The sequence below is a fragment of the Channa argus genome, chromosome 23 (assembly GCF_033026475.1).
Source record: "Channa argus isolate prfri chromosome 23, Channa argus male v1.0, whole genome shotgun sequence".
Classification (NCBI taxonomy): Eukaryota; Metazoa; Chordata; class Actinopteri; order Anabantiformes; family Channidae; genus Channa; species Channa argus.
The window spans coordinates 11,756,656-12,045,013 of NC_090219.1; the positions used below are offsets into that span (position 1 = coordinate 11,756,656).

A 288,358-nucleotide genomic window follows, 5' to 3' on the forward strand; every position below is an offset into this window, starting at 1 on the left:
GTTACGAGAAATAAAAATCCTCCCACTCTCTTTGAACCATGAAAGTTACAGTTAATTCAGTTAATTAACCAGCTCACCGATTCAAGTCCATGTAAATATTCTCCATCTTTACCTGCTGCTGTTTCTATGGTAACACTGATCCATCACTACACGCGTTTGAGTTTGTTTGCAGTTAACAAATATTTCTTACTTTTTTAAAAAAAAAAAGAAAAAAAAAGTCACTTCTCTGGTTTGTGGACGCCAACAGTTTTGTTACAAATGAAAGGGTCATTAGTGAGAAGAAGAACTTAATGTTGATTTTTCACAGTAAACGGTCAGAAATCAGGATTTGGATGTGGTTTTTCTCCTGGAATCTGTACTCGAATTAAACATTTTCGGATTTTTGTAGAAACCTTCTTTATGAAGCACATGCGGAACAAGAATTAGTTTGGACTTGACCTTTTTTAAAGTAAAAAGTCAGCGTTAAATTCATCGTGTATTTACCTGATCTCGTTAGAAGTCGGGCCGACCTGCCATCAGAACAGGAGCTGGACTCCACAACCTCTTTGCAGTAACTCTGTTTTCAGTAATAGCAGAGCAAACATTCATGTCGTTGCCCTCAGACGTAAATTAAAACTACAGGAAGGAAGCGTTTAAGCTACTTGCTCACATTCATTCATCCTGTGACTCACTGATCTGAGCACAATTTAGTGATTGTCTGGTTTTCTACACTGTAACAGCTCTTAACACTGACACACTGTCAGACGACGCGATGAGCAGTTCACGGATGATGAGCCAGTGAATCATACATCAGCAAACCTATGCTGAGGCTTTTTTTCTTGGCACTTTTGCATCCAAGGACAAACACGCTGCACCCTGTGAGCTGGGGTCCTGCAACGGTTCACGGCTCAGCTGTTGCTGTATCTAAGCATTTTCACCTCACAGCAGCAGCTCTTACAGACGGAAACAAATCCAACTGGGCAGAAAACTGACTGCAACTGACCGACTGGAAAGGTGCAGAGATGAAATGTTGAAGGCAGGAAATGTTTTGAAGACGGCTGAACACTTGATTAGATACAGCTGTTAGCAACGGCTGCATTCACTAATTAGAAGATGCGTCCACGTCCAGTTCAGCCCTGAAACACACACTGATGGAAAACAACAACACATATACACACAGGTACTTTACCTAACTGTGGCTTTGAAGTACCTTACTGCAGTATTTCCTTTTGATGTTACTTTATAGTTGTACCTCACTACACTTCTGAAGAAAATATTGGACTTTTCTCTGATTTGTCATCTTTAGTTTCTCCACAGATGCTGATTATTAAAACTAAATATAATCAACTGGCTGAAGTAAGAAAAGCTTTCAGTGCATGAAGCCAAATCACCTCCACCTTTACAAGCTGCAAAGCTCAGGAAACATTACTGCACTAACAATAATCATTTTCAGTCAACATGTGTGACGTTGCTCCTTCTGCAAGTGTCCGACGCAGCGACAGTGTGGGAAGGAAAGTGCAGGCGGCCATGTTGAAAAAGATTGGCACAGCAGGAAAATGTAACATCTAATAAACCTTTACTATACACGTGACATCAGGCAGGGAAATGAAAAGTTCGAGGAAGACGAGTTGTCTCTGCAGTCCACGAAGAGGAGGAAGCAGATCCTTCACCTTCCTGAAATATTGTATGATGAAACCATTGATCCTCTCTTTTGAGACCAAGATCAAAACACTGAGATCAAAACATTTTGGATGTTCCGAAAAGAAAAGAAAAGAAAAAGATACGAGGTGAGATAAGCACACACACACACACACACGAAGACAAAGATTAAAGAAAAAACGGCTTCAGCCTTCGCTTGTTTATCTGAAGCAACATTTTTGAACAGTGACTGGAACATTTGAAATGCTGACGCTGTGAGATAGTTGATGATTCAAACCAATATTACAATGAAGAACAGCGTGAGGCAGAGGGTCACTGTGAATTTAGTGCGAGAAGAAGCTTTAAACAACAGGCTGTGGTTTCTTTAAGTCTGCGGGTTTGGTACAGGAAGAGTCCGAGCCCATTTTCTAATAAAGCAGCCACTATTGTGACCAACAGCTACAGTCACAGTTGTGTTCTGAGTGGAGTTTACACTGACAGAGCCTCTGTGCTCACATCACTCACAAATCAACAGCTCCCTGTGGTGAAGCTGCTGAAGAGGCCTTCACTGTCTGATCAACTCTTCTATCCACAGCAGCTCCGCTTCATACATTGCTACTCTTTGTAGCTCCAGGGGGATCAAACACTCTGACCCTGACAGTGGGAGAAGCTGCAGAACAAACTCAGCCCTCTGACTTCTTTCCATCCATCTGAGTCTGTTTTTCTTAAGCGCTGGAGCAGCACAGTCGTAGCCCAAACACGTTCAACTCAGCACTTCTCAAAAATCACTATCCAATTCTCCTGCTCCTGTTGAATCTTCCTGCTTCACTATAATTAACTCTGGAGTAGATGCAGAGGACTCGGACTCTCGTATCCTCCTTCTGAGTTCCTAACTCTGCACTAACCAACCACACCGAGGCAACACAACACTGATGCATCTTCACGTGTCAGAAGCAGTTTGGATACTGAAGCACCCTGACCGTCACTGCTGCCATCGTTCTGTCAACAGAGGGGGAAGGTCCCAGCCCATTCGTCCACCATCCACAGGAAGAGTCTTTTCTTTACTAGATAGCAGCAGACTGGGAACACGAGGGAAGACATGGAATGTGACAAATAGCAAAGGTCTTCGGCCGGACCTGGACTTTGGACACAGCGGCCCTGTGCAATAAACATTCAGTTATCGAGGTTCTTCTGTTCCCAGGACATTAAGATTCATTGAAGGTGCATCGGCAGGTGCAAATGATTGATTTTCAGTCCTCAATGCTCTGTTCTTCTTGATGTCCCTTCAATGCTGCTGACACGCTGGCAGAGCTCAGCTCCTCCTTTCTAAGGCAGAACAGTAGCTTTTTGTATTTTGTATTTCTGACGCTTTACCTAGTGCTAACGTCATCATCACCACCTGCAGTGTAGAGATGTGGGCAAACGAAGACTAGCATTAACAGGCAGATAGTGGCAGGAGGTGCAGAGACTCAGAATCCGCTTTCAGACACGCACTGAAATCCTGAAATTCTCCTGACTTTGTCCGAGTGAGACGCTTCCAACATCATCTGGACTTTATCGCTGCTGTGTCCTGAATCAAGGGACATTTAAAGCACCTGAATGGACGTGTTGACAAAGTCAACATGCTGCAAGGAAACATTTCCGCACCCTGGATCTTCAGTCTGTGGAGCTGTGGCTAAAGGATCCACTGTTGGTTTTTATTGACCTGAAATCAACAATTTAATGCATCTGAAAAAGTGCAGCTGACACTAATATATGACTGATTCTCACACACATTACTGGATTTTATTTAGTTTTTATTCTGGAGAACAATGTAGAAATCCTAGTTTCACGTCGTGCGATATCGGATTTTAAGTAAAAGGCAGATAGACCTTAACAGTTAATGGTTAATGTGACGTTCAACACAAACGGAAAATCGTGGTCTGGACTTTGAGCTCAAACCCTGTAAACGGAGCTGCAGATTCCCGATGTTATAACTGTGCACAAATCTGTGCAAAGTAAATACTTTTGCAAACGGTTCGTCAAATGGTTTGACGACAGGCCCGTTGTTCCTCTACGTCTGTTTTCCCTAAAAGCTAAGGGCAAATAATTTGTCACCAAGCAGCACTGTAATAACAACAATTAGGATTAATTAGGTTTGTTGAGGCCATTTTTGTTTTTATGTAAACACTCGATCCTAGGGTCGAGCAGATATTTTTGCCTGGAGACTCGTCCAGATTTTGCAATAATTCCTGGAAAATGTGATTCAGCCTACGCTGTGGGATATTTTTACAGGTGACCTTCATTTCTCTTCTGTGCCCCGCGTCTGTCAGGTCAGCTTATTCTCATGGTTCTATTATGTTACAGCAAAGCAGTCGACAAGCGTTTCTAACTGAAAGAACCAAGATTTTGTCTTATTTATGGCTCTCGCTACTGTGAACAGGCACTTTGCCCGTCTAAGAAGAAAAAGTGGATGTCAGTGGTCATTAAAACGGACTTGATGCCACATGGGAGCATCTCTGTGGTGTCTGTGACGCCCTGAGGGAAACGCCAACATGATGTGAGACGTGTCAGCCAACACCATACACAACATTTGTTAATTAGCCTGTATAACCTTCCACCAATTGCCTGTTGTTGCCACTGGTGCTGGAGATGGTGCCCAGGTCGGAGTGGTGTTCCCTCAGCAGGGGTGGGGGCTCCGAGGGGGGGGGCGATGTGGCCACGCCATCGCTCTCTCAGCAGGACTTTGAGCTGCTGAATTGAGTTTTTTAATTGGTTGTGCTGCGCACCAGGAGCCGCCGCAGGAGCCGTCGTGTTGGCTTCATTTTCGCCTGCTGGGCACTTTGTGTTTTGATACAGCTCACACCCAGCTGAGAGTCCATTTAGTTGCCACAGGTTTGGTTTGGGGGCAGAGTAATAAAGCAGAGAGCCGTCACACTGTTACAGGCTGGCTGGGTTTTCTTATGAACTGGAGATTAATATTAATATCTCATTTTATATAGTTTAAATATTTACATAATTCTGCTGTGTCGGGCAGAAGAATCAGAGGTTTGGGGAAGATCTCAGTTTTGCATCCTGAGGGCATTTTGCTTTGAGCTGAGTCTCGTCCACGTGCTACAAAAATCAGGCTGCAGCAGCGTTTATGCAGTTTGCTGATTGGCTGGTTTGGGAGAATCAACACTGACTGATTTTGACGAAGTTCAAACATCAAATTGATGTGAATGACACGAAGCAAAAAACGTACTTTGCTTTTTGTTTGAACATCACTTTACAGTGCGTGTGTCGGTGCAACAGGGATAAGTTGCCGTGAAATCGTAAAAAATTTGGGCTTTTTAAATTTGACTTCTTCAATCTATGGATCATAACATATAAGATTGGACCCGTCTCCCAAAAATTACTTTCAAATGCAACTAAACTAGACGGATTATGGGGGAATGCAGCAAATCCTTTGATTGAATGGAATATTTACAATGCAGTGATGCAAACTTGTTGGCAGCTGTGACGTCATCTACGCTCAAAAGCCCTTTGTGCTTGCTGAATATGTTTTAAGCTAAATTTGAGCTAAGAAACTAGAATTCAGAATTGAGCTGAAGTTGGCTTTGCTATATTCTCATTCCAAGCTCAAATGCATGTTTTAGAACAGAGCCGGAAGTTATTCTGTAAAAATGACCAACTCAGATTTGAGCAGTTTAGCTGTAATATGTGCTGCGTAAATATTCTTCAATCTTAATATCAGTATCTCAGTAGAGACCCCCCCCCCCCACCACTGAAAAAAAGCTTCCAACTCACAAAACAAACAACATGAGTGGAAAGACCCAAACCAAGATGAATCTAATTCTTTTACAGTCAGTCCAGCTTCAGAACTCAGGTTCTAACAAATCTTACAAAGTGTTGCCTTTTACTGAGATGCTCTTCCTCTAAAGAACTCAGCTGAGGGCCTGAGGGCTGAACACACTCCCTGACCTCCTCTGTGTGTGTGTCTCACTTGTCAGATGATCGTAGATATCAGAATCTGTAATGAAGACGGAGGAGGCCTCCCGGAGGACGTGATGGTTCAAGAGCTGCTGACCTGCATCTCCGAGCAGCGGCTTGGCCGCTGTCATGACGCCTCTGAGTAATCACACTTCATGAATCGTAATCTCCGAGGAGGCCGGGGCCCAGAGGAGACCCTGTGACATGCGAACAAACAACACAGAGTCTTCTGCTGGCAGGCAGGTCACATGCTCCATCACTACATAGAGGAACAAAGTCAGATCACTGGCAAATTCTTTGTTTAGTTTTAAGTTTGTGAATGTTGTTGTAGTGGGATTTCAATTCTGTGTACGACAGTAAAATGATTCTTTTGTATTGCTGGTGACCTTTTAAACAAAACAGATGATTGTTCATTGTAATAACAATTTTTCTTAGGTTTTTCATTTGGCTTTGAGATTAAATGCAAAATGTAACTAATCTGCTTACGATTAAAAATCATCCAGAGTGAACATTGGTTATGTTTTGCAAAAGGGCAAAAAATACCAGAAACTTCCTAGAACTGCAGTACAGAGCTGATATTCAGTTCTTATAGTAATTAAGAAAAACATATTGTACTTGGGTTCAGTCATGAAAACACAGTACAGACAGTACTGCAGTATTTTCAAAGTGCAGGTCTCAGTAATGCTGCTGTTCGGGAGGTGAAGAACAACAGATTGTGGGACGGAACTTTTAGGGATAGTAGTCAGAATTCTCAGCCAGTATCAGTCAGTGATACCTTGTCTTCGGGTTCCTGCGAATAGAAACAAGAGCACAGGAAAAAAAAACGCTGCGCTGGCTCAATTTCACAGAGAGAAAAAAAAAAACTATCATTATGACACAATTTTAAAATTTGAGGCTGGAGTCGGTTGGAGACCATAAAGAAACCAGCCACCAGGCGGCGATCAGACGTACGAAATATGTTAGATTGTTAAAGAGCAACTCCACCTTTTTAATGTGCAGTGAATAGCTGCAGTTGGATTTTGTCACCATTACTTTCTGTAATTCAGCTGCTGTTGTTGTTCTCATTTTTAAAACGTTTAATTTTTCCACCGGTATCGAATACTGATGACGTCACAATGAGGACAACCCTACAAAAACCCTACAGCTTAAATGAGTCACGAAATCTACTTCATCTGTGGGTGACATAACAAAACGTTAAAGAAGTATCTTTCAAACGTGTTCATAGATGCTACCCAGTTAAAACTTGTTGCAAAAATTCAAAAGGAACATTGAGTTACGTTGTACTTTTGGCTGCAGTTCTCTTGCTGACTGCTGTTCTTTTATTCTGACAGTGTCCAAAAGGTTTTGGAGTGAGATTTGTACATATATCGACTCCCGCATTTAAGGAAATTTTGCTTTATTTTGGGAAGATTTACTCTTTGGGTTCTTCTCTAAGTGTTAAACGCATAGATGTAAATTCACTGGCAAATAAGCTCAGTGTTTGCTCCATTTCATCACTTTACTGCAGAGAAAATACAAAGACCATAAAAATGGGATTTTGTACCATTTTGAATTTTTGGTTTCAAATCCTGTGTTGATGTCTCATTTGTCTGTGAGCTTTAATAATAATAATACATTTCATAAAAAGACTCACTTTGAGACTTTGTAGATGTTTCCTATAGTTTTTTTCTTTGCGCACACGTGACCTAGTGTCTCAGCACACGTCTCTGTACAAACTATGAGTCTACTGGACTTTGTCTAGTGTCGCCTGCTTCCATCAAGAGTCCAGTCTTTGCTGGTCTTCACGTGTGTCCCCAGCTTTACTAGCTCAGTTACTGCAAGATTATCAGCTGGACTTTACCTAGTTTATAGGAAACTAAATTCTAGAAACTGCTAGTTCCTTCAGAAACGCTCTGGCTAATCTATGATAATCTCACGGATCAGCATATTTTTAATAGACACTTGGTGATTAAGTAATAAAAGCATCAATGTTGAACTTCAGGGATGAATGTGGGGAGATTAGTGAGACTGTGGTGATAAAAATCTTACTTTTTCAGCCATTTGGAGACAAATTTAAACTCCTGGTTTTATACTAAAACGGCCAGACCAGACTTCCTGCTAAAGTATTTAAACACACCTACCAAACTGTTTGCAAGTATGAAACTGCATGACCCATGGTTACTACATTTTCTAGGACATGTCAGTACAGCCAGCAGTACTTTGAACAATTTCTAATGTTTTTTAAGAACGTAGTATTTGGGATTAGGACCCGGAGCGACTGCGTTTGAATCTCCCGTTGTGAGGGGAGGAGCCTGGAGGAGGACAGCAGCCACTCGCGGACTCTGTCCTGGAGCGAAGAAAGTCCGAGTGAGAAGAGGAAGACCTGGAAACATCACCGCCACCTTTAAATATCAGGTGTCACATTGTGGGAACGAGTTTCAGACTTATACACATTCATGAGCTCGTTATAATACATTTAATTATTATGAAGCCGAGATATGTGTTTCATTATCTCGCTGCAATATTTTATTATGGCTTGCAACTTGTGAAGGATCTGTTAAGAAGACTGTGTAATTAGTGGGGATTTATTCAAGGCGAGCGCTGAGCAGATATAGATCTCTGAACCCTAATTCAACATGGATGGTAATACAGGCACTTTAATGTTATTACTAGAGGCTTTAAACTCCAATAATGGGCAATTTTTTTCACTTTCATTTGCTTTATCTAAACAGACACTGACATCTTGAGATAATGAACTTTAATTTCTGTCCCAACCAGGAACAAAAAAGGAAGAAACTTTTTAAAACTGTTTGTTTTTTAATACATCTTTCAAATTATTCAAGAAGAGCTCATCAGTTGTTAACAGCAATTCTGTTGCAGATCTGCAGGAGAAAGTTGCAGCAGAGAAACAGGTGCAGGGTATTTTATAAAAGCTATATTAGCTCATATAAGGATATGAGTGTCCTACTTCACCAGTCATTAAAAGGAGTATTTCTGAGGGTAAAAATCCAGCTGTTCTGGGGGGGGGGGGAAGTCATTTTGTAGCTATTCATAGGACCCTGTTGTTCAAAGTGTGGTTCCTTCCTCACCTGAGCACAGCTGGCCAATCAAAATGTAGCATAGTTGTCAGTCTTGGCTCGTTGATTTTGTAAAGCTGTAGAAAAGGTTAGAGATGTCCCCACACCCCCCATAAGGGTTTATGTACTTTGGTCTCTGCATTAGGATGTAAATTCTGCAGGTAAAGCAGGAACAAGTCTCTTTGCACGTAGCAGCAGGAAACAATGAGATCAGCTGTTTGTTTGAGGTACTTGTTAAACTGCAGGTGGCTTTTTCAAAGTGTGTTGATTACATTTCATGACCAGGTTAAATTCTGAAATAATCTGAAGTGTTGACTCGTAAGAGACGACCATATAATGGACTGAATGTGGTGTCTAGTCCTTGTGGCCAACAGGAAACTTTAAAAACACACCTGTTGCAGCTCGTCGCTTCTGTGCAGACGACTCAAGCGTCATTGGACGGACGCCAACAGGCATCACCGTCTGTGGATCTAAGGGAGACATTGTTACACGCTCCGTAACAAAGAAGGCCCAACACAGGATGTGGAAGCAGCTCAACCTGCCTCAGGCGATGCTGATCCAGTCCTACGCTGCCAAAGTGGGCTCCGTCCTCACGTCATCCATCACTGTCTGGTACAGTGCAGCAAACAGAAAGGGACATTCAGAGCATCGTCCACTCAGCTGGAAAAAGACTGAGAGCAATAAAGACCTTCATCAGCAGAAACTGCTTCTTCACAGTAAAACAACACAGCAAATCCAAACCTACTTATAATCTCAAATATTGTACTTTTACATCCTACCTGGCAATGGGATGTGGACAATTGGACAACAATACATTTAATTTCCTTCCTCATCACATATTTAATTTCTAATTCAATAATTAGCCATAACTGTGAATGTAAATAGTTTTGTTTGATTCCTATCACAAAGCCCATGTTGCATTTCGTTTTATTCTTGGTGTACGTGAAGCATTTGGGAAGATCACACCCATCATGTGACATGCACGGTGTACAGACTTGTTCAATGGAAGTTGTGACAGTATCAGACAGTAAAGAGGCTCTGATTGTTACAGGAAACGTTGCTCACTGACCCTAAAGTCTTTGCACATTGAGTCTTTCTCTCAACTTTCAACAAAGTGGTTCTGTGGGTCGTATGAGAGGTGAAGGACAAACCACCTGTGTGGTGGAAAGGTTGAGGACTTGTTGGAAGCTGGAGCTGAGATATCTGGGAAATGTAGACTTTACTTTATAATCCACTTCCACTCGAGCTCTGCTGAACTTTCTGCAGATACAATTACTATAAAACTTGTTAAGAGCAAAACAATGTGTGAAACCATATGCGACCTACAATAACCGACTGCTCCAATCTTGATGTGCAGGTTTTGGTAATTTAAGAAATTTGCTATGTCAGCCTGAATAATAGCTTTTAATTATAAACTTAATTAGTAAATCTTCTCCCTATTGAAGCTAATGATTTTAGTTGCTTTTGTTTTAAAGCACGTCTTAAGTGCTACCCAATTATTGCCATCATTAAAAAGTTAATGACTTACCCGGCTATTAAGAAAACCTGCTGGTGCAACCTTTCAGAGCATAGAAAGGTCATCAGCAGCTCCCTCGCTGAGTAAATCTAATCCAGCCGTTTAAACACATGCAGAGGGATTGGCCTCACCCTGACACTCAACTAATGAGTCACTGGATGGTGCGTCTCACCCGGGAACACACACCAACGTGAACAGGAAATGGCTCAAGTGCGTTTCAGGACCAAATAAAAATATGCATTTATGGCAAAAGAAGAAACTATGTAAAATATGCTGTAACGATGCTGTAGTTGAGCCACTTTAAAGACTCCCAGCCCCAAAGCTTTCCTCCTCACTGGTACTAGTGTATATATAGATATATATGTATAAAAAAGCTGTAGCAAAACACTATTGGTGCAACCAATTGCATCAACCTAGTGGACAATTTCATGAAAAGTGATCTTTATATGTTTGATAGTAGCAGAGAACAAATTCCATATCTTTAGCAGAACTTAAATTCAACAGGGGAAAAAAACGACATTGAGTTCTGTGGATTATCGGAGGTAACAGGGACACTGGTCCTGCTGAGATGGTAGTTTCTTTTGCATTTTGGGTGATTTGAAGCCTTACAGAGGTTGTAACCAGACCACCTTCCTGCTTTGCTGTAAACGGCATCGCGTTCACACTGGATGTTCCACTCGCCCTCTAAAGGGCAGTAAGGGCAGACGGAAAAACGAGGAGCTGCTCCCAGCATTAGATTTAAATATCAGTCACTATTTTCCATCATTAAGTATTTTTCCCTGCCTTCAGAACTGAACCGCTGACCCAGATTATTAAGGAGTTTGAGCTCGGTGTCAGGAGACTTAAGGGTTTAAAATCAGCAGGTTGATTAAAACGGTCGGACAAAACATCAAGTAGCTGCCGTTTGCCCCTGAGGCTGAGTTGGTTCCGTCAGACCCCCGGTGCTTAATTTACATCCCTACCTGCCATCACTGCTTAATGTCTATTACAAGGGCGGATGAAATGCCTTCATCCACAGGGCTCAGCTATTCACCACGAGGTAAAGACCCCACAGTGCGGGACCCACCCTGCACGGTGCTCCACTTTGCATAATCGCATCTGAAACTGGTCAAGATTGGCCCAACAGGGAGAGCAATCAAACAGCAAAACGAGCCACAAAGCATTTACAGACCGGAAAATGTGGAACCGGCCAGTGATGGGGGACGACTGTAACATGCATGAGCACATGACACTAATATGGGGTTTGGCTTGATTCATTTTTGTAATGGAAGTGAAGCAAGAGGAAAAACAGCAGAGCGAGCAACAACCCAGTCTAGATGAGGTTGTTGTCCTTGAAGATGAAAGTCGTACTGACCTGTGGTTAAAACTATGATCTAATTTTCTCTAGATTCACGACTCTCAGAAGAACTATCGATTATTTCATGCATATTTCACCAAAAGCTTTTCTGTGGCGATTTTCAGCCCAGTGATTCCAGTCCTCAGAGAACAGACTCTGTCTGAGTGGGACCCAAGCACATATACTTCAACTATTCTTTGGTTTGTTCCCTCTCTTTCTCCTGCAGGAAGAGGTGGGTAGAGTAGCCAGAAATTATAATTAAGTAAGAGGTGTGTTACTGAAAAATAATATTACTCAAGTAGAAGTAAAAAGTAGTCATTCAAAAAAATTACTTAAGAGCAAAAAATTAGTTGGTGAAAAGATTAGTCAAGTACTGAATAACGGATCATATCAGATGTGATTCATTTTTTAGAAACGATGTAACCAGACAGACAAAAATATAAAATAATCTCCAAATTCTGGTATTTCCAAATATAAAATAAGTAAAAATAAATAACATCTTTACTAAATAAATGGTGTTGTGTGTGAACGCAAACAACAAGTCTGTTGGTCCTGACGTTACCCGGACTTTACCCAGGCGGATCCCTAGTGCAAAGTCCACCTGAGCTGATGTGTGAATACAGGAGGTGACACTGTGGAGGATGTACCATGAGTGAGTGAATGGACGTGTTAATGACGTCCATTTCCTGCCACTGCACCGAAAATGGGCAAATACGAACAACCAAAGGTGAAGAACTCATTCATTCATACGGAAACAACAACAACAACAACGTCGAACTAAAGGGGAAACGCAATTCGTGAACTTCTGTCGGTGAGGGCAGACCAGGAAATCGTCAAACAAATCCAAAGGAACAGCACGAGTTTCTACTTCCGCAGCCTTGTTTTTGTGCCCGAGCTCCACCCCTTTCCCAGGTACAAGGTGTATTTCTTCACAAGTGCAAACGCATCTCCAGACAATACCAGGACCAGATCCCCCCGACATTCTCTAGAGTTCATGTCTGAAACAGGCTTCACAGTAGGTAATGCATGAATTGTGTGCAGAGTTGCTCTGGGGCAGCAGCCATCAGGCCCCCAGAAGGCTGACAAAAGTTAAACTATGTAAAGCTTTTTTATTCTTTTTTTTTAAAATATCATTTAAAAAAAACAATCAGGCTGTGAGGCCACAGGGGACTGAGCCACTGAATTAGTTCCATTTGTTAAAGGTGATTTAAAGTAGGATTTGTGGACTATTTTGGTCGCCACATTTCACTTATCCAGCAGAACACGTTTCAGAAACCTGGATTTTTAGCTTCTAGTTTTTATGCCAATAGTCATATAGTAAGTTCACCGGCGGCATCTTTGGCAAAAATAAATGTGTAAAATAAAAGCAAGGACTCAGCTGTAGCCCAACGTAGCGTTTGTTCTTCACAAATCTACTCAAGTAAGTGTAAACCGTATGTTGCAGTAAAACTACTCTTAGAAGTATGTTTTTTTCAAAAAGTTACTCAAGTAAATGTAACAGACTAGATTTACCTCCTTACTACTAGTACTGCAGTATACACTCCTATAGAATCTGTAATATTTATAAAGGTAAAATTACATCAAGCCTGTTTGTGACTTTGAACAGGGCTCAACCATGTGGCTTATTTCCTGATCCCGAACAACTAAATGAGGCCATATCTCACCATGCCAATGCCCGTATCCTAGCAGCTGCAGCCACTGGTGTTTGTTGGCACAGAAACCACAGCTTAGACACACACACACACACACAGCAATGAGTCTTTTCAGCTCTCTGTAAATATGGTAAAGGCAGGATGTAAAGTACCAAAAGATGTGCGAACACAAGCTTTCTGCTGGGCGTAGAGCTGCAGAGTGAACTGCTCAGCCTTTAATTCCCAGTGCACTACAGTCATTCTGCTCTGCAGGCTGCAGCTGATGTGCGCTTCTCTTTCATAACCTTAAAACATAAACCCTACATGTCAGATTCCATTGGCACAGCGATGCACATCACATTTGAGTGAATTAATCATGCAGATGTGAGCCGGCTGTGGTGCTGCCTCAGTGGGAGGGTTGAGTACACCTGCATTTAGCCCCACTTGTGCCTTCCAGGGTCCCATTATGCCGTCACACAGCTGTTAGCATCGGAGAATCAACAGCTACATCTGAGAGCCGAGTGCCATTTGGCAAAATTTTCCACAAGTGCTCCCTCTATTTGATTTATGCAAATCAGCGATGCGCCTCCTGAAAGACGGAGCTTTTCAGCTGTTGGAGAGTCAGGCAGAAGTCAGCCGGCTGCATGTGCTTCGCTCTAATTCAGACTGCACATAACCTGCTTCATGGGGGAGGCTAAACGCGCATTTCTCCAGGTAAAACATTTCGTAAAGAAGGGAACCACCATGGGATGGTGACAGCCCCAGTGGCATGAACGAATTCAGAGAGAAAAATAATACATTTTAGATGACGGCACATATTTCTCCATATTGGAGTTCACATTAAAATTGAAATTATATCACACGATGCCTCCGTTTTTCAGTCCTTATGCCAGATTTTAAACCTTTCAGCGAGCGGTGTAATGTGGCCAGACAAGTGTCTCCAAGCTGTTGGTCAACATCAGAAAAACACGAGATCGAAGTCTGCAGGTTTGTGGAGGAGGAGGAGAGTGTTTGCACAGGGAAAATGAAAGGAGGCAAACAGATATTGAATTCCAACAGGTTTGGTTCCAGACAGAAGAAAATCTAAATCTATGTGTGGAACAAATATGAGGATTGTTCCTCCATCAAACTGCACATTATCAACATAATTAGACATATTTGTAAACATGTTTTAATATCTTTTGCTTGCTGTGATTATTCCTACATATTGATTTTAGGAGACCTCCTCTATAGACCTGATACCTGTCCATGTCGTGATGGCATCAAAACAAAGATAAACTGAAGTCAGATGACATCACCTTCCGAAAATGCTGCTGGCTGCAGGTATTGAAGGTCTACTGAAATTAATATATTCGAAAAACACCTGATGGGCATCAGCAGCAGATGTGTCCTGTGAAAGCATGTAGGGTGAGCAACTCTGATCCTGCTGGTCAACATGAACTGGGACTGTACATCTTCAGACCAAGTGTCCAAAACCACTAAACAGGGTTCGCTGCTCCGTTCAGGGATTATTAAGCTCCGCTCACAAAAACGGTCAGAAGTGGTTTAAACTACATGTGTCCTGTTCAAAGCCAGTACGAACAGAGCCAGGCTGGTTTCCAGTCTATATGCTAAACTAAGCAGCTGCTGGCTGTGACCACAGATATCTGGGTCCAAACATTTTCAGTCTACATAATCAGGGCAGCTGTTAGTTTGAGCAAAACAGAAACACTACATTATGAGTTTTTATTTAACATTTCTGTTTAAGACACGTTTAACACTATTTCCCTGACCGAGGATGTGTGAGACAGAATAATCCTTTCAGGATTTCATTTATGCACTTGTACCGGGTGTGGCCCCCCCACGCCGGAGGCCACGCCCCTCAGAGGGACGTTTAAAAGCATTTAAACACATGAATGTACATTTACACACTAACTTAAAGCCACAGAAAGCCAGTTGAAAACTAGTTCTAATCAGAACACTACAAATTCTGACCCAATAATTGTCATGACGGCTACAAACGTGGACAGATAACATCAGGCAGTAGAGGAGGATGTTCTGAATGAATGAAGTACAAACATAACACGATCAGATTAGTCAGCAATGAATCAGGGAAATTCACCAAAGGTTTAATTTCTTGTACCAAGAAGCAAATCTATTTGAAAATATGGACATTTTCAGAAACAGTGAATACAGAAATATTCAATGCACCAGTCCCTTCAGTGTCAGACGTTGTCCACAAATCTCTTGTGTGGTCAAACCAACAAAGAGTTCAAAAGATTACAATTGTTAGAAACACAGATAAAACAGCAATTGATCATAATTTGAAAGCTGTATCAGAGAATGTTCATCCAAACATAAATTGTCTCACGTGACAGCACTGGTGTGATGTGACTTTGACATTTTAGGGTGGGGCCGGACCTCATTAAAGTGTGTGTGGAGTGTGTTCATCCTTCCTATTCCTCAGTGTCCAGAGGTCCTCGGTTTGGGGGGAGGGACGGTTTGATTCGCTGCCAACGATTTGGTGGCCAGATGATGTGGGAGGCCCGGCCGTGAAGCAGCCCCACAGACACCTGGGAAAAAAAGCAACAACTCAGGATCAGAAATTTGTCTTCAGAAAGAGAAAATGTCCTGAGCTGATCCTTTTCGAGGGATGTCTCACTGGACCGATACCAGGGACAGCAAATTCAATTACTCGGACACAAGGCTGGGTTCTGTCCACATCCGTCTGCAGGTGTTGCTGCTTGGGAATTAAACTTCAAAAGAGTCATATTATGTTTTTTTGGATCTTTAGTGATGATGATGATGATGATGATGATGGCGTCCAACAGCTGAACGTATGTAGAAGAAATGACACAGTCACACTTTCTCTCTACCCTCCCAACAGTTGACTGCTCTGCTCAGCCCACCGGCAAGCTCGCACAAGTTGGCCAATAAGATCAGACCCATTCGCATTCCCGCTGATGTTCAGGGGCTTGAAAACATCAGCGGCAGGGACGATTAAAACTGGCAATCTGACATCTGAAGATGTGGTTGCTCAGACATCGCTCTGGCTGCATAAATTAACGCTGCTTTGCATACAGGTCAAACACATGGCAGAAAATGTCAAATGCTATTAATGGCGCCTGTTATCTCTGATAAGTTGCTGTCTTTATTAAAATCACCTTACTAACCTTTAGGCGGCCTGAGCCAGAGGCAGACAGATGAGGTTTGATGTGACTTGGACTGTGTCACCCTGCTGGCTGAAGTTGGGTTGAAATATTAGCAACACAAAAAGCCACGACACTGCAAAGAGCTGCAGGTCTACTATGGCGAGGTACTGAAAAAGAAAATGATCGAATCGAGTTTTCAGCTGTAACTTCTAACCCAGAACTCGTTATAAAGGTTGTGAAAATGTGACATTTTCAAGCTGAAGGGACAAATCTCAAGAAATGTGTCCCACTTGCTGATGCCAGTTATTTCCTACGGTAATTTAACAGCCAATTTGTCTGTAAAACGTCCAAAAATAGTGAAAAATACAAAATCCATGAGTCCAAGACATCTTCATGCTGCACCCTTGATGCAGGCAATCAGCAGTGTGCAGGGTCTTTGAGGACCAGGATTAAGGACCAGCGCTCTGTGGTAGTATGTTTAGTCCTCATCAACTCTCTATGGATCCTTGGTTTGTCTAAATTTAGTTCCTCTGCTTCACATTTAGCGCTTCATGTTTAGTCCAGGGCAGCGCGGTGGTGGAGTGCTGCCGCTTACAGCTCAAAGGTTGCGGGTCCACGGTTGGGGTCCCCAGTGGGGAGGCCTTTCTGTGTGAAGTTTGCACGTTCTCCCCATGGGTTACCGGTAGGTGTGAATTTGAGTGTGAATGGTCGTCCGTCTGTTGCATGTCTCTCTGTGTTGGCCCTGAGATAGCTGACATCTCCAGGGTGTCCAGCTGGGATAGAGTCCAGCCCCCCCCCCAACTACCCAAATAGGATAAGCGGGGACAGATAATGGATGGATTTTTAGTCCAACTATGGTTCCTTTATTGTCCTGCTCCTTGGTTTTGTTCTTTGGTTCCTTGCTCTGGCCTTTCCTTTAGTTTCAAGTTCTTTCTGGAACTCACTGGTTCCTTCCTCCAGGACTAGGGGTGAAATCTTGGCAGCTGAATGAGCTCTGTCTGACTCACTGGTATTGATCCCCCCTTGCAGATCCATTGTGGCCCAAAACGTATTTATTGGAACCTTTAAATGCTTTAATAGGCCACACTTCCCACAGGATATGATCAGCCACGCATTAAATTTGGTTTCCCTCATTTTTTATGTTTTTCTAGGTTTTGAATTTCTCAGAAAACAGTTTCCACCTTCAGCAAATAAACTTAGAGGAAAGTCAGAAAGTACACTCCATCGGGAGTTAACACTATACACTGTATGTAGAGACTGTGGGTGGGTATTTGTTGGTTTTGGACCATTTCTGATCGACCCATAGGCTGAGTGCATCATTTGTGGGAGCCGATGTGCTTCTGAGTGAAAGGCTGTGGTGGGTGGCGGCGAGCACTGCAGGCCAGATTTAAAAAGAATACATTATTTAAATGAGGCCTCCTTGATGGATGGAATTCATTTGGATGTAGCCTATTGATCTAGCAGTCTTAGTCATGTTTCCCCTGGTATGAATATTCGACGGTGACAGATGTCAGTAGGTTTTCCTGTCGTAAAGAGAAGCAGAGTGATGCCGAGGCCCGTTGAGATGCTGCTGCTGCTGCTGCTTCAACGACGACAAAGTGGTAACGTGGTTTTGAGATGTTCATGGTGTCGATGTCTGTTTGCAGGGATGGAAGCTGACAGTCGCTGTTTAACCCGACCTCCAAATGCTGTCAGTGGGGACAACAGAAAGGCCACTACATTAAGACCACCTGAATTAAATAGATTTGGTGTTGCACTGATCTACATGTTAGCCTGGCTGGTCAGGCTTTTATGGGCAGGACTGAAGAAAGAAAACGTCTTCCTGTGTCATAGCCAGAGAAATACACCTGGAGCCATTTTGCACAGGGATCCTATTGTAGTTTAACTTTTATTTTGTTTAAAAACTGCGTTTAGTGTGTGTGGTTGTGTGTTTTGTGTAGCACCATGGTCTTTCGGTTTGTACCAAACTGTAAATGGTCTAAGTGACAATAAAAACACAGCTGATCCACAACAGGAACTGTCTCCATTTAGGAGACAGGAGGAAGCACTTTGTGTTGGTTAGTTTTGTGTCAGACTTTAGGCAGAAATCCCATCCATCCATCATCTTTAGATGCTGATGCTGTTCAAGGTCTTGAGGAGAGGAAGTCTATCCCAGTTGACATTGGGCGAGAGACAGTGTCCACTCTGGACAGGTCTCCAGTGTGTTTCAGGGCCAACACAGACAGACAACAATTCACAGTCTAAGCTAACACGCATTTCTTTGGACTAAAAGAGGAAACTGAAGGAATCGTGGGGGTTTACTGTGCTGCTAGACTGATGCACACGATTTCATCCACCTTTAGTTTGGAATATCTTGTTTTTTTACAAACATGAAATTAAATGTTCACATAAAAAGTGCAGCCTTATGGAATCACCCTGGATTTCTATTTTTACAATTTCACATGTGTAAATTGTAACAGCTGTGGGTTCAGTTTGTACCGGTCCAAAGCTGTTGCTGTCCAGACTGTGCCCGTGATGATCCCCTTCAATCCAGAAGTGTCCGTCAGGAACTCGAACGTACCGATTCTTGTAGCCCAAAGTCCTGAAGAAGATAAGAGAAAAGAAAGTTTGGTTTTTAAATTACGGTTTTCATTATTTCTTCTAAATACAGTATTTTACATATTGATTAAAGTCTGAAAGATTAAAGATTATATGTCTGGAACAATGTGACTTCTGTTATGGATATGACTGGATCCTCTAGGGTCGAGATGAATCCCTCTGCTGGATTTTGTGGGACTACAGACCTTTTTACAGTAAGTAAAGATTATAGACTGGCCACACAGTACTAGTTACTTTGCGAATTAATATCAATAATACAACAAGTTACTTTTCAATAAAAACAGTCAAATGCATTTATAGAGTAGTATCACATGTATCTCTAATCCATCACTTCAACTTAAGCTAATAAATGAGCCTGTGATCAACGATTTGGTTCAACTAATAGATTGTTTCTCTTTTTTGAGCCTGGACTGATTAAAAATGTGGGTGTTTTTGAACTTTCAGAACTGAAGCTCCTATAAAAATGCATGATTTTAAACTCAGCCTAACAAACAAGAACCATCAAACATGGAAACTGTTGGAAGTTTCCAGTTTTACAGTTACTGACGAGGTTACTGAAGAGGTAGAAAAGAACAGGATTCAGGAGAAGATAGCGATACGGTTCTGGTTGATGGCGGCTCAATTCTCTCCCACAATTATCAGACTCATTTCATTATCATTAATCATCAGCGTCTAAATCTTTCCTGCAGTGTCGCTTCCCGTCACTGCCTTATCGCTCAAACAAAGATCTGATTTGGATGGTGGTGGAGGAGGGGAATGGGGGGTGTTCGACTCATCCTGCTTCTATCAGGTCGTCACGTTTATGAGGAGAAGGTCCAGCGCCTTTCATCATCCCTGTGGATGGTTATGGGCCTGTTCCAGCTCTGATTTATCAGTTATCAGCGGAACATTGTGAATCATAGCCTCAGTGACTTTTTAAATGGAAATGTGTCTGTGATTCCTTGTGCGTCTGTGTCGGTCGAGGAGGCCGGTTGACCTTGGATACATAAATGTTGATTTAGCTCAGCACAGCAGCTCTCAAAAATAAATAAATGCATAAATTAATAAAGCTGGGACCTTTTTGCTAAAATCAAAAAAGGTTAAAACCAATATGATGCAAATTCTCTGTGGAAATCTTCACAGAACCGAGGCCGACTGACTTCAGCGTATTTAGTCTTTTTTTTTTAACCAGGTTTGAAGGAAACGGTCCCAGGAGAAAAATCTTCAAGCTGTGGTTTGAAAGCAGTTTTGCATCAACAAACTAATTTTTATGACTCTTTGCCCCATTTATGTGCCTCATATTCCTTTCTCTCTAAAGAGCTGTGACCTTGATGGCGTCCTCACAGTCTCTCAGTCTGCCTTTGTTGGAATAACCCTTAAATGCCTCTGAAAACTGATACATCTCAATAATCTTAATAATCCCAATGTGGCACTTGAAGAAATTACACATCTCAGTGCTGCATTACAGCCCTCACAGCTGCACCGACTGAGCCCAGTGACAGCAGGGTTCATTTGAAATGAATTTGCCTTCGTGTCACTGCGACCTGCAAATTAGAGCGGCAACAATACAAAATGAACAAGAGTGATCGACGCTTCTTGCCAAATGTACATGAGATCCCATAAATCCCCGTTTGTGTAATTGGATTTTAAGATAATCAAATTAAGGCAGTGGGAAAACTGACAGGTGAAGGGCTTTTTTACAACTTTAAATCGATTCCCTACACACTGCTAGTTGGAAGAAGGACAAGCAAACTAAGGTTTAAGGATGCTGCTTTCAATCGCAACTGTTTTTTTTTTAGAGCAGAAAAAAATCAAATCAAATCAGCAAAATCATTCATTATTCATCCAAATCACTTCTTCGGTCTGAGTAAAGTTGGTTACGGACCAACCAGGGTGGTTTCATGTCTCACCTGACCTGAACAGCCCCATTAGATGGATAGTAGAAAGGGTGTGGGTGAGGGGGAGTCATCCCAACTCTCACAGCCCCTCATACCCTCAGAATGGGTCATCAGGTGTAGTTTCCCAGCTGGATGTGCCTTGTGAGGGCAGCAAGAAAAACAGGGGACAGACCGTGTCTAAGGCCTCCCCCTCTGTGGATGATGAATTTCTCCTTTAACGCCCCTCTCGAACCAGTGGTGGTGACAAACCACAGAAATGCTGCGAGCTTGGATTCTCTCCTCTGATTAGTAGTAGAGGTACAGTAGGGGGATGGAGACCAGGAAAGCATATTATGTGTGGTCCTCATAAAGAAGATCAACCTTCCTCTGATGAGTGTTCCAACTTTGCTATGGCTGTCGGCCACCGGATCAGGACACTATCACCCCATTCAAGGCTTTTATCAGTTCTTACCAGCCTGCAGTGATGGTTCAGTAGGCGACGTTTGAATCCTGTCATATCCTAGTATGTTCTTATTGTACCATATGTTACACTGAGCAGGTTAAGTGAACTGTTGTCAGGTTTAGATTAAAAAAACAACAAAAATAAACAGCTTTAGGAAAAGATTGCGATTTTTGTTATATTAATGTCAGTTAAAACTAGGAAACGACCGTCTCTCTCCCCCTGGAAGACCTGGCTTTTGATGCCGACCCATCCACCCCAACATCCTCCCTATGCAGACAATCTCCGTCTCTACGTCATCAAAACTCACTTCAACTTTACTTTACCACTTCATTTACATTGGACTTTAGATGCTGCTAAAATGTCACTTTCTCTGGGAGGTAGACGTTTACCATGAGCAACATTGAAAACTAGCGACAAGGCTCCATTGAATGATGTGATAACATTCAAAGAATGTGTTGGCTCACAGCTGTGAATTTATAACGCTCCAGTTTATGTCATCAACATTTAAAAAAACCTGCTCCCAGCAACCACAACTGTAATGTTTGAGATAACTAACAATGACATTTTGACAAAAATAACCTCCGTGTCCGAACAGAGACAACTAAACAGTGTTACACTGAGCAATGGAGAGAAAACATTATCAGGCTCAGCCACTGCAGCATTGACGTTGGCAGTGGGCTCAAAAAAATAAAAAATAAAGTGGATAAAGTGTTTGTTTCAAACCAGTCCACTTTCAGAAATGAATTATGTAGGATGGTTATCAGAAAAGTGGACAAAACCAGGTCAAGCCATTAAAGAGGCTGAACTTTTTTTAGTCTTCTGCCATGTCCTCACTTGCCTGTGTTGGACAGACCTCATCAGGGTTTGAAAGCAGACTCACTCATCCCTTCCTGCACTCGGCAGACACACGGTCACACTGCAGATGCTCCAAACGGGCTCATCATCGCTGTCTGAACAGGTCTGAGTCTGGGCTGCTTCACCCAGATGATGAAGAGGATGTTTCACTAAGAAGAGTTAGAAATTCTGCCGTCTCCTCAGCACACACACATCTTTTCAGTGTTAACAGCAGCTGATGAATGTTGCAGGAGGCTGAAAGGAGTTTAATGACGTAAAGGTCGACAGCTGCAGAAAGCTCCCCACACCAGATTAAGGTGGTTAAACCTGTTCTGAGCTGGATTTGAATGATGTGTGAAATATCCTGAAGGCTGATGCAGAGATTTCTTTGAATAAAAGACTTCAGTAGTCAAACATTTCCAACATTTTTCATTGTTTATACATTTTCATGACTTCAAACCTTCCTGTGTTTTCTGGATTTTCTCTCCTGACAGGGCGATGATGTGTCTGAGCTCTCATTCCTGACATTAACAGCCATAGTTCTGTTTAACTGTGTGACAATGAGGATTGAGGGATGTGTGTGCGTCACGGATTTCATCATGAGTCCAGGATCCACTCCACCAGGGTGAGAAGTTCACTTCTCTCTGAATCACAACTGCTTTCTCACAGTTCAGTGCTGCCATGCTGCTTTTAAGTAGGTCTCTTTCCATAATTTGTCAGTTTTAATGTGGCAGCATTGTGAAATTTGATAATTAACAGTAAAGCCAAACTAGAGCTGCGGCTGCTGGAAGTGTTTATTATTTTTTCAGGAATTAAAGCAAAAGGAACAAATTAAAATGTTAATGGAACTAGATGAGAAGTTAAAAGCTAATTAGCCAAATGATGACACTGTGTTTATGGTCATGTGCTCATTTTCAGAGCTGGTTCAACTTCCAAACCTGTTTAGACAGTTCTAATTAATTAATTTATTAATTATTCATTTCTTAAAGTTTTTAGGTCGACACTGTCAGAAAGGTGAATATTCTACGCTCCGTTTATTATTCACATCAAAGTGGCTCGTGAAGTCCTACTGGAATGCATTATAAGAAGAGGGGGCTCTAAATTTTTGGCCCCCTCATTCATTTTAAAGACGATGGGCAAAACATTAGAATTGGGTTGGAAATATGTGTCAGATTAAGTGAAAATTTGACCTGAGGATGGCACGAGATCCATTTTAATCAAAGACAAATGAGGTTCTTTAGACTATAAATGTGTCAAATGCCAAATATAAGTTTGTTTAGCAAATGATAAAAACCTCTACAACATAATAGACAGCGTGTGGTTTAGAGACCAATAAACCAATGAACTTTATTTTCCCCCATTAGTTCTTTGCAGATTCTCCTGCGCTGTGCAACATTTAACACTCCTGCTTCATTTGCTGTGGCCTGACAGTGACGGTGGGAGATTTACGTGCGGTGGAAGCCTCTCTGTTTTAAGATGAATCTGTAAAACAATCCTCTCTCTGCGGCTGATGGTTATGTGGCAGGCAGACGGTCTGGCCTGCGTGGGCAGATTAAAACCGGAGCTGTGATTTATGTTGGCCTGACCCATGTACGACAACACAGGCCGACAGCCAGCGTCGTCAGCAACGCCTCCGCCAGGAAACCCATCACAGGCCCGTTAATTATTCATCCCCTCCCGAGCTGGTGACCTGTAATTTGCACGGTGGCACCCGACACAAACAGCTGCCGGGATGAATCGCATGACGATGGCGTGCTATGATACTGTGAACACGCCTGTGTCGCTGCGACGCCCTAGCACTTCCCGTCAGCCTCGCTGGCACTGCTGCTGCAGGGCTGGACTGTGAATATGAGATCTGATGTGTTTACTGGTTCACTGGGTGGCGTGTGCCGGCGGTCAGAGAGCCCGTGCTCGCTCTGCGTGTCAATTGGCTGGAAGATCTGTTCTGATGCATGTTGCATCTCGGAGTATTTGATTTGGGAATAAAGGACCCTGAAGTGCAGTTTATACTGTATTCAAACCTTTTAAAGATATTTTATATTGGTAAACGTGAAGCCTCCTCACAAACCAAACCGAGATGGAGGTTAGCAAACTTTGTTGTATCAGCTTACAAAGAGCTTAACAGCTGATGTCCACACAAATATTTTTTGTCATATCATATCAAATAGTTTTCGTGTGGAACGGGGTTTGGGTTTCTGTCAAGATGATCACAACATGTATTTTAACGTTAAAAGATTGTAAATATTTGGGTGACATTATATTAACATTATATGTTATCGTATTCCAGACATTGTATGTTTGTCTGCCAAATATCCATTCACGCAGTACAACATCCAGTTTTGTGACTACGCTCTCAGACCTTTTAGCCTCATGATCTGGACTTTGGGTCTGTTTGTACACCCGCCATCCACCCCAACCCCTTGTAGTGTCACATGCGGTTGCTTCAGATGGCTTTTGAGAGCACAGCTTATTAAAGATTGGATGGAAAAGTCCACCTGCAAAAGTGGTGAGTGGGAGCGACTGTGTTACCTGCCGCTGCTCAAATCCACTCGCATTTGCCATTTAGGCAATGTCCAGCCCTGAATGTTGAACGCATTCTCATCCCACAGCCTCAAATATTGACGTTTCCTAAGGGGATACATTATGCAGCTATGTACGTCCTTTGGGGTCATACTGACGCCCTATTGGACGTTCCAGGAGAACCACTGTTTGATGCCCCGGGAACAACTGCGTTGGGCACAAAAACGTCAGGGTAAGAAAAATGACTAACAGAAAATGCTACAGAGACTGACAACAGCACACACGAGCTTCCTTACTACAGTAACCACGTGCGCCAATGTCTCACACTACTTGCACAGGAACATCATTTTTAGGAAAGAGTTGATGAAGCAACAAAAACTACAAGGCTATGGTTACAGAAAGGTCACGATTTGGGTTCAAATAAATCACAGTAAACCACATCACCCTCTGAGACTCCTGCTCCTGTCATATTTATTAACACTGCTAGACACTTATTTGACAGTTATCAGTCAAACTGGCAAAAACAAAGTATTTGTCGATTCTCTAAAGGAGTCAGTTCATCCAGAGGAGAAAAAACACAGCAACACCAGCTTTTTGTTTTATATGCTATGAATATTCTCCATCGGGTGCTATGGCTTTAAAACCAAAGCATCATCTGGGTGGATTATGTAGAGTTACATCATTTATTAAATGGGATCACTGTTGAATTTGTTAAATATGTTTTTCGATGCTTTGTGCAGCACACACTCTGTTCAGCTCCGCCGTTTTTAGGCTGAAGACACATTTGGACGCACGGATGTACAGCAGTGGAAGAAAATCAGCTTATAGGAAATAATAACTTAAATGTTAAAGCCACAATACACTCTGACACAGAAATGACCGGATAATTATTACACAGCCCCTTGTTTATGCAGAATGTGTTTAAATTTATGGCTTCGACTTCCTCCTCAGTACCGTGCAGATCCCATTTACAGTTATTTCCTGTGCTGTCAAACGAAGGAAAAGCGTAGCAACAACTGTGTGAAAGACACTGAAGCAGTGTTCGTTTTTAACTGCTCGTTGCTTGTGGTGGGCGCCTCAATCTTAAACAAATGTGGAGGCTTAATGGACCCTGCTGGCCTCAGCTTCACAAACGATAACAGCTCGTCAAGATGAGTGACGGGCGTGGGGATGAGAATCTGACCACGTTGATGGAGAAGGAGAGCTAAGAATAGGCCAACTGTCTCAAGATGTAAACTTCATGAAGGGCAATTCAGCAGTGAATCACACGGAGCACAAAGCCTTTGCAGCAGTGTCCAGATAAACATGTTCTCTATAGTATAGTTCCCAAAAGGGAAAAACAAGGCTTATGGAAACATAATTTAATTAAACCTACTGTACGTTCATGTTCCTGTAAAATAGACTTCTGGTGCCCATGTAATGAGGTTTTTGTTCCTATTTCCCAATTGTCTTTTCCTCAACCTACTAAACCTTCTCAGAAAAGCTCAGGGATGAAGCTGTGAGCTGCTCTTTGCCAAAGGTGGTGAAGTCAACCAGATGTGCTTATTACTGATTCAAGTTCTCTCATAAAACCCATAAGTGCTTTATAAATAAAATGAATTATTATTATTATTATTACTACCTGTTTGGAGGATCAAGTCAAATGTTAGTACATAAGTTGTTCGTGCCAAAGGAGAAATTTAGGTGACATATAAGGCCGAAGGTCAGTTAAGGAAGAACAGATGTTGGGTAACAAAAGTCAAAGAGTTGCATTTTAATAATGACCATTAAACAGCATTGACTGTGTGTTTATATGATAATTCATACACCAATCAGGCATAACATTATGACCACCACAGCTCTGCTGTGAAGTCTACTTTGACAAGGTTAGAACTGTCAGAAAGGTGACCATCCTACTCTGGTGCATTTCCATTTTACAAGAGAAAAGAATTCAAGAATATGGACTTGGTGTTGGATTTGACAGATGCACTGGGGCCATTTACCACACAGTGAAGGAGATAACTCCACGCAAGGATAAACTTAATCTCCTGGAAATGATGTTCTGGCCACTTGAGGCAGCAAAAAGAAGCTGCAAACACAACACTAACACTTTATCACCTTGAAAGGAGGACGGGCCTCAAGTTTAAAGTTACGGGATTTTCAACAACCCCCACACAGACACTAAAACCAACAATGAAGTGTCTCTACCCTGCACCCGTCTGTCAGTCTGCAGCCTGGATTAGCGGCTTCGTCTGTGGTGTAGTTGCTGTCCAAAATCTATTACGAATACATGAGCTGGAGCTGAACTCCACCGGGTAACATGTTGCTTCACTCCAAAACAGTTTAGAGAAAATAAGAAACTCTGAGCAAACGTTGCGACAAATACTGTGATTACCCATGTTTTTCGCACAGCGGTCTGAATTCATAGTTTTAGTTTTGCAGAGATGTTCCTTGTCTGATTTAAATGTCTGCTGCAGCAAACCTGTGTTGCTACGCTCTTAACTGTATTTCTGTCTGTTGTTATCAGGCCCACGTGACATGACAACTCCGCTGTACAATATTCATTTTTCTTTCACTCTGTGCCGAGCAGCCGGTGCTACCTGCTCTGCTAGTGGGCAGTGGCTTCTTAGAGCCATTTCTTTGAAAAGCGGTGCCTCCTGCTACAGCCCGAATACACTGTACACAGTCAAAATAAAGCTCCATAAAGATGAGGGGAGCTGCAGATTCAGCAGATCATTATCTGAAGATTCATCACTAGCAGAGACGCCTGAACACTGTCATTTAACTGTTATTATAAAAATATGGATTGCAGCTGCTTTAAATGCAGCAGTGGCAGAGCACAAACAAGGTCATCAATCATTTTGCCATGTACGGTGTAACGACACTGAATGATGATGTCCTCCTGACGGCAGGGACACCAAATCAGAAAAGGCACTGACAAACATTTGTTGGCACTGACTTGCTGCTAACTAAAGAAGAAGCTGTAACTTAGTGTCAGACAGACCTCTTTGATATAAGTGATTAAAAAAAAGAGAAAACCAGCAAACCTTAAAGGTAGACGTCAAAGCCTCAGGGTTTCATCCCCATGCTGGGTTTTAATTAGCTCATATTCAAAAAAGAACATCAGTCACATTTTTTGTCTTGAGTTGTTTGTTAAACAATTAAAGGCTTTAATAATTTAATCTGTGTCATAATTTGCACATTAAAGGAAACCGAGGAATTCAAGTTTGGTATTTAACAAATGCTACAGACATATTAAACAGTTTTTCTTCCAGCACAAATTCCAACAGCTTTACTGGAAAGCTATCAGTCATATCTACTAAATGCATTTTTGGCAGCTTTTCCAACAGTTTCTTTGAGGTTAAAATAGAAAATATGGGTGAACTACAGTAGTTAGCAGCTCCAGCAGGTTCACACAAAGGAGAAACAATAGCTTGATTTCTACCCAGTTTAGCAGTTAAATAACCTTGAAAAACAGTCAGAATCCAACCTTCTGGCAAGTTTGGTTTCTTGTAAATGCTCGGCTGATGACTCATTCCTGACATTTTACCAAAAGCTGCGTTCAGAGAATCAAAATTGACCTTGTAGAAGTTCAACAAAGACTGAAGTTTGAACTAATGTGTTTGTGAACTTTGTATATAAAGCCAACATTCAAGCACTAAGTACTAATATTGTGGATATTGTAATAAAACCAGGTTATTATATTCACATTCTTTTAGTCATTAGTCGGATGCTTGGTGGTTTCACAGTCGGCAGAAAGTCCTGTGCTCTGATGCTCTTGATTCAAAGGTAAAAATAAATGACTGCTATTCTAATAGAGAGGCAGATTGGGGACATGATGAGCTCAGTAATAAATAAAAAAACTGTCCAACAATCCGGCACTGAGTTTTGAGCAGTTGCTGTATCAGAGCCGAGAGCCCAGTCTGCTCAGTCCTCCTGCTGTGTCTCATTATCTGAACTGAGGAGCTCATTTCCTCACCAGAACGCAGAGTAACAGGCTTGAGAAGAGCTCCCACCTCTTCCTGAAGAAAATCCAGGGAAGAGGAGCATCCCCCCCCCCCCACCCCGCTGTCCAATGCACTCACACCAAGAATAAAAATACAGCAGTTATCTACAACCCTAATGTGCTTTTAATGCCAGTTCAATTGCGATTCCAGACAGAATTGAAGCAAACATTAAGCTTGAACAGTTCTAATACTCAAGTGAAGTTTGCTTCTGAGCAACCACACAGATTTCATGCAGGGAAACACATTCAGCACTGTCTGGCCATTTATTATACTTCCACCTGCAGGCACATTGACTCAGCTATGGACGGATGGGTACAACCAGTGTAAACTGTCTTCAATCGAGGCACAAAGTCCTTAAAGTCTGTAAAGCTGGTGACACACCTGAAGACTAGTTAGGACTTTCAAAGACTGGACAGTTCACACTGTTTTCACCAGGTCTCACAGATGTGATTTAGGAGCATTCTGTCTCAAAGTGACACTGAAAACTACTTCATGCATTTGTTACTTCTCCATGACTTTAATAAGTCCCTACCATTAGGATGCCCCAGTAATTCCCTAAAGAGCCTGGAATTAATCCAAAGTGCTACTAGCGTCTCTCCATTGGCATCCAATAAAATTTAGAATAGAATATATTTATTAATATATTTATTAAATACATTTAAAACCCTGCTTCTTACATATAAAGCTCTGAATGGTCAGGCTCCATCATATATAGAAGACCTCATAGCACCATATCATCCCAGTAGACCACTTCGCTCTCAGAATGCAGGCCTACTTGTGGTTCCCAGAATTTCCAAAAGTAGAATGGGAGGTAGAGCCTTTAGCTATCAAGCTCCTCTCCTGTGGAACCAGCTCCCAGTTCAGATTCAGGAAGCAGACACCCTCTCTACTTTTAAGTCTAGGCTTAAACCCAACCCCCAGTGCACTGAGCTTCCTCCTCTTGACCCTCTCTCCTCCTCTCACCCCACAATTGTCACCACTGTATGACATTAACTCTGTGTGTTTTCACTCGTAGTTGTCTTTGTCCTTCTCTGTCCCCCTCTCTCTGTCCCTTTCTGCAGGTGTCCCCGGCTTTGAAGCCGTGTGTCTTCCAGCGTGCAGCTACTGGTCCTACCAACCTGCCCAATGTTTTGTTGTTGCTTTTGTCAGATGGTCGTCCACCCTGAGCCTGGTTCTGCTGGAGGTTTCTTCCGTTAAAGGGAGTTTTTCCCTCTCCACTGTTGCCTATGGCTTGTTCAAGGGGGAATTGTTGGGTTTTCTCTATACATCTTTATAATTTTGACTTTATTCTGTAAAGTGCCTTGAGATGACTTTGTTCTGAATTAGCACAATATAAATAAAGTTGAATTGAAATATATCTATGTAAAAAACCTCACTCATATATAAAAAAAAATCACAACAGTGGCATCACCTCTGATTAGTTTCCTGTGTGATTCTAACTGTGTCTAAGGTTAAATAGTAAAGTTTTGGGCCAAAAAAAAAACTCTCAACAGTTAAACATGTAGGTTTCCTGGTGTGCTGCACCTGTATTTTGTTCACTCACCTGGTGAATGTGAAACATACAGTGGCAGGCTACTTCAAATCTGCTTCAGTCATCGTGAGCAGTCTGTTTGTTTACAAGCATAATTAGAAATATGCAAAGTTATATGAAGTTAAACCTACAAAAAAACTGTAGTCTACAGTGACAGGAAGTCAACAGGTCATTGTTGAACTTTTTTATATTCTGGAAAAGTTGGTTCCTTTTGTTGGTTTCCAGGTCGTTTTAGAGGTTTTTGTTTGTGCAGTGTTGAATGCTATTAAATTTGTGTTACTTTGTAGGATTTACTTCGTATTCATCTTTTCTTTTCTTTGAATATATCACTATTCAGGTAACTTGAGTTCCCTTTTAAATATCACAAGAAACATAAATGGGGTTTAAGGCTGAAGTCCTAAGGGACTTCCTCTTCCCGTCAGTCAGGCTAGAAGTTTCTGTTGGTCTCTCATCACAGTGACTTTAATTTCCCCTGGACCTGACAGAGAACCAATAACCGTGCTGACACAGGAGGATGTAATCAGTGCCTACGCTGTGGAAACAATAAGACAGACTTTGACAGTTTTGTAAACGTATTCAAAGCATGAAGATGACGACGTTGATGATGAGGTGCAGCAGTGTCATGAATTGTTCCAACAATAGTGTAGATAACAATACGGATGATTAATGCCAAAATACAGAGCTGAGCTTCCAAAACATCTGTGACTAATATGTTTTGCCCTCAGAGGCATTTTGACATAATTCACTTTGTGAGATAAGATCTGGACTAATAAATTAAACCGCGTGTTATCGGCAGTTTGTCTGAAGGGGACATTTATTTTAAATACATGTTTTTATTAGACATTACACAGTTCAGTAGACATACACAGGGGTTAAGTGTGACCATAGTCTTCAAAGCTGAGGTGTCCTGACGTGTTAAAGGACCCGGACAGACCAAACTCACCAAACAAACGTAAAATGTTCACTGACTTTTTAAATAAATCAATAATTCCATAAGTGATTTATAGTATCTGACAGCAACACCAGCTGTAAAATACCACGCAGCTTGCAGACATGAGACCGTTCTGACAGAAGACAACACTCTGTGAGCTCTTTGTTTGGTGTCCGACAGTAACCTACTGCTTTAGTTCACCGTCACCGCTCTCAGACAGCCGTGTGTGGACGCAGCAGGAAGCAGACAGACACAGTTAGACATGAGAAAACAGTGGAGCATTTAGCAGCTAAAGAGCAGAGCTCAAAGAGCCAAACGCCACTGAACCATCATCATCCTCGTAGCAACAGAAAATGGGATCATTTTAAGGTTTGCCTCCGAGTGGCCAAATAATCTGTTATTGCAGGATAAAAAAAAACAGCCCCCCGGGATAAATTATACGGAAAAGATTAAGGTTTGAGTTTAAATTCTTTCTTTGTTAATGTTAGACGGTCGTTTCACTGTACAATCGAATGTGGACTGTTTCTAAATCTGTGCACTGATTCGACATCACCCAGTCACCCAGTCTGTGACAAATGTGACTTTAGTCCAACGACTAAGGACTCAACGAATTTCTGGGGTCGACCACAGAGTTATCACTTTGAATTATGCCACTGATGTAGGTAATATATGAGAGACACAAGCTGCACATATTTTCTTATATGTTGATGATACGATAAATCCTGTTCCCAAAATGTCCATCTGCTACTCATTTAACAAAATGTTGGTTGTTGTTCCAATTTGAATGTGTGTTTCCTCCACCAGCTCAGTCAGCAGTGGATGGTTTGTAGGCCAAAAAGAATGACTTTAAATCAAAAGTACTACAGTATATCCCCCCAAGCTGTACTTCAAAATGGCCACTTAAACTGCACCCAAAGTAGAAATGTTTCCCGTGTTTGCCTCAGCAAAGATAAGTCCTTAAATCCTCATTGAGCTGCGTTTGTGCTGTAACCAAGCGGGGCTTTGTTTTTGCCACGAGGCGATGTCACTTAATCTGATTAGAAATCAACATGATGGAGTGAACCACTTGACGGCAGAGTGATACGATTAGCTGAGAGACACCTGTGCTTTTTTTCCAGGCGGATGTTTCACATCAACCTCAGGATGCCTTTAGGTTATTACAATAGAGCTGTGATGGAAAACACATTAAACCCTTCATCACCGTTAGACTCGGGCGCTCAGTGAACTGTCACTGCAGGGGGGGGGAGGGGGACGCTTCCTACCTGATAAAGTCTCCCTCCAGGCCAATGACCCGCTTGATGATCTTCTGCTGGGGATTCCTAGGGGACCTGAGGGAGCAATGAACATAAATAAAGCAATAAGCATAAAATCCAAACAGGAGGACACCAGCAAATAAAAGTAATACAAGCGTGATGCAGGTTACTCTTAAAGGAATCAGTTTGTGTTAAGTTGCTCTCATTTGTCTCCTCTTTTTCTGCTCTCTGCTACTTGATAGCGTCACATATAATGTTTCACCACGCGCCTAAAAACGACTGATATGGCAGCAAGGAGTATTTTCTGTGTCCTGTGTGTGATGGAGCGCTGACAGCGATCGATCTTACAACCCCTTTCATCTCTGAGTCAGCGTCTTACTCAACCAACTGCAACGCTAAGAAGATGAACCATCCAAACTAATCATTACGAATCACCGCCTTGAAGGCAGAACCACAGCTTATCCATGCAGAGGGGTCTTTAATGCAGAGAAAAAGACTTGAAGGTGTATGATGTCCCATGAAATAATAAAAGGAAGCACTGAAGGATGTGAAACTCCTCTGTAATCATTTCCAGACTCTTGTGTTGATTAAAGCTTCAGTTGGACAAACAGACAACGAGGCCTCAGTTCTTAAAAAGTGGACACATATTTATTCATTTCTTTGTCCTTTCGGCTCATCCCGTGAGTTCAGGGTCACCACAGCTGATCATTTGAGTAGCGAATCATTTCTGGTCCAATTCATGATTCAATCTTCCAAAGCTGGATGAGAATCTTCACCGACTCATTTGGTGAAATGTTTATTCTAAAACGCTTTGTGGAGAAATTATCAACAAATATTTTCAATCACTACAGGTTTGTACAGCAGTGTGAAAGAAGACAGTGGACACTGATCAAGCATAACGTCATGTGCTTCTGCCATAAATTCGACTTTTATATGGTTGTAATTTCTCCTCATTCATTTTAAATAAGGTGGCCAGAACATTAGAACCACCTGTTCTTATAATGGACTCTGGTACGACTCCACTACCCACTGACTTCAATAATTATCACCTTTGTGACAGTTTTAACTTAAAGACGGAGAAATTGTAACCTTTTAAAGGTAGAATTCCTGGCAGAGCTGCTCTTTTGGATTACATTACAATGTACAGGTTGTCATAAAGTTATGTCTGATCAGCGTAGCAGAAGATCTGTGGAGGAATAGGTTTAAAAAAAAGTGTTTTGGAATAAAGTGGTATGGTGTGTCTGTGTTTTTAGCTTTTGACTTCCACCATGTGATCTACATTCTTCTATGGACTCTGAGAGTGAAACATGTTGAAAAAATAAAAGCTTTCACCACAAGAACTTGATAACAGTCCTGTTAAAGGTTTTCAGAGCCATCTCTTCACGCACTTTTCATTGATATAGGAAAAAACTTAATCCTGCTCACAAATCTTTACCGGATCAGGTCTTACAGTCATGAAACTCCCCATGTGTTGGAATCGCTCGTAGATCCGAAGCATTGCACGCCAGTTCAAAAGGAACCAGGTTATAAAGACGACCGAGGAGCTTCCTCCAGAGGTTTGACAGCTGGATGCCACTTTTCTAGCACCGTGGATTTGGTGTGTAATTCAGCATTTCTGGCCATTTATGACAAATCATTGTGCTACAACTGGCACCATTTTGGTGCTAGTGTAACAGACTGTGTCCACCATTTTGGAGGCTGGTGCATTAAGGTGTGAACTTTCAACAGATGCCTCCCTAGGTGGGGGGCCGCTGTTTCAGCAACACGTCTGTTGTTCAAATGAGAGGAGAGAGATAAACAAGTGTTGGAGGACCTGTTTAAAGGTTTGTGGACATAATGGAGCAGCTGGTGTCGCTGATCCTTTCTACACATTGTGTAAAGAGTTGTTTGGATCAGGTTAGATGATCCGGTTCTTTTGTTCTGAAAAAGAGTGAATGCCTCTCAGGTTCAGCTACTGAGCATCTCGGAAATCTCACCCATCCCCAATGTACTGGCAACGTTTTGGCTTCCTCCATGAGTCCAACAAAACAGTGACAGACACGGCTTTATCACTCTACTCCTCACCTGTTGGTTCTCCTCTTCCTCCTCACCATCCTCCATGTTCCTCCTACTTTGTTTCCTTTTGGTTCTTACTTTTTCTCATCTATTTCTGTTACTCATTTCACTTCCTGCTCTCACTCGTCCATCCTGTCCCTCTTCATCCTACAACTCTCACTCCTTCTTGCTCATGTTTCTTCATCTCCCTGTCTACTGAACCCCCCTTCGTTACCGTGGGGATATAGGGGATCATGATTGACTGACAGCTTGCTAAGCCAATTGGATTCACCCAGTGCTGTGGAGCTGAACACTTATTGGCTGGTCTCTAGGGAGCTGGATTATATCAATGTGTGTGTGTATTCATAGTGTGTGTGTGTGTGTGTGTGTGTAATAGAGTGATGGATGATCTCCTCTCCAACAGCAGAGGAGAGGAAGGATAGAGAACGACGAACACAACCTATCATTCACAGTGTCTCTCTCCCCTCTCTCATTTTAATTCCCCATCTCTCTCTCTCTCTCTCTCTCTCTCTCCGTTACTCCCAGCCTCTCTCTCTCTCTCCCCCCCCCTCTCTCTACATATCTTTGTCGCCGTGGAGAGGAAAAGAGAGAAGACGTTTGTTCTTGGAGATACTCAAGGAAAACAGGAAAATAGCTGCTGCTGCTCGTGCTGGATGTTAACATGCAGCACTGCACGTCTTAAATAACGCGCACACACACACACACACACACAGACACACACACGGTGCTGCTGCAGCCATGCCAGGAATACCTGCTGAATATCTGCTGCTGCATGGGATGTGATGGATACTGCTTCTACTGGTGAGCTTTTCATCAATATGTGAGTTGTGTGTGTGGGAGGATGTGTGTGTTGGAGGACTGCAGTAGTCCTTGAGTGCTGTGGCGGCTCAGCCTGCGGTTATAACAGCTGAGGGGAATAAGAAGAAAAGAGGACTAGTGATTATTTGGTTGCAGGTTTTTTTAATACGTGCAAAGATGCCGCAGATGCTCGCAGAAAATCCTCATGTTGTTTTGTTTCTCCGATGTCTTTCCTGTTGGTGTCAGGTCAGTTTGTTTGTCGTTGCTTTGGAGTTGGCAAAGTCAAGTCTTGTCAGGGTCACTCCACAGGTTCATCCCCTGAATTCCGAGGAAAGACAGAATGTGAAAGAAGGGAAGGTGAGAGGGAGGGAGGAGGGTATTTTGTCTTCAGGAGGCAGGTGGAGTAAAGAGAGGCAGGAAAGATTCGGGGACAACATGCGACAGAGGTCCTGAGCCAGGATTAAAGCTGGGAAATCACATTAACCAGCTACATGCCCCTCAGGAACCCCAGCCACCGTTTCGGAAGCGCAAACGAGGTGAAAGTGTCCGAGCTTCGTCAGCTCCAGTTAAAGCTGCATGGACAGACTGCGTATGCTGGTGTGTGATCCGGCGAAGCGAGTCCGGAGAGAGCGCGGCGCTGCTTGTGTTTGGACGTGTGCAATCAGAGTTTTGATGTGCAGGTCACAGGATTGGCTGCAGGGCGATCTGCTCGTTCCCACCACTGCCTGGCTAATTTACCAGAACCCCCATCTCTCTCTCTCATCTCCCTCACTCCTGTTGTCTTTAACATTTGCTCAGAATTAACAATAGTGCACTAAGGCATCTTTAAGTGCGCATATTGAAATTCAGCACGTCTGACTAAACGGTGGAGAGGTTGGGGTGGTGGTTGACGGGTGGGTGGGGGGTGGAAGTCTTCCGACAGCGAACAAACGCTCCGTTTTCTCACGTCAACATGCAGCAGCATCAGACTTGGGGAGACCGAGCGTCGGCTGTGGAGACTTTAAAGAGGCAGCTCTCTCCAGGGCTCCACAAGTAATACGTCAGTGTTCAGCCTTGGTTTTCATCACACGATTTCTCAGAGGACTCGCCGAACATTTGCTCTGGTTGGACCCCACAAGCAAAACAGCCCATTACTTTTATAGAATTGACACTCGCAGGAGGATTAGTCCAATGTGACCTAGTGCTAATTAAATAATGACAGTAGGCCATTTTAAAAATAAATCAGGTTACATTACATTTGACACAGCGTTTGCACCTGTTCATCACATGGAAATACGTCTGTGAGTTAACGTATTAAAAACTCCCATTAGAAGTTTAGCTGTTCTGTTTTCTGGCCTTCTCAAACTCAGCTTCCACCACAAACTACTACTTGTTTCTAATCAGGTCTCATGTTGCTGCAGGCACGAGGCATCAAGCACTGCAAGCAAATCCGGACCAAAACCTACTAGTGGGCAACCCAACCACCAGCAGTGTGTGGGTGCAGTTTCCATGCGATTTTATGCTATTTTAGTGCACTAATCCTCTACGGTACTGTAAACATTAAAGAAGGACGTTACAAGTTATGCAGCGCTGCCAAAACTGCTGAGAATACTGAAGGGCCATTCTGCACTTGACTATTTTTGAAACTCTTACAATGGGAGCTGAATATTTTTCCAGGTAGTGCAGAAGAAACTTCACATTTTGCATAAATCTGAATATCTTCCAAGTAACATTGATTGGCCCATGATCTCTACATGTAGATTTGACAGAAATGTGTCTCAGTACATTTTGTAGCTCTTCGTGACTTTTCGGCTCAGCCAGGAATCAATTCTGGTGGGAAAACATTATATCCATCCATCAATTACCTTTATCATTATCTGAGGCTCAGGTCTCCCATGACGTCTCTGTGACAAAGGCTAATGAGACCAAACCTTTTGTCGCCTGACGCTCTGATCAGAAGCCTCTGCTTTTCCTAACATTTAGAATAAAACAATTCCTATGAGGTGCATCACAGCATTTCTCTTGGAGTCATGATGGGTTTTTCTCAAACTGCAATATCTTCTTCCCGGCACTCAGACGGGTGCTTGAGGGAGAAATTCGTGGAAAACAAATTCAGCCTGAAATTAACAGAGATAGAAACTCATTTGTCACATAAATGATGACGTATGCTTGGTCCTATCTCGTTGTGGAAGTGCTCACAAATGGATTTAGACCTTAACTATCCGACCATTTCTGCATTCTGCATCACCACCTCTAGAAAAATCAACACTCCATCGGGGCAGTGGGTTCACTAATCGATAGATCAGAATATTGCCAAGTCCTTCTGGTCTTTAGAAATATGACCAATAGATTTGTCACAACAACGGTTTATTCATCTCTAATCGATGTTAAGCATTTTAGGAGCTCTTTATTCACTGGTATGGAGTTTATTATAATAGCAAACACATAACACTAAATCCTTGAAATTCAAATTTTTCAAAAGACTTTAATAAAGGACAAACGGATAGACGAGGACGTTTCCCTGCTGGGACATAGTTTTGTTTTCACACTGAAAACAACTGAGCCACTTCTAAACTTCCCATCAATCATCCTCAGGCTGATTCACCTTGAAAACATTACCTGGATTTGCTGGGAGACTTAAACTGCTTGAAGCAGTTGGTTGCACCCAACATATATTTGTAGTTCAGCTACCAGTGTCAACATGTTAAAATGGAAAACACTTTATAAATATTGGAAGCTGTAGCCTTGTTTAATCATCCATCTTTACTACGGCTCCATGAAAGCCTCATATAACTTATACCTCTGTGCCACAGAGCTCCGATGATCGATGAGCCAAACCGTTACAGTGGGTGACATGTTCCTACAGCACCACGAACAAACACAGCTGTTCATTTGAATTCCATCCCATTTTCACCATCCTGCCACCTCAATCACTCACTGGAACACCACATGTGGATTAATCAGCGGCTGAAAATACCAGGCCAGTGTCCGAAGGTAGAACCAGCTAATGTGATCCCACATTAAACGTATGCACGTGGAGCGCTGGTGTGTAGCTGCACTGCAACACCTTATCAAATGGCGACTAGCTGTTACCATAGGGGCAAACTGAGCAAAAGTTCTTACTTTTGCCTCATCAGTCCACAAAACGTTCTTCCAAAAGCCTCCTGGTTTTTCCACACGCTCTTCATCAAACTGTAGACAGGCACCAATGTTCTTCTTAGAGAGCAGCAGCTTCCTCCTGTCGCCTGATGGTCGACTCATAAACACTGACATCATCCACTGTCAGACAGGCCTTTAGGTTTGGTTTCTAGATGTTACCCTGAGGTTCCTTGTGACCAGCTGGACTCTTCCAGACCTTGCACTTGGTTAGAGCTTTGTTGGTCGACCACTCCTGGGCAGGCAACAGTGGTGCTGAATGTTCTCCATTCGTACACAATCTGCCTGACTGTCGACTGCTGAAGTCCAAACTCTTTAGAAATTCTTCTGTAACTCTTTACCGCCTGGTGAACATTAACAATGCTTCGTTTAAGACCCTCATAGACCCCCTTTATGGGAGCCATGCCACACTTCAATACTGTGTTAGTGTCAAAATCACACTTGGATATTTCTCTCCCTTTGAGTGAGACAGAGCTTCAATGCAGACAATTATTAGGGTTCACAAACTTTCAACACCACAGTATTTCAACTCAAACACTGTTCTTTCTCTAATCCTGCCCGAGTTGATTTTGTGCATAAATCTATCTATTTCATATTTAAACCAGCACTGTCATGCTGTTGATAATAGAATAAGACCAGAAAATGCTTGTGTCTTTCTGCATTTCAGACGTGATTTGTCTTTTTATTTGTCTGCTATTTGCAGAATTTGTTGAAGAATGAAGAATTATTACATTTCGGCAATTTTCGATTCTTATGACATTACTTGTCGAAGTTTTGACTTTGCTCCCAAAATTGGCTCATTTTCTCATTAAGACGTCAGTTTACTGGCATGTTAATGTGTAACCATCCCTGCAGAGACGCACCGATCACCTCTGTCAGTTGCCATGGAGCACATCATTTAAGAGACTCTGAAAACTCAACGCAGCTCCATCAGTTCTCTATCCGCTGACCTGTCAGAGTCGATATGAAAACCCATCTGCTGCTGCCTCCTCCACGCCGAACACACGGCTGACTGTAGCTTTACACATGTACCGTCATAAATCAACAAACAGAGGTCACGCTGACAACCTGTGTGCGTTTACAGTGTGTGCACTGACTGACTGTGTGTGAGGATAATTAACAGTAGAAGCGCTGCTGATTAAAGAGATGTGTGTGACTCGTGTGTGTGTGTGTGTGTTGGCTAAGTGTGAATTCTAACGGCGCTGATGCTAACAAGGAGGCAAGGAGGGAAGAAACCGGGGGAGGGGATCATGTGGGACTGGTTTAATAGGAAATCGATGGTGGAGAGGAGGAAAAGGGGGGATGTTGATGCTATCTTGATGTTTTGGACACACTGGCTTTTCAGCTTCATGCCAATAAGACTCATAAATTAAATAAAGACAGAGGAAGGAACCAGACGTGCAGCGGAGACACACCTGCTGTAAACATGATGAATCCATATATTGACTTCAATGCTGTTATGTGACATTGATCCAAAGTGAAAAATCAAATCCACATCGTCACATGTAGTTAAACTCTTTGAACCCTTTTTGGCAAACTCACGACAGGAGCTGCTCACTGAGAAATACCATAAACTAGCATATCAGTGGTTCCACACATCAAGAGTTTATTGCTATTTTAGACTTAAACACAGCACAAATGTGTTTAACACAATTACACAATATGCTGTAGGTTGTAGGAGTTAATTTCTAATAATTTTTAGAGAAGTCTGAAACAAACCAACAGTTCATCTTTTCCTTCCAAAATATCGGATCTGGCAGATCAAGAATGTAATACTAGTAATATTGTAATACAGTGTTACAAACCAGTTTTATAGCTTAGACATTTCTAAACCTTGGTAAAGGCTTAACAGAGACACATGGATCATTTAGCCTGTTTTTCTTGCATAAATCCAGCCGTTGTAGTAAACTACAGAGTACACAGGTGTCGTCCACTTCAACCTGGACTGCAGTATTTTAGTAACCAAATATTCTATTGATTATTCCATAGATCAAATAAGTAATTAGATTAGAGCAACAGTTAAAAATACTAAAGTATTTGGTTTCTTTGAGGGAAAAAAAAATAAAACGTAATAAATAATAATTATAATAATAATGGTAATAAAAAAAGGGTTATTATTATTATTATTATTATCCTGATTTTATATTTTCCTACATTTTTGTCTGCCACTGATGTGAAATGACTTACAGGCTGAGCTGCAGAGTAAATCCCTTCATTTCCACAGGGGTTGGGCCCCACAGAGGCACATACGGAGTTTGGGGGGGCCACTCGCTCAGGTTGGGGGGGGAAATGAAGATCACCTACGCTGAAAGCGAGGTAGAAATTGCCACACCTGGCCCCCCAGCAGAAGCACCGCTGCTAACTTAGCTTACATCAGTGATCTAAGCTTCACGCTTGTAATAAATGCTGCAGACACCGTTATATTAAAGCAGCAGGTCTAAAAAGTCCCCGCACAGAATATGCTGTAACTGAACATGTACAGACATATTTGACAGGGCTGCGCACGTCCTGAACTGACGTGCGCGGCTGTGAGGCTCACAGGGCTACAGTCAGAGCCGAGCGTCACAGAAGATGATTTAAATAGAGTAATTAATTCATGAAGTGACGCACCTTTTCCCCTCCCCTGTCCGTCTGAGGAGACAGACATTCTGCTGTAGACTGACAGTCACAGCAACTTCAGGAAGCCAAAGAAACTGAGCTCCAGTCAACATTTGTTTGGTCAAGGTGAGACGGCGTCTGAGCTGCAACGTTCAAAGCAAGAGTGTAAAAAGTGACGTTGATTTCTGTCTCCTCTGTCTCTTCATGCTGCTGTCTGTGCCATCACTCAAACATGTAGCACCACTGGTGCAAAACACAGTTATATGGAACAAAAGAAGCCTCAAATCAAAGAATGTGTGTCCATAAATTCTAAGTAATTGAGTTCGTTGAGCTTCTCGTGGAATCATTTCCATGAATAAATGTCACGTCTCTTCATTTAAAACATAATGGGATCAGTATAATCCGTCCGGTCCAATACGTTTCCTAAAAATGTGTTTGTGTTTTCAGTTTAGCTGCATAGAAATGTAATTTACGGAGACAAAGCTGCACTTGGAGGACAGGTTATGGGACGTCCTGCTAGACGGCTGGTAATTTGATAAAATACAGCAATGTACCGATGTACAAATGTTGAGAGTCCATAAACAGACCTACTGTATGTTTGTCCAGCATTATCTCATTAAGTTACCTAAAAATAGCACTTTACATTTGCTAACAAATCTCAAAGTGCTTTATAAATAAAATGAATTATTATTATTATTAAAAATAATTAGAATGGCACAGACAGGAAACATTACACACTGTCGACTTTTCCTCTTTTAACCTTCAAAATCCAGGAAGTCAGTGTATTTTGTAAAAACTGGTCATCAGTGACATTTTGCAACTTTTACTCTAATCACCAACACTTAAAATAAAAGTGAAAGTTTGTTTTACAAAGATTTTGCTGCAGATTTTTTATTACCATGTTGTGTGCAGCCTTAAAATCCTGATTATTGGCCGGTTTGTTGAAAATATGTTGATTTATTACAAATAATAATGAATGAAGCTTTATATAAAAGCACTGTCATCGACGTTTTGAATCATCGACAGGCATGAAGAAATCTGTTTGTCAGACAATGTAAAGACAATATTTGGAGTATCTGTCATCATTTTTGACACTTCAGCTTTTGACATTCTCTCATTCTTGATGAATTAAAAATAAAGCTTTTAGTTGCAGCCCAGATATTTAGCGGCTGAAATTCACAATTATTAGATAAACTACAGAAAGTTATATTTCCATGTATCAAATGTCTCTGATGAGTTATGCAGGATAGAATATAATATAATATAAGCAGATCTGATTAAAATCCCCCAAAACTCTTCTCTCCTCTCAACTTCAACAGGCGTTGAACGAGAAGTTGTTTTGTTATGAGCAACAGGAGCAGATCTTTGTCTGAGAACTTAAAACTGCTAAACAGAAGTTTGTCATCTGCTCACTATGCACAGATACATATTGGAGGAGTAAACCATCCACCTTCTGATGACTGAGCTTTGACGTCAGCATCCTGTGCTAAATTCAGTCCCATACTGAGGCTCCAATGAACCACGGGCCAACAGATCTACTGTAGATCTCAGCAGGAGCAGGTGGAGCAAATAATCCTCCTCTGCTAACGAGTTTGTTCCCACTGTCGTTCTGTTTTCTCCATTTCAACATGTTGACATGTTCTGTCAAATCACTAACTCGTTGCTGGCATGACGGCCTTCCGTGCCAGTGCAGCCCCTGAAGTGGTTTTAATGCAAATGTCTGGTAAGTTTGGTATATAGACATAGATATAACAGCCAAGCAGGTGGAGGCTTTACAGCTGAGTGAACAGCGGTGAGATACCGAAGCTGTAATTTTAGTGTGAACTCCAATATTAAACGGCTGTTAGCTTTGGGGCCCTGCTTTAAAGCAGACGTGATTCTGTGTTGAAATCGCACAGCAAACACAGTGAATATCAGCGAACACAGTTTGAAACAACCAGATATAAACAAGATCAGGAAATGCTGCTTCCTTCTGAGCCTGAGCTCATTTAAAATGGCCTGGAGTGAAGTGGAAACTGACCTGTGGTGTGACGAGTCACCACCTGAAATTCAGTTTGGAACTCATGGACACAAGACGGTGGTAAACATGCCGTTGTCCCACCTGTTTGGAAATGTGTCAATGAAAAACAGCTTTCAAATGAAATACAAAGCAACACATTCTGCAGGCTTGTTGTTGGCACCTGAAAAAAAAAACACTACACTGTTTGCTGCTGGTTTTCTGGGAGGACAGTAATGCACATTCAGCAGAAACTAATTTGGACAAACACAGACTCAGTTGGTGCAGATGCTCTACAGTGTGATTCTGGCCGACAAAACACCACAATCGTGCCTAGAGCAGCTGTGATGGTGCTGTAGACATCAACTGGATTAAAGTGGAGATCTGCTGCATGAAATATCCATGAAAGGAAAAAAAGCACACAAACTCAATCCACGTTTTCTTTCCTTTTCCACGCAGTCGTGAAAAAGAAAAAAATCCAGTTGTGCGTTGCCAACAGAGTTCAGAGATGAGGGGTCAGAGGAGCAAACCCAGCGCTGGTGGTGATGCTTAAAGGTGCTTGTTCAGTGGGTCAAAGGGTTGAAGGACAGCAGCCTGCAGTCTCGGGGGGGGTCAAACAGAGATTTTCTGCTAATCTAATGGAAAACCGTCAGCAGCTAATAAACATTAGAGAGGATGTGTTGCTCATTACAGAGTCTGTCTGCAGGGAGGAGAGTTATTAACCAGGAATCCATACAGGAGGAAAGGTCAGATACATCAGAGCAGAGGACACAAGCGTTCATTTCAGGCAAACTTCAAACCCTCCGGCACAAACACTTAAGACCTTCGCTGAAACACCCGAGAACACAGAAACCTATTTATGGGACGTGCAGGCTAATGTTTTGGATGCTTTAACAGCCAATTTTAAATGGTAAGGGAGTCAAATCCTGTTTCCATTTTCTACTTGTACTCAGTACAAGCAAACAGATTCATTGTCCTAGTGCCTGCTCAAATAGTTTGTTTGGTTTCCCAGCTATTCGACAAATAAAAGGAAAGTCGGTACATTACTACCTCAACACGACGGTGACAACAGTGTGACCCATAACATCCAATAATGCTCAGAATTCATCAAATTGTAATCAGACTCATTTACAGTTGGCTGTAGTTCACACTGAGAAAACTGAGGACCTGTTTCTGTAAAAAAAAGAAATAAAAAAATGTAATACTGCTGTCGAATGTTTGTGACATGATGGCTGTGAGCACTACAAGCAAAATGAAATTCAGCTCCGGTGGGCTGCAGACTCACAGACAAATAACTCAAAATGTGGGCAAATAAAAGCCAAGCTATCTGGATGGAGAGATACCACCAGAGATAATTGAGAAATATGTGTGTAATTCATTTGAAACTGGTCAAAGAGCTCAGCGCTTTTCACAGAGCACCGGCTCAAACGCTTTCTTCACTTGGTGTATTACCTCTGCTCCTGGTGTGGGATGGGTGCTCTGAACAGCATCACCTGAGAAGGTGCCAGTGTCTCATCTGCCATCAAATCATGTTTTACATATTGTTTTTATTGTGTTAATAAAGAAATTAATTAATTAATAAAAAAATAATAATTTAACTACTCAAAAGCACCTTTTTACTGTTAAAGGAATCGTTTTGCTTGTGCTGTATGATGTATTGGGAAAATCCAGCAGCCAGTGATCTTAGCGCAGAAATGGGAGAAGCTTCCACCTACTGCACCGACTTCACCGCTAAGAATCATGTAATAAACGTTTGCTTTTAGGTTCAGGGATTGGTTGAATTAATTCCTGGAGGGACAGAGGTGCTGGTAGGGTTTTACTACACTGAAAAAAAGTGTTCTTACTTAAACATTTACTTAATTTTAATCTAAATCCAGATATATTTTTTAAGTTGTTTGTACTTTCAATTAAATTATATTTGTAATTTTTTGCTAAATTATTTTGAGTATATTGTAGACTAATCTCATTAGTGATTCTACTAAGCTCATGTTAAATGTACTTAAATATATTATGTAAATCAGCAAATTGCCACGAGTCAATTTCTTGCTGTACATTCATCTTGATTTAAGATTTAACTCCTACATACTAAAATTAAGTTTAATAAAATTTCAGTGGATTCAGCAAATGTAAATGAACCAATATGAACTAATCAATGTAACAATAATACCTCAAAGTGTTGGAAAACTTGCGACATCGTTCCTTCTATTAGACAAGTGCACGTACAGTTCAGCTTGCATCAATTGGAAACCTCAGCTGTTAATATTGTAAAAAGGTAACACAACTGTTATTCTCTCTCAAAGCACATTTTGTAGTGTAAATAGGTCCGTGGTGACGTAAAACTATGGTTACAAAGTGTTAATGGAGCCCAACACTCAGAGCACGTGGAAAGTCAGAGTGAACAGAAAGAACAACAGGGCAGCGGGTGGAAATTCAGTTTGGGAAATAAGCCTGACTAAAATGTGCAACGTCTTATGGTGGTCAAAGTCACTTTTTTCAGTGTAGCCGTCTCCCTCTGTTTCCAGTCTTCATGCTAAACAAAGCTGCCAGACTTTATCGATAATAACCACCTGTCACCTGTGCATGTAAAACGCCGGACGACGACCATTCAAGGGCTCCAGAACCCAACATTCAACTGTTTTTTGACCTTTGTGACATCTTGTCCACAATGACTTCTTCAGTTGGATAACAACTGAGCCGATGCACTGAGGTCACGTGGGTCGGGGTTATTGTCGCCTGATGACGGCTGAGTGTGGGGGAGGGGAGCAGGCTGTGCATCAGTTAGTGCTGAATAAAACATGGAGGAATGGGGCCACTTTATGAGACGTCTGCCACATTAGGAAGGCGGCGCCTCGAGCCCCTCGGCGCGTCTCTCTGCTCGATCAGAAGCGCATAAATATTTTACATTGGGCTGCTTTAAACCGTTTGCAGAATGTCAATACTCAGCATTTAAAAGTGGCCGGGCTGGCACAGTCCTGCTGGGTCAAACAGAGCTGCTCTCAGGTCTGGATGTGGGCCGTATAATGCATCACTAAATACTTTCATCTGCAACACGAGCTGCTTTCTTTGTCTGCGCTGGGGCGTCAGTCTAAGTGCTGCATTGGCAGATCGTGAGGCACAAAGGCCACTTGGAGCCGACCGTTCCCTCAGGAGAAATCATTTTTTCTTTCAGGCGATGAAATAAATGCACAGACCGTGAGCTCTGACCCCCGAGGTCGTGGCATTTCAGTAAAATACTGCTTTGTGTGCTGCTGCAGGAGAAGGGCTCCCACTTTGAGCATTATTGCTTCAGTACAGCGGCAGCACCAGTCCTGCTCAGCTGGGTTAGTTTAAAGAGAGCGTTTGGCATTCGGGAGAATCGTGGGGAGTTTGACGTAAAAATGAGTGAGAGGATGTGAGACGGATGCCACAAACATTTCTGCCGCCTATTGGAAGATGACAAAGAAATTTGACAGAACCACAGTCCTGAATCCTGGACCTGAAGCCGTGGTGGCTCTTGAAGTCCAATAGGGGCCTGGAGACATTCGTCCCTGTGACCAGTTTTAAAGCAACGTTTAAAACTCATTTTTGACCCGTGTGACACACGCAAACAACACGCTCCTCTTTCAGTGAATCTAGCCATCTATCATGTGCTTGTGTCACTCGAGGTTTACGTTTCTTATTTGGGGTCTTTGTGTGGAAAACGCTGCACGGAGAGACCGCGAACTACGTTTTCCTACAAAAAAAAAAAAAAAAAATTGTTTTAATACTACTGCTGAACACAACCTACTGTATACTGAGTGGATGGTCAGGGACCACCTGTGATGCATTCATGGACCACCAGGGGTTTGCAGAGCTCTAATTTTATTATGCATACATCAGAAAATTATTTAAAATTAAACATATTTTGGAGAGGATTGTTTTCTTTTAACATATTTGGGAAATGATCATTCCAACATCTGGCGAGCTGCAAATGTTTTAATGCTTCACTAAAATGTTTAACGATGAAAACAGGATTATTTTCCACCAAAGTATCTGATCTTACAGCCTTATTTAACTTTTATTAGTGAGCTTCAGAAACCTGTTCACCCAAACAGCAGAGTTTCCAGTAGCATTTATCTATTAGTGCGTCCAGAGTTTTTCTGACTGAAACAATAACTGTGAATATGTTCTCAACACAACAACCGATGCCACAGTTACGACATGGGAAGCCTCATCTTTCAGCACGGAGGTGATACTGGTGAAAACCAGCTGCCTTTGTTCAGCAGCTGACGGTACTATGACCTTAGCTTTAGCTAAGGTCAAATTTAAATGTGTTTAGACAAAAACCATAATATCACAATCAACACTGAGACCACTCGCGTCTTTCCACTGTGTTTTCCCTCCTGCTGTTCTGCATCTAAATCACTGCTGCCAATTGTTACACTTGTCGCTGCAGTCTGCAAAAAGAGGCTGTTGTGCAAAAACTTGGATCAGAATCTGCATCTCATTGGCTAAAATTGGCTTTTGACTTCCAAGATGGAAAGAAAATCACCACCTTTTGCCATTTCTCTCACATCCAACATATACCCATAACACTAACTTTATATTCATAGCATCATGAAAGTCGGCCACCTCTTTTTATTTCCATTTTATGTAACTGCGTGCACGTGTGTGTGCGGGCGTGTGTGTGCGCGTGCGTGCACTAAGGGCAAATGAGGGAAGTCACTGCAGGCTCTTGGCGTTAAGTAATAAGAGGGAAATGAGTATGTGAGCATCGCGGAAGTAAGCAGCAGAAATTAAATTAGCGTAAGGCAGCGCCTCCTGAGAGCGAGCACACTCTCCAACCCAAAGAGAAAACATCCATTGTTAAACACTCAATTTAACATTCACACCATGCTCGCTTCATTAGCCTGTAAGTTGGGTTTGTTGTTAGCTAAATACTGTACGTAAATGTGTTGTTTCCTATCTCTGTGGAGAATATTTACATTACACTATATCATTGAGATCCAGTGCAGAGGCCTCCTCCTCTCCTCTCTCAGGGAGATGGAGATAGATGCCTGCAAGGCTTTAATGAGTTCCACATTAACCGCACCAATATGTCCAAGGAATGACTGCAAATGGAAGCGAGCCATGTAAAGATAATAACACGTGAATGCGAAGCACAGAGATAAAAAAACAAACAATACCATCTAATTAGCAAATGTATTGAGTGAATGAAGAGTTCTGTGCTGTAATGGCAGCTTAATTTGTTCTGACGTTCTCGTTGTGGAGCAGCTTGGATGGAAGTGTGTGGTGTTTTAACCAGATGGCAAAAGAGAGAGAGCGAGAGAGACGCAGTGGAAGGATTAAACATGTTTACATAGAGACGTTTAGTTCTTGAATAAGAAATACTCCCATCAATAGTCACTTGTCGTCCTTTTGTATTACGTTTTTCATTTATCTGTATTTTGGTTGGATTTTCCAACCTGTAAATCTGCCTCACTGCTGTACACACACCATCCTCCTCTGTTGCCTTCACTTGTGTTTCTTCACTTTTTCCTTGTTACAAGTTATGGGACACAATAGGAGAAGAAACCTTCCATTCTGAACATTGCAATGCAGTGTATGAGAGAACCATTTTCTGCAAATCCAACTTTGTCATTATGTAGGTTTCAATCCACTTGATGCCCATTTTTAATGTTTGCATAAAAATACTGAAAATCCAGAGGAAAAGAAATCTCACGATAGGCCAAAGGAAGCTGATGCTCGGCCGAAGTTGTCGCATTCTCTGTGACATGTGCTCCAGATGCTGCACGATGACAATGTCGGTCTAACAAGTTTCATTTAGCTGTAATATCTAAAATCTAAACCTGGGATGCTGTGTAAAAATGCAAATTGATGTTACATAGTGCAAAGACACATATCAAATGTTGAAAGAGAGAAGTGTGATGCTCATATCACTGAAGCAACAGCAAGACTGGGAAAACTGTAGGAACGTCTCACAGTTAGTGCAGTTAACTGGCAACGGGTCAGTCGGCCTTTCAGAATAAGGTTCTTCGTGCAATTTTGATGTTTCATCATCTGTGGTTATTTAAAATCAAACAAATCATTTCATTCCATTTTTATTTATACTTGACGCAGGGTCCACATTTTCTGAGCTTGTGTCTTGATTCTTGCTGCCTCCTGTTGTCCAAAACTATATAGAGCGGAAACATCTTGACTTAATCCACATGTGCTGTCCATCACCAGGAACCAGGAAAAATCCAAACATTTATCTGCAGTGGAACAATCTCAGATAAACGCACGTTTCTTTAGTCTGAGCTACATTTGTGACAGTGTCCAGATGTTTTAGTGAAGTAAAGTACAACAGCTTGGTGCTGTGAGAAAGTGAGAAATGGGGGGAATAAAATAAAAGAAGAACATTTACAGTTTTGCAAACCTTTGCGCACACACACACAGACACACACACACGTCTGTAAACAAGCTGATATATGCATCGAGTGTCATAGCTCGTACTCATCAGCAGCCGGCGGCTCCAGCTTGACTGACAGCTTCATCTACTGTCATACACTCAGCTGTGGCTTCTGCACTCAAGGTCACAAATTAATCAAAACGTCAATATGTGCAGTCGACATAGGCGAAGCCCGTCGTGGACCTGTGACCTGCACCAACAACTTTAATTCAGGGCCTCATAAATTATGCAAAAGCTGCTGACATGTTGCAGCGCAAGACCTCGCCTGACAGATATTTTGGTGATCTATAACGCCTGGAGGTTTTGTGTATCAGCTGCGGCAAACGCAAAAGCTTGTTGTTTTGTGTGGGAGATTGGATAAGAGTGCACAGGTGCATTGTTCACCACTGAACGGAGGCTGGAGGGGCGATGAAGCTCTGCTAATTATAACACTGGGGGGAAACCGTGTCTTGAATCAACATACTTTTAAGCATCAGCTCACAGCTCAGTGTTTTCTCGACTAAGAATGGGAAATGAAAAACACCTCTTGTCCTTCAGCCTAAAGCGACTCGACGTCGCTTACTGTTAATTTAAGATTCACACCTGTCAAATAATATACATAAGGTCGAGTTAATCAGAACTTACAGTAAAAATGGTGCAAGAAAAGCAATAAAGTTAAATGAGGCTGAAAAGGAACAATAACTCAATATTCCTAACTGTCAATACACCTTCATATTTCAACAGCACAGTGTTAAATTGGTCTTTTTTCTCTACTCTCTCCCCAGATGGAAACTGACACCGGTGACAGCGACGGAGGATAATAATGACGGAAGGCAGAATGATTTGTCCCCAGCTGGAGCCACGGCATTCCTCAACCGCCCCTCTGCTGCACAGCGTCGCTCCCTGAAGGATACAGCGACCTTGACATATCACAGCGTGCATGACAACCTGGCACGAACTGAACTGAAAGGTTGCCTCCCTTTGCCAAGAGCTGGAAGACAACAGTGCCAAAGCTTCGGGGACAAGACGTCAGCAGAAATCCACTCCGTCTTACTGCAGTAACAAATGAGCTTTTATTTGTGAAGTTAACAGTGCTAACAGCTGACTCCACAAGGGCCAATTACTGGCTGAAGGGAATACAGGGCCAAGATGAAGGAGACAGCAGTTGTAGCATGTTTTCTGGCCGAGCTGTCTCTGGCTGCTTTTGTTCTGGCCTCTGAGGGGGCCGTGCGTTGCCCTGCATTGTGCCGATGTGAGATACGACCATGGTTCTCGCCCAACTCTATATACGCCGAGGCTGCCACGGTGGACTGTAATGACTTGGGCCTCTCAGACGTACCAGAGAGACTCCCCTCAGAAACACAGGTGCTGCTGTTACAGACAAACAACATCATTAATGTGGGAGAAACTTTGGATTACTTGGCCAACATCACTGAAATTGACTTGTCTCAGAATAACATTTCCTCGGTGAGTGATGTTTGTCTGGGTTCTCTCCCCCAGCTGCTGTCACTCCACATGGAAGAAAACTGGATTCAGGAGCTTTCCGACAGCTGCCTCGCCTTTCTGCCCAGCCTCCAGGAGTTTTACATCAACCACAACCTAATTTCCTCCATTAGCCCTGGAGCCTTGCAGGGCCTGGGCAGGCTGTTGAGGCTCCATCTGAATTCCAATCGACTGACAAGTGTCAACAGCCAGTGGTTCGAGCCACTTCCTAACCTGGAGATACTGATGCTGGGAGAAAATCCCATCCTTGCACTGTCAGACATGAACTTTAAACCTCTGGGCAACCTGAGAAGCCTCGTGCTTGCCAGGATGAATTTGACTGAAATACCTGACAATGCTCTGGTTGGTCTTGACAACTTGGAGAGCATCTCGCTTTTTGACAACCTGCTCTATCGAGTTCCTCGAGCAGCGCTGACCAGAGTCCAGAACCTGAAGTTTCTGGATTTAAATAAGAACCCCATTGAAAGAATCCAGAGAGGTGACTTCACGGATATGATGCATCTAAAGGAGCTGGGCATTAACAGCATGCCAGAGCTCGCATCTATTGACAGTTTTGCTTTGAACAACCTGCCCGAACTGACAAAAATCGAGGCCACCAACAATCCCAAGTTATCATACATCCACCCGAGAGCCTTCCACAAGCTCCCCAGGCTGGAGACCCTGATGTTAAACAGCAATGCGCTGAGTGCCCTCCACCACAGCACTGTGGAGTCCCTGCCCAACCTGCGAGAAGTCAGTCTTCACAGCAACCCCATCCGCTGCGACTGCGTCATCCGCTGGGTCAACATGAACAGGACGGCTGTTCGGTTCATGGAGCCCGACTCGTTGTTCTGTGTGGAGCCCCCAGAGTACCAAGGACAGCATGTTCGGCAGGTGCACTTCAGAGAAATGACAGAGATCTGCCTTCCTCTGATCTCACCTGGAAGTCTCCCAGATCGAATTCAGGTTGGGAAAGGGAGCTCTGTGTCGCTACACTGCAGGGCATTCGGAGAACCAGAGCCTGAGATATACTGGGTGACATCGTCAGGTGACAGGGTGTTGCCTGGCAGCGTGGCTGATAAGTACTACATGCACCCTGAAGGAACTTTTGACATCTATGATGCCACCGCGCAGGAGGCTGGCTTATACACATGCATCGCCCATAACCTTGTTGGGGCACATCTGAAGTCTGTGATGGTTGTGGTGGACGGATACTACGCCCAACCTTCAAACCAATCTTTACGTGTGCATGTCAAGTCTGTTCAGTCTTACTCTGTGATGGTTTCCTGGAAAAGCACGGGTGGTTTAGTTTCGCAACTAAATTGGTCCATTTTAGCCGAGGGCAGCCGCCTCTCGATGCCATTCACGGCCAGGCTTCCTGCCGATGTCAAAGAATACCACATCAAACAGCTAAAGCCGTCCACTTGCTACCGGATTTGTGTGGAGATCACTGCAGCACAGCCTGGATATAGCAGGGACTGTGTTAACGTGACCACAAAGGGGGCACCTGTCCCCAGGGAGAAAACCGAGAACTGGGACAGTCTGGTGATGGCTACTTGTGCTGTGTTTTTTATTGTGGTGGCTGTGGCTTGCTCTGTCATCTACACATCTCTGTACAGCCAAGTGTTTTACAGGAAACTGATAGCAAACCCGGCTGAAACACTGCTTATTCCCAGCACTCACTCATCCTCCTCTTCTTCTCTCTTGGAATTTAGTGTGTCTGGGCTCAAGGTGAGGGCAACTGTAATAGACTTACAGGGTGACTCCATGTAAGAAATGTCCTCGTCTGTAAAACCACTTTCACTTTGGGATTAAATCAAGATGAAGAGTGGTGGACGCTGGAAAAGTGAGTTTACGTGCCGTCTTTCCACAGCTTTTAATGGGACATTTTGCAGTGGAAATCACCAAGGTGCATACAGTGAATATTAACTGGCTATAAGCTGAGACTATTTTGTATTTCAAACTTGTGTCATTATAACAAGCTTAATCAGGCAGATATCTTGAGTATAATCTACATGGCTACTGGTCGTTCATGCAGTGCAACCAGAGTAAAGCACAGCACAGGATCTATTCTGTCTTAAACACCGTGTTGAGACGGCTTTTGATGTCTGCGAAAAAAACCTTTTTTTTTTTTTTGCTGTGTTTCATTAAACTGTGCCAAGCAAAGATAGTTTCTAATGGCAGAAAAACTAATTGTTAGTCTAGTGTACAATAAAACTATAATGTAAACAATTTTATGAACAAATACATTTTTAATTAAACCTGTGTGGTGTCTTATAACTACAACCTTTCCTTGTTAAACTTGGATATTTTCTACAACAAAACGTCCTTTGAAATATGCAAATGAGAAAAACACAATACGCCGTCTATGAAATTCAAAACATTAATTTGTGTAAAAGAGGCTCATAAATCTTGTTGTGTCCCTGTCTGAGCCTTACACCAGCAAAAGTGTGAGATCGGCTATAGACAAACACAATTACAGGGGCTGCCCTTCAAGGAAGACGCTCCTATGCTGTTAGGGAAATGCAATCTCAAACAAATCTCCACCAGCGCGTGAGAGAGTTTGTTTTTGTGTGTGTACGCACCTTAATAGGTGTGTGTGTAAAGTGCGAGGACATCGGCAAACCCATTGACTTTGCATTGCATTATATTCTCTTTCATTAAAAATCCAATATGGATTCCCAACACAAACCTCAGCGAGGTGATGAATCGGTGTCACGCGCAAACTGATGGGAGGCATTTATCAGCGGGACTCACTCATAGATCAACGGAGTTTCAGCACCTTGGACAGGGCTTTTAGAGAGCGGCCATTTGTCACCGCCACCGACGCTAAAATACGACCCATTAGAGGCAGGGAGTGAATAGGTCAGCAAGAACGCGGCGCCCAAGCCAGCCTTTCCCCATGTGACCCTGGAGAGACGCCGCCGCCGTCGCTGGAAACAGCTCAGCAACTATCGGGCCTCGTTTGTTAAGTGCCTCACATCGAGCTGCAAAGATGGACGGAGACAAATGGAACACGAAAGCAGTAGAAAATAGTTCTAGTCCCAAACAGGACAGCGAATGACGGCCTCACACTGATGTCGCTTGATGTCGCTGATGTGGGAGACCAGCAGAAGATAACCAGCCGGAGTTCATTACACTCTTTAGTACAAACAATGAAGAACATTCTAGGGATTGAGGGGAGCAGCAGCATGAGGAAGAAGGGTTTGGTGTTTGTTTTAGAGTCTTTTCATTTTGTCTGCTTCCTCACCTGCGATGCTGGGATCAACTCTGGTTCATCCCCGCTGAGATGAGCAGATGATGTGTCAATGTGTAGTTTTCACATAAAAACCAAACAAAATAAAAGTGGAGCTGTCTCGTTGTTTTAAGCTGTCGAACAGGCCCATACAGCATGAGAAGCAGCAAAAAGGCTGCTCCAAGTGAGTAATTTCTCACTACTGAGGGCGTGCAAACGCAACATGTTGTGGCAGATCCAGTGGGAATGTCTTGAACAGGAATAGTTCACTACACAGCATCTACACCAACTGGCCAGTTAAATTAAATTCACAGTCCCCAGTGATACAAAAACCAGGACTCAAATCTGCCTGGTCAGGACTGCACACAAATAAAAAAAAAAAAAGCACCTGCCAGCGCCACCTCAAGGCTGCAAAACTTTAGTGTTAGCTGGAAGAATATCAACTACTCTTAAGCACAGCTACTCAGGAGGCTCAGCAAGACTGAATACATAAAGTGACACTGAGCACAGTGCAGGAGGAAAGAAAAATCCATCTATCATGTCTTGGCCACCAGTGTTGTACTTGTGTTTAGCAAATGATAATGCTGGAAAAGGTTCATCCTTTGATCGATGCTGACAGTAGATTGTAATTTGTATTTGCCTCATGGTTGTAGCAGAGAAAAAGGCAGGAAGTAACAGACAATATCCGGTGGAAAACATTCGAGTATCCTTTGCTGGTTGTCGTAGTAACTATAGACAAAGTGCTGAAACACAAAGGACTAAAAAAGTGTTGTAACTATTGTTGCATCATGTGACAAAGTTTAGAAGGTGTCATGTTTACTATGTAGACACAACAACGTCAGTAGAGTGAAGTCTGATTCACGTTCCCAGTGGACGGTGGCACAAAAACCCTCCACATGGCACAATGACATCACCTCAGCCAGCGCCAGCCTATCATGATGCAACCGGCCCGTCTCCACAATGTCAAGCAGGACTCGTGCAGCCCTGAGCAGGGAGCACGTTTTAGTCCCTTTCACAAAAAGCAAGGTGACAATTTTATCTGATGATAACAGCTTAGTAAAAATTCAGGGGGGTCGAAACCACAGCTGGACATGTTTGAGGCCATGACTGGTCCAGGACCTTCGTTTTTCCCGATGGGCCGCAAACATTTTGGGGATTTTCTCACACGTTTTTTTAAGAGGCTGATGAGATGCTGCTTGTCAGAACATCTAAAGTTAATAAAGATTGTGGGTGTTTGTGTTGGAAGTCCGCATCCTTCAGCGACAGCCAATCACAGGTGGGCGTCGCTCTGCGGCACCACATGATTAACTCGCTGATTATTTTCCTCACTGAAACACCTGCTTGTTAATACTGAGCTCGGATCTGGTCTGGGACTGAATGATGACGTACAGTAAGAGGCCAGATTTGGGAGAATGAAGCAGCTATTTGTGACCATTTCACGCAGAATAATTCATCCGTTGTCATCTCATCACGGAAAATAACTTGTGATGTGATCGTTCATGTACACGTTTTCCTCCTTATTTGACAGAATGATTGTAGCTCACTTGATTTCTGGCATTTCTCATACTGTGGTTTTTGAAAAAATTTTTAAGAGAAGCTGGATATTTTTAGGCTGATTTCTGATACTTTTGACATAGTGGGCAGCCTGCAGGGTCAGTGGTTTGATCCCTGGCTCCTCCTCTTTGTTTTTCTATTTTGTTTGTTTTAATCCTGGCTTTTGCTTTTTACCAAACTCATCATCTCTCTGTTCTTTGTGGCCCACTTCCCTCTTTCCTTTCCTTTTGTCCTACATTGCAGCATGTTTCCTTGCTTGTGTTCATTTCATGGTCTTAACCTTATTCTTCTCCTTTTTTTTCCTCCCAGACTCAAAATGTATTCTATTCTGTAATTATACTTTTTCCTCTTTTCCTAACTCCTAAGACTATTATTTTCTTTATTTCCTTCTTCTGTTTGTCTTTAAGTAAAGCCAACAGCATTTTTAACCTTTAGCAGAACAAAGTTTGGAGTTGACTTTACTTTGGTTCACTCATCTTCAAACGCCTCCAAACCGCACACATTGTTCCACCTCCACTTACCTGCTAACCAACATGGCGTTAACATGGTGTTGGTAAGATCTTTTTGTGAGCTGAGACATATTAATCACTGCAGTATTTACCCAATGGAGGACTTTTAGCCATTTGCTTCGTTAAATGTAGACACTGACTTTTTTGGTCAGGAAGTGTCTTTTTGAACTGTTATTTAGTGATATATGTGGGGGTCTGGTGGCTCAGTGGTAGAGCCACCAGACCCCCACATATATCACTAAATAACCTGAGCCTGGTGCCGGTCCCGAGCCCGGACAAAAAAATGGGAGGGTTGCTGCAGGAAGGGCATCCGGCATAAAAAAACATGCCAAATCAACGTGCGGAACATGTTCAACCCCTGAAGGGACGAGCCGAAAGCCATTGATCTATATAGAGATATATGTGGTTAAATTTGGGTTTGTTGTTAATTCCCTCAGGTAGACTGTGCAGGAGGCCGGCGACTGGCTAAGAATGTACTTAGTACGTCCTAATTCAAAGTGACAACAAGATATAGTGCAGGGAAGGATTCACACATGCACAAATATTCTTTTCTACAATCAGTTGTTGCCTTTAAGGTTGTGAATTAACAAGCTGACTCAATAATCTCTTTGTTGCAGTGGGATTCAGACCCTGAGGTATTGAATGAGCTTTTCCTCCTCCTCTGTCAGCAGTGTGAGCTGAGTTACAACCGCGCTGCTGCAGAATCATTCCTCGCCGAGATGCTGAGGAAGGGTTGAGGAATAAAACATAGGTGGTGAAAGACAGGCGCTGACAAACTGCTTTGTTGTTTGACTCACATAATGTAGGAGAGAAACATCATTAACTTATCAAAACTGAAGAACCAACTATGTGCTGCAAGAAACGCAACAGAAATTATGAGGAGTATAGACGTATGATTAAAGCACACACACCAAAGAAATGAACCGAGCCCAGCTGCAGAGCTTAATGAGCTCACGCTGCATGTTTAGTCCCAGCAGAATTATATCTGTAGTGGTCATATATTACTACATTACAAGTGTTTACCGGCCACTCTCTCCCCATTTCAGTCTCTGCTTATGATCCATAAAAACAGCCTAACGATCCTAGTTGAAGTGAACTAATACCTCTCGTTACAAGGGTTCCACTTAGAAAATGTCTCTGTAGTGGGTGAAACAAACTCGACAAAAGAGCAAAATTATATTTCTCGTGAAATATTACCTCATTACCAGTATTTGGTATTTAGGCCAGTCCAGCAGCTTGTTACAAGTAAAACTAGAAAAAAAGCCTCACATTTATCCAGCTTTCTTCATGCAGAACCTCCTGGGCTTTGAGCAATTATTCTCCCACTCACCGGCCCATTAGACTAAAACAACATCTCTGACTTTGGGTGATCTTGGAGCAGAAAGCTTTTGAGCTTTTATTATTGTTTCATGATGGAAAGTCGCAGATGGCGAGCGTACACTTAACCTCTGCTGATAAACTGAAGCAGCTACCAGTCACTTACAGAGACGAGATTATTTCCAGTACAGAAGCAGGGACCATTCAGGTTGATGAATGTCTTCCTCTGACTTATTTTTTTGTTCTCCTTGGCTCTGTAGTGGCTGTTACTTTTTTAATCTTCTTCAGAAAACACTGACTCAGGACTTTGGATTTTACATTTGTTTAGCTACGCAACCACCATGAACCTTTCAGATACAGCGACTCCTCTACTAATGGTCACTGAGCAGCTGAAACACACACCTGGACGGGAAAATCTGGTTTCAGATACTGGAACTGGAACATCCAGACATTACCTGGAGAAGCTGTGTGTTAGAACACAAAACAGACGTTACCCTGACAGCACCATAGTACGAAGTCCCTCCAATGTTCAACTGAGCCCATTTGTGAAAAGAACCGGCCACTTTAAACTAACTGTAAGTGTTTTTATTTCTATATTTAGTCCAAATCATGATCTTTCCCCAAACCTAACTAAACCCCACTATTTTGTGGCTAAACAGAAAAAGACAGTAGCTCCTTGGTTATTAGAATGACCACAAAACAATGATTAGGTGCACAGTAACATAAGGAACCAACCTACTGACCCATAAATGTGAGCTGACAGAAACTGATGACAGCCCATTAAATCGTGTGATAAAGTGCTTTTTCTGGAAACGTAGGACAATGGAAATGTTTCCAGGGGCATAAAAAAAAATGATGGATTGAAAGTTTAGTTGGGTTTTCTGTGCTCTTTCAATTGTACTAAATGTTTTCTCCAACAATAGTTTGCTTTCACACAAAAAAGGAAAAAATGAGAACTAACCAAATATACCATGACAGAGGAAAGTCAACCAATCACATCCTTGAAGACCACACCCGAGCCTGACACTTCACTGACCTATGGGGGGGAAAGTAGCCTCGGGTCTAAAAAATAAATCGTCTACAGAAATCCTCCTGAAACTATCTGCATAAAAAGTGGCAAATTCCAACCACACATTCAAGAAACTGAACTAAAAAGTCTCCAGAATGAGCTGCTGGGATCTATTGAGTCTCAAAAACAAAAGCTGAATGTGTGAGTTAGTCTGGCTTTGCATCGTTAACGGAGAAAATCCTGATGTGAGTAGGAACAGTTCACGACTTCTGCTAACGAGCCGTTTCAGGCCTCTAGTTTATTTTCTGTGGATTTGCCACGGATCCCTAACCTCAACGTGGCTGCTTTCATCCCTCAGGTTCCTCGTGGCTGCCATCAATGACTAGGGAGAGGTGTGGTCTCGCTCTGGGGGAGCAGGCCATGGAGTCCTGCTTCCTCCACCACAGGCTGGTCTATGATTACACGTTCTGTAATGAATAATTTACCTTTTCTTAATCACCCGGTAAGCTGCTTCATTTAAACACTGGCTTCCTCATAGTGCAGTGATTAGAGCTGGAAGCCAAGGTGACGGAGGAAGATTAGAGCAAAATGAAGACCGGCCTGTTGTGAGTGGTGCCGTCCTGTGGAATGATGCTGCTCTCTTAGCTCTGTTCATTACTGCGTGGCCAAATGTCATCGCCACACACAGCAAGCGTCTCACAAACAAATGGAGCCATTATCGAGACAAATAAATCCACTTAAAAGCTTCACACTCGGCTCCTCTTTTGGATCCTTTAGAAACATCTCATGACTCTAAGTGAGTCAGTCAGTGCTCAAAGTTGTCAAGAGAGCTTCTCTTTTGAGAATAATAGCTTCTTTTGTGGATGTATTTTGGTCTTGAGTATAGCTTTTAAGGGTGCATTCAGCTGTGGCTGTTTCAGAGATGCAGGACTGTGTAAACATACATCTGGACATCAAAGCTTTTTAAAAGCACTGATCTAAGTGGCAGCACTTCTCTTGATGCTGGTCTGTCCTGACTGCAGCCTCCACACTGATGGCACTCAATCTGATGACATTCAGGCTCTCGGGAGTGCTTCAGCCTAAATTATTGCTCAGTGGAGCTGCCCGGTCGAGGGTTTATATCGGGTAGCTCTGGCCAACTGACAAAAGAGAAAAGTGTGGTTATATATGTGAAACTGAAAGGTGAAAGAAGCGGTTGCTGGCTGTGTGTATGAAGCAGGGCAGCGTAGGAAAGTGTTCTTAGGCCATGAGGAGGCCACCAGTGGCTGCACTGATGTGGGAGTGCTGCTACAGGTGCAGGTCAGGAAACAAAACAGGATCCAAAATATCCACTTTCATAAGCTCTCAAACTAATGCATGTTTTATTCAGAGGCCACCGCACTGTATCTTATACCGTGTATACAAGTACTGTGAACAGACGTTTCGGTGTATTGGTGCCTGTTCATGCTCTTCAATCTACTTCTCCTGGGATGTTCCCCAGGATCCATTTGGGTCCAGTTTGTTTTTGTTGTACATGATTCCACTGGTTCTATCTTAAAGAAAGGTTTTGAAGACTGTTGTCTTCAGATGTGGGGCCAGAAGTCAGTTATGCCAGTTATGTAAGAGTCGTGAAACAGCTCACGCAGTTTTGTTTTCATTAAGATGTAAAAAGTTAGGCGCCAAACATGTTTATAATGTAAGAGGGAGCAAGATCATTGAGACTCTTAAAAAACAAACAATAAAATCTAAAACTCGATGCTAAAATGGACCAGAAGCCAGTGAAGGCAAGCTGGTATCTGAGTAATATGCTTGCAAGTGCCAGGAAGCATTTGGGCTGCAGTGTTTTGGACCAGCTGTAAGCGAGAGAGTGATGCCTGAACTCCTGCACACAGAGCATCACAATAGTCAAGACACGTATGAGGGTTTGAAAATTAGACAACAAAATTTGACAAACGTCTCAATTGGTAAAACCCTGCCTTTACAATCAGTGTCCATTTTCTCACCAAGATTTGTCACCACAGGTTTAACAAATGGCTTCTATGGGCCCAGGTCCAAAAGAGAGACAGGGGAATTGTTACTAGGGATAAAACAATTAAAGTTTAAGAAGTTAAAAGCCAACCAGGTTTCCATACCATTAAAACAATCTAAAAACTTTCTTAAAATGGAACAAGGGGCGATAAGATACAAAGAAAACAGAACAGGGACAAGAATACAGACCCGATATGAATATGATCTGAACCACTTCAAAGCTGCACCTTTATTCCCCACCCAATGTTCCAATCAGGACATCAATATATCCTGATCTACAGCGTGAAAAGCTGAAGATCTAAAAGTAGCAGGGTTAGTGCATAATAAACGTAATCAAAAACCCTTAAAACCACTGAGTGTCTAGAAAAGGCTGAAGCTGTAGGAGGACAGCTTTTTCCAGAATCTTACATAGGAAAGATGAAGTGCCACAGTCTGAGTGATCAAACATCCCAGTTATCGGTTTGTGTCTTGAAATCCTCACAAATATTCAACATTTAAAATTCAACATGCGTGAACGTAGAAAGGAAAATTACTTCCACCAAACCAAGACAATAAACAAATGTAAGCTACTGATCAATAAATAAGAAAAAATCCAGCTAGAGAGGTAAAAATAAATACAATACTGAAAACAATAATTGTCGATTTGAGGATCAGCTGAACAGTTTAATGGCCACTGGGAGAAAGGATCTGTGTTGTTCTGTGGAGAACTTGACTGTGATCAGTCTCTGGCTGAAAGTGTTCCTCTGTGCAGCCAGCACACAGTGGAGTGGGTGGGAGGGATGGTCCAGGATTAAGAGGAGTTTGGACGACATTGTCCTCTCAGCCACAACATGCAGAGGGTCCAGCTTCTCCCCCAGACATCTGACTTAGCTAACTGTGATGCATTCAAGGATTACACAAAACACTCATCCTACAGAAATGTTTGCCATTTGTGAAACTCCAAGTGGTCATGAGTCACTTTCGGAGTCCGGAGTTAATTAGGGAGGAGGTGCGACTCAAGTTGGACGCCTATTTCTGTGTATTTCAAGTGAGACTTTGGTATGAGTCACCAACTCGAGTTCCCATTTGTGGTTTGAGCTGATTTCAAGCCTGGATGAAAAATCCAATAGGTGCAAAAATAGTGACCTTTTTCTGCCGGATTACTGGTGTTTGGTTCAGTTGGTTCATTGTTCTAATTTCTGACGTGTCTCATCCAAACTACCCCTGTAGTAACTGCCATCCGTGCATGAGAAGAGAAGCAGGCAGCTGAGAGGAGGAACAGCACGACTGAGCATCAGTCGACCGCTCCAGACCGGAGGACGCCTCGGTCACTGTGCGCTCACCGCTCGATTTGTCACCTTACGTAACCGTGGGCCGCTGTGATCAATGGGGTAGTCTGGACTGTAGTGAATTCTGCCTGCTGCTTAAATGCTCCGGGGATCGATGGCATAATGACTTGCCTGAGTTCATGTGCTCCAAGGTGTACTTTTGGAAGCTGAACAGTCATTTCCTCCCCTCCTATTGACTGGCATGCACTGCAGCCGGAGACAGCTTTCAGCGCCGACAGATAGTCTCCGCACTTCCCAGACAGGCGATGCAAAGAGAAAATAGATCCATCAATCCTACTTTAATGCTGAAAACCTGATGAGAAAACATTGGGCGGACATCGAGCTGGAATGTAACAGTTTCCATCCTGGGGTGAAAATGACCTGAATTCATCACTGGATGTATCTACTCACAGAAAAACCCCTGCAGCAAGCCAAGTCAGGCCAGGGCCCTACTGTCAATAACTGTTTAAAGCTATACTGGGTGGTTTTAGAAAAAGCTATTTAAGCCTATACAATGTCCAGAAGAGGGTGATTTATCTTAGCACTGAGTTACTGGAGCGTTCAGAGAGGGGAACAGCTTCCAGAGAGTACACTAGGCCATAAACTGGGTTACTTGGCAGAATCTCTTGTTGTTGTTTTTTTGTGGTAATGAACTGAAAGGTTAATTTTAGGGATTTTAAACTCATGTAGTAGTTTTTCTGCACCCCTGGGAAACATTTTGCGTCCACGTCTGAGAACTGCAAACTGACCTTGGCTGTTAAATGCTGAGGTTCTTAACCAAATGCAAATTTGCAATGTTGTTTTATGGTTCGTTTAATGATCTCAACAGCTGTTGCAGTGTATCAATTGATAATAAATGCTTGTAATTTAAAAGTCTTGTCAAGAATATAATGAAATCTAAAGGGGACGTTACGACCAGGTGAAAATGCGTCTCTGCCAACGCAAACCATTTACCCCAGTGGAATCTGTAAGAAATATTTTGCTTGTCTTTCTGACTCGACCCCCCCACTGGCTGCTGCCAGGATCCCTGTCAGATTTCAGTCTCGGAGAGTGGCAGATGACTTTGCACTGGACAAGCTTGGCCAAACTCAGCATGATGAAATCAAACATGTTTAAAACATGCTGGCTGAGAACGACGTCCGCAATGCGAAGCAGGAGAGGAGCCAGAAAAAAGTGTGAAGCCCTACTTGTGAATTTAAACCACCCGTGGTTTTTGGAATTATTTATGAACTAATATTTTCAGCCTGTTATTTCTCAAATTTAACACCTCGGTTAAAATAGTTTTATTTCAAAGTCAGTCTGTGTACAGGCTTAAGTTATTAAAACTCAAAATGGAAAAATCCAAGATCACTGATGCAGCCTATTCTCTGAAGTGACCCTTGTTTGGATCCGTACTAAACCTTCTTTGTACCACTGACTACTTAGCTACTGAAACTGCAATTCACGTTCTTGCTCTGATAAGAACCATCTCTGTTATAAAATGTTGTGATTTACATAAGTTAACACCCATAGTTCACGTTAAAATTGTGGTGGTTGGAAGAGACAGACCTCTGTTTTCCTCTAACCCAGATAACCATTCACTTGTTCTTACTTTTACCAAGAAGGAGCCTTTTGCAATGAGATATTTGGTTTCAAACCAAAGTGACCTGGTGTTGAACAAAAAATAAACAAAGGGGTCAACTTAGTTATTACAGCTCCCCCCTGAGGGGAACATGAATGCCATAGTTTCTGAGATCCTCAAAAGCACAAATGTCGACGTCACAGCGATGAAGGACCAATCACCTGGGGACTATGAACATCTGAATAGCATCTCATAGAAAGTGGAGGTGAGAACAGTTCTGTTTTTGTTTGGAAACATAACCAGTGGATGATTGTGATTCGATGTAATCAGCAATGTATGAAGTGAAACAATAGCAAGTGTTTTGCTTGATGGCAACACGAAGCGCAGGACAGAGTTTGAATTCAGAGCCTCATGTGTGGTTCAGGCAAGAAAAGCTACTTAGTTAAGATTAGAGAAGTTAAAGGTAAAAATACCAGACATGTAACATTTCTAAAACTGGAGAGGAGCTGTCAACACCTCCTGTGATTAAAACTCAGAAGAGCTGTGGCAGCAGAGCAGAGATATTCACCTCTAATGGTTTTGTCTTTTGCTGAAACTTGTCTTTACAAATCACTCGCTTTCTTTTCTGTTTGTTTTAGGGACTTTGGGGAATATATTTCATACATTTCATTATGATTTAGACATCATTACATTTTTGATATAATACATTTTTTGAATTTCGTATTTAATTAAAATATTCACATTGAATTAAATAAATGTAGTTGTAAAAGTCCAGCACTCACTGCTCACATGATGCTGAGCAACGGAGTGAAATATTAAGCAGCCACAAAGAAAGATGGAGCTGGAGGGAGGAGAAACACCGATAAAGAGAGAGTGGAGGTAACAGAGGAGCGAGGAGTCAAAGGGCAGCTCGTCCCCTGCAGGAGAATAAAAAACGAGGTGGAGATAAATCACTGCTGGCCGGAGGTCTGACACCAGCCGTCCTCCTCCAGATGGTCACAGCACCACCAGAAAACGAACTCATCCACAGGAAAAAAAAAAACAACGTTCATGACACAACCTTGAAGATCCAAAGGAAACTTCTCGAGTGAGGAGAGATATTAAACTGCAGGGCTACGAGGGAAAATCCCCCAGGCTAAGCAGTATGTGGGCTGATGGGAGCCGATTGTGCCGACAGCCATCACTTTACCGTGTGTGTGCTGGTTTATGCAGTAAATAACAAATTGTATTCAGAACGAACACAGTGATTTCAGGAAATTCCATTTTTCCTTGTTGACACATACGTGTAAAACAAATTCAAATAAACATAATAAATGACGAAGGCTGGATGAAGTAGAACGTAGCCTCTGCACCTTCTCCCTCAGGACATTCACTCATTTTCACTGCAAAAATCCACAATATAGTGACTTGTAAACAGGTGGATCATCTGCTAGTCGCTCAGATAAGACGAGCAGTTCATGTGGTAATAAGCTGAACATTAGAAACAGTTTAGAACTGAGGTAGATTCCGTCATTAGACCTATTTTGACATTTAGTCAACAGTTGAGGACATTGGAGACAGAAGCACTAACAGCTCAGCAGCCCAGTAGTATTGTGATGTACATGTGGTTATTGTTTCATATTGTTTTATTTATTTTTAATGCCAAAACCTCACAATATCTCATTAGACAGAAGAAACAAGAAAATCTTGGTGTAAAGAAATAGAATAAATAATTAGCCTGTAACAAACTGCTCCTCATCATGGGGATATTCCACCTCTAATAACCTGCACTTTATATTTTAGTCATTAAACGTCGCGTAAGCTGTTTATTAGTCTTCATATATTCATACAATCAGGGATTTGGACTCGTTGCACATTTCTTACTTGTGTAAGTAATATACCCTCCAGAATTGTTTTGGCTTTAATTGTACATACTGCATATTTGCTGTGATCCTTCATTTGTGTACTTCCAGCTGTAACTTGATGTTTGATGTTAGTCCTGGAGTTTTGAATAAAGCACATTAGTGCTTAAATGTCAGTATAGTCTGCTCCTGCTTCTTTGTATTTCTGCAGTTGAGCTCTACACAACATACGTTTAGCGTATAGGTTTTAAAGATTAGCTTTACAGTTCTGCCATCTATTTCAAGACAAACTTGACTTCAGTCCTCCTGCGCTGAAAAAGCACAATGATTAACATTCTGCTCAACGCCACCACCTCTCTGTGCAAACGGTCGCCCTCATAAGGAAATTCAGAAAATAGAGATCAATTATTGCCTGAGGGAGTGAGTGACAGATGGCAAAGACATGAAATTGATGTTATTAATATTATCACTGCAAGAATGATTAAGCACCACCCACAGCACCTCCCCCACCCTCAGTGCACACCTTTAAAATATATGCACCTGTGTGTGTGTGGAGAGGCAGATGCATGTGCACATTCATTCTGATCTCTGCCATTATCTCTCATGTAAATGCCCTAAGGGTGCAGGTTCAGGAACATCAGATAACCGTAACAATTACCTCTGCTGGTCGATGGCTCCGGTGACCGAGCTGCCTCTCTGCTGAAGGTGAACCTACAACAACACCAGCCTGCTGTCTGCAAGTCTGGATCTTTACAGCACAGAGACTCGACTTCCAGCCTGATGTCAGAGGAACATAATGAAGTCAAACCCCAGACTCCCCGTCGACTGAATCAAAGCTGGGTTTCTGTACTTTGCTCTTTTTAATCTGATTGAAAGAAAGACGTCCCACGTCTCCACAGAATCTCATTTTACAGCATTTTGTTCTTTCACAAACTAGCATCCTGGAACAAACATTTCTCGTCCGGCTAATTTTGGAAACAATATTTGAAAGTACTTTAGATTCTGTTGAGCAAAGACAAACAAGTGAAAGCACAATGCAATTTGGTGTTTCACAGAAAGTAGGTGCTTTATAATCAGAGTAAAATAATACTTTTTTTGGTCGTCTGACAGCAGTGTGCAGTCAAGCAACTGCACAAATATTTGACCTCACTAGCTGAGCATTTAAAACATAAGGCTATTGATAATTTCTCAGCAGGAGGCTAAAGAGCGGTGTGGAGATATTAGCAGCCATTAGCATGGATGCGGAACAGAAATACTAACGGCATCACAGGAAACCAGCCTGACCTCAGGATACTAACAAAGATGACATGACAAGAAAATAAAAGTGCAGGTGCAGTTCTGCCTTAACAAGTACAAAGGATCGTGCACAGAAGCACTTTGAAATGTTCATTTTTACAATTTTACTGCACACGAAGACGTGTTGTCAACCAGGTCGAATACATCATGTCCTCAAAACTGAACAACAAAATCCTTGACTCACAAATATTCACAACGTCAGCTGAGGCAGAAAACCTCTGTGCTAGGATTATGGAAAGACTGTGGAATCAAACGAAGTATCTGGATACGCTAGGACTGCAGTTAGGGGTGACTGTTGATAGGAAACAGGAAGTGAACAGCAGCCTCCACCTAACATTTGCAGACGTTGGTCATAGTCTGCACTCATGTCTCAATCACTGCAGGATTTTTGATGTGATCTTAAACCTTTAACTTTCATTGGGTTGTGAGACGAGGGACTGAGTCTGGTGATCATTTTGTTAAGTTTCTATTGGACTTATAACCTCAGACTGGGTGCATCTTGATCTCAGAGAGAATTCCTCAAAACTTTTTCACTCTGTCGAGATCAGGTGATGGCGATTCCCTCCAGAGAGGTGCTTAATGTCTCTTTATAGGTCTAATTGAAGACACCCTCCCCTTCAGTCCATCTGTCGCTGTCAGATGTCTGCATCCAACTGCTGCTCTGATGTTTCCATCAAACAGGGATGAGTCACCACTTTAAGGAGAAAATTCCCACTGAACCGTTGGAGCTGGCTCTTCTCTTTTAGTCTCATCTAGTAGTTTGGCACAGGTAGTTTGTTTTTTTTTTTTGCTACTACCTGGTGAACATGGTTCCAGGGATATGAAACAGCAAATGTCACGTTTCCTGTCAGATCCTCATAATCAAAGAGCACAGTCTTCTGTCTAGAGCTGCCATTTTGTTCAACACAACTGGCAGGAATCCATCAAGACAAAATAGAGCCGTTTCCACACCCACAGGAGCAGGAAATAGAGCGGAATACAATTTAGCATCAAGACAGGTTATAGTGCCAATAAAAGCGGGTCTCTCGCTTTCTTTACAATGGGGAAATCTCCAAGCTGTAGATACAGTTCACGTAAAACAAAGGCTAAAAAAGGGAAAGTTTCCACCACTGCACACAGGTCATGTGAAAGGCACTCTGGGAAATGTAGGAAATGATTGAGGAGATTCAGCAAAAAGCAGATTAAGCCCTCCTGGACAGGGCTGAACATTCAAGACAGATGGCCGGATTATTTTTCCTGCACCACAGGAGATTTATTTCATCTCAGTCTGAACTCGCCTCTCTTTCCGCAAAAAAGACAAGAAGCATGTTTCCTTTCATGACCTGTCACAAGTTAGAAAACAGTTTCCATCAGAGGGAGTGGGGCTGCACTCGTTTTTGGTTCTCCCAGGAGTGACAGCTTATTTATTCAGAGAGGCTCTTTACAGGCCGGCCTCTGTGTGCTACATGGCAGAGCTGTGAATTCATAAATGGCAAATAGGCTCTAACTGTCAACCCCAGGGCCCAAAGGGGAGTTGGGCAGTTAGCCCGCTGCTCCGTTGGGCCACGCTTTTCACAAAAGCAAGAACAGAGCTTGTGGACGGTAAAGACAGAGTGCGTGTGCTGAGAATCGGCCGAAGCCTTCCGGGAGCTTCATTAGTGGATGTGCAGCCTAGTTTAAGACCTTGTTTAAAGCAATCATAGAAGCGCAGAGCAGGACCCAGCTCCCAGCGGGAAACGAGCTGCCGTTTTAGCTCCAACCAGCTGCCACAGTCTCAAAGTATGGCCACATTAATGTTCAGGCTGACACTCATCACTGGAGATCGGACGCTATGAGCGCAACAATGAAACACTGCACAGTGATCAGTAAATAGTCTATGATAGTCACTGTATCCGACAATAAGAACGAGTCCATTTTCATCCCCCAGATGCAGCAATCACATTTACATTGTACCATTTTTACTTCAGGCCTCAGTTTGCACTAAAGAGGATGTGACTTTGGAAGAATGAACCATTTGATTTGATTAACTCAGACTGTGGATGCCTCACTTTTGACCTCCATTTAAGGTGCATTAAAGAGAGGCCAGTTTAAACAGAGGGAAAGATTAGAGCTGGAAAATACTATCTCAGTGCTTACAAGGGCACCTGTGTAGGAATATTGTAAATCTATCCCTGAAGACCAAAGCAAAAAGATTGTTTAAAGGCTGAACGCTTAGATTTAATTCTGCACATTTAGATGAAAGAAGAAGAATCGTGTGATGCAGCTATGAATAAAATGCACAGCAGCTGATGTCTCCAACCAGGATTAGTTGGTCAACTGGCAACATGTAAGCGATCAGACTTCAAATCTGCTTTGTCTGAAATGAACATCTGTTATTGGACCCTCTGACAGGAACCCAAATCTTCCAGAAATCTCTGAGGAATTTGTTTTTAGTATTGTATCCTGGATTTCACAGACGGTCTTCAGTGGGAATCCTTCAGCAGAGAGCTGATGGCGTCTGATGTCCTGATCAAAGACTTCTGTGCTGATTCTGACCTCATGAGGGATGAAAGCATGTCAGGATTTGTCACTGCAGAGCCCACGCCTCCTGTTTGAACATCACAGTCTAATCTCCTCTGGAGGCTCTGGACTCTGAAGAACACTCGCACAACTTGTTTTCCATTTAAATGAAATTATCCAGGATTTAAAAATGCAATTTTTCCACATTTGCATCTTTTTTTGGCTGTGGGTGAGCCGCAGGTGGTGACAATTTGGTGTGAAAACTGCCAGCTGGGTTGATTAGAATATCGGAGATTAAAACTGTGAAAAAAAATATTACATCAACCTAAAAAAAGCAACTGCAGTAGTTGTGAAAACAGTCCTGGGGCTGAAATGTGACTGACAAATGCAGGAGGGGAGAACACTGGCAGGCTGGGATGATGACATGAGGTTTAAACTGAAAGTCATTCAGAGGATAATGTGAAGTGTCAGGAACCACCTTACTACACAAACACTACTACACCAGTGGAAGATCATCCAGGATGAGTCCAGAGTCTATGTTCTCACTAATAACATGATGTTTAGGAGAATCCAGCAACCGATTGAACTAGAACGACCACCTCACAGAATCAGATGTAATGAAATTCCCTTCATGAGGCTTCATTGTGACCTTTGACCTTTGACCATCAAATCAGTTATCCCTCGAGTCCAAGTGAACGTTTGTGCCGAATTTGAAGAAAGTCCTGTCAAGGTCCCAGTCTAACTTAAGTAAAAGCATTACTAGCAAAAGTGAAGGTCAACTTGCCGCATTTTATTCCAATACACAACTTAAATATACTAAAAGACTCATGTTACAATAAAATGGGAATGAAGAGCAAGAAGAACAGGAGCATGAGGAGTAAGACGAGAGCTGCAAGGCAGGAGGATAAACAAAGATAGATAAGAAGCTCAGGAAGAGACAGATGATGAAGAATGGGAGCAGAAGAGGAAGAGGAGGCCCTGGCTGCATCAGGACCACTCCGCTTCTTCTCTGCTGAAGATTTCTCTCTGGGTTTAATTACAGCCCAGCATGCAGCTGCGCACACACACACACACACACACACACACACACACACCTACAAAGTTCTCAGACTACAGATTCTTCCCAGTCTTTCTATTGGATTTCACCCAAACGTGGAGTTTTATGAAAAACTGGCAGAAAATTAAAGACCTGACTTTTATCGGAGAGAACTTGATGCCGAGAAACAACACAATTTAAATGAGCGCATGCAGGTAAAAGCTGAACCCAGTCAGGTGAGTTTCGGGCAGAAAGGTAAAAAAAAAACATTTTACACCCAAAACTAACATCCTTTCATTCAACTTTAACTCAATGTAATTCTTGAAAAGTAGGACACCAGAAGGGTTGATGGCAGCGGCAGACAGTTAAGAGAAAAATAAAAACAACAAAACAGAATTGCAGCGTCAGAAAATAACACAGAATTGAACCCGAAATCCATCAGCTTTCAGAGAAGAGATGGAACTTTATTGATCCCTGTGGGGATTATTGTGCTCTGGCTGCAAACAGCAACAGGGACGAGTGATAAGAAAAACACACTATAAAGAAGAAAGCGGAGATGAACATTACTGCAACTGACGATTACAACACTACAGCACCGTGGAAATACAAAAAGGGGCTGTAGAACAGGCCGACAGTGAATAAAACATCACTGTCAAAGGGAAAATTCTCCCCATTGGATGATTTTGATAAAAGGGATAAAGGAGTTCGTGCTTCCCTTCACACTGAACACCTTCAAGCTTCAGATGGACATGGCTCTCTGCTGCTTGAGTCATTACAGCACAAAAAGATGAACGACCTGAGCAGGCCTGTCACTGTTGTTACCATGGCGACAAGGGCCACTAGGATGCTCCTACGACCTACAGTTTGGTGCATAAATATCGGGCTTTTTATTTAATTACTTCATTAATTCCCTCGGGGGAATTCAGGACATTGCGTTGACAGTGTAGCTGCCATGGAAGGTGCTGGGCCAACGTGTGTCAGTTTCACTTCAACACGAACAGAGGGGAGCCAGGGAACAAACATCCAACCCTGCAATTAGTGGACGACCCCCTCGTTCTCCTGAGCCACCGCTGAAAAAAATAAATAAAAATGGCACGCAGCCACCCACTAAACAGGGGAATCTGCAGCACCACCAGAATCACCTCCCCGCTCATGGTAGACCCCCAGCCAGACTCAATATTAAATTATCTTTTTTCTTAATGAAATGTCCATCCATCCATTCATTATCTGTAACTACTTATCCTGTTCAGGGTTGCAGGGGAGGCTGGAGTCTATCCCAGCTGTCATAGGGCGAGAGTAGGGTTCCACCCTGGACACGTCTCCAGTCTGTCTCAGGGCCAACACAGAGAGACTTACACAGACAACCGTTCACACTCACCTTCACCAATTAAGCCAACATGGGACTGTGGGGGGAATCCAGAAGAAACCCACGTAAGCAAACTCCATGCAGAAAGGCAACGGGCGTTTGGGGACGCGAACACACAACCTTTTAGCTGTTTGCAAGGAATGTCAAAAATATATATTGTGGTTGATCAAATATGCCATAATCCTGAATTCAATAAAGTCAATCAATTTTAGTTGCAAACATTTTGCGGTGGATGACAGGAACCCCCCCACCACAAATGCTGCCTTCTTAACTGGTGATACTTAGGCTTCAGTTTTAGCTTCAGCAGGTTAAATACAGCTCAGCTGGATTTGATTGTTAAGCAATTCAGAGTAAGTTTTGCTTAAAAAAGTCTTGAAACGCCTATCGGCACTGTGTTTTGATGTCCCAGCTAAAACAAGCCATAAGAAGAGCATCATCCATAAATACAGGACAGTCTATAGTGGCTGTAAGTGCCCATACAGTCACAGCACCTCCAGAGGGGGCGCAGCTTTAGATCACCCCCTCCAGACTTTAATTCCCAAATTGACCTCTGTCTCATCTGCTCAAAGGACGTTGTTCCAGAACTCAAGGCTTTTTTAAAAAGTCATTTTTACTAATCGGGTCTTCCTGTTTATGAGACATCTTGTGTTAAACCCTCTGCATTTAGCCTGATGAAGTCTTTTCATGATTGCTGGCACAGATACACTGACCTCCTGTTATTGCTCTGCATAAATGTTTTACTTCACCAGGGAAACAACCCTTGTTTCGTCCATCACAGTTGTTTTTATAGTCAGCTGGTCCTGTGGCATTGCAGAGCTCATCAGCGCATCCTTTCTTTTAAAGAATGAACCAAATCATTGATCCGGCCAGATATAATGGCCCAGTGATACATCTCGGCAGCTAATAGTCCAAATACGCTCGGGTTTATAAAACAGCGGGCTATGTAAAAACGGCATAATAACATTAAAGCTGACAACCTACGCTTCATTCCAAATCCATTATAGTGCTGTACAGAGCCGAAATAGGAAAATTGTGTCACTGTCCCAACAAATATGAACCTGACTGCATAGAGCTGTTAAGGCTGCAGAGCCTGTTCTTAAATACGGAGCAATATCAATATTTCTCATCATAAAATCTCCTTATATGAAAACAATGTAGAAAAGAAACCTGTGACGTGGACCCTGAACATGAATTGAGAAACACACAGTGTTCAGATGTGGGCAGCACAATAGAAGCAGCCTTGGACACCACTGTTGCCGTGGCAACTGCTGGCAACGAGAAAGCCCACACACTTTCAAACACACGCACACGCACACATTGAGACGTCCTATAGTTAAGCAACAAGCTTTTAATCCAATCAAGCTCCCACAGGTTGACCCATAATGCCTTGCTGAAAAAAAGAAGAAATAATAATAATATTTTATATATATATATATGTATATATGTATATATGTTTATATATATATATATATATATATGTATATGTATATATATATATATATATATATATATATAAATAAATCACTGGCTAATGAAATGAAGTCGTCTGTAAATGCAGGGCACTGTCAGAGTTTACATGCAGAGCTGTTTCTGAGGTTCTAGTGCCACTGATCAATCAAAGTGAATGTTCTCATCATTGTCCTCGTGCTTAGAAAAACATGCCCGTAATTGTACTGGATGTTTGATGCATCGACCCAAACCTGACTCCATGTGTTCATCCAGACTTTTGTCCGTGCTGAAGCAATATGAAATGATGTATCTCAGTGCTGGCTGCCTGTTTCTAAACAGCTCTGAACAATATTTAATCGCTTTCATCTTTCAGCATTTAAAACTCTGTGCTGCTGTGAAATCAGCTGGGGAGATGCTGTGCATGCTTTAATTATAGCAATAATTATTAATTATTAATTATAATTCATTATAGCACGTTAACAAACACGACACATTTTCAACTTCAGCTCGACCAGAACCTCAGACGTTTCTGTTCACACTGTGAGGATCAGCAAGTGCCTTCGAAAATCTGAACCATGAAAGTATTTTAACTGAATACTAATAAAACAACCTGAACAAATCGAATACTTGTTATAAGAAGAGTCAATCTACATAGTTTGTTTGGCCAAAAAAGAAAAAATGTACTCAGTTTTATAGTCGCTCCATTTGCCACATGATCAACACAGAAGTTGGAAAAATGCCACCAAATTTGAAATTGTGTCTTCTGATGGAGCTCAGCTCTTGTTTCCCCAGTAATTCCAACACTGGTTAGACTTTTTAATGGAGCAATGCTGTGATGCAAATGATGCAATAAAAACTGAACTGACAAAGTTGTATTGTATCACAACTTAGCAGGGGCAGCTAGTTTAGCTTTAGCGCACTTACTGTAATCCTCCAGCTTAGTAACAGTGCTGGCAGCTCTGCTTGTGGTAAAACTTCATCTGTAGTTCGGGTTTGAAGTTGGTTCTAACTCCAGTATCTGGTTTCAGGACCAGTGTGATGTCATAGTGGGAGCAGTTTTAACACACATCACTGTCACTGACACTTAAGATATTAACTATACTAACAACACTGCAGTTCGGGAGTTTGACACCAGAGTAAGGCCCCACAGTCTGGGCAAGATCAAGAGAAATCAGCCTCAGACATTGTCCAGAATCTCAGGAGATCTTCTGAGTGAGAAGCATCTTGGGCTGTGTTTTGTTTACAGCACATCAGAACCGTGCATGTGTGTAAAAAAAATTAAAAAGAACTACGATGGCATCGAATGATAGAAGCATCATCGAAGCCCATTTGCTGACGGGCTGAAGTTGTAAGGTTTCACTTGGACATTTAGGTTTTCACATGTGCCCCTGCTGTCACGACTCCAGTGCATGTGTCAAAGGGGCTAAAGAGGCCAGTTCTATAAATATGGGGACCTGAACAGAAATACACCAAAAGTTACTTATTATTACTTGACTATTGACATATGTCAGTTTGGACCAGAAGTTGGAAACTGAGTGGATTTTATGTAAAATCTCAAACTACATAACTGAGGTTCAAGAATGAATGACATATGCTGCATAATCGCTCTAAAGGTTTTTTCCAGTGAGACCCCTTATGCTTCACCTCTCTGTGGCCTCCCAAAATTTTTAAGGTGAATTAAAAAAAAAAAAAAAAAACAGTTTTCAGTCACGTGGGGTAAAAACACAAAGCAACTCATTTTCTGATAGAAATCTACTGTACATCAGTCTGAGGAGCTGCTACAGTAAGTTCAGGTGTGTTGGGGCTCGGTGCTGTGGCAGCTCCCTGCTCAGTAATGGATGAGAACTGTCCGGTTTGGAGCTGCCTGAACCTGCATGATACGCCGCTGCATTCAAATGAGCTGCAGGTTAATGGAGAGGGAGCTCTGCCCCGGAGAGGCGACACAGCTACAGTAACGCTGCAGTGGATTTCTGTCCAATTAGAGCTGACTAATTGCCTCCTTAGACATGAAGCATCACTAACTGTTTCTAGTACTTGCAAACACTAATAAGAGCCAATGTGACAGGGCCATTACAGCTCAGATTTATATCCAACAATTACAATATGTGCGATGTGGGTTGAGAGGAAATAAAAGCAGTCCTGCACAACTGGGTTGGATGCTGCACCGTTACCATGACAGCAGGAGATAAATGGCGAGCATTATTAATGCACCAGAAAGCCTAAAACACAGTAAATATGATGATGAATAACAGCCCTTAAATGAGTGAGGAGTCTTAATGAGCCTTATTATTATAGCAGAGAAAACAGCCCCCCCCCCCACAGTCCCAACAAAGATGAGCCGCTCCGTTAATCCTGGAATCTTAATGACTATATAAATGTCAGGTTGAATCTCTGTTGACTTTCAGGCAGTTGATGAGGGTATTCACAGGTCAGATCTGTGGTCAATTACCATAAAGATGCTTCAGTCTGATCCTCATCATCATCATCCTCCTAAAAACAGTTTTTTCTTTTTTCCCAAACACAGCTTCTGTTCGCCGGGATGGTTCCTAACTGTTCCTGTTAGAGTTTCCATATGGACTCACAGTTTGACTCCCACACACAAGTTTTGGGTTGGTTAAGCACAGCCTGCTTCAATTTGGGTTAAAAGAATAACTTAATCGTTTAATGTCAGGAAAAGCCAGACAGAGGCAGTTTATCAGCTCAGAGACTGAGGCTCCAAGCTGCAATGATTTCAGAGGTGGTTACGTTGAGGTGTAATGAGGAATTGTTGCAACAATCCTGTTTCCAAGAAGAAGAACTATTTCACTGTATGAATGTGAATTTAGACAAATACAAAGTGCTGTATAAATTGATTTAACAATTGCTACTTAGGTATTCTAAACGTGTTTGTTCATTTTCCAGCTGAAATCCCACTCGGATCACACATTCTGGCACGTCTGAACATGATATTACCTTTAAAAAATACATCTAAAATTCAACGTGAAAGCATCTCTGACAATGGTAATGACTCTCTTCATGACCTCATACAGAGAGAAAATGTGACTGATCTGTCCAAAGATGTTTTTCTACAAAGATGGAAAAGCCATAGAAGGGAAGGGGTGGGCTTATATTGTGTGTGTGTGTGTGTGTGTGTGTGTGTGTGTGTGTGTGTGTGTGTGTGTGTACACACACTGCAGACCCATGTAAGGGTACAAAAATGATCAGTGAATGTATAGGAATAAATCATAAAATTGTTGATGAGCCAACACAGCGTTGCATTTACTGTGAGTTTGGAGATGTTCTTTCTTTGTTTACCTGAAATACAAAGGTGATATTGCTGCAGGTATTGGAACAACACACTGCAAGATTTAAACAAATAAATGAACTCGCTTCCATTGGCTGCTACTTTGTGCCATCCATTTGTTGGCGTAGCCACCAATGTGTGCTAATATGCCAAATTCACTTTAACGTGGAGCCTCCTTCAGGCTGCCGGTGGCATTGAGGTGATCGCTCACAGGCTTTTCACCCAGTTCCCCACCGTGTATATGCCAACGAACAAACAACACCTCTTCTGTGCCCCCCCCTCTGGCATTGTGCACCCTTGGCCACCTCCGGGTCGGTCTTGTTGGCATTTATTACGTGAATGTTTAATTTACGATTATGTGGGTTATTTGGCTTATACGGTGGAATTGTAGACAAATCTGGTAAAGTTTGGATTTATTTGTGTTTGTGTTGTGTTGAGTTGCATCGTTGTTAGTGCGTTAACACACAAGTCACAAGAAGGTCAGATTGAAATCACAGGAAGCATCTAATTGTTGTCTGCCTAAAGTGTACGGCAACGTCACTGACATCATCGTGCACATACTGTCTTGTGCAGCTTGTGTATTTCTGGAGGCTTTAAACGTTAAGTTTCAGGCCTGGTCATCCCTGACTGACGACGACGTTTCGTTCGAATGAGCTTCAACTTTTCCACTAAACAAACCGAAGCAGCGTAAACACCAACGAGAACATACGTGGCAGGTATGTAGATGTGGGTAGTTGTGGACAGGCTCATTGAAGCTTCTCAAAACTTTCCACTACTATCGTTGTGTACGCTGCCTCTCTGGATGCACAGTTAGCTCCAAACCAACACAGGCTACACCAGGGTGCGTATGTGTTGGAAGTAAAAGAGTGAAAGACAAATCAGTTGGTGCAGAGTTTGGTTTTACAGACAACAAACATAGTGAAAAGCATCAGTTGCAGTCGAGCTCCACATGTGCCACAGATGTTTCCACACCACTATTCTTAGCTAACTTTTACTGAAACGTGCACTTAAACATCAGAGATTTCAGGACAGGTGCTTTCAAAAAAAACGAACCAACGTGACAGGTAACTGAGAAGTGGATTATTTTTAGAAGACCTCCGACTTGTTTCCTGCTTCAGCACCAAACACAAGCTGATTATTCAACAGACAACCTGACACATCAAGCAGCCTTACGACGTTACAACCATCCATGAGTTCCTGGACACATTTTTATTGAAATATTTGCACTGAAATGCTTCCAAGTAACGTGAAACAATCTGCACACAGATCTGCACATCGGGCATTAACATGTATGTGATGGCATGTTCATTTATGAAGGCGTCAATGGACGTTCTCTCTTGGTCACTTATCATCCTCTGGGGACAAGCTGCTCTGACTTTCTTACCACCACCAAAGTCACATATGATGTTTAATACAAAAGATATGATTTAAATAGCAATGTCCAACTTTGATTTCCTTCCCATCAGTCTGAGCCACCAGCAGTTTGAAAGGGAGTCCGTCCATCACAAATGTCCAATTCCAAAGTGTCGTTGGTGCAGAGACAAGACGAGGGCAAAAAGAAACACTAAAGAATAACGAGAGAAAAACTCATCTGTTCTCCAACAGGATCACAATTACAGTGAGCACATCCGACCTCAGAGAGAAGGAAAAAGAGATTTAGAGATAATAGTCCACCGTATTCCAAAGTCAAACTGCAGCTGCCGTGCTGAGTTAAGACAGGAGCTCAGCAGGACTGAGAGGGTCACAGTGGGGGTAAAGAAAGAGGCAAATCCTGAGCTGCTCTGAGTGTTTGGAGACACAAGATGACAAACAGGCCACAGCAGCCACACGCGAGAGCCGAGCAGAGAGCTTCCAACAAACAGGAGATGACAGCGAAAAAAAAGTCAAAGCCTCCGAGTTGTTTTAAAAATGGCTGCAAGCATCGACTAAATTAACCAAATACAAGCACTGATCCAGTACTGCTGACATTACTGCTGCTACAACCCAGCTGAGGATTCAGACCCTCTCATCTTTTGCACTTTGTTCTACATTGCAAGTTTATTTTATATTAAAAAAAAACCAAATAGACTACACACAGTAATATGAGCTAATCAAATGTATATTAGTAAATGAAGTAAAAAATCTGAATCTAAAAAACGTCTACACTGCAGTAAATGTAAAGGGTCAGATTACTTTCCTTTTGTTGCGACTGCAAAAAGCATCTGAGAAGACGAGTCCCTGGGAACCAACAAACAACCAAAACACCTGAGTTTTTGGTCGTTTTGCGTGAGGTCATCAAGGTCCCAGCTGACTGGCTCCTCTCTCACACATACAGCAAACTTTGACAATGAACTGCAAGCGTCTCTTATTATTCACACTGTGTAGCATGTAAAATAAATGGGTTTTAATTGCAGCTTTTGTGACCTGAAAATTCTATTCAACTGCAGTATCGATTGAATAATGACTCATTGTTGAGGCTCCTGACTCCAAAGTACAACACAACGAAAGAGAACGCAGCAGAAAACAAACAATATCAAGTACAAACACAGTCAGGGCCAAAGATATCGGCACCCGTGCAAATTCTCTCCGAAAATCGTTCCAATTGCAAATGGTTTGGTATTCGTGTGCTTCTGGTTTTTGCATGCAGGCTTCTGTGTGAAATTTTATCCCGTTTGACTTTTCTTCTCCGTCTTTTTGTGCTGTTCTGGTGCAAACGAACACAAGAAGCAGGTGAAAACCAAAAATGGGTGCCAATACTTTTGGCCATGACTGTATGTTGAAATTGCTCTTGTAGTAAAATATACTGCATGTATTTCATCACTGTGCTGATAGCGTTACAGCTACTACTCCTATATCTACTACAGCAGAGCTGTTCTAGTCTAGAGGCCAAGAACAAACATGTCATTTCAAGTACTTGTGTTTTCTATTGCCACTGACTGCACCACAATCTCTGCTACGTCTGTCTCCAGCATGAAAACTGTCAACAGGCTCCATTTCAACTGTTCCTGCCATTTTCTCCACTGTGGTTTTCACCACTGATTGCTGCAAAAGAAAATGACAAGTGATATAATTAAGTGCATTTACTTGTTCAGTTCCTGGGGTGTATTATATCCAACTTACCACTGAGGAACAATAACTCGCACAGCAACTGTTTTGTGAGACTTTCCAGTCACGTTGTGCATGCAACGTTTTGACATTTGCTTCGAATCAACCTCATTTTTGACATTTCACAAAGATTTAGAAGTTCTGTGAGCGGCAGGACGGAAAACGGCAGGCAGCTGAGAGGCTAAGAAGGTCGTAACCAGGGCCTTTACGGGGGGTGCGGTCGACCTGGACGGGCAGTCGAATTAACTGCCTCATGGGGGGGGGGGGGGGGAATGTGAGGGAGAGGGAGGCAAACACTTCATTCGCCCCTGCAGGAAACATCTTAGTCCAGATGCCTGAGCAGCAGGACGTCGGCACCATCACCTCTCTTTAGCACAGTACACACAGTGTGTTTGTGTGTGGGTGAGAATTATTCATCTACTGATACTAAAGCAGCTGCAGAGTATCAGTGACTCATAAGTTACACAAACGCAACCAGAAACACACACACACACACACACAATATATATGGTGTGTGTAAAAGTTGCACAATTTAAAGACGCCAAAAAAAAAAAGCCAGTGTGTATTTTTCTTAGAGATGGAGCTGTGTGGATATTCTCCAGAGGACACAACAAGATCACATAATGAAAAGAGCAACAGTAAGTCTCCTGCAAGTCTCCATCAGGACATTTCATTACTGCTTCACACCTCAGGGGGCATTTGTGTCATTCAAATGAATGAATTTGTTCTCCTCAGTGCACAGACAAACACTGTGTGTGCTCGGTTTTGTCTGCTGTCATTTTCATGCCGTAGTTTTCTGGGGCTCAACTTCGAGGTGCACGTACAGAAGAAGATGCAGTTTTCTTTTCAATTAGTTTAGCGTCAGCTTTTATCACATAATTACAACATTTACACCACATTCAAACCGAATCTTTGCTATTCCAATTTTTTTATGGAGTTTATTTTGACAGCAACGTCTCCGGAAATCAGCAAGTGCGTGAGCTCCAAGGTAAATTTGAATTAATGCAGAATTTGTGTGCAACATCTTTGTATATTGGGCTGATTTGATGTTTCGTTACTGGAAGAAGCACAAACTGTACCAATAAAACAACGGATTCAATTTTACAGGTAAAAGTGTGGCATTAAATGTTTACTTCAAATATCTTGGTGATTTTGGGTTTAGACACAAAGACACGAGTCAACGACAGCAGAAAGCTGATTCACGCTGGACGCCATCTTCATTGTACTGTGGGAAAAACGCTCCGCTTTCTTTGTGGTGTTGGCGGGTTTTTCTCAACATTTAAAGCAGAAGTACTTATTATGCACAAAGGCCTCGTGCAAATTTTATATCCCTTAACTATTGTCCCACACACAATAATGTGTAAAACCAGCATCACTTTATTTTACCTAGTTAACTACCTTGTTTTTTTAACATAATACTGCAATATATTTCATATTTTCTGGATAAAAACCCACTGTACACTGTAAAAACCAACAGTTGTCCTAACTTACATTATTTTTTATTTTACTCAATTAACAATTTGCACTTGTTACTAGTTTTCATCAGGTTGGAAGTAGTTGCAGGACATATAAAGTTAATGTGAAACTGTACAGTAAAGTACAGTATCAACAAATGAGGCAATGACGCTACTACACCGGTGGGAGGCAGTAACTCACAAAAAGGTGAGCAGATAAACATGGAGGAAAATATTTTCAGGGTCACGTAGGTTTTGTTTCGGTCAAAGCACCATGTTGGAGTTGATCGTTGACCTTTTTCTGCATCTTCTGTTGACATTTGCTATGGATGGAGCGAGGATTAAAGTATTCTGAAGTGCACTGCTGTATGTAAAAATCTATTTTGCATTAATGCAGTACAGTGTGAAGTACATTTCACACTAGGGTTTGACTGATCTGAGCACTGGGTTATTACAGTTAATGGAAAACAGAAGCACTTTTACTTGTGCACAGCAGACAGTGACAGATGAGGGGGATGGAAGGGGAGGTTCATGGGGGTCCATTGATTTAAAGAGACACTTTAGTAGTATAGTAAATAATAATGTGGTACTGTGGTATCATCTAGTACTGTTTCAATGGTAATATGAGTTCAGACATTTTGTGAGGGTAGTTAAAAAACCAGGCTCGAAGACCATCTGACCAAAGTGGAACATTGTGTATAAATGAATGTTTGAAATTAAAGTTACATCAGTTTGCATTGTTTTCAACAACTCAGTCACTTTATTGTTCAAGTAACTACTCAGAGATTCAAAGATGCAGAAAACTACACAGTACACAGCACATTTAACTTAAGGATTTTGTTGTTTGAAACAGTAATTTCCGTACTTCCATATTTTTTTAGTTGTGTTAACTAAACTTTCATTGTACTGCTGTGTAACAAAGTACAAATACGACTCCTAATCCAGTCTACTTGTTTTTTCAAGGCAATTTGTCTGCAGACTTTTTTTAAAGGTTAACAATTTTGAATTTCCTGTACAAAGTAACACTTATGAAACAACATAGGGACGTGGATGTAGTTGGCTTTCGGAGAAACGGCGAACACACAGAATGCAGTACACCGTGTTCGTACGGCCTCACATTGTAAATGCGCATTAAAAACCCGAGATGTTTTTCAAAGACGTTGTTGGACTGCAGCTGAGCTCGTGCCCATCAAAGATGTTTGCCAGGAAAAATAACAGTTTGAATGGCGTGATAAATATGGAATCCACATCTCCCGACACTCTTCGAAATGTTGCTGGTGAAGAATCAAGATGCCATCAATCATCCAGAGAAAACAAATAGAGATTCCTGCACGGTAAATTTACCTCAGCTGTCTCTGATCTCCTGTTCTCATTTCAGCAGATGTGAAATTAGTGTGTGTGCGAATCCTAATGTATTCAAATATTCAAACAGCATTTAGAACAAAAGGATCTTGAAGCTCTAAAATAAGGTTTAATCTCATTTTCAACCCCCTCCATCGTCATTTTAAAAGGGCACACAGAGAATTTCAAATGTACTTTTAACTTTGTTTTTCCTAAGATAGGAAATAAAATTAAAAATAACATTTATTGAGCTCATCAATTTACTTAGAGATAGAGACATATGCTGTGTTATCTGCGTGTATCTATACTCACGTTCCACTTCCACTGCTCTCTAACACAAATACCTAATCAGGCCGTCACATGGACTATCTGCCAACGCGTGGGGATCCATCAGTGTTTCAGCCTGCTGATGGTGATGCGATGGTGTGGAGGACATTTTCTTGGCAACCTTGTGCCAATTGAGCATTTTTTAAAAACTAATGACTACAGTGTTCCCATATTCTGAGGACAACTTCCAGCAGGAAAAGCTAAAATCATCTCAAACTGGTTTCTTGAACAGGACAATGACATTAACTTTACTCAAACAGCCTCCACAGTCGCCAGACCTCAATCAAACAGAGCAGCTTTGGGATGTGGTGGAACTATGTGACGTTATTGTGTCAGTAGAGACCAAAATCTTCAAAGAACGTTTCCTTGTTTAATCTCTGCTACAAAGACCTGAGGCCGATCTGGAGGCAAAAGAAGGACCAATCTAACAAAGTGACAAATTACATCTAAGACTGAATACGATTTGAAGATTTCTTTCCAGATTAAATAGGGTTACATTCAAATAAAATTACATTAAATTAAAAAACTGCATAGAAAAAATATTGCAGACTCATAAGCCCCATTTTCACTGGATTTCTGTCCCTAGCAGCAGGAGTGATTTAACATCACCTGCCCTGGTCAGTGATGTATTCGAATTCCCAGTCCAGCGGTAATTAAAGTCACACTGACCTGTTATTCGGTGAACTGACTGCTCCTCCTGTAAGTACGACACTGTCGGAAGCTCTGAGTTTTATTCCACGTTAAGAGCAGCTAGTGTGATTTTATTTTTGTGCAGTTTCTGTCCTGTCTGCATGACAAACTGTCCATTACCTGTCCATTACCTGTGTACCTGGGCTGTTAAAGAACTAACATGGCAAGAGAAACTAAAGCAAATCTTAACCCTCTGACTCTCGAGTCAAACAGCATTTTACGTAACTGACACAGGAAGTTACATTGAAGAAGACGACGGGATCTGTCAGCTTTATCAATGAAATTCATTTTGTTTTACATTATAAATACAGGAGCATTTGCTTTAGAAATGCAAATTTAAAAGAAAGTGTTTTGAATCAATAATTTCATTATTACGAATTTATCATTTATTCTGTATATTTAGTTACTTAATATTATTATTGGCTAATGGAAGCTGTTTATTATGTATTATCTCATACAGGATGGAGCATTTTGATGGTGACAAAAACATTTTAAAATGTAATTATTCATTCATTCATTCATTGATTCATTCACATACACTGATCAGGCAGAACATTATGACCACATGTACAATCTAATCCAATACAATGGCTCTGCATGAATTCTATTTTTTTACCAAGTTATACTTTTTCAGTTTCTAGGTTAAAATTGTCAGAAAGGTGATAATTTTACAATTTGTTTATTGTTGAGGTCAAAGTGAGTAGTGGAGTCTTACTGGAGTCATAGTCTTCATAAGAAGAGGTGGTTGTAATGTTTTGGCCACATCATTTATTTCAAATAGGGACGCACCTCTTGCTATAATGCATTTCAACAGTCCCCACACTCACCTCCTTCCAAATTGCTTTGTGTTACTAAGTCCAGTCGGTCACTGATTCACCTACATTCACTTAAAAAACATAATTGTTTCGGCTCTTTAGTTGCAGAGTAGGAGACTAAAAAGAGCAGCTGCGTGCTGTTGTTGTACCAGCTACAATTAGCCCCATTTTTAGCCTATACGTGTTCTAAGACGTATGCTGAATATCTATTAGCAGCTCTTGTTAGCAGAGCCCCAACGTACATTTAGAAAAAGATTTGACTCTGAAGAAAACTTAAAAACGTATTAGTTTTAGAAATCATTTGTCACTGTGTGGAAAAAGCAGGTTTAAATAAAAAGAGACGGCAGAACATGTGGAAGCGATGAGGTGATCTCACCCAAAAACAGTGCAGAGTCATGATAAACACATCATTCGCTGCATCGTCCCTCCAACACTGTCTGTGCTGTCACTCACTGCAAACGGAGTCGGATTTCGTATTAGATGTTTTTGCTTCTTAACCTCCTGTAATTCCCACCCTGGAAATAATGAAATCTTCGTGAAGTGGAAGTCACATGGAATAATAAACATGTTTGGTGTGTGTGTGTGTTTAGATTTGTCTGAACTGGGAGATTTGTCTGACAGGGAGAACAATTCTCGGCCTCCCCCTCAACTCTGTCCCCTAAGGAGGCTTTTATCGGTCTTGTTTGCCTTTGTCTCACTGAACGTCCAAATGTTCTCATCTTCCGATGGTTAAAATGGCGCCCGGAACGACAAATTTAATTAGCGAGCAGCACAGTGATAATTTCATTTCCCACCTCCTGTGACGTTCGTCCTGCCTCAAAAGATCTTCGAGTCCAATCTCTCAAGTAAATCTTTCCCATTCAAGTGAACAGGAACTTTGTCAGATGGTGCAATGATCCAATCAGACGTCACGTCACAGGTGACGAGCACGTGATCACAGAATTGTGATATTAAGGCTAAACTCAATGTAAGCTTGTTGTTGTTTCTCAGCCAACATGGTGGATCATTTCCTGTAACCTCAGGCGACCTCTCTGCAATCACACCAGAGAAAAAAAAAGAAATCTGCATCATTCCCACCGCCCTCGGGTGTTAATATTCCAACATGGATAATGGGATGTTTTATCAGCACACAGGCTCTGATTCATGGCTTTTAATGAGGAAGAGATCCTGGCAATAAATCGAGGGATAATTACGTAATGGGACATGATTAGCAAGTAATGTACTGCCACTGTCATCCAGCTGCCCTTCTTTCACAGCTGTGACATCATCAGGCAGAAGATCTCAAATATACAGAAATGAATGTAACAAAAAAAAAAAAAAAAAACCTCCCTGCTGAATTACAGTTAGCAGATTTAACGAGGCCCACATCCTGACAGACGGGGGGGTTACAGTACATTTATTAACAGCAAAAAGACTTTAGTCATGGATTCATTCTCCACCGAGTTTAACATGTTGTGTTTTCTCTTGTTTAGACAGACGCTCACAGCATTGACTTGGAACAGACTTCATCTGATCATTGGCATCCAGATAAAAACAAGCACTAACGTTCCTGTTTTACATCATCGCTTTCTGATGTTTGTACTGGAAATCTGCCTCCTCTCCAGCTGTGTGACAAGAATACACAAAAAAAAAAAGCCTCCACCTCTAGAAGACATAGTAATTAGGGCAGAAGGTCATGTGTCTCTTCACATTATACTTTGGGATGTGTCACATGCTCGAGACCAAACGTGATGGCATGAAGTCTGGAATCTCTGGCCTTTAATGACACATTAATGTGGTAGAGCCTGAATTGTGTCCCCACCTCTCTGCTTATCACAGATCAAGACAGAAATACCTGTGGTGGAGTTTTCAAACGATAAGAAAAGCTCACACGTTTTAGAGGAAGCATGCGGAACCGTAAAGAACAAACCTGCTGCACTAACTTCAGTCGAAACAAGAGTTAAAAAATTCACATCAAATCACAACAACCGAACAGAAATCTGGTCTGAACAAAACAGCATAAACCCCAAAGATGATACATAGTAAGGATCCAACACGGAGCAAGAGTCTGATTTCGTTTAAAGTAAGATTGTTCAGCTGCCACATGATCTTAACTCTTGTTTTCACCTGATTTCGCCTTGTTTCTATTTATGGTGTGTGTGTGTGTGTGTGTGTGTGTGTGTGTGTGTGTGTGTGTGTGTGTGTGTGTGTGTGTGTGTGTGTGTGTGTATTGTCTGCATTTCTGTTTAGCTGCAGCAGCTGACCCCAGATATTTTCAAACCAGAAGCAGAAATCCGATTTCTAGTTTCCAAACCAGGGCAGCAGTTACTTTTATTTCGGGTTATAAGAATTTAAAAAAGAAACGAAAAGGAAAAGTTGCAACACAGAAACAAAAACTTCAAACTTCATCAAACAGGAATGAAATGAGCTAAGCTGAGCTCAGCACTGGTGGTGGTTTTGCTCCATGTCTCATGTGTCCAACCAATGACAGAGCTAATTCATGTTGAAACCCAGAATCACAGGGTTTTATTCATCTCCTTACAAAGCAAATCACCTATTTATCACATCTTCTAATGAAGTGGAATTTCACGTCATCTCATTTTTATTATTTTATGTACAAACCCCGGTTTCCAGAAAAGTCGGAACACTGTAAAATGTAAATAAAAAGAAAGCAATCGTATGCAAATCATTTAAAACCTGTTTTTATTATAATATAAAGATAATAAATCAAATGTTGAAACTTAAAAATGTATTGGTTTTTGAAAAATATTTGTTTATTTAGAGTCAACATATAATAATAATAATAATAATAATAATGATATTTGTGAGAGAACTGTCAAAGTCTAGGTAACACTGTTTCACTGTTCACACTTCTCACAGACCCAGTATCAAACCTGCTTAAACCAGTGCTTCCTCACCTTTTGCCCCCCAGCAAAACATCCTGTCTCTGGCTTCACAAAGACGTGTGTTAGCTAGATATCAACCATAAAACATCTGAACATTTGCTTCCTAGCAGGGAACCAATGGGAACCAGCACAGATGATCAGTCTCAAGGACTTAAGAGACATTGAAGACAAAAGGACAAAGTGACAACAACTCCTGACCACATTGAATGAAGGTTGATCTGCATTGACTCGTCCCTTTGTTCTTTAGCCAGCTGTTGAGCTAAGTGTATAAAAGGCTGAACAACCTACACATCTGGGTCAAATCTGATTTGACTCACTCTAGAGTGTAGTTCTGTTCTGCTCTGCATGTTTTCTCCATTTTGCTGATTAAATTCACCATCATCATTCACTTGTGAGTTGCCTTTTGCCTCCTAACTTGTTTACACGACTATATTATCATCAATGTCATCATCACCATGCCGACCTCAGCATCTCATCCAAGGTCACTTCAGCATATGGGTCGGCAACCCGGCCTCCTAAAAATTACGTTCCTATACAACTAAAATGCAAACGCAAATATTTTTTCTTGGCAAATGGAAAATGTCAACCACATTCTGTTTCCCGTGACAGTAATGACAATACATTGCGATGTAACGTAAACGATTTGCAAATATGCTGATACTGAACGTATCAATGAAATGTTACCAGAATAAATATTATTCTCCGCCAAAATACGCTAAATATCCAGTTTCGTTTTCTGCAGTACAATGTCCACTTTGTTTGACTCCAGCATTGATAAAGCATTTTAGGATTGTGATCATTCAGGTGCAGGAGCTGGTTAGGGTCAGAGGATCGGGAGCTGGTCGTTTAACACAAATCACGTTTTAGCACTTTTAAACATCCGCGACAGCGGTTTTCTCGCCTGAACCAAACCAGACACATGGACTCCGGACACAGGAACCGAACTCGGGTTGTTGGATGGACAGTGCTGCACATTATTTATATCCCTCCCCCAGCTCTGTTACCCTGAACGAAGATACTGTTTCATTCATGCAAAAAATACGTTGCATCAGAACGTAATAATTCCTTTGCCTACAAAAACATAATCGTGTTTGCAGTTCAGCTGTACAGGAACAGAACTTGTAGTAGCAAGGATTGGGTCAGGAGGCATCAACACAAACCACCACCCTAGGCCTTATGGAGGATTGTGTTACCAAGTCTTATTTATGGGATTTGTGTTGGGATAAAGAAGTTCATCAGAATATGCTGGTTCCCCCTTTAGGTGGGGGCTTGCTCCCAGGTGTAGTGAAAGAACAATCAGTAATTAAGTTCTGACACTGACACACAGGTAAGAGGGAGAAACACACGGTTTGCGTCTCATGAACTTGGTTTGTTTCCACGCTTTGCGGCTTTCGTCCTGATCACCTGTGCTCCTACCAGCCCCCGCCCCCCCCCTCAGCTGCCCAGGCTGATTGCTTCAAATTGCAACTCCCAAGCATCAGATGTAGTGCATGGCTAACACGGCTCCTCCCTCTACTCATTACCCTGCCAATTACAGTAGGAGGCCTAATTTCACACAGACATCCAACGCCCATCAAAAGACACACAGCTGAAAGCCTCCCCAGGCTTTTAATACAGGAATCTTTTGATGAACAGGTTACTTCAAATAAAGATTTCAATCTGAAGTTAGCATAAGGTTGAAAGGAGAAGATAAAAAAGGAGCTGGCTAATTTCTCGTGTCCAGGCAGATGAGACGAAGCGCAGGCTGATCAAACACACCCAGGCTTTTAACGCGTCCGACACTACACGGCTAAACACTGTGGCTTTCAAACTAACAGCCTTCTATTAAACATCACTGCAGCTGCTTCAGTCAATACACACACAGGAATTAGAAGGGAGACACATCCAGACATGTGTGAGTCCATCCACACGTGTCACCTCACATTTCAGCCCGTCCACGGTAAATACAGACTTAAGAACGGCATCACGTGTCTCCTGGAAAACACATCAGCCTCAGTGAGTTACTGTCTTTCAATAACACGGCAGAAACTGAACAAAAGCCTAAAATCAAAGTCTGACTCATGTTAGCTGTTCCAGTGTCAAGAAACAATATCATTAGTTTCTAATAAATTGTCTCTGTTCAGTTTTGCTAAGTGAAGTCAAGACTTTTATTCTGAAACTAAGCTCCACATATAATTAACATAATGGTGACGTTCAAAACAGTAAACAGTCTGCACTTATGTGGTGCTTTTTCTACCTGTACGGTGCAGCCTCTCATTTTCAGACACACACACACACACACACACACACACACACACACACACGTTATTATTTCTGGGTAAAAGACAGAAACACTGTTGCTGCATCAGACCATCGGAGCAGCAACTAGTGTTTAATGCAACTTCCAACCACACAAACACAGAAGGACTGATGCACTTAGTGTGGCACTGGGCTGGGGGGTTTGAGGGGGGCTTATTTTTGTGCATTTGATTTAAAAGATCACATATTAGACTAGAAACATTGAGATTTTAACATGATGTAACAAGAGGAAAATTCACAGGATCAACAAAGTCATTACGTCACAGGGGGAGACATCAATCACTGTTTCACTGTTTCATGACTCAAGACAAAGAGCCAGGATTCCTCTGTTGCCCACAGGGAGAAAGTTAAGAAGGATTTATCCTCTGGAGACTGAATCTGCGTATGAAGCCAACGTCACATCAATCAGTGCTGTCCCTGCAGTCAGGCTGGGAGCATGAACACGAACCCAAAGTTTCACTTTCCACTTTAACCATTGTGCTGGATCTGTTGTTGTCCTTTGTGCTTCATGATCTCTGAAACAGTCAACACGTTTTCACCGTACCACACACAAGCTCCATAAATACCTTTTATTTTTTACTTTGATATAAAAGCTTCTCAGCTGTAAAGCAGAAAAGTCTTTAAATCTTTTTATTTGGGGATTCTGGTCTTTATTCGGACAAACATGCAGAGAATAGTCCCAGTAGTGAAGCTACTACTACTACTCTCCTTATCCCGTGAGTTCAGTGTCGCCACAGCGGATCATTGTCCGCATGTTGATTTGGCACAGTTTTTAAGCCGGATGCCCTTCCTGACGCAACCCTCCCCAATTTCTACCGGGCTTGGACCGGCACTGCACAGCTGGGGAGGGGAATGGGCTGTTAGGGGTTCAGTGTCTTGCCCAGGGCCGGGGATCGAACCACTAACCCTGTGGTCCGTAAGCAACTGCCTTTACCAACTGAGCTATAGCCGCCCCGAAGGCTGCAGGAAATTCCTAAAATCTAACGTACGTTCATGGAACATCTTGTTGAGAAGCTCTTCCATTGTTTTCCTATTACAGGAACACTGCAGACAGGATCTAATGCCTTTCTCCAGACACACACACACACACACACACACACACACACACACACACACACACACACACACACACACACACACAGAGCAAATACAAGGCCACGACATAAAACCACAGATATATAGTCCTATTCACTGGAGAGATGAGAGATGGAAAGAGGGGAAAGAGCGGGAAGTGTGTGTGTGTGTGTGTGTGTGTGTGTGTGTGTGTGTGTGGGGGGGGGGGGGGGGGACACGTAAATTAAAGTCTCTGGTTGCTCCGTTTGTCCTCTACGTGGCCCCATCCTTCATCGGCAGAGCAAAGCCCGGACACTGAGGATCGTAGATATTTTAAGAAGATAAATCTCTCTGATGAGAAAAACTGACCCGCCTCTCGGTCTGTCAAAGTGGGCACATATTGTGCTGTGACTTGTTACCATGACAACAGGTCTGTTACCAGCCTGCATGTTCCTCTACATGTGCAAATAACACTTTTATCTGATGTCGGGGATATAGTACTAAAATACTAACAAAAAGCTCTGGCGCTTTTTTTTTATTTTTTTGTCATTATTAAATCATACGTGCAGAACCAAAGCAACAAAGCCTGTGTGTGTGTATCTGAAGTCTGACATAATACAGCTGATTCCTCCATTGTTGTCCAAAACCATAAAAAAATTGTTGGATGGACAGCGTCAGTCACCATCCTACTGCCACGGATGTTCACTAGAGACCGAACGTGGGTTAATCCTCATCTGAATACAGTTCCTCAGTCCTCTTTTGATAAAAAGCAACAATTAACAGTTGCTATGGGAAATTACTGAGCTGACACTAACCCGTGTATGTGTGGCAACTGCTGCAAATCTGCATGTGTAACCGTGGTTTGAATATTTTCCAAAAAGCTAAAGAAATAGTGGCTGCAGCAGGTGAAGACAACGAAATCAAGCCAACATAAAAAAGGCGCCTCCTCTTCACATTAAGCAAGTCAAACCGTTTCTGCATTGAAGCATTAGTCAGCTGACAGAGCAGGGAAGCGTGGAGACAGTCAGAAGAGCAGTGAAAAACCAGCCTTGTATGAAACCTGAGCATGAAAACCTGCAGCAGAGCCGTGGAGCGGCCCAGCAGGCAGCAGGCTGAGAGGTGCAGGGCAGCCGCAGCCCTGTCAGACCCTCTTATCTACACCATCGCTTCCTCCAACACTTCCCTGCTGGTTATGAGACACAAACCTACAAAACATCGTTCTCCCTGAACGTCAGACACTCCCATCTCCTGGCCTTTGTCTTGTTTAATTAAAACTGTGACAGGACACAGTGACAAAAAAGTGGAGCTGCAATTTATAACTGTGACACATCTTCCTGACTGAGCTTTTGTTTCCAGCAGGCCGAGCACTCAACATAATCAAAACTCTCTATGAAGGAGGGCGGCGGCAGTCTCGAAGATGGATGAGCCCGTGTGGGTCCGGGCTTCAGCCAGCGGTCGGAGGAACCACCTTCACCTGGTGAGCTACAGGTGAACTTTTATTTTACAGCCTGCATCACAAGGTGAAAACAAAGTCTGACCGAGACAGACTGATTTCGTGACGACCACAAGTTCAGCTCACTGCCTTCACCCAAAAAACAAATGGACCTCAAATGTCTTACTGAATCCTTGGTAATGTTTCCAACAGTGCGCCAACCTCCACAGCGTATAAATATTTTATTCTGAGGAACATGATGCAAAAAGCATTCATCTGCCACATCTCATATGAATGTGTGTTCAAAAAAGAGAATTCAAATAAAGACTAAAGTATAACGTCAGACTAAAATAAAAATAAAGCAGAACTTTAACATATATATCAAACATATAAACTGAGGAAAATGAAACTAAAGTCAATTATAAAGGGGAAAACTTTAAAAGGTGGAACTATAATAACACAGCTCACATGTCAGTGGCATTGAGGACGTGGGAGGACAGACCGCCTCTTAGAAACCTGTACATTATCTACAGAAAGGTCTGGACGCCTGCAGAGATCATCAGGACCGTGGCCTCCGAGCACAAATTCACTCAATGTCCTTATATATGGTCCACACACCCACACGCTGCTCAGGACTTGGACCATAAAACCAGGCCGAGGAACCCACACAGACCATGTGCTGTGTTCCAGTTATGCTGCGAAGTCCAACGTGTTACATTTGTCACATTTTAGTTCATCTGAGTTTTTGGATTTGTTTGTTATTAATTCATTGTAAAAGCTGGAATTGCATAATGGAACGACAGAGAGCAAAACCACACAATGAAGTCAAAGTTCAACTCCTGATAAAGTGGAACTGAGGACATGTCATTGTCCCCCTTAAAAACAAGCAAACATCTAATATACATCACCAGATCACATCACATACATCAATAACCATCTATACATCACCTGTTCAGCATCTTCACCACCTCATTTTTTCCTGTTTTTCCCTCCACACTGCTGCTGCCTGAGTCACTTCCTGCTGGTGAGGAGTCACGAACTCCTGCTATATACCTGGCAACTTGTTCCTAAACTTTCCTCATCCACTTTAACGCAAGTTCTCTGCAGGTTTCACCTGAACCTGAAGGTTTTTAAAATGCTGCAGTTTGAATCACAGCTTTCTGATTTTAAAGAAGTATTCTCCTAAAGTGCAGTGTGGATTTGAAAAATGTTGTTTATCCCTAATTTATAGCAGTGTAGCAGTTGGAAAATGTCGACTGTGATCCAAAATCCAGTTTTGTCTTTAGAACTTCTGTTAGAGGAAGAATCTTTGTTGTTGTCTAATTTCCTTTCTTGCTCATTTTTCCTGTCTCTTCTGTGAAGATCCACTCCCAGTGAAACAGTTACTGACTTTATACGTAGATCTGTTACCATTTTACTCATTTTTCTATTCAGTTGTGAAAAAAACAATACGTTCACTTAAGTATTACCGGCTGCAACATGAAAGTGATAAACTCATGAATGTATCAATAAGTCACTAATGTGAGAGGAGACAATCTGCGTAAAGAGTATTTCCACTATGTGGTATTAATACTTTAAATGATCTGAGTACTTCACAACCCACTGTTTGCATGCAGTGTGTGTGTGTGTGTGTGTGTAAAAAGACACAGAAAACTGACATGATTCCGTAGATTCTTCTATCTTGAAACATTTAATTTTGTCTGATTTAGAAAGTACTTTTTAATGACATTGCTACTACTACTGATGATGATAATAATAATAATAAAGACATAAAATAAATACATTTGTAGCTTCCACAGCTGCGGGAACATCTCAGTAAGTTGTGTCTGTTTCTCAGCTGAAATTAAAGCCATTCTTCCTCATATGATTCAGTTTTATGAGGCTTTGGGGAACACCTGTCCTTCCATTCCACAGTTTACTACTTCAATACAATTACAAAAAAGTGGAAGATTTACCAAAAAAATAAAATAAATCCAAGGGCAGATATGAATTCCTGCAGCTCCAATAAACTGAGCAGCTGCATTGACACCAATATTGAGAAAATATCCTCCAAATACCACAGCAATATTTTTGAATAAAAATAGCAAAGTTTCTTTAGAGATTTTCACCTCTTCAACCTACACGTTGATCCGGTAAAACTATATATTACTTAAACATATAAGGCTTCATGAATGTACTTTGACAAGAGTAACACAATAATGAAAAGAACGAAACTCCCATAAGTGAAAAAGCAGTTGAAGCCTTTGTCTAAAGACGTAACAAAGCTGAAAACGTGGTTGTTCGAGCTTGTTTTTGACCCAGAAGAATAAAACGTGTACAACAATTCAAAGATAAAGATTCAAAAAGCTACTTACACAATAGTTGTTGATGTTAACAAAGCAAAGCTGCGGCAGGATCACAGGCAAGAAAAAACTCAATGATTCAATCTGTGAGACCAGATTGTTTAATTAGATTTTCTGCTGTAAATGATTTGAGGTGGCTGGAGCAAAAAATATGAAATCTGTTTTCTTCATCACTGAGGCAGACAGCAGATACATGGCTGGGACATAACACGATGCCTCGAACAGCCATTAGGAGTTAATGAGTTAATGGCGTCAACATATGAAGACACTTGCTGGTGCGTTCATGTACAACACAGTTTTATATGTGCATCTGCTGAGATGCATACAGCTGCTCTTTATGGCAAACTGCAGGCAACAGAGGCAAGACATGAACACAACCCTGACATCGTGTCATATCGACCTGTTAGCGAACAGATTTTTAAAATCATCCAGCAACTACAGAGCAACGTGTTTAACCCTGTGGAGTTGGGTTTGTGCCTTTTAGCTCCATTTTGTTCTCCGCCACCCGCTGAGAGAAATATCTGCTCACTGCCTTCGCCAGCTGCTTGGTGACTGTGTCGGCTGTGTGCTGCAGCTGAAAGCTGAGCTGGAGCAATAAGACTGAACCCGAACAGTAACATTTACTGTCCGAACACTGAACAAGCTGAAACTCCTCGATTTTCCAGATAATGTTTTTGAAACTATCCTCATAACTTCCCATAAATTAACTGGTATTCGATCTTGATTACAAGGAATTTCTCCATTAAGGGAACATGATTAATAAGAGACAGAGAAAAAGAATGTCAGTTATTACCTATCAGCTCATAGTATTCACATTAGTATTAACAAGGGAAAAAGCTATGATGTTGTCAGTAGTGACATAACTGTAATTTTAATCAAGTCCTGCTGTGACAGAAAGTTTGCTACACTTATTCAAATTATTTCCAATAATTGTCAAAACACCACTGAAATCATTCAAACTACTTTAAAAATGAGATGCTGTGAAATGTAAATATCTTGCATAACTTTACCATCAACATGCAGCGCAGGGCACCACACAGTCCAACACACACACACACTGACATTTCCTTTTCAAAAAAGATGCTACTTACGTTCTATGCACAGTACATCTCCCTGTACATTTCCCATAATGCGTTTTGAAAAGCCCCAGAGACAAGAAGTGAACTCAGAGTGGACACATTTCAGCTGTTGGACTGTGGTCAACGTCCGACTCCAGTGGGGTAGAAACCGAGCTCAGTGTTTCTTTATTTCTTCCAATATCATCATCATTTGTTTGGCCTTTATTTGAGAGGCAGCAGTACTGAGGAACAGGATGAACGGGCCTCTGCACTCAAAATTCAACTGGTATTTGATACGGGCTGCAAATGCAGAAAGCATCTATACAAAGTATTTGTCATTTCGCATTATGTCAAAGGTCCAGTTTGATGAAGAAGCACTGGAGCTAAGGACAAAGACAGACACCTGACAGAGACAGATGGTCTTCAGGTAAGAGTTTTTCTACCCAGACATTTAAAAAGACATTAAACTGCCTGCACCAGCCTCTGTTTCATACCGACTCCCCCTCTGGAGAGCGTCCCTCCCCCTGCTTATCATATTGCGACCACTATGCCGGCTGTGACAGATGATCTTGTGCCGCGCTGCCGGCGTTTCATCTGCACCAGGACAACACAGACCGGCCCCAGTTCTAACTCTGGCCTGGCATCTACATCTTCCAGAAAAACACTGACGATTTGAAAGTGTCCCCATAGAGCAGCCGATGAGGCGTGAGAGGAACAGAATCAGTCCGTTTACAGATCAGTTTTTGGATTTTACCAAAGGTCCTGCTATAACCACAATAAGCTCTCTTTGGCCTGGCGGTTTCAAACCATCTGCTGGCTGATTAAAATTGCTTCAATAAATTCAAAAGCACTATTGTGTAATTAATGCCTTGTGTCATCACCCAAGCCTTTTGTAACTGGGATTCGCAGTGCAGGCTGCAGCCAACAGTCCAAAACCCAAACACAGTGCGATAAAGAGAAGAGAAGAAAAAGCAATAAGAAAAGTATTTGTTGTTGCACTTAAAGATCAAAAATTCAGATTTCAGATAATAAAAAGAATTTCAGTCCCGTTTTTGAGTTCTTTCATTCTCAAGCTAAAGGCAGCGAAGACTTCCAGAAATCCCAACAGAGGGCGGAGGAGGAGGAGGAGGAGGAGGAGGAGGAAACCAGAACGTTTTGACTGGTATTCTAAAGCCCTGCAGGGGCCGACTGGTTTCCTCGGCCCGGTCAAAAATGAAAGAATGGGGAACAGAATGTTATAAATCAAAAAAAAAAAAAAAAAAAAAAAATCGTGTTGTTCAGTCAGTCAGTCAGTGAGTGAGTGAGCAGGGGGCAAGCAGCTAAATTATAGAGTAGAAATCTATTGAAAGAAGCCAAAAAAAAATAAAGCCCGACATTCAGCGTCCTGCAGAGAAGCCTTGACAGCAATCTGCAGCTGCAGTTTCCACTATCAACATTCAGAGACGCCCTGCTGTTGGGCTCAGATGAGCAGAAATAAGAACGGCATAAATCAGTCACCTGGGGACTCCAACATGCTTAAACATGAGTCTGAACGAAAAGCTCAGGAGGACCAGCAGACGCCCACTTTGCTGAAGCTCTGTGAATAGCAGGACCATCTATCATAGCAAGCAGAGCGCTGAGAGCTCGCGGTGCAGCTTTCAGCGGCTTCCTGTCTCGGACTCTCTCGTTATCAAAGGGATGGGGGAGGGGGGGCTGCTAATGAGTGTTAGCGAGGGCTGGTAAACAGGCGAGGACGCACAGAGCTCGTTCTCAGCCCACCTACACACACCCTGACATTTGTGACATTGATACAAACCCCACGCAACACTCCCCTTAATGAGGGCAGCATGGACACCAAGGCTCAGGCGAGTGTAAAGCTGGGGCCTGTCAGTGCGAGCGCTCACACACACACTGTGGTGTCCCGCCACCCGGCAGCCCCCTAATGACCTGTCACTGTGAGCCGCACAGGAAGCAGAATCGAGGTAAACGATAAAACAACACAAACATTCAAAAGATTGGACCTTTTTTCTGATTGCACCTCCTTGTCTGCATTTTCATAACACCTGTTTAGAGATGATGGCCCAATATCATTGAGTGCTTCTTTTTTTTGTTGTTGTTATTTTTGGGGCCATTCGCTTCTCCTGCGTAAATGATGTGACAGTGGAAAGTTCCTCCAGCAGGGCTGAGGTGAACCTGACTTTTGGCAGCAGAGTCATCAATTGTGGGTTGTGACAGCAGATAGCGGCTAATTGCCATCATCAGCTCCTCCGAGCTGACTTCTGGATCGACAGGCGGAGGGTGATGAGGAGGGCGGCGCTGCCTTGCTGATAAAACAACCGACGTAATTGGAAGCGTAATGACAGCAGCACAAATGCTCCCGAATTGAAAAGGCTAAGGTCGTGTCACCGAGTCACTCTGATGTCAGACGCCCACCCATCACCGCCCGCCCCCTGCCATCAATCCCCCCCCTGCTGCGCTCTGCTCGGCCTTCACACACACGGCATCCAGCTGCGAGAGCGTGTTTTACGCAGGTGCTTTCCATCGATTTGGGGAAAGTATCCAAAGATTTAATTACACAAGTAACACATAAAACGTCCTGTCTGGGGGGAATAAAGCTCGGCCCCGTTAAAGTAATGGCCGGGGCTCAATTTGTGAGACAGTTGTGGAGTTTATGGGTGAAAAGATGTTCGGGGCTTTTTTTGTGCGGGTGCATTAGCTCCATTAGACCCAACCATGCTGCTCACTGTAGAGGAAAACAGCAAGACCGGGCTGCTGACTTACAGCTGTAATTTGGCTATTTAGGGAGTTGTCTTAATGGTGCGGTGTCTGTCAGTCGGCCGCAGAGCCCATTAAAAGTGCCCCTTTGACTTTTTATACTTTCCAAGATCATTCTAAGAGATATGAGCTTTAATGAAGAAAAGTGCTGTTAGAGTTTAGTTTTGAACATCCCCGTCTAACCTCAGGCTCCCTCTTTTTCAAATTTGCCATATGTAACTAGGCCGCTTCGCTGCCCACATCTCGGATTTTCTCTGCAATTAAAACATGTCTGCCGTCGGACTAATTGACATCCCCAACGAGAAAAATAACTGGACCCATTCGGAGCGATCAGACAGCTGAATAACTTTTGATCACCTTTACCATCGTTGCTCCTTTGAAAAGTAAGTGTGATTGCAATCAGCCTGTGACGACTTGTATGTGCAAGCTACGATGGCATTTAAGTAAAAGGTGTGAGGAACGCAGAGAATGGATTGTACGTTTAGTGCTTTTCTCTGGCTAAAATGATGAAAACCTGGTTTATGTAAAGATGTGTTTGTTTTGTGACACCCAACGTTAAACTGGGAAGCTCTCATGGATCAACAACAGGTGTTTGAAACGTTCTGCCAAAATAAATGTTCAATGTTTTCAGCATCCGAGTTCCAATAATTAGTGATTCACTAGAAGCAAAAACTTGGGATAATGACAGGGTGTAGAAATAAATTAGGACGGAGGAAAGATGCTTTCACATATACATGTGATTTCCTAATGTTAAGAGCAGAACGAGCTGTGAAGCTGCCACTGATAATGACAATGCTCTGTCAGAATCAGTCTCACGTGACTAAAAAGGTTCTATGAATCTTGACTGAGTGTCCTCAGTCCAAACTATCTTTGAGGGGACTCATTAAATAAATGAAGGCGCTGGTGGCTCTTAAGCTCCAGAGGTGAGTATCCCAGCTCACCTCCCTCGTTCTGATCTAAATGATGCTGTTCATAGTGTATCCACTCAGTTGTATTATGCCACCATCGTAAATTCAGTGACCACGCATCTCATTTCACAGCACAGACTAACACCAGCTGAAACAGAAGAAAAACCTCCCCATAACAGACCCTGACCCCCCCCCCGACACCTTCACGACTGGAAATTCACATCCTCACCTACAGGTGAGCAGGGAAGCTGACTTGTCAGTCATTTCCCCCCAGGAGAAATCACACCAATTGCCATTTGGAGAATTAATTCAGTGACCTATGGTAATTTAGGATTCATTTGCTCTGTGTTGGCTGTGCTTGAACTAGGAATGAGAGCTGCTCTCTTGTCCCTTCATTCATGCAAAATTCAGTTTGGATAATTATCTCCAGGTCTCTCCCCCCAAAATGACAAAAAAGGACCATTGAATGACTAAATCGTTCCATTTGGAACGTGATAATTAAGATCAAACATTTGATCAGGAGAGAAATGGAGTTTCTTTGGCCGAGCGGCATAGAGATGAATCTAGAGTGGCTGCAGTGAAGAAGAGAGCAAAGTCTGGCCTTTGTCAAAAATGCCCAAAGCTACTTCTAATCTGGCTGCACTGACTTCTCTCTTTTCAAGGTCAACGCTGCAATGGACTGAGTTCACATAAAAATAGAATTAACAGCTGAAAGAGTATTGCTTCCTATGTGAATTGTGAGCTCTTACAGATGATGAAGTAGAGCGGGATGAGGGGCAGATGGAGGCCTGTGACTGCAGGATTAAGGTCGTGTCCATCTGGCAAATGTTATTTTAGACATGTGTAATGGTGCCTCTTCAGTTTTTCCTATTAAAGTACACTAATTAATAAAGTGGGAGCACTACCGGGAAAATTCAACAAGAGGTGATAAGATTCTGGTCAATTCTGTTATTCATGCAATTACACTGACGGATTCAGGGACAGAAATAAAGTTTTTCCTACCCTGAAAAAAACAGACCCCCCCCACCATATATAATATGACATAATATGTCATATTATGTATGACATACCACCTTTGATAAAGTTTCTAAAATGTAGGAAGAACACTGCAGGTATATAGTATTTGTGTAAATAAAATTGTGCACATATTAGATGGTAAATGCTAAATGTTCTGCACGTATATAACACTTTTCTACCTATTGGCACTAAAAGCACTTTACACTGCTTCTTATTCACCCATTCACACTCACAATCACACACACACACACACTCATACACCGATGGGGGGGGTTGGGCTTCAGTGTCTTGCTCAAGGACACTGACATGTGACCAGAGGAGCAGGGGATCGAACAGACAACTGTGAGATTGGTGGACAACCGCTCTACCTCCTGCACCACAGTCGCATCACTGAATAGTTACAAAGTTACAAAGGACCAATATTCAGGATTCACCCTCTGTGAGGAAGTGCTATGGCCTCTGAGACCTGTTGCACTTTGCAGTTTCATTTTCATTTTTTTCGAAGTATAATTTGATCAATAGGAGTCAGGAAGATTGTCCCATTTTAAACAAGACAACACCTCTTAAACAAGAATGAACAAGAATTTCTTTTTTTACACGAGGTTACTGTCACCTTCACCTTTCACCACCAAAACCGAATCAGTTTATCCCTGAGTGCTAGTGTGAGGCATTGCAGAGATGATACGTTCACCAGAGCAGGACAGTAACACTTCCTGCACAAACAATGCTTCCAGCCACACCCACTGATGCCTACATTTAGTGGCCCTTTAGCAACAGAGCTAACGCTTGTTAGTCCATCCCATTAGAACAACTAGCACCAGTATCCACTGGGACACGGTAAAATAAACTGTGACTATAAAAGTTCAGAAATGCCTTGTGAAATTTCTTCGAATTTGGAATCATCAGGTGGTAATTGTAGTTGTCACTGAGGCTAAAGTCTCACAGCTCCACAATCTACAGCGTCTGAAACGATCACACAGTTTATCCACAGACTGAACATTATCACCTTCATAAAAGAGGATTTACTGAATAAGTGTTGGGATTTAATTTAGCTTAATGTGATAAAATGCCAACTGTGTTGGTTGATTTCTGTAATAATTTTGTCAAAACCTGTAGACATAATTTCCTTTTCCGTTTCGACAGATTGTTTATGGGAGTTTAGAAAAGTCTAGTTGGCTCCATGTCTCCTTGTTTCACCTCCTGATCCATCTCGAGTCTGGCAACCTGTTCGAAAACATTACATTTATTACTCTTACTTTTGAGGCTCCCACAAAGCAGACACAGGAGACAACAGCATGAATCCACCCAAATCAATTTCTGTTTCTATATGGACAAGAAGCAAATCTTGCAGCCAAATGAGCTGCTAGAAAGCAGAGGTAAACCACAGAGGGACCCCTTTGTGGATTTGGAAAGACCTGCAGCTTGTTATTAAAAGTGTATATTTGGCTTCATATACTTTTATATACTACTATTCCGCTTGTACAGATATGTTTTGCATGAACAGACGTTTTGTTGTGACCTCTGACCCCTGCCGATTATTAACAATAGTACACGATGATCCTCACACATTTTGTTGTTTGGCTTATTGTACATTTGTGTTGAGCACAGCCGAGCTTAATAAACCAGGTGCAGTCAGCCCTGACAGAGTACATGCAATCATCATTCCCCACACATCAGCTGCTACCTCAGCCTTTGTTTTGCCGGATATCTTAAATCCACTTGCCAATATGTTAGTTCCACAACAGTAATCGAGTCGCAGAAAGATGTGAAGCAGGTAAACAGCAGCCGTATTGGCAGCAGGACCGTGACGAGAACACACACAGGGGGTTTTATCAAGAGGAAGCATCTTTGAGTGGGGAAAAAAAATAAAAAATGAAGCGCTACAGTCTCAGTGAGACTTTCTGTCAAAACAACAGCTTCCTGATGACAGCACAAACTTTTCTTCCAAATTTAGAAAAGCCTTTTTTTTTTTGTAAACAGGAAACAGCATCCCACAGCTAATGACGGCAGCGGCACAGTTTAATGTCATCTGGGATGCTGAGGCAAAAAATGACTCGTTTCCATTGTGGTGGACGCTTGTTCATTACCTTAGAGACTCGTGCACATTCACACTCTCCAAAGTTCAAAGGACTAACAACTGTAATACAACATGCATCCGCACAAAGACACACAAGTAATCATCATCATCAGACAATAACTGTTAAAAAATTCCGTCCCACTGCCGATAAACAAGGTGGCAGAGCTTCATTGGATGTCGATGCAACATCCAACAAGTTGTTTCTCTCTAGAGTCAGAAGGTCATTTTTCAGGAAAATGACAAATGTCAGTCTGCTGTGTTATGTTGGTTGGGGGCTGACATCAAGCTGACCGTGGGCTGTCAGGGGTGCATCCATTCGCCTGGTCTCTGAGGTGTTGCCTCTAGTCGGACTCCTGACAGCAGCTTTCTGTCTGATTCCAAACGTTGAATCAGCATCGGTTACAAAAAAAAGCATGTTGTGACTTCCTGTCAGACATATCCTTGATGAGATGTAGTTAGAAACAGTCTGTGGTGCCTGAATACTCAGCTAATGCTGCTTTGTTTACTGTGGGTTTCTCCTCAATCCCAGGTCTCACAGTGACTCTTGTTCTGGTCTTTACGGTGGGTTCTAGTGCCACTTGTTGGGCCAGATGACGTGACCTGACACAGCTGTTCCAGCTCAAATTAAATATAATTAAGTGTTGTTAAAATGTCCTGGTTTTACTTAATTTCACTTATTCGTCACTTAACAGATTCTCCGGTCTCCCATTGGAAAGTTCTCTGCCTTGATGACCTGTCCACCCTACTCCTGTCTTTTATTAGGGTTCTGTGTCTCATTTCATAAAGCGTGCATGTGAAGGGATTAATGACGAGCGGCGTAAACCCCAATGTGTCAGACGAGTTCCGGCAGTGCAGGACGCACAGCAGATGCTCACACGTCACTGCTGCACAACTGTAAGTGAACCAGGCAGAAAATCCATCTGATGCATCATCTGTCACTTTAAAACTCACATTTATCCAGTTATTCTTTCATTCATATCGAAATCATTAATTTAACTTTTTAAACCGTGACCTCTGGTATTATATAATTTGGTTATCAGCAGATAACCAACAAGAAAGGAGCCAGACTGGGACTGGGGCCAAAAACACTTAATTGAACATGTGGTAGCACTTTTCTGTGAGGATTTTCTGTGTTCCCCTCACTACATTTGCATATTTCACCCGAATCTCTGTGGTTTCGAGTAAGGAGTCACTCCTATATTCATATATGCGTTTCCTCTTGTGGATCCTTCACACTAAAAACCAGCGAGATGATTTATTGTAGAGATGTCATGTGAAATGCACTGTGATGCAACTAAACCCCCGGTGGAAAGAAAACCCTGTAACCGTGCTGTTTGGTGCTCGGCAGGTACTTTCCAGGGCTCAGTGTGGCTTCAAAGCTTGTTTGATTGACAGTAACAGTTGCCTGCTGCCGCAAACAAAGTTTTAACAGATAGTTAACCCACAACATGATTCATTTAACACAGGATTCTAATGTTTTTGCTCTGTAAGGTTGCTGTGTGTGTCTGCAGCTGCGTTGAGCAGTTTGAAAAAGGGAAACGCTGTAATACAAATGGACGGGTTAGTTTAGGTAACTCAGCTTCACTAGAGAACTATAGTCACTAGTGTACCATCTCTTTTTCAGGTGCTTTTATCTCATGTTCAGCCTTTACAAAGCATTACAGAGTTGTGTTGATGCTGGTTGTCAGTTGTTGTGAAGACTGCTCACTTTCCTTTTCCCATGATATAGTCTGTACTGCCCCCTCACACTGAGCCAATACTGAACAGACAATTCAAGACCGATAAAAGTCTGTGTGTGCATTTGTAACTCGAGCAGAGAGCTGCACAGTGTCACGTCCTGCATAAACATGAACCAGCTTAAGACAGAATGGAGAAACACACAGCGAGAAAGAACGTAAAGAGCGGCTTTGGAAGCAGAGAGCAGCCTGCTGTCATAGAAACAGCACAGTAGAGCTTTTTATCCGTAGAGTGAGTTCAGATGCATCAACACGAACCCTCACAACACACATCGCTGCCGACACAAACTCACAGATACAAACTGCAGGATTAATACTGCTGTTATATGATATGCTGCATATGAAGCTTTGGCAAAAATTCAATAAAGAAGATCCTTCCGCTTCACTTTTATCAGAGACTCCGTGTTCAGTAGCTACTCCATCACCTCTATCCCACGCTGTCACATTTCCTCTATTCAACTCTCATCACCACCCTTAACCAATAATCATTCAGCCTGTGTTCCTCGAGCCAATCAGTTTGCAGACACCATCTTTAACTATTCTCCTGCTCCTGCTGTCCCATCTTTCACAGCTCCATTAAAGCAGCACCACCTCATTCCACAGGCCATGCCAGCAGAGTCAACCTAGACTTCCATCATCATCGGCTTCACACCAGAACCACCACCTGCAGCAGCGTCTGCTATATTGTCTATTGTCTATTGTCCTATGTGTTGCAATGCTAAATTCATTGTTGGGGGCTAATCACAAGTATGTATTGCAGTGGTTCTCAGTCCGGGTCCTCAGGGACCCCTGCTCTGCTTGTTTTCCAACTACCCCTGCACTTCCCACTGCCGATTGCCTGGATCAGGTGTGTTCAGTTAATCAGAAGCTGGAAGATGCCAACATTTTCTTAGTCTTCTTCCACACCACCCTCATGTGAGATGGCATCTTCCAGCATCTGACTGACTGAACACACCTGATGCTGCAGTGGGTGGTTGGAAAACAAGCAGAGCAGGGGTCCTGGAGGACCAGGACTGAGAACCACTTCCTTATTGGAATGTATTCTACATGGGGGTTTTGCCTGGGGATGCTGTAGACGAATGGATGCTGCAGGTCTGACTGAATCCAACTCTGAGGGATGTCAGTTAGTGTGTGAATCCAACTACAGAACAAACCTGAGAGCAGGTTGAGCTCATTAGTGTGACCTGCAGCATGACATGGCAATCGTGATAACAACAAACGCACAAGAACAGCACTCATGCCAAAACACAAATTCATGTATACGACCCATGAAGGAAGAAATTAAAAATAACACCTGCAATAACCATAGTTGGAGCGAACATTCACTTGGACTACATGATGAACTGATCCGATTTTGGGAGGAAACGTCTAAGTCACTGTCCTATTGTCAAGAAGAATGTGACAGGAACACACGGAGGAAAAGTCAGTAAATCTGGCACAAACCTGGATGAACTGATTAGAATAAGTCTGGTGATTTGTGATAAGGGTATGTGAGGTCCATTAATATTTATTTAAAACTCAAACTACCCCACAAACTGAAAACATTACATATTTTACAGCAGGCAAACAAATGGTATACAAGACTCAAATTCCATAGCAGGGAACAGAAACATGTTAATTTTACAATGATTTAGAATTTAAAAAGCAAGTAACGTGACATTTTTGTGCAATATTTTACTATTTGTACTTAAAAAAATACCCAGCTGTGGGTATTTGTTGCATGTTAGTTTCTCTAGACGCATTTTCATTCTCAACGGTCAACAATGTTAATAAAAACATAAAAAAAAAAAAAAAAATCAAACGATGAAATCAGTGGCATCACACCTATATTTATTTTACTCTGTTATTCAGTTCAGCTGCAACAATCGGCTCCTCCGTAAACTGCAACGCCTCCACACTCACGTCATGTCTCCTGCATTTAACACGTGTAGAAAAGGAAAATGACACATTGTAGCTTAATGAGCAGCCAACACATGCACTTGAACTTTGCACCAACAAGCCACTGGAAATAGTCCATGTAGCAGTGAGCAGCAGATCAGATGTTCCTCCAAACAGCACCGAGCACGTATCAGTCACCTTTTCAAAACAGACCATTTGTGTAGGAAACGTCTGAACTTTGAAATATGGAATTGTTGCAGATAAACTCTGAAGTTGTTACTGTCTGTGGCAGATGAATGTGAAAACCAACTAGTTTGCTAGTCTCTCATCTGTTTGCTGCACTTTAGTCGGGCGTGAAAGCAACAGGCAAGTTTTACCTTTGCATTTGGTCTTTCAGCTCAGCTCACAGCACGTTGGGACTGTAGCCTTCATTTAGTGGGAGCTGATGAAAACAGGAGGAAACTCAGTCGACTGAACATCAAAAACAAGCACGAAGTCATTTTATGGCCTTTGTGTAAAGCAGCTTGGATTAACAGCTTTCTAATTATTGATGGTATAATATCAAACTAAATCAGTTTTGCATGTTGCAAAAAACAGAGAAGCCAAAGAAAGAGATTTTTTTGTCCTTGATGTTTTCTCCTATGTGGATTTTGTCTTTGTAATCATTTTAATTGAGTTTTCTCCATTTCTCCCAAGAAAACTGATTCAGACTTTGCTCACTGTTGCTGCCCACAGACAGTGTGGGGAAATAATTTCTAAATAGGCCTAAATTTATACAGCAATTTTTAAAACCAAGTTACAATGTGCTTTACGGAGATACGACAAATGACAAGATTAAGATTAAAAAAAAAAAACACACACATTACCTAAGGCTGCAGTCAGCATCATAAAACATTCCAAGGTCTGAGATAGAATCCACTTAAAAATGTACAGGTGAGCAGAGTACTGCTGTTAAATTATGTGGAGTCTTCTACTGGATTCTGAGAGACTGCAGTTGAAATTTGGATGAGCTGCACTGACTGACACAGGTAAAATAGTTTTAGTAATCAAGCTGGAAAAGGATGGACCCTCTTCCACAGTATCTGTGAATAAAGAACATCTCATTTTTGAAATTGAAAAATTGGTATATTTTTACATATAGTTTTGGAACAAAAATAAATAAATCAAGTAGAAGGAAGAGTGGACAGGGTGAAGTATGGGGTTTGTTATGTTCCATCTGAACCTAAAATCACCGGCCAATCTTCATTTTAAAGCTGGGGTGGGTGGTGTTTGCCCCGTCTGATGCATAATTAGCTCCACTGAATGGGGTGATAACAGATGAAACGGGTCATTATGTTGCGATTAAAACTAAAAGTGGAAAAACTGGACGTCACATGAAAAAGTTACTACATCAGAAAAGTGGCTTCAGTGTGAAGTTAGTCTTCAGGCTCCTAACATCCACTTTACGTGGTGATGTCAGCTGAGTATTAACCCTAATTCCGGAACTGTGAGTCATTGCTCACATCAGTGATTTTAATAGGTCTGGGGTTTGTTGACGGCCATTTACACAGCTGGAAACCTAATAAAGCCAATCCGAGCTTTGTAGGCAGCATTAATGAGGACACAAAGGTCCTGTGTCGGAGCCCAGGGGGCGGTGACAGAAACACCGACAATAGTGGATGTGACGGGCGAGACCCCATCAATCGTAACTGATGGCCTAACATCACACACACTGCAGCATCAAAACCAAACTGAGAACTTTACAGCTGGGCTACATCACACTGTGTTATAGTTCGGTAGGAGCCGTCTTTATAATTACACGACTTTACTGAGCAGAATCTGTTTTAGAGAAGTTTAATTTCACACCTTTCTACCTCAGCAGACTTTCACATCTTTATCATTATGTAGAAGAAGCCCCCCCCCCCCCCCCCTCCTCCCCCTCACACTATTCACAGCTTCTTTTCGAACATCTTTTAATTGTTTTATTCCAATCACTTTCTGTTTTTCCAGCTTGTATTTACTTATGTGGTTCTTTTCTTTTTTCTCTCCCTTTTCTTATTAAATTGGATTTCGTTCTAACGGTTTCCTTTTTTTGTTGTTCTGTCAGTCTGTTTGCCAATTTATCACTTCTGCCAAGAACCTTAAGTTTGTGTTCACTTGTTTGTTAGTCAGTGGGATATTTCAAAAAAGAGATTTAAGAAAAAAAAAAAAACTTGGAAACTATCTGAAAACATGAGCCAAAGATCAAGTGAGCATGTTTTGCTGCAGAGCCCAGATTTGTTTTCAGCATTTAAAACTTACCAATTTTTGTATATTAAGAACAAATGAATGGTTGTGTAATCATGATTCACAATAATATCTCTGAATAGTTTTTAACATGGAAACAAAAATAGTCAAAAACAAATTAATACCCAGTTGTACAATCTGTCATTTTTACTTTGTTTTTCACAAGACAACATTTAATTATTAATATAAAATAAGTCATGAAATGTGATCAAATATCAAATGTTATTCAACACAATGAATTTACTGTCTTGTTTTTTTTCCTCTTTCCACATCTTCAGCAAACTATCCAAATGTTTTCCTGAAAAAATTCATTTGTATCATCTGTGAATATCATACACTGAAACACGTTTGACACTGTACCAAGCACATTCATCTACACATTAGTGTCTTCAATAAAGACAAGAAAGATCATAATTGTTTGTCTTATCAGCCTAGAAATATCGTGTTTGTAGATATTTGCAAACCGTGCCATTACTTTTTCTAATGATGCCTGAACATATAGAATAGAAGATCACTTTTTTAGTAAATATTCTGAGATATACCTTAATTTAATGTAACAAAAATACAGGACCCCCCCTACAGAGGGGTAGGAGGGGAGCAATTACAGAGCAATGTAATTAAATTAAAAATAAAAAAGGGAATTCTCTACTTAGAAATGTACAAGTCACATTTTAAATTTAAATTATTATTGTGTATTAAGCGGCTCAGTTAGTAGAGTCAAAGGTCTCTGAAGACACTGAACCCCGAACAGCCATCTCCCAAGGCCCCAAGTCTGGTAGAAACTGTGTAAAAACTGTGCCAAAGCAACATGCGGATAAAATGATTTGCTGTGGCGACACTGAACTCACGGGATAAACCGAAAGTGTGTTTTAATAAAACTAAAAGTAAATGTGAATGTTTGACTTCCGCACTCTCTTTGATTCTGAAAAGGGTTTTTTTAAACTTTATTTTAAAATATGTTCAGTTATGATGTCAAAGAGTCAAACCGTAGGCAGACTCAGCATTTATCCGTATTTGTCCTAAACACTCAGAAACCCCCCCAAACCCCGGACCACTGCTGCTGTTGCTGCAGACACTCGCTGTCGATAAAGATAAATGTATCTGAAATGTCACAGCTTCTAACGGTGGCATTACAAATCTTCCCTCCCCGGCTCGCTGCTGGGCTTTGCTGGCCTGGGTGTGGCCCCCATTGGGGTCTTCACTGATGTGATGAACAAGCCTCGAAGCTGTTGGCATGAAGCCTCCCACCGTTCTCTCTCATCTGAGCTGGACAGTGGGGAGTTTGGAGGCGAGGCGCTGCTTAAACGATGAAATATGACCTGTAGCCTGAGGCTGGTACCTTGCCCAACAACAAAGCCCCCCACTCTCTCGACAGCCCTGCTTTAAACATGACAAATGACAGCGGCACATTAAGGGCAGCTCTGTGGTAACACGACGAGCCAAAGTATCAGCCCAGGAATTATCCTGCTAATCTCCAAACGAGAGTGAGTCGGCTGCACATTTATATTCCACGTACGCTTTGAAACTTTAATGCACCGCAGACTGGGACAACCTGCAGTTTGGAAAATTCCAGCATCAAATATTCTCATTGTGCATGCAGAGAGGGCCTGTAGACTGGAATAATCCACGTGACACAGATCAGGGTTTGTCATGTCGCCTGTAAGCTCCTTTCTTCCCTCTGCACTCTCGGTGCAAACTGCCACTTCCACTCTGTGTGTTCTGTACCAGTTCTGTCAATCATATCATCCTCCCTGCAGCCCGATAACCTGGTTCCTGTCACCCTCCTCCTTCTCCCTTTCCCCATTTGTGGTTTCACCAAGTTGCTGAGGCAACAGGCGGATGCTGCACCACTACCTCTCCTCTGCAGTTTCCTGTAGCCGATAAACAGGCCATGCAGCTCTCACTGATTAAAAACTTGTAATTTAGGTGATTCAGAAGTTGACATTTCACTAACAGATGGATGAGAGGGGGAAGTGTCGTTGCCTTAAACAGGAAAAACACATTCTCTAATGCTGAGGAGCATCACTGTCACACTAGCAGCTTGTCTGAGAGTCTCTTCCTGTGAGGATGACGAGGTGTTTCTGTCCCAGCGGGATGATAGTTCATTCGTTTACTTCTAAATTGAAGTTATCCATTAAATCTACAAATAACTTAACCTGTAAAAATGTCTAATCATCCTGAGGGCAAAACAGACAACCTGTTATCTTTCTGTAAATCAGCCTGTTGTGGTGGGGGACCTTCTACAGCTGGTCTAACAATGTCCTTTGCATGTCCTCAGGGGTTTTGGCATCCAAATCACCTCGGTTCTTATCCAGCCGCCTCCTGGAGGTGGGACTGGGGACACTACCTCTCATTTGGAAGCTGGCTTTTTCCTTTTTCCTGAGCCATTGATTTGGATTTGCATTGCTGATGGACACAAAGAGTTTTATTATTCTGTTTTCCAGGGGCATCAGTTTCATACTAAAACACTGTGGATGTCCTACTAATAATAAGGAAAATATTATCACGAAATCTAATGAAAAGCCCAAAACTGAACTGTACAACTGTAGTTGTGAAATATACATAATTATCTGTATAAACACATATTAGAAAAATAAACCAACTCACAAACATGATATCATATTGACAACAAATACTGCTTCATGATTTTACGCCTTTGTCAACCAGTCGCATTTACATGCTTGCGATGACATGTTCATGTCCTAGACAGTAAATCAAGGAGTCAAAATAGACCTTTGTGAAACATTCCTACAAGCATTTCTGAGATATTGTGTAGACAATAATGTGAAAGATGTCATAGGTCAAGATTGCAGTGGATGAAGATTACTATCTAATAATGGACAAGTGAGGCTGTGGACAAAAATGGAAAGGACAACCCTTAAAACTAATGCTCAGTAGTTTCCCGAAACAGGCGCTGGCTAGATTATATATATTCAAAAATGGTTCTACTTTCTACTTCTACGACTACTTTCGTTAACACATTACTCTGGATTCTAGTGAACATTTGTAGCAGCAGGACAATGAACGTGTGACTGAGTCAAACACTAAAGTGTGTGTATGTGAAAATGAAGGAACATGTCACCCAAGAACAGTGTGGTTCATTGATTTGTGTCATAATTTTTTCCTAAACTATAAAGACATAATGTGAAGCTTCCAAATAGCTGCTTTATTATGGTGGTGGGCTGTTTGGTAGTGTGTACGCCCCAAATTTGGGTGACTCCAAATTTTCTCTGTCCAATATACCCACCTGGAAACCCAATTCATGTCATTCATATTGGGAAAAGACTTTTACTGTGTAATTATGCCTTGTTAGATGGATCCTCAAGCAAACATATCCCCTAATTAAAATCAGCTGCAGGCGATAAAGGTTTTTTGGAGGCACATTGCCAGGTCAGACTCATGGTGGTTGACGTAAAAAAAAAAAAAATGAACCCTCTTTTGTGTTCAGCACACATTCTCACAAATAGAGTGAAATAATCAAGCTCCACGGCACAAAGAAATTAGATATATGAGGCTTTGACATGCTCACACAATGTGGTGCTACAAAACATTCATTACTGATCTTTTCATACAAGTTATTAAAGGATAAGCTTCTGATACTTAACATCTCCAACTGAAAAATGGGATGGAGGAAAGAAACTAAAAGTCAAGAATATAAGCTCAAGGACTTCATAATTAAATTGGTCCAGATCACGAAATAAAAACGAAATGTGTGAAACTTGTATAAAAAGGTAACAGAGGAACAAATACACAGACTGTAAACTGCACCACAGTTGTCTCAAAAGAGCCTGAAGCCCTGAAGGATTAATCATCCATCTTTGTCAGTGAGGGGTTTTTATTTTTTCCAGAATCCATGTCTGGGTGAAGTAGCAACACCGCCTCCAAAAATACAAAGCCATGACTGCAGGGTTGTTCACTGCTGGCCCATTTATCACAGTCTACACCAAAGAAAAGCAGGTTAATATGTAGGCTAAACTCAAGTGTTAGGCCTCGAAAACTCACATTGAGCAAGAGAAATACAAACAATAGAAGGATCCCAGCACCGTTGTCTAAGCTCTTGACTCCCCACGTGTCCAGATTGTGACCCGCTGGTTTTAAATTGCCACCCGCATGTTTCAAACATGGAATAAGGTTCTTATGCTGGAATGTAGAGTTAGGACTTAACACTTCGGATTCAAAACTAAATGTTTTACTTTGGGCTGATCCATCAACGGAACGTTCTTCCAACAACTTTCTGGCAAATGGACTGTAAACTGCAGACAGGCAGCAATGTTCCTCCTGCAGCTCTGCTGTGTTCACCATTGTTGTTCAATGTTCTCCTGATGGTCGATCAATGAACACTCATATCAGCCACTTTCCTAGGTGTTGCTTTGGGGTTTGCTATGACCTGAATTACTCCAAACCTTTGCTCTTGGTGCGATGTTTGTTGTTCCACCCCTGGTGGGGAGAGTAACAGTTGTGTTAAATGTTACATTTCTACATCATCTGCATTAAAGTCGACCGGTGGAATCCACACTCTTCAGAAACTCTTCTGTAATCCTTTCCAGCCTCTTGAGCGTCAACAACACGTCTTCAGAAATCTCCTTCTTTACAGACTTCTAATGTAGAAATGAGAATTTGATAGTAAAGACCGGGATTTCTCTTCTAAAAAGTCATATTTATAGAGAAATTAACTTTCAAGTGCCATGTAAATACAATAAGTAACATTTGGTTAAAGCCGTGGGCAGTTCAACATGTGATCTACTTCTTCAGTAAAATACTGTCAAACATCGTTCGGAGGTTCAGAAGTTTCTGTGTTACACAGTAGATATGTACAAATAAAATTACATATGTAGATGTTTTAATTGAGAAATGAGTGGATCAAAGGTCCAACTTAAATCTTAAAATTTCAAAATATGAGAAATATATAAATTTTGCCATAAAATAACTGAACTGATCTTTATTAAGTAATTTCCAAGTGCAGGGAAATGTCTGATCAGAGCTCATAAGCTGATTCAAGATTCAAACTACTTTATTGATCCCATAGGGAAATGGTGTTGCCTTGTTACAGCTGCTCTCCACGTGAAAGCAGGAAAGAAAGGAAAAAAACTTGCACCAAACCAAGTCAGTAGATAAGTACTGATCAATAAGTAAGAAAAAAAACTCAGCTAGGAGTAAAATAATCAAGCTGATTCCTAAAAGTGAGCCGAGCCTGCGTCTGTGTAAACTATCAGCAGAGCTGACACAAAAATATTAACTTGCATTTACTGAAGGTTTATGCCACCTTAATTCATCATTACCTTGGAAATGAACTGCTGAGAGATGTGATTTACTGGGCTTGTGCTGTGCAGCGTATTGTGTTGCAGTAAATTTTGTGCCTCTGTAAAACCGTGTATTGATTTAGCTGTAAAACTACACTGAGAATCATAGTTCTTGCTCATGTTATATACCTCACAGAGATTAAAAGAGCTTCTTCTGCTAATTCTTTGTGACTGATTGCCTCTGGTCAGAGTATAAGATGATGAAAGGAAATTAAATATCAGTGGCAGGGAAAGTTATTAAATGTTCAGGAACAGGTATTCTGCAGTATTTGGTGTTTCTGCAGTGTGTGTGTTTAAATCCCAGCTCGGGTTTTAATGCTGCGCCACCACACAAGCGATTAACATAAACGTGTTAAAACAGTGGTGACACAAAGCCTGCTGGGAGCTCGGGGTCCAGAGGAAAGTCTCCCAGCAGCAGCAGCAGCATTAGCCGGGATCAAAGCACATTTCCAGTGCAGGGCTAAAGGATGTGAGGCAGCTGTGACTTCCAGCTTAGCTCCACATGTCGTTGTTAAAGCCGTTTACACATTCACATTTACTGTCTACTTAATTGTTTTGTTCTCACATGGGGAGAGATGACAGAACAGCAACAGTCTGCTGCATGAGGAAGCACAAAGGCACCTTAGCCACCGGAGTCACTGAGGAATAGAGTGACACGGTTTACACCAACACAACCTGTAGAGATGACAAACTGTGTTTCTCGATCAAAGCCAAAGGTCAAACAGGCCTGAAACATCGTGCAAACATTACGCCAGATCTGATTCCTGTATCAGCAAGATAGACAATGGCATCCCAATTTTAAATAGTATTCTGGTTTTAATAATATTCCGAATTTGCATTGACATAGAATATGACACACAATTTAGCAGTGGAAATGTTTCTGATTCTCTCCGTGCACAAAAAAATATTTTTTAAAGTGATAAAAGTATTAAAGTATTAAAAAGACTGGACTACTCCGTGCGAATCATTAGACGTGATGTTTACATGCGGTACACAATATCAGGACTCTCTACACATAAGAACATAATAACAGAATTATTATAACAACAAGTTCAGAGACTGGAAAGCTCATGTTAAATATTCACCTCATTTTTCATGAATTCCTTCACTTTGCTTTGGTTTATTGGATCATTGTCTTGTTAAAGCATCCACTGCCTCTTGATGTTAGGAGGTTTGATTTGGGTGAGTTTCGTTAGGTTAGAATACCATCATTGCTTATTGGTACTTTTTGGTGGGAGATTGCATGTTAAGCATAATTTCTGGGGTGGAAAATCTAATGCTTTGGACACCAAATCACTCAGGCCCAACGTAGCACTCGAACATCATCCGCTGTCAGATTAATGCTTCTGACATTGCCAGCAAAACTAGAACATTTCGGTGTTGTTACTTTGAAAGCAGTTTCTTTTACCCTTTTTCACCCCTTTAGTTGCGTCACTCCCTCCGGTGTAAACGAACAAACAGTCTTCATCCTGCCCTCAATATGTCAATTGACTAACGGAGTCGGCAGGGAGGGGTCTGCCGCCCCTGAATGGATGGACGAGGAAATACTCATGGAGGAAACTCCCAGCTCACTCAGAGATGCATGAGTGACAGACTGTCAGCTTTGATGTTGCTAAAAGGGGAGCGAAAGTAGATGAATCCCCGAAAGAGGAACAACACTGTGGTTGGACATTGCCAACACATCCTGTTACCCAGCATGAATTACAGATGAGAGGAAAGGCAGAGTAACAATGAAGTAAGTCTTTTATTAATCAGTGAATTTCATCCAAATACTTGGCCCCTGTCATTCATATGGCCGACATCCAGCTGCCCTCAGTGACTGACTCGTCTCAGATCTCAGAGCACTCAGTCCATCATAGAGACCTGAACTGAAGCCAAAAAATACAGGTTGTGTTTAATGAGTAAATACTTTCCCTGCTGTTAAACACCGACTTAACATGCAGAATTTCAGCTATTGTGAGACACTTGGCACAGTATCCACCAAATCTGATCAGCAACTATTAGTTGAGAGATTTAATTCACTGCACAGCACAATCTCACCAAGTATGAGTGAATCAATTAATGCACTGTAGTAGATGCTGAGATCTCGGGTTGCAGCCTGTGTAGTCAACTGGAAATGCTCCAGTGCCACAGTCCTTCCATCAGGACAGAAACGCTGGATACTGGAGGACTGCTGGACCTTTACATAACCTTAGGAGGCATTAATACAGCCAAGTGGATACTGTCCGTCAGTTAGCACAGACCTCTGTAGTGGCTTTAAAATGGATGGATTGCTAAACAACTTCATTTTCCGTGGGAATTTTTATTTCAGAGAGAGGTTTGACTGATGCAGCTAAAAGCACTGCTGTCAACTTCTGACTGCATCCAGACTTTGGCCAAATGTACATCAGCATTTTTCAAAGCACACTACACCTGCCACCTGTACATCTCCCTCACAGTGATATCAATATTGTATAAGGTGCTGAAAGACTGAGGAGTAGTTTTGCTTCTTTAAGACTGAAGCCTCTTTGGGCCCATTTAATTAGCAAGGCTTTAATACCAATTTCATGGAAATTAGTTTCCGACCCCCGCATGAATTCCACGTGTAGTCTTTTGGATTAGGGACTCAGCTTTTCTCTACCAACTCTCCTATAATAATAGTATGTACTGAGAGAAACGGCGACTTTAACTTATTAATGTAAATCTAACTTACAGCTGCTCATCTTGTGTCATTAGTGAATTTATCTCTCTCTAAGTTATTATTTCTATTCCTACATTATTGTTAAATGCCGCTTTACATTTTCAGTTACTGGATGATAAATAATCTCCAGTTAATAACTCTTAATATTTATTATTATGCACGTGCTACTAATCCTCTGTGCCATGTACCCAATTTCATTTGAAAGTGAATTATTGCCATAAGCAGTAAAAATGTCAATTCCCACATGCAGGAGGCTGCTGTACGGTACATGCTCCACAATGTCATTTCATTTGGTACAAAACGTATCTGCTTCTGGTTTGGGAGAGATGGGCGCCGAGTTAAAATATAATATACAAACACCACCGACTGACAATATCAAACAGGTCTCAAAGTCTTGCTCGACTCTGAATAAAATCACCAAATGCAACTCTGGCAGCCTGTTGTATTTATTAGGCTGCTAGTTATGGCCACTTCCCCACACATCTCTCTCATATTAGCTACAACTGCTAGTATCTGATCTACCAAACCTTAATATCACTGCAGGATCAAGCCATTATCACTATGACAATTCCTAGTAACTTTGAGTAAAGCAGGAAAGTGAACCGTGTGTGTGTGTGTGTGTGTGTGTGTGTTTCATTTGGCAGCCTGGGAAAGAAAAGTTGTGGATGCTAATAACAAAAACAACAATTGATACTTTATTGCTCCCCGTGACAAAATGGTTGATGGACAGCTGCTCAGAGAGGACTGTGCTCCTATGAGAGTTTCAGTGTTTTCTGTAACCAGGAGAAACTGCCGATGAAAAGCTTTAACCCTGGGGTTCAGAGATGCCTGCTCTACCACACACACACACACACACACACACACTTTGACTAATACACCAAATGGTACAAATCCACCAAACCGATCACAAAATCGTGTCCTTCACACCATGTCCCCTGAAAATGACCAGTTATTGAAAGAAGAGGTTTGACGCATTGCAGGATTCTTAAGTCTTAACGACAGTCAGACTGTGGGACGACCAGCCAGATGTCTTCACTACAATGCTGTTCAGCTGAAATGGCCCTTTGAAAAACAACAATCAATCCCCGCTCTTCCTAAACAGTCTCATGCAGAGTAAAATCCATTAACTCTCCATGTTCAGCTGGTGAACAACAGTGATAAGGTTCCTCCGCTCACTTTACTGTACTACACCTGATTATTTACTAGCTCATTAGTAATTGACATGGCCATAAATCTTAACTGTAAGAAGATGAGCACTTCATTTCCTGCTCTGTTGAACAGGAATCTGACTTGATATAAATATAAAAACGCGGCCGCTAAGTGGTGACACCCAACAGAACGTCCCACTCATGTCCTCTTTATGAGGCATGTTGAGGGAGGCGGCCAATGTCTGACGCATGACAGCAGATTAAACTGTGAAAAAAATATGACAAAATGTGTGAAACTGTGATCACACCGTGCGAAGGTTTGGGGAGTCTGCAGGGTACGGCTGCCGGCGGAAAGTTCCGTCCATTTACTTCAGCTTGTCTCTTTTAAAGAGACGTGCGGTTTATTTTTTGTAGAAGGACACACTCAGCTCATATGGCCACATCATAAAACTAACAACCTACAGATAATTTTACACATTAGACAACAGAAATTCTTGATAAAGATTTCTGTTTTGGTTGCATTGCATTTTCTATACAAACATAAAATAAATTGTCTTGCTGAACATAGGTCTTAATTAATTCTACACAATCCATACGAGCTCTCTATGATGTTTTAATGGCAGACTTTACGTTTAACAATAAGCAGCAGTTGTTTCTGATTAAATGAACCAGGCAAGATGTCCGTCAGTGCTGAAGGTAGAAAAAAGACATAAGAACATATGGTTGGATCATTTTTCCAATTGTTTTTGTGTTTTATTTTATATAAATCATTGTGTGTATGCAGTTGAAAATACAAATATGTTTATAAGAGTTATGCAATTGAAAATTTTGTTGACAATATGTTGATAATTACTGGCAACTGTAAGTGGCAAACACTGCATGTCTACAGGGAATATATCAATAAAATGTATTTTTCTGCACCTAAATATTACATCTTCCAGGACAACATCCTGTTTGTCTAACTAAAGTCTTTTTCAATTCTATCAGCACCTGACTTGAGTTCATTGAACAGATTGTGGTTGTATAGAGAAAAAAGGTCTCATATTTATCTGCTTTTAAATAAAGCCACAATGTTTCTCTAACCTTGGGCAAAGTGCTTTTTTTGGGTCTGCAGCGGACCTGAGGTTTACACGATCAACGAGCACTTTGTACCAAATCACTTTCAGTTTTTGATCTCGCAAAAAAAAAAAAACAACATGTTGCTTTGAAACATAATCATTACCTGAATATGTTCCCTTCAAAACATAACTGTGTTTGCTGTTTAGTTCCAGAGGAATGTAGGGTTGTCCTCAACACACCAACAATCACTTTTTCCAAACTTCCAAACTTTGGACACCAGTTTGACAATGTGTGGGACATAGTCTGAAGCACAAAAAGAGACTGTTTGATGCTATGGACTAAGACCTGTGCTGCTCTGTGCTGGACAGACACTGACAGAAGCTGCGAGAGCAACAGCTGATACTGCTGAAACCTCACAGATGGGTTTTGGATTGAGTTAAGGATGGAACCAGGTTCTGCTTTCTCAGACGTTGTCGTCAGTAAACGCAGTAAATTGCTGTTTTCAGCCTCTGTTTGGGGTATTTTGAACAAAAAAACCCTTTGTACTTTAGGAATGCTAGCACTGGATGTCAATCACTGTGATAAAGCACTGCTGGCCCAACACTCTCACAGTTTTTCCACAGCAAACATTCCTGTTGGTGTGGGCCAGGACTAAACTGATTAACAGACTCATTTGTATCCCTACATGAGCTGAGGGTTTTACTGGAGTCATATCACAGCAGATGCACATTACCTTTAAAATACATTTGTTTTTCTTTGATTTATTTTGAAGGTATCACAGATATTTGGGACTGTGGCTGTCAGTTATAACTCCAGATTACAGCTCAATTAGCGAACAAGCACGCTCCATCCTGACACGTCAAACACAGGGTTCATTATTTTAAACCCTTCTTTCACTTCCTTTCCTTGTTGTTTGTGCACTGTTGTTTTCCCGTCTTCGTTCTCTCTTCTCATTTGCATCTCTGTTTGTTCTGTTGTTCAGGTTGAGATGTTTTTAGAAACCCCACGGGCTTTTTATGTTTCCTCACCAGAACAGTTTGTACTTCATTTCCTCACTCTGCTTTTTAACACGCCTCCCCAATGCGTTTCAGCAATTGTGCAAAAATCGACCTAAAAAAAGAAACAAACTGAGGTTTTCACGTGTGTCCTAATCTCTCAAGGCTACGGCGATAGAATCATGCAGGTAGAAAAATAACAAAGACTGTTTTTGTAACGTACTCAAATGACAAAATGATCTGTTGCCAGGATGAAAGGATCCTCACAGGGCTACAGTCCCAATACTGTCAGCTTCACACAAGGGAACGTATTTAGCTCACGATTCAACTATGAACCTTCAAACCTGCTGTAGGTGAGAGCAGAAGTCCAATGTATATGATCTCCAGTTAAAATAATACCCAAGAAAAGAACATGTTTAAATGTTCCCTATATTGCTGGGGAGTCCTCACGGAGCCAAAGACTGAATCTGCAACTCTGCTGCAAGAACCGCATGGAATTTACACAGCAGGTTGTCATTTTCCACAGCTTCTGAAAACACTTATCGGAAAACAAAACCAGCCAAAACTACATTTACAAAATTAAGATACTCAGCCTGAAATGTCAAGATAAACTGCAGACACAAGTCTTTTATCATCACAAAGCTGTAGGCAGAACAAAGCTGATCAAAGCTGTGAAGTTATGAAAGAATTAAAAATTAGGAAGAACATACAGAAACCGCTGCCTGAAGTCCAACTGTGTTTAGAAAAAGCAAGACATAAGGAGGTGTTTTGACCAAAAAAGCTGATCTGACAATATGAAAGTGTGGGACCTTTAAGTCCGTAAGCAGCCCCTCATTTTGTTAAGCATGATTTGAATAGATAACTGAGACTAACAAGCTTTTTTCTAAGGGCAGTTAGTAGGTCTGGCAACGATATATAAGGTCTTGTAAGTGCTAAGAAACAAGTTACTAAATAGTTTTTTTTTTTTATGTGCTACATTCAATAAAATAAATAAATAACCAGTGAGCTTACAGAGGCCTTAAATTTCCATTGAGTTTCCCTCTGCATGTGATTTCAAGAGGCTGGAGCTGAAAACACAAAGGCTTTATTTCTCTGTTCGTGTCTGTACGGTAGAAATACCCAAGTAGAGATGTGTGAGGACACACTGACATGACAAACCTTCCTGCTGATACCATCATGCTACATAACTGATCCATGGAAATGTTAAACAACAGCAAACTGCCAAATGAAAAAAATGGACTGGGCGATATATAACATCTACAATAATAAGCACAGTGCACAGGCGTTGCAGCTAAGCTCACGTAGCTGAGTGTGAAAATCCAGACACAAAACTGTAGACTTTCACTAATCGGCAAGTTAACAGCACGTGTTCATATAACGAGTGACGGTGAATTTTCAAGATGTTTTTTTAGCACATTTAACATCTGCTGTAGTTTTGTTGGATTATTACCCAGATAATCACCACAGTTGACAGCTACCCTGAATTATGCAGTCGTTACATTACAGAGCAGTTTTTTTAAATCAATACTAGGACCAGTGCAGAACCAGATCCTCTTCCTGTGTAGACTTTCTTGTTTCCAAATGAACTGACAGGAACATTCCTGCAGGACCTACATTGATGAATTTTGGTGGAAACCAAATCGAGAGGAAACCTGGGCAGTTTTATGAACTGGACCACCGATTCAGACCTAAAGCAGGACCCGGTCTAATAATGAGAACTGAGGATTTTGAGATTTAAGTCACCACGCAAATGCTCTAATCCAGGAACTTTGTGTAATGTGTTAATGCCTTGTTCTTCTGACTGAGCACAGCGCTGGTATCAGTCCAAGAAAGTAGGACAGCGGCTCCGAGCCACAGATGTTTGTCTGCTGTCACCGAGATCCTCGATTCAAAGCCAACATCATGAGGACGACACCTCAGAGGAATGAAGCCTGGCTCTTGAAGGTTTCCGGTCTGCTGAGTTTTCAATGAATATTCATAGACTGTAGGAATTCACCAGCTCTCCCTCCTCTATCCCTGGCTGGTCCAAGATGGCTGTCATCAAACCCTTCAACATAAACAAGAACCGAGCGAGCCAGGAGCGGAGACTCTATTAATCTGTTGTGACGTCCATTTATAACCGGCAAGAAACATTTCCTCCCCATCCCGGAGAAAATGATGCTTTGCAGAAATCAGTTCTAAGGCCGCTCAGAGGCAAATGGTTCTGTTCACAGCCGAACATAAAATCAATCAGGTTTGTAATGGTCTGCGCTGAGAGCATGACAAACACCCGTGGCCGTGCTCAGCTCCCTGCACGACCGCTCAGAAATACAGAGGCACAATCATTTTCCTTAGCCAGCATGCACTGAAAATGAGAGGCATTCTGTAAATAAGATATTACTGTACTGACGGCCGTATTCCCTTGAACAATTTCCCTTTAAAATGTGTGGCAATTATAGCAGGAGTCAGTCTCCCCTGCAGTGATGCCCTATCACATTTGAAATTTAAATCTGAGGCGATATTCTTGGCAAATGATAGATGTCGCTTTATGAGGGATCTTAACAAAATCCCTTGCGATGAAGCCGGTTGATATGAATCTGTTTTACATGTGGAAGACTCGACTGTGTGTTGGTTCAAAGGGCTACCAGGTAAACAGGTTGAGATAGGAAGACAGAGGGGGAGGCAGTGGGAGGTGCACTGAGCTGATAATGCCATGAGGACAGCAGGTTGAATCCAAATGTCATTGTTCCTGAGCTAAGATGAACTTTACACAGCCGATATCTCCTTCCTTTTTTAGCTCGATAAGCTTAATGCGCGTCCAGCTGGAATGACGGCTCTTCTAGAATTCAGCCACAGCACAGGAGCTAAATGCAAGCACCTCTCGGGCTCAGATTAGGTTAAATTACCATTCAGAGCTGCTCCCTTCGCTTCCAGGAATAGACTTGGAAACATCCCTTTTCTCACCAAAACCAAACAGTATGTCTGTAACACAGTGAGGGGTATTTATAGCAGTAAGTCTGTCCTGCTGTCACCGAGCTGTGTTCTCCACAGGCTGCACACAACGCACCTCAAATGAAACAAACTGACAGCATCATCCTCGTTCTATCAAATAGTTTAGAACCGGAGCCAAAACTGTTCAATTTCCTGGTGTGAAATCTCACTTTTGCTGGTCTCAGAGCAGCTCGGTGGCACAGAGTGTTAATTGTACAGCAGACATGTGGGACCGAGCAAAGGCATTGGAGAGACTTCAGGGCCATGTTGAGACGGAAAAGCTTGCAGACAAGGTTTGGTTAATGAGCAGTGACGGCTCATAATACACACCGTCCCACCCCTCCACCCTGTGACCTCCCTGTGCTGCACTGTTGTTCTACTCCAGTATATTTGGTTCACAGCCGTTCAGTGCACTGGAAGCATGTTGGCGACGAAGTGTGTGACGCTCACAGCTCACTGCTGCACCACTGAACGGAAAGATCATACCTGTACTGTACCACAGCACCTCATCATAATGACATTTAAAAAAAAGTCCCACAGCACAGCTGTACTGTAGCCTGAAGGCTCAGACATGCTCGTAGTCGCATAGGGAGTGCGACAATAGTTTCAAACCAAACAAACGACAGCAAATTGTTTGCATGAAGCAGAGCAGCATGTAATCTTTATGCATTACTATGTAGGATGCTTGGCAGCGTTTCCCCTGCAGGAGACTGCAGGCATAGAGGGGGGTTTAGTAAATATGACGACAACTGTGCAGCCTTCACGTGAACTTATGAGCTTGTTTCTCTCGCCATCTCTGCCTCTTAGAAACCAGATCTCGAGGTTTTGCTTTTTCCGGTTTTTCGTCCCCCGACAACTTGCACTCGCTCCATGTTTCACTCACCCATTCACTGCATCCACTACTAAGAGTCGAATACCACATCTTCCATTAATTATGTTGTTTTATATCACATATTGACATTTACTGTGTTGTTTTCCCTCTTTCTTCCCTCGTTCTAAGCTTGGAGCCAGTTTATGACACTAAATACTACAAGAGATTGAGACAATATCAACCATAATTGCATGAATTTTCTGCTGCACTGCTGGAGATTATTACTGCTGGAAAAACAGTTGGAATTCAACAACGTTTCCCACCTAAGAGATGAATGGGGGCCCACCAGGCGTGGCCCTGCCCAGCCCTCAAGCGCCACCTTGGTGACTGGATAAAATGGCAGAGTTGCGGCAGGAAGAGCCTCCCACGTAAAAAAATTAATTAATCTCATGCCGAATCAACAAACAGTACACGTTCCCCTGTGGTGACCCCTGAAGGGACAAGGGACAAGATTAAGCTTTTAAAATTTTGTTATTGTTTATTTGTATAAAAACAATTAATTCTGTTCGATCTTGGTGCTTTGTTTTTGGCACATAATGGTAGAATCCGGAGGCCCAGTGAAGTTTACCGGCCGATGTGAAGTATTCTTACGCAAGCGACCACCAAAGCCGTGACGGGACTTTTCCTCTCTTCTACTGTACACACCTGAAAAGTTTCAGAAACTTCTATTCTGCAGAAGAAAATTTAAAAAAAAATCTCCTCCCTACAGTCATGAACATTAGAGTGCTAATAAAAGATGTTCACTTAAAAGTCAAAAGGTGGCATTTCCTTTAAAAGAAACTTCAAACCTCTACATGGCCAGAGGTGAACTCACATCCTCCCATGCAGAGTAAAGTACCAGTACTGAACCTGTTATCATATGTTAGCCACCTGACACATGGTACCAATCATCGCTTTCTATTTGTATCAAGCTGCCACAGGTAGGTCTGACACATGCCAGTCAATTGTGGAAACTCTGCGTAGCCTTTGCACACGGCTCCTTGAGGATGTCTGGATCAGTGGTTGAAAGAAATAACAATCCTGCCAATTCCTTCTCTGTTTCCTTTCAAAGCACATTCATGAGATAAGCATTGTGTTTCTAAAAACCAAAAGCAGCATTAAAGCAACAGACACTCAGCGGTGTGTTGTACAACATTTGCAAACCGAATCTATGAGGTTTTGACAAACAATTTTTTCCTTTCTCCAACAGCAGCATCCTGCGTACTGCTGCAGACTCGTCCACTGCTCCCCATAGTGTTTAGGAGCAACACCACAAATTACAGGAGGGGAGCTCGTGCACAATCGTCTGCAGCAAGTGTGTTTGGGCCCTTAGTGTTCGTCACACATGAGCAGTGTCTTTTCCTACTTATTTTAACAAATGTTATTGTTAATCCCGCCACAGTATTTGCCACAGTCCTGCTTTTCATTAAGCGTCTGAAAATTGTCACAAAGCATGAGCAGTAAAATGTGCCGCAAACTCTGGGAAAACTCTGGGAATGATCTTGAGTTCGGCAACACTGCAGCGAGAAACCGCTGATAGATCAACAGCTTGGCTTTGAAAGTCTGAACAAAAGATTATAACAAAAGATTCTTTATATGAATTACTTATCTAACTGTAGCCAAGAAGGACACATAGACTGGTTCTGTTGCTCTCTGTGGACTAGACTTTCAAATCAGTTGCCATTTAAATAACATAAAATGCCTCTAATACATTTTACATTACCCAAAAACCTTTAAATAATGCTGCAGTTTTTAACCACATTCACTGCTGTTTACTTTATCATCTGATATTTAGTACATTTTTGCAGTTTTAACATTTGCATTTAAACATTCATTTTTTTATTCCTGTGCATCTGTTGTGCTGCTGTGCATCTCTTCACGGTTTTGTTGAACTTTACGAGCTAAACTAAAAAGAATGACAGAAAACTGGAAATTGAACGTTACATTTTTCACCTGTCCACCTGTAGTAGATATTTGCCAAGAAACAATGAGGTGGAAAGAATGACATTTATATGTTGTAGATAATATTTACACCTGTTGCTTTGCCTCCATCACCGTTAGTCATGACAGTTCCATACAGTCCCTTGTTGCTTTACCAATTATGGAGGATTATACATAAATTATGTAGAGCAGGCTGTGAAGTTTGTGTGCATAATGTTTGCACTATGGGCATCACAATTAGTTTTTATCTTGGAGCAGTGTTGAGATAAAAAAAAAAGGGTTCTAATACAAACAGAAGAAGAATTCGAAGAAATGTTGTGAAAGTTTTTCAGTGATGTCATACAAGTTTAACGTGCTCTATACATCCTTGATCAGTATTCTGTGATGTGGAGTTTTTTAAAACCATCTCAACTCCACAAGAGCTGCTGGAAATGCCTGGGCCAATAAACAGGTGTCTGAATTTTAAACCACAGAAAGTAAACATTTCATGCATATACTGCATGTTAGATATGTATGTGCTGTGCACACACAACGTGTGATTTTCATACGTTACTCACATGACAGACACGATGTCGCCTCGTTCGATCTGGTAGTTCCTCACACTCCAGCGGTTCAGGAGGACGACATCAGACTCAGACCCTCCCTCCGGGTTTAGGAAAGGCTGCAAACACACACACAGAAACAGTTTTCAACATTGCAAACACAAAGGGAATTTCAACCTCAGACACTAAAATAACATGAACAACTCGTGACCAACAAGGTTGTGAGTAACAGCGAGTCAGTGTAACAAAGCAGAACTAAACAGTCTACAGTTTGGTCAAAAGGTGAACAACATACACACAGATATGATTATCTAGACACACACACACACACACACTCCAAAAAAGTTGCAATGATTTGAAAATCTAGTCAACCCATATTTTATTCACAATACAAAATAAACAACATCAGATGTTGAAACTGAGATATTTTACTATTTCATGGAAACAAAATGCAGGAGCATTTGACAAATAATCAGGTTAATTGGCAACAGGTCAGTAGCATGACTGGGTATAATAGGAGCATTTCAGAGAGACAGAGCCTCTGGAATGTAAAGATGGTCAGAGGTTCACCAATCTGTGACAAAGTGCAAGAAAATACATTTGTGTGTAAATTCTAAAACAAAAAACAAAACAAAAAAAACTCTTCCAGATATCACAGTCTGTGAACACAGTTCACTGTACAATCCACAAGTGTGAGTTAAATCTATATCGTGCAAAGAAGGAGCCACATGTGAACATGATCCAGAAACACCACCGTGTTCTCTGAGCCAAAGTTCAATTAAAGTGGTCTGAGGCAAAATGGAAAACTGTTCTGTGGTCAGATGAATCAAAATTTTACATTCTTTTTTGGAAACCATGGGCGTCGTATTCTGTGGACTAAAGATCAGCGGGACCATCCAGCTTGTAATCAGTGGACAGCTCAGAAGCCTGCATCTCTGATGGTCTGGGGGCTGCATTAGTGCCGATGGCGTGGAAAGCCAACACATCTGGAAAGGCTCCATCATAATGAAACCTACGAACGGTCTTAGAGCAACATAAGCTCCCATCCAGTCTCTTTCAGGGAAGACCCTGCATATTTCAGCGAGACAATGATAAACCACATACTGCATCCATCACAATAGCATGGCTTCACAGGAGAAGAGTCCGGGTGCTGAACTGGCCTGACTGCAGTCCAGACCTTTGAGCAATAGAAAATATTTGGCAATTATACAAAGAAAAATTTGGCAAACAAAGGCCCAGAACTGTTGAGCAGCTAGAAGTATGTGAGTATGTGTTCGGCAGGAAGCGAAAAGAAAGTATGAAAGTCGTTCCAACACAGCACCTGAACCTCGTTTATGTCATGTTCTTATATTTTGCATTTGTTATGTCAAGAGAAAAAAAGTCAACGGGAGCAGTGTCAATATTTCGGCAGCATTAAGTCTTTTCCACCTTGTTCACAGCAAAATTCAATCATCCATGTGAGGTATTTGAGTTTTAGCCAAAATTTCTGGGTTTACAACAAACATACAAGTTGAATTAGGTGCAAATACAAAGCGTTTAATCATATTAAAGACACTAAGCTGTACTTTGATTATATTGAGTATCAAAGTATTGACCAGTATTTAATGTGTTTCTACCATAAAGATTAGCACTTCACTGACACTGCAATAACTTAATTGAAATGTACAACAGTAGGCTGATGCTGTAGATTAGCAGGTAGCAGAGCTTCTAATCCATTTCCAGGGTCAGCGGTTCGATCCCAGGGATCTGTTTGGTGTGCATCACTTCCAAGTATAATTGGATAAAAGGGTCTGACAAAAGCTCTAAAAGTAAAAATAATTCAAACTTTTGCTGAGCTGACTTTTGTCCTGTTGGGATTGTGCATGTTAGTGCACGTATGACTCAGCAGTCAGAGTTTTCACATTCATTTAGTTTAATTTATTCAACTTTAAACTACATTTACAATACATATTTTTGTATTATAATGAAATGCTGTTCCACACCACTTCCATTACTGAAATGCATTTAGTAGAACGACAGCAGAAAGTTTTGACCTTTTAGCCAAATGCTGCGGGCTTTAGAGAGAACCCGGCCAAATAAATGTTAATGTTGCTAGACAAGTTTCTACAATGTAGAAAAAAGCCATTATGTCATTTAACAACACTTTTTTGTTAAGGAATTTGGTCTTAAGTCATATTCCACCTCGAATGAGAACAAAACAGTTGAAAAAGTTGATGGGATGACATTTGTCCTGCCTCTGAGCATCATTCACTGTCAGTTCGTCCTGTTCTTCAGCTCAGCCTGTCACCGGCCTGACAACGCTACGGTGAATTATCATACTGCCTTAACGAGGTCCCTTATGGTTATTACAGCACTGTACCGAAATTTATGTGCTGCTGATTTATGCCTGGTAAAATGCAGCATATAGAAGCTGTACATAGACATTTTTCCCAGAAGAGAACTCTGTGCAACCATAAGCAGGTAACAGCAGGTTCGAACCAACACCTCCGCATGATTTAACACGGTGATATAACAACTCTTCACTCTCACTGCTGGGTTTCTGCTCTAGATAACCAGCTGTATTATTATACTGAAACTGACTTGTACAAGTTGTGAGTTAATGCCGCTGTGAAGTAAAAGACCTGCCGGGTCGTGGCCTTTAGAAGGAACAGATGAATGCTTTTCATAATTTAGCCCATTAACTACAACCGCACACAGCATAATCCAGTTTTAGATTATTCCCTTCCTTCCACGCAGCTCATTTCAATACAATGTGAAAATCAGTTAGGTGAGTCTGGAAACCTGCTTGTAAAAAGCAATCGGTGAATAATGTGTGACGGGGAACAATGAAATTCACGTCATCCTTGTCATTTTCTAACTTCGGAAATTAGTTTGTTGCTTTTTTTCTCTGTTGGTATGAAGTTTTGTACTGCAAATCATAAGACTTACTAGACAGATCCTGCAAAACTATTTACACCGTTTCATTAAAATTTGTGGACCAATAGTTTTGTTCAGGACCAATTATTTACTCCAATTCTACCCAGTGTCTTTTCCAAAACTCTGGATAACCAGCTATGTGCTGATCCTCTTTACCAAAGTGTGACACCTCTGCTTGTTAAATTACAGTACAGGTACATGTGTGACTATGAAAATAATTTGTTCTGACAGAAACCGCAAATAAAAGATTATGCAGATTTATTATGCACTAAAAAGGGCAAATCTAATGTCAGAAAAACTAGAAAGAATATTTAATTATATTTCTACGCAGTGGTGTTGGTTCTCTGCATCATCATTCACAGGAGCACATGAAATCCACATGTCATATACTGCACACGTGTGCACAAATCCCAGCCTCCATGTAGGAACCACTCTGGACTACTGTGGAAACATCGTGCTGCACCCAGTTAGTCCATAAGGATCAAGTATTTGTGTCGGCATCTTGACATTTAGCATCCGGCTGGTTCCCTCTAGAAAAACGTAGTGTGATTTTCTCATTGGCTTTTAGATTATTGCAAAGGTAAGTTTACATCGTGACGTGTTTGTTTATAGCCTAATAACTTTTTGATTTGTAAGGATTTTATCTTACTGAGCAAACTACACGTATATACTTCCACATCACAACCACTAAACTTTCAGTTTGAAATTCAACCTCATCTTTCTTTCTTTTTTTTACGGTGACCTGATGTAGTTGGTGATCGTGTGTAATAAACTCAATGTGGCTGTAAAGGTGGATTAGTGATTAGATGATTTTGCATGTTCAGCCTGATGACATTAAAATGTTCCCAACAATCTGTTTTTAATACACAAATACGGCGGCGGTACTTACTGATTAATTGTTATGTCATAGAATTAAATATAAACTTCTTGATCTTGTGTTTGCTACAGATCTTATCTCAGACCAAAAACCTAGTCAGAAAACTCAATAGAGGGTTAAATGATTTCCATCTCATTCTAAGATAAAGGAATAAATGTGTTCAGGTGATTGCACACCAATCAAAAGATAATTATTAATACTTTTTCCATTTCTGCTTATAGATTACTGTAAATATAATGGAGGTCGTAAGCTTGTTCCCTGATTATCTGGATTTCTCTGAGTGCATGTAAACTCTTCTTTTGTTTCTGACGTGTTGGGGGGAGTCGGAACTTGTGGATCTTTCTGGCAACTGAAAACACACCTGTAATTCAAGTCTGACAAATCTTTATGCTGAAATATTAAGTCAAAGCAGCTGCTTGTTTGAAGATGGCGAATCATTCACAAACCCACTCATAGTTGTGTGATGACAGAGTTAACTGCATCCACCGATGAAGTCCACCGTCAGGAAAATAGTTTATCAGTTAGTTTGACTGTGAAGCTGAAATCTATTATTCTCTGCACAATAAAAACACAAGAAATAATTCATAGACTTTCTCCCTCGCTACGTTGAGCAAAACTCCAAACGAGCATGACAGCTCCATCACATGCTTGTCTTTCCTCTCCTACCTCAACAACAACAATAATAACATCATTATTCTTACAACATGGTTTGTGTCACTTTGTTGAGGGATCCACGCATGACGACGCTCACTCTCACTGCCGAACGACATGACACGCGGCCACCGTTTCATTAAACAGGACGTACACAGGCCATTTCACGCTTGGCGGAGCAATTGACAGAATATCTCTTATCTGTCGTCACCAAAATAAATGTCCCTCCTGAGTGCTGTCAGCCTGTGAGTTTATCCGGTAGAGCTGGATACTTCATCAGCTCCTCTCACAGTCCTACTGTATCTGACCACATTACATGCAGGGCTGTTTCTAAAACTCCTGCTTCAGGGAATCTGAACTTATGGGAAAACGTCAAAGTGACAGTTTGTCTGTCGGCTGATTCATTTAGTTTTACAGATATGATGCACAAATTGTAGGAACTAAATGAGAAGGACACAAATACACAAATACAAAGTGTAACCTGTTATCCTGTTCAGGGTCAAGGGACTGCAGCCAATCCCAGCTGTCACTGGGAGAGAGGCGGGTCTCCAGTCAGTCTCAGGGCCAACACAGACAGACAACCATTCACACTCACATTTCCACCATGCATGTGTCTTTGGACTCCGGAAACTGGAGTACCTGGAGAAAACCCACACAAGCATGGAGAGAACATGCAATCTCCACCTTCTTGCTGCAAGGTGGCAGTGCTGTCCACTCCACCACCGTGCTGCCACCTGAAGACCAACTAAGACTAACAAAGCCTGGACAAGTAACCCCAAACACCGACTTCACCAGCTGTCACAGTTTTTTTTTCTTTGACGGTCAGGACACAGTGAACACTTGATGACGGAGTAAAACCTGTCAGCAGAAAGTTCTGGCAGTAAACCAACTTGCAAATGCTGCAAACAAAAGTTCTCAAGTTTGTGTTTCTAAACAAACATGGACGGCGACGCACAGCCTTTACTGTCATGGACGTGTTGAGTACAGCTATTTGAGCAGAAAGGAACAAAAGGTGCAGAGTGAGGGGACATCCTGGATGGAGAGGTGTGGACAGATGTCTCAGGCTTGTTCTACTGCTGTAGAGGCATTTGGTTCCTCATTTGGAAGCAACATAATCTGATTTATAGCATAACAATCATAGATGTCATAAATTAAGAAATCAAACAGTACACGACCATCTATTACTCCAGCTCAGAAACCCCGTTTCCATGACGACAACCCAAGCACTGCAGAAAAGACAAAGGATCTTGTCTAAATTGTGTGTAAAGACATGAATAACACAATCACGTGCGCACACACACACACACACACACTTCCTGTGGACTATTGGTGCTCTGTGCTGCTAAAATCTTTCCACACAACAAGGTGTTGACAACATCTGTAGAATAATACTGTGTTTGAGCAATGATGATAACGGATTCAGATCTCAAGATGTGCATCACTGGGCAAAGTACAATTATGTTGTGTCCTCCTGGGTCCAGCTTGTGTCCTGGCCTTGATTTTGTCTGGTACTGGATTAAAAATAAATAAGCTAACACCAGTTAACAGCTGTCAGCAGATATCAGGCTGATGGCTTTTCCGCTCAAACAGTCCAGATTAATTACAAACTGTATGATCGGTCCTGTGTGTGTCCACAGTGACCTGGTCTCTTAAAAGTGCTGAACCTCTCTGAGGATGCAACTTAATATTCAGAACATCTCTTCTGGAGTTAGTCAAGTGAGAGAAATTAATCCTGCAACGTACGTAAGAGAAATTTGATGTTTTTCTTTGTGGCACATTAAAGGAAGCTGAATATAACTGGGATTTCAACTGTTGGTCAAATAAATCCAATCTGAACACACCACTCTGGTTAGATGGAAGGTCGTCATCACTTCCTGGAAAATATACAGACCAAATTAACCGACAGATTAATCGAAGAAACGAATCATTAAGAAGTTCTACAGTACAGATATAAGAGATGCGCCAAATGTCCATAATATACTCTGGAGTCTCTCCCAGCTGGCGAGAGGCAGGGGACACCATGGACAGGTCTCCAGTCTGTCACAGGTTCAACAAAGAGAGACATACACAGACGGGCTACCGTGCACATTTACAGGCAATTTAGAGTCACCAATTAACATGTGGACTCTGGGAGGAAACCAACACAAGCACAACATGTAAACTCCACACAGAAAGTGTGCAGACAGCCAGGGATTCGAACCAGGGACCTTCTGAGAGGCAGCAGCGCAAATCACTCCACCACCTATAATTTTGCATTAAATACTACTTTACTATTACTAATACTATTACTTCAAAGGGACAAAGGTGATAAAAAGGAAAGAAGTGACTTTGCCTTTAGTTTGATATGAACTAAAAAAAACAAAGTCAAGCAGAGGAAACCTGAGGAGCAGCTGAATGTTTAAGGCGAATATCATGAAGTACCAAGGTCCAGAAAGACCTGAATACATATTTATAAAACAGTGTGGGGATATATAATAAGGCCTTCTGATATAGGCTAATGCAGATATTCTTCACAACAAAATAAGATTTTATGATTTCAATAATCTCGACAGGAGAGGAACATATTGCTGACAAAGAGTATTGTGTGACAGCAGTGCCAACAACCAGAAGGACTGAAGGCCCGTTATTTTGTAAATGTGAATCATCTAGAACTAATTCACAGAATTAATATATGAAGCCAGTGATGGATAAAATCACCTATTTAAGGATTTGCTGCTGATTTGAATGAGGAATCTAACGTGTCTCCTATAACAATTTGTACAGTAACTCTGCATCATATATTCTTTGTAGTCTATCGTGGTTAGAGACATGTACTGACTGTAGTTTGGTCTTATTTCTATGTGTATGTAGTTCTGATCGTGGAAAGGTTGAGTTTGTTTAAGGGGACCTTTGGATTTATGGAAACCAGGATCAGATATCCACATTCTCTGCTGGTCAATAGTTAAATGTATAGTTTTAGTAAACGTTTTAGTGCATTCGGATGTGTAAACCTTCCTAATTTGTGCAAAGAAATTGGCTTTAATGTAAAGTTTAAAACGTTAACGAACGTGTAAATGCTTCGACAGCTGTGGACTGTGTTTCCAACCTCTCCACACTTTATGCTCTCACTCCAAGCAGGCCTCAACCATTCTGCAGAAACATTTCTCTGACCTGCTAGGATGTCGCCACTTTATCACTGCATCTGCACCATCCCCAGCACAAAGGAGGAGTCCTAATATTATAAAGACGGAGCGGTGAGCGGCAGTAATCAGGAGCACAGGATCTTTCACCCAGACAGCATTATGGGAACATTCGGATGTCAGGCAAACAAGATAGTGGCCAGACAACACTCTGCTGCTCCAGGGTTATTGTGTTTTTACATTTAATAACAGCAGCACAGTAGTCAGTCAGATAGAGAACAGAGAGCTTTTACAGTCCTTATTGCAGAGATACTCGCTGGAGATGGGAATTTAGTGCTAACTCATATTTATGCATCAGACAAAGCAAATCACAGGGGAGCAGATTTACCAGAATAAAAGCTGAGTGAACTCAGGAGCAGTGTTACTCCAAGCGCACAAACACAGTCTCTCACAAGCCTTCACAGTGTAAACATCTCATTTAGTCGACCAGTTTCCTCCATTTAAAAACAACCACTGTTTGGTTGCGTTAATTATTTTAGATGATCTGAACCGACTTTTCGAGATCAGCCCGGTGACCCGTCAAACACACCTACATGGATACACAACATAAACCAAAGAGCAACATGCAGTTTTAATATTCATGCTCATTAAAAATAGAGAGCAGATTGTTTTATGCATAATGCAACACATGTTGGGGATAATGAGCCGCACGACAGGAAACCAACTCGGCCAAGACCCAACAGGCACTTGTTTTTGTTTTAACATCTCCGTTTCTCAGATGAGGACAGTGCAGACTGTTGATTGAGTGAGAATAAAGGAGGTTGTGCATGAAGGCTTTGCAGAGCTGATTCCTCTCATAAATGCTGGGAGCTGTAAAGCATCCAGGATGTGGCCGGTGATTACTTTTATTAACCGATGGATTTTTTTTCTCTATTCATTTTATGTATAATTTTAACAAAGCAGCCCGTTGAAAGTGCATGAAAATGCAACACGACCTGAATCACACTGTTTTGGAAGTTTGACTGTTTTATAGGCAGAAGAAAAAAAAAATCCAGAAGTATGTGAAGTATTCACAGCTTAACTACAATACTACAAACCCCATGAAACAAACAAACAATATCAGCAAACAAACAATTACAGCCTCAAGTCTTTTTGAGTATGATGCTACAAGCTTGACTGACCAGTTTCTCCCATTCTTCTTTGCAGTACCTCTCAGCACCTTGTCCACAGACAATTCCTTGGACTTTGTGGCTTGGTTTGTGCTCGGACGTGCACTGTTATCTGTGGGACCTTGTATAGACAGGTGTGTGCTTTTCCAAATCATGTCCAATCAACTGAAGTTACCACAGGTGGACTCCAAACAAGTTGTAGAAACATCTCCAGGATAATCGGTGGAAACAGGATGAACCAGGTCATGGCAAAGTGCAGTGAATACTTATGTACATGGGATTTTCTTTAAATAAATTTGCAAAGATTTTAAACAAACTTCTTTCACATCGTCATAATAGGGTATTGTTTGTACAGTTTAGAGGAAAGTAATACATTTGGAATCAGGCTGTAACATAATACTTTCTGGATGTAATGTAAACCTGACATAGGACACAAACTATTTGGTTAATGAAAACTGAAATAGTTTCACAGTTTACCATTCTCTCAAAATATTCATAGGTTTATTTAATAACAACAAAGAGCAGGATGTTGCAGTTCTCTAACAAATCCATCACACTGTTATTTGAGCACTGACTGCAGAAAACTAGGGAACTCCAGAGGCTTCGAGGAATTTCTCTCGTCGATGTAACTGTGTGAAAGTCAGTTCAGTGGACCACACCTCAGCAGAGCACACTGCCAAAGAACCATTCCAGTTCATCAGGACTATTTTATCATTGAAATCCCAGTTTGCTTTTATAGACGTTGAGTGTTGTGAATTGTAGAACACGCGCATTTAATTTCTGCTTCCAGATTGTTTCTTCATTTTCAGCTAATCGAGGTTTGTTAAACGTGATACTGTCCTCTTGTGGACGCGTACGTCTGCCGTGCAAGTATAAAAGAAATATGTGCGTAAGTATCTGAGGTTTACGTGTATCGACAGACAATTGCAAATCAGCCTAAAGTCTCTTTGTTGCTGTTGTAACCCACAGTTTAATACTGTGGATCTGTACCATCAAATGTGCAGAACAGCTGTTCTTCCTTCCTTTTCTTTTGCATTTGAAGCTCGTTTTCTATCTGCATAACTCCTTAAAAAGCTACAAAAGGGATATAATAATATATAATATGTCATTATATAACAATTATTATTATTATTATTAGATGTTTTGTTTAAAAACTGGAGTATTTCTCTGCTTCTTCTGAAAAACTCATGACATCACATCAAACACACACACACACACACACACACACACAGATGGCGGTGGCTGCCATGCAAGGTTCTCACCTGACCCACCGGGACCAAAAGAAGCCAGTTAAATATCAGTGAAAGCCTCCTTTAAGCAATACGTTACTCACAGATTTATTATTCATTAGTGAAGCTGTAATGAGAGTTTTAACCAGTAAACACATCAGCATTGGACAAAAATGGGGAGATGTCAGTTGAATGTTTTCAGACTCCCATTTGCCTGTGACAAACAGTGTTATAGCTTAGCACATTGTGCAGCCCAGTTTGTGGGCTGTACCCAAATCATATTTCTCTTCTAAGCAGCAGAACGATGTGATGTAGAACCCAGCTGTGATGGAGAGCAGACACCAATCCATTAAAATGTACCAGGTTCAGCTGAGGGCATCTCTGATATTTACACGGGGGGGGGGGGGGGTCATTTTGTTACATTGAAAGGGGTTTAGCAAGGGATTTGAAGAATGAGAAACAGGAATGATTACAGCCAAGACAAACTAGTTTCAATACATGGTGCACATGAGCAGATTTAGTCAAAACATGAAGCCTGAGGAATAAGGATTTGGGTAACATCTGCTCATACAGCTGATAGTTCTCATTTCTGATTCTGAAATCTGTGGATTAACTTTAAGTAATTAGACAACTATGACACAAGAAATTGTTCCAAGTTCTAAACAAATATACCAGAATCAAAACTGAACTGGGAGCCTGTCACCAATAAACAAAAGAAACCTATGAAAATGATCCATCTTCCCATTTCCAAGGTCTCTCTGTCCCAGCTGTCTTCAGTAGTTTATTGTACAGACATTGAGACCTTCATACACTGGCCTCAGACACGGCTCTGAAGACCGATGTGAGGTTCTGTGTTGTAACGTCTAACCTGCATTGACGCTCCCTCCACTCGTGCCAGGTAGGCGATTCGATCCAGGACGGTGACCGTGACGGGAACAGCGACAAAAAATCCACTGACGAACGCCCGCAGGTACCGCCGGCCCGCTGTCGCCCGCTGAGCCATCACCTGGAAAGCAGGAAAACAAACAGCGCTCAGGTGAGATTAGACCATTTTAGATTCAAATTTATTGATCTCTGGGGGAAAAGCAGTAAGATTATGAAAAAAGTGAAATACATATATAAACACAGTCAGATACACAGAGCAGCATAATCACTGAATGGAATAAATAGTGTTTTGTTGATGTTAACGAAAGACCACATCAGCACCAGCACTGACGACTTTTATCTGTAATTATAATCTATGTTGAAGTTCTGCTTTGCAAGCATCTCCAGAGGCCGGTGTTCGGAGTCATGGTGCAGTATTTTGGACACTGTGTTGGCTTCTTGGAGGGAACATCATTCTCTCAGTAAATGACGTTGGAGCAGCAACACACGGGGACTCCGGTGTCCTCTTGCTCCTCCTGTCAATTTTCACAGCAGGTTTGCAGATTGGACACTGATGACACATCACACTGAGCCTGTCCTCCCCAGACAAATTTTTTTCATCCACTTTGCTTTTCACAGCGCACTGTGGGAAGCCCAGACAGGCGTGAAATGACCGAGCAGCCGGCAGCGGCAGCAACAGCCATGCACCGCTGCCTTCGGCTAACAGCCTCGTCTGGACGTCCACTGTCCTCGCTCCGGAGATCTGCTACAGCCATTACCTCCACATCACAAGACTTCAAATTAAACATTATCAAAAGCCTACTGTCCTCACTCGACACTCCCGCCATCTGTGGTGGGAAAGCATCAGTCGCTGTAGTGTGAACTGTTACAGGAGAAAATACCAGGTCTGCATTTTCCTGCCCTATAATGTGATGTCTCTACATAACATCTGGAAGTTTGGTCATGTCGACATTTCCTCCTCTGTTGAGTGAAGGATTCTTCATGTGAACATGAATGGCTTCATATCTAAAATGTGGACATTGTTATCCGCATACGAGTGTCCTCTGTCCTTCAGGTGTAGGTACACTACTGATTCTGGTCCTGATTTTGGTTTGTCTCCAAGTCTCTGCTGTTTCCCGTTTGAAGCCCCCATATTCACAGACCTTGAAACTGTCCTCAGACAGTTTTCTTATGAGTCAATAGAGGTGGGGATGTTTTCTGCCCTGTGGTGCAGGGTCCGGATGACTCCTAGATTGTGTTGCAGTGTTTGGTGAGAGTTAACCAGCAGAAAATGGTCAGTGTGTTTGTGTGTGTGTGAGTTTACTATAGATTTCTATTTGTATGTTGCCACAGGCCCCATCGCTAACTGCACAGTTCAGTGATGGTGATCAACTAAATAATATCACTACACTAATATCACAGGATGTTACTGAACAGCAACTCATACTAGAAGCTAAACAGTTTTACAGTACCAAGTATGAGTGAGTACTCAAATGTAAGTACATTTACATTTAGAGGATGCTTTTATCCAAAGTGACTTACATGTGAAGTACTTGTAATCAGTCTGGGAAAGTGGTATTGGAACATCCCTACTCTTAGGGGATGTCTCAATAACTAGTCAATTGTTAGGTGTCGTCTTTGTCTCATGACGTCTGTTTAAAATGATCCATGAATCACGTTGGGATTTTTGTGGTAAATCACCTTGTTCACCTGTAAACGTTACAGTGCATTTTAGGTGCATTCTGACATTTCACATGAAAGTCGAATATCCCCAACTATTTGTGAGTAGTGCATGTGTAATCTTTGATTCTGACTGACTGCAACAACAGGAAACACAACACTGCGTCTCATTCAACAAAACCCAAAAGAAGCAAAGTTTGGACCGGAAAATAGCCAGCGTCCGTCCTAAATCCCCACTAAACAGTGCAGAGAAGAGGCGGGTAATTCTCACTGTGGTTGGTCAAAACATAGGTTTACGTTTGGGCTGTGAAAAGGAAGCAAATAAGCAAATTTCCTGTTGAATAAATCATCTTCTCTCCAACCTGGATAAAAAGTATTATTCTGGCAACATGCTGGCTTTGAGCAAATCATGCAACCTGCAGCTGTTCACTGGAAACCAGCAGACTGCTGTGGTACACACACATGCAATCCACGTCCAAACACACACACACACACACACACACACACACAGTGACACTGCTCTATTCTCCACAAACAAAGGAGTGTGTTCTGGCCTCCGTATACATTACGTCCTATTAACCACAGTGCTCTGCCTCCACTGGGCTTTGTAAGACATCAGTTTCCCACCATGTGCTGCAGGGAGGAAAACTCCAGCACCGGAGCAGAAAATCTATTCTAGCATAACAATCCATCCTGACATGAACATATTGCCATTAGTCTTCCATAGAGCCCGCTGCATAATTCCCCTCACACAGAACAAGTGTATCATCAGAGGAAGCTTGATGTGGAGCTTCAAGGTTTCCTTTCAGTTTTACAGTCAAATCGTTTCTGCAACGACACTACGGGGCCCCGCAGCGCTCGCATTTAAAACGACCTTTTTCCTGTGGTTTCCTGCCGGCACACTTAAACGATGTGGCTGACACAGCAGGTCCCACATCAAAGTCGCAGGGAAATAAAAAATGACTTTCTTACCTTGTTAGTCAAATGTCCAGAGCATATTATTCAACTTCTTAACAGGAAGAAAGCCCCAAACTACTTCACTTTCTTAGGATTTAATTAAAAATCCATCTTGTAAATAATACATTAATATCACAGAGTTTCACTGCTGTCAAGTTAAAACTTTTAGGAACCACAGGACACATGATTTTAGCCTGAGGGCACAGGTACAGCTATGATCATAGTCCAACAGCTAGGTATGAAAACTATGATCAGGAATGTCCCCACAGCACCTCATCTCACACCGAGTACAAGTTACACATCTGAGTACTTGCTGATACTACGGAGTACCGTTACAAGTACTAAACCGTTTTGCTTCGAGTACAAGTTTCTAGTCCTCCCTCGCTGTAGTCGGTGTCAGTCACAAATATGAAATATTTGTGAAAAACACGTGTACTGTTACTGTACCTAAACACTGTACACGACTGTTAGTAACTACATCTTAAGACTTTAGCACAGCAGAGTTTCTGTTCAGCTTTACGATACGAAACAAATACAAGCTACTTCCTGACGACCACACATAATGGTTTAATCGAACTAACTTACTCGTCAGTCGACAGTCACACAGACCGAACTGAGACTTGAAGTAAAAACAGACAGAGTATAAAGTACCTTATAAGATTTGAATTCACTTGCCTGCTAATTTGTGAGCTGTATTAGTTGGTTATGACCAGAATTGTTACACACTTCATGATTTTATCGGCCACCTGTAAACACTGAATGGGCAAATCCCAAATCACATTCCTAATGTGTGCATGCCATCCTCAACAGGCGTGGAGTGGCAGACATTAAAGTTCATTAAGCTGTTCTATGCATGATTTGATAAAAACTTCCTAGTCTCTGTTGACTGCCTGATGTTTACTGGTGCACAATAGAGGACAGTGAGTTTCTGTGCTGGAAATCAGAGTCAAGATTCAAAGGGAGACATTGCTCAGATGTTCAATATAATCTGTAGAACTGAGGGTAACTGCAGAGCCTTTCCACAACATCTGATTGTTGTAGAATTTAATCCACTGTGTGCAGAAAATGCACCTCACTATAGAACCGTTTTAGTTCAAATGTACATTAATCTCAGGTTTTGCAGATTCTCATTTATTGTAACTTCATCACAACGACTACCTTAAGAGCTGTGCAGAGGGTGGTGGAGGGAAGAGCTGGGCAGAACAGAGAGGGCTGACTCCAATACTTAAGGTAGCACATAACTATAAAAGAAATATTAATAAATATTTTATTTCTATTAAGTCAGCTTCTAACAACTAAAGAGCTTGATCCAAATCTGTGGTTTTTTTCCAGCTTGGGAAAAGGCCTGAAACAAGCACAACAGACCTCATGATAGGTCAAATTCAGGGCTCAAGAACAAGACTACAGGAAGCCCCCCCCCCCCCAAAAAAAAGGTTGTTTTTGGATGCTGACCTGCGCTAACAAAACCCTGATGCAATTTCATTTTTTCATATGCTTGACCTGAATTGGAGCGTGAGGAGGAAGATAAACTCTCTGCTCCTTTCTCGTCAAAACTCATTAAAGGGGCGTTTCAGAAATATTCCTCTTTCTCTGGTGTGTTTACTGGTCTGACCGATGTGTCCTCATGTGGGTTGTGGTTCTACGGTTTCTGCATCAGCAGCCTGCCTCGCGCTGGCTTTGTTTATGACACAGTGACAACTGCGCTCCAGCACATTAAAGTGAGCTCCGTTTGGGGAACAGTCCTTATCAAGTCTGCAGAAAAGGCATTAATATTGTCAACATAGTGACAAATGAGTTAATGCAGCACATCTCTCTCTTAGCATTGGTATTCATGCTGGGGCACAATATGCAGAAGCCGCTCTGTAACAAGCTGTGGCAATAGACTAGACAGGTTATCATAAACAAACACTTATTGGGGGATATTAGACTGCAGCAGACGCCCAAATAAGAGATGGAGCATTTACGTAAGTCGCCTGAAGTCTAAGGGCAGCACTTCACGTCGGCTCAGGATGCGGTGGCCTCTTTATGTCTAAAAGCACCTTCTCAGAGATCTGTCAGGAGTTCAACAAATGCAATTACACTAACCATTTCCAATTTATTCAGATGGGCCAGATACAGAAGGCATAAATATCAAATGCAGCGAGTGGAGAGCCCTGGAGCAGACCTCAGGTCAGCATATCAGCCACCATCAAGCTGAGACATTGTGGTGCTTTCGCTCCGATTGCTGGAATTGAATTTCTGGGTCTCTGGGCTGGACTCCATCTCAGCCGGTGACTAATGTTGTCGTTCCAAAGCTTTTCCAGACCAATAAATCCACAGGGGAAGACGCAGCAACGCAGTGGGGTAGCTGATTAGAGCTGGCCACAGAGAGATTTCCCCCAAACCAAGTCCACTTCTGCTTCCGCAGCAGTTCTTGGCTTTGGAGGAATAGCACACAGGGAGCCATATAAAAGCTCTGACCCATAAGTTTAATGAAGACTTAAGAGCGAGAGTAGAGGAAGAGCTGGATGAAGAAGCGACTGACACTGTTGAGATTAAAGCTACATAACAGAAACACTTGGTGTTTAGAGGTATAGCATCTGTTGATGAAAATCAAACCCCACAAAACAAATCTTTTTCAGCTTCATGCAAATCAACCATTCTTGATCTAAAGCCATGTCAAAGACCACAGTTAGACGAAGTCTGAAAATGGCTATGAGGTAATGAGGGAGGACAGAGGAAGCCCGAGTGAGACCTAACTAACGTTAGAGAAACAGTGATTAATGTCAGGATCATTATGTATTTTGTGTTTAATTTAAGGGTCCATGTTGTGACTTTACTGTTGCAGAAATGAATGGATTTTCACTGAGTTGGCAGTTGTTAATTCATTAGTGACACCTACAGCTCATTGTCAGGTTAATAAATCACTTCATGAAGGTGATAATATTTCAGTTTTGTTTGAAGCCATTTCAGAGTAAATAATTTAGCTGTAAGATCGTTGTGGAAGATGCTGCTGTTGGTGTTTCTGGAAGTCAGAATAACACAACACAACTCAACAGCATCAAACGATCACATAGTTAAATCAGCACCTATTGTAACCTTCAAGACATGAGAATTTATTAGGATGCATTAGTTTGAGCTCTGTGTGTGTGTGTGTGTCTGTGTGTGTAGCCAACAGTGTGTATTTTAGATTGAAATGACAGTAAAGTAGATTCATCAGATTATTGTTGCCACTCTACAAATATCTTTTTCAATAAAAATGAATTGAAACGGTTCGGAATGTATTTAGTTTGCGCAATGCTTTTTTTTTTTTTATCACTAATAAAAAAAGACAAATTACATAATTCAGTTATTCCCAATATTGATCAAATATTCATGTAAGTTGAGCGTATTAAATTTCTCACTTATTATTAAATTCTATTTTATGTGATGGAAGGAGAATCTGCATCAACTATCGGCCATTAAAATCGGTCGACGGCTACACTACACGACTCAAAACAAAGAGCCGGCATGCAGTGCAGGCCAGGACACCAAAAAAAACATCTAGTTGTGCCTGAAGTTTGTTAGCGATCAACAATACTGCTGAGAAAACCTGGTCTGATGAAACCAGTGCTGAGAGCTCTTCCCCAGCAGAATGATTTGGGGCTTCGCTGCATCAGGGACTCAACACTTTGTCATCGTGGAGGGAAAATTAATTCCCAAGTTTGTCCAGGAGTGTGTCAGGGTGGCTTTCCGTCAGCTAAAGCTCAGTAAAAGCGGAGGACGCAGCATGACAGTGACCCTAAACATGTAAGTGAAACCTACTACAGAACGTCTTCAAACAAAGACAATCCACCTTTTGGAGCCCAAACCTCAACCCAACAGAAAAGCCGTAGAATAAACTCAGAGTCTAAAGTGAAGCAGTGATATGTGAGGAACAATGTCTGATCCAACGCTCACTGTGGTGAGGTATTTTTAAAGATTTATGTTCAGTTGGAGCCTGTGAGCTTGGTGTTGAGCTACATGGGATTTGTCATGAATAAGAAAAATAAGAGAATAATGGCATCCTTACTAAAAAAAACATTCAAAGACAATGTCAACAACGTGTGATTTGATCTGTAATAATTAACAGATTTGTCACGTCACGATGTGAACTGTGAAAGTCTGTTTCACGTGTTTCCCCTCAGGTGTACTGACTTGTGATATGAAAGCTTGAATGGTAAAAGAAACAACGTCAGCCATCTTGCTGAATCGACAACAGGTAATCTGATGTACCAGAGCAGACAGGACACAGATTACATCTGTAATATCGGACAATAAATGAGCTCCCTCCCTTTAGTTTGAGGTCATGTACGTGTGCTGTTCTCCCCCACAGCTCCAGAGACCACGTAGTAAGGCACAGTTAGAAGAAGAAAGTGATAGTTCTATGATTTCTGCTCAGGTTGGGGTTAAAAAATGTAACAATATCCATTAAACCTGGGTTTTGGCTGACATGATCCATCTTCAGCTATTTCTTCATCAAACTGCTTTCTGTCTACTATTATGTCTACGCCAGTCAGTGAGCTGATTATATTGTTTTTTTCATTTAATGTGAGCTTGTGTTTCTATCATATGTGGGACACCTGAACGGACCTGCTTGTATTTGGTGAAGGATGCTAGAACCTGGGCCTGAATCTACTGGACCCTGCAGCTAGGATGGACAGCGCACCCCCCAATTTCCTTTGTGCCCCTCCCAACTGGGCTCTGAACAGAAGTAGCTACTTGAGTCGCAGTCACGGTGTGTGTAACACTACAGCAAGATAAAACTAAGCTTCACTGTGGATTAAAAATACATATCACTTCAAGCACGTGCAGGGACAGACTAAGTCAGGCTAACGTCACGTGTATATTAGCACAACAATTGTGAAAATGTGTGATTGACTGCTAACCAAAGACGGACAACGTTAGGATAATTCAGCCTCGGACATTGTCCAAAGTGGTCTTTGAGACATGTAACTCACAGCTGCACCTTTATCATGTGATAAGTGTCCTCAAGTGTTAAAATCCACTCGTTTTTTTATTACATGCAATGAAGTATTTCAATGGACCTATAACTTTATTATGGCACATGTGCACCAAGGAATCATTTCCATGAGCCTACGCAATGTCACATACATATAGTTATTTTTAATCATAGAATGTAAATCATTTTATTTATATAGCACCAATTCATTAACAAGGAAAAAAACACTCAGAACACTTTATATAACGAAGTCGAGACTATATTTAACGAGAAAAACAACAACTCCCCTTGAGCAAGCACTAAGCCATATAAGCATGTGAGAGAAATTCAGCTTTCAGCACAATATTATAAACTATTTTGCCAGGGAAGAATATATAGGTTAGGGGGAAAAGGGGGCCTGGTGGCTCAATGGGTAGAGTGAATCCCACCCCACCAGGTGGGGCACTGCCCAGCCATCGTACATCGGCATATACCTTTGTGCCGATCCAGAGCCTGGATAAAAAAGTCAAAGGTTTTTAAAAAAATTCGAAATTTCCATGTTGGATCAAAAGTACACGTTTGTGAAAATCTGATAAATGACTGACAAATGTTTATTTCTACTCAGATCTTTACTTTGTCTTGGCAGAAATGAGAAAAGATGAAAGACAAATGCCAAGTCTCTCTCAACATGACAAAACTAGAAAACAATAGAGGGGGAAAGTGGTCTCACAGCGGTGTCCTTTAAATTCTGGGACAGATGAGAATTTACCTTCATGTTCAGGAGGATCTAAAAGGCCAGACCTTCAGTAAATGTCACTGTCTGACTGGGACCCAGCGTTCACAGCCCCCTGCTTTAAAAACTACAAGCCCCTGAAATGGACTTTACTGTACCTCCAAATTACAGAATTTCTCCCAGCAGGTTCCTCATAATTACTAGCAGGACAGTCCTCTGTGTGGAGACCAGAGCAGACCATAACATCCAGCATAACTGCTGGATAAAATAAGTCAACTCTTCAGCACATAACCTGAGCTAGAATGACAGAATAAGAGACAGGCCTTTCTTTCAGTAGAAGACAGCAGACTGAGTTTTCCTGATAAGTGCTTCATTGAAGAGGAGGGTCACCTGCAGATGGAGATCTAACGGCTCGGTGCCTCGGACAGGGGATTGTTCGGAAAGGAATTGGCCACATCCTCTTAAAAACTGCAAATGGTAAGTTGTGTGACATATTTCAGCTCCAAATGGTTTGTGTCCCTTAAATCAGTAAAGGGGGGGGGCTGGTCTATAGGAGGTAGCTTGGAACAGCATTTGTGGTTCCCTGGGGTTGCAGTGTGGCATCCTTGGATGTTAGGCATTACTGTATACAGCTCAGTGGCAGTTTTTTTTACTTTGTACATCGCTTTCAGTTAACTAAGCCTAACTGTATTCTATCGGTCAGATCCTGCCTTTGTGTACTTGTACTTGTAAAACTTCTCCGATGCCGCACTTGATACCACGTTTGCCTAATAAATGAAAAACCTCAGAGGTTTAGAGCTGTTTTAAGATTATGGATGAGGACGAAAGTAAAACTGAACACAAACTCTGCTGTGCTGTCTTAAGATCCAGTTACTAACTCATGTTTCTCAAGAATATTTTTAAAACTTTGGCAACGAGTCTTAAATACAGTAGCCAGAACTTTACATGAAGTACACTTTGTTTTCCCTTCATATTCCTGTGTAGACTCTACAGTCCATGTTGTCCACGCTTCTCCATCCAGGACCTCTGCTTTCTCCCCCCTCTTCTTCTTTTTGTTGTATTTATTAAACAGCAGTCGGCACCATATTTGTTTTGGCAGAAGAACGTGCTAGAGTTTCCATTCTCGTGGGATTTACTTAACTGCAATGGATTGATGAGGATTTTACTAACTCAACTACAAACAAAACAGTTTAGTACTTGTATTGACACTCAAGATCAGCGGGTACTAAAACGCAAGTATTGTACGAACGCGTAGTTGTGGACAACAGCTGCATCATTGTTCACATACTTCCTCATGTACTTTGTGAATGTGTGCAGGATTTATAATGTTATCTACTAGGGGACAGAGTCAGGCCTAATCAGGCCAGATCCAAATCAGAAATTCCTTCTCGCGGATTTTTGCTTTACAAATACGTCAACAGAAGCTCCTGCAGCGCTCAAATAGGTTAATGTTGAGATTACGGCAGAGAAATTGGCAATGTTGACAAAAATGGGAGGCATGTAGGGCACGGACTGCTTACCACTATTGTTGTGTCGATTCCAAGCTCCAAGATCATCAGATACTAACTCACTGCTCAAGGTCACGTGTAAATGCATAGTTAAGCAAACATTTCCTCAGTGTAAAGGTCTCGGAACAAATAGGGTTTGATCCTCTAAAAGGACGTAAGTTGTCTATATTTTCAGACTGACCACCTCACAGCACCATCTCTAGGCCTTATCATTGAAGCAAAAAGTCACCTTGAAGACCTAAATAAAAGAAGCCATTGGCTGGAAAAACACTGAAAAATTAATCTCCAGACTGCCGCACCTCGCCATGACGGTGCTCGCTCAGCCAAAACTAAGGTGATTACTGGACGGGTGTGAGTGTTGACTGTAAGCTGGGAAGATGCGGGCTTGCTGACCGGGATACAAATGGGATTTGCGTCTCATGCAGATCACCAGACATAGCTTTTTAGGCCACGGCAGCAGGGAGAGCATTACAATAATCCCTGCTTCTGCTCACCTTGGAGGCCTACTGGGCAGTTTAGGCCACGGGTGACGCGGTCATGAGCTCGGGCAGCCACTCAAGCTGAAAGCTACGTGACAGCACAGGCATCAAACAGAAATGGACGTGTTTCTCCTGAGTGGGTTGTTCTGGGCGTTGTTACACAGCAAATACCTAAATTCCAATTCACACAATTAAGGGCACCAAAAAAAAAATAAATAAACCGATCAATCTAGAAGATGGAACAAATGAGTCTGATATTTCTGCTAAACATGTAGCTTGCTTTTTCTCCACACAAGGTAAACATCCAACTTTTTCTTCCAAAGCACTGCAGCTTCCTCCCTGCTGAGGCTATTTAGGAGCCAAACCTCACAGAGCAGCATGCGTCTTCCTCACTACACTCTGAAACACAGGTTAACGCCAGATAACACATTATAACAAGTACAACACACTGCAACATACTGCTGAACACCGGCACAGTGCTCCTCAGCAGGGGTGTTTTCCCCATTTTTTGGGGAATTTTCTAAGCAATTGTGCTGTTGCCAGTGTTCACAAGCAGACAACAACACACCAATTTTACCAAATCTATAAAGTATAAATGTCCCAATTAAGGCTTTGGTGCTCTCAGTCCAAGTATCAAGCCAAGTAACGTTGGCTATCTGCCAAATATCAGTCTGCTTAAATTGTATTCTTTCTAAGCTTAAATTATTGAGACAATTTAAATGAAACTGAACTGGGACACTGCGACTCTCAACACAACACAACTCATATCCCCGAACACTGAGCCGTTTTGAGGGCTGATCCCGAGCCACTGCTCCATTTCTTACCAGTTTTAAAAAACTACCTCTCATCTAGGAAAACCCGTTTCACCGCAGCCCCAACTCCCTGCTGATCTAGAAGATTCTTCAACAAACAGATTCTTCACAGAACTAATGTTAAATAATGAAGGTTTTACTGTTTTCCAGCACATTTCGAAGTTGTAAGCAGTTGGTTTATGTGCATCTGGGCCTGTACAAACTACACAGTGTAGGTTTCCATTAATGTAATGCTGTAAGTCAGTGTGAGCAGATCACATTCAGCTAACAGCCTGTCATCAGCTGCAGCACGTGGTTTGATTTTGTTGATGTGACTGTTGTGCAGGAGTAGAGCGGTCGTCCACCAATCTCACAATTGTTGGTTCAATCCCCGGCTCCTCCTGTCACATGTCAAAGGGTCCTTGAGCAAGACACTGAACCCCAACTTAGTTGCTCCTAGTGAGTGTTGATCAGCTGCATAGCATCTTCCCCATCAGTATGTGTGTGTGTGTGTGTGTGTGTGTGTGTGTGTGAGAGATTCTTAGTGTGAATGAGAAGCAGTGTAAAGCACTTTACTATTAACAGGACACCTTCACTGATTTTGGTTTTACATGTACATAAATGGCATTAAACTTCCCTTCATCAAAATATCTCTCTGCTTCTAGTTGAAAAACTCCTCCAGATGACATCACACAGAGGAGTTTTTCATCATTAGGACTTCATAAAAGGTCAGCTGGGGGAGCCCTTTAAAAGCAGGTGGACCATGATTACAAATTTCATAGATAAGCAACAATATAACATAATCTGAACTGAAGGTTGCATTTTTCAGCTCGAAGTAAAGAGATATTTTGATACAGGGAAGTCAAAGGGCAAGTTTAGACGCATTATTGTGCACTTCCACCCTAAACTAAAGCCATACAAAGCAAATTGAAAATTGGTGAAGTCACCCTTTAATACACAAGGCCTATAATTATTTCTATACTGCATAAATCTAACATTTTGTAAAAAACAGTACAATAAGGTAAAACCTACAAATAGTTTCTTGACTCAAAAATGTAATGTTAAAGAAGTGATGAATATATCAGCTTTTCTGACAGAAGTTAGACCTTTTTTACTACTGCTTTGACCTCTCATGTGCATGTGGTTTCAGTACATCGTAATGTAAGGTTTGTATGTTACAAGCTGATAATTTCCTTCAGTTTTGTGAGTCCACAGCAAACAAACAAAGAAATGATGTGATGATGCTGAGGAGGGAGGACAGCAGTGCTGCTGATTACATCTGTAATATTTGACATTTAATCAAGTGTGCAGCTCAAACAACCTTTCAGCAACATGACAATATAACATTTCCACTATGGTGGGAATTATGATGCAGTCCCATGTATTTCTGTATATAAAAAGAAATATACAATTCCAACTCTTATCATTACAGCGTAACAAAAGGGCTGGTCAACTCTTCAGCAGAGAAAAGCACAATCTGAAGCTGCAATTACTACAAAGCCCCAGTTGTTTCTGTGATTAAACCAATAATTTTGTCTTCAAAATGTCAGAAGACAGTGAGAATGCACCTAAACAGTTCCCCAGGTTTGTGTGACTTCATATTATTTGATTTATTTGACCAAAAGTTCCAAACATTTGACTCACATTAATATAAAGCTGAGAAAGACCATAAATCCCCACATTATGAGAAAATGGTAATAATTACTGTCACATTTCATTGATTAATCAAACAAAACGCCACGACGAGGAGAAACATGACCCGCACAAGGCTGCTATTATGGTCAATTGTTTGGATGAAGGCCAAACAATTTCTGATAACCAGTCATGCATCGACCAAAGTCACACTCCAAGCTAAACCAGTTACATCCGACTGCTGCCTGAGCCGCAAGTCGTTTCTCCTCCTACACCGCTCACAGGAAGCTGCATTATCATCAGCCACAGCTTTAATTCCACCTGATGGTAGAATAGAAAAGTATGATACGTTTTTTTATTTAAATATCCTAAACGAATAAATGCTGATATGTCATCATGACTTAACTACCAGTCAGCACATAAAGTGGTTAAAATCCCCTCCACCTTTACCAACAGTGACTTTTGACCCTTAGTTGTTGTTTTTTTTTTTAATTACTGTACACGTTTTTATTAATTCTTGCTTAAAATACATTGTTTACTGGATTTATCCTCCATCTCAGACTCCTTTTGAAAGCCTGGCTCACAGATTATAACTGCAGAGTGATACCTGATAAGACACAGCATTATCTGTCTGACTAATAAATGACAGTTAAGAAATTATATATATATATATTTTGCTACGTATGCCAGACTTTTATGTTCCCTCACTATAATGCAAAATAAGGTTTGGTCTGTCACAGTACTGACACATCTAGCCTAGGAATGTCCTGATTTTCCCAGACTGAGTTTAAGTCCAAGTCCTTATTTTTATTTATTTTACAATCTGCCAATATTGAGTACTGATAGTACTACACCGTTTTGCTTCTAGAATGAGCTCGATCTATTGCGTTTAAGATAATCCCAAAATTCGCGCGTGTTCTCCTGCCAAAGCAAATATGTCAGCGACCTGTGTTAAATGAATATGGAAAAAATTCAAAGAAAATGAAAAAACGACAAACAAAGCAAAAATTTAGGGTGAGATCCTGGATGTAGAATCGTGGACGACTGTAGCTTTTACACAGGAATATTTAGGAAAAATAACTTTGTATTCGAGTCTAGAATAAATGCTATCTATCTATATTTAACCATGTTGTTGCCAATGTCAGTCACAAACATTGAAAGTTTTTAAAATATTCTTGAGAAACATATATATGACTGTTAGTACGTAGATCTTAAGACTTTAACACAGCAGAGTTTGTACTCTGCTCTACTTTTGTCGTCATCAGTTATCTTAAAACAGCTGTAGGCCACCAACGTTTTTCCAATTTGGTTACGGGCACAGTATCAGAGATGTTTTACGAGTAGGAGTAAAAGTACACAAAGGCAGGACTGAGACTAAAACATGTCTAATCTATCCAGCAGCCTCCAACCTCCAGTAAACTTTAGAAGTTGCTGGTTGTACTAACAGTTTGATAAACCAGCATAAAAAGTGATTTCAATCTTAAAGTAGTTCGTGAACCAAATAATGGCTGAATGGTTGCAGTTCTGTCAGAGCAATAATATAATAAGCCACCAATAGCCAAACTACATGTACCTGAAGTTTGACTAAATGTAACCTGGTACTCACTGATTCACTGCAGCAACAACAAACTTTCTTCACACGCACAGAACAAACTCACAACCACTGATAATCAGTCCCTGCTTCTGTCAGTGTCACCTGTGTGCTAGCAGCTAGCTGCTGCTGGCTAACCGTGTCTTTAAAAACCGTGTCGAGGACGGAACAAAGTGTCGGTGACAGCAAGCCACTGACACATGAAGAGAAGAAGCGGGGAATGTGTTTATTTCATTTAGAAATCGCAAATTTAAGTTTGAAACTAAAGCTAAAGCGACACGCGATAACACACCTACCCGTAGCAACGTGAGCTCCGACTTCCTGTTGTTGTCCTACGTCACTTGTGGCCCCCAGATCCCAGGTCCTAAAGTCTGTCCGGTTCATGTCGTGCGGTTTTGACCTGTTTTATGTCCAGACACAGCGATCATTTGTTATATACATTTGCATTGAGTTTTTTTTTTTTTTTTTTTTTTAGCTTAGGTCGTTTCATGTGTGCAGCAAAATGATGCAAATCACTAACCAGTGTATTATAACCAGTGCAGCATTGTTTGCTGCTACCTGCTGGGAAACCAGCATTAGAGCCAGGTACACTATCAAAACTGACACGGGGCAAGGAGAAGAGGAAGCTGCACAAACTGCTGAACATCATGGAGATCAGCTCCATGACCTGACGATCAAACATGGGTCCACTTTGACTGAAAGACAAAGAATCGCTGTGACAGGAGTTCACTCCTATTAGCAGCCATTAATGTGTACAATGATCCTGCTTGTGTCACAAGCAGGATCTTTTCTGACTGCTCACGTGGACTTTACTAAACCTTTACGACAAATCTGTCTGTTCTGCAGCAGACAGAGACAAGGCTGTCCACTAACTGCAGGGTCAGCAGTTTAATGCACAGCTCCTCCAGTTTGATCCAATCTGATCAAATCAGTCTATCTACTTCCAGCGACTGATGTTTGTGCATCACTTGTGATGTTCTTAAAATACATATGCAAAGTGAGTTCTGCTTCAAAAAAAGACTAATCCCCATTGTGATGCCACCGGAAATGTAATACGTTCTGGCCCCATTGGTTTTTCTAACAGAATCTTAGAGACCTGTCCAGAATGGACCCCACCTCTCACCCAATGACAGCTGCGACAGGCTCCAGCCCTGTGTGACCCTGAACACGGTAAGTTGTTTTTGATAATGGATGGATGGAACATGGATGGATGGAACATCACACAGGTGTGGTTGAACTAGTTGTTACGGAGTCCCAGAAACTTCTGCTAAACTCAGGACTTTATAATTTAACAGAAAAACAAACTGGGGGGTGGGAAAGATATAGATGTTTTAATGAAACGGGTAAAAACTTGGACACTGATGGACAAGTGTCCGTGCTGCAGTGCTGCAGTTAATATCAAATCCCAGTGCAAACAGTTCATGCTGGGGAGAAGAAGCAGTGGAGGAACTGCAGAGGAAGGAAAAGTAGCTTGAAACTGGAACTCGTACCAATCCGAGTTCTAAGGAGGCGTTTCTTTTTTATGATAAGGAGTCTGGATCCTCCTTCAGGGTTTAATTAAAAGTGGAACGTAGAGCCCTTATCAGACCGGCAGCCTGCAGTTTCCACTACTCCACAGTGTTTGCTGAGAGATTATATAATATTACTGATGAAAAGCAGTTACTGGCCACATTTGGTTCAAAGTGACTGTAATACTAACACAAAGTGGACTTGGACTTATTTATGCACAGTCCAGAGAAAAGATGGGATGTATGTTCAAATGTATAGACTGTATGAAAAGTAAGTACACTTTTGCTTTTGTTTTACTTGACTTTAACTTTATAAAATGTTTTAATGCTGTATCATGTCGTTACCAAAAGTTTTGTTGAACAGTAGCTTATTTTCATGATTTGCGGTATTTGCTGCAGTATTTCAGGCTTCAAACTGGGCTTGAAACGGACTCAAAAAGATTCAGTTCTTTGAACTGAAGCAGTTGCATCTCATGACGGGCTGGTCTGTGCTGGTCTGGCTACTGCTTTGTTTCATTTTGTGATTCTTTTTCATGCATGTTTTGTGTTGCTGTGAATATTTTATGTCTCTGTTTTTTTTTCTTTCTGGTTGTTCTACATCTCTTTATTGTTGTTTTCAATATTTTTTCACTGGAGTCTCCGTGGATATTTTTTGTCTCCGTGGATGTTTTGCGTTGTTTTTGCTGATAGTTTGCAGATACTTTACATCTATTTGGGGTCAGTTTACATTTTTAATGTCACAAGCAGCACCTGCCACAGGAGGCCAGGCCCGTCCAAACAAGTTCGTGTGCCCCCTGAGTTGAAATCCCTTTCTTACAAAAAAATCTGAAATGCTTTAACAGCTAACATTTTAATAATCCAATACTCAATATTTTCTAAACAAAACAGAAAATAGTGTTATGTGTACTTAGAGTTCAAACAACGCTCTGTCTAGCCAATTAAAACAGCTACCATATCTATTTTATTTGGGCATCCAAGCCATTTTATCACAAGGTTGACCTTGTCGTTGGGTAGAGCTTTCACGTGGTGCACACTCGCAAGGGTCAGCTTGTGCCGCTAGCGTCTGAACATCATCTAACGTGAAAACTGTGAAATGAATGCAGATATTTCATGTTGAGGAGATTTGGCAACTGTAGCCAGAAACTCCAGCTCTTGTAATGCTGAGTTCAAAAACCAACCAATGTGTCAAATGTATGTCCTGCTTTGTACACTTTTGTAATTGCGTTTATGTTTCTGGATCAGAGCAGACACTGTATGGCTGTAGCTTGCTGTAGCTTAGTGGATGAATGGCCAATTGACTTGGTTCATGTGTTATATATATTAGTGCTTATTGAACCATTTTTCAGCGCAAAACATGTAACTGATCTCCTCCTGTGGATCTTAGTTTATGAATATGGTTATGTTGGATGTTACTATTGTGTGTGGGTGCACCTGCACCTGTGCGTATGGATGGTACTTATTTACATGTATTTACTCTCTGTTACAGTTTATTTATCCATCGTGTAAAATGCCAATATTAATACAAAAAATGTGTCGATAACAAACCACTTTAAATCAAGAGTCCCCCCTGTCCCCCCCTGATCTCTTGTGTCCACTCAGTCATCCATTCATGCTGCAGCAGCATCTGATGTCTGACTCTTCCTTTATAGTCCAGCTTAGGTTTTTACCAGGTGAAAGGTAGGTTGTGGTAAATCTTGCAACAACAAGAACTAACGCAGAGAAACATTGTGCAGCTCAAGACTCTATACAAAGCAGCGTTAGAGGCTGTGTCCATCCAAGACTTTACTCCAGATGTAGAAATCTGAAGAACTACTTGTAAGCTTTCAGTTAGTAATCATTTAAAGTTCATGTCTTGGGTGGAATCAACACTGTAGTCTTTTTCTTTATTTTTAACATTTTCTCTCACAGCTGTTCTGTGCTGTCTGGTGTGCACTGTACTCTGTTACCATTATTGTTCACTGTCCCCGTGTCTGCAACCACTTTCCAATGTCTTCCAGCTGCACAGTGCATGTGCGCATCACCACCGTACAGAGAAAGAGCAGAGGAATAAGAGCCCTCCTGGCTGTTGGCTGACACTGACCCATGTGGGCGACTCTGCCCACAGAACAACATCTTTTGAAGTTCTCCAGCTCCAAACAGGAGCAACACTGTAGGTGCTGAGCAGGCAGTTGCTATGCAACAATTCGTCACCGGCAGGCGGTTGGACCTGAGTAGGGAGCAGCAGTCAGGCGGAGGAGGTGGTTTGAATCAGTGTTGTGAAAAGCCTGAGGTTCACCCGCGTCTCTGCAGCCTTCTTGTAGGCGAGCTGTCAGTAGATTTGATTATTTGAAAGCTTAATGGGGGAACTAGGCCAATGCAGCTGCAACGAGAATTGCAGTGTGGAAATATCAAAGAAGAACAGAATGTAAATGCAGTGAAAACAGATCAAATTAGGTTATGCAAACAAATCCAACTGACTGAACTAGCTGATGTAAGACAGCAACAGTGGTGTCAGTGAAATCTGTGAACAGGGGAAATATGCAGTTAATGTTTGTCTCACAACACTGACATGACAAACGTACATTTACTTATTGTTCCCTGTGAGAACTTCTCTTTTAGAAAAGGTCAGATTTTCTCTCTGTGTACAAACATTTATAAATTTTATGGGATGTGGCAGCTTGACACTTGGAGATTACAAACTTCTAAAGGGGAAGGCGTCGGAAATGAACTTTAATCCTCAGTGTCATTAACCTCCTAGGAGGAAAAGTTTAAAGTCGCATGTGTTGAAGTCAGAACCAAGTTGCAACTCAGATGTTTAGGGTTAGAGTTAGTTGACTTGAGTTCACACATTGGATCAGATGCAAAGAGAAAGGAGGAATGGATTTTTATGGTTAACACAGTTCTATGGTTCTCCACCCTAAACAAACCTCCCTTTTAATGAGGAAAGGTTCTGCGTTTTGCAAAAAGCTATGACCAAGTTGGAAAAGAGTTTCAATATTTTCCAACAGCTGTATAGTGAGTCATGAAATGTCCCCAATAAACATTACTAAACAAGTATTTTTGTCCCATACTCTGCTTCCACTAATTGTTATTTGTTCTTCTATACAGTTTTGAACTATATGAATGTCTATACCAATATGTCTCAGTAAAACAGACGTAATATTCAGGAAAAAAACTACAGGATTTTGCAGACAACTGCCAAAGACAGATGCCGTACTTGGTGAGGTTCAGGTTGAACTTCAGGTTCCAAAAAATCTTGTTTGATGTGGAAAACAAGTGCAGTAGATTCTGATTGTGTGGGACGATGCTGGAGCCACAGAGTGCAGTGCTCTGTGTGTTTGGAGCTGGAAATTGATGTGGCTCTTGTGGGAGTTGTGGTCTAAATCAGAAATCCACATCATATCCTGGCTGCGTCTGTCTGCGGCTGCCTTTCCTCTCCTCTCTCCAGGGTTTAATTAGAGCGGCTGAGCTGTGTGTGAATAATGCAGCACCTGGACACACCTGAGCGGCTGCGAGAGCAGAACTAATTCCACATTTACCCCTCTCTCTCTTTACATCTCTGGGGAGACAGAGGGATAAGAGATACACAGCAGTCTTTTGGTGTTTTAGTTTGTCGGGGGAGTCAATCTCACTTTGATCTAAAACAATGCTTCATATTCTCTCTCAGTGTCACATTTTGTGTGTAAACTATTCCTAATTTCAAAATATAGAGCAGTCAAATAAATGTAATAGTTCAAATATTACACTTCACTGGCTCCACTTGGTAAACAGATACTTATTGACCTCCCTGCTACATTTCACAACACTAACTACAGGAAATAATAACTTTATTAGTGTTGCCTATGTTGCTTTGCTACAAGTATTAAGAGTATTGAATGTATTACATGAGAGTAATTGTGGTATAAGAAATCTAACATATTAGTGAAATCCATTAAAAAGAAAGAAAAGGAAGAGCTACTCAAACAGGCAGCAGGAGGATGAAGAGTGGACTGTTTGTGCCACCCAGTGGTGGCACGACTGGATTTCGACTGCAGGCCTTTATTCCCTTAACTGGTCCAGTAAAGGGAATAAAGTCCAGTCTTAACTGGTGATCTGTGTTTTTACAGACTAGCTCCATTCAAGGTCAAGGAGTGTGGTTCAATCCACATTTAGCCATTCAACAGCTAAATAAGTCAAACAGTTAGCAGAGCTGGCAGAGCAACATGTTGTCTGCTTCAAATACTAACATACTTTAGATGATCTCTCGCTCATCAGTGGACTCACTAAACTCACTTCTCTTACTTTCTCTGTGCTGGAACCCATCAATGGTCCGATTTTTTTATTTAACCGCGTGTATAAGCATGTACGGACAATTTATGTTTCTGCATTTTCTCACCCAAAGGTTGGACAGACCAATACTCTTTCTATAATTTGTTGTCCAGAAAAATAAAATGATCCGACATTCTTTGAGCATCACACATTAAAGGTTAAGTGCCACATAAAGAAAGAAACAAGCACTGAGAAGACACAGGTTGAAGTAAAACTTACTAGTGGACAGAAAGTGTCCAGCTCCATGCAGGATGGCCTCTCTGCCACATCACGTGTTCTTTAGGTGGCCTGGTAGCTCAATGAGTAGAGTGATGTGTGTCTTTATAGTCTTGACTTTATTCTGTAAAGTGCCTTGAGATGACTTTGTTGTGAACTGGCGCTATATAAATACAGTTGAAATGAATTGTAGTGAGCAGCGGGATGGGATGTAGAAGACAGCGGGATCAGATCCCAGCCTGCCCACCAGGTGTGTCCCTGAGTGAGACACTCAACTCCCTGCGGACCCCCCCTGCTGCTGCCCACTGGGTTCAGTGCAGAGAAAGAATTTCATTGTAACATGTATTTGCTCAGTGACAGTAAAAGTTGTTCTTGTTCTTCTGCACATCCACAATCCACAGCACTATTTGTGAAACTGTTGATTCAGGGGGATTTTCACACAGAAGCATCTCTGGGGTTCACAGAGAACGATCTGAAAAAGAGAAAATATCCAGTGAGCAGCAGTTCTCTGGGTGACAATGTCATGTTGATGCCAGAGGTCAGAGGATAATGGCTGGACGGCTTCAAGATAATAGAAAGGCAACAGTAACTCCAATAACTGCTAGTTCCAACTGAGGTGTACAGAAGAGTATCTGTGAACACACAACATGTCAAACCTTGAAACAGATGGGCTTTGGTAGCAGAAGGCCACAGCTACCCCTCCTGTCAGCTAAGAAACTGTGATGGAAATGTACTGTATATAGAATACAGTAAACCGTTAAATTTACTTTAGTTTTAAATACTATAACAGCTAAAACATCAGTTTGCTGACTGCTTGCAACACAATGATGAACGTTACATGTAATCGACGTATTTTCATAATCAACTAAGTCAATTATGTGGAATTGTTGCCACACTCTAGTGAGAAAACGCAGAAAACTAAATAAAGAAAGAAATATATGCATCTAAATAATACAAAGAATTCTCTGGGAAATGTTATATGCTGCTTTTGGAGGCCTCAGAGAAGTTGTAAGTCAAGATTTGGGCATCTGGGTGTCTGCAGTGAATTATTGAGATTTACACCAAATTACAGCCAATTATAAACTTTTCACACAGGTCTTCTGTAATTCATCTGCTCATTGTAAGTTATGATGAGCATTAATTTAATGATTAGAAGTCAGTAACCCAATTCCACATATCCATATACAACATAAAATGTAGGCTGATTAATTACAGTGGGAGCAGTGGGAGTAATACATTGGTGGGAGCACTATTAGATCTCTTATGTAACAACCAGTAGCAAACCATTGTGAAAGTAAGAAAAAATGGATATACTTAAAGACATTTTCCATGAAGTACATGTGTATGCTTTTGCTTAAAAAACAACTCATCGCTCTGACGATAAACGAAGTTTTTTTTCTGGTTCAGAACACATGAACGCACCGTGCCGCGTGGTGTTAACATGGAGACCATGAAGGTAGCACAGAAACGTACGCCAGACGCTGATTGGTCAGTTCTCGTCTGTTTTGAGCACGTGACATTGAAGATGGCTGCCAGTGAAGGGAGAAAAGATGGTGAGTTATAATTTTTAATCGTGTTCGTTGTTTTAATGAATCTGTTGGTCCTCAGAACTGGTCGTGGACGTGCTAATAAAGTCAGACTTTGTGTGACTTGGTCAGATCTTTAACAGAAATTGGCTCCGCTCTTCCCTCGATCATGATGCTAGCCGGCTAAGCTAATTACTGTAGACAACTATTTAATACACTTGTGAGGTACTTTTACTTCTACTCCCCTACAGATCGAAGGGACATATTGCATAATTTTCTCCACCCATGTGCACAATGGGGTTGTTAAAATGTTAAGATTAAAGCACATCAACTACTGTAAGCTGTTCTTTAACACTAATGTAAAAAAAATTGGGACGATGTGTAACGTAAATAAAAACACAATGCTATGATTTGCAAATCTCATAAACTCATATTTTATTCACAAAAGAACACGAACAGCAAACCAGATGTTGAAAGTGAGACATTTGACCATTTAATCTAAGATATTAGCTCATTTTGAATTTGATGGCAGCAACATATCTCAAAACATTTGGAAGAGGGGCAACGAAAAACATTTATCTCTAAAGTTCAGCAACTGGTCTCAAGGGATGCTGCACATTGGTAAACATCACCCTGTTCCACCTTTTTTTTCCATGAAATGGTAAAATGTCTCAGTTTATGTTCTATTGTGAATAAAATATGGGTTGGTGAGATTTGCAAATCATTGAATTTTATTATTATTATTTTTTTACATTAAACATCCTCCCAACTTTTTTGGAATTGGGGTTGTAAAACAAAGACAAAACCACAAAAGCAAATTGGAATGGAAATGTTGTGCTGACGTTAACAGTAAGGAGAAAATTACCTTCTATCCCGGTTTATTTTTCTGTCTCCAGCTTGTTAAAATGATCTCATTACAGTTTATTTTCTGTGTTATCTTTTTAAAAATAAATCAGCTCTTTCAGCATGTTTACACAATTAAATGTGAAAACCAATAAAACAAAGATGAAAAATGTAAATCAAAAGAGAAATGTAATCATATCAATACCACTGTCTAAAAATACTGAAACTTGTTACTTTGTAAGAGTCACTGATTCCTTGTTTGGTAGCTTCACCAACAAGATAACTGGTGCAAAAACATTGTCCGTACAATCTGCATTTACATATTATCTTGTTTGTAGTAATGTGTGTATCAGATCATGTGCAGATGTGTTCCTCTCACAGGTCAGGACAGTATTTTGGAGCCGCTTTGTTTTCCGGAGCAACCATCTCTCGACTCCGGTGCTCCCCATCTGCAGCATCCCTCTGAAGAGACGCTGGTGTGTCTGTTCTGCTCTGAGTCCGTCCCCCTGCTGCAAAAGGACGTCCTGTTGAAACACCTGCTGCTGGAGCACAAGCTGGTCATTGCTGACGTCAAACTTGTTGCAGACCTCCCTAAGTACAAAACTCACTCACTCACTTGAGATTTAAGTCACTTTATATTATAATTGCAGAAATATGTTATGTTGTATCAGAGCTGAACACTATGCTTATTATGCTGTAGCTGGAATCTTTAATGTCAGCCATTTATAATAAATGACCAGTTGCTTTTCTGATGAGTTCCCTGTCGTCTGCCAGGTACATGTTATACTGGAAAGGCAGATTCTTAGAGCAGCCTGTGACCGATTTCTGTAGCGTTATCAAGACAAACTCCACTGGCCCAATCGGTGAGTAGAGGCACAGTTGAGGTGTGAAGCAGCAGATCCAAAGGCATTGATAACTTTAAATTGTTCTGAAACAAAGACAAACCGCCAAAGCCAAAATTACTTCTTCTTAACAATGTTTATGTTCTTGTCTTGTTAAAATCATCTCATTACAGTTTATGTTTATTTTCTGTGTTATCTTGTTGAAACGCTTCATTTAACATGTGTTTTCATTCGGTGAAAATTTCAAACACAAGCTTACATTTATTTTTTGGCTGTAACCTTTTTAGGGCTGCACCATCATATTTGTTATCTTTAAAAAAAAAACACCAATCCTTATTTGATTGTTACTTTTTCAGAGAAACAGGAGGACTACTTTCTTCTATGTGATGTTCTTCCAGAGGATCGACTCCTCAGGGAGAAGCTGCAGCAGAAACGACTGGTGAAGAGCCGACACTAAATCTAATATGCAAACTCTATTTAGAAGTCTATACTCCATTTCCACTAGATTCAGTTTCCCACCAAAAGTAAAACTAATATCTGTCAATGTAAACGCGTTAATTCAGTGTATCATTTTTTAGAGTTTTTAGAGTAAAAACATGTAAATGATCCTCACCACAATAGGCCAGTAGGAGGTGCTGTTCTTGTTCTGTGGTGTTTGTCTGACTTCTCTGGTCGTCCACAGGAGGAGGTGCTGGAGCAGCAGCAGAGGGAGAGAGACGACAGCAGCTTTCATCGTCTCTGCATGTTCTGCAGCGAAGAGTTCACGGGAAACAGGTGCTGCACGTGTAATGTGATGACACATACATGTCCATCTTTACCTTCAACCTTCTAAACGATGGAACATACTGTGCAGCACTGTGCAAAAGTCTTAGGCCACCATCACATTTGGTGTTGTAGCAAGGTTGCAATGATGATCTATTACTGTTGTCTGTTATCTATTATTAGTATTATTATTAGTATTCTAGGTCTCTTTGTTTAAAAATAACCAAGCAATAACACAAGACATATGTACACATCATTAAACAAATAACAACAAAATATTCAGAGAAACAGCTTCTACAGGCAAAAGTCAGTAATTCGAATGAGCTCCCACACTCGCATGTAATATTCAAGTGTGGACTCTACAGAGACCAATGCACGACTCGTTGTTTTATTTGGCTAATTTCACTGCATTAGCAGTGTGGTTGGATCATTGTTTTGCTGAAAAATAATTTTCCCAATCAAACACTTTCCAAAAAAGAAAAACATGATGAATTAAAACCTGGTTGTGAGCATTCATGGTCTCATCAATTCGTACAGTTTCACCAACCCCAGTGGCAGAAGTGCTGCTCGATACCATGACAGACCCTCCAAAATGTTTCACCAATGAGGTGAAATGACCTTCAACCTCTCCCCAACTTCTCTTATCAGACACTGTCAACACATGAGCCTGGATTACAAATTTGAATGTATCACTCTGTGAGCGTTTTGGCCCCGTTCCCCTCGGAACTTTGTTGACGGCTGTCTTTTCACAAAGCCATTCCTTATCAGGCTGCTTCAGACTGTGGAAGGATCAACACGACGTCAAGAGGAAACAGCCAGACGCCAGGTTCTTGCAGGACATCTTCCTGTGTCTCACAGAAGAAATACTAAGACACTTTCCATCAGATTTTGACAGTTTTCTTGGTCTTCCACTCCTGTTTTTGGCTTAAGAGACACAAGACACATCCTGTGTCACTTGTCATTTAATTCTATAGAAGCAGTTTTAGTCTAAAATTCATGTTTTTTAACACTGTGAACATATTTTTCAGTTTTATTCTAATATACTGAAATAATGATATGGTCATCACGACATTGCTAAAACAACAGGTGGCCTAAGACTTTTGCACAATACTGTCAGTTACAAAATATGAAATCTATCAGAAGTAGACTCAAAACAACAGCAACTAAATGACAAACTGTGAACAAAAGGTTACAAATTGGAAGCAGCGTGTGTGTATTTGTGACAAATTCGAACATAAATTTGAAATAGATCATTATTTAAAAATAAACCAAACGTATTGTATTGTTCTCACTTGCTGGTGTAAAATATTTAGTTCTATTCAAGCTCAAAAACTGGGGGTTAATCTATAATTAGTTAAAAGGACTCAGACAACGATGCATTTCTCTCAGTACATTCTGCCTTGGAAACCACACACTTCTGGTTCCCACGGAATATGTAAGTATTTAAAAACCTCTCACAAATATCCCGTTACTCGTTTTTCAGGTCGTCTCTGCTGAACCACATGGCCAGAGAACATTCGTTCAGCATTGGACTGCCAGACAACATCGTCTACTGTGACCAGTTTCTGGACACTCTGCAGAGCAAACTGGACAAGTAAGAAAAGTCAAATCATTTTAAAACTGGGAAATAATTCTACCATCACTGGTTTAAACCCTCAAACTCCCCAAAATAGACCTGGGACTGGGGTCAATCAACATTTTCAAATGTTGGTTTGACAAATGTAATAAAATGTGGATTTACAGTGAGATTTCTACCACTGCACCTCACTGTAGTTTTCTCAAATTGTCCACCTGACTTGCACCATTGCAAAGTATATTGTTCATCATTCTATTGACTCGGATTGTGTCTGACAGGATTTTTATTTAGCCTTTAGCCTCTACGCTTCATAGTTCCCCATGTACCTCATTGTCTTCTGTATGTTTTAGTTGTTTGTTTAATGGCTAAAACCTTGAATGTCCCTTTAAGACAGAACCAGATACACAGACCTGCTGAAATCCCAGAGTTTACTCTTTGCTCAAGGTTGATGAAGTTTCTCTGACACGTATTTTTAATAGTAATTCATGGGTATGAAAAACATGGGTATGATGACAACGTATCTGTTACGCTCTCGTCAGTCTGCAGTGTTTGTACTGTGAGAAAACATTTCGAGACAAAACCACGCTGAAGGATCACATGAGGAAAAAATCTCACCGCCGCATCAACAGCAAGAACTGCGAGTATGACCGCTTCTACGTCATCAACTACCTGGTAAAAGAAAAAACTTCGTTACACTTTGGCTCCTGTTGTTTCTATGTTCAAAGATGTTTCATGCAGCAGCTGTGAAATGTTTGTTTTCTGCACAGTAACTGATCCGGTAGAAACATATAAAGTCAAAGCCACAGTGCTGGAACTGGAACAGGGTTTTAATCCTACGTAGGTAACACGCCTTTAAAGTTCGGGGAAAACTTAATATAGTTCTCTTTTTGCAGTAAATACACATTTATTACTTTAAAATGGTTTTCTGTGACTTCAGTGCCCAGTTATTGTGACAGTTAAGTACATGGTTTGATTTGGTGTTGATTAAAAATTGGTAGTTTCAGCACCAGATAGATTTTGGAATAACGGCAGGATTGTTGCTCTGCGGCTGATCTTCAGACGTCTCTTGTCGTCCTCCTTTCAGGAACTGGGGAAAACCTGGGAGGAAGTGCAGAGTGAAGATGACCACGAGCTAGTGGACGATGAGGATGAGTAAGTTTATCCAGCAGGAACCACATGGGTCAGAACACATCAGTCTGGGGACATAACGTTCAGGTTTTACAGATCCAACAGCCTCCTCAGATGTACAGAGGCCTGATTTCAGCTCATAGCTGTGTCTGGTTTTGTCCACAGTGACTGGTCGGACTGGCAGGCTCATCCCGTCTCTGCTGTGTGTCTGTTCTGTGATCATCAGTCAGAGACGATGGAGCAGATCTACACACACATGAAGGTACAGTAAAACCACAAGACTGCTGATTCCTGTTCCCTCAGCTTTGATACTGGTCCAGTGCTCATCTCGATGAACTGGTTTACTATAGACATTAGGAGCCTTTCACTGAGATCAACATTACAACAGGCTTGAATTTCTACTAATAATAAGTAGGACACTTTTAAAGTGTCGTGATCTGAGGCAAAGAAAAGACGGTATGTTACCAAGTACTCGATGCACCTGTAGAGACGGGATTATAACTAAAGCAAAAGCTTTGGAAGCACCGAATCAATACGAAGCTGTTGTGCTGAAAACGCTCTGATACAGTTAACAATGGTGACATCTGCTGCTCAAATCCTGATCTAATCCTGGATCAGGTCCATCAGTTATACAGACACTAGAAACCGTGATCGGCAAATAACAGAGCACGAAAGCTCATTTGCAGAGCAGCTACGAAGAATTTAAGGATGCTGCAAAAATGCAGAAAGACACAGGCAAAAAGTCCTCAGTGGCACCACGATCCAACCGTGAATCATACGTTTACACCAATCAGCCATAACATTAGGACCAGCGGTGCAATTTAACACAATCCAATACAGCAGCTCTGCCATGAATTCTACTTTCACCATGTTATAACTTCTCAGTTTTTCGGTTGAAACTGTCAGAAAGGGGATAATTCTCTGTTTATTATTGAGGTCAAAGTGGGTGCTGGAGTCGTACTAGACTGCATTAGAACAAGAGGTGGCTCCATGACTCTGTACATAGATTATAAAGATTAAAGCTTTTTGCTTTAGGTACCAACTTCCTATTCCTCCAGAATCACCTTCAGGATAACCTGCACCTGCACCTGCACAGTTTGGTCCAGACTCAAACTGTGTTCTCGATGGCATCAACACTTTGGCCAATCACAGATTCACATTGCTGCAGGCTCCGCTTTGTTTACCCCATTGCTGATGGGAATCTGCGTCTTCTTTTTTTAGGAGGATCACGGCTTCGATCTGCATAAACTGAAGACAGAACTCAGTGAGTAAAACACAATGTGCACATGTCCAAAAGCTGCGTCACCATGTTGAAATCAGATTGGATTTGAACTTGATTACTTGAGTTGGGTTAGTCTGAAGTAGTTGTTGCTCCTTTTTTCTTCCCCTGTCTTTTAGTTTTATGCTTTGTAATGAGCATCACAGGGACACTGCCATGAGAGGACAACCTGTCCTAATTGTCTCTCCTCAGATCTCAGGTTCTACCAGCAGGTCAAAATGGTGAACTTCATCCGGCGGCAGATCCACCAGAGCCGCTGCTATGGCTGCCAGGAGAAGTTCGAGTCCAGAGCTGAAGTTCTGTGTCACATTTTGGCTGAAGGTCATGTGATGAAGCTGCCAGAGGCGTCCACCTGGGATCAGCCACAGTGAGTCCAACAGACAAGACTTCTCATTTTTTGGTGCCTCGTAGTCACGTTTGGTTTGGTTCAAATGGAAGTGAACCCTTGACCTCCCTTGACCTCCGTGTCTCCTAAGGTATTACTTCCCAACATACGAGAACGATGCCCTGCTGTGTACATTGTCCGACAGCGAGGAAGGTGAAAGCGAGGAGAGAAGTCACGGTGACGACATCCCAGTCATTGCAGAGGACATCTCCAACCTTAGAGTCTTGAAAAAGACCAGCGTCCTGAACCAGCTGCTGAGAAACAGAAACTCCTGCAGCTAGGACAGTGGACAGACAGACTGCTGGACTTCCTGTACAGTTGTCCCTCTCATCATACGAGTTGTCGTCTGTGGACACACACAGACACGTGCACTCTGTCCCAAAGACGCACTTTACCAAACACCAGGAGCTGATTCAGATGTGCAGACCTGCTTCTCATTTCCATTCAAACAATAAATAGGAACATAAACATCTGTTTTACTGCTCGTACTTTGTTTAGTGCAAACTCATGACAACTCTCGTTAACATCTACATTTTAACAGCTTCTCATCATATACGGTTTAAAACAGCCTCCGAGCTCGTTCACATGATGTTTTCTTGGGGACTCGAATGAACATCGACGTATTCTTCATGTAAACCAATCGCTGGGATGTGGAGCTTCCACACTTCCACAGCTGCTCAGTAGAGGTCAGCACCAACCTGATAATGAGATTTAAAGCAGCACTAAGTAGGATTTTATATATTTTCTGGTAAAGTAAATAAAAGCAGCAGCAGTGACGCAGCATTTGTGTGTATAAAACAAAATTCAAACAGGCTGAGGGTGATATAATCACAGGTCTTTGGCTGCAGTTAAAAAAGACTCACGGCTTTTGTCTGGGTATTAAATAAAAGCTCTACAGCCAGATTTTATTTCTCCGACATGTTTTTTTTTTTAAATTTTTATTCCAACAGCTTCTTTCTGGGGATGGGATGAATATTACAACCTGTAGGGAAACTCGCAGAGCTTTAAACTGTTTTTTAACTTTTGTATTTGCTGCTTCAAGCTCTGAGTCTGGCAGATCTTCCCCGTTGCACAGCAGTGATTCTTTCTTTCTTCCAGCCTCCAAATGTCTCAGGTTTGTCGTGAAACTTGGATGCAGAACAGAGCTCGTGCACCAGCAGTCTGAGCTGCTGACATCCAGCAGATAGACTGTGTCCCACTCTGTCAGTGCCACAAAGCAGTACTGTCCTCGCTGATTGGGCCTTTTAAACAGAGTGGACGTATTCTTCCTCCTGAAAGAGCTGCTGGTTGAGTGTTGGGCCAATAACAGCAGGACTCGTTCGGCCTCAGCTCAGCCTCCACAGGCGGCCAAATCAGAAATGACACACGGGAAAGAAAGAAGGAAATGAGTTTAGCCAGAGAATGATCTGGAAAATGACTCTATTCACACACAGAGTGCACTGACAGTCACACACCCTCTCATCAGCGTTTTGTTGCATTTTATCACAAGTGTCTCCGAACATCTGCTGCTTCTCTTTCTCTGGTTCTGTCTGATCACTTTCTCACCATCAGGACTTGGATGAATCCAGGTTTGGCAAAAACAACTTCTCCAACACACAAAGTGTGTGGAGCTCAGTTAGAGTTGGATCAGGCTCATTTCTGAACATTTTGAGTCGCATGTGAGAAAAATCACTGTGATCAATAAGAGGAGATGTTCTGCGTGTTAAGTCCTGAAAGCTCGGTTAGACCGAAACAAAGGACATTTACTTTTCTTTATTTCCACGTGTAACATACTTTGAATTCACTGCACTCAGAGGCAAATATTTTCCTATCAGAATTAAAAATACAGTAATCAGTCTTTTATAATGCTTCAGCTGCCCAACAGTACAAGTAATTGATGTTATTATTAGATTCAGAACATATGATCATCAGAGTATAACGACATGTAAATCAAGTGATTAACACAAAATCAATTATGCAGTTACATCATATTCACTGATGGGAAATGAAACGTTCTCTAGTAAATACTTTATGTTTTCACATGCTCTTCCTCTTTAGTCAACCAGACTGAAACTGACTGGCATGAAGCCCAAGGGGTCATTTCAGTTTTCACTTCAAATCAAACAGTGCCGTGTGGTGTAAGTCCGGAAGCTAGCGTGCAGCCTCTGTGGGCCCCAAATCACAGGAACCCGTGGATTTTACGGCTGCTTTTTGTGGCAGGGATCCACAAGAACGGTGGTCTTGATCCTGCAGTTCTCCACACTAGGAAGATGTTGTTTAATGCTTCTGTAAATGGACCTACAACAACCTACAAACCTGTCAGTCCTACTTGTACAATTGTGTGGCCATTTTTCAGTCATATGTCAAACGGGATTAATACAACAATGATGCCAGTGGTTAAACTACAGCCTGTGATGCAGTTTGGTACAGAATTTTCCTTCCGATGCTGTTGGACTAAATAGCAGTTGGCAGTAGAGTAGAGTCATTTTCAATAGACTCAAACAGTGTTTAACAATCTGCATCTGATATTTTACTGATCACACAGGCTGTCTGTGTTTGTCTGGTCTCAGATATGACAACGGGAACAACAAGTAGGGTTGTTACTTTTCTCTTCATTCATGTTGTGTTCAACAGTGATTGGCTGCATCACAAAGGTGCAGCGAGCTTCTTCATCTCTGCTCTGAAGAGGAAGAGTCATTGGTGAGAACAGCAACATCCTAACGAGCTCATCATACAGTATCTGAAATACACAGCTAACCCAGCTGTCAACAGACTGAAGCTGCTGGAAATATGGAGCAAACCGAGTAAAAGGACATTTTTACAATTAGTTTTATTGCTAAAGTTGGTCACAGTTGGAATCTATTGTAAATGCAGTGGCTGCAGCTGCCAAGGGAGTGAAATAGAAAGTTTTAGAGGCTCTTTCAAGTGGACAACAGAGGAGCACATTCATACTATGAAGGATTAAGCTGGTTATATCACATCATGTCCAACACTATTAAACATCATCACGAACACTGCTGAAGACAGTCCTCAGCATTTCCTTCTGTTTTTAGGAAATGACTGAGCCTTTTTACATTTGTTGTAGGTCTTCAGTGGAAAGCGTGGGCCTGCAGCTAAGAGCCACAGACAGTAGAAGTAGGAAATTACTGACAGACAGACAGACGAGCACATGTCTGCTTCGTCCTTATATGCATGGACCAGCAGACAGCAGGCATCGTGGTCCGCTGGAAGCTCCGCCTCAGCTGAAGAAGTCTTTGGAAATGGCCTCCACAAAGTTGGGAGCAGACATGAGGATGCCGATGGTGCAGAGGATGGTGAAGAGCGAGAAGGCCACCAGACACAGTCGGTCGATCACTGCTGCCGCGAACTTCCACTCGCTGCAGACGGTCTCCTCCTCATCCTGCCCGCGGAAACGCCTGGTGATGTATCTGACCTCCTCCAGGATCAGGTTCAGCTCCACCTCCAGGGCTGAGAGCCCTGCTGCTCCTGCTCCTCTTACTGCAGCCCCACCTCCTGCCCTCAGCAGGTCTTCCTCCCCACCAACGCCACCTCCCACCAGCCGTGAGCAGAGGAGCTCAGGTTCGGTGGGAGAGGTGTAGTGTAACCCCTCCATACCTCGAAAGCCGACGCAGAGGAGGTTGCCATTGGCTACCTGTGGGTGGTGCCGCAGCGACCCCTGGCTGACGCTGAGCTCCAGGCTGGACAGGCTGCCGCGCCGGCGTTTTGTGGTGTGGTGGCAGGCCAGACGCACCTTCGCCTCGCCGGGACGCCGCATCCGCAGGAACCAGGCGAACCAGTTCAGCAAAATCACACGAGTCTGAGGCGAGAGGAAGAGAACAAGAAGGAGAGAAACAAAACCCTGATTTGTTAATTCAGCTGAACATTTATTCATCTGACAAAAGAACTAAACAGTTTCTAAAACCTTCTGAATGATTCCAAAATTGGCAGGTTGATTGGCAACAGCAGCAAAAATACAAAGATGTTTCAGGGATCACGGCTCTGACAGAGCTTCATGAAATCAGTTCAACTGCAAAGAATGTGCATCACACTGCTCTGCTTTTTACATCCTTTGTGTCTGACTTCACCTACACACTCAACTGTGTTAAGAATGAGAGAAAACAGCTTCAGACAAATTAAGCAAAATAACGTCACACGCGACTTCTTCTTCTTTACTTTAGTAACTACATGCACATATCTCACGCTGAGTTTAACCCCAGACTGCAGTGGAAAAGTCCTGTGTCTTGTTGTGCCGTCCACCACTCTGTCCACCTCACTGAGAGGACTTTGATATTATATACTGATAATATTTATATACTACATCATCAAACTGAATGTGAAACTTAAAAACAGTTAAACCAAAAAAAACAAAAAAGAAAAAGTATCATCAACAATAATATAAGTTACTGCAACCAGCCTCAGGTTTGGTGGCTGAAGAAGAGGAATATTTATAGTAACGTTTTTGGAAGTTGACTTTACAAAGTACAAAGTCAAAAATATGTACATAAAAACAAGTTGATTAAAATTCATTTATGCAAAGACGAGTTAATGCGGAACATGAGATGAGTTGATGTGTGACGTGTGTACAAGTGTGTGTGCAGCGTGAGTTTTACACATGAAAGTGAAGTTCAATCTGTGGCTGCTCTCAGGAAATCTCCTCTTTCACACCAACATTTCAGTTCACACATTAAATATTTACCAGGCAAAGTTCAAACACGTTTTACATTCTGTTGTCTTCATCATCTGACCTACATCTTCTTTTATAAAGTAAATATTAAAAAGTCATTCAATGAACGATGAGGATGGACTGTGCTCAAAATAAACCACTGAGAGAAGGTTATTAGGTTTATTCTGTTAGTGTCTCAGAGTGCTGCTCTCCACACTGCGGGTCTCCACTGGTCCCAGAACGAGACACATTTGTCCTTTTAGCATCACAGCTCCACCTTCACAGCTCAGCAGTCATCTCTCGTATTCCTCAGCAGGAACAGGCTGTCACCTCCACACCGCAACATGACACACAAACACACACACACACACAGCACAGGTAAGAGCTATGACCTTCAAACTAAATTCCACCTTAATGGAATTTCTCTTGTTCAGATTCCCAAAGGAAAGCTCGTGTACATGACAGCATTTTGGTTTGAGACTCTCATCGTGCCTGCATTGTAGTCTGTGCTCACACCTTCACAGGGCTGTTTTAGGTTCAAGACCTGGCTGTAGGCTAGAATCAGGTCAGGGTCAGGAAGTTAGCTGTAAAGGTACAAGTTAGGGTAAAGACCCAGCGAATCCAAAATGTCAACAACTCCATGTTAAACGTGTCCTTCACTTTCAAGCTGCTGTGAATGAAGTAGCTTGACACTGCTTGTTAGGAGCTTGTTAAATCCCGGAGCTCGTTAACTGAATGAGCCACAGACAAATTAGCACAAACGAGACCGTAGCAACAGCATCAAAGCAGAAAAGAAAAGAAGGAGGAGGAGGAAGTAGCTGACCCATTGTGGCATGTGTCCTCCGTCAGAGTCATGGTGATGATACTGCAGAACCAGAACTGTAGCAATGACCGACAGACCCACAATCACCATGGTCGTCGCAAAGTACTGAGCTGAAACACAAGAGGACAAAGGTGAGTTTAGATTTACACACTTCTCCAGAGGGAGTTTCAGTGTTAGTCATTTATTATTTTGAGGTGTGTTGTTCTCTGCTGGAAAATGGTGGATTGCTGTTGTCAGGTTGGCAGTGAGCTGCAGGACCACGAGGAACCAGGTCCGTGACTTTTTATGTACCAGTGCTCATCTGCAATACGATCAAAGTTCATTTTCAATTCACACTGAAATTAATTTTACAGCTCAACATAATGCACACGATGCTCCAGCTTTGGGTGTAAAGAGTTTTTTCGGCCTGGGTTAAGCCTCATTGATCCAGAATTCAGACAGGGAATTCACTTGAGGTGGTGCAGACCCCTCATCAGGCTACCTCCACCCTGAGTCTAAGTGTCTCATGTGGTCTGGAAACACCTTAGGATCCTTCAAACAGAGGTAGAAAATGTTGCCGGGACAACCTGGACAATCTTGTTCAACTTCCTGCCACTTTAACTAAACACTAGATGAGTAGCAACCAGACTGATGCGTCTCCGTACATAGGATTAATGCCGGAGGGCTGATGTTTCATCCCTGAATGTTTAGTTGATGGACTAACTGAGCAGGAAAAGTATTTCTCAACACCAAACTCGTCTTGTTCACATGCGGTTTCTTCTTCAACCACGTGCCGACTTTAAAACCACTGGGTTTAGTTCAGAATTGTGAGGCTGAGATTTTTGACTCCACGTCCTGCTCAGTCATGCGTAACTACCAACTCAGCGCTGACACATATTGAGAGGGGAGTCAGGTGATGAAGGTGGAACAGTGTGATGACGTGATGAAGCGCTGATTGAGGTGCTCACCTATGAGAGGAACGGAGTCAGACGTTGCCGGCATGATCTCAGCCACCAGCAGCATGAAGACAGTTAGAGAGAGCAGCACCGTGATGCCTGCAGACACAAACGCCTCGTCAACTCAGTTTATTCACAGCCACTGATAAATCCCACGTTTGCGCTTGTTCCGCCCCTGTCTAGGTGGTAGGAGAGTAACATACAAGGATAAATAAGGCTGCTCCCACCCAGGTCCCCAACCAAAATCCAAGTGTGCAATTTATTAATTTTTTTATTTATTGCCAGAGAAGCCAGTTTGGCTGCTGGGAGCCAGAATTTTAAACCCCGGGAAGCGTAAGATGCACCAATCAGCTCCCGGCACTTCCAGCCGATCAGACAGGGCACCTTCATCTCAGACACACAGATCCACACAAACTAAGAGCGCTCACTCGCACTCAAAAACGTTCACACAAGGCTCAACAGGCCTCGTAACACCGCCAACTGTGAAAAACACCACAGAGCTACTGGTAATATACCACACTGCTCCCTTATCAACAATGCACGTAAGATTATATATTTGTGTAGCATTCATGGGGGAAGTAGGATGTGCATTTCAGGAAGAAACTGCATGTGATTGCTGAAAGCAGCTGTTTGCAGCGACAGCCACTGAGCCAGTTAATGAGCTGCAAAAGTTTGGGGAAGCAGTCTGTTGATGAAAACTGCAGAGATGTTACGACCAGGAACTGGTCTCATATTGTTCAATATGGTGAAGAGGTCGTGTTTTTGTGATGTGCTGTAATATCCACAGATCAGCATTAAAACCGCCGGATGGATTCATTTAAAAAAATAATATGAACTAACAGAAAGTGAGGATCTCAGAACAAAAGTGTGGATGATTTTAAAAGCAAATGTGAAATCCAGCCTTTTAGTTTGGTCTTTGGATAAAGTATTTTATATGTGCATTTAAATCAAATGCAATTAGCAATTTTGGTTTTTACATATAATTTATGTGATTTATTACTTTGTTTTATCCTCTCGTTGATTTTCATGTTTTATCCATCATTGTTTTTATCTGATTTATCTCTTTTTTTTATTTGTAATCTTTTACGTGTGTTAGTCTCACTGTCCTATAGCCTCATACCTTCATGTCTTATAGTCCTCATTTGGTGGAGTCTTATTGTCAATTTTGTCTTAGTATTTTTACCATTTGAGTCCTTTTGTCTTTTCTTCTCTCTTTAACTCTGTAAAGCACTTTGAACTGTACAAAATGCTGCTGCTATATAAAACAAGATTTAAATCATTGATAACGTGGTAAAACTCAGCTCCACCTTTACCAACAGTGACCTTTGACCCTTAGTTTCTAAATTACTGTGCATGTTTTACCATGATTACCATAATCAGTCATGTTTAAAATACACTGTTTTCTTATGATTTACTTTTATTTTGTACTAAAATGTAAATAATCTGCTTCGTACCTTTACTTGAGTAAACCCAAACCCAGCTTTGTTTTAAAGGGTCCTCACCCAGAGAGATCTTCTCTCCAGAGTCAGCAGGCAGCAGGAAGACGAGGAGCGCGAGGGTGGAGATGAGGACACAGGGGATGAGGAGGTTGAGTCCGTAGTAGAGCGTCCTCCTCCTCATCACCACGGTGAAGGTCACGTCAGGGTACGGCTCCTTACAGCAGTCGTAGAAACGTTCGTTCCTCCGCCCAGGAACCTCTGCGAACAAACCACCAACAAACGATCTGGTCCTGGTCTCACAGGAAACCTCTGAAGGCAGCATATATCTGTGCAGTGGTTCTGGCTCTGTGTGACAGGTTTACATTATTAAAGGGCGACTTCACCAATGTTCAACTTGCTTTCTGTGGCTCGAGTTTAGCGCGTAAACGAACATTAATGCTGTTAGACTTCTCTCTGACATAACTATATGAAAACACCCACAGATGACATCACCCGGAGGAGATTTTCACCATTAGGATTTCAGATGGTGTCATCTGGGGAAGCTCTGGAAAAGCAGGTTGACCCAGTAACTTTAGAGTCTGTAAGTCTGTTTTCTTGCTCGTTCTCCCACCTCAGGATCGACACACACACATTCCGTCACGTCTTGGTTTGTGGGGGATTGTCCTCCGTAACGTTGGCTCTTGTCACTCTCTGACTTACAGACATGACCCTGTTTCACCTCAGATGTCTCAGAAAGGTCATTTGTTTCTCCACAAGACATTTATTTCAACATTTCACACAAAATCAAATCCTCCCCCAAAATCAAACGCTGAGCAGCCTGCTGACGAGGACGACAGGAAAGAAGCCTGCTTTCCTTTTCATAGTGGAATAATAATCCTGTGCTGCCATCATGTTTGTGCCATTTCAAAGATATTCCGATAAGCACATGATTTGATAATAACCAAAACCTTCCCATTTTTTCAAGTCCAGTCATCTCCTATTATTCCTTACACTAGACACAAGGTTTCCCTCAGTTGTGTAGACGCTGTGACCTCTGACCTCTGTTACTGCTGACAGCTAATCTTAGAGCCTCAGCAGTAAGAAAGAAATCACATCATCGGCTTCATCTGGTTCAGAGAAGGACGTTCAAATGGTCCCTGTCCTTCATATAAACATGAGTCCAGTTACTGCCAGCTGCTTTATGTCTGTGAGCACAGTGCTAAACACAAAACACTCTAACTGCAGAGTTCTAGGATTAATGTGTAATTGTCCAGCAGCTGGCGGCAGGGGTGTATTTGTCGAACGCCCATAAACGCATCACAGTTTCAAACATCAAGTTTTTTAAAAATTAATTAAGAAAAATAAAAATTTGCACTTGGAGTCAAAGATGAACTGATGGGATTTTTTTGGCCAAAGGTCACGTCTGTCTCATTCTCGTCAGTGCAAAAGCTCAGGAACGTCCACTCTGACCCGTCGACCTGTGAAGCGGTTAGAACAGTGTGGACAGACGCAAACTGCACCGAGGTGAACAACAGTGCAGTGATTCTACATTTTGCTGATCTTCATTACACTTATTTGGTTGCTTTTTCTATTCTTAGTTACTAGTGTAAATGTGGGACAGCTGCAGCTTTACTGAAAGAATCCAAACAAACTCACCCTTTTCTCGTGTAATGAGCAGTAAACACTCTTTAACCTTAAGCTCCATAGTTCTGATTTCTGATTTATTTCGCCTACTGATTCCTGGAGGAAGTGGCAGAAAAACCTCCCTGCTTCTTTTTGATTCTCCTGCAGTAAAGTGCATCATGCCTGGCTACATTTCATCTGTCTTTACATCGCTGCGTGGCTCACTACACTGGTTTTAATCTCCATGAGGTGATAGGAGGGAGGGGGTGGGTGGGTGGGGGGAGGGGGTAAATGGAAAACATGCTGCTGAGATTTTCAATTAAGTTCCCTCTGAACGGCTCGTTGGCTGAGCAGAGTCTCTTGCTTTCATTCTCCGCTCTCTTTCATTTTTATTCCCTTTCATTTGCTGGTACAAACAGCGGAGCTTCAGCTCCTCTGGGACCCAGGAGGATCCCTCATAATTAGTCTCCTCCAGCAGCTGTGTGGCGGAGGACAGAGTCCGTCCTCTACCAGACCAGTTATCTGCTGCTGAAAGACCTGAAGGAGCTTTTTAGTCCGTGGTCCTGAACAGTGACGTCAGCACGTGCAGTGATTTTAGAGGCAAAATGCAACTTGTTTTAAACGCAAAGCGTGTTTATTTGAACCTCACCTGATGAGCACGTGTCACACACTGTTCACCTTTGTTTGAGATCAAGCTACTCAACTGTCAGCTGGTAATGAACTCTGACGCCTATCAGCCAAGAACTGACAGGTTTTACCTGCAGCGCCCACGTCTGACTTTGTCTCTATGATTCAAATGGCTCTGATTCAAAACCAAATGCAAAACGAAAAAACTAAGAAAAGCTTTATATTTGAGCTGCTCTTACCCACGAGGTCCCACTCCCCGTTGGCGATGTATCCAGTGATGTCAGCGTCAATCATCTGCAGGTCCAGAGACCAGCCACCATATGTCCACGAGCCAAACTTCAGGTCGCAGCGCTGCACGTCGAACGGAAACCAGCGCACGTTGATGTAGCAGGTGCTTTTGAATATTCCTAAAACTCAGAAAACATCTTAGTCTTTGTTTGTGTTATTAAAGGAACAAAAACAAGGACAGTCAGGATTCAGAGTGAATGAAGCAGGGACGTTTCCTCATGTTACAGACTCCAACAAACCCAGTCCCTCTGCACAGGACTGCTTTTATTAAGTCTGTGGATCAGCCAGAACCGAACCAAAGCAACCAGCACCTGCTTCCTTCAGAGGAAGATCAACGTTTAATGATCCCGCAATAAAAAAAAATGGTGGAGTTGTTATGAAACAGGGTTTTAAAATCACTTTGTCAGAGCTCCAATACACTCAGAGCCTGTAGAGGCCGAAGAAAAGCTAAATCGAGCCAACTTCACAGCTGTTCAGACGGTCCAAGCCCCCTCCCCTGCCCCCAGAGATACACTGATTAATGTCAGCTTTTCATGCTAATAAAGCTGTTACGTTTATTGGTTATGGATTTCTGGTTGGAAATTGTGGCTCTGACGGCAAAAAGGGTAAAAAAAAATGATGAATCCCCCCATGGTGGTGTCCACCCTGGACAGGCCGCCAGTCTATCGCAGGGCCACACAGAGACACAGGCAGACAATCATTCACGCGCAAGTTCACACCTACAGGCAACATGCAAACTCCACACAGCGAACCCACAACCTTCCAGCTGTGAGGCAGCAGTGCTAACCACTGCTCCCCCCCTCACATCAGTGCTGTTAGAAGTGGGAACAAATGAAATGTGCTTCCACCTCCTGTGGTTTGTGGACGACAACATCAAAAAGGGGACAGGAGACACGTTACCTGGTGGCAGGTACTGGCAGTGACCACTGGAGTTGACCAGGACGTTGGTGTGGAAGGAGGCATCAAACCTCTCGTCAGCACTGTGGACAGATTCAGACACAGTGAGACAGTGTGTCCATCTGTGACACGACAAGACATCTGAATATTTGCCTGTTTTCTATAGCTTTCCAAAAATGTCCCCACGTTTTTCTAATCTTTAAAGCAGAACATCAGAGAAATGATTCTTGCATTTAAAAAGCCTGTGGGTTCAAAACAAGACATTATACAAAATGTCCTTGTATTTTGGGAAAGGTTACATCCAATAGTGTCCTTGGTTTGAACTCCATCTGTTGGACCTTTGTTGCACATCACACCCTTCTCTCTTTGCCCTGGTCTCTACACAATGACCCCCCCCAAAACATCCTCTTTAAAAAATGCCCTTACTTTAAATCCACCGGTTTCCATGTCCACCTCCGTGTGTTTGCTTTTGAAAAACGTCACAACTTTTCAATTTTAAAAATGTCCTCACTTTCCAAAGCCCCATGAGGCCAATTAAAAACAGTGGGATAAAAAAAAAATACATCTTTACTCAGTGAGTTTGCTGATAGTTGAAAAAGTTGACCCAGTGTCCAATTATAAGTCAAAGTCAGGCTTCGGTCCCGTCCGTCGTCCCCGCCTCATTAGAGCCAGCCAGGTCAATATTCCCTCTGACAAGCTGCCCTCTCTTCCTGCCAGGTCTAAACTTTGTTCCTGCTCGGTTAATGAGCCAAAACGCTCGTCAGCATCCAGCAGCGAACCTCCCACAGACGGCAGCTCTGAAGTGTGTGTGTGTTAACGCTGATGAGAGGGAATGAGCTGAATTAGCTCGTTCACTGAATCTCAAGGAGGGAGGAAAATAAACCTGCAACGGATTGAGGTGTCTATGGGCTCATTCAGTGCGTCTCACTGTGACCTAAAGCATCTTCATCCTGTCCACCAACAGACAAACCACCAAACCATTTTAATAGATTCCTGGTGAGACTTTACGAGTTTTCCTGACCTTACTCACTCACTTCCTCTAGAGTCTTTCCCTTTTCTTTCTTTGGTGAATCTACCTGTTATGACCCCATTTATGTGAATGGTCTGTCCAGCTGGACAGAGCCAAGACAAACTGGGGAACAAGGGACAATATAGAGGGAATGTTGCTGATTCTTGGGATGTGGCCGTTTGTCAAAAGGAAATAAACTGTGTTTCATAAGCTGAAGCCAGCTAGAAGGAAGACAGCAGTGATGAACTGAAGCTTCTCTCCAACCCATCAACAGTCTGCAGCTTCATGTAGATCATAACAAAATGTACCAGGTACTATTCACAACTTTATCTCAATAGAAAACCCATGAAGAACGAGTAGAGTTCAGTTGAGCGTCTCATGATAACAAGGAGGTCTCACGATGTGGCTCTGCACCATGTCAACAACCCACAGAGTTACACTGAGAGCACAAATGACTTTTTCATGGTATAAATACTGGGAACAAAGTGACAGATCACCCTCCACCAGCTGTGAGTCAGCAGCATGAAGACCAGGTACCTGTTGTACAGAAGAATGTCGGGCCTCCAGATCTGGTTGTCGGGGAACCTGACAGTGGTCACACCTGGGTACTCGGACATGTTCCACTTCAGGTAGAAATCCGTCCAGTACTGCAGACACACATACAAAAACACACACTTTCACTCCAATAGTAAAATCCCATTCTAGGGACAATTTGGCGTCTAGTCAACCAGAATTCGAACCACCGACCCTGTGGTTCAAGGACGGCTGAGCTACCACCTGAGCTACAGCCTCCCGTTTAGGAGGACAGAGGGAGAATTACATTATTTGAAGGTTACGAGTAAAACTATGATTCACAGTAATGCAGTACAGTGTGAAGTACATTTTACAAACTATGGTGGGACTGATCTGAGCCCTGGATAATTACAGCTATTGACAAGTGAGATGGGAGAGGGTCCATGGAGTTCAAAGGCTTAGTTAGTAGAAGGGTATATATTAACATACACTCCCCCTCCAAAAGTATTGGAACAGTGAGGCCAAATTCCTTTATTTCTGCCGTAGACTGAAAACATTTGGGTTCGATGTCAAAAGATGAATGAGAGACAACGGATCAACGTTTCAGCTTTTATTTCCAGTTAATTACATCTGGACCTGATACACAACTTAGAACAAAGCAGCTTTTGCCTCACTGCTCCAGTGCTTTTGGAGATTGGTCTAGTGTTGTTAGAATGCACAGTCGTAAAGTTGTGCGGGGGTCTGGTGAACATGGGCGAATAAGGAAATAAACTATGGCTAAAGATCAAAGCTGTGTCCAACAGTTACAAGAAAAGTTACAAAATTAGGATTTGGTCTCTTTAGAGGAACCCATTTGCCCGTTTCAACAAGTAACTCAGACGTTCAAAGTTGCAGCAAACAAACAGGTGGAGTTAACTTAATACTGAGTACTTTCTAGTACTGTGCACTGATTTTCTTTGTTGTGTAAATTGTAGGTTTACTACTGCTCCTCTCTAATCAGAATGTACATGCTGGAACTGTAGGTGCAACATAACCTCTATTGTCCGTATTGTTCAACTAAACAATATAAAAATAGAGAGAATGTAAAGTAGCAAAAAAAAAAGAATATAAAAGTGCATTTCTGGCCTGAAAGCAGCTGAGAAGCTGCCGCTCGGCTGTGCGTCCCCCTTTGAGAGACCTCCATTATACTGCTGAAGCTTATGTAAGAGCCATTGTGTAGTAGAAGGATGCTGGCTGACGTTTCATTTGCATTCACAGCTCCGGTGACCGGCTCAGCCCGTTTCAGAGCCTCTCTGAGCTCTTTGGTCTGCGTTGATGGTTTGAAGCGGTGACAGCTGAAGGTCGCACACATTTCTATCAGCCTTGTTTACTGCCTGTCACTGCGCTGGAATGTTTTTCCCAGGAGGAATCTGTTGAAAGCAGGACTGTGGCAGCGGCTGCAGAGATGCCCCCAGAAATCAAAGACAAGGATCTGGACTTCCTGTCTGTGTGAAGACGTCTGGGGACAGACTTCAAAGAAATGTTTTCTAAATTAGATTTTCTCCCGTGGAGTTCATAAAAATGCACCAAGAAATGAATAAATGGTTTTATGTCCACTGACATAAAGAACAATTAATAGATTTTTTTAAATCAGTAGAGTGAGTTTCATCTGTTACCAGCTCACGGAGCAGCGAGTGTTTAGTGATTTGAAGCAGCACTGTCACTTTTTAAATCATCAGAAAGAAATGTTCTAATTAGTTTTTATGTACAATAAGATGTAATGCATCATTTCCCTTGGTCTTAACTAAATCTACCTGCAAAGTTAATATTAAGAATCGGGTTCTCTCTCAGAGTAGATTAGTAAATCAATCGGACGCTTAGCTTAGCTTAGCTTAGCTTAGCACAACGACTGGGACACAGCTGCACGACCTGCATCTGTATGGACCTTGATATGCTTCCAAAGGACATTTGTAGTCAGGTTTGACAAAAAAAGAAAATAAATACATGAAACAAAAAATGCATAAAAAACACAGAACGATGCTGAAAGAGTTTTACAATAACAAACATTTATTTCAGTTTAAATTAATTTATTGCTTATTTATTGTCGACTTATTTTCAATGTTGTCTTATTATTTTTTAAATTACCAATGAATTGTTAAATTCTTGGGTTATTGATTGATTGATTGATTGATTGATTGATTGATTGTCCATTCGATTTATCCCATAACTTCAGGGTCGGCCGCTCTACAAACTGAGCCACTGATGTCACGCGTTTGGTTATTTTACATAATTTAATTAGAACCCAGTGCCATTGCATTTCCTGACATTTCTTTAATTACAAACTGAGAAACGCACAGGAATCTAAAATAAATGAAGTTACCATACATCAAGCTTAACTGGGGGGCTGCAGATGACAAATTTGCTTTATGCTCAGAGACGTCAAAGACTGTTCACGTTTTTAAACGAGCAGGTGAGGAATTCTGTGTCTTCTGCTCTCGTCCAAAGAAACGTCCAAAGGCTCACAGAGTCCAAGTAGAACGACACCAGAAGAAACCTGAACCCATGAAAGCAAAGGCGTCTAAGTGATGCAATACTAAGGTTTTTTGAAAAAAGAAGATAAAAACAAGGGGGTTTAAAGTCCCAGTACTTTACAGACGGGTCCATCTTCAACAATTAAACAAATTATAGTCCATTTACTTTGGACTCGTTCTGTCCAGTGTGGATAAGTTTTAGGTTTGGTGTTGTATTTTTAACAGGATTATGACTGTGGCAGAATTACTGGATAATTTGAGGTTTCTGAGGATCTTATTACTATTCAAGCCTGTTTCCACCACTGGGGGGAGAAAACAAAAAAAAAAAAGGATGCTGTCCCTCAAATCATCATCAAAATAATGAAAAAGCTTTAAAGTGCCAGCTGTTTGTGAAGGCCGGAGGGGAAACATCTGCTCTGAAATGTCAATACTGAGGCTGAATTTTTACTTTCCAAGTTTTGCAGTTTGCCAGGAGAAACTGCAGTAACACTGACATTAATCAACCCACACATCTCCCGATGCTGAAATGCAGCAGAAGTTGATCCCCTTCACAAAAAAGCCTGCAATGGCTCCAGCACTGGAAAAGGAGCAGGAGCAGGAGGAGGAGGAGGAGGAGGAGGAGAGGTGAAGGCCATATTAAATTAAGCTAAAAGAATAGTTGGTCCTGGAAGGGCTCAGCGGTGAGGAAATGTCGAGCCTCCTGGGAAGAACCAACCTTTCCATCCGAGGGCAGCAGATTAGGCTGGATTAGTGTATCACCACTTTACAAACACACATTCCACAGGACCTGATAAGAAACCTAATTAAATGTGGATAAGTGCATGAAATGGCTTTAGGAAGCCCTGGTAATGAATTCCTGCGCTCTCCATTAGCTTTGACATTCACACCACAGTCAAAAGGCAAAGGAAGCAGCTTTTTATTGAGTGAGACGATTTGGGAAGTTGCTGTTAGAAATGTGTGAAGGATCGAATGGCAGAAGGTGTCAGAGTTTCAGCCCACGACTCTGAGCAAGCAGGAGATCTGCAGACGACGCATTTATGGGGACGGAGAAAGACGTCGCAGCTCCATTTGCTGCCTGCTGGAATGAGGTTTCCTCCAGCACACAAAAGCAATCTGGGTCAAACATTGGAGTCCTGCAGTTCCTCCTGAGCGTCACTGGGAGCCGAGCTGATGGAAGGACGTGGCGATGAGGCTGCAGGCTTCCATTTATTACTAGAGTTTACCACCGTCCCCGGTGGCCTGCCCGGCACAAATAGTTCCATCTGTAAATACGATCTGGGATTCGGTTTCTGTATTCTAACTGCAGTGCAGAGGAGGATGGATGAAGGTCCAGCAGAGGTGTTGGATCCCTGGTGACATAACTTAACCACTTGCACCAGCTCCCATCTGAGCACAGTCACGGCTAAAAAAGATGTAATATATCTGAAAAATATATTCTGACATTTTGGGAAATGTCCTTTATTTGTTTTCTCGCTGAGAAGATTCAGCCCAATGCCACATTCATATCTCTACAGTGCAAAGGAAGCTACAGCGGCTTAGCTTAGCACAGAAGATGGGGAATTTACTGGTTTGGTGAATCGACTGGTTACTTTGGAAATCCATAAAATCAAACACCACCGGATAATTAAGGAAATTAGAAACTTGGCACGTCCAACATGGTGAATCGTCTTCGCAGCTCTGCAGCTGTGGGTGGAACCAAACAGCAGCAAGCAACAACAACTAAAGTGCAAAAAGCGTTTATCAGTGGACACATGCTGCACAGGAAGTACGTCTGGGCACAGCATCTGGATGTGTCAAAGGTGGGTGCAAAGTGCTGCACTTCAGTGTTTAGAAATGGGACAGTGGTACAGTAGACATGCAGCAGTGTGGGGGCTCATGACACTGGAGTTTCTCTGCTTCCGTAGTTATAAAGGTGTTATGACTTTTTCTTCTTAATCTTAATCTGATTAAATACATGAACAGGAGACCAGTTGCACAGGGAGCCTTACTTCTAAAAGTCAATAAATTAGTCGACTACTCACCAGCTGCAGCCAGATGTTGGTGGTCAGCACTTGGTTCTTCTCGTCCTACAAGGGAAAAACAGGAAACCCATCAGTGTGACCTGAGTCACTGCAGCCGTAGTTAAAAGTCTGTCCAATCGCTTCTTTCACTCCTTTAAATTATTCTTGAACGTGGCAGCGGTCCAGCAGAAGGGAGGATGAATATGGATCATGTCAGTTTGATGAATGTCCGGCCTGTTAATACGCTCTCACGTAGCCAAGCAAACTCAAGGAATTAAAGGATGGAGGCTCCTGAGTGAGCCGACAAAGATAAATAGCACAATTCTTTTTTTAGACGACTGACCCTCATCCTAATGTGACCAGCAGATCTTTGTCTTCATTGCACCTTTTATAACTTAAATGGTTTTACATTGATATTAAGAAACAGGATGGAGTTGTCTGCGAATGCTCAAACATCCCTCGCGTTGGCTATAGGGTCACAGATTATTTCGAAGTGGAGACTGAAATAAGCCTGAAGCCCTGGAAACGCGTGGCCTCAGATTATCACCAGAGTCAACGTTACACAGCTGTTGTTCTGCAGTTTTACACTGAATTCTCCTCCATGTGGAGCCTCTGCAGACGCCTGCCGTATCAAACTGTGTGTGTGCATCACCACACGCTGCGATGGTGACAGCAGCAGCTGCCGTGCTGCAGCGTGTCAGTGCCCATGCTGAGGCTGTAAGTGAGCACCAAACTACAAACTTTGCCCAGACACGTTCTGAGACTGTTTGAGACACTGTGTCCCCTCAGTGAACAAACAGGCTGAAACAGAAGCTCACTGCTCAAAATGACACTGTTCTCACAAAACTTTAAAAACATGCAGCAGATTTTTCACTCAAACACAACTTATAGTCAAACTTTTAAAGTTAAGCTCCACAAATTCTGAGCGGCACAGTATTTGTACTTTATTCTTTCCATAATGACAAAATTTCGTGCGTGTTAATTGTTCGGATAAAAGATCAAAATGTGTGAAACCTATGTAAAAGTGATTTCACTAAACGCATCTTAGCAGCTGAGGAAAACCTGTAACTGTTGCTGTTTCAGTTGTGCAGCGAGTTTAACTGGAAACAAAGCTTTTTGATGAGGACACTAGTGTTTTCAGCTGGACCCAGATGCAGAGGACAACATGTCGCCAATGCAGCTTCTCACGTGGCTCTGGTCCACAGTGATCATCAGGGATGAACGACGAGACTGCAGGCAGTGAGGAGCAAGCAATCAATGATTTTACGTATTCATTTAGTGTAATAATTAATATTATTAGAGTAAATGAACCTACTGTAATACAATGGGGAGTGAAAGACTAAAAAAAGGAGGGAACAGAGGAATTTCCCACGACTGTCTCACCTCTTTCTGCTGCTGAATATTGGGAGAAACATCAGGAAATACAGAAACTAAACGAGGTTTTGTGTCTGTCTTTTAAGATTCAAGAACTTAACTGTTCTCAGAGCAGCTGCTCTCTGCTCCAAAAGAAAGAAAAAGAAAATGCTGCAAATGTTGCTTTGGAGTTTAACTCTCACAGGTTTCATTTGGTCACTTAGTTCCAGAGCAGACAATCGCACAGAGAGGTACCTCGTCTTTTTCTAATCAAATCAACCCTCAATGGACAGTCAGTGTGTGTGTGTGTGTGTGTTCTCACCACGTCCATGATCTGCAGCAGGCTGAAGCTGAAGTGGACGGTCAGACTGTGGGAGTCGTTGTTGACCGGTCGCTCTAACGGGTTGTAGTTCCTCATCAGCTCCTTGTAGAGACGCCGCTGGTACGCGCCCTGCTGAGAGCCTGCAGACGAGCACGGAACCACATTAAGTCCTGTCAGGAGGTACTGCCAAATGTGCCACATTACCAAAACATGGAGGACGTGAATTGTCTGCTGGAGAGCGTCCCTCACTTGGGACTGGAACATCCCCTGATACTTTCAAAACTCCTTTTTTAGTGGTTGTAGGGCTTTGAGGGATTTCGTCCACATTCAGAGACCTTCCTAATTGCAGGAGGCCTCTGCCACACCTGTAGGGGACTGACTTATTGCTGGCAAATAGCAGCTGGCCAGAGATTCGATCCGGGGACCTGTGAAGCTGGCCCAGGGGTCGAAGTCCTCTAGAGATTTCAAGAAACACGAACAATGTGCCCATTTTTCTGTCACATCTCCACCTAAAAAGCTTAATGGCAGCAAACACCTACAACAATATGTTGTCGAGATCTGCAGAATAAAGCTTTACTGATCTCACAACGTCAGAGCAGAGGTTTGTCAGCCATCAGAGGTGTCACAGTGGAGAGCTAAGACCCCAGCTTTGCATCCACGATCAAAGATTTCCCCAAGTTTCTCTCTCAATCGCCACCTTTCATCTCAGACAGCCTCGATTCACCCAGATCACAGAGGCCTTAAAGGCTGCGTGCAGCCTGGCTTCATCAGTCTCAGTGGAGATGATGCACAGGTGCTGAATGAGACCTTGACCAGCTCGTCAGTCCTGCACGGTGGTTTTCGAACAACAATAGAGCTGCATGGCTCAGAGGTGTGAGCTAAAAGCACTGAGCAGCATTATTCCTGAAGCATGTGCACGGTCTGGAACATAATTGGACTATTTAAGAAACTTTTTAAGAAATTTTTTCTCATCTGTTACGTTTTGTGGTTCTCAGTTTATCACACCTGGAGCTGAATCCACCTGAGCTGCACTTCAACTTGCTAAAAGGTAAAACTGAAGGGAAAAACAGAGAAAACAAGCAGGAAGTGAAGAAAGCTGCAGAGCATCACCAGAGAAGAAACCAAACAGCAGCTCGATGGTGACGTAAAGGAGCAACAACCAAACTAAAGCTGACCAATCCACTGATGATGGTGTTCATTTGTCGCCACCAAACATTCAGGCAGAACGATGACAGAACGATAAAATATATTTGGACGTGACTGTATGAACTTTGCTGAAAGCTACAACTACAAAACGACAAGTTATAAGTTGTGAAGCTGTGACAGACAAAGACGTCTATGATCAAACTAACAGAAAAGTCCCATTTCGTCACGTGTTCCTTCCTTTGAACTTTGCAGCTCCTCCACCCGTTCATCTCCATCCACCTTCAGTAGCACAGCAGCTTGGATGGTGAACTCGTACTCATGCCAAGTCTGGACGACAACAGTGTCACCAAAAGGTGAGATGACCAGACGTGCACTCAGCGCCACAGTGTTTTTTTTTTGTTTTTACAGTGTTCATGTTATTTTGTCCAGTGTTTGCTTTAATTGATGTATTTCTCACGATTTAGTGCAGATTTTTGTCCTTTACATCTATTCATTTTGTCTATTGCTGAATTCGTTTCCCGCATGGAAGACGACTGTTCTTAGGATTATTGATTATTCTGTGAATGTGGGACACATTCATTCACAGATGTGTGTGTGTGTGTGTGTGTGTTGAACTTACTGTGGACGAGGCAGCACAGTGTCAGGATGTGCAGGGTGAAGATCCGAGCGTCCATCCTCAGCAGCCGTGAGACGAGGGACTGAGCGGAGTTCCTCCTTAACCGGTGGAAAACACTAGAGGAAGAGAGAGAGAGAGAGAGATCAGTGGAGGAGGGAGAAAGCTCCGCCCCCTCCCAACAAACATCCAAAGGAGAAGCTTCAGCAGCTGGAGTGTGTGTGTGTGTGTGTGTGTGTGTGTGTGTGTGTGCGTGTCGTGCTTTCAAAGCTGGATGAACTGATGTTGGACTTCCTGCCTCCTTCACACTAAACTAGAAATCACTGCTCCTCCTGCCACAGCTGCACAGTCCTAGAAAATTCAAATGTGAAACAGCATCTGCATCTTAACTGAGCCACATTGAGGTGAGGTGTGAACAGATGCACCCACACCAACATCTGAACTGCTTCAGTCCATCAGTCCTCTCCTGCTCTTCTTCATCTCCCAGAATGTTGTTGTTCTCACAGGTCTCACAGGCTTTGAAGGTGGCCTGTGGTTTTAACGATCCTGCTGAACAAACCCTGATCTGGTCATTTTCAAGTCAAAAGATGTTGACGTGCTGAACTGAAAACTGGATTTATGTGACACGATAATCATTCGACAGCTGTGTCTTAGTGTGGAGATGTAGACATCAGATACACCTGCTTCATGGAGCTAACACCCTCCTGTCAAACGTCTCGGATTCAAAATCATGGGTTTTGTTCTCTTCGTTCTTGCTGCTGCAACTCCACAGTTCAACAAACCGAAAACAACCAAAACACCTTCAGATCTCATTCATGCTTCATTGACTGTGCCGCCATTGACCACACTGACCCAAAACCTCCACCTGAGCATGTTTTCCTGGCATCTGCAAAGACGTTAAAGCAACAGTTTCACCAATATGTGTTGAATATTGAATAGGGGAAATGGTGTGTGCCAACATCTGAGACATGTTTCCTCAGTGCAGTTCACACCCTGATGTACGCTGCTACATTATGTTATCACACGTTTTTCCTCGGCTGCACGTTTCTTTTTACATGAACCATAAAAATGCCTTTGTCATTTTATAGTTTTTAAAGCTCCGTTTATGCTCCAGTGATTTTTAAAGATAGTTTTTGTAGAATCATGCTCTAACCTTAATCAGGACAGGTCCTCAACATCAACTCTGATTGGTTAGAGGGGCCCACTGTAAAGAAATGAACCCCAGGATATTACTTCACATATAAGTTGCAACAACTTAACATGACAGAAGATACCTGGCAATGGAAGAGGCCACTGAATAGTTGTTAATACTTCACAATACTGTAGAATAATTTGGTTTTTCTTCAGCTTTGCGCTCTGTAAAGACATTTCTGGGCCGACACACCTGAATTAAATTTGCCAAATGTTAAAATGCCACACAAGTTACATAGTGAGACACAATAAGACACATTAAAGGACAAACCTATTAACTGATGTGTCTCTTCACCTGGAGCTAACAGTGTTTCCATGTAAGGACCAGGACTCACTGAGCTCACTGTCGGCCGTAGACAGTGAGTAGAGTTTTACTCTACCGACTATTTGAGTACAAGTCAAGCTGTAAATGTGTAACACTATTAAAAGGGGCATCACGGTTGAACCACGGTTATTCGAGGTCACGCCACTGATACCAGGGTGTCTGCTAACTTCTGTTGACTTGTCCTCGATTTCAGCTTGAAAAAAACTCATCAAACTTTGGCAAAACATTTGGACAGGACGTCGTTCTGTGGCCGTCTCAGCTGACAGAAGAGAAGACTACAGGAGGTGTTTCATCGAGGAGGTTCGATCTTCAGCTCTGACAAAAGGTTTATATTTTTAAAAAAAACATACAGAACCAAAGGAACGTGCAACAAATGTTTCTTCTGATGTCAGAAAACACATTACAGAAGCACAAGCAGAAGAACATTTTAAATAACTATATGTTAACTCATAATTGGTCCGTTTTTGTCTTATAGAGACAAAACATAGATTGTTGTGTCTTTCTGTCCTGTAACTGTGACTTTGTTCCCTCTTAATTTGAACTGTTGGCTTCATTTTGTGGTTTCATCTTTTAACCAAATTTTTACGTAATTAAAAACATTTTTTTTTCATTTTGACTTATTTCCTTGTAGCTTTGTCTTTTATCCCATAATTTTTGACTTGTTTCTTTATAACATTCAGTCTAGTTTCATACTGTCATGTATTATTTACTTTCTTTCCTCTAAATTCAACTTTCAGTCATCTGTCCTTCATTCTCACAGTGTTAAATAATCATTAAGGACTAATGTGTTTTAGCATCATCTCTGTCCGATGGATTCTTTAATTTCTGAATCCCCCATTCGGAAGCTTTCTTCTGCTCAGCTGAGTGTGATCTAAACTCCTGATTAATTGGCTAATGAAAGGTGAATGATGTGATGTGATTTTCTTAATGACTTTCTCTATTAGAGACGTTAGTGCTGATAAACAGGGACTGAAAGAGGGAGACGGGAAACCTGGACATTTAGAGCTGCTGCCCAACAGTTTATACCCTTAATGAGAATAATACATGGTTCCGTGTTTATCTAATAATATTGCAATAATATTGCACGGTGTCCGCAGCCACGCAGGTTTTATTTCAGGAAGCTTCTCAGCATCCTCTGCTCTGCACACTCTGCTGCTTTTTACCAGCCTCTGCCTGCAGCAGTAATGAGCCAGAAACCAAACAGAAAAGCAGAGTTTCAGCAATTTACATCTCCACAAAATCATGTTAATGGCTGAAGGAAATTTAACAAGCTAACAAAGTAAAAAAAACGCTGAAGTCACAGAGAGAAATTCAAACATCTTCAGAACAGTGTTACATCGTGACTTTCACTGTGAACGAAGCAGCAGGAAAACTGTGAGCCTGGATTACCATCTAGTGGAGGGACAGATATGCACAGACAGAAATCATGTTTCACTGCACAATGAAATTCTTACTTTGCCGTCCACAATAAATGTCAAACAGTAAAGTAAAATAAAAATAGAAAAAAAATAAGAGCAATTACTCCCACTACTCATAGATTCTGTTACATAGAGCTTCCACTCACAGCAGTCTGTAAAACTCAGGACACGGCTGCTGAAACAACTTCCATGGCTGCTGTTTGTTGAGCAGCTTGCTTCCTGAAATCACTTTGTGCTTGTGACTTTACATGGAACCAGTGTGTTTGGCCTGAGAACAACACAGAGTCTGACGTCCCAAAGCCTGGAGACTGACCAAGCTGTTGGTTTGGATCCTTTGTACAGGATTTTCTAACAGGAAGACCACCTGATGTTGATGTAGACGACCACGCCCCCAACTTTTCTCTCCTCCGATCCGCACACACTGTGATGAAGACATGACTCCGTGAAACACAGAAGTACAAAAGGACAACAATACAACACGCGGTGGCTCGTTAGTTTACATCTGGCTAAAGCTGGATGTGCAGCACTTAATGCTCTACATTTTCAACCTAATGTGCCACAGGTTCTGTTGGACACTGAGACAGGCACAGTCCCAAACCAGGCAGGACCCTGTAGCAGCTTTAGCTGTCAGCAGGAGACGGACAAAATGGGATCAGTGATAGGGACTGAGTTCATTCTACTTAAACTTCACCCAGTTCCCATTTGATTAAGGAGACTGAGTCTATGTGGGGACTTTGCTGTTGTAGATATGATGAACATATCTACAAAGCAAAGTCTGCTCAGCTGCAGCCCAAGTTACTCGGGCTCAAACTAAGTCAGTCTAATCCAACAGTCCTGCAGTAAATCCTCCTTCATGAAGGCGATAAAGTTCAGTTTGTGTTCACACTCAGAGGAGTTGATTCAGTTTTGGAGGCTGTTCGTGCTGCTGTTGAACTGTAGTGCAGACAGATGTGGTCATGTAGTCAGTCCTCACTGATGTACTTAATGTGGGGGACAACAAAATACCAAAGGACTGTTTCATTACATCAGATTCTAGTCTCGCTGCTGTAGCCATTTGTTCGGCTCTTGATTCGTCACCTTCCAGCTCTGCAGACGTAGGTACAGACACAGGTTAAAGGTGGAAGTGGGTCATTTCTCTTAAAGCACAGCACAATGTCAGCTGTATCCTAAATGAGCTGAATAGACTAAAGATTAAGAAATAATTGTGACTATGAAGTGATGTATAAAGTCTGCTAACATGAATGTGAATAAATAAAGTCAAACTGATACTGAATGACGCCTTTAACCAGACATTAAAAACTATACTAACATCAAAAACAAAGTCATATCAAACAAGTAATAAGAGTCTTTATATAGTGTTTGTAAAAATGATGCTCAATCAGTTCTTCACAGTTCAATTATGAATTTCTGCTAGATCTCAATAGGATTTTAATATTAGAATAGTTTACACATTTAAAGTCTACAGCTGTCTCTTTGACTCTTCTGTCCATTTGTCCTTTTGGGTTTCAGGGCTGCTTCACTTCCTGTGCACAAGTAAGTTTTACTTCAACCTGTGTTTATGTGGCATTAAGTGTGTTATGTGCTTTATGTAGCACTTAACATTTAATGATGTTTAAAAAATGTAGGATCATTTTATTCGTCACAATTCAACTGCACAACAAATCACATAAAGAGTGTTGATGTGGGAAGATGCATCAATATAAATTGTCTGCACACACTTATACACGCGGTTAAATACTATTTCCGTAAAATAAGACAATTTACGGAAACGATGTATCGTGAATCGCATTTCCATAAATTCAAGTTGAACTGTAGGAAGTAAGATGACTGAGTTTAGTTTAGTGATGAAACCAAACTGGAAAAAGTGTGGGACACTGAGACAGGCACAGTCCCAAACCAGGCAGGACCCTGTAGCAGCTTTAGCTGTCAGCAGGAGACGGACAAAATGGGATCAGTGATAGGGACTGAGTTCATTCTACTTAAACTTCACCCAGTTCCCATTTGATTAAGGAGACTGAGTCTATGTGGGGACTTTGCTGTTGTAGATATGATGAACATATCTACAAAGCAAAGTCTGCTCAGCTGCAGCCCAAGTTACTCGGGCTCAAACTAAGTCAGTCTAATCCAACAGTCCTGCAGTAAATCCTCCTTCATGAAGGCGATAAAGTTCAGTTTGTGTTCACACTCAGAGGAGTTGATTCAGTTTTGGAGGCTGTTCGTGCTGCTGTTGAACTGTAGTGCAGACAGATGTGGTCATGTAGTCAGTCCTCACTGATGTACTTAATGTGGGGGACAACAAAATACCAAAGGACTGTTTCATTACATCAGATTCTAGTCTCGCTGCTGTAGCCATTTGTTCGGCTCTTGATTCGTCACCTTCCAGCTCTGCAGACGTAGGTACAGACACAGGTTAAAGGTGGAAGTGGGTCATTTCTCTTAAAGCACAGCACAATGTCAGCTGTATCCTAAATGAGCTGAATAGACTAAAGATTAAGAAATAATTGTGACTATGAAGTGATGTATAAAGTCTGCTAACATGAATGTGAATAAATAAAGTCAAACTGATACTGAATGACGCCTTTAACCAGACATTAAAAACTATACTAACATCAAAAACAAAGTCATATCAAACAAGTAATAAGAGTCTTTATATAGTGTTTGTAAAAATGATGCTCAATCAGTTCTTCACAGTTCAATTATGAATTTCTGCTAGATCTCAATAGGATTTTAATATTAGAATAGTTTACACATTTAAAGTCTACAGCTGTCTCTTTGACTCTTCTGTCCATTTGTCCTTTTGGGTTTCAGGGCTGCTTCACTTCCTGTGCACAAGTAAGTTTTACTTCAACCTGTGTTTATGTGGCATTAAGTGTGTTATGTGCTTTATGTAGCACTTAACATTTAATGATGTTTAAAAAATGTAGGATCATTTTATTCGTCACAATTCAACTGCACAACAAATCACATAAAGAGTGTTGATGTGGGAAGATGCATCAATATAAATTGTCTGCACACACTTATACACGCGGTTAAATACTATTTCCGTAAAATAAGACAATTTACGGAAACGATGTATCGTGAATCGCATTTCCATAAATTCAAGTTGAACTGTAGGAAGTAAGATGACTGAGTTTAGTTTAGTGATGAAACCAAACTGGAAAAAGTGTGGGAGGGTTTGAAGGAGAGAAGAACAACATGTTGCTCTTCTAACTGTTTGACTTATTTTGCTGTTGAATTGCTATATGCAGATCGAACCACACTCCTTGACCTTGAATGGAGCTAGTCTGTAAAACAGTTTGATGATTGAATAAAATATTGAAATTTACATGATTGATGAATTCCAATTTAAATTTTGAACAAAATTAAATTGTTCTATTAAAAAAATAAAAATGGGAAAATAATTTACAGATTAACTGAACAAATAATCGACCAAAACATGACCGTTAGTTGCAGCCGTAGCTTGAGCTGTAATTCTAATCGGTTGGATTTTCCTTCCATGCTTGTGTGTTCACCATATGAGCAGCTGTAGATCTATAAATCCTGGATGAAGTTTCAGCATGAGCTGTGGTTGTGTCTGCAGTGTCTGACAGATGCAGAAGCTGAAATCTCAGGTATCGGAACACAACAGTTTAGAAAATGTAAAACTTCACAATTTTATTATAATGTTTTGTGCTTGTTGATTAATTGGACGCTTTTCAGTTTCCGTTGCTCATCATATGACACGACAGCAAAGATACGATCTGTTAGAAAAGAGTTCTTCATTTATTTATCTCTACAATTAGTTAAAAAAAAAGGTTTCTACAATTTGTGTTCATCACCAGAACTTATGGATCCAGTAACCTGTGATCACTTTAAGCGATCAGCTGCTGAGTCTGTCCTTCAGGTAGCTGGACGTGTTGGCGTCCTGCAGCATGGATTTGGTGACGTCGTGCAGGTTCTGCTGATAGGCCAGCCTGTAGCGGCTGTACATGTCATCACAGTGTGTCAGGAGGCGTTTCACGTTGGCAGTGACAGTGTTGGGAGCCACGTCCAGCCTGAAACAACACACACACACACACACACACACACAGGTGAGATGAGATCAAACATTCAGGTGAGTTTGAGGTAATTAACTTGTGTCACAGCCAATAATGGTGTTTCTTTTTTGTCTTACTTCTTAAAAATGTCCTCAAACAGGCCGGAGGTCAGTGGCCGGTTGCATTTGAACTCCTCCAGATAAATGAAGTCTCCTTTTAGGACGACCTTCTGGTACAAGACCTCTGCCCAGTCTGGGGTGTAGCCATACGCCTCTGACACCACAAACACCTGAGACACAAGAAACACTATCGGTTATTCACTGTGTGTGTGTGTGTGTGTGTGTCTGTGTCTCACGCTGTGGATCATGTCCATGCTGTGGCTGTTCACTCTCACTGTTCCAGGTTTAATTTCTATGTTGCATTCACACAGTGTGAGAACATGTCAGACTTAAATGAAGAAAATAAATCTTTACATCTGGGTTATAAATGAATTTTCTGTTGACTCAGTTGTTGTAACATGTCATTTCATATGAAGCATGAATTATTCAGTGATGACTTGGGGAGAAAGAGCAGATGAAACTGCTGGTTTATCAGCTCATAGTGGTTGTGAGAAAGCAGGCCGGGATCTCGTAAAGGAGGTGTAGTCTGTAACAGGCCTGTGGCTGCAGGAAATGAAGCGTCCAGCTCAGCGTAGGGTGTACGCACCTGGTAGCATCGCGGCAGCTCTGTGACAGTTCTCAGCAGCTCTGCAGGCTGCAGGTTGATGACGCGCAGATCTGATCCCTGGTTCAGGAAGTGCAGCTGAAGAGCAACCAACTTGGCCGTACGGACACAGCGACTCGCCTGACGCACACACGAGTCCTGGAAACACACACACACACACACAGTTACTCTCCTGTCAGGGAGATAAATGCATCAGAGCAGCATGTAAAAAATTTCGGGCACCTTGGAGAAACTCTCGGCCGCGTCCTTCAGCAGACCCAGCACTTTGACCAACGACATCTTCAGATCAGGAGTGACCACTGTGAAGACCAGAGTAACAGTGGGACATCAAACCACGCAAAATGCTTGTTGCTAAGCGGTGAGCGTTTCTCAGACTCACCCCAGGCCCGAGACTCAATCATCTTCAGCTGAGTCCTGGCAGCCATCTCGTGGTTTTCTCCGATCTCCCTCCTCATGCTGAAACACAGCGCCACCATGTTGTGCTTCTCGCTGTCTGCAGGGAGGCAGCGCTTTATGTAATCCAACAGAGCCGTCTTCAGGCTGGAGCTCTGCAGCAGGACATGTGTCACCTTAACATTCAGTGGTGTTAAAAGTGAAACAGTAGAGGCCACGTGTGTTTCAGAAGAATGAACTGGGAGCCTAAACAACACCACAGCTGCTTTTTCATCATGAACCTGAAACTTTGTGAACGATTTAAAGTTGGTACATCGAATGAATATAGTAAAATGACTCATGGTAGAGTCTTTATAACAGTACAGTCACAGTTTTGTCTTAGTTAGTTAAAATAATAAATGCTACAATTTCAATCAATGAATGATTGAAGTTTCTGTTTAGTTAAAACCCCAAAGCAAACTACAACAGAACAACTCAGTGAAAGTGTTTCACATCAAAGATCATCACAGAGGCTTTTAGTGTGGAAACGTGGCTCAATACTGCAGTAATACTTTTGTTCACACTGCAATATGTAAATGTCGCTTTAATTTCTCATTTACTTATGTAAAACTATTAATACCATAGTTTAGAATAATTTCTTATTCTGATAACAGGGCATGACCATGAGACGTGTGTGTGTGTGTGTGTGTGTGTGTGTGTGTGTGTGTGTGTGTGTTCTGAACCTGTCTTCTGTCCGAGTCCACCTTCTTTCTCAGCAGCATCTCAAAACGATGGTTCTGATGCAGCAGATCGAAGACATATGTCATCTCATCATATCTGCCAATACCTGTCAGCAGACGCACCTGTATGCGCACACACACACACACACACACACACACACTATTTAGTGACAAACCCACATGAAGCCACTTTGTCTGTCAAGCCAACATGTCCACAAACAGGTCTCACCAACAGGCTGTACTGCTCTCCTGGGGCCAGGTAGGTGTGACTGAGGTGACGAGCAGCTTGCAGCGCCCGGACGATCCCCTCCATGTTACAGGTGAGACTGAAACAGTCGTGGGCCACGATCAACAGCTCTACGACTACAGGACAGGAGGTAATTCTTATTTAACCTGACACAACAACAATTAGAACACACACTAATGTTATGTTCCTTCCATAGCTTCTCATTCACATCATAACGTGTAGGTTGTGCTGTTTCCTTTGTAACATGCTGATCATAAATACTGAACACTAATGTAACAGGTGTCAAACTAAATGCTAAAACAGTAGATCTGTGAGTGATGTAGGGAAAACATTATCTCACAAGGCTTTAATATCTCATCATTTCTCATTTGTAACTATGGCAGCTGAAGCCCGGCAGACACAGTTCAGTTGATGCATATTTTAACAATAATATTTTAAAGTGCTTCAGTCAAAGCAGATCAGCTGAGCAAAACTGTGGAATGTGTTTGCAGGGAAGAGACGACACAACGGACCTCAACGAAAAGAAGAACGATTTCTGTAATATGGGAAACAAATACTGCAAAAAGATATTTCCAGGAAATCAAATTTAACAGGTTTTCACTTCACTTACTTCTGTTTCAACAATATGTAAAATATTTCCCACAATTTCTGTGTTAATAAAGTGCAAGTGGGTGTGTGTGTGTGTGTGACGTACTGCAGTTGAGGTCTCTTAGTGGAACAGTGCTGAGGTTTTCCATCAGTTTGACTCCTACCAGGTTCGGGTCTTCACACAGTTTGATCAGCTGGACCAGCGAGTCTCGTCCCTCGGACTGCCTCAATACCTGCCTCTCTGCTGGGTTGTGCACACACACGCACACACACACACACACACACACTTAATGGAAGCAACAGTCCTCCAATCTGCAAAAACATGTCCCACACTAGTCCTAAGTCTACTCATCCTCAGGAGATAAAGTGACTTTTTGACAGATTTTCCTTTTGTGTTGAGCCAGCAAAGGACTAGAAGAATATTCCAGGATACTTAACAAGTGTCACCACAGTTAAATAGCTGTCTATGTCCTCGTCGGGGTCGGTATTCATGTACGGCAATGTTGTCAATTATGGCTCATTGAAACAGTCTGTGCAGTATTGTTTTTAAAAATTGTGCATCATTTTCTAATCTGCATTAAGATTAGTTTTTATTGTATAGCTTTAAGTTTGTATTGAATAAAACAATGCTGTGTTATTGGGATTGAATGTACCTTGTAATTTCATTCGTCTCTCCTCAAGGACTACAAATAAAACTTGTATGTCCTTTCGTGTGATTTTAGTTTAATTAGTTAGTGGAAGGGTCCAGGGAAAGAAATTACAAAGGTCTTTATTTCTCTGGCAGTGGTCTTTAAATCATGACTGAAGGACAGAAATGTTATGGAGAGAAAAAAGGGTTTTGAAGTAGAAAAGATTAGAAACCTTCTGATGTGAGTGTGTGTGATGTGAAATATCTTCCAAAATATCGACTCCTGACCTTTTTTACATTCAACCAAACCACCACAAGTGAAGAACAAGTTTCTGCTCTTTTGAAATTTTGCTGTGGAAGAGGTCATTTTTTAGAATTCAACCCAGCTCGGTTCTCACCAGGCTGCAGCTGCTGGGTGGAGGCCAGGTGAGCCTGGACCACCGCAGAGGAGACCAGCTCAGCCACGGTGTCTGCTGAGAGACCCTGAGCTTTGATGAAGGCCTGAGCCTTCTTGAAACGCTCCGGCTGGTCCGACAGCAGCAGCTTCTCCAGCACGGAGTGAGGTTCCTCCCTGGAGATCTCACTGTAGGAGCAGCGCAGCTCCTGGAAAGGACAGAGACACAGAGACAGGGTCGTGTCCAACGCTGCTGTAAATGTACAATTTTAAGGATTGAAGTCAATGTGAAAATATCCAGTAAAGACTTTGGAACAGTCTGAGGTTTTCAAATAACAGAAAGTCATGATGTTTTTAACAACCCACCTTCTCAAATATCTCAAGTGTGCTAATCATTTATTGCATTTATTTACATATCATTTATTTTATCTCTTACTTTCTTTTATTTTCTTGTAATTTGTATAATTCTGTTTTTATCAATATTTTTATATAAATGAAACTGTTTGTGTTATCATTTTTCATTAATTAAATAAATACATTTATATGTATTTATTTTTATCTGCATTAGTTTGAGTGTCCAATAGTCTTATATTATTATTATGTCTTATTGCCCTTGTTCCATGTGCCTTATTCTCAACTTATCTATAAAAAAGAAACAATAATGATTATAAATAATCATCTTGTTATATTATAATAATCTATTATCCATAAAGCAATCTGTTCAAAAGGTGCTATATAGATAAAGGTTTAATCGATTGATTAAATGATTTTATATTTTGCACACAGTACCTTAGAGAGCTGGTACAGGCCGAGCACTTGTTTGCAGTAGTTGTTGCCATGGCGACACTGATCCACTAGTCTCTGGAGCTGGACAGCGACTTCATCATCAGGAGGGGGGAGCATTACGAACGACGACAGACTGCTCAGAGACGGAGCTGGAGGAGGTGGAGAAACAGGAGGACATGGGAAAAAATGTGTGCATCAAATTTAAAGTCGTTTCCTGCTCTAAACCTGAAATTTCGGGTTGTTAGTGGTTGTTAGCGGTTGTTAGCGTTGTTCCTCTAGGCTCGATTTTTGGTCCCATTACTTCTTTAAGTCATGTAACTTCTCTCCTCTGTAAACATGCAACTGCGTTTTTTGTATTTGCTCCTTTATTACTGTACTAACAACACGTTATTCTGTTGTTTCACCGTCTTTATGGCACGTCAGTGTTTCTTGTCTGTATTTTTTAACCATCACTTCACTCTCAGAGGTGTCAGACCTCCTCACAAGGCAACAGCAGAATTAAGTCTCTACAAATGCTGATTAATGTGTGTTGTCCAAATAGCTGCATAAGTAATGAAACACATGTATAAACTGCAGGTGAGAAAAGAGCTTACAAGTGGTGATGCTGTTCCTCTGCAGAGCTTCTGATGCCTCCTCTTGTGGTTCAGGGTTTAGTTCCCCTGATGCCAAACCTTGGCAGCGCAGCACCACCCACATGTCGGCGTGATACAGGGAGAAATACCGACAGACGCGACTGGCTTCGTGCACACTCCCATCATCTAATAACTGACCGACCAGCGCAGCCAGGACACTCCTCTCCTCTGGGTTTAACTCTGAGATGACATTCAGATCCTCCTGCTCCCCAGGGGAACCAGGAAGCCCCTCCAGACTCAGGCACCTTTCTGTGTTCAGACCTGATATGTTAGAGAAGGAGAACTCCTTCATCAGCACTTCATACGTGTTCATTTCAGGTGTGACAGCGGGTGGAGGTAGGTTGAAAACACTCTCCTTCTCCATGGCAACGGTTAGGATGTGACGTTGTACCCGGCTGATCCACATCTTCTTTTCCAGGCTTTCCAGTTGGCTCAGGGGAGTTGGGCTGAGCAGGGACACCCAGTGTGCGGTGAGTCCGAGCAGCAGGCAACGCTCCTGGACGTCCAGCAGGTCTGTCTGAACCTCTCCAGCCACAGAGGAGTCTGCAGGCTCAGTTTCAGCCTGTGACAGAAAGAACTGGGAGGCGGATTCTGGATCAGTGCCCTCAGTCTTCAGCTGTTCGTGACATTTTCTCCAGAAACTGACTCGGGTCTCTAACCTTCTCCACTGTTGCTTGGCCTTCTGGGAGTTTACTTCCTGAAGTACCTGCATGCAAAACAAAAGGCTGTCACCATTAAGGCTTAAATGTAAATTCTCAATGTGCAGTTTGTAGTGGAGCAGACCTGGCTGAGCAGCAGTCGGTGGACAGGCAGACCTGCCAGCACACAGACCTCTCTGGCCTGGCTGTAGAGCCCCCTGACCTGCAGACTGTCCACTGCAGCCTGAAACTCCTCCTGCTGGACGGACGGAGAGTTGGACTGCAGCAGCCTAGGAGACAGGCTGACCTCTGACCCCTGCAGGATCTTACTGAGCTGGCTCAGCTTCTTAAAGTCTGGACCTACACACACACAGAGCAGATACAACCTGTGATGGCACCATTTATTAATCCCCGTTATCCCCTGAGCTGCGTCTGACAGGTTTGTGAGAATTTTTAGACGTGAAACACTCTCAAATCTTACCGTTGGATTTGAGGAGCTTGTCGACGTCGGCCAGCAGATGCAGCAGCCGGTGGAGGTCGTACTGAGAGGAGCAGCGCTGCAGGATAGTGAGGAGCAGCACAGAGGCCTGGCTCTCCACCCACTGCAGAGGGAGTTCACTGGAAGGAGCTGGGCTGCTGTTTCTCAGCTGTAACAGTGAAAATGATGTCGGGACACAGGGCTCAACATTTTCATCATTCAAAAAAGAGGCAAAAAAGAGGCACCAGTGAATCTGCTGCTCTGCAGCAAACTCACTGATGTCAGTGCATGACATCCATGTTAGATTAATTAAAGAGAATGTGAGTGTGAAAAGCTGTTTGTCTGTCTGTGTATGTCTCTTTCTGGCCCTGAGACAGACTGGATGTGTGTGTGTGTAGTGTGTGTTTTCTCCTCGGCCCAAGTGAACAAACCCATTCATATAAGGCAGAGACTTTCCAAAGAGTTTGATATTCATCAGTGGTTTGACGTTTGCTGCAACAGAATGCAACACCATCCTGCAATGCAGTGAAATATGTGCAAATACACATTTCTGATGGAATTATTTCAATTGGCAACTTTCCAGAGTTATAAAATCCTGTCTGATGCAAGTGTAAATTGCTCTGCATCCCTTAACTACTCATAGATATGTACAGCTAGTGGTGGGTGGTGTAGCACAGCGTGAACTTTTCATATTCCGCTGTAATAACTCAGTAGCAGTTTATAACCAACTTACCCACAACTACTCAGTTTAACAGGACAACTCAAACCAAAGATTGCTACTCTGGATAAAAAATAAACCAAACAGAAAACAGAGATGCACCTTAGGAACTAATGGATCCACTAAGAATGGTCAGTGGATTCGAGTGCAACAGTAAAACAGCGAAGCCAAACAGCTTCAAATATCTCAGGGCACCGACTGTGACAAAGTAAGAGCAACGTAAGGAACCGGGAACATTACAATTCATGCATCCAAGGACACGGTCCTGCTTCAGACAGTTGAGAAAGATGACTGTCTTAACAGCCCCTTCACATTCAAATTTGAAAAGTTATGAAAAAGTTACATAGAGACTTGTGACCATCATTCATTTCTATGTTAGCAAAACTTGGCTTAACTGACAGCTGGTGTCACATGGTGCAGTAGAACATTTGAGCTACTCAAAGGCCCCGACATTCACAAAAATAACACGCTTTGTTACCAGAAAACATACCTCAGCCCTTTGCTGTTTGAAGAACCCAGAAACATGCCCACTGTAAATGTAAATGTTCACCAGAGCGGATCACCAACAGTATCTGACGCAGGTTTAAAGCCACTGCTCACTGCTGTCTGACACTTACAGTGATGAGGGTCCTCTGGAAGTCCAGCAGCTTTACTTTGGCCTCAGAGAAGTTCCTGTAGTCACAACACAACTCAAACATCCTCAACACCAGCACCAGAGGACAGTCCTGAGAGAGACACAAAGACATCTTCAATACTAGATGGTCATTACAATGTTTACTTTAACTAAGAATAATCTGAAATTCAGTGTCCAAATTCAGGCCAATTCAGTCCTTGAAGGTTGAAGAGAAAAAAATGAAAAATATTTTGGATTCAGATCTACTACTCCGATCATAATTCAGTCAACAGAGACAAACTCTCCACCATCACAGCTCTCATGTTTTTACCCTCTGAAAGAGCTCAAAGCCTCGCAGGAGGGGCCTGACGTGGCCCCTCCCCAGCAGCATCTTCCAGATGATGGACAGGTCGTGCAGGGTCCACTCGTGGTGCTGGGGGGCTTCGACCAGGTGAGCGGTGGCCTCCTCGGCGGTGACGCGGTCGACGGATGTCAGAACCCACACACACAGGCAGGGCAGCAGCTCCACCCCCTGTCAATCAAACACAGTTTAACATGAAACATATAAATAATCTCTACATTAAAACATACTCAAGTAAAAGTACATAGTTTCTAAAGTGCTGTACTTAAAACTTTGAGGTACTTCTGCCTTACTTGAATATGCATATCGTTACCAGCTGCAACATTCTTGAAAAACATTTTGATGGATAACATTTTGACTAGAAGCAGGGTGTTTGTACACTGTGATACTTGGGTATAACAATAATGTGAGTACTTCTACACCAATGGTGCGTAAATAAGAAACCTTCACTCTTTGTGGTAATTTCCACGGCAAACTAGCACTTCAGATTCTAAAGACCAGATACTTAGATCAGAGTGAATGCAGTAAAGACAACACAGACAGGCACACTGACACACTGAGGTGTATTTTACCTGTTGACAGGCGGCCAGTACGGCTAACGTTGGGCAGCGCTGCACCAGCGCCTCCTGCAGGAGGTACCTGCAGGGGGACACCTCTTCCTGGCTCTGCAGGAGGGCATGGAACAGCTCACTGGGCTGCTCCTGCCTCCCAGGGGCCTCCTCTTTGCTCAGCGTGTGTGTGTGCACGTCAGGGCCACAGCTCCCCCTCTGAGTGTACACCTGCAGGTCCTGAAACGCTAGGCTCAAGTGGGCCTGCAGGGCCGGGCCAAACTGAGCTGCCAGGGATCTCACCTGGAGGACGAGCCATATATGGTCAGAGGAAGCAGCTGACACAACACAGCAAAAACACTATGAAGTGTAATGATTCCATGTAATTCAGAACAAGATCTGAATTACATGGAATCAAGCTCTGTACTTAAGTTTTGGTGGGAAGACACCTGGGAAGAGTGTGTTTACCTGCTGGGGTGGGAAGTTGTGCAGCTGGACAAACAACAGGAAGTGGATGAGCTGTCCATCATCGGCGCAGTGGGCGGGGTAAACAGAACTGAGCTTCAGACTGTGGAGCTGACAGAACTGAACAGGTAATGCCCACTCCTGAGCCGCCTCGTATGACGATCTGACACACACACACACACACACACACACACACACACACACACACACACACACACACACACACACACAGTTGGGGAATAATGTATGTGAAATATACATTTACAGACTATTTGATGGAAATTGATTAGAGCACAACACTTGATGGAGTCAGTACTGTGGAGATGAAGTTTACCTGCTGACGCCTTTTTGCTCCAGACTGCTCGTCACTGCAGCCTCCAGGTAGCCGATCAGCTCCTCTGCTGCTTCAGGCTCTGCATCTGCCAGCTTGACACCTTTAGACACTGAAACAACACAGCAGCATGAACAGACTTTGAGGAGACAAGCCTCTGGACACAGGCCGGAAAAAGCCCACCCTGCCCCCTAACCCTAACCCACCGCTGTCAGGGGGACGGATTAACTTTTGTTTCATCTCTGATTGTTATGTGTTATGTGGTGTTTTTACTGAACTGTGACAGACGGACAGAATATGAACAGCTTCTTCTTACCAAGGCACTGACCTAGGGCCCTGACTTCTCAGGCCTCTAGATCAGTGCCAGCAGAGAGTGTGTTGTGTTTACCCAGAGTGTGTAGATGCTGCGTTGGAGTGTTGTGTGTGTTGTGTTGGTTCCAGTGCTGCAGTATGATGTTCAAGGCTTTGATGTCGACTCTCAGTTTGAGGCTGTTGACTCCCAGCAGCTGGCAGAAACAAACGGCGGCCGACGCCACGGACGGCACGTTAAAACACTGCAGGGCCAACCTATACGCCTGCTGACTGGCCTGCTGAAGCCTGGTTAGACACACACACACACACACACACACACACACACACACACACACACACTAAAATTAATGATGCTCTGTCTTCTTTCCTGCTCCGTCAGTAAGCTAACCAGCCTTAGTCTGTACTCGTACTCACAGTATGTTGACGTCACTGCAGCCACTTAGCTGCTGCACGAGGAAGGTGGCGTAGGCAAAAGACGGCCGGCCATGATGGAGGTAGTACAGGAAGTCCAGGTTCTCTACCAGAGCAAACCTGTTGACCAGGTGAGGACTGGAAAAGTGAGGCAGCTCTGACATTTCTGTGAGAAACACAAACACTACACTTAGGTACTACTACTACTACTACTACTACTACTACTACTACTACTACTACTACTACAGTAAAATGCTCTATTCGGCAGCTGCTACTACAACTAGTTCTAGTATTACTGCAATACACTGCTTTACTCAGCTGCTATTGCTGCTACTTAAACAGAACTAGTTGGCAAAAAGCAACTGATCCCTGGAATTAGAGCAGAATGTAGAGTCAGAACTCAGATAAAAGAAGATTTAGCATCAGACTGGTTTTGTTTGGTCTGCAGCAGCCTGCTGGCTGGTGTTTGGATCTCACCGGTGGAGTTGAGTGTGTTTGCCGCTTGCCAGCCAAACAGCCGGGATGGGTCCAAAGGATGAAGTGACTGGAAAACATATCAACTCAGTACAATTATTTCATATGTTTCACATTTACCTGTAGTTTCCTCATCGGCTGCTGAAGGGTTAATGAGAACAGATGTGAGAGTACCTGCAGCAGGTGGTAGACAGAGATGTCGGAGGATGAGCCGGTTCCTCGAGAACCGGCAGAAAATAGGGCGGCCTTCAGTTTGGGGTGGGGGGCAAGCGCCATCTTAAGGAGCTGAGGGTCGACTGTTCTCTCTGAACGGCCTGACCTTTCACTCTGAACCATCACCTGCACACAGGAAGCACACAGAACACTGTGTCACACTAAAACAAGCACAACAAAACAAATACAGACTGGGAAACGGGTCATTACGTCGTCATTTGTGCAGATTTCTCCGCATTTCTCCGCAAGTGCTTGTAAATAAAATCAAACAGGTCTGCAAACTTTTATAAGCACTGAGACCAGATTTGTGCATGGATTTAAAAAAAAAAAAAAAAATCTGCTCAGTTTTTTTTTATCCCGATTGTTCACTCTGACTAAACAACATCAACATATGATTAACATACAGTAACTTTTACACATGAAGCCACTCGACAAGTCTCTTTCTGGTATATTCATTTGTGACCTGTCTGTACACTGCTACACCTGAGACCAGGTAAATATGCAGCATGTAAACACAACTAGTGGGTCTTGGTCATTTCCTTCTTTAATTTTATTACTTTGCGTACTTTTTAAAAGTACGCATCTTAACCACGATTTTATTTTACAAATTCTGTAAAAATTCGTGTGCAATAAATTCTGCTGTGTTATCTTCATACTTGGTTTATGTCTTATTGCTGACCTTGATTTAACCACCACTGCTCCACATTCTGAAAGCATCTTTACTTTCAAATCAAAGCCTCAAGAATGAAATATAACTAAAATTGGTACAGTACTGTAAAACTTGTTTTCCAGGAGACCGGGTGGGATCAGAGGTTATGTTCACCTGGTCAATTCCTCCGGGGGCAAACATGATGGCAGCCAACGCCAGCAGACTGTGTCCCTCCAACAGCAGACTGCTGAGAGATGCCTGGCTGCCTGGTAAGAGCACTTGAGCACTGGTGAGACTGGCCTGGAAGATCAGACCTGGGTCTGGAGCAGCAGACGGACACAAACAGAAAAAACTGAACACAGAAAATCTGCATATCTGGGAAGTAAGAACCAGACAACTGTTTGGTATTTTTGTCTCACAAAAGACAGAAGTCATGTTCATTATCTAATGCGCTGTACTTTGTATAAAGAAAACACAGACGGTACCTGACAGATCTCTGGTGATCTCCTGGATCTTCACCAGCATGTCAAACCAGGGCTGGCTCTCAGACAGGCTCTGATTGGTCAGGAGGGGACAGTTCCTGGGTGTCAGTCTATGAAGAAGAGACAAAGGGCAAGTGAGCACCTGAAAACTATTAACAGAACTGGAGTTCTGTTAATACAAGTACATGGCATCTTGTCAACACACACCTGTAGTGCTCCAGGTAGGTGTAGAGCAGGTACTGTAGGTTGTGATCCAGGCAGAAGGTGATGAAGAGACTATGTATGTCGAGGCCAAGCGGGGAGCGGTACTGAGGAATGGGAGGGGACGACGCCATCACCCCTTCACCTTGCGCCAGCCTCCACAACAGCTGCTCCAAATCTGCCAGCTCCTCTGGGATGAACACGCCCCTCCTACAGGAAAAAACCCGAGGCCCAAAGAAGCCATTAAAAACTTTTCTCTCACCTGCACTAACCCTAACCACATAGCGGTGATGTACCTGGCCAGCAGGTCCAGGATGTCCTCCTTCATGTAGCTGCTGCAGACTGTGTTGTCATTAACTAGCTCTGGGGACAACTCCAACCACTGGGAGGTGTCTGTGGTCTGTCCGTTCTGAATCCAGCTGACCACCCGGCTCTGGTCATGCAGGGCAGTCAGGTAACGCCATAAATCAGCTGCGTCACAGGACGTCAACTCTAACCGACCAAAAACAAGAAAAGCAGGACAACTGTGTGTGAGACCCAAATTTAGGGACCAGGTTTTGTTGTGCTGTTTGACAGTTGTCTGGTGATGCAGCTTTCTACCTGTGTGCTGGAGTCTTGACAGGAGGATGGTGTTCTGGCAGCTCTGGTCCCAGTTCCGCACCCAGTCCAATCTGAGGTTCCCCCAGAGCTCCTTCTGCTCCTCAGTCTTCAGCTGTCTTGACAGCTCCTGTAGGACCTCCTGACCACCTCCTGCCCCCCTACAAACCATCTGAGCCACCCTGGACAGAAGGTGAAAAACAGGACAGAAAACTGTTTTCTAGGTCAGGACAGACACTTAATTTCTAACCCTGCAATCCATCTAAAAGATAAGATGAAGAAGAGTTAAAGAAATAAGGGGAAATAAGCAAACGATGTGATACAGAGTGGATGAGCCGTCAGAGTATTTATAACATCACATGGTTTTTACCTCGGAGATGTTGTATTGGCTGAGCAGCGGGATGCAGGCAGTGATCCCAGCCTCTCCATCTCTCGTATGAAGGCCACACTCTTCATCTCATCCTCTGGAAAACAACTGCGCCTCGAGAGTTCCTCCACCTGCCCGAGCGACCAATTAAATGGCAACACAGACTCGTCAAGCAAATGCAGGGGAATTCTTATCAACAACCTGCTGGTCTTGAGTTTAAGACTCAAAACACGGTATTAGCACAACACGCACATACACACACAGATCTTCATCAGGAAAATTCGACTAATGGACAGTGTGTTGACATCTTTGTGCAACAAGTTCTTGGAATCATGCAGTGAAGAAAATATGTCGATCTGAGCTAAATTTACTTTGTGGTAAAGTATAATATAATATTCCTGCATATAAAATCACAGACTCACCACAAACTCCCTCAGGTCCTTGTTGTTGGTATAACGGCAAATACTGTGGAGCTGCTGCTTCACATTGAAACCCTGAAAACACACAAACAAAAGTGGCAAAACATATTTAGCTGCCGCCGTTTGTTTGCTGAATGACAAATTAGCAGCTCTTGTTTAAAGTGGACCCATGTTTTACAGACGAACATATCTGAGAGACTTTGACACTAAAGACAACTTCAAAGCTTATTAATTCTCAGCCAAATTCTCATTTTGTGTGATTTCTAGGCTGATTTTTTTAGGAAGCGTAGCACCGACCTGCAGCACATTATCACACTTAAGTTTCTATGTTTTCTAACAGAAAAAGACAGATATTGTCTGCACACCAAGTAAATGCTTCCAAAAAAGACAATTTATTTAATGAGGTCTGAAGCATCTGACAGTGTGTTGGGATGTCCATACACTGCTATGACAAAGCTTTTAAACATGCACTGTTCATGTAACATGAAGGGGAAAATAAGTGTGTGTCTCACTCAGTGAGACGTTCTGACCATGTTAGTGAGGAGTGTGTTGGCGGTCTGCAGGTCCCGGCGCTGCAGGCAGGAGAAGACCTGCCGCAGACCCTCCATCCTGAGAGCAGACAGGTGCTGCTCTGGACAGCTCCGTCTCCGCAGGATGGCCTGAGCTCTGGGAATCTGATTGGTCAGGATGGACTGAAGGACCACTTCCTGCAGATGGACACATACACAATTAAACACGATGGGAACTTTGAGAAAAATCCACATTTTCCTGATTTGACATAAAGACAGACCTCTGTCTGCAGCTGCTCCCACTCGTCCCCCTGTGTCTCCTGAGCAACAGGAGCAGAGTTGGTGCTGGAGGTGTCGCCCCCTGCAGGCCAGGGAAACTTCTTCATGTAGCTCCTCAGCTCAATGACATACTGGTCCAGAACTTCCACACAGCTCCGAACACTGGGGTCTTCATCTGCAGACACAATCTACCAGCTTCAACTCTCAGAGTCAACAGAACTTGTGTGAACTTGTGTGTTGGCCTATGATGATACTGTGTGCGTGTGTGTGTGGCCTTACGGTGTGTGTTGGACAGCACAGAGCGGATCTGCGTGTTTACAAAGTTGATTGTGATGTTAAGCAGCTGTTCTGAGAACTGTCGGCTCTGAGCGTCACTGCTTGAGTCTCTGACAGCAGAGCACAGCAGGTCCAATGCGGGACAGAGGTCCTGGACACCTAGAGACACACACACACACACACACACACAAACACACCATGTATAGCTTTACAGCATGTAAGAAGCCACAATGATTGAAGCGATTATTTGTAGATTTGGTTTCTGAGATGCAGTTTGTCTGTAGCTGTTTGTAGATTGTTGGGATTTTTCTAAACTTCACATACTGTCTGTCAGGCTCAGTGTGGAGGCTGCAGGCTGATTGGCAGCACTGAATGCTGTCAAGGGGTTTAGGAGGTTTTCTTTGCTCTTCAGGTAGAAATCAACGGTGTCCAGCTGACGGTTCTTTAGACCAGCCTGCAAAAACAAAATACTGTTTCAGGCTCATTTATTTGTACCTGTAGACAGATTAGACAGATGTCAAGAAGGAAAGACTTCTAACAATAGATGCGCTCATTTAATTTCGACCTAACAAAAATAAAAACATTCTATATAATGATTAATAAAAAATATATATCTCAAGGCAATTTTCTCTATTCTCCCAGATCTGTGACCCAGGTGGTAACTGATATTGTCTGCGGGACAACAGGACATCCTTAATTTCCTGCCTGGATGTCAGTGAAGGTGAGATCTTCCTCTTACCTTTAGGGCATGGATGGGGATGGAGCAGCGCCCCCAGTTGTTCAGGTGACAGACTGCATCTACTGTTGCTGCGCTGCCAAACAACATCAGTCTACTGAGCAGGTCCTGCTGGGAAACTGAGAACAAGACCTGAAACACACCGGTTTCTGGAGACAGACAAAAAGATTCAGTTCAGTGTGAAGTTCACAGAAATATCGAGACATCCTTGGGGTGTCAGTTTAAAAATATAATCTCAATCTGCCGCAATTTTTTTTATTATAATTTTATGTGGTGTGAGAAGAATGAGCGAAACCTTTTGTTTGTGTATCAGACAGACAATTACATTTTCTTACATACAAGATCAACCATATTAGTCAGACTTTAGTTTAGCCAATTTTTTTTCAGAACATTCCACTCAAAACTTGACTGTCATGTTACAGTGCTGCGACAGCCAATTGAGCATTCTGATGATCCATCACCCATCAAGATAAAAGCAAACCGTTCAGATGGAAGAGAAAGTAAAATTCATTAGATTGACTCCCTGATCCCATGCAGCCAAACATGTGCACACACAATAAGGGAGTTCAACCAGTTTTCAGATAGATTCACTTTCAGTTTCACCTGTAAAGGTGAGAACTCTGTTAGTGAATCGTCCACTGAGTCTGACTTACTCTTTAGCAGCAGTCTGTGCTGTCTCTCTCCACAGCGCTGAACCAGAGCTGCTTCTCCCTCCACCTGGTGGTAGCTCACACTCCCAGACTCCAAATCCCATAATGCCACTGTGGTCTGTCTGTTGCTTGGGGAGACAAAGGTCAGTAGGGCAGAGAATTCAGAGACAGTGAGTAGAGATGGAGATGACGACTCAGGGACAGAGAACGCGACCGTCACACCACCGTGAGGCACTTTGCTATTGCTCAAGGATGGAGCCCTGTGGGACTTCAGATGGGGAAGGGAGGAGAACCAGGATGTTCCAGCAGGCTGGGAGGAGACAGAGGGAGTTGGAGCCTGTTGGGCTCTGATGTACATGGAGGTCAGACGAGCTTCCCAGGAGCTACAGGTAAAATCAGAGATCAGAGGTCAGGATTAAAGGGTAAAGGTGATGATAAAGGTGAACTGTGAAAATGAAAACAACCAGATAAAACTAAAAATCCTCTTGCCTATTTAACCACGTCTTCCCATCAGCCCCAGCTGTTTCAGTATTACTTCTTAGCAAATCTCATTTTGCTAACACGTACCAGGAGATGGAACGTCTAACTACATTTACACAAGTACGGTACTTAAGGACAAGTTTGAGGTATTTGTACTTTACCTGAATATTTCCATTTTTGTTCTTTTGTTCCGCTAGAGTTCAGAGTAAAATACTGTCCTTATAACTCTACTACTATTTGACTGCTATACTTACTTTAAAAATGAAAATTTCAGTATATTACAACATGGTTTTATTGTAAAGTGCATCTTTTATATTTATGTCAACAGTATGGTATTTCTTTTATTTCTTGAAAAGCCGAGATAGACCGAGCCATGCTGGAGAGGGATTGTATTATTCTCAGTTAAAAAAACCTTAACATAGCTGGAGTAGTGTCACTGTGGGTCTATAGAAGCATTGTCCATGTGGGGAGAAACACTTTACCGATCAGTACTGAAGGCTGATCTGAGGACGGCCGCGCTACAGCTGGAGCTCGCCAGGCTGTCTTGGTCACTGGGGTGCTGTGGGTGGAGAGGCGGTCGAGTGGGAGGGACAGCACACAGCAGGTGGTCTGGAAATGTCCTGGAGGACAGAAATATAACTCTAAAATGAGTTTTGTTTTATCTAAGGGTACAGGCTAAAATGTCTGTCTGGTACTGCTCATAACAGTTTAATAGTTTCGAACTGATGTGAGATGGTAAATCATCCTTCACTTCACACGTAAGACATTAATTGGAAGAGCAGACACAGCAGCAGTGGGACGTGTGTCCACTGAGCTTTTCATTGCCATGGGACTGCCTACAGCATTTGATAATAAAAGTGAGAAATGCTTAAGGATGCAAAATATTTGAAGAAGCTGTTGGAATTCCTGTTTATTTCATATATTGAAAATGTTTCCGTTACTGTAGAACGACCCTGAGTTTACCCACAAATGGGGACACTGACTGAATTATTACTATTTTCTTCCTCATAATGTTTTTTAGACGAGAAGAAACAACAAGTAAAGTCTTCCCTGTTAAGATGCATTTTGTCTCATCTTGTTTTTGTCTTGTTTCATCTAATTTTGTATAGAATAATGTCTCGTCTTGTTGGGCAGGGATTTTTAATTCAGGAGTTGGTGCTGTAAGCTACATTAATTTTGTCACATGTGAAGGATGAAAATTGATGATAACGTCCTCAGTCCCACAAACTGAGGATTATACTGCACATTTTCTTGCTTCCGTACCTAAAGTAATGGTTGAGGTTGATGGCGACGGCTGTTTGACACCGAGTGACGGCTACAACTGTACTGAGATCAGCTGACACCTGCAGAAGGCAGAAGGCAGACGAGGAAGAGACGAAGTGCTCCTTTGCCTGGTCGGAGCTCAGGTAGGGAAGGGGGTTGATGGTTGCAAGCAGACTGCCATCAGTGATGTTAAACAGAGCTGGGAAAGGGTTAAAGAAAATATTTGTTTCTTTTATTTTAGTTCTTAGCTACGTTTAGTGGAGTTTAAATATCTCATCAGATAGGTTTGTCCACTTTGTTGTTATTATAAATGGCATTATTATAATTGTAGTAATATGTCTGCAGCCAAGTTGAGTGGAGGATACAGATGAGTCCAGTGGAGCTGAGGATGAACAGAGTGTCCTTGCAGACACAGTGATGGACAGCAGTGTGTCTGTCATTCTCAGTCAGTTGGATGCTGCAGCAGGAGAACGTCTGCAGCTCCTCCTCCATTTTCTGCCACTGCAGCTGGAGCAGCTGATCATTGTTCAGCAGCAAGCAGCAGCGGCCAGCAGCAAACGACAACAGATGCAGCGACTGCAGCTCACTCAGACCTGAAAAAACAAAACAAAAGAACAAGCAAAATTGAATTAAACCTCTCTCATTGTCCTCTGACTCTGGCTGGTCCGTAGTCCAAGTCTGTCGTTATGAATTATTTCTGCTACTCACTGCGGTCCTGCTTTCTGACAGTCTGCAGCAGCCGGTCTACAGGACAGTCAGAGACATGGAGCAGAGAGATAGAGGCTGATCGTTCTGCTTCCACATCCAGAAGCTTCAGGTCCCACTGAGATCCCACAGTCAGCAGTCGGAAGCTGTTGACACCTCGACTGGGGACGATCACCTCCTCCCAGCAAAAGCTACAATTACAAAAATACTTTGATCTCTTTCTTTGGTCTATTGGTGCAATGATTTATTGATTACAACCGGAAATACGTTTATTGTCAAGTAGGTTTTCATAGGGAAATTGGACAACAAATTTTAAAATACAGAAATAGGTAGATTTGTGCTGAAAACCTTCTTATTGAGGCGCAAATGGAACAATTCTGCATTTGTACATCCATGTTATCAACAGCACTGAGTTCAAGTTCAAAATACTTTGTTTTTTGACCATTTGTTAGCATATACTGGACTTTAAAGTGGACAGTATAAAGAGGAAGGGTGGAGGACTCACTCCCTGTAGCAGCCGTCCACTTTAGCCGGTGGAACCTCTCTGTCCGCCGGGTCCCACACTACCAGCTGCCCCTGGACATCCAGGCATCCGAGCAGGGAGCCTCCAGGAGCGAGATCCGCTTTCTTAATTTCATCTACGGCTCCACAGTGTTGGTTCTCGGGGATCACAGCCACCTCGATGGAGTTATTCTCCCACCGCTGATTCGCCTCCAACATCTTCACACAGTAAACAGACACTTATTAATCAGACAGAGCGTTCAGGTTTTACCTACAGAGACATTTTGTGAGAAATATATAAATAAACGCATCTATGCGCCGGGAAAGGCGACAGTTTAGGAAATGTTTCGTTTTTCCTCCTGTCATGTAAACAGCAGCAGGAATCACGTGCTCGTGTCTCCTGTCAGCTGACCGAATCTGAACGATAGAAAACGCTCAAAGTCAACTTAATCAAATGACGATGTTGGTTTACAAATGTAAGCATTCAATCAAATAAGAAAAATAGAACACTTAACTAAACGTTAAATTATCTGTATAGATCTTGTATAGATCTTAGGAAAACAAGTTGTGAAATGTACTGAAAGCTGCTTTGTTAACGATAATTTATTAGCTTGTAGATTGTAGTACTCTGCGTCTACAGAGTTACTTTTAGCTGACACAGTCAAATATGTTTGCAGAATATAAGTAAAAGTAACTTAAAATTGAAGTACCAACATCCCAGAATTGTATTTATAAAGTGTAGTTGTAAATGTACTTACCGCTCCAGTCCAGTTTATCCAAGAGTTTCTTTATTTCATTTGTGTGAGGCGCTTGGGCTAACAGAGATAGTTCTTCGATTGGATTCCCTGAAATCCAAATACAGGAAGCAAAAGGACAAGGAGACGCTCATTGGCTGCTGTAAATCCCGCCGATCTCCATACAATGTTACGTTGATGTTTCCCCCCTTTGTAGTTGCTGTTATTATCCACACGTAGATAGAGATCTGCTGATACGACTTACCGCTCTCCGCTAACGACAGTTGCTTTGTTTCCTGTCAAAGTCACTCCAACTTGTCCCGGTTATTATGGCGTTTTCTAAAACATGGAAGTCGTGTTCAGCTTTGTATCTCTAACTGTCACAAAGGTTTTACAGTTTTCTGGACTTGTCGAAAACAGGAATGTCCTAAAAACCAAAAAGATGGAGGAGAAAGCGTTAGAAGTGTACGGTGAGTGGCGCCCGACCGGGCCTAGCTGTTTACGAATGTTAGCAAAGTTACAGTAACGTTATAGTGACGTCAACTTTTATAATATTTGATGAGATAATTTTCGAGAGACATTTGTTAAACACGGTGCACCAGACTCAATTCAAAAAGTCGTTAAAAATGATGTCCTTGAATGTACTAACTTAAGACGCTGACAGCATAAATAACGTCATAACACTCATAAAAAATTAAGTTATGTCTACATCAAGTCAAGTTGAATACATTATTTACCGAATGGAGTTGGTTGTGGTTACCGTCACATTGACGGTACAGAAATTGGGCTCACTGCTGATGAGAACTTAAATTGGTCATTTTTTGAATGGAGTTTGGCGTCGTAGGGAATTGTAGTTTGTCTGAACTTCAATACATGATTTACGGAATGAAGATTCTTCAGCATAGTGTGGATAGAACAAATAGGTGATGTTTTTTTGTTTGGCAATAGATTTATTGGAGTGAACTGAACGTAAATTAGGATTTTTCTGAGCAGAATCTGGGGTCAGTGGTTGACTAACCAGGATTCTTTTTTTGAAGGGAGTGAACTAACTGATTATGCTAAACCCACAAAGATGAAATTGTGAGTTTGGTGGGCTTCAAGAAAATGTGACACATTAGGATTAGTGTACAGACTCAGTGTGGTCATCTGTTTTTGACTCGGCTTCACTTCTTCGCTCATAACTAAATGGTGGATGGTCTGGACTTGTATAGTGCTTTTCTATTTCTTTTCTATTGTTGTTTTTGTCTATTGTATATGTTGTGATTTTTGGGGGTGATCACCTTGTTAGAGAACAGCATGTTATGCCGTAAGTACTGACACATTGAACAGTTGGACACGTGCCTTCAAAAGTTTAGTAAAGGTTGTAGTAGATTCTGAAATTTCACCCAAAAGTTAAATATCCCTAACTTTTTATGTGTAGTGTAGATAGATACAAAGATGGATACATAGAAAATGTATTGATAAAAACCTTTAAAATACTCATAGTATTTACTGCTTTTTAATGTCAGTTTTAGACAACAGTCATTTCCTTAAAAATGTTTTATTTGTCTGATTATTTAAGGTTGTTTATATTTAACGTTTTAGTGACTTACTTTCTACTTTCATGCTATTAATTTTGAGTTATCTGTAAAGACACATCTCGCATCCTCTCACCCTCAGATGTTATTCGATCTATCCGGGACCCCGAGAAGCCCAACACCCTGGAGGAGCTGGAGGTGGTGACAGAGAAATGTGTGGAGGTCCAAGAGCTTGGAGAGGATGAGTACCTCATCATTATCAAGTTCTCTCCAACCGTCCCTCACTGCTCTCTGGCTACGTTGATTGGTGAGTCACTGTTGCCGACAAAAACTAGAAAAACAGCACAACAATCAAAAGACTTCAGAAAAAGCTGACAGGGATTTATTTTGGAGTGTTTATGACACAGATGTAGCAGAGATGTCACCTTTTTCTATTTTTAATGCTTTCAGATTTGTTCATATTTGTTCAGGTCTTTGTTGATGTCAGAAGCAGTAGATGAGTCACAGTCTCAGAGGTGTTTCAAAAAGGAAGAAACGCAACCTACTTTGTTATGTTTATGTCTAGTTATTTCTTGGATTCTATTTAAGTAACAAAATTGGCACATCGTTACTTTCATCGTGGGAATTCTCAGTTATGATCTTGCTTTATCCTTCATGAAAGCAGTGTTTACCACCTAACCCTACTTACTGTAGGAAGGGTAGAAATAAATGACCCCATTTACGCAAGTGACTGCTGCTGTGATTAAAAGCCCTTTAATTTTCTGCACTGCTACACAATTTTGTGTTAGAGTTTAGAAGTGGCTCTGAGCAGCTGATCATTCATTATCACTGTTGTTGTCACTGCTACAGAAAGTTTGGCTCTTCGTATAATCTGATGTTTGCAGCTGTGGCAGCCACAGAAACAACAAGGCTGAGCCTGAACAAGAGGAATCACTGTGTTGGGAGTTGAACGTGAGCTGTAATTTCTTGAGGAATGCAGCCTGCGTCAATATGGTTCTTGTGTTATCATGGGTGTATTTGCAGTTATTTACAGTGCTGCAATACTTGGTTTGGAGATGAAACACACACACATATGAAAATGAACAGGAATTAAAGTTAAACCATCCACACACAGCACTTTGGAATCGGTTCATTAGGTAGAAGATATTAAGTGCACACGTGAGCAGCACTATCCAGGCCATGTTAGTGACTGTTTATTTCTTAGTACTACTCAGTACTACTACTCAGTACTACTACTACCCAGACTCGTTTATTATGAACAAGCAGTATATTTGAAAAACCTTTTTTTATTCTGTGCCTGATTGTTGTATTACACATTTGTTATTGCTGCAGTACACTGTATATAAAAAAAGATATTCAGGTTTTACTCCCTAGTAGCTCAAACTAAAATAATAATTTAATGATTACTGTCAAAACACCTTCACTGTTCTAGGTTGTTTGTAAAAACACACATTTTTTCTGTTATTTCTTTTTGTGGTTATTCATGTTTAATCCAGAATTGATAAATTGTAGGGGAAAAAGAAACAGTTTTTGTTGGGCCAGCAGTCCAAAAACAACATACATACTCAGCATAGCAAATTCAGAATAAATATTACAAAAATGAAAAGCCTGATAAGACTTATGATATGTCGTAAGGTAAAAGCATGAGCGGGGATTGAGAGCATTTATACAGTCTAAGAAGAAGAAGTCATTGTTGAATGATCCTCCAGCTTTCTGTAGAGCACTTACAGTGTGCAGATAGTCTGCATATTTCAGTGTAAATATAAAAGATTTGACAGATGTCCCATAAGAAGCGATTGGTAATTTTTTATTTTTTTTTGCCTGTATCTGTGTTCCGGAGGGAAGATTTCTGTGCAGCAGATCATTCCCTGGCTGGAGGGGCTGGGGGCTGTTGTTCCTCAGCTTCACCGTGGTTCCACCCACATGTCTTTGTCCATTTAGAAACATTTTGCTGACAATTTTCAGCAGCTCAACAGAAAATCGTACAGTAATCAATCCATCCAGTCATTATCATAACTGTTTATGACCTGTCCAGTTTCAGAAAACTCACTCACTGCTCAGTATCATTATTGATTCTTATGCTGAGCGGAAACCAGCACTTAATCAAAGGACAGTAGCACAGCTGTAGCTCAGTTGGTAAAGCAGTCCACGGACCACAGGGTCAGTGGTTAGATTCCCGGTTCCGGCCACGTATTGAAGTGTCCTTGGGCAAGACACTGAACCTGAAGTTGCTCCCGGTGGGTCAGGTGAGCACCGTGTGTGTGTGTGTGTGTTTGAATGGGTGACTGAGAAGCAACATTGTAAAGTTCTATATAAGTGTATTTAATTAGAACCTATTCTGTAACATTCCTTATTTGAGATTATAAATTTGCTGCATTTCTAAATGAATCTGTGGATCTTTAAGTTTTCAGACATTTCTTGGACCAAGTGGAAAAATGAACTAGCAGATTGATAAATAATGCAAATAATCATTAGGTGTATGTGCAACTGCACAGTCCCAGCTGCTCCATTCATTCAAAATAATATGATTAACAATGTATAAGAGTGGCTTTTTGGATTCTGATAATTGATTTGGATTCATGCATAAATTTACAATCTAACTCTGACCTTAGTCACTGACTAAAAGAGGCAAACGGGAAGGAATCTCTCATCCTAAAGAGACTGAGGAGATTTAATTCACATTGGTATTATTGGAAACGGGAGTAAAAATGTTCTACCATCCTCACTAAGTGATACTAGAATTGCAAATGAGTGTAAATGAGGTAGATTTGTATGTCTGATATTGACTCAGTCGGCAGTTTATCTACTTGTTTGTTTCTGCGTCTTTCTTTTGCGGCAGCAGTGACATCATTTCCCAGCAGGCATCTGTAAATTCTGACACACTCCTCACTAACATGCTGGTTATTTCTCCTCTGAGCTCGGAAATGTTGCTGTTCGTCATGTTTGTTCACCGTCTGGGTCTAATGTTGATGTTTATGTGTCTTCAGGTCTCTGCCTACAGGTGAAGCTGCAGAGATGTTTGCCATTTAAACATAAGGTGAGAACCAGTAGTGGCTTGTCTTCAAACACCAAAATCACTCAGCTCCTGTAGAGTGTAGCACTGCAGTCCCTGTCCTCTAACATTATTATCATCATTCTTGTCATGGATAGTACTTAAACTGCAGAGTGTCATAGGGGTGAGTCTTCCCGTTGTCTCATCCTGAGGTCTGTATGGGTTTTATATAGGGACAGACATGGCTGGTTGGAATGAGAGTGTCAAAAAAGTACATTCATGACATCAGATCATTGGTGGTTTTTTCGATGCGTCGATGATGATAGGTGAGTTGCCAGGCCCCTTAAAAGCAGCCACATCAGTGGAACAGACAGCAATTGGTTTTTCAACCTTGTCTCCATTTCACCTCACAGTATCTTCGCTGCACATCTGTCACTGCCTGGGAAGTTTCCAAAGTTTGGAATCCTCCATTCTCCAAAATCCACTAACCCTACTGTGAACTGTTTCATGTGACAGGCAGGTTTACCAGCAGAACGTTTTACCCTGTAATGGAACTTTAAAGTACATTCATGTTTTTATTTGACAGTTCTACTTAATTGAAGATGTGAGAGGAAAGACAAAAAACTGAACTGAAAAGTTCCCGCTTTCCACTTTAACCCAGGACACTGCTGTTACACATGCTTTAACCATTTGAAGGCCAGTGCCCTTCTCAAAGTTGACTTCCAAACCCAGATATGACAGAACAGATTAAACACCTGGTCCCACAGGCACCAACAGGAGGTGGAAAAGTTGAAACTGGACGTTTGGAGATTGGTTCAGTTGAGGACATGGCTGCTGTTTCATTAACAATTCAAAGAGTTAATCTGAAAGAAACACAGGGAGGCAAAAATCTCCCAAGACAGAAGCACAGTCTGTAGAGAAAAGTAGCCAATTAGCTGTTTATTTGCAGTCCAGGTTCAGATGTCAATGGTCTGGGGGAGGGGGCTGTTGGACAGCTATCAGACAGACAGCAGTGTGTGGAGAGCTGAGTGCTTTATCTCTGCAGCATTAAAGCTGCTTTACGAACAAGATCAGTAGCCTTTTGATTGGAAGAGAGTTTTGTCAGAGCTGCTCAACATCTGTTCAGTGCAGAGGGCACAGTGAGGACAATGACTCTTCACACCACAGAGGAAAAGTACCAGTAGTTTCATGAAGTCCAGACCATAGAATATATGGACTCTCTCAGCTCTGTCCAGCACCAGTCAGGCAGGAAAGACCAAACACAGAGCTGGTGTCACAGCATCATTTTGTCCAAGGAAAAACAACATTCCAAAGAAACAGTTGAAAGCCCAGTATTGATGAGATGCGTGTCCTGAAAAGTGTATGTCAAACAATTGGTATTTCTACTCTTTATCTCTTAGAATTTTGTCATTGTGATCAGTTTGGTCTGAGCAGCATTTGCACAGTACGATTGTTGGCTTTTTGTTGTCACGTTTTCCAAACTCTCCTCCAATAAACTTTTCCTTTTTCTTTCACATCAAGCCAGAATTTCAACACCTTCTCTTTTTTCCCCCTTTCTCAGTTGGAAATCTACCTTTCAGAAGGGACCCATTCCACAGAGGAGGACAGTAAGTGTGTTTTGTGCTATTTAAAAGTATTTTACCCACAATTAAATAATGTCACACTGACCATTTTCATGTTGTGTGTGTGTGTGTGTGTGTGTGTGTGTGTGTGTGTGTGTGTGTGTGTGTGTGTGTGTGTGTGTGTGTGTGTGTGTGTGTGTGTGTGTGTGTGTGTGTGTGTGTGTGTGTGTGTGTGTGTGTGTGTGTGTGTGTGTGTGTGTGTGTGTGTGTGTGTGTGTGTGTGTGTGTGTGTGTGTGTGTGTGTGTGTGGGCTGATCAAACTATTTGTGCACAGTATGAATTTTGGTGACTTACGTGTTAATTGAAAAAAAGCCCTTATTAAAATAAGCAAATAACTTCATTGATTTATAATTGGGAAAAAAACACACATTGACTTTTATCTGTTCTTCGGTTCTCAGCAATACGACATATTCGTTCTGTTATACGTAATTTATACATTTATTTTCATATACATATTGTTAGTAGTTCTACCTTCATATCATATTACTACTGTTATTACTGTACCATATTCAAATGTTTTTCATATGCAGTGGCACAGTTTCATCTAAATCTTATCTCATCCCCTTAGATTTCTATCTTTTATTTTACTTTTTAAATTAATAATACTTATTATATTATTGTTGTACATTCCAGCTACTGCTTTTCTGTGTAAACTGCTCTTTGTTCTTGAATTGCCCGTAAGGGACAAACAAAGTTTTTTGAATTAAATTGACAAAATGACATCACTGAATATTAGGTTAATGCACTAAATCACAATATTTCAATCATCATTTTAGTGGGGAATGAATGAATTAGTTAAAAGGTACTAAATTTAAAGAAAGTTTAAATGGAGAAACGGATTTACAAATAAAATCATTAATTTTTAGGTGGATGAATTTCACTGTAAACTGACATTGTTTCTGTTTATTTATCGTTTAAATTGTTTTTAAATGTCTGTTTTTATTGTACACTTGTTTTATTTTAGCCTTTTTTTTACCCCGGTGAGTTTCACTTGATTATAAATCGGTTAAAGAAATGCTGTTATTTACTTGAACACCGTAGACTTAACATAAAAAACAAACTGTCCCGAGATTAGATTTGATCGTTAAACTATGACTTTCCATTAGTCTGAGCCCTGCAGTTAACCCCCCCCACATCGATGGATGGATACTGAACTGAGGGCCTAACAAAATGTCCAACACCAGACAACAAAAGACCTGAGAGACAAGCCACAAAAACACACCAAATGGTGAACAACTAGCAAAAAAGGAGGAGGCAGCACAAATGCAGAGATTAACAATAAATAGCCAGAAGCACTGCAGCAGTGAAGCTTGTAGTGTCTGTGTGGTCTCGTTGTGATTCATCATCTCAGTGAAGGAATCTGCTGTTTGTGTCTCCAGTTAACAAGCAGATCAATGATAAGGAGCGAGTGGCCGCCGCCATGGAAAACCCAAACCTGAGAGAGATTGTGGAGCAGTGTGTGACGGAACCTGACGACTGATGGATGAAGAAGCAAATTCTCTCGTGCGTGTGTGTGTGTGTGTGTGTCTGTGTCAGATGATTCCTGAGCTTCTGTCTGGTGTCAGAGATCAGGGGAGTTTTCTTGGCTTTGAGGATTTTTCTTTTTCCCGCTGAAGACTCTCCAGAAGCTTTACAACTGAGCAGTGATTAAGAGACAGGAGTGACACATGTGTATTGACTTTCTTCTCGTTCCAAGCTGGACGGACTTAGGGTGAACAGCAGCAAGTCTTTGCTGTTGTCTGCTGAGTTCAGCTAAAGACAACATCCGGCTCTGCTGAAAGAAGGTCAGAAAAAGACAGGAAGTGTCTCCTTTTCCAATTCCAAGTTGTCCTCAACCCCCTGATCTTGCTTCTTCAGAGATTTGATGGGATGTTCCAGAATATTTTAGAATCTGTCCTTTCTATCTGCACTCAGGTGAATCAGAGGATAAATGTGATTCTTTTTAAATGATTATTAAAATAAACTGATGTTTGACTAATTAATGGCACATTTTGAAGAAATGTTTTGTTTTACAGGGGAAAAAAATATCTGACGAATACCAATTAAAATGCCACTTACATTGGCTCATTGCATTGTAGTCCTGTTATGACTGACTTTATACCTCTGTCTTGGTTAATGCTGTACTGTCTTTAAAGTCTGGTGTTTCTGGAAGACCTTTGTCGAGTGTGAGGAGAGGCACAGTAAAGAGACGGGCTGGTGGACATAGTGGAGTGTTTAGCAGCTAGAAGAGCAGATATCTTCCCTCAGGAAGCGTTGGCGACCAAACACAGCTAAAACAGAGAGAATACTGACACTGCTCCAGATCGGTGATCGAGTAGCTCTGCAGCTGCTGGATGTGGAAATAAGTGACTAAATAATACATCCACTTAAAGGCAGTGATGCTGAACACGTGGACAAAGTCAAGTGGATTTTCAGGATTAAATTGAATCTGATCAGTGAGGAAATGATTGAAATGTTTTTATTTTTGTCCTGTCCTCCTAATTTTAGGTACAGCAAAAACAAAATGGTATAAATCAGTCCGTCATCAGTCTTTCATCTTCAAAACGCCTGAAATAACATTACAAGTAAGGCACACTTCAAATGCAGGAGCTGCAAAAAAACCACAATGTTTGATCACAAGTTCACCACATCAGCTTCAAAGGTGATGATCTGGCCCTGTCGTGTTCGCTGCCTCCAAGTGTCCGAAACTAAAGTTTGGGTCCCAGTGTCGTCATGCTGATTCACCCCAGGCGATTGTGATCCGTCCACCACCCTCACTCAGTGATCAGGCTGCGACTTACCATCAGTGAGGAGGAAATGGTAAAGCTCCGTGGATGAAAGAGTCTGGCAACATGAGCATTAAGTAGAATATTTTTCACACTATCCTCTAAACCTACTTTACATATTTCCACTGTAGTTTCCGCAGTTTTGAAGCTACTTTTTTCTAGTTGTATTTTGGCAGAGAAAGCTGAAAATGGTACATTTGTCCTTGTTCCACTCTAAAATGTTTGAGTTGCTGTGAATTTATCATGTCAGTGTGAAATGCTTAAAGACCTGGTGCCACTTCAGACACAAATCAGGAATCCCAGCTTAGTATTGTTGTAATGACTTGACTTGAGCCTTTGGGGGCGCTGTTGATCCAACACAACGACCCTGAGAGGACTGCATGGCAATCAGAGCCGAGTGTAACAGTGAGAAACAGTGATGCTGCTGTCACAAGCACAGAGCAGGACAAACATCAGGACACTGAGTCATGTCTTCACTGGGGCCACACAAGCCTCAGATACTGTGTCCATTCAGAAACACGTATACGCCGATGGTTCTGTCCACACGGGCCGAGTCTGAATGTGTCTCTGCTCGGTTTAACATATGATCAGTGTAACAGCAGCATCCACGCTGACACTGCTCTGCAGCCTCTGAGCTCTGCAGCTGAACTGATGAACACAACAAAGCAGAGATTTGCTCTCAGTGCTGAGGAGAAGAGTGGGTCATAGCTGATTCATCGTTCCTGCAACCACAACTCTGCTGTTCGGGGATTTGAGGCCCGTTTGTCACAGTTTTCTTTGACAGCTTTGGCTCGTTACTTGAAACATCACACACGTTCCCACAGCTTAACGTGTATTTGTCAGGACACTTTTTGCATTCTGCACAACACCGTAGTTCATCAGCAAAAAATTCAAGACAACAAAAACCCTTAGCTCGTATTTCTAAAGTAAATCCTTAAGTCTGTGAATAAGTCAAAATGTGTCCATGTCTGTCATGAGGAAGTTGACCTGCCTCGGATTTGGAAACGTGGATGTTCGTGCTCGGAGAATGATGAGTTAAAATCACTGAATCTCTTTCTTTCTTCTAAGGATCCAAGCAGTTCATGCTGCAACATGAGAAATTCCCTCTGCAGAGCCAGTGTTTGCTCTTTTACTCTGGGCTGCACAGCATGGACTCTCATTCTAAGCTGAATGAAAGCCACTCATTATTTTCGGGTGCATGATTATGATACTTTCCATTTCTGCTAATAGAACCCCGTGACTCTCGCACAATGCACCTTTAAGTTTTAATGCTAACGTCCAAACGATTTCCACCAAATGAAACCGGTTTTCCAGTCTCTGCTGAGACTTCACGCCCTGTTTTGTCATCTTCTCCCAACACGGCAGCTGTTGATCGATTGCTTCTGTTTTTATTCTGGATCTAAAAAGGGGAAACCACGCCTCACTACTCCAGTTGGGTTTTTAGAGTGCACCCAGCGTGCACGGTGATGGATCACCTGTCGCATCAAGTTTTTATTCTGTGCTGTGGAATGAATGGTTCCCTCAAAGGTAAAAAACTGCATACACTTAAGGAATCATCTTTCAGAAAACAGGAAACTTGTAGCCTCTCATTCCCTCATCATTTTTCCTCTCTGAGACTGATGATTATACGAGTCACAGCCACTGCCTTCTGTAACTTTATAAAACCTCAATCCAGTCACTTTGAATCCCAGTGATTATAAGACTCCTCAGGATCCTGCAGCGACTGACCCCAGGCATCGATGGCTTGTAGCTTGTGACTCCTGCCAGCAGTTTGGATGCAGAGTCTTTGGTTTGCACGAACCTGTTCCTGGATCAGATTCAAAATTTTAAAAATTATTGAAAGGAAAAACCCAACAAAACTCAGTTTTAACACTTAATTATTTTGTTGTATTACAATCAAAAACAGCTTTGAAATTATTTGCAAATCAATGCCTTCTGGTTTTATTTCCGTTTTATATTGTGTCCCAACTTTTCTGAAAACAGGCTTTTAATTAGCTGCTCTTACAGCAGCTGTGCACTGAGTCACTGCTGACGAAGTGATGCCCCAGGACTAACAATCTGATCATGACAGACTCAGATATACAAGTCTTATGTCAACTAGTACTTTTACTGCTCATACTACACGAAGCTGATAATATTTGCGAGCTACCAAGGATTTTATTGTCGTACTATTTTGAGTGCAGTATTTTGCACTGAAGTCAATTCCTTGCTCCGGATTGTCGACAGCTCCTGCAGCCTCCTCACTGATCAAAGCCGCAGAGCAAATGCCAACAACAATAAATCCTCGTGACAGTGGCGCATCCAGCAGCTCAGGGAGGCACAGAGCGGCCGCCTCTTATGCTGCTGTGCTGAAATATGGGCTCGTCTGGGAGGCTGAGAGCCCTGCGGGAAAAGCTTTGATAAAGGAGCAAGGAGAAGAGGCGATTTGCATTCTGTGTCAAAGCATAATGTTCAAGAGTCTTGTAATGAAGGAGGGTGAGAGGAGAGGTGGGAGAGCTTAACGACTGCTGCTCAGAGGACGTGTGTGTGTGTGTGTGTGTGTGTGTGTGTCGTTTTTTATATGACACACGGTCTAATCTATATATCTAATCTATATTTCAACACACAAACATGATCTTTATGTGACTTCATGCTTCAATGAGCATTTCATTCTGGCACATTTCCTGCCTCCATCAAATCTCTAATTACACATAATGATAATGTGTTAATGTTTGAAAATCAACTTCAAGGCAAACTTCCCCCATTGTGTTTATTGGCAGCAGGTGCTTTTCCCACAGTTTCCCCCAACAGCTGTCAGTCAGTAGGATTGAATGCTAAATGGATAAATGGGTGATGTGTTTCAGAGTTACTGTTAAAGCCGTTCTCTGTGGGAACGTGACTTGATTGTCTCTGTGGCTCAGATAAAATGAACTTTGATGCTCTCGGTTGGTTAGGACAGTTTCTTAGGGTGGTGTGGATCAAATCTGACAGTTAAGAGATGGGATCATTGAGACCAGTGATGGAGACAGATTAGAAAGAGAAAGAGAAGGGATGAGTGAGGTGGAGCAGGGAGAGACGGAGAAGAATAAAGTGTCTTCATGATTGAGCTTAGTTTGCAAAGGAGGACACACTCACACACACACACACACACACACTCGGGTGCAGTTTGGGATCTGAAATCAAACAGACTATATGCAATAACTTGGATGTGCACAAACTCCAGTTTATTTTTCCCCTGGAAGCAAACTTGACATGTTGGTGCACAACGCTCACAGTATAATAGAAGTGGCCGATGATGATGAACAGTCCGTCAGAATGTGCCTTTTATCATCACACTGCTGTACTTTTGCAGTAGTTTGCTACAGAAACACAGTGGCTTTAGTCCCAGACACTTCTGGTTTTATCTGCTCCTCATCGGCCATTTTCACCTCATTACTTTCCACTGATGGTTTTTAATGCTCCATCCCAGGCTTAGAATCTACACACAAACCTCACATTAACCCGAATCTAAACCTAACAACCACAGCACTGCTCTAAGATGAGTCTACAAAACCAAAGCTGTGCACACACACATGCACTCGTTGAGAGGATCCCTAATGTCCATTGTTAGTTTGGCTCTGCAAGACAACACATCTTTACTTGAAAGGATTAAAAGTAAACTGCAAAAATACACATATTCATTAACAAGCAGTTCTTCTTTCTGTGTAGTTGTTCTCACAGACCTCTGCTCCAACCCTGATGGGGCACAGCTCTGCTGGGCACTGTACCAGCTTGAGAGGCAAGTTCCAAAACTCTGAAATATCTCTGAAGCTGCTGACGCAACGGCTCACTCGACCAGGATTTAGAAGGAGAAGCAGGACTGAGACAGAGTGAAGTCAACGAGTCCAAAGGAGCAGAAAGAGGCAGGAGGGTTGGACACAGAACAAGTCTCAGCGGGTGATCAGAGCACTGGTATGAACTCTGAGGGATTTTTTTTAAGGAAGCAGATGCAAGTGCACAGTGGGGTCAGGTGCAAGCAAGTAGGCCAACGACAAAAGTGCAATTAATTTCATAAGACAGTAATGGTACCTTATTAGTTTAGTAATATGATTACTGGTTACTTTATGCAGTAACATCTTATTACATTCAGAAATCACCTTTTTTAAAAAGGTAATTCATGTTTTCTGTTTCTGTTTTTCTCTCAACCCTCATTGAATCGGGCTCTGAGAATAGACGTCTCCGTCGTCTATAAAACAGTGGCGACGTGTGATGTCTCTTGTAAGGTTGTTCCTCGCCCCCAGAAGTTTTGAAGGACGTCCCAAATCAAATCAAATTTTCATTTTACAGAAGAGAGCTGTACAAATTATCAATAGATGTTCTTATTGAGAACCCTCAAACTATCTGATTCTCAAATCACAATTAATGAAATTGCTGCAAGTTCTATTATGTAAAGCAAGTAGAAAATACAAAGTAGATTTCGAGAGAGAGTTATGTCAAATTAGCCTTTTTGTTCAAGAAAATTAGAGCCTGTACAAATTTGAGAAGCAGATGTTTCAATCGGAGGGTGAATTTAAGGAACAAATTTGAGACGAATTAAAAACAAACTATTAAAAACTCTCATTGGTTTTAAAAAGAATTTTAAAAATAACATGTTGAACAAGTAAAAGAAAATAGTTTTACATGATTTCCATCCATGACTGAAGGAGCAACAACGAGTTCAGTGACGAGGTTTATCACGTGATTTTTGAAAACGTGGTGATCGGACTCATCTGAAACTGCCGCGCCACAGAATTGAGGTTTATTATTAACAGGACCTATTTAACACTCCCAGGCTTTCAATTGATTTCTTTTTTCAGATCCACCATCTCATTAAAGGCTGTGAGTTGCAAACACACACGGCAGCAGCATGTGACAGTGTTCAGGTGTGTAATGAAATGTCATCAGCTCAAATCCACATTTGTGCCTCCACCTCCCACAACAAGCTAGAATTAAACTTATTTTGTGTTGTGACCGATTCTTCATGTCTGCTCGATGAAGTCTGAGTGAAGTAAATAGAAAAAAAGAGAAGAAATGCTGGTCAGACACTGTGAATAAAACAAAAGTCTGCTCTGACAGTAAGACACATGCTCACAGTCCACTGGACACAGGCCTGAGGGGACAAAAACAGATGTACCTGCCTGCAGCTCTGCTGAAGGAAAAAAGAAGTTGTGACGTGAGTTTGGGAAGTTTACAGCCCAACTGTAGCGATTAAAAACAAATTTGTTTCATGGTTCAGTTGAGCAGCTTCCTCGTATCAAACTGTCCCAGGCCGGGAGCCGTGACGAGGATGAACGTGCACTGAACTGCTGTGTTTACGAGTCAAACATCCACACAACAGAAACCTGACAGTGGCTGCAGGTTGTCGCTCGGCTTTTGTCTACTGCACAACATAAGGAGACTGGATGGATTTGAACCTCCTTTGGCAGCAATGACTTCAAACCAGATTCCTCCTGCTGTGGACCAGACCTTCACAACAACTCCAAAATGAGAGGTCAGAGGTCCATGGGCCAGAGCCTCTGAAGTTACTGCTCGTATTTCTTGTTGGACAGAGCTCCTTTATAAGACACAAACAAAGACCACTGCGAGACGTGAAACAACCACAACAGATTTGGAAAAGGACTTGAAAATGATGAAACCGTTTAAATGCTGTGCAAAATGACCATAAACGGGCACAAAATGTCCAACAACAGACATGGAAGAACTGCAGAAAAGAAAATCCCAATAAACCATCCGTGCAAATACCTCAGTGTGAAACCTTTTAGCACAAACCCCACAGTTCCCCTCTGCTCCTGCTGCGCTCAGGCCATTTACATAATTTTAGCCTCTTAACTCTGTGTAATTTTTCATGAACTTTTCAAGCCTGAGTGGCTGCTTTTAATCAGTCTCTTCCACCCACCTGATTAATTGACACCTGACACCCTCTCTGAATTCCAGCTTCTTGAAAAATAATATGTAGAATGAGCTACACATCACAGATGAATGAGCTGCATGGGTGGAGGAAAGTGGAGCCTTTATGTTCCACTGAGGTGTCGGTTTAATGTCAGAGAGTGAGTGAAGAATAATGGCTCTGAAAGTTTCAGGATGGAGAAAGAGATGGAGCAAACTAACGCCTGGACAAATGTCCTACACTCCAAGCATGGACAACTTGTAATGTTTGAAACTATGAGATGGTTAAAGGGACTGTTTCTTAATCGTATTCACTAAAACCACATCACAGGATGAAGTGTGGCATCATAGAATGTCCTTCTGTTTCATGCTTGTGTTGCCGGGTTCCCCGTACGTCTGTCCCGTCCTTGTGAACACAGTATCTCAGGAACCTCTTCAGTGGATTTTAGCAAAACTGACAAACATGCACCGAAGAATGAATGGATTAGAATAAAAGAGGCGGCAGACATGCCTGTTTATTCTGAAGGACGGATCGATGCCGTGGAGTGGTACCGAAAGTAAAACCCACAAAGTAAGAGACAGCAAGGTTCACTGACCCTAAAACACCGATTACCAGATCGGTTTAGGAGGGAAACAGCTATACAAAGTCTGAATTTAATCTCCAGGCTGGTATCAGGGATGTTTCCACTCACTTCTACTTTCCAAGGTTGATGTAATCTGAGAGAAACAAGAGCCAATCGAAAGAGAGAACAATCCATTGAGGAATCCTGTTTCCCCTCTGAGCACTGGAGGTGATTTCAAAGTGTCTGCTGTATCTCTGTATCACATCAGAGTGCAAACACTTAAAGCAGCCCACACCCATGCAGCCCAGGATACTTAATCAGGAGGACAAAATTACATGTCTACTTAATGTCTTCTTAACAGCCAGTAAAACTAAAATCCGCCTTCCAGCAGGGGACACTGATTAAAACATCGCTCCCCTATTAAAGTCATTAGGCAGTCTGCTAATGCTGCTAACAAAGACATTAAATATGTCCCCTGAGCTGCTGCTGTCATAGTCTGAGCCCCCAGAGGAATATAAAGGGGCCCAAAGTTGGATGTGTCATTGTGTCAGGTGGGGAACGTCCATCAGCACGGACCACCGAGTGGGCTCAAAGTGAAGGTTCTTCTGTTGGAGCTGGACAAAGAGACAAGCGTTAAATGGACTGAATGGATTTAAATGAAAATGTTTGGGTTTTTTTCGGGGGGGGAAATACAACAATGCAGGAGAACAAATTCTAATTACTTTTCATCCACCTCTGAATGAGCTGCAGAATTGTGGAGCACATTGCAATAAGTGACAAGAATGAAACGAGATGGTGATAAGCGGTCGACTTTTTCCTGCGGCGTCATTGGAACAATGTCACCGTGTTCCCAAGCGCTTGCAATTAAGTAGGCGAAGTGTGTTTTAAACGAAGCAACGTCCGAACAAACGTGAGATCTAATGCAAACCCACAATTAACATCAGATGTCTCTGCGAGGATTTGACTTGCAGCACTGTGTTAACTAGTTAACCTGACTTAAAATAATGACCAGGATCCTCAGGATTTCTCAGTACTAAGACGGAGGAAAGAGCTCATCCAACGACATCATCACATGTAGCCGATCGCAGATCGGGCTGCTATGTGTCTGTATAGTGTCGACTCTACTATATCGATCCTTGATGTTTGGATGCCAGTGTCAGCTCACTCAGAGTTTTTGTGCTGACAGGTGATATGCAGTGATGGTACCATGTGGCACCTAGTTCGGATCAGTCCAGAGATCCACAGCAGGTCCGTTAACCCGGCTACGTTCTGAACATTCACTCACACATTCCTTTCTTAAAACATGCTTCCATAGTTTAGCTTTTGTCATTTGTTTTCAGAGCCGTCAGCTTTCACACTGAAAGACAACAGTAGTAGTTCATGCAGCAAGTGGTTTTAGTGGAGTTGGGACTGTGCACCTACAGTGACTGTGAGCAGAATTATAAACGTAGCATCCTCCACCGTGAACCCACTGAGCCCCCTCAGTTTTTCTTCTGAATACAGTCCACTTCCCTCCAGGCTGCACTAATAAACTCTTGTTAAATGTGAACTATTCCACTTCAGTAGCTCCAAGATGCCAACTACCAAATGTCACCCTCATCACTGGGGTGCTAATAGCTACTTATTATGGCCGCGCTCTGGGACTTTTCATCATAAATTGGAGGAGTTTCTGGTGTGTTGGTTGCCTCACTGGGCTGTTTGTTTTATGTCCGCTGATATGGAAATGAAATGTTCACTTAGATTTATACAGAGTTCCCTGATTCACAAAGAGCTGCAGCTTAATCCTGAACATTTATTCTGACAGTGTCAGCTTCTTCCTCCTCACCAAATGCAGATCGTTTGTGTGCCTGGTCTCCTGTCTCCCAGTTCTATACAAAGATAATCCTCCTCCACTGCAGAAGCTCACGTAAAATCTCAATTCGACACCTGAATGTGAAGAGTTGAAGACTCTAAAATTAATGTTTTATCAGCACTGACTGATGTTTGATAGATGTAGACGTGGAACAAAAGCAATGAATCAAAACGTCATCACTACTAAAGTCTGACTGGTACTTACACATCACACATCACGCTCTCTTTTCCCCTCAGAAACTAAACTAAACTCACCCCCTGATGCTTTCTGTGTCCCAAATAACCGGACGTCTACTGAGACACATCTGCGGCTTCGCTCAGATCAAATTTCCGCACCTATCAGGTGTTTGATGCTTTATCATTTAATCCTGCCCTGCAGGGTCTTGGCTCCCAGAGCCAGATCCTGAAATCCGCCCCTTCATACCGAGGTCTGTAGACCCAGTCTACGCAACATGTGGCGCAGGAGCTAGAGCGGTTGTCCACCAATCCCACAGTTGTGGGTTTAATCCCCGGCTCCTCCGGTCACTTGTCCTTGACCAAGACACTGAACCCCAACTTAATTGCTCCCGGTGAGCGTTGGCAAGCTGCATAACAGCTCTCCCATCAGTGTGTGTGTGTGTGTGTGTGATTGTTAGTGTGAATGGGTGAATGAGAAGCACTGAAAAATAAATGCAGAACATTTAGAATTTCAGCTGGAAGGACTCATGGTGTTTTACAGAATTGCTCCACAAAGATAATGTGACCGTCTTTTCCTCAATGGGGCTTTGAAGCAACATGAAACAAGCAACAAAAGAACAGTGAGTCCTGATAGAGCAATAACATTAAGACCAGCAGCATTTAGAGCCTCTTCTGGGTTTCAGCAGTTGTTTAGCTCAGTCGGGTTTGGTGTGAAACCACGTTTTAGGAACTCTGCCTAATGTTCAGGGTTTAAAATGCACTTTGTTATTTTCACTTTGCTCATTATTTTCAATTTGTGTTTAATTTTTAATCGATGTATTTTAGTATTTGGGATTTGTATCTAACTGAGGAATCTCTATTTGCACTTAATTTGCTTCCTGAGGAAATGATTTTGCTAAACATCTCCCTTCATGTAGCCCCTCCCCCTTTTCCTCAAAGTGCTGCAGGACATCGTTAAGGGGAGGTTGTGTGGAGAAACACCGATGGTGATAACTGGATTATGTTGTCACCTTTGCTGTGTACCATTTGCTTTGTTGCCATTTTGTTGATTTTTTTTACCAGTGATGTAAGTTTCATGGACGTTTTTACTTTGAAGTCTGTTTGCCGTCACTTGCAGTGCTGCAGGTGACTAATGGAACTGTGGGGATTTTAGCTTCATTTCTCAGTGCAAACGTTGTTATTTCTCTGTACATATAGGGTCAGATATGCAGGACAGGCCAGAAGCTTGTTGTGTTACAAGATTTTCATAATGTTTTTAATGTGTGATGATCGTGTGATTTCCAGCTACAGCCTGTGTGAATTAAAACATAATCATGTAGGAAACAGGTGCAGCAAGCTGACTAATTGTGTGCACATGGAGCCATTTAAAGTCACGTGGACATTTGAGTGTGTGGACACTGCTCATCTGGGGAACTGTGGGAGTCAGAACCATGAAGGACTCAAAGAATCAGCTGCTGACACCTCAGTGTCTGATTCCAGAGAACACATTCAGACGTCTGTCTCTGACGGCTCAGGGCCGTTTAGGCAGCGAGAGGACATCAATATTATGCAGGTGGTAGTAATGTTAAGGTTGAACATACAGATTCAACCCATTTTCTAATATTATAATTGTAAGAAAACGCACACAGAGCAGAGGATTCAGCTTGGAACCAAAACCACGCATTCTGCTTTTGTTCTGCTCAAACTTCTGTACGTAAGAATCCCCCTCATATTCAGGATCATCTGGGCAAATAATAATTTTCGAGCTGTCTCAGTCTTGAAGTTACCCCCAATGTCCAAAGAAGCAAATTGGACCCAAAATCAGCCCAATTATCTGGAGCTTTTTAACTATGGCAAAAGAAAAAGGACAGAATGAGCTTGACCTTCATCAGCATTTGTTTGTTTCAAGTCTGTTTCATTTCCTTTTTTCACACAACAGCCAAGTGTTGAAAGGTTTTTATGATCTTCTGACACTTTTATTTTCAGTCGTAGCCGTTTACTTTCTCTGAGACACTGAGTTTGTGGAAATGACCGTTTTCACCATTGACTGCTTTAATAACACTGTGTTACATTTTCAAAGCAAAAGATGAAGTGTTGACACATGAATGCAGATTTGCTTAATATCATTTTAAAAATTTGCTAATTGGTTCTTGGAAATAAATTCTTGTTAAATGAATGTTAATAAATAGAAAGCTACATCATGTCAGAATAAAGTGGCAGATCTCCTCAGAGACATGGTCGATGGTTTTTGTTCTTGGTTTTCCAAGTGGAAAACACATCTTTACACATTTGATCTGAAGGTCAATAGAAGTGTTAGAAAACAGACGTGGTGGTTATTACACTCAAACATGAGTGATGAATGTGAGGAAACTGCAGCGGCAAAGACTAAGAAAAGTAGAATGGAATGAGAGTTTCAGAAAGACCAGTCGTTGTTACAGAACAGGAAAATAATAAGAGAAAAATAGGAATTAACATGATTAAAAATGTGCAGAGGAGTGAATCACGCTGTGATTCATGACAGCAGCTGAACAATTTCATTTAATTTGTCTTCGTGTGTGTGTGTGTGTGTGTTTATCTCCAGTAGACACTGCATTTCAAAAACACACATTTACATTTGCCACACACTCTTTCAAATGTGGGCTCACGCTGTCGTCATAGGTTCAGAATTTGACGGCAGATGTTGGCAATGTTGCTCTCGTACAAATGTTTCAATGCAGAAGTACAAGTACCAGAAACACTGCAGAAAAAATATATTATAAAAAATGTATATTATATAGATAGATGGATAGATATCTCTATATATCTCATCTCTCCTTTGCAGAGACTAACAGTGCAGCCAGACTCTGCTTCACTCAGACCCAGTGAAATCATTTCCCCAGTGTCGGAATGGGGCTTTATTTAGGTCCTAGTGAGTCTGAGTGGAACTTAAACACACACTAGCTCCATGTTCAGAACCTACTGTTTCCATGGAAAAGGTGTCACAGTTTGCATCTGACCTCTAGAGATGAACAAAGATTCAGAAAAACTACAAATGTGACAGGTAGAGAAAAGAAGCCCATTATGAACCAAGTACAATTCTACTGCAGAAGTAGGCTGAATAACATGTTCAGGCTCTGCATGTTTACTTAGTTCTTTAGAGTCAAATAAATGTAGTTACAGTACAGTGTGGAGGCTGTGCTGCAAAGGACCTATGTGAAAAGAGAGCAGCATTTTGGAGAAGAGCTGCTCTGAGAACCTACAACACTTAATTTATTTTCTAGTCGATGTGAGTTCAGGTCTGATTGTGATCTTACTGGGTCAGGTCAGTAATAGATTTAGCATTAACTGTGGGTAAAGGATCAGAACCTTTGCTGCACTTGTGGACCTTTTCTTTTATATTTCTTTGCCGAAGCTGTGACCACTGTGTTAAAGTTAAAATGATCCAGAGCACTTGGGGAAACTAAACATTTCAGAATGAAGACAGCTCCCAGTGGGAGGACAGAGATCTGCAGCACAGAAAAATGACCCAAACCAACCCAGAGCTCACGTCCTAGCAAAGGTCAGTATAGTCTGATGAACACTTGTGTGTAAAAAAGCGTTTTATTCCTTCTCGTTCCAGTCGAGCAATCAATAGTTTGCTCCCTGCCTCCCTGCACCACTGGGGGCAGCAATTCCATTTCATAGCAGTTCTCACTTATCAGACTTATCAGTGTAAACCTGCCCAGTTTGAATGGCTTTACATGCTTTACCATGCAATAATACATTTATTTGTACATTTGGACTGTGATGGCAGAAAAGTAAAATAAAGGTAAGAGTTTTCAACCAAACTGTGGTTTGTGAGATGTAATAGTTTTACAGGTCGTACGCTGTCATTTACGCCTCTTCTTTGTGTGATTCTTCAGTTTCGGTGTTTTCACCTTGATCCTCTCACACTTCTTTAAAAAAACCTCAGTTCACTTCAGCTCATCTGTGAGCTGAGGATTAGAGCAGCTGGATACTTACAACCACAAATATTAGCATTTCCAGATGCCACAAGGGGTAAATGGGGAATTTTTTATCAGTGTGTGGTGGGGGAGCGATGCTGGCTGTGAAGCTCAACAGAGATTCAAGTCCCAAACCTTTCAGCAGCTCTGTGGTGATGCAGTAAATCCTCTCCTGCTGTTATTGATTGTTATTCATGTAGAGTTAAATAAGAAATGTACGTCACAGCCTCATTGAACCAGAACAGCCGCATACCAACACCAAATCCGACCCCCACAAAGTCAGGTGTAGGCGGCCATGTTGGGGGCTGAGGATTTTCACACTGAGCTTGAGTTACAGTTGACCCATTTCTCCCAGACATGATGAATTCTTTAATAAAATGAATGATAATAATACATATTCAAACTGTCTTTGTGTTCCGAAATCCCCAGACGTTCACTCTTGCTTCCTAACAAACTAAATTACGTTACATTACATTTAGCAGATGCTTTTATTCAAAGCGACTTAAAAGTGAGGTACAATCCTGTCCAAACCCGTCCCCCACTGAAAACATTTGGATCTTTGAAGCAAAAAATACAGCAGAGCAGGCTCCAAACTGATGAGCGGTAAAAAAAATGAATTAAAATGAATTCATTTTAAGTAATTTAAAATTATATTAGAAATGTAAACTTGTGAATGTAATAATGTAAATGAGTTTACATAAATTCGCCCCTGTTGCTGGCATCGAATAAAAAAATGGACCAAGTTTCAATCGTGTTGTGTTTGTAGTTTGTGCTATTTACAATCAAAAATAAGTTTCAGACTGATCATTACATTCTCTCTCTTCACATTTTTCTTTCTTTGTTCTGCTTCACTTTGTAGTTATGTGGCGTACTTACTTAAAACATAGGTTTTCATGCCTTCGTGCCTGTGACAGCTGTAGGCAAACAGCGTTCGTTTTTGGGCTGTGTGTCTCATTTTTGTGGACTCCATATCTCAGGATGCCTTAAAGGGAACTTCTTCAAACTTGACTCAAGTCTTCACTTGTATTCAAGGATGAACTGATTGACCTTTGAGCACCAAAACCTAAAGTCACTGAACTCCTGTCCATCCTTTCTTGTGCTATAAACCTAGATACGCCTGCAGTGAATTTCACTGGATGTGACACAGATAACCACCCATGGATGAATGACTTTGAATGAGTTTTGACATGGAAGCTGCATCTTCACTGGTAAGTGGAGGCACACAACCACACGTTACCGTAGACATCGTCGGTTTACGTTAGTTTGTAGCTTTATGAACCAGCTCTTTGTGGTCATTTTAAGCCTTGTTGTAATTGTCTCTTTGTAGTTGTCATGTGCATCTTTGTTGTGCACATTTGTCATTTTGTGCGTCTTCCAACCCCAAATATGTGTAACAGCGTGAAGCAGGTACATTCAAACTGTCTTTGAACGTTCCAGCACACACCCAAAACTGTGAGATGATGATTCCTGTAACTGACTGTAGATGACAGAGGAAGAAATAACAGTTTGGGTGCAGTGATGCCCCCCGGGGCTGAAGTACTCCAGCACCGAACACTAATTAAATTGTGTGAGTGTGTGTTAAAAATAATAATCACACATTAAGCCATACATCTGCTGCATGCTGTGTCCCATTAATGCTCGACATGGTTCATAATCATGAAACTTAATAATGGACTATTTACACAGGGCTCCCTGCAGGAGCCAGCACGGAACATTTCGAGTTTGATTAGCCGAGAGTTGAACTTTCTCACAGTTACAGAATTCAGTTCATCACTTATCAAAACGATACAGAGCTTAAATCTACTTAAATCTTAAATCTACATGTTTTCAACTGAGCACAGAGCTGAAGTCCACATGGGATTATCTTTGCATTAAGGCTGGAATCAGGGATTTGCAACTAGTCTATGTGTAAATCCCAACCACCTCTAATCACCTGCTGGTTTTTACGAACCCCGTGACATCACGTCCTGTACTTCGACCCGTCATATCATGTACATCAGTACTTTAGTCCACCTGATGGACCAGCAACGTTCTCATTCTGGCTGGAGAAGACATAAATTATTATGGTAGAATAAAGCAAATAGAGGAGTTTGTTTTCCTCTCGTCATCGTCTGAAGATCACAGGTTAGCAGACGTTTCTCGTTTTGAAACGAATCACAGTTTGAGATTCTCCTTTGTCGCAGTGTAGATTTTCTGCCCTCATCCTTAATGTGGCCTCTGTGATGCACTAGAGACTGAAGAATGTCAATAAAACTGAACCGTCCCTGATTGATCGACTTTGTTCCCTGTAACACGGCTCTGTTTGTTAGTTCAGCCACGATGATAATTGCGATCCATGTTAATATTTTTTTGCAATTTAAACTAAATTGCAACATGGATCAGTCTGCACTTATTTCCCAGGGGAAACAAACCCACACAAAGCAAACAGCAAAGGCTCAAATCTGAAATATGTCACATAACAACTGCAGCTTCTTCGGTTGGTCGTAAAAAATAAAACAGCAGCAGACGGAGCCACATAAAGAAATAATAAATATACACAAATAATACTAAAGAAATGAAGACAGATTTGCTGTATCAGTAATCAGAGCTGTGAGCACTGATGTGGATTTAAAAGGATGTGGGAGTTTTAGTGAGTATTTACAGGATGTGCAGTGTCTTCGTGTTCGCAGCAACAGCAAATTAGCATTCGTGAAAATGTGTCAGTCTGCCGCTGAAATTATTACCTCAAACACACATAAATAAATTCAGCGAGATCTTCACACACCGTTGCTGGAGTGGATTAGTCCGTGCTGTCATGCAAGTGTTAAAAAGTGGCACCAACGGTGAACTTGTCTCCATGTGCTGCAGAGAACAAGAAAACTTATTTAGGAAAAACCAAAGTGTGGCACTAATTTAAATGAATTTGTAATTGTGGTTTGTGATACTTGGTGCTGGTCCCACGCCCAGATAAAACTGGGAGGGTTGCGGCAGGAACGGCATCCGGGGTGAAAACTTGCCAAATCAACGTGCGGAACATGTTCAGCTGTGGCGCCTCCACAAGGGTCAAGCTGAAAACTGTCGATCTTAGACTAGGATCATCATGAAACAGGTGTTGACAGGTGTTTTCTGTCACTAAAACAGTAACAGAAAAAGTCCGGATGAAACCCACATTACCCATAAACAATCCTTTTGTCCCCTAAGACACTTCCATCAGTGGGAAATAAAACGTGTCTACTTTTATATCAAAAAGACAAAATGCAAATGTACAAAGAAACAAAAACTATTAACAATAACTATAGGAAATAAAGACCATTAGCATTTGACTGTCAGTGGTTCTGGCTTCATACAAAACTGGGTCTAAATACAACGTGAACATGTCATGTTTGCTTCAGCAACTCGTACGTCTCTGTCGGCCGTTTCCCACCGCTGCTGCAAACCACCTGCATGGTCGTACTTTAGAGCTGGACACAGCCGCATCTACTCCTTCGTGGCTGGGTGACATTTACAAAGAGCGAAGGCTCAGTGAAACACTGCCGTCTGTCCGTGTTAACATCAGGGGTCTGCAAACAGCTGCACATTTTGATGTATCTTCGGGCCAGTGTCTCTGGCTGGAGGTTGCTCAGAATGCAGGTCCAACTGTGGCTTATCACGGAAATGACAGGAATAACTTGATGTTCTGAAATGAAAATGAAGTCACCCGAGGGTTTTTAATGGATCGGTTTTTGTGCACATCCCAGACAGTGATTGCAGGGATGAAGGTTCAGATGGTCTGTATTTGATAGACAGTCTGGTTCTGCTGTCAATGCAGCACCAGGCTGTAATTACACTGCTAAAAACCCAGGACCTGCCTCTGATGGACAGGTGGAGCCCACTGTTAAAATTCAGCAGATAAATGCGAACTTCAGACTTTGAATCAATGCTTCTTTGTGTGTTGGTCCTTTATTATAGTTTTTTTGTTCATTTCTTCTCTTCTCAGAACATGATAGATAAATGTAAATGCTCTGCACTTATATAGCACTTTTCTAGCTATTGGTGCTCAAAGTGCTTTACACGGCTTCTTATTGACCCATTCACACACTCACACACACACAATGTTTGGGGAGCTGCTATGCGGCTTGTGCAATTTGGGATTCAGTCTCCTGCTCAAGGACACTTTGACATGTGAGCCGGGGATCGAACCAACAACGGGATTAGTGGACGACCGCTCTAGCTCCTGCGACACAGTCGCCCCACAGTCGTCATCTTAGTCAGGTTCTGGCAGACGGTGTCTCTGTAATTCCACACTGTCAGATACAAAAATCCTTTCCTCTCAGCTTAAGCGTTCGGACATCATGTTTATTGGTTCCATGGCAACACTGATGCTTGAACCTAAAATAGCTGCTCAGTTCACCATCCGCTTGATAAACCTGCAGGCCCTCATCACATTCGCATCAGAGACATATTGTTCCACCAAAATAATTATGGCTTCGATAGATAGTTTATTCATCCCAACAGGAAATTCAAGTTACCTCCCACTCTCACCTCACCAGCTTCCTCTCTACTCACAAACACTCTGTCTCTCTCTCTCTCTCTCTCTCTCTCTCTCTCTCCTTTACTCTCAGGTGCCCTGAGACTGGGAATGCTTCCCAGGATTTCTGAGTTAAAAGCTCCCCGAGAGGAATCTCAGAAACTTTGTGAATGCGGCCCCAGGTGGAATTTATGATGGATTTCCAGTAAAGATCATCTAAGGTGCTACAGTGAAGCAAACAGAGCACAACTTTTCATTTGCACTTTGGCAAGTAAATCACGATTAAAGCCCAACAGCCTTCAGCTCTTTGTGGTTGTTTCCTGCTCAAAATGTCACAGATGATCTCTCACCTGCAGCAGCACCTGGGCTCTAGAGGTGTAAGACATGTGTCCTGTATGTATAAACTCTGCTTTGGTATTAGCCTCACATACTGTTGCTTGAAAGCAGCATTTATCAGGAGGATGAACTCCTGCGGATTTCTGGCAGAGTTTGATGCTCGATTGCTGTCAGAGTTCTGCTTTTTGATCCGCTCCATCACACGCTGGGCTCATGGGCTCTTTGCTAGGAATCCATTAGTTAAACTATTGAGGCTGAACTAAAGAGACGGGTCAGGCTCAGCTTTAGTTCTTGTCTGCTGAAGCTACAGATGCTGCTGGAAATCTTTGCATCGTTCTCGGTGTTGACTTACATCAGCTCTTTGACATTCAAACCTTTCAGACATACATCTCTCACAGAAATGTCTAGTTAGCTGTTTTTATTGACGCAGGACACTAATGAAGTTGCCCTCACATTTTGGTCACAAACACAACCTGTTTTCCAGTGTTGCTGTGAACGTGTCCAACATCCGAGTTCTTTACGCTGTTCTTTAGCAGCTTGTTAAGCACAGACTTTATCTTGTCTGGTGTTTGCTGTAAGTTGCTCTTGGACTGAGCTTTAGTTTCTTTCTTCTCACTTCTGGTCAGGTTCTCATGGTTATGTCCATTCTTGTTTAGTGTAGTTGGACCAGGTTTCCCTCCAACCAGTGAGGCGCATGGCAGCATGTCAGTCCAGCTTAAACCTGTCTTATTTAGTCCAGTGCAATAGAACTCTGGTTTGGTTTTGCCTTTTGGTGCGGTTCCTTTGCAAAGGTCTGAAAACAGCAGTTCCATGTGGAGAAAAAAAAAACCACGCCGAGACTGGATGTGCTTTTGTCTCGGTCCCCAGAGAACAAATAAGCCACAGAAGTGGTTTATTTGTGATGACAAAGTGGTGACAGCTCGCCTTCGTTTTAAAGTGTGAAGCAGTTTATAAAATTGCCGAGATAGATGTCAGTTGTTCATGTTTTGTAGCAAATTTTCACTTCCTGCGATCATTTCTTGTTCCTGCCCAGATCAATTTAGCCAATGAGCAGACAAGACTCATGTGATTTGAGTACTTTTATGTGTGGAAGCAAACTGATCCAACTTTACAAACTAGTCCACTGACTTGAGTCTGCAGGTGTAAAAATGCCCTTAACTGCATCAACACAAATACCTGGGGACAAGACAACAAGGCAGCAGCATGTGCTCATGAGCAATGTGGTTCTAATGTGCAATGGACCTGTCATCAGAGAACGTAGAACATAATTTATTCTTCTAGAAATTTCATTTTCTTATGTACTTGTTAAAATTTAAGTTTCCTACATCTTTTATCATCCAGGTGCTGGACACATGAAGAACATTTCCTGTAATGTACAATGATTGTTTGCGTATCACTGTATTTTATAATATTTTGGCATCTTCCAAATTGATAGACTGTCACAGAGGGAACATTTTGTCCCCTTGTGTCGTCCGTTCTGCCCGATACAACTCAGGAAGACGCCTGTGACTTCATCCCTGAGATGAAAGTTTTAGCCTGTTCCCTCTCGTAATTGCTGTGAAAAGTTTCATCAGTCCCGTCTAAGCTGGAGTTTTGATATTAAACACCTCACTTAGAAAATCCTCTGAAAGTTTGATTCAGTTCTGCGTTGCCTGAGATGACCTTTGCTGAGTCCTCACTGTCTGAGGACACTTGAAACCTCCCCCAGGACCTGAATCAAGAAGGCTTTTCTCATGCTCAGCGTGTGTGGTCTGTTTCCACCTCACACTGCCATTTTCCACTTCTTCTTTTTGCATTTAACAGGCCTTGCAGGAATAAAACATAATTCACGTTGCTGATGGAAAGTAAAAACGGCCGCTTGCTCGTCCGGCTCTCTCTGCAGAGCTGCCAATTGAAGGCTCTGTGCTCCTCAACACGGCTCCTCTCGCTCTGCATGGGAGGTTTGATGTCTCACCTGCAGGGTGGAGTGCATCTCTGCACACCGTCAGCAGCGTCTTTAGACACTGCTTTGAAATATTAGCCTCATGTAACTTTAATCAGCAGGAGGATAAACTCCTGGGGAGGTCTGGCACAGTGTGGTGCTTGATCACAGCTTCGGCTGACATGTTGATGCGCGCGCTGTCGGCTCCGAACGGTGACTGTTTGTGAATGATAAGGAATATATTTACAATTAATAATTAATATTTTTAGTGATGATCATGAGCCTCAAGCCATGAATGTAGAGCTTGTTTAAAGAAGTGGAAAACCAACGTAAATCATAAAGGAAATGTGGACGTTTCCTTTCAACTGGGGTCTTATGGTTTTGCTCCGATGTGATGAAACTGTCCGCGCTGAGCTGGTTGCTGACATTGCATAATAAAGCTCAACATGGACAAGAATCAACACACTGGATTCTCTGTGTCAGTGTGTATTTCTTATTCTCTCTGTCACGCAACCAACACGTTAAAAATTAATGACAAAACACGTTGTTTGTCCAGAGCGATTCACACAGGAGCTCTGTGATCTGTCCACAACTTGTCTGTGTTGTCCCAAGCTACTGCAAACCAGTGCAGTGCCAAAGTCTTGATGTCTGCAGCATGTACACGTCAAATATTCACCGTCCTAACGAAACTGTGTCTGTTTAGTACTAATTTTTGTGTGGCAGTAACCACTGGCTGCATTACATTAATAAACATTAATAGGAACAATACAAATATTAGGCTTTATTCGTGTGGCACCGCTCATGAACTTATCAAAGGACGGCAGATCAGTCACAAAGAAAAATGCCTATTAGTAATAAAGCTTAATAGAAAGAATCCGATTCAAACAATGGATAAAACATTAAAACAGAGGACAAATGTCTGTAATGTTGAAGGTCAGTAGAAACACCTTAATGTCCAATGTGACCTTTATAGGAAACCAACTGAGCGATGCAAGGACAGCGGTTCTGTTAATAACCTTCCAAGCTCTGGTAAGAATAGTATCAGGGTTTAAAAGCAGAACGTCTTCTGGTCAGAGTTATCATCAACCTTCACAGGGACATACAGCTGAAAATTCCCCCCATACTTAAAATAATCTGACCAATAGGAGACCAGAAAACGAGGACAGAGCTTTGTGACACCTTAAACTGGACTTCTGAACATTGTGACATAATATTTTTGGAAAAGACACACGGGTCTTATTAGTTAGGTAAGATTTTAGCATTTTATTTAGCATTTAGGATAAAATGCTGCACATTCAGTGCAGTAGTGATGTTCTGGATGAACACTTCTTAAGAAGTGGTCGGAGTGAACAAATCTGTGCCTTGAAATGTTACAAAGACAAAAGGGCTGAGCTGTCTAATGGCACTTTCACAGTGAACACATCATGAGCTTTAAGTGCAGTTGCCGATGGCAAGAACCTTTTTTAAATCAGTCCTTATTTTGGATTAAGAGCCTTGTTCTTGGACTCATCTCTTTTGAGGGACTGGTGGACAGTACAGGCTGTTCCACACACGGAGCCTCATTTAAAAGTAATAGGTTTGGAGGCACTTTATCACAAGTGGAAGGCGTAATAGATGCCCTGGTTAATGCAGCTGTCAGATGAAGGACTAGAGAATCCCCGTCTGCATCCGGTGACCTTTAACCAGGAGCGGGATCCATAAATAAACCACAGTGAAGGGAAAAGGAAGCTATTTGGAGTGTTTGGTGTGTGTGGAGTTTGTCTGAAGGTTTCACAAGAGAACCAGTGTCACTTAGACAATATGAGTTTAGAAATGAATATGAAACATCATAACACAATAAAAAGAGTCAGTTTTCCTAATGACAGAGGTTAATATGTTTGGTACAAACAGACATGTGGATATTTATCAGAAAAGACTCTTGACATGACTTTTGATTCTCAGCTTCACAGTGTGTTGAAAAAGTGAGGCAACTGTGGACAAAAATAAAGCAGACAGTCAGGATGTGTCTCCAGCTGTGTCCTTCAGACAAACTCCAGCCCTGGTCCTCATGATGCTCCCTGAGGACCTGGGCTGGGAATCTCTGAACATTTAGACTTGTGCTTGCATGTCATGCTGCAATTACTGGGGTCTTGGTGATGTTCTATAGGAAACAGCCACTAACACTGAGCAGATTCTGATAAGTTGGAGCTAACACGTGTATGTTGAACAGCAGGTGCTTTTACTGGAATTAATGCAAGACAGAAAAGAGCAGACGTTGGAGAAGATGGTCCACATGAGGACTGAACCGATCACAGTTGTTGCATCACCACAACACATAGTTCCATTTCTGGGAAAGTGCATGTCAGGTTACAACCCAGGGGTCTGCAGATGTACAGGAACTACACGAGACCCACAGCACATATAATGTTCAGGTGTGGTACGTGTCCAGACAAGATGAGTGTGGGTTGGAGAACACCACAGGTACTGTAGGCCCACTTCACAGGTCTGTGGAGTCCATGATTGTGCAGGTGGTTTTAATGTTGTGGCTAATAAAGTTATGCCAGAATGCGTTTATTACATGTTGCATATTCTTCCTGGCATGACTCTCCCCTCTTCCACGGCTCTTGGATTTCCTCTTTTCTCGTAAATGTGGCTGCAACCAAAGACTCAATCACCCTCAAAAACCGAAAAAACACCTGTCAGCAGCCAATAAATGTTTTTGTTCTAACACCTTTAGTGTGACGGCCGCTTTTTGAACCTCATTGTTTCTCATTTTTATTTACCGAATGAATCATTTCACAGCAACAACTTGTCACAGTGAAAAAATGAGACGACGGCCACAAAAGGCCGACAGAGGAGCACGATGACTTGTTCAGTGTTGGGCTGATGAAAGCAGCTGTCAGCAAATCACAGCACTAACAATGGATCAAACTGTGCAGCTGCAGGAGGGATCAAACAGGAAACCCTGCAGGCAGTCCAGACCTCTCCTGGAGTTTATCCTCTTCCTAAATCGTCCTTTCAAGACCTTCACCACAGTGTGTATGTGATGTAAATGTTTCATGTCAGTTATCTTTTGAAACCAGCGTGGAAGCTCCAGCTGTGCTCTAATCCCCCATTCACACTCCCGTCAGTTTGGCATCTACACTTGTCTTGGTTTGCGGTGGACATTCTGTTTGAAGCAACACAAACATTTCACAGTTGAGCATCTTGTTGAAGTGTGGTTGAAATCGTGTTAAAGGGGAAAACAGTCATCGGGTTCGGTGATGCACCGCTGTGATCTCCTTTTATTGACGAACACATTAGCCTATAACCTTCCTTGATTGCCTGATCTGCTTCATTGCCTACATTTCCCAGGATGCCTTCACCAAATGTTCGTCTTTAGTTCTCAAGCCTCTAAAGGTCGGACACGCTTGAGGATGTGATGTTGTGGCGCCTGGTTGGACCTAGCTGGTCCTGGTCAGTGCCAGTCTGGGTCAGTCGGCCGAGACCATCGTTAAGTGTGAGCTGTGTAACGATTCTAATAATCTTCTAATGAAGATTATTTTAAATCCTGTTTAACATTTATGACCGATGATGTCAGTGACTGCAGTTTAACCTGAACGTAGTGAAACTTTCTTTTCTTTTTTTACCTTCCTGTCCCTCCGCATGCTCTATAGCCCACATTGTCCTCACCTGTACATGAGGGATTTCGCTGCTCTATTTTGTCTTATTTTTCTTTTAAATCATTTGGATGAAAAATATAAGTGCCCTGTTGCTGTCGTCACGGTTTTGGGATAATAAAAAAACACTCAACAATTTCCTGAAATTTGGGGTCGTATTTATTTCCATAATGTTCAGTCATTCCCGAACAGTCCCTGAGTGTGAAGCCCCCAGTTTATTGAGTCGGAGACTAGAGATCTGTGATTGTTGGTGGAAACAGTCTTTGACAGTTTTTCCTTGTCTTCAGGTGTTTCCCCAGAAACCAGTGTTTGCTTCTTATTCACCCATTCACACTCACACACTCACACACACACACACACACACACCGATGTGGGAGCTGCTATGCAGCTGGCAAACACTCACCAGGAGCAACTAAGTCGGGGTTCAGTGTTTTGCTCAAGGACACTTCGACATGTGACCGGAGGAGCCGGGGATTGAACCAGCAACTGTGGGATTGGTGGACGACCGCTCTACCTTGTCACAGCAGTTACAGACTTACTTTTTAATCTCTAAACTCTAAAATGAAATGAAGGTTCTTGTATCAGAGTAAACGCAGAAAGTTCAACAACAGACTTAAAAGGAGATTTTAGCATCAGCACAAACAAACTGTTGGGAACTGGAGCAGCATCTGTCAGAAAATGACAAACATTGCTTCTCTTTCTTTCTCACTTTTAGCTGTTACTCCAGTAGTTTGTGATCTCAGTGATGTGTGAAATCTGTTACAGCTCATCCAAACACCAAGCTTAACCTGGAACAAAGAGACTCTCTGGAAGATCCTGATGTATAAATGTATTGATCGACCTGCCACTGACTATCATTGACATTCTGCCCTCAGGTCCACAGAGTCTCTGCAACTCACTGAAGCAAAAACTCCAAAAGCCAGTGAAGCTGCAGCTTCTACAGCTTCAATCTTGAGGGTCAGAAATAGACGAAAAATGGGAAAGTTGGCCACATCCCGACTCTGCACACAAGACCACTCATTTAGCTCTGATGACAGAGGGAGGAACTTTAACCACCAGCCTTGATGACTCAAAAATCAGAGATATGGAAATAAAACATGAATTTGAGTTGGGTGTCAGTTTGACCAACTCTGGTACGAGTGTGTACGTCTTCCTTCTATGTGAATCACTCAGTTTTCGAAATGGTTTAATGACCCGTTATTGCACCGGTCTACAGTGGCTTCCTTTGACAAGTCTGATGTTTTCTCCTGACAGACAGTGGAATTGGACAACTTGTCTCACACACACACACACACACACACTATGTCCAATCCATTCAGTTCACTTCTGACCACCATTTAAAGCCACCGCTGATTCTCTGAGTATCACTGAAAAACATTTTTTTGTAAAACAAAGTATTTGTGCCATTTGTGCATAAACATCTAAAATACTGTTGTTATTTTGTCACAGGTGGTTCAGAGTTTGCATGTTTCCTCCCACACGCCACAGACATGCATGTAGGCTCACTGGTGACTGGTTGCCTGTAAGTGTGAATGTTGTCTGTGTTGATGTGCACCAGCTTCTGTATCAGTCGAGTTATAATGTGAAGCATCACTGACGGCTCCTCCCTGGTGGAGCAGTGAGTGATGCTCAATTATCTCCGCTTCAGATGCTGAGCTGTTTGATTTGTTAGCAACAGGGAGGATCATGTATTTGAGTAGGAGAGTGTCAGATTTCATTATAACTTACAAGGTAAAGCCTAAAAGAGGCTGCACACAGTGCTGCAGGACAGGAAACTGTTTGTATTGTCTCACTTTAGGTTTGGGAATCACAAGGTGGAGTTTTCACTTCTTACGCTCATTGAGTGGTAACAGTTCCTGTGCCACTGATGGTCAGCAGCCGTTCCATTTTTATTATGTGTGGGGGGCTCGTCTCTCAATTTAACTAATCCGTGAGTTCAGTCATTGATGCACTTTCATTATTTAAGGCTTCATTTGTACAGACAATCATAAAGTCAGTAAAGGTGCTTTATTATTCTGTTATTATCCGTCCTCCTCCGAAACAAATGCATCTGATAGAAAACCACAGCAGCACAAACACTTGTGAAAGCTGTGTAGCTGTGGATCGACCTCTTCTTCTTCTGGGTTTGTTTTCCTCTTTAAGCACTGAGGAGGACTAAAAGATAACTGATTTAAAATGTTTACATTGATATGCATGATTAGTTTTTTTAAAATGACCAAATCTTAAATTAAAAAAAACAACAAAACAGTTAAAACACTTGAAAGAGCTGGAATCAATCAGTGTTTGGTGTTATTCCTTTAAATCCCTCAAATGATTACTCAGGATTTTCCCTTTTAAAATCGTATTTAACATTTCTCTGTGAATAAATCGATGACAAGTAAAAAATTAACTACTTATGATTAAGCAGCTGTTTTGGAGCCTTTGACAATTTCACATTATTCATCAACATGGAATCAAATCACAGTTGATAATTTACAGAAATGTCAGATTTCACACATATCGCACAATGACTTTCTTCACATCAAAATGATTGAATCGTGCTCTAAAGCTTCTAGTTTTGTGACTGTATGTTGCATCAACGGCTTTCGCCTTGTCCCCTGGTGACGTCACAGCGGAACGTGTTCTGCACGTTGATTTGACGTGAGTCTTTACTGCGAATGTCCTTCCTGCCACAAGCTCTCCCATTTTCTCCAGGTTATGGACCGACAACCTTCTGCATCCCAACCCAATGGTCTATGCACTGAGCCACCAGGCCCCCGATGATTATATATTGTGCTTTTGTTATTCTGTTATGTGTATTAAATGTATTCATTTATTATTTGGAGAAAATTAGCCCCCAAAACCATGACTGAGGTCTTTACTGACCAAGGGCTTTTATTTTGTGTCGTCCAATAAAACGTGAACGTTCCTTGACTATATTCTTTTTTGTACAATGTTGTGTTTGGACACAGGAAATTTTGTAAAAACTTCGGTAGAACTGACGTGGTGCCGACCTGCTACTGCAGCTAGACAGGAGGATATTTTTCCACTAGAAGGCTCCTTCGGATTTGATGGATGCTGAGCTGCAGGTTTTTCCCTGCTGCTGATCGTCCACCCACAGAGACAAACCAAGTGTCCACAAGTGTAAGTGTCTCACTGTGTTGAGATCAGCAGCGTCAGCTTTCAGCCGGTGGCTCTGCTGTGACACTTTTCACACAAACATGAGGATGTGAGACGTCCCCCGGGGACAATGTGGTGGTCCTCTGTGTTTGCTAACCAATGAGAGGACAGAATTTTCTTCTTTCATCTTCTCTAAATCCTCTAATGATCATTCAGATGTATTTTCTCCCACCTCAGAGTTATTGAGCCGACTTTTATAAAACAGCACTTAGTTGTAATGAGGACGGCTGAGGAGACTGTGGCAAAGGACAGTTGCAAACAACAGGCAGAGGTTCCCTGTGCCAGTGGGCGAGACAGGCAGCTGCTTGGGTCCCAGGCCAGGAGGGGGGTCACCAGGAGTTAACTTAGCTCGCAGGCTGCAAATAACCAGCTAACTCTCCTGTAGTAAACTGTGGTAAAATCTGTGTCTGGCTAAGCCAACTGTCAAGCTGTGAATGCTAAGTTATGAAGCTTGGATGCAAAGAGATTTGGATATTTTACTATAAATAACTACGGTGTGTTACAGGAACATAGTAAACATATTATAATCCTGTATTCAGGTGCTTTTGCTTGCAATAAACTTACAAAGACCACATACAATGAAGAACTTTGGTCAGACATTCTTCAAGTGTGAGACTCATCCAAAGAACCAAAGACTGTAAAATGGATTTATAAAATAAAAAAAGGAATCATAACCTGGTGCTTCAGTGTTTTTCAAGTCAGTATTATCACAGTACAGAGGCCTGTTTGTTTGTTACCATGGACATCTGCTGTTGTGGAAGCTAGAGACAGACTGTACATCACATTTCTAAGAATTGGTCATAATATCACTGTAAAATAAAGAGCTGGTGAGATTTCACCCTCTGAACAATCATTTTTTAGTTTTTCATCTCAAGGCTTCTAAGGCCATCACACCGGGGGCCCTCAGGTCAGTAACTCATTCCGTCTCCTCAAAATTAATAACAAGAGGCAGCAGCCGAGCGGCTCTTTATTTTTCTGAGGACTTGAAGTGTTAGTGGTGAATTTGAGAGGCTGCTGCCCTTTAAAACAAAGCAAAGTGTTCTTCTCCAGACTCCATCAGGCGCCTGCTGTTCCTAATGATGCAGAAACTCCAACTTAATTACATTTTTACCTTTTTCAAACTCACACTGATTGAGAAAATGGGTCTCACGAACGCACGACGAACTTATTGTTAGTGTCATGTTTCTTCTACCGAACTCGAGGTGGGTTTTTGCACATTGCATGTTTTCATCCCTGTCCTCCATTATCCTTTAATGAGAGTTGCCCAGTCAAACCACAGTGGTCTCAACCAGAGCTCGTATTAATAAAGTCATCTGAGAAAAACTATATTATTATAAAAGTTCTGCACTCGGCACAATAAAACTTTAGGTATAAACTGACAATTTACATTTTGATTTCACGATGCAATGAACCTTAAAATTAGATAATGAAGTGGCATCTTGCAGTTTTTTTCAGTGCTTCTACTGTGCAGCTAACATATTCATAGGACTGTGTGTCTTATCTTCGACCAATCAGGAAATATGAAACTGAACACAGAGAAGCCTCATGTGTATGAGAAAATAATTACACTCTACTAAAGAGTGAAAACAAGATTCTACCAAAGCAGAAGACAAAAGCTCAACCTGCTAAGAGACAGCTTCTAAAAACTCGAGCCTATTTTTGCAGCTGTAGTGTTTCTGGTGCAGACAGACACAGTGTCCTCGAGCTGGTCCAGCCGCAGACCAACACTTATTTATACTCTGTGCAGGTTACGAGAGTTCAATGTAAATGTCAGTGTCTAAAAATGTGCCAGGATCCTTCGGAGAGCTGTCGCACCGAGTTAACCGGCCGGCAGAGGCCCACTCAGGTTTTCCCTCCTTCTCTGAAAACTGTCAACAGCAGAAAGTTTATTATAAAATCATTTTGAAAGTAAACTCCAACATTGAACACTTAATTCTACCTGCTGAGCAACAAGAGAAGGAAACGGAGTAAACTCAGTCTGACGTCCACATAGAGAGACATGAGTCCATGTACACTGTGTACTGTGTGTACTGTGTGAGTACTGTGTGTACTGTGTGAGTACTGTGTGTGTACTGTGAGTGTATGTATGTGTACTGTGTGTGTACTGTGTGTGTACTGTGTGTGTGTGTGTGTGTACTGTGTGTGTACTGTGTGTGTACTGTGTGTACTGTGTGTGTACTGTGTGTGTGTGTACTGTGAGTGTACTGTGTGTGTACTGTGTGTGTGTGTGTACTGTGTGTGTACTGTGTGTGTACTGTGTGTGTGTGTGTGTGTGTGTGTACTGTGTGTGTACTGTGTGTACTGTGTGTGTACTGTGTGTGTATGTATGTGTACTGTGTGTGTACTGTGTGTGTACTGTTTGTGTGTGTGTGTACTGTGTGTGTACTGTGTGTGTACTGTGTGTGTACTTTGTGTACTGTGTGTGTACTGTGTGAGTACTGTGTGTGTACTGTGTGTGTATGTATGTGTACTGTGTGTGTACTGTGTGTGTACTGTGTGTGTATGTATGTGTACTGTGTGTGTACTGTGTGTGTGTGTATACTGTGTGTGTACTGTGTGTGTACTGTGTGTACTGTGTGTGTACTGTGTGTGTGTGTGTGTGTGTGTGTACTGTGTGTGTACTGTGTGTACTGTGTGTGTACTGTGTGTGTGTGTGTACTGTGTGTGTACTGTGTGTACTGTGTGTGTACTGTGTGTGTGTGTGTGTGTGTGTGTGTACTGTGTGTGTACTGTGTGTACTGTGTGTGTACTGTGTGTGTATGTGTGTGTACTGTGTGTGTACTGTGTGTGTGTGTGTGTACTGTGTGTGTACTGTGTGTGTACTGTGTGTGTACTTTGTGTACTGTGTGTGTACTGTGTGAGTACTGTGTGTGTACTGTGTGTGTACTGTGTGTGTATGTATGTGTACTGTGTGTGTACTGTGTGTGTACTGTGTGTGTATGTATGTGTACTGTGTGTGTACTGTGTGTGTACTGTGTGTGTGTGTGTGTACTGTGTGTGTACTGTGTGTGTACTGTGTGTACTGTGTGTGTACTGTGTGTGTGTGTGTACTGTGTGTGTACTGTGTGTACTGTGTGTGTATGTATGTGTACTGTGTGTGTACTGTGTGTGTGTGTGTACTGTGTGTGTACTGTGTGTACTGTGTGTACTGTGTGAGTACTGTGTGTGTATGTATGTGTACTGTGTGTGTACTGTGTGTGTACTGTGTGTGTATGTATGTGTACTGTGTGTGTACTGTGTGTGTACTGTGTGTGTGTGTGTGTGTGTACTGTGTGTGTACTGTGTGTACTGTGTGTGTACTGTGTGTGTATGTATGTGTACTGTGTGTGTACTGTGTGTGTACTGTGTGTGTGTGTGTGTACTGTGTGTGTACTGTGTGTGTACTGTGTGTGTACTGTGTGTGTATGTATGTGTACTGTGTGTGTACTGTGTGTGTACTGTGTGTGTATGTATGTGTACTGTGTGTGTACTGTGTGTGTACTGTGTGTGTGTGTGTGTACTGTGTGTGTACTGTGTGTGTACTGTGTGTACTGTGTGTGTACTGTGTGTGTGTGTGTACTGTGTGTGTACTGTGTGTACTGTGTGTGTATGTATGTGTACTGTGTGTGTACTGTGAGCTGATGTGTGACGGTAAAATGCTCTAAAATCCTTTTGGTGGTTTTTTATTTAAAGTGCTCACTGGAAACTTGCTGGTCTCAGCTGATTCAACCTTTAACACACGTTGGTCAAAGACGTGCACAGAGAGATGTGGTTCAAAGGGTTTAGGAACCATTTACTGCATTTGGAAAGAGAAGTTTTGGCTGAGTTCTCATGTAAGTAACTGTGCTAAGATGGTGAACTAACACTTTTTCCGTCTTCAGGTGTCACCACAGTGGATCATGTGGTTCACCTGGCTCAGGTTTCTGCCCTGTGCCCAGTGACTCAACAGCTGCTTTGAAACTATAGAACATGAAGTGACTACATGTTCAGTCTGTTCCAAACTGATGCAGAGCAAATCGTTATTTTTCTATTCATGACAAAATAAACCTGATCCAGGTGAACGAGAGCAGCTGTGCTGTGTGATGCTGCTGATGTGCATTTATTGAGCAAAAAGCAGCAGCTCAGAAGGAAAAAAAAGCAGGCGCTCTGCCTCTCAAGTGTTTCAGGGGAAGCTGAAACCGCAGCACAGCAGGAAAACAACACAGCAGTTGGTGCAAGCTTTAGTACAAATGTGTCGGAGTCCTCGATGACATCAGTGGAACTAAAATGAGCTGAGAAAGGTTTTCTTTATGGCACATGTGTGGATCAGTATCACCATGTAGAACAGCTGTGCACACGTGTCCTTTAGGAGAAAACATCTGCTGAAGCTTCCTCAGCTCTGAACTAATTAGGGCTCATTGTTGAGAGCTGACACCTCCCACGTGAAGCTGCAACATGATTTGCTGACAGAAAATGGCCTGTTAACCACAGGAGAGACACAGCAAACAGCCAAATCATTTCACCGCTGAAGATGAAGCTCTCGGTCCCAATGGGCCTCTTCCTCCTCCTCCTCCTCCTCCTATGACAGCGGGGGTCCTTTCTGTCAGAACATTATCTCAGAGAGCGAATCCTCTTCTAGCATCTGCATCCTGTATTAACACGCTTTACTGGGGGAGAAGAAAACTCTGCAAACATGACTTTACACTTTAAACGTGTTATTTTTGTCGTAATCAATAAATATCAAAATACCAATTTTCTTTCTGCCATAATATGCAATCTGGCCTTACAATGTCCAGTTGTGTGACTACAGTGTTTAAAGCGTTTAGGTTCCAGTAGCTGGTTTAAGGCTCAGAGGAAGATCGTGAACTTGTGTTTTATTACTTTTAAGCACATCCATCCTTCTCTAACACAAACGTCTGTGTTTTTCTGGCCTGAACCAAACTGGACCAAACCAGTGCTTTGTACACCCACCACCCTCCCCAACCACCGCAGAACTCACTTTACCTTCATGAAAGAACAGTTTGTATAATTTGCAAACTACGTTGCATCAGAACATAATGAAAAAAATTACTACGCTCACTACAAAAACTTAATTGCGTTTGCAGTTGTGTGGGAATTTTATTTTAATTTTTATTGGAGAGAGGGCGGCAACTTCTTATCATTGGACAGTTAAAAAGCATCTGTGATGGTGTGTGTGTGTCTGTGTGTGTGTGGTACAACAGTGTTGATCACCGATGAGCTTGGTGCCCATCAACACCAATGAGGACGCAGCTTTGGTCGAACAGGACCGTGGTTCCTCTGCTCTGTCACATCCCCAGATGTTCAGAATGATGAATGATGATGTAAACAGCACACAAACTGTCAGAGCACTTTTCATTTCCGGTTCTGTTCCCCTCCACCTGATCCTTGCCTGGAGGCGAATGACGTCCCATTTTCACCTAATGTCGTCACTGTTCCTTCCATCAAACACATCAGCAGAACTGTAGCCTCAGAAGTGAACTCCGGGATTCTTATAACTCTGTTCATTATAGAATATAATTAATCTCATGTTCATTTAATATGAATCATCTGTGGCAGTAGAAAATGAATTTTTGTCTGAACTAAAGTTGAGCTGAAAACATTTTCATTTCCATTTAGTCATTTTTCAGATGCTTTTATCCAGAGCGAGTGAGGTACAAGGCAGCAAGAATCCAAGTCCAGGACAAAACATCAAAGCAAAGTCGTATCAGAAACGTGTTCACATTTCATGAGATACAAGAAAGAGCAGACAGGAAGTTTTTTTAATAGATGTAAGTACATAGGAACATGTGGAAGAGTCTGTTTTCAGCAGTTTTTGGAATGTTGGGAGTGAGTTTGCTGAGCGTGAAGAGTTTTTGTAGCTCGTAGCTCATTGGGCTGAAGAGTTTTGCTCGGTGTCTTCTGTGCGGTGCTGGGACCAGCAGACCTCGTTCGCTGGCAGACAGGAAGGATTGTAGACCTGGATGAGGGAGTTGAGGTCAGCAGGAGCTGTAGAGGTGATCACCCTGTGGGCATGAGACAGAGCTTTGAACCTGATGCCAGCAGCTACAGGAAGCCAGTGTAGAGATCTGAGATCAAACTGTAGCTTGGTCTCCACAGACCAACTCAGCTGCAGTTAATCTGCATGTGTGTCCACGCTCAGACTCTAATCAGTTCATCCTTAATCTGACGGGATGTTTGTGTTAACTGTGATGATGAGATTCCCTCCTTCCTGAAATACAGTGTAGTGTTGAGAATTGGAAAGATGTGAGGTCCAGGTCCCAAGTGACCTTTTAATGTTTATCCACCAAAATCTAATCAGTTCATCTATCAAAGTGAAGGTTTGTGCCAATTTTAAATAATTTCTCTCCAAGTGTTCTGGAGATATCACATCAAAAAAGTACATAAGACATAAGGAAAACCTGAAAACATCCTGCCATCGCCATTAACATTACACATGTTGTAGAGCAGGTTCTTTTCACTGTAATCAGCACTTTGTTTGTTGGCCTTGGTTTACCCTCAGTCATTTTTCCTATTATGTATTTTTCTGCATTAATAAATGATTTCAGTTTATTGCAAAATAGGCGTTAAAGGTCTTTGGTTCCAATTTGATTTCATCGGCATAAAGTTAGTCAGTTAATAAAAAGATGACAGCACAGAGATTTCATGTCCAGACCAGTTTGTTCAGTAGCCTCAGTTACTTACTCAGCATTTCTTTATCCACCAGTCTGTTCCTACTTCTTACAGTGTTGACTCAGTGAGGACAGAAAACTACAGCTCCTATTAAAAAGCGTAGCCTGATTTAATCAGCCTGCTTTTCGACATCACTCCAAAATGGTTTTCTGAGGCTAAGTGTAGTCTTCTATATGTGTAAAGTCCTTCTACAGACACCAGCTCTTGGAGTCAGATTGGCTGTTTGTCTGTCTGTCTCTACCCTGTCCTTTGCTCAGTTCCAGCAACATTATGGACCTTATGGTATTTTACCCTCCCTGACCTGCCTGATCTGCTTTGTGCGGGTCTTTCCCTGATATTTCCGTATCTCTAAGTTACCTTGTTTTTCTTGGACTATTGGATTAACACTGGATAACTTACTGGACTTTCAAACTGGATGATAGAAATTGTTAGACTTTCTGACGTGACTTGCTGTGGACACCAGCTCCCTCTCTCTCCTCCTCACTTGCCTCGCGTCTCTAACTGGCTGCCATTCCTTCATCCTCTGCTCTTCCTCACCAAACAGCCCAGAGGATCCACTAACCCTCCCCATAAGTTATCCTACATCCTTATCCTTCGCCACTAACACGGAGCCATCCTGTTGCTGACCTAAGTCCTTCTATCAAGATAAATTCCCACATACTCACTCATCCCTCTCGACAGTGTTTATCTCTGGGGGCTCTGAGACAGTATTCATACAGCCTGGTTCCAGCCACGCAAACCGATCGTCACGCTCATCACTTTTTATGTATTAAAACAAAACCGTTAAAACATATCGTGGGTGTCCTCGCTTCTTTTGGGTCCTGTCTCCACACCAGAGCTGTAAACAGAGCTGTCTGTGCTCTTTGGAAATAAATAGCTTCCAACAACTCAATACAAGTCCTGGATTGAAACAAATGCCAGTGTTTTGCCATTTTGAAGTGAGACTCTACCTGCTAAAGTAAGTTGGAACCAATGAATTTAATTATAAAAATATGAGACTCAACCAGCAGGACAGTCACTGCAGTTTCCACTGATGTGTTCACTAAACTTTGATAAATGACTCAAACTGGGTGTCCCACTGTCTCTGGCCTCACTTTGTCCACTCTGAATTGCCAACTCCTCAAAGTAAACAGAGGCAGTTGAGATTTATTTCCAGAGTAAAATAAAAAGATCAAATCTTTGAACACACATCAGCACAAACTATCAGATTGCGAGTTTAATTGAGGCCTTGCTGTCTCACCGTGTGCACTCACTGTTTGTGAGCTGCCGTCCTGATGGAGGTAAATAAAGCTCAGATCATCCAGGAAGCTGCAGGACTCAAATGTTTAGAGGCTGTTGTCTTACATTTTAAACCTTCCCCAAAGTTCCATCATATTTCACAGGTTTGTTTGCAAACTCTCAGTAGCAGAAGTTTAAACTCTGCACATTTGTATTTGTGTGCGACTAAGCCTGCAGCATCATGACCACTGGTTGGTCAGAGTGTTTGTGCAAAGACATCTGTCCACTTTACAATAATAACTTTTTTCAATGACACTGCTGACTGGATGTAAACAGGAAGTCATGACACCACAAAGTCAGTTCATTGGTTGTAGTCCATTTTTAGCCAGTATTTGTTTACAGTACATGTCGTCAGTGTCCTCATTAAAAGTAGCTGAATAAGTTATGATGAGCTGCTGTTGGCAGAGAACATGGATGTAAGGACTAATATCACTGATCTACTGTGAAACTGAAGAAAAGTTAAAAGCATCCAGATTCTAAGGCAACTCCTGCGGTTCTAAAGAGCTTCTTCATGAACAGTATCCCTGCCAAAGGTCATGTCTGAGAGCTGTGGCTCAGGAGGACAGAAGTGGACAGAAAATGGCAGCAAGCCCCTCAGGCTTTTGGAGTAGAGTTCAACAGTGTCCCTGAGCTGATGAGCAGCTGAAATACAGACACTTTCACAGGTGAGAGAAAAACACACAGCTCGACTTGCAGCTTGTTGAAGTGGGATTTTAAATCTCAACTTCTAAAAACCACATAACAGTCCGAATGAGCTCGTTGACTGTAGCTGAAGTGGGAACAACAGTTACATTTATATAACGCAAAGTCCTTCATGTGTTGACTTGTTAACGCATCAGGGACGGACGCAGCGCTGGGGAAGTAACGTGTCCAAATGAATCTATATTATTCATTACTTTCTATTAAAAATAATTAGCCTTAAACCTGAAAATTTAAAGAAAATAAAAGTGAGGTTTTGTCTTTATGAGAATATCTATGTGCACACAATTATCAGGAAACTATTAGTCTGCACAGTAATAAAAATTTCCCATCTCACTTGTTTATTTTCATCTGTTGAAGTGAGAATAATAAAGACAAAACTCAAAATGTACAAACAAACATTTGTGACATAAAACTAAATAAATCAGTGACCAATAGAGGCCCCTCCTTTTTAATAAACCTTCCAGTCATGGAGTCTGTCACTTTCTCGATCTGTTGTCGATCAACACTCTTCAGAGAGCTGGACTGTTTTCTCTCACCGTAAATGTCCCGTTAAAGAAGGGTCCACAAGTTCTCTGGAAGCGGCCATGTCATTATTCTTTCATCCTTAAGGCCTTTACTGAACAGCCACTCAGTGAAATACTTGGATGCATGCAATGTCATATCATAGTCATATCATGTGATTGCGTGGCCGTTGTTTGAATTTTTATCATCATGTCCTCCAGGTGACTCCAGGTGACTCCAGGATAGACGCAGGAGAACAGAGTGGATCTATTTTGTCGTTTGTAAAACCACCATCTCCAGGGACGTCGGAGGTCAGTGAGAGAATGACCTCCGACTGATGGATGCGTTTCTCATGGGAATTTGATCCCCGAAGTCTCAGTGACATGCACAGACTGTCTAACATAGAAGCATATCGCACTTCAGGCTTGGACGGGTTTAAATAAATGTTACTTGCTGGACCATGTCTTTACCAGGCCCGGTAAACTTCCTGTTTAGAACCAGGATGGAACATCAGCCCACGGCTCTGTGCACACACCTCAGCACAGATAACCAGTATCTCTGACACCTCCTGAATTGTGTTTTTCTGTGCTCCTGGATGTTTAAATGTCTGTTGCTGTGCAGTCGACTGATCTGAAGCTGAAGAGAAATCTGGTTCGATTTTGCCTAAATAGCTTTGGTGCAGAGCGAAGTGTGTTGCTGCTGATTTATGTGCTGCAGGTTAGGAGCAGCATAGACAGCTGCCTGTTGTTTACCCTCATCTCAGAGCTGTGGACCAAAGCTTGAGAGTTTCTACCACTGATGCAGTACATGTGATGCTCTTCAAAAGGGACAAATGTTTATCAGCCCTGCACATGGTCTTCAAGGCATTTTAGCCCAATACTCCTCAGAGAACAGCTTCAACTCTGGGATGTTGGAAGGTTTCCTGGATGCACTGCCTGCTTCACACCACTTCTGAAAGATTAAAGTCCTGTTTTAACTGTTTGGGTCACTGTCATGGAGCATGATCCACTATATGTTGAGCAGCTGTTCACAGACGGACACTGACATTTTCTTGTAGACTTTGATGGCAAGTCATCCTTGTCCAGAGGCGACAAAGCAGGTCCAAACCCTACAACCACCACGATTTACAGAAGTTGTTATGCTGCAATGACCTGAGTTCCATCATCACATAAAATGCTTCTCATTGAAGACACCAGAATATTATTATTTTTTTCATATTAAGTGATGATTCTAGAGGTTCACATACTTTAACCATCAACCAACAAACAATTGTAATTGTTTTGTCTCATTATTTTAATCAGGCTGTGTCTAGTTTTAGGCCTTGCGTAAAAATCTGAGCATATTATGTGAAATTTAGGCAGCAATAGAGAAAAAACTCTAAAGAGTTAACCAACCTTTCAACATGACTTCATACAGCACAGCACATCTTTAGCAAGGAAGAGGCAAACGTTTAATCAAAGTTGAATTCAGCGTGAATTATGAGCCAAAAAAACGTGAAATTGTGAGGAGATTTCGTATTATATGTAGCCGCTGATCAGCTTTCACTCAAGTGCATAAGGTGAAGTTTCATTTCATTTCTGCTAATGCAGTAAAACAGCAGCAGAAATTCATGGCTTCCTAGAAATGAATGAGACCTTGAAGGTAACTGTATCCAGATGTCAACCGTCTCTGACATCTCTGCTTGGATGAGAGAACAACTTCAAATTGTTTGAACAGACACTTTCAAACAACATTTAATAGGAGTGAAAAGTTCTGTTTTCAACTTGTGACTTTGTGAATAAATTCAACACACAAACCAGCAGGTGCTTGATCCTCACTATGCCTCCGACATTTAGCATTATTGACATATTGAATGTCTAAAGTCCTTTATTCCACTCCACTGAAAACAGTTGCAAACTAATTCTGCATATTGACAGATGGAGCAGGAGGTCAGAGACTAACTGGGGATTTAGCAGCAACACCGAACAGAGCATGGAAATACTGCTTGTTACCTTTTGTGGTGAAGAAAGCCACTGAATCACAAAAGGAAGTTGGAAAGTTCATTTTGTCAACTGTTTTCAGATTAAGTCATAATGAAAAACGTCTCCTTTTAATTCTCCTTTCAACATCTAGTTGTTGATGTTAAAAAGATCTTTTGGAACAGCATCAACAGGAAAACTGTTCAATACTCACTCTGGGAATCCTGCTTTTCCTGTAGCCGGACTCATGTTTTACTATCACAGGGTATGAATAGTTATGCACAGGTGTTCTCACCTACCTGATCTGCCTCACAGTCACACACTCACACACACACACACACCCACCTGCTTTCTATTCGGCCCATTAGAAACTCTATTTAAACCTGGAGCGACAGTCACTGTCTCAGTTCTTATGTCCTGCCTGAATAAACTCTCTTTGCATTATCGCGTTGGTCTGAGGTTTAGGTTGGTGTTTAGATTTGATCCTAGATTTCCCATGTGATCATATTTTCATGCTCATGCACTCACGTCTAGTCTTCTCGATTTTTCTTACGGGGTCCCATACTTCAGCTCACCAGCTCTGTCTGAGTTAGTTTTTGCATTTTGTGCTCGTGTTTGGAGTCTTAGTTTTATTAGCCCTGCTTTGCTATTTTACTTGATCATGTTTGTTTTCGATAGTTCATTTTTTGGTCCCACATGTGCCTTTTTCCCCTTTTTTATTTCTTCAGTATGTAGTAATACTCGACCTCTACAATGCACAAGTATTGTATAATATTGATAAAAATATTCAGACAGCAGAGTGAGGGTTAAAAAAGCTGAGTCGCGTCGTCGTGCATCACAACAGGGCAGATCGGTGATGCAACACCTTATCAATGAAAAACCCTCCTGATTCTGCTGGTATTGAAAAAGGATTTGACACCATTGGGGGTGTGCGGTTATTTTGCAGCACTCTGTTATTTGAACAGATTTAATCAAAGTAAACAGGGATGATCAGGTATAATCATCCCTGAGCTCTGGTCCTGCTGTTTTTAGAAGGAGAAACGCTTCATACAGTTTGTGGACAACATACAAGAACTGACCAGGCTGCTTCCCAAACCGCTCAGTGTTTCACAATGACTCGATCAAATCATCATACATTTGTTTTTTTGAAAGCATCAAGTCAAAGGAAAACAGGACGTGCAGGTTCACCAACTCCTGCAAAAACAAAGCATTGGCGTTGACTGACAGGAAGGAGGCCTGTCAACTGACGTGTAGTTTGAAATTGGAAAGTTTGATGCAGTGACGTTTGAACATGCTGCGACCGAAACTATCTGTAAATATAGAGCCATAAAAACAATCTGTGCTCTGTCTACACTATAAACTGACCGTGTGTGTTGGCACAAACACATCACTGTCAGTCAGGAAAATGGAGATAATGAGGTAAATATTGGGCTTTGTTTGACCATAAAAACACTGTTGCTACAAGCTCATTGGGAGACAGTCGACTGAGATTTTGTGCAGCTGCTGATTAAAGCACATAACTTCACTATAGTTAATAGTTTATAAAAGGAATAAAGTTGCAAAAGTAAAAACGCGTGTGATTTAAACACCGAGTTTTAATTGGAACAAGAGAGACTTTATTTTGAAGTCAAGTTTTTCTCCAAAAGATCAAGTAGTTGGACAGAACATCCTGTGCTGTAAATGATGCTCTGTGTGAGTTCATTCGAGGTGAATTTCCATCTTTCATCCCACGTTGCCACATTTAGACACTAAAAGGCTGCTGCACTAATTGCACCGTGTTCCTCGCTGACCGCCATCGCTTTCATTTTCACCACCCCGGGTGCCCATCAGCATCTGAGCAGCTGGACGCCGGCGGCGTGCTGCACTCTCCTCCATCTATGCAGAGTCGGACATTGAGCTCTCAGGCCGGAGAGCGAATCAAAGTGAGGAGGATGATCTTTGAGGACGGGAGGCTTTGGAGCCGCCCGCTGCTCCCTTGACAGTTCCATCAAAGTACGGACCACATCTGCACACAGCTGACTGATGCTCCTCCATCTGATCCTTGCGGTGAAGCAATGTGACTCAGACGTGACACTGATGCACATCAGGCTGTGACCTCCATGGTTGTCAGGCCTGTGATGGTTTTTGGAACAAGTCACCCAAATGATGACTTGACCCTCTTTTCCCCTCCTCCACCTCACTCCCACTTTCTCCTTAGGATTCACCTTTGCTGCTTTAAGCTCTGCCCAGACTCTACAGATTTGGCCTGGACTGACAGTTAGTCCAGACTAATTTTAGGACGAAGCAAACGGCTCTAAGATTAATAAGAATGGAGTGTGAATTCACAGATGAAAACAGATGAAGTCATCTCAAAACTACTAAAATCAATTACACTTTTCCATAAAGTTGAAATCTTCTGTATATGAAAAGTTTGTATTACGTACAGTTCGGTTACTGTTTCATACATCAGCCACTGTGTGAACTTTAAAGTTTACATTCCTGTAAAACTCACAGCTGAATGAAGGGAGGTTCCCATCAAGAACCCTCAAACCATCTGTTGCTCAAATTACTTAATAAAATGTGATGATATAGTCGACTTTTCAAAAGAGACACGATTGTTATAATCTTCAAGGAATCTTTGATAAAACAACAACATCAGAGCCAGAATAAAGCTGAAAGCACTGTCTCTCAGACAGACGCTGAATTTAAAGATGAGGATGAATTCAAAATGTGTAAAACTCTCACTGGGTTTAAGAAGATCTTTAAACATTTCCTCAAACACGACTGTGTCTCTAGGGGCAACAGACAGTTCAGTGAAACGCCGTCTTCCTGTTTGTTGCTCGGAGAACTTCTACAGAATCTTTATTGATTTATTTAGCTCTGATGTGAAGGTGAATATAATGATGTCACATGTGTAGGTGGTTACTCAGGTGTTGGGTTATACAGTGCATCCAGAAATTATTCCCAGCACTCAACTTTTTCCACATTGTTAGAAGTGTGTTTGAAATCTTTCACACTCTGGACGAAAAAGCGCTGGTAGAATCATATAAACGGCGTAAAAGTTTTCACTCAACTTACTTCCTGATTCCAAAGAAAGACAGTGGGTTCAGGCCTGCACCTTTATTAAAAGGTCCTCCCATGTCCAACGCCATGTCCAACGCCATGTCCAGTCAACATATTTCAAGTGATCAATCCAGGAGTCCAGGGAAGTATTTTACCTCCATAGATCTGAAGCATGACTGCTTCCATATTCTCACTATTTCACCAGAACACTTGAAGTTTCTTTGCTTTGCTTTTCAGGTCCAGGTGCATCATTTTGTCCTGTCCCTGGCTCCTGGCATTTTCAGTGTATGAAAGCAGTCTTATCACCTCTGTCCCTGAAGGGGGTAAAGTCCTCTCTAACCTGGATGACTGGCCTATATGTACTTGCTTGTTCCAGGATGCAAACCAATGGAAGTCCGAGGTCCTGATTCCTGGGGAAAGCAATTTTCTGGGGTTTGGCTCAGTCCCGGACAGGCTAGGGGTTGTGACAACAGATCCCTCAGCTCAGGGTTTGGGTAGGTGTGGTAGAAGGTCAGTCCAAGGGGTTTTTGGTCCCTCTGTGGGAAGGGCAGCACATCAGCCTCTTAGAATTCTGGACAGTCTACTTGGCACTGAGGCCCTTCCTGTCCTTTCAAGGACAAGCATGTGCTTATGTGGACAGACAAAGCCTCTGTGGTGTGTTGTCCTCATGACTGCTGCAAGGAGTTAAACCAAATGAAAGTTACAGGTCACTGAATTCCAGGACAGACACAGACTTGTGAAAATGATGTCATGTTTTGTTGCTTTAGCCGCGCTTGTCTTTAGTTTCCCCATCATGTCCATGTTTGGTTTGTCCGCCTTGGTTTTGCTCTTCCTTTTTGGAGTGAAGTTTATTATTCATGCAAGAAACGTGACACATGCCACATTTGTCTTTGTTAACACTGTGTATCCAGTTATCTTGTTTGAATAAAAGTGTTTAATTTTTTTGACAAACTTTCATATTTAATACACTGGAAACTAACTGACCTGCATTTGACTTTAGCTAAATAATCGGAACAGTCTTCAGTGATAAACTCACTTAATCATTTCCTTTCTCTAAAACTCATGGGGTGTGGATGAAGTGAAGTGACTGAAGCCACACTGTGTTAAGCTGGAGCGAGTCACTAATAAATCAGCAGAGTTAAGAAGCTAATTCACTCTGCCCTGTGTGTGTGTGTGTGTGTGTGAGATACGATGCCCAAATTGTACCTGTCAATTAAGCTGCTGAAATGTCCCGTGAAACCACTTTGCGATGTAATGAGGCCGACCCTGTGAGATCAGACAGGAGCTGCAGAGGCGCTGATGAGCCGGGTTCAAATGAAATGAAATGACCGTTGATCCTTATCGTCTCCTGACAGCTCGGACATTTTTGCAGTTTTCTTCTAATCTGATTAGTTGATACGCGGCCGTGTAGTGGTTTTAAATAAAATATTAAGCAGCGGTGAAATGTAACTTTTGAGGTACTCAAGTGTTTTTATTTTCTGTTGCTTCTGCGTTTTACTTCACTGGACACTGTCTCTTATAAAATAATATTTGATAACTAACGCATGAATTAAATGTATTAGTGTATTGTATTAGGACTTTATTAATCCTTAACCACATTCACACACAACACAGCAGTAAATTTAACAGTGTATATTTTGTATTAAATATTGTATTATGTTAGTGTTTTTGTGTAATGTTATATTAAAATATTGTATATCATAAGTTGTGTATATGTTACATCGTATACACTAAATTCTTTTTCTTATACTGCACTACATTGTACCTAGTGTTCTTTTATTTATTTGACCTTTTTCTTTGTTCTATATGGACATTTAAACCAGCATTTCACTCCATGTCTCACTGTGTATTGTTGTGCATGTGACAAATCAAATTTGAATTTTAAACTCAGCTCTGCCTTTTCCAGCTGGGAGACTAAATTAGGAGCAACATAATGCATCAGTAGTTCCAGAATAATCCAGGAATACATAACAAGCCATTTATTTCACTTTAAAATGACTCCAGAGTCCCATGTGTGGGAACCTTTAGGCAAGAAAGCCCATCTGTGAAATGACTGCTAAACAAGTCAGGCCATCAACTTTCTTGAACAAGTGCTGTGGGGGTTGAAACAACCAGATAAAACAGCCAGTAACACAGTAATCAGACTAACTGGATGTGGTGGTGCAGGATCAGGTGGGCAGAGAAGTTCTCTGGGGACACTGTTGATATGGGGATTTGAACATTAGCAAGGCTAATGATTATCAGCCACAGTTATGGTTTTGGCAGGTCAGTTCCCACCTACTGACATAGATACTGTGACTGAGACAAGTGGGAAATGGGAGGAAATGTTGTTACTTCAGTGAATGTTTCTGTTTCTTTCCCAAATCAAAGTAATAGAATTTTTGCAGGTGAAACCAGAAACATTGTTACTGCATGTAGAGGTGTGTGTGTGTGTGTGTGTGTGTGTGTGTGTGTGTGTGTGTGTTAGCTTTCATAAATACAACATACAAATCATAATAAAAAGATTATTACTGAAAACATGAACATGGTCAGAATCAAGCAAAAGTTCCAAATTTAGAAGTGTTTTCATTGGTGGTGATGATTCATAACATCTAAACTGTGTGTGTGTGTGTGTGTGTGTGTGTGTGTGTGTGTGTGTCTGTGTGTCTGTGTGTGTGTGTGTGTGTCTGTGTGTGTGTGTCTGTGTGTGTGTGTGTGTGTGTGTCTGTGTGTCTGTGTGTGTGTGTGTGTAGGTGTGTGTGTGTCTGTGTGTGTGTGTCTGTGTGCTGTGCTCCTCTTCTTCCTCGTGGCCTCATTTTTGACCTGGTTGTTTGAATCCTTTTCAGCTGTCACATGTGGAAGTGTGGCTGAGCTATGACGACAGCGTGACTGTGTGAAGGACTAATTAGTGTGGTCGTTAGCAGAGTCATGGTGCTACACGCTGACAAGTGGAGGAGATGACGCAGTAAAAGAGCAGAGACAGTGAACAGTGAACACCAGTCGCTCTTTCTCCACTTATTGTACACTACTGTTAAATGAATGAAATGAGCTCAAAGAGCCTGGGGCCTCTGTAGACCACACAGAACCAGGGTGTAGCTACAGCACCGGGCTTCCATGAGTCCAGCATGGTTCTGACTTACACACCAGGAAGTTGGAGGTGAGCTCATGGCCTGATGAGTGCAGTCTGACAGGTGCAGTGGCATCTTGTCCTGAGGTTAAAAATACACACAGCTTCATACCTACGCCCTCAGCAAACCACCCTCTTTTACGGTAAAACTGTGCCATGATCCTCTTCTTAGACCTCGTCCTATGGTGCAAGTGTGTTTAAACTACAAAAACATAAGTGATTCTAACAGTTTCAGGAGACTTGGTTGATCAGAAATGATGCATCAGATCAGATTCGATCTACCTGTATGTTCTGTGTCTGCCAGCACCTAATACTCTGATGGAAACTGGAATTAGAGGAATAATCTGCAGACTGAGATGAAGCTGAAGAGGTGGAAGCAGGCAGCACGTTTCCTATGCGATGACTGAAGGAGTGTTTGTTGCTTTGCTTCATGAATATGAGATGTGCTTTGATAACAGCCTGTGTGATGGCTTTTCCTGGGTCAGAACACAATGCGCTGACAAGAAAATCTCTCTGGACAGGACGTTTTCATTTCCCCCTCTGGCTTGAAGTAATTACCTGGCACAGAGCGATGCAGTCATTCTTCTCCTTTTCTACCATTCTCTGATTCCAGTGCCGAGTGCTTCGATGATTGTTCCTGCACCATGTTTTTTAATTAGTCTTTAAAGTCAATCCGCAGTAACAGAGCACTTTATGATGAGGTCTGTCAGGCAAACAAACTACACTGAAAACAGCAACATTTATAATAACATTTATAATAACATTTGAGGTACATTATGAAAAGTATGTAGGAGAGTTTGGGGAGAAGGAAAGAAGCCTCAAACTCTCTCTCGTGTGATCTTACTTAAACATTTGGCACGTGTTGGGATTTTACAGCTGGCACTGTTAATGCAGCCATCACAGCCATCCACTGTTTTTGGCCTCGCCCGCACTTTTACCACATCATTTCTGGCTGAGGATGCCGACGCCCCCTTTGTTACTCGCTGACAAATCTTATTAGCTCAGCTGTGTCCTTCTCTATGGACACCACCACCACGTCTGCTTGAAGTGCAATTGAATGTGAAGATGTGGACAGTGTCCCAGAAAGTAGAAAACGTGACTGAACCAAAATCCCTGCACGGCCTGAGAAAGTAGAACAGCTTTGATTTACTGGAGTGGAAACCTGCACCGAAGACACCGGGACAGTTATAAAAAGAAATTATCACTTGTGAGTTTTTGTCACAAGTTTTTAAATTTCTTTCAAAACAATAATTCGCTTAAACTCAGATTCCTTATTTACTTGTTGTGATCTGATGATCCGACAAAAGCTTTCATCCACTAAATGCAGAGGGAGAGGAAATGATGCCAAGAGAAATTTAGGATTCTCCTCAGTCGAACATGAACACTCCTGCTCCTGTCCACTTTTTAATGATGTACTAAACCGAGTAGTGAAACATTTTGAGGGGGAGGACGGGTCGATGGAAACCCTCTCTGAATCCCTGCCGAGTAGATCTTTAGATCCGTGATCAAAAGGTGACCTGAGGTCGGTCCTGTTGTTGGAGCTGACACAGCAGTCTCATTACAGCAGCAGCGTCTCTCGAATATTCAGTTTCTGCAGAGAGAGGCACCATCAGCCATGATAAGAGGTGTCCTTAGATTAAACAGTTAATAATTCACCTTGATTGGATTCATGAAACATGAGATCGCATCCAACGCTAGTTTTTAAATGGTGTTCACTTCTCTGCTCCGTCCACTGGAGACCTGGCGTCTCTTCAAAGTGAAAACTTCATGCACCAGAGGTTTTTCTAGTTTGACAAACTAAGGCACTAGAGGGTGACGGTCACTAAACTACACATAATCTATGATTTGGACAGAACAAACATTGTTGCTCGTTTCTTAACTAGCTTATTATTTGTTTGGTTTAGAGTTTCAAAGGGAAATTGTGGAAAATGCTCGAGTCCCATTGGCGACATCACACTACAAAACGTGCACATTTAATAATTAGGAGTTAAATCACATTCTTGGAGACTCACTTAAATAGCTATTAAAGTAGTTTCTAATTCATTTGAAAAGAGTTTTAGAAAAGCCAGTGACACAGCAACAACTGTTGGACCAATTGTGATAAAATGTGGTTCAAAGATTTGTCTTCCCTCAGGATAAACTGTGCATCATGTCACCTGATTAACTATTATGTGTCTGCATGCAGAAAACAGTTTTTGAATCAATTTTAAACATCAATACCACTTATTAAACTTTCACTAATTTCAGCTTTGTGTGCTTACGACAGCTACAACATCAACTGCATGTGGTAAAGGAAACGTGCAGGTAGAACGGAGATTCATGTCAATAGCAGAAAGAAGTATACATTACAGGGCACGATGAGGCACCAACCCTGTACAGAGGACAGAAATAAGAGAAGAAATGTGGCTGAGGTGCAAAGGGCAGATTTCCAAGTTAGATTTGTGCAGATTCCCAGAGCTAATATGCTAATGAAAGCTGATGTATTGTTGTGGATGCAGCAGCCGTCAGGAAAAAGTGTTCAGATCAGCTCCACACAAAGTCTCCACAGCGACACTGTTAACACCCTTAGGTCTAATTAGTCCTGAGGCACATTTGAAACTAATCTAGACCAGACTTTGGTGTTATCAGCAGCATCCATCTGAATAGGGTTTAAATGCTTCTCAGTTCTTGAACCAGGTGGTTCAGCACAATGGTCAACATTTCCATGGCTCAACTTGAAGCATACATCAAATTCAAAATGTTTCAAGGAAAAAAAAATAGATTTAAATTAGTTTTAAATGTATAATCAAAAATAGGTTTGAAATGGTTTGTACATTATTGTATTGTCTCAACAACTTTTCTGGAAATGGGGTTTGTAATTTTTACTTCAGTACATTTTCAAAGAAAAATATTGCTTTATTACAAACTTCCAATTTTACCTTGAGGAACATGTTTCTGTAACTGTTCCACAGTATTTAGATCCACAGAGTTTGATGAACCCCAGGCTCTATGAGATGCTCCTTTTATATCCAGTCATGTTAATGACCTGTGGACAATTAACCTAATTAGTTGCCAAATGCTCCTCCATTAGTTTTTGATTTGCAGCAATTACTTTTGCAGCCTTTTGTTGACCCTGTTCCAACTATTTTGAGATGTGTTGTTGCCATCAAATTCAAAATGAGCTAAGATTTTCATGAAATGGTAAAATGTCTCAGTTTCACCATCTCATATGTTGTTTATGTTCTACTGTGAATAAAATACGAGTTGAGCTTTGCAAATCATTGCATTTTGTTTTTATTTTTGTTCTTATTTTCACATCTTTTTGGAATTGGGGTCGTTATAATACCAATTTTCTTACACTGGAGTAATTTTTACAGTTTGGCACTGCTGCTGGAGTAAAGGATCCTAATGGGTCCGTCACTAGTGGCAAATTGCTCCAGTTCCAGGAAGATTTTACAAAACAATTATTCACTGTGATTAAATTGATTTTAGCAGTCAAGCTGGGTTTTTCCTTCCAGGATGAAGCTGAGCAGTAAAGCAGTAATGATGGTTGGGGCTAACTGCAGCTTCATCAGTCCTTTTCAAACGTCTGACATGTTGCAGAGCTGCTTTTGCACAGTGATTCTTTCCAATTAGTGAGCGAGCAGCATGTAAACAGGACACATTATCCCTTCATCTGATTTACGATTCATAAATACTTCCATGGGGATTGTCCACAGAATTTATTTCATTTGGAAAGAAAAAATAGCTCCTGTAACCAGTCTGTTCCTGTTCAGCAGACAGCATTAACACGATTTACTCTGATCCAGCTGTCAGTCCAATTTTCATCCCCGATCCAAGAGCCTTCAAACCCATCCCACATGGAAACATCAGCCTTTAATGCTGTAAAAGTTAACAACGGCTTCTGGGGGCGTACGCCTGCTGGCACATTTCTGCCTCCTCTTTGCTGATTAATGTAGTTGGACACATTTCGACATGAAGACGTCACAGCTACTATAGTGTTCAAATTCCACCCACTGCTAAAACACAAGATTATTCACATGGTTGGATCAGAATTTTCAGCTCCTGGTTTTACATCCACACCACTTTAACAGTCACACAGGACTTTGGCACTTTTCTGTGTTTGTCTAGTGACTCACCAAAGCTTTAGGACTATGGTTTCCATGGGTCCTGTAAGGAAAGCTTCTGAGAGATTCTTAGGAAAAACGTCTTTGCAGTGTGGAGCTACAGGTTCTCTCATCTCCCCCTACAGGCATTTTCAAACCTACCTCGTTAGTCCAATTGAATCCAGCTCTGGTTCATTTGTAAACTATCTGCTTTTATAGAGCTTGTGGGGATGAGTTGAACAGTTTAATGGCCACTGGGAGAAAGGATCCAGATGATGGAGGACCTTAGTCTTCTTAGAAAGACTGGTCTGAGTTCCAGTGATGCTCTTCATGCCACTCCAAGCTGCTCTGGTGGAAACAAACTAGTTACTTAACTGTACTGAGAAATATGAAAATTAAACGTAGATTAAAAGAAAGTAAGTCATCACCACACTTATCTCCACATCCCTTTATCCAATGAGCAGACAAGAATGTTCTCACATGACATGTATTGATGGATTTTTCTATGTCTAAAAGGAAATTGAACCAAGGGAAAAACTGGTTCACTGATTCTGTTCAGAGCAAACTAAATGCCCAAAAAACTACATTCAGGGACCAATATAAACGTTAAATCTAGGGACATCACATTTGCATGTGCACTTGGTGACCTCACCAACCCCCTTGGAGCAAGACTAAAAACGTTGCTAAAATCACTACTACATGATATGTAATGCTGCATCTGACCAGCTGGATACAGCAGTTTAACTGTTCTGATCCACTTTTAAAGCACCACGTTCTGAGAATCACCATGAGAACGACGATGTAATCTGCCTCCTAAAGGACAAGATTTCAATCCTCCAGACACAAAACAAACAGACTATATGAACACTGACACTGATCCTGCTGCCGCTGCCCACACTTTGGTAAAAAGTACTACTTTTCATCGTTCCTCCTGTTTACACTTGCCCTTGATAGATCTGTTCCTGAAGCTCCTGGAATAAAAGTGATGGAGGGAGGCCCAACATCTACAGTCTTTGTTCTGTGCAAAACAGGTATTCAGTCATCTACCCAAAGCTAATACGCTGATACAGGGTTTCATCTGTCTGAGTTAATGTTAACAGATACTCACAGTATCAGTTTAGGTCCTACTTTAAAATTCAGTCTGTTTCTCTGCTGAGTTACACTTTAACAAAATGGGGGAACTTTGTACTAAAAAGGCTGCACCTCCTTCTAATGTGACTAATTCAGGGTGAGGCCTGGGACAAACTTTGTAATAGAGTTTGGCACAGAGAGAGGACTTTGCATTTAAGCCCATCTGCTGGGGAAATCAGCTAAAAGCCTGTGTGGACTGCAGCAAGTCTAATGTTCCAGTGACTGACTCAAAAAAAAAAAAGGAGAACCCCTTAAATATCTCCTGTCCATCCAATCAATCCTGATCACACACGTTTGTGTTTTAATCGTTGACATTCACAAAAGATTGAACACAGGAAAAAAAAAAAAAAAACAGGGATTTTTTTTAACATGCAGTGACAAATTAGTTGTGAAGCCAATTAATCCCGAATGTCACTTTGTGATGAGTTTCTTATTTTTCTTTGTAGTACGAGCAGCAGCTCAGACAGCTTCATTAAGTCACCTGTCAGTACGACAGGTTCTCAGGGAGCGAGAACATCCCTCTTAGGCTAAAAGCTTATCTGAAATAAAAAGAAATGTATGATCAGGATGTGACCGATGGAAAGTATCAAAGTCAGACTGAGGATAAACATCAACGTGTTTGATAAAGTTATGTTGTTGCTACAGTAAAGTGGGAAATCTTTGTCATGTGACAGGAATCCAGTCAAAGCTATGAAGCCACCAAGAAGCAGAGCGGTGCAGACCGTTCAGGCTTCACTCAGACTGCCCCACGTAGTTTTGGGATTAGTAAACTGGGACACCTTTCTGCATCCTTTCCTATTTCCTATGTCCTCCTGTTCATGTGTGCTGGCTTTACTTTCCAGAAAACAAAGTAAATTGGTGATGAATCACAGACTCTGTAGGTTTGCTTCTGATCCGTCATCACACCCCTAAAAGAAAAGGATTTTCACCATCCTTGGAGCCCATTGGTGAGGCTTTGATATTTTCTTCTCTCAACCCACCTCTGACCCCCATAACCCAGTTTTCACATGCTCACTTAGCAGATCATTTTAAGGTTTTCAAATCTTCAGACGCAGGCTGCAAACTCTATGAACCTGGGCTGTTACTCTTTTGTTGCCACGCTTGTTCATCTCCTCTGTAAAGAGGAACAAAGATTTGGGGGACATTTGTGGACTGTGTTGTCCTAAAAGTTCTACAGCAGGTACCTACACTTGTCACTCTAGCAGTAGGTGGCACCTGGAGTGGCCTATGCCCCCCAGCCACCCCTCTGGCTCTGCCCCTGCTTATCTGCTAAACACTCGCGAGGCTACGGCGGTATTGGAAAAGTATTTGAGTACACCAGGGCAGTAACAGACACATTACTGGTATTAGTATCAGGACATCCTTCCAGAGACTTCAGGCCACCCCTCCAGTCCCACTCTAGAGCCATTACTCTGCATCAAACCTGGACGTGACCTCTTCATGAGTGAGCTTTACTTTAACAAAGTGACAAACAAAAAGTGTCTTTAATTGTTCCTCCACTACAGGACTCCTGGAGCCTCATAAACAAACATTTATTCTGAGGCACAAACAACTCAATTAGCCGACGTAATTAGCTCAATTGAAAATCATTAGGCTTCAAAGATGATCCTTTCCATGATGAGGACTTTATTAGCATGTGGAGCTCTTGGGTGTTCCTGCAGAAACAAACCTCAGCTCAGCACTGATCTGTCTCCTTCCTCCTTTACCTCACCGCTCAAATGTATTTGTAGGTTGGAGGCTCTTTGTTGATTTGAGAGGACTGGGGAAGACATTTTGCTGCAACACCATGTTAAGCTGACCTGCTTCACCTCCGTTTCAGATTGTGTAAAATGTTCAAAATTGCATCAGATAATGAAAAAAACAAGACTAAATTAAACTGAAATGTCTTAAACTAAATAAATGAAAATAAAGCTTCACACTTGTCCAAGGACCCCCCCCCCCCCCCCCAAGATATTCTTGAGTGAGCAGTTAAAGGAAACTGCAGGCTTTTTGACACTGAGCCCAGTCTCAGGGCCAAGGCTGCAGACGTACATGAGACCTCATTTCATTGCCTTGATTGCAGAATTCATCTCATTTCTAAAGTTTTGTCCAGTGCACTCATGTATAATCTCGTCCATGTTTAAGAAACAAACATTTCCAAGTCCCAAAATGCTTTTCTCCACTTGCATTTTTATTTACCAGCTCCCAGACAGACACCATCTGGGACAGGCTGGTTATGATGTTCCCTAAAGTTTTTCTTCGGAGCCACAGTTGTATGCAGTGCACGTAGTCATTGCTTTCTCTAGTTTTGCAGCTTTCTAAATGAGAATTAGTTTCTCCACTAGCTTTTAGCACCTCATTATATGAGCACTATTCTCTTTGCTTTCAGTGATGTGGAAATGCAATTTTCGTTTCTTTCAATTTGAAGGAAAACTAATTGCCATTGCTGCGTTTTTTCCTTTGTCATTTGCACATTTTATTGCAGTAATGAGACGCTACAGAAAATAAGGATTTCCCCAACTTTATTTGTGTTGTTTCATTCCTTACACATTTCCCACGTTTGTTTTTACATCGTGCTGATGGTAGCGACATGGAGCTGTGACAGCCTCCATGTTTTAGCAGCACAACTTTGCTCAGAAGCTCTCGCTGACCTCCTTTATATTTAGGATCAGGTTTAAAGACTAATTGTGGGCAATCAGGTGTAAAGTGGACAGTGCTAAATAAGACAGATTGAAGAGAGTCAACATCTCCAAGTCTGAGGCCAGGGTTCAGCATGGTGAAGCTCTGACGTGACCAGTCGATTTGCCTTCCAACCCTCATCAGTGATACTGAACTCTGGGGATTGACTTTGGACATTTGAAGGAAGCTTAGAGTTAAGTCACTACTCCTTCGAAAGGACGTGTGGGCTACCTTGCTGAGCCCAACATGCTGTTGGACAGCTGTCTCAGCTGTCCATGTGTTTGCATCATCAAAACACCTTTTCAAACCATGTGTAAAGAGTCTCAGTTGTCAGTGCAGCTTTAGTGAAGATGTTCACAACATCCTTTGTTAAGCTGGATACTAAACCTACAAGAGGCTTAAAGTTAAGTACTCTGTTGATTTCATCGTGGAAACGTACAAATATACAGTTGTACTAGTTCGTCTCAGAGCTGGTACATCTGGGGATTCAGTAGCATCAGTGTGAGCTTGGATGTGGATGTGCGTTGCTGTCAAAATCAAGGTTTGTTGCCTTTGAGGAAAATAAAAATGTAGAGCAGTGACAGATGTGTGAAACACTAAAAAAGGATTTGAAACATGATTGTTTGTCAAAGGACAACTTGTTTCCCCGAATGCTTACAGCCTGTTGGTTTTCTAGTTTTTGTTGGAACAGTAAATTCGGTGAAAGCTCATCTCTTGAGACACAGTGAGAAGACTGTTAGTTTGGCATGTTTGATGGGTAGGACATCGCACGCTGTCTTTAGATAGAGGTGAAAGCCTTTTAAAGAACCAAAACCTCAGGAAAATGAGGTTTCAATGAGGGACATTTTGGCTGGAATCAGGCTGGAAGTAATAGGCCTGACTCCGAGCAGAGGGTTTGTCCACACTAGATTGAAGTAGCCTCTTGAGCTGGACCACACAAAACACAGATGGTTCTGAGCAGGGACTTTAATGGCAGAACAACAGTCTTCACAGCTGTTGTGTGTGTGGGGGGTTTTCATTCACTTCAAAGCAAAACTAAATGTGTTTGCTTCGGCTTCTTGTTGTGCATTTTCCATTTTACGGAGACTGCAGACAGCGGTGCTTTGTGCTGTGCTGTGTTTCATTCCTTACACATTTCTCAGGTGTGTGTGGGCTGCAGTGACAAGTGTTGGACGAGTTTGAGACTCATGAAGGTTCCTGTTGTGACCTCAAACTCCAGCAGGGGGTATATGTTGCTGGTCAACAGGTGCAAACAATGTCCTCATCACACAGGTGAAAGTGTGACACCAATGAGCAGCAGGAGACAAAACCAGGCAGCGGCTTCTAAGAGAGGTTCTGGTTACAGCCTCATACTGAAGTGTCTCTGCTTCCCTGAGTCAGACAACAGTGTTGTTCGTTCACCAACATCTTATTGCTCATTGATACCTACAGCTCTGAGGTGTTTGAACACTTCTCCAGGAGCAGGATTCACCTTAGATTTCACAGTTTTCATTAAAGTAAAATATGCTTAATCAGTTTCATCTAAATGTGTTTAAATAAAGATTTTTACAAGGATTCCAAATTATGAGTAGTTAGTTTTGATATTTGTAGCCCAGTGATACATTTAAATATTTTATATATTGATAAGTGATTTAAATAGATAAGTAAAGAAGGTTTGTTAGATAAATAATTATTTACAAATGCACAGATAAATAGGTAAAACTGGGTCAAATTATATATTTTGTTATATTTGTTGTAAAATGTTTCTGATATAAAATGTTGAATTCATGGGTTAAAATGTTTAAAATGTTTTGTATGTGGGATCTTTTTGAGGCGATAACGAAAGATTTTATTTTGTTAACGGAAGTGAATGTGAACGTGTTCATCAAGGACGTGTTCATCAGTCCGATGAGGAGAAGTAACGTCCACCGAGGGAGGCAGCTAGCTAACCAAGCTAACTGCTGCTGATTTGGAGGACAGAGACACCTTTGGACAGGCTCTACAGACGTCTGACTCGGAGACAATGACAGAGGGAGTAGCAGGATTGGTTGGACATATCGCTCACCTATGAGAAAAGGTATCACATTTTATTTTGTTTGTTGCTCTGGTTGGAGTGAAACGGCCACTAAGTGTTTGGTCACAACGCCCCCGAGCACCGACTCAGGCCTGCAACTAGTTTTTGGTTTTATTCATTGACTGAGTTTTTGATAAAAGGACAGTTAAAGCATCTGTGACTCAGGTTAAACAGCCCTGAAGGGTAAATGTATTCTTTGTTCTTAAACTGTGCCATATATTTGAAAATATATTTTATTTGGGAATAAGGAATGTAAACATTTTAAGTTTATATATATATATATATATATATATATTTTTTTTTTATTTTACTTTTCAATTAAATAGGGATTTAAGTTTAAACTATAACTGTTTTGTGATGTTATTGCTTCAATAATTTCAGAGAAATATCCCCCCCCCCAAAAAAAAATCCCAGTTCTAAAAAGATTTCTTAAAGGGGAGTAAACTAGTGTATTTGAAGTTAGTAATAATCTGCTTTTACAGGTGAAACTTGACTATAAAAAAAAGTAAATCAAGAATGTGTTTAGAGCTACGTAAAAGAACTCAGGGCCCCTCATACACCGAAAGGAGAGTAGACGGGCTACATATTAATAAAACACTAATGAAATAACATTGGGTTGAATTAATAGACTATTTTTATTAAAGTATTTTATAGGTGGTGACGTTGTCCTTTACTGTCTGACAGTAAAGTCAAACAGATTCTTTGCTTTAACGCCCCCTGTAAAGACACAGGACCTACAGGACATGAGATTAATAGGAAGGGACATTTAAAGTAATCTGTCCACTTGTAGGACTGGACGCAGCACAAAAGACCTGGTGCTGGACATCATGCCTTTAAAACCCAACCATACAAACACACAATCAATCAGAACAGTTGATCTGTCGGATGCTCTAGTTTTTGCAGTGATACCTGCACCGTTGGCATTAGCTGGACCCCTGTGGGCAACGCTTCTTTTCAGCTGATTCAACATGGTGTGTAAGTGCCTTTGAATTTAGAAAAATCCACTCTGTAAACGGGGGGTTTTGAAGATTTGACTGAATCTGCATTTGTCCTTCGTTAGCGAGGGTCCTCTGGCTGCTGGAAAGACGTTGTGTCCCTCAGGCCCTAAAAAGATTTAGGTTGCTCTCTCTGTCCTTGAGCTACAAGCTTTGCACTCGAACACAAGTGCTGCAGCGCTCAGAGCAAAGAAATACACAAAGATGTGTATTTAGGATGAAAACTGTCCCTAAGGTCGTCCACATCTGCCTCACAGCTTTAAAAAACCCTCAGTATCCAAAGTTCTCTTTGAAACTCTGGAGCCTTCAGTGTGGAGTCTGAAGTGTTTCTTAAAGTGAACATGTATCTGTTTGTTTCACCTCCAGTGACACCGTGAAGTCCTCAACCTGTTCTGGGCTACGTGGTAATATCCCCCAGATGTTTGGATAGTGGAAGTGAAACGCTGCTGAGCAGCGATAATGTTCTGCCTTTAGTTAGTTTGGTGTTTTAAACGCCTCCTGTGCAGGTGAATATGGAGCCCGTTCTATTAGAGCTGATACTTGGAAAACATTCTGAGACAATCTCTCTTTTCTGTGATCTGTGAAATTCTTCTGAGGCTTCTGATCCCTTTTGTGTGTTATCACCATCAATAAGTGACAAACGTTGATCAGGGAGGATGATGAGCAGTTTACGGAAATTGCAGTGGCATCACAGTATGTGGGGAAGTACTGTATGTTTATTTGAAAAGACCCTGTCACACAAAAGCCAGCCCCCTTTCACCTTCTTTGTGTGTGATGGGCGCCACTCACTCACAAGCCAAAATGGAGAGTTAACAAGGCAACAACAGCTCAAGCCTTAAAAGTCTTCTACGTGGAGGCAAAACCCATGACGAGCGCCGTTTAGCTCCGGTGTGGCTCATGACAGGAGAAGTGATAAGTGCTGCAAAATGACTAAGGTGGGAGCTGGACATGTCTCTACAGATTTGGTCACAGTTGCAAGAGTGGAACAAAAAAGGCTTTGAAATCTGTTAAAAAAAAAAACATTGACCCAAAAAAACAGATGCAATTACTGCCAGAAGCACTTCCATAAATTATACGGAGGCCAACGAAGCCTCAGCCATCAACTCACAAAACTACGAATTGTGCCCTGACAACACACGAGTGGTCAGGCAGGAAATGTGAGCCATGAGTTTGACGAAACGTCTCAGTGAAGACAGAGACAAAGACGGATAACAGCAGAGAGCATGTAGCTGAAAACCTGCAGGATTTTTACCTGGAAGCTCCACCACAAAGGAACCGGTTGCTATAACAACTGACAATGGGAGCAGTAAGGACCATTTTCCAGCAGTTTGTCTAAAAACTAAGAGAAAACCTGATTGAAACATCGAGTCTGAATGGAGAAGCATCAGTACACATGCTTATTACACACAGGAGATCTGTCTCTTTACATGAAGACACAGACCATGTACAAAGTCCCAAACAGCTGATGAACACAGAAAACTTTCACTGTGACAGTGTATGTATACTATGTATTAGTGTAATTAATAATTAATAATCGTGCTATGTAATCAGAACAGGGATGTTTCCTCCTACCTTTTGTAGTGAGGCTATTTATGTTCTTGGCTCTTTTTTTTTTTCTGTTCTCTCCAGCTCGGTCCTGAGAAGTTTTGTATAAAGTTTCATGTTGACTGCGCTTTGAACGAGTTTCAGCTTCGGCATTCGGGTTCGCTTGTTGTGGTGCGTAATACTTGGCCATTGAAGCTTGTGCACAGACTGATGCAGATCCTCTAAAATGGTGGAAGGAACATGAAACTGAGCCACCTGGCAGAACATATCTTCTGGTACCAGCCACTGCTTCAGAAAGGCTTTTTAGCTTACAAATTGTCTACAGCACCAGTGTTCTCTCCTCAGCCTGCCATTTTGGAAGTTTGCTAAGCTAGTTGCTTAGCCTAGCTTAGTTTAACTAGCTTAGCCTCAGCTTCACTGCCTCCCACAGTTAGCTGCTCTGGACAAAGGCCGCTACAATATAGTGTTTGCTAAATGACTGACCTGTTGTGAATAAAGGATAAACAGTGTCCACATTTTGGACAGAGAAGACAGTTGGTATGAGAGGAGAAATTGAGGCCATTTATTTTCACATGGAGAATCCTTCTCTCAACACAGCAGGAGGCCTCAGGTACAACTCAGGTACAACAGGAAGATCGAGACCACTTCATACATCCACCAAGAGGGCCCCACCTAACGACCCCCATCTTAGGAGTTTAGGGTCATAATCGTTGCATCTTGATGACTCCACTCTAACGAGAGTATTCAGATCAGGGTGGAACAATCTTTAGAGGATATAACTAGATTCCCCAGCCACTTTATTCAAACTGAAGAAGCTGCTTGGATAAGTAGTGAAAGGTTTCTAACCAAGGAAAAGAAGTCCAGGTGACACAATAAAATCTTCTGATAAGCTCCAACATCATCATTACAGCAAGTTTTGCTGCCTTGTACCTCACTTGTAAGTCGCTTTGGATAAAAGCATCTGCTAAATGACTACATGTAAATGTAAGTTGGTGTTTAATAGATAAAACATAAGGGATGTTGCATTAACCTGACACAGTTAAGTGCACCGAACATAATTGCATCAAGTTAATTGAACATCAACACTCCATGAGGCGGCATTTAATTAATCAAGTGGAGTTACATTAACTTAACATGGTGCATTTAATTCACTACTATTTTTACTTTTTATTTAACCAGATTTTGTGGGACCGGTCGATATATCATTTCATTTCTTTGTGTAGCCTATGTGGTTGTGTACATCAGTAAAGAACAATCTGCTTCAGTACACAAATTATAACTCTGTGGAAAAAGTTTTTTGGTAGGCGTTTTTTTTTTTTTTTGGCAAAAATCTGCAAACAAACAAACAAAAAAAACCCAACAGTGTGTTGCTCAAAGGAAAGAGGAGCATTTTCAGGCCTGTTTTTGTTGAACGTTTGTTTTATCATTGTTTTATTCATTTTATCATTTAAGTTTTCACTGACATGTCAAACAGAGAAGGAAACTATGTGGGTTTGATCCGTTACATCTCAGCGTGGCTTTGACTTGGCACTGAACCTTTCACTTCATAGAAACAACCCACATATTCACCATGTGTCACCATTCAGCACCAGAACACTGAGGTATAATTTCCTTCCCTCTGTTATTACAAATTACACAATGTAAATCAAAAACCACTCAAACCAGTGATTCAGCAGAGAGAGGTTTTGAGCTTTTCCTTTTAAATATGGGCACAGTGTTGACTGCTCCCAAGTCACCTGGTCCTTTAAAGTTCCCACTGAAGACCTGAATCTGAAGACCCCCAGAATGACCTGAGGGGGTCTTAGACAGAACAAGGAGGAAGCTATTTATACAGCTACAGCAGATTTGGTTGTAGTGGGAGACAATGAAGAGATTTAAGGTTCCAACTTCAACTCCAATGATCTGATATTGTTTATGGTAAACAGGGTTTTCTGAGACAAACCTGCTCTAACAGATGTTACTTACTCAACCACCCACCTCAGCGTCCTGATGCTGTCTACAAACGTCTGACTGAAACCTGCGGAGGATTCGTGATGAAGCAGCATAATGAGCTGAGCATTCAGAGTGTGCTCTGTGCACACTGCTCCGATCATGTCTCACAACGTAGACGAGGTTAAACTACAAAACCATGCAGCTAATATCCATATTACATCCGGCCTGTTTGACTGTTAGTATGAATAACCTGAAGTTATCGAAGGTCCACGCTAAAGACTATTAGAAACAAATCTTATTACAAAGTGTTGAAGCTCCACATCAAACAGAATCAGTTCTGCTGGAATGTTCAGTGAGCTGCTCAGAACATGTCACATTTCTTCAGGCTTCCTGTTTTGATTGTGAGCAGCAGTTTTTTTTTTAAAACGCAGCAGAAGTTTTACAATGGAAAAATCTCATAAAAGTTCAGAGAAACGTTCGATTCCAAAGCCTCTGTTTGCTGTCCTGATACAAAAGCTGCTTTTGATCCTCTGCTTTTTCTTCCTTAAACTGCTTTCTCACGAGCCAAAAAGTCCCAGGCTCCTTTCAAGGTGAAGTCTTCAACATTTCGGCAAAATTTATGCTCCACTGAGGACAAAGTCCAGCATCCTGATGTTTTCAAAAGCTGCAAACCTGACTTCAAATTATAGTTGAGCAAAGGTGTATGATCACGTTCATTAATCGGTCAGAGTCAAGAGCATCAGTGTCATCCCAAAGGTGTCGGATGGGACTGAGCTCAGGGTGTCTAATGTAATCACTTATATTCAGCATTTGAACACCATTTCCCTTCAAGCAGCTGCCATCGTCCCTGTGTTGGACACGACTGAGACAGTGAACTGTCCGTGCTCAGTTCAAGCTGCAGCTTTGATTTTGAAAGTAGAAGGAACAGTCTTCTCGGATGACGCCAAACTGAAGTCCTGACATCATTGTAGTTATACACTTTTTGCAAAAATGTCTTTTAGCTCCTGTTAGTCTTGTGCTTGTACTCTGAGTAGAGCATTCGGTTTTTTGTTTTTGCCTGCTCAAAAATGCATTGTAATAAATTTAGACATGACAATGACGATGCTATTTTTTTCCTTCTCCATCAAGTGTTTGCTGGTTGTTGAGGTGAGTGTGCCAAACCCACTAATTAGAAGAGGTGTCTGCATATTTCAGGCTACATCAGGTATTAGCTCTGTGTGTCACCTCAGTGGTGAAGTCTATTGAAGTCAGGTGGCTTTGATCTGTTGATCATGAAGGAGTCCACACAGGAGACCCGGTGCTTCACTGAGCACTTTCAAGTCTGTGAAACCGAGTTGGAACCACGGCATGAAGCCGAGACGATGATGAAATTCTGTCAGGATTAGGAGCTGTTTAACTTAAATCATCCTCACAACTGCAAATTATCAAACATTTTTCGTCTTCTGATTGTTGGGGAGTGTCGGGTGATTGAGGCAGCTGTGACCATATTTGGTCGCCGGGTAAGAGAAATGGCTATAGTGGGCGGAGCCTTAGACGGCTTGTAAATCTGATGCAATGCAGAAAAAACTGATTTTAAAAGTTTAAAACAAAAAACAATAAAATGGTAACAAGACAAGTGCCTGAGCAGCGACGTTCTAAAAATGACTGAAAAATCCTCCGTTTATCATGTGTTGAATGTTCAGTAAAGACATGAAATTATTGTTTGTGTGTCACTAGCTGAAGAAGAGTGTTTGTCTATGTGTGACTCACATTTTATGAGCAATTCATGCAGAGATTTTGATTGACAGGGGGTGGAAATGGGGACAATGGTCTCCACTTATAAAACGCTTTTCTACCTATTGTTGACAAGTCTCCACTCAATCAAAACAGCTGCTGATTAGTTACCAGCAGCTTAAAGGATCCTTCACTGATTCTGAACGTGCTTCTTCTGGTTCTAGGTTGAGTAGAACATGTAAATAAATGCCATTAAACTTCTCTCTGACCTCCCTATTTCAAAGTATCTCTGTCTGTATTTCTAGCTGAACTAATGCCTCCAAATGACATCACTTCACTTCAGATGATGTCATCTTGTTCCTAACACTATTGAGTTTGTAATCATGGTCAACCTGCTTTTCCAGAGCTCCATCATCTGAACTAGTAATGTTGAAAACCTCCTCCAGGTGATGTCATCTGGAGAAGCTTTTCCGCTAGAAGCAGAGAAATAGTTTAATATAGGGAAAACACTAACCCTTAATCAAGCATTAATGTACATTTACACCCTGAACTAAAGCCAGAGAAAGCAAGTTGAATATGCTGTTTATCTTCAGACAATAAAAAAATCCTAACAACTTTATGTGAATGAAGTGTCAAATGTGATTTAAAATACACTAGGAGACAAAAGAAACATAATACAAGGACTTTAAAAGTATTTACCAAAAAGCCTTAATAACTGTTTATAAGTAAACGTAGATAATGAGCTTAATGTGCTGGATAAACAGTTGGTGATGATCGATTGTGACGGAGCGATGGTGGTAATATGCAGTGTGATGACTGCATTTTACAAATCTGTTTAATGTGATGGTGAAACATTTGCAGACATGCACATTTTATAGTCCTGGGAAATGAGCAGTGAGCAGTGTCTGTCTGGATCTTTGGACATGATGACCATCAACACTGTGCTTCCACGCAGACATGCATGGACCACAGCACGATGATGCTCTAGCCCAGTTGATTCAGTGCACACACAGTCTATAAGAAAGAAACCAAGCGGTGCTGGTTAATGCAGACAGACCTCACCATCTATTTAAAATGAGGGAATGTGTTTGTGTGACTTTCAAACAGGAGATGCTGACGCTCGACGAGCAGCACAAGGATGAAAAAGTGGCTCATCAGCTCCACACAAATGAACGGTGTAGTAATTAAACTCCTGTGAGGCAGGTGGAGTGCAGGTGGATGAGGGGGGGAAATAATAAGTGTGGGACATCTTCCTGTACGACATGAGTGAGTCTTAACATCTGGGGTTTATCAGCAGATAAACACACAGGAGGTGCAGTGAGTGTCACCAATGCTGACAATGGGCAGAACTACATTTACAGAACTTCACTATATTCCATTTATTAATGTGTCAGCGGTGCTCAGTGTCCCTCCCACGTTAATTAACAGACACTGATAAGAAAAAGGAGCAGGGAAGGTAACACCTGTGAGTGCAAACTGCTGCTATCTGTATGTGTCTTGTGTTGGACAGAGTGTCAGAGATAAGAAGAGTTAACAATGATTGGCCCATAAAAACACAGCTGAGGATCAAGAGCAAATTAACCAAAGCTCAGAGTCAGATTCACTAAGTATCAGTGTGTGGGATTCTCTCTGCTCGCACACAGGAAAACGTTCTGTCTAAATTCATATTTAACAATTGCAGCTGTGTCCTTATAATGTGAGAGACAGTGTGTATGTTCTGTCAAAGTGACAGTCATGATTCTCCAAGAGAGAGAAAACAACCACTGTCATGCAATGAAAATGGCTGTTTGATACACAGAATAAAAAAATACTGTGGGTTTTTACAGTTATTACAGTTAACTGAACCTGGAATTGTACTGAAATCAATTCAATTGACTGGAAATAAAGTTTTGACTAAAATCACTCAAGGTGTTTTGTTTAAATAGAAATAAAGGTTTTAGACCACAAAACAAAAATATTTGAACAAGGTAAAATCATCAGTAATTGTATTTAAAAGTACTACAACATTTCTAGAAAAACTAAACGCTGTCTGCACAGAAACTTGCTTCAGAGGCAGGTGCAGTATATTGTGTAACTACAGATACTACGGTCAACACAGTACTGAGGTTACACACTTCCTGTACAATCACCACTCACTGTAATTAAACCTCCATCATAAACACATCATCCTCCATGCAGTAATACTTTCAGTGTGTACTACATCACTGTGTGTATAAATAAATTAGATCCTTATCCTGGTCCTATGATGGGTGTTTTCTATCAGAATACATCTTTTCTTTTGGGACAGGCCTCACTGTCAGTCATCATGTACTGTAGATCTATGACGTCCTCCAGCAGGTCATTTACTTTTCACACCATGTGAGTGACGTTGCTCCTGGCGTCTTCATCTGTAACGGCTGCTCGTTGCAGGTATGTGCAGCTGCACCACCTGGCACATGTAGCTCCACCTTGGTTCCCTAAAGGAGGAAAACACCTTCCTGCAAAAAGCTGCAGCAAAGAAAAGAAACTGTTCAAAGCTGCCAGGGCCAGTGTTACATCCATTTGAAGAAGTTGTTAAGAAATTCTGCATAAACATTTGCTAGTGTTTGTTGGAGATTTTTTTTTTTGAATATTTACTTTTTATATAGTTTGGAAATCTGCCCCTTTGTGTGAGTCAACATAATGCAACTTATGAATATTTAAATTAAGTCCAGTCTGTGTCATGGAGCAGTTTTAATCAATGTGGTAGTGAACATGTGCTGGACGTCACAGGTTGCCCCATGTCTCTTTAAATTGGGCCAAAAAGTGGCACTTAAACACATCACACAGACTGTGTTTCTGCCATCAAAGTCAACATTTTACGACCCAGTCGGGGTTGTAAAAGGAAACGAATCCAGGAAAAGCGGGAGGCCGAGGCTGACGAGGATTAAACAGGCCGAGGTTTGGAACAAACAGTTCAGTAATGCCAACAAAGCACCAAGGGAACCGCTCGTAACTCCACCGTGAACGTTCAACAATGTGACAACTGGAAAAGAGATCTGGAATAAATACAGTGAGGCTGAGGGACATGGAAACAGGTGAGAAGAGAGGAGGGATGGGAAGGGTAACGAAGAAAAGCGGGAGACATGGAAAGAGTCTGAGGACATGGTGGACAGCAGCACTTTGTGTAAACAGTTTGCACAAAGCTGAGGACGGGGATTATTATTATAAGAAGGTTCGAATCCCACTGTCAAATTCCTATTTGATAATAAAATGGCAATTCAATCAGTGTTCGAACTCATCCAAGTAACGAGGTTTGGGCCCATTTGATGGCAAACTGACAGCCAGACAAAGGTGGAGACGCCTGGTGAAACGAGAAGCAGCAGGATCTGCTCCATGCTGGCGGCAGATCTGAGCAGGCTGTGGTGTCCTGCTGCGAGCCCTCGAGGCCTGAGGGGGTTTCACTCAGTTCAAAGGCACAAAGGTGAAAGAGGGTTCACAGCAGCAAAGTGTCCACCGTTTTATTGAGTTTTTAATGAAGCCTTTTTTAAAAAAAAAATATTTACCCAAACTGCAGTGGGTCCCTGTCATGGCTGTTGAGCCTGGACATCATTGCACCTTATTTTCTGTTTTGTCGCAGCTTTTCCCAACATCCCTGCAGAGTTCTAGAGGCAAGAGCACTGTGCACAACCAAAGACCAACAACTGGTATTTATACACATTTAACTACACACAAAGACGTGTATTTGTACACATTGTAACTACAACGTCTTGAGTGTGCAGTGGTCCTTCACTTCACATCGTTTAGTTCAAATCTACCTTCCCTTTAACCGTCTGCCTTCAGCTCACATCCTGTGAATCCTGTCAATGGCTAAATGAGAACTGAATGTCCCGAACAGGTTGGCAGCGAATTGCCTCTGTGTGTTTGCTATTTACAGTTGATTCAACAGAAACAGAAGAAGGGATTTAGCAATTTGTTGCATTCAAAAGCTGTAATTAAATATGATTATATATTTAAATTCAGTACAATAATGTGCATAGCAATCAACTGCACTTAAGAATTCTTCAGATAAAGGGCTCTTAGCTTTGGGTTCTATTGCAGCATGACTTGCACCTATATGCAAATTTACACATGCTCTGGAATTAAAAGCCGTTAAATCCCAGAGGATTAACAGCCGTCACATTTGTGAGGTGATGAAAGCATCCTTCGCTAAGTGTGGGGGTCCCCGTCATGTCATTTGTGCGGGGAGTGACGTGTACGGGTGTTTTTAAATGAGACACACATTTTAAAGTCATCCCTCCTGCAAACGGATGAAGCCGACGACGCACTGGAGATTCACAGCTCGTCACCGCGAGTTGTCCTGATTTGATGAAATGCAAACAGGCGCTCGAGGGAAGAGCCATGAAACGTTGGCATGTCTGGAAGCCTGGGGCTCAGCTCCAGCCCGGCACCGGACATCCAACGAGCACAGCGGCCCCCGGGTTCTGCTCCAACCTGGCAACCCGACAGCAAGCAGACAGAAACTTGGAGTCAGGCCTCAATGATCTGGCTTCAGACAAACAAGCTGTTTCTCATCTCAGTAACTGGAAGCTGAAGGTGGATGAGTGGATGATAATGTTGTACGTGACAGTGCCTTTAAAATGTTTAATACCTTGGGAGACACATGTTATTTCAGCAGGGGGAAGGAAAATTAGTTTTACATTTGACAGCAAACCCAAGGCAGTTGTTGCACAATGCAGCAGATCCAGGCTGTGAAAAGGAAATGTTCAGAAACCATAAAGCAGCCTTGGTGCCCACGCACAGGATCTGTAGGTGCATGAGAGGTGCTTTCATGTAGCTCAGGGCACAGAACTCGAGTTTTTTTGAACATTAGAGAGAATCCCGACTGCTGGAGCTCCAAAAACCCAATTTGGATAGTGGAGAGTTCCTTCCTTTTGATATTGAACATCTGACTGTTTGTTTCCCACTGTAACACACACACACACACACACACACACACAGTATCTGGCTCATACCAGCTAACAGGAGCTTTTTTGTAACGTCCTCGTGGTCACAACAAGAACAGAAAGTTGTTTCACACGTCTCCAGGCTCCTGTAGGAAAGTCCTCTGCTGTGAATGCCCGACCTCCTCCCTTCAAGACAAAGTCCAAGCAGCCTGCAGTATAGGACCGGCCCCCCGATGACATCACAACAACAAACCTCACATCATTACTCTCAACTTTACTTTTGCAGCCAGCTTTTCACCTTCAAACTGTTACTAACAGGTTCAAATCATCCAGGTTCTACAGAGCATTTCTTTATTAATTATTTCTATGAAACATATGTAACTGTCACATGAGAGCAAAGCCAGGTCAGGGGTTACAGTGCTTATGTGCTCTGTGCTCCAATGTTTTGCCATATTTGTTCTGGAAAACTAATTTCTCATCAACATTTTTCCATTTTACGAACAGCAGTGTTCACACACTGAGAACATTTGGTACTATGTGGATACGAAGCAGCAGCTGTTCACACATCATGCTCGGACATTCCAGACTGTGCAACCTGCTGAAGAAGAAAACTGGTCCATCCCCAAAACAAAACAGGCAGAGCAGCGTGGTACATGAATCCAGTTCATCCGCATGTGGTGAAGTGTCTCCAAAAACTCTACAGTCCTCAACAGTAAAACTGTAAAGGCTGAGGTAAGATTGACACTTCAGCTTTTCTGGATGTCACTTCATACGTTTCCCAAACTCTTGGCCTGTGTGTCTATGAGACAGAGCATCAAAGCCTCGATGATCCCGACTGCTGGTAGTTCAAATGCAGCTAGTAAACCAGCGGTTTGTCGGTGGGCAGGGCCACACTCAACATCTGGAGGAACAGCTGGTCTCCTTGTCGCCAGCTGACCTGCAAACCAACACTGAGAGAAAGTTAAAAAGCTCCATACGTGTGTGTAGTGCGATTATAATTCATCCAGATTTCCTCTGGCAGGTGGTGTTGTGCCTCACACGAGACGATGACCCAAACCGCTGCAGAGCACGGACACATTCCCACCACACAACTTCCTGTTCACTGCTTTTCCTTTAAATTTTTAAAGGAACATTTCTAAAAAAGAAACATTTTTAGATTAGTTTTTGTTTTCCTGTTGAAAGTTTGAGTGTTTGTTTTCGTGTCATTTACAAAGTTTGGACTATTAACAATCTCTGTTGGGCAGGTTACTCCACATGTGTGTTCAGTTAATTTTATTACTTCTTATAACTTTACTTATTACTCTATCGAGCTTCATGAAGTTATAACAAGTCTCTTTAAAATGACTTGCTGTGCTGGAACAAATGCAACGTTTACAGGAGCCGAACTGGAACCAGCGCAGACCCAGGCAGCGCGTCCAGCCATGAAACCGACCTAGAATTAACAGGCTGAAACCTAAACATCTGGGCCAAATCTGAGGTGACTGCGACTTTACCAAGCAGAAAATAAAAGGAACAAATCTCTGCACCAATCACATCGCGTGTTTTCCGACCTGTGGTTCTTTCACATTCTGTGCTGCCAACTCCTGCAACACAAACCAGTTGGAGAAAAGTTGTTTTAGCTGTCCACATGTCAGCTGTCACTGTGTGGCAGTTGCATGTAATTTCTCTATGACAAAGTTTTTCCACACATTTTCCACATCTGTTCGTCCAGTTTCTGTTGATTAGCAGACATGTGTCAATCATGGCTCCACGCTGCCCTCTGGTATATTACTGTCCTCACAAAATCTCCAGCGGTCAATGATGCTCTTTAAAGGACACTTTCGCTGATAGTGAAGTTGCTTCTTTTGGTTCTAGTTTGAGTAGGAAATGTAAATGAATGTCATAAAACGTATCTCAAAACACCTCCAGATGACATCACATGGAGGAACCTTCAGTTTAAATTAGATCACTTTGAGGGTTGTAATCCTTTTCCACAGCTGCCACAGACGACCTTATCTGAACTCCTAATGATAAAAAACTCCTCCAGGTGCTGTTATCTGGTTCCAAGCTAAAATCATATATAGGGAAGTTTAAAAGCATTATTGTACATTTACATCCTAAACTAAAGCCTTAGAGAGCAAGTTGAAAAGTGGTGAAGTCACCCTTTAAAGCTACAAGACCATTCCAGGAGACCCTATATGTTTTTGGTTCTTTTGATGGGTTCACTGACTGGAAAACTAATGTGAACTAGTCTGAACCTAATGGAATGGATTGGAATTGTGAATATGAATGATTATAGAGGCAGAATATGCAGAGCACAGTTTCTGATCCTGAGTTAAGGCTGTGGATCTGCCGTAATCCTCAAAGTCAAAGACTGGATGAGAAGCTCAGCTAGAGGGCAGTTACAAAGAAGAGCCAACGTACACGCATCTATAGCTTATATAAAGCAATATTAGCACTTTAGAATATATAGACATAAGTATTATATGTATTAGAAAGGAAATAAAACCCTTCATTACACATCAAATGAAATGGGATTATTTCTGCCTGGGCTGCACGGGTTGATCGATAATCCCACAGACACACTCACACACACGTCAGGCTGTTAAATCTGCGTTAAATCAGATTTTCACAGCTGGGTTCATGCTCGAGGACACGTCAGGGTGTTTTTCCTGTCGCACACGGGGAAACTGAGCCAGATCCAGATTTCATTTGCGTTTCCCGACATTGTGCTTCCTCAAAGCAGCTGCACTGACAAACTGCTTCTCAACAGGGAGAAGAAAGTTTTCCCTGGTGACGCTAAGACGTGTATTTTTCTGTGAGTGGGAACAGAACGAGCAGCGGGTGGAGGTGGAGCTGATCGAGCCACTTTCTGCACTGACAGCTGGTGCATCCACAATAATCTCAGCTTTTATTACTTCATTAGATTCCGTTCCAGCAATCGGCATCTGCAAAGTTACTAAAGCTGTCAGGGATGTGAGGAGATCATTTTCAGTAAAGTACCTCAGCATTCTACTCGACTACATGCACTTTGTGGCAGATGTAGTGAGCAACAAAGATGCTTGATGAAAAGATTTTTTTTTGGAGCACATCATTAACCTGCTTCCACCACGTCTGTTATCTCCGCTTCACATTCTCATTTCATTATGACAGTAGAAGCTAATAGAAAGTAGAAAAGATGGCTCATATCTGCAAGTGCACGCTGCAGTTAGTGCTGTAAAGTTCAGTACGAAATACTTTTATGTCGTTGGAAATCGCTTCACAAAACTGAGTCACTGTGGGAGGAGCAGTACCTGCTGCCTGGATCAGGTGAGTAGGTGTTTTCCCTTCATAGGACGAAAACACTTTGTTAATGTGAGGAGAAGCTTTTTGAATTATTGGAGAAGTCAACACGTGCTATTAAAAAAAAGCAGATATAAGGGAAGAAAAGTCAACATTGATTCAAAAAGCATGGAACTTTACTGCATTGTTCAGACTTTAAATGTCACCAACTTGCACAAACATCCCATGATGCAGTAATTGTCTAAAGAAACAGTATCGAGATTTCTAATATTCACTTGTGTGAAGGTTGGAAAAACAACCTTTGATCTCATTTCGATTGTTTAAGTCTTTGAGATCCTGGTGATCAGAAAGACACAGGGCTTGGTTCCAAATCACACACCTGTTACAGAAGTGTTGGAGTGTCCGTTTTGTGTTCTAGCTGCTTACATTTATAAGAATCCCACCCTCTAAAATCTGAGTTTGATGGCCATCTGGTCCACTTGGCTGCTGTGCATGGATGGACTCTGAATG

At 42.0% G+C, this 288,358-nt stretch overlaps 6 protein-coding genes across 18 annotated transcripts; 3 read left to right on the plus strand and 3 right to left on the minus strand.

Annotated features, from left to right (window-relative positions):
- Positions 1-15,194: 15,194 nt before the first annotated feature.
- Positions 15,195-150,300, minus strand: immp2l (inner mitochondrial membrane peptidase subunit 2). Of its 2 annotated transcripts, XM_067492858.1 has the most exons (6): positions 150,241-150,300; positions 135,639-135,776; positions 124,825-124,928; positions 32,220-32,285; positions 18,717-18,819; positions 15,195-15,659 (listed from the first exon to the last, which is right to left on the minus strand). In XM_067492858.1, exons 2-6 carry the CDS (start codon positions 135,771-135,773, stop codon positions 15,543-15,545), a joined length of 525 nt encoding a protein of 174 aa, XP_067348959.1. In that variant the 5' UTR covers positions 135,774-135,776; positions 150,241-150,300; the 3' UTR covers positions 15,195-15,542. The 2 variants fall into 2 exon arrangements, with proteins under 2 accessions (XP_067348959.1, XP_067348960.1); XM_067492859.1 differs by lacking the exon at positions 32,220-32,285.
- LOC137108808 (leucine-rich repeat neuronal protein 3-like) lies at positions 34,649-56,073 on the plus strand. Of its 2 annotated transcripts, none has more exons than XM_067493866.1 (2): positions 34,649-35,085; positions 49,966-56,073. In XM_067493866.1, the coding sequence occupies exon 2, from the start codon at positions 50,330-50,332 to the stop codon at positions 52,433-52,435; it is 2,106 nt and encodes a 701-aa protein (XP_067349967.1). In that variant the 5' UTR covers positions 34,649-35,085; positions 49,966-50,329; the 3' UTR covers positions 52,436-56,073. The 2 variants fall into 2 exon arrangements, with proteins under 2 accessions (XP_067349967.1, XP_067349966.1); XM_067493865.1 differs by having other exon boundaries at positions 34,649-35,066.
- A 1,388-nt stretch (positions 150,301-151,688) lies between the features above and the next one.
- On the plus strand, positions 151,689-165,116 carry znf277 (zinc finger protein 277). Its single transcript, XM_067492898.1, has 13 exons — positions 151,689-151,723; positions 157,363-157,508; positions 158,706-158,919; positions 159,099-159,187; positions 159,523-159,605; positions 159,849-159,940; positions 161,412-161,522; positions 162,044-162,176; positions 162,589-162,656; positions 162,798-162,894; positions 163,854-163,896; positions 164,104-164,278; positions 164,388-165,116. Exons 1-13 carry the CDS (start codon positions 151,692-151,694, stop codon positions 164,575-164,577), a joined length of 1,473 nt encoding a protein of 490 aa, XP_067348999.1. The 5' UTR covers positions 151,689-151,691; the 3' UTR covers positions 164,578-165,116.
- A 171-nt stretch (positions 165,117-165,287) lies between these two features.
- LOC137108394 (neuronal acetylcholine receptor subunit alpha-7) lies at positions 165,288-186,717 on the minus strand. 2 transcript variants are annotated; one of them, XM_067492896.1, is made up of 11 exons: positions 186,169-186,717; positions 185,022-185,134; positions 183,257-183,396; positions 181,603-181,647; positions 177,096-177,205; positions 175,553-175,632; positions 174,604-174,771; positions 172,199-172,480; positions 170,709-170,795; positions 169,762-169,871; positions 165,288-168,092 (listed from the first exon to the last, which is right to left on the minus strand). In XM_067492896.1, the coding sequence occupies exons 2-11, from the start codon at positions 185,074-185,076 to the stop codon at positions 167,514-167,516; spliced, it is 1,656 nt and encodes a 551-aa protein (XP_067348997.1). In that variant the 5' UTR covers positions 185,077-185,134; positions 186,169-186,717; the 3' UTR covers positions 165,288-167,513. The 2 variants fall into 2 exon arrangements, with proteins under 2 accessions (XP_067348997.1, XP_067348998.1); XM_067492897.1 differs by lacking the exon at positions 186,169-186,717 and having other exon boundaries at positions 172,199-172,393; positions 185,022-185,771.
- Positions 186,718-187,621: 904 nt separating this feature from the next.
- spg11 (SPG11 vesicle trafficking associated, spatacsin) lies at positions 187,622-211,159 on the minus strand. Of its 5 annotated transcripts, none has more exons than XM_067492893.1 (41): positions 210,756-211,159; positions 210,254-210,441; positions 209,911-210,138; positions 209,546-209,744; positions 208,765-208,902; positions 207,806-208,185; positions 207,156-207,301; positions 206,741-206,870; positions 206,420-206,575; positions 206,143-206,315; positions 205,883-206,059; positions 205,356-205,427; positions 204,937-205,064; positions 204,570-204,748; positions 204,266-204,461; positions 203,976-204,179; positions 203,772-203,878; positions 203,461-203,606; positions 202,599-202,763; positions 202,428-202,494; positions 201,954-202,116; positions 201,616-201,824; positions 201,231-201,339; positions 200,900-201,059; positions 200,456-200,734; positions 199,854-200,054; positions 199,527-199,634; positions 198,195-198,360; positions 197,859-198,073; positions 197,037-197,781; positions 196,447-196,592; positions 195,662-195,866; positions 194,742-194,879; positions 194,030-194,163; positions 193,804-193,923; positions 193,068-193,257; positions 192,911-192,987; positions 192,671-192,826; positions 192,103-192,254; positions 191,790-191,983; positions 187,622-188,370 (listed from the first exon to the last, which is right to left on the minus strand). In XM_067492893.1, the coding sequence occupies exons 1-40, from the start codon at positions 210,968-210,970 to the stop codon at positions 191,809-191,811; spliced, it is 7,242 nt and encodes a 2,413-aa protein (XP_067348994.1). In that variant the 5' UTR covers positions 210,971-211,159; the 3' UTR covers positions 187,622-188,370; positions 191,790-191,808. The 5 variants fall into 5 exon arrangements, with proteins under 5 accessions (XP_067348994.1, XP_067348993.1, XP_067348995.1 ...); XM_067492892.1 differs by having other exon boundaries at positions 191,768-191,983; XM_067492894.1 differs by lacking the exon at positions 187,622-188,370 and having other exon boundaries at positions 191,693-191,983; positions 194,742-194,876.
- Positions 211,160-211,709: 550 nt separating this feature from the next.
- On the plus strand, positions 211,710-219,678 carry ciao2a (cytosolic iron-sulfur assembly component 2A). Of its 6 annotated transcripts, none has more exons than XM_067492899.1 (5): positions 211,717-211,955; positions 213,145-213,309; positions 215,990-216,039; positions 217,556-217,601; positions 218,996-219,678. In XM_067492899.1, the coding sequence occupies exons 1-5, from the start codon at positions 211,832-211,834 to the stop codon at positions 219,094-219,096; spliced, it is 486 nt and encodes a 161-aa protein (XP_067349000.1). In that variant the 5' UTR covers positions 211,717-211,831; the 3' UTR covers positions 219,097-219,678. The 6 variants fall into 6 exon arrangements, with proteins under 6 accessions (XP_067349003.1, XP_067349004.1, XP_067349005.1 ...); XM_067492901.1 differs by lacking the exon at positions 218,996-219,678 and adding an exon at positions 218,723-218,852; XM_067492900.1 differs by lacking the exon at positions 218,996-219,678 and adding an exon at positions 217,891-218,709.
- The last annotated feature ends 68,680 nt before the right edge of the window (positions 219,679-288,358 follow it).

Coding starts and splice junctions, on each gene's coding strand:
- ciao2a (XM_067492899.1), top strand. CDS start 211,832: ATGGAAGTCGTGTTCAGCTTTGTATCTCTAACTGTCACAAAGGTTTTA. Junction 211,956..213,144: donor GAAAGCGTTAGAAGTGTACG/GTGAGTGGCGCC, acceptor TCTCACCCTCAG/ATGTTATTCGATCTATCCGG. Junction 216,040..217,555: donor GTTTGCCATTTAAACATAAG/GTGAGAACCAGT, acceptor CCCCTTTCTCAG/TTGGAAATCTACCTTTCAGA.
- spg11 (XM_067492893.1), bottom strand. CDS start 210,970: ATGTTGGAGGCGAATCAGCGGTGGGAGAATAACTCCATCGAGGTGGCT. Junction 207,302..207,805: donor GCACAGACTGCTGCTAAAGA/GTAAGTCAGACT, acceptor GTCTGTCTCCAG/AAACCGGTGTGTTTCAGGTC. Junction 205,428..205,882: donor ACACACTCCTCACTAACATG/GTCAGAACGTCT, acceptor GTGTGTTTTCAG/GGTTTCAATGTGAAGCAGCA.
- LOC137108394 (XM_067492896.1), bottom strand. CDS start 185,076: ATGGACGCTCGGATCTTCACCCTGCACATCCTGACACTGTGCTGCCTC. Junction 177,206..181,602: donor CCAACATCTGGCTGCAGCTG/GTGAGTAGTCGA, acceptor GTGTGTCTGCAG/TACTGGACGGATTTCTACCT. Junction 170,796..172,198: donor TGGAGAGAAGATCTCTCTGG/GTGAGGACCCTT, acceptor TTGTGTCTGCAG/GCATCACGGTGCTGCTCTCT.
- immp2l (XM_067492858.1), bottom strand. CDS start 135,773: ATGGCTCAGCGGGCGACAGCGGGCCGGCGGTACCTGCGGGCGTTCGTC. Junction 32,286..124,824: donor GGCGACATCGTGTCTGTCAT/GTGAGTAACGTA, acceptor TTGCTCCCTCAG/GTCCCCTAGGAATCCCCAGC. Junction 15,660..18,716: donor ACAGCAACAGCTTTGGACCG/GTACAAACTGAA, acceptor TTTTTTTCCCAG/GTGTCTGTGGGGCTGCTTCA.
- znf277 (XM_067492898.1), top strand. CDS start 151,692: ATGTATGTTCAAATGTATAGACTGTATGAAAA. Junction 158,920..159,098: donor CTTGTTGCAGACCTCCCTAA/GTACAAAACTCA, acceptor GTCGTCTGCCAG/GTACATGTTATACTGGAAAG. Junction 159,941..161,411: donor GAAGAGTTCACGGGAAACAG/GTGCTGCACGTG, acceptor CTCGTTTTTCAG/GTCGTCTCTGCTGAACCACA.
- LOC137108808 (XM_067493866.1), top strand. CDS start 50,330: ATGAAGGAGACAGCAGTTGTAGCATGTTTTCTGGCCGAGCTGTCTCTG.